We start from the raw sequence: 288,358 nt of genomic DNA, 5'->3' as shown, positions 1-288,358 counted from the left end.
CAGTGGGTACACCATTTTACACCCCATCAGCAGTGTACAAGGGTTCTAATGTCTCCACATCCTCACCAACCACTTCTTCTTTTCTTTTCTTTTCTTTTTTTTGAGTGTAGTCATCCTAATGGCTGTGAGGAAGTGAACACTAATTTTTGAATGAATTAATGAATGCTTGAAAAAAATTTTTTTAATATTTCTAGCCTAATTTATCCTATTTCCATTTCTTTAATCTAGTTCATTCTTTTGTGGATAGCTATGGACTCTCTCTGATCACTCTATTATGTCTTTTGAACTATGCTTTGCCTAGGCTGTATGAAAATACCACTGAAAGTTCCCACTTAAACATCATTTTCGATTTCAGAACTATTCTTCTCTTCTCAGTAAGCTTCCTGCAAAGATTACATAGGATTACCCAGCTGACCTTTTTCACAGCCAACTCATGGCATTTTGGGATAGTATAGAAACTTCAGTCTGGCTCTGGACCCAGTTTTTCATGTGTAGGTGCTTCTACATCACTGGGTTGGCAAGAACATACTTGATAAAACCTATGGATAAGATTCATTTTATGGCTTTGTTAAACCAGTCAAATTTTGTTTGTCATGTACACATTATAAAATAAAAATGCAGGAAAACATTACCTATAGATGTTTTCTTTAGAAGGAAGGAAAATATTGCTTGAAATAAGCTGTATAGGATATAAAATTTGGAGATACTGATTTTACATTTCAAAGAGAAAATTATCTAAGGTGTTGTATAATTGTTTGTTTGCTTTCCTAAGGAGCAATATAAGTAACAATTTTAGTCTGAAGTGCATTTGCAAAAGCAAATTACAAAGCCTCCCATAAATATATGCTCATCTAGTATTCTTAATTTGAGGTTTCTACTGCCAAAAAAAGAGTGCTACAGCTATCTGTTATACCTGTATCTGCTTAGATCCACTGTTTAGAAGGACTGTTTTGACTTTGTAGTGGAAAATTTATCTTTTTGTTTTGATTTCTAGAAAATAAATCTGTATCCAAATTAAAAATATATATTGGGTTGGCCAAAAATTTCGTTCAGAGTTCGTTTGGTTAGTGAATACATTGTTCAATAAAGTTTTTGGTGAAAATGAAAAATGTGTCTTTTAGTTTTACGTAAAACCGAACGAACTTTTTGGCCAACCCAATATATAGGGTGGTGTGATAAAATATATGAGATACTGGGCAAGGTTCAACAGATGCCTTGTTCATGTTCTAAACATTCAGAAAGAAATAGCATGGGGTCCAGTGAAGCTAAGAGAAAGTATAGGAGAAGATTAGTTTTAAAACCGTTGAAAATTATGAATTATGTACCACTTTGGAATAAATTATCTCATAAGACTTTACAATACACATAATACCAATTGAATCTTAAGTTATTTTTTCCTTAGGGTTCTTCTTTAATTATTTAGATGCAAATTGGTACTATTTAAAAGTGAGTTTTTATTTTTCATTAATGTGACAAAGATGTTAAAAATGAAAAGGTAAGACCTTTTAAAGAGAAAGGTGCTTATTTTTCTTGAACAGATTATACAGACAGCTTTAATCACAGTTATGAATTTACTTTTCTTAGATTCAAGGTGTAGGGTCAAATTCAGTTTAGCTTGGCAAATAGTCTCACAAGTTCACTTTGCCCAATCAGGATTCACCGAGTGTTTATTATATGCAAGACAGGGGCTAAGGCTAGGGCAGCATAAAAATGAACAAATAAAACACTCTCTCTGCCCCTAAGGAGTTCACAGGCTAGTGCAGAGTAGACAATTAAATTTTTCAAACTTGTCCCAGGAGATGAGGAATAAGTGCCATGAGAAGTGCGGAAAACAGAGAGTTGCAAATAGACCTAAACCAAATTGGTTTTTCACTACTAGTAGGTTCTTTTGCCAAGCGAGGGTCATAGGTCTCCTCCCCCACAACCTTACTACAGAGTAGTATGTTACAATGCAAGCAAAATTTCATCTGCATTTTACCATATACATTTTTAGGAGCCAATTCCCCCAACAGTCATTCAACCTGTTCTGTAAGCTGGATGAAACCCCAGCTCTGTGTCCCTTTGGATACTCCACTAGCATCTTACATGAGAGGTTCATTCAAACCAGCTTCAGACCAGATGTGGCACAAAGTAGTATAGAATTCAACTATACTTCTAGTGGCATCAAGCAACAGAATCTCATGAAAATGGGATGGAATCTTCGGCTGATGGAGCCACTGCAAAGAACATAAACTACTGGGCCTACTTTTTTCTTTTACCCTATTTATGCAAAGGCAGTGAGGCCTATAAAATATTTCCAGGCATTTCATATATCTGGAATGTTATTTATTTCACTGAAGAAAACTCATGTCTAAAATTCATTATGCTGATTAGCACACCCTCTATTACAGATTTGATATGAAAAAGGTTGAAGGATTGTAGTGGAGCTTTTGATCTTAGTGTTTTCAATATGAGGGACCAGCCCTGGACTGGTTCAATAACTTCAATTGTTAACTAACTAATTTAACTAATTAGGTTAATACTAACCAATTAGCTAATACATGAAATAACAAATTAATTGATATACTAATTATGTATTCACAAGCATATATATATGCCAATGTATCTCTCTCTTTCTCTATTTAAAATAATTATAAATAATATAATGAATAGTTTCTAAATGAGCAGAGTCTCATTCAAAAATATCTTACTAACACTCGTATGTTTCAGGAGCCTTTTATTTTTATTTTTATTATTTTTTTATTTTTTTAATTTTTTTTTATTTTTTATTTTTGGCTGTGTTGGGTCTTCGTTTCTGTGCGAGGGCTTTCTCCAGCTGTGGCGAGCGGGGGCCACTCTTCATCGCGGTGCGCGGGCCTCTCACTGTCGTGGCCTCTCCCGTTGCGGAGCACAGGCTCCAGACGCGCAGGCTCAGTGGTTGTGGCTCACGGGCTTAGTTGCTCCGCGGCATGTGGGATCTTCCCAGACCAGGGATCGAACCCGTGTCCCCTGCATTGGCAGGCAGATTCTTAACCACTGCGCCACCAGGGAAGCCCCAGGAGCCTTTTAAAACTGGTAACCTTTGATGCCTTATAACTATACTAAGGATGCTGTCCTTTTGATGATGCAGTCATAACCTCAACAGGAAAATTTGATAAATTCTAAAAAGAGAAAAATATTATAAGCCAATCTGTCATACGAATATAGATTCAAAATCTCATGCAGCTCAAAATCAAAAAACAAACAACCCAATCTAAAAATGAGCAGAAGACCTAAATAGACATTTCTCCAAAGAAGATATACAGATTGCCAACAGACACATGAAAGAATGCTCAACATCAGTAATCATTAGAGAAATGCAAATCAAAACTACAATGAGGTATCACCTCACACCAGTCAGAATAGCCATCATCAAAAAATCTAGAAACAATAAATGCTGGAGAGGGTGTGGAGAAAACGGAACCCACTTGCCCTGTTGGTGGGAATGTATATTGATACAGCCGCTATGGAGAACAGTGTGGAGGTTCCTTAAAATACTAAAACTAGAACTACCATATGACCCAGCAATCCCACTACTGGGCATATACCCTGAGGAAGCCATAATTCAAAAGGACACATGTACCCCAGTGTTCATTGCAGCACTATTTACAATAGCCAGGACATGGAAACAACCTAAATGTCCAATGGCAGATGAATGGATAAAGAAGATGTGGTACATATATACAATGGAATATTACTCAGCCATAAAAAGGAACAAAATTGGGTCATTTGTAGAGATGTGGATAGACCTAGTGTCTGTCATGCAGAGTGAAGTAAGCCAGAAAGAGAAAAACAAATATCATATATTAACACATATATGTAGAATCTAGAAAAATGGTACAGATGAACCTATTTGCAGGGCAGGAATAGAGACGTTGACGTAGAGAACGGACATGTGAACACAGAGGGGGAAGGGGAGGGTGGGAAGAACTGGAAGATTAGGATTGACATATATACACTACCATGCATAAAATAGGTAGCTAGTGGGAACATGCACACAGGAAGTGCAGCTCGGTGCTCTGTGGCAACCTAGATGGGTGGAAGTGGGGATGCGGTGGGGGAGGTCCAAGAGGAAGGGGATATATGTATACATATAGCTGATTCCCTTCGTTGTACAGCAGAAACTAACACAACATTGTAGAGCAATTATACTCCAATTTAAAAAAAAGGATGAAGACAAGAATAAGAACAAATTTCTTATGCTGTTAGCTGCCACTGAATGCCGTTCCCAGGAGAATGCAAACACTCTGAACAGACTGATTGGAATATGGGCACAGCCTCTCAGTGCAGTCAATACTCTTTATGGCAGTTACACTCTGGAGGTCTTTCTTTGTTCTTATGTATTATTGCTCATTTTAGTTAAATATAACAATCCACATTCACTGTCAAATATCTAAACAATAAAGAAGGAAATAGAGTAAAAATAAATAAATAAACATATTCAGAGTGACATTTCTGGAGGTTTTTTACAGCCAAGTTTCAATGATAATAAAATTACCCAGTGGACTTTATAACCTCATAATAAATTGAACCTAAGACAATATAATCACCCCTTTTCAACATACGTGGCTCAAATATCTATTTTACTCCCTGGAAGCCAAACACACAATTGAAGATAGAGACTTGTCACTATGAACTTCTGATTCAGCCAATGGGTCATCCAATGGTCGACTGAACATATGTTTCTTTCACCTATTTAGCCTTATAGAAACTATGAAAATACTATTTAATAAGTATTTATAGTTATTATATGAGCCAGGGATTATTCTAGAAAGTGAACAAAACAGAATTGAACAAATAGGCAAAAATACTTACCATCATGATGCTTTCATTCTGGTGGAGTTTTTTGTTTGTTTTTTGTTTTTGTTTTTGTTTAAGTAAAAACCCAAGTAGTCCCTCTCTCCTGAACTCCTGACATATTTAACTGCCTGCTTGACATCTCCAATTGGCTGCATTTAGGCAACTCTAAATTAACATCTCCAAAACAAGCTCTTGATCTTCCCCCTCCCACCTACCCAATCTGTTCCATTTGAAATCTCCCCCCATTTTAAATAAAAACAATTCCAACCATTCAGTTGCTCAGAACAAAATCATTGGGTCATCATTGTCATATCTTCTTCACAATTCTAGGGTCCCACCGTACCTCACCCTCCAGTGCTACCATGTTGGTCCAAATCACTATCACATCACACCTGAAAATAGCCTCCTAACTGACCTAACTGCTTCTTCCCTGCCTCAACTATTTTCCACACAGAAGCCAGAGAGATCCTGGTGTAACAACAGCAAGATGGCAGAATAGGAAGCCCGAGGCCCTCTGTCTTCCCATGGAGACACCAATTTAACAACAATATATGGACCAATTCCCTTTGTGAGAAATCCAGAAACCACTTAAGAGGCCCTTGCACCCAAGGTAAGTGTAAAACCAGCCACATTAGAGCCAGTAGGAAAATTACTGGCATCCTCTCTTCATAGTCCCTCCCTCTGGACTCTGCCACACAATTGGGAGGGAACTCCCAGCTCCCAGATTCTCTCCGGGGAGGAAAAAAGATTAGACCATAGTCCAACATTCTGACTTCTCAGGGGAGCTGCCTTATGGACTGGCTTCTGTGTCTCCTGTCTCAGCATGCTGATGGGGTATGGCATCCTCTAGATGCCTGGCGGCCACTGAGAACAAAAAAGAACAAGGCAGTGTGCTGCTGCTCCAAAGGACCTGTGCTGCCACTGACAGAGGCTGATACAGCTTGGCAGCCTCTCCTTCAGGGGGGAAGGAGTGGAGCACGCGTCCGACATTGCAGCTTTTCTGGGGGCCTTCCTGAGGGACTGGTTTCTGACGCGCCTGTGTCGCCTGTCTCGAGTACTGATGAGAACTGGCCTGCTCTCGATGCCTGGGGCCCTCTGAGAACAAAAAATCCTGTGTGGCTTGCTGCTGCTCTGTAGGACCCACGTTACAGCAGAGGCCAAGAGATACTTCCAACCAAGTATCTTATATCGGGGAAAAAAGACCTTTCAAAAATGAGGGAGAGAAATAACATTTACAAACAAAAACTGAGGGAAGATTTTGCCAGCAGATCTAGCTTACAAAAAATATTAAAGGAATTTCTTCAAAGTTGAAAGCAGGTGACACCAGACAGAAATTTGAATCACACAAAATATCAGAGAACACTGGTGAAGGTAATTGTATAATTGTAAAAGACATCATAAATGCATATTTCCTCTTCTTCTGTTAAGTGATTTTTTAATTGTATAAAATAATATGTATATAAGTGTATTATTGGTCCTATAACATATATAAGTGTAATATATTTGACAACAACAGCACAAAGGAGGCGGTAGGTGCAAAGTTGTATTGGAGTAAGGAATCGAGACCAGATGAGACCTCAGATCCATAGGAGAAAATGAAAAAACCAGAAATGGTAAATAAGGTTAATAATATGACCTGTAAATATAAGTATACTTTTTCTCTTTTCTTCTCTAAGCTTTTTTATATTATATAAAATTTTATAAAGTAATAATTAAAATAATATATTCTTAGGTTTGTAACATGTATAGATCTATTAATAGCTATCATAATAGCACAAAAAGTGGGAACTAGAATAGACCTTTATAATTCTATAGAGATTAGAGTTATACAGTTTTAAGATTTTTCACTAGAATTAAGTTAGCATAAATTTGAAGTAGATTATAAGTTAAAATGAATGTAGTAAACCCGAGCAATCACTAGGAAAATAGTAAACATGTGAAAAAATAATCATTTAAGGAATTAAAATGTTACACTAGAAAACGTTCACTTAATGCAAAAATACCCTTTATATATTCAGAGATAAGAAAAGATATACTGTCCATACCAACTAAAATAAAAGTTTTCTGTAAAAAGGGAATATTCAGAGAATAATAAATAAATCTTAGAAATTAAATATGTGAGAACATAAATTTTTTAAAAATCAATACATAATGTGGGATATAAAATTGAGGAAATTTCCCAGAAATTAAAACAAAAAGAGAAGAAATATAAGATAGAAAAGGATTTTTTTAAGAAAAAAACCTAGAAGATCATTTTAGCACGTCATAACATCTGAATAACAAGAGTTCCAAAGAGAAATAGTAAAGAAAAGATAGAGGGAATTTTTGAAGTAAATAAATTCATAGAACTAAAGAGTATGATTTTCCAGATTTAAAGGGCCCAGCACAATGAAGAATGAAAAGAAGCTCATGATATCATGAAATTTTTAACACCAGGGATGAAGAGAAAAATGAAAAGCTTCCCAAGCTACTTCTGGCTATGATGGTAAAAAGTCTGAGAGTAGCTCTCTCACCGTAACAGTAATAAAAGTGGACAAATTATATGAGGCTACTGCTTTCAGGCTTTTGACAACAGGCAACACAAACTGCAATCTCTGAGGGAGGCAAAATTCCTGAGGTGAGCCCATGATTCCTATAGCTCTGTGCCTGTGGATACATTGCAGACCACAGCGCAGCATGCTGGAGGCCAAGACAGTCACCCTGAGCTGATGAGGTGAGATCCACAAGGCATAGCAGCTGAAGTGGTCAGAACCCAGGGGTAGTAGACAACAGAGAGGAGAAACTTGAGCAGAGAAGTGGCTCTAGAAGTCTGTTAGGGGTCCCCCGTGAGTTAGTTGCTGAGGTTTGGATTTAACGTATGCAGAATGAGACTATCCAAAATTTACCAAAGAGCAGCTTCAATGGGGTTAAAACCAGAACAGAGATACTAAAGGTTCAATAGTGCTAGGGGACATTAGAGCTCCAGTCCAGCCAGGCCAGAAAGACCACATCATCACTTCCATAACACTCTAAATTGGCTAATATTAAAAAGAAGTCAATACCAAGTGCCATCGAGGATATGGAATATCTAGACCTCTCATACATTGCAGGTAAGAATGTCAAATCATTCAACATCTTTGGTAAGCATTCTTATAAAATTAAATATACACTTACAAAATGACTTAGCCAGCCCACCTCTAGGTATTTACACAAGAAGAATAAAAACTCTTGTGTACATAAAGACTTGTACACAAATGTTTATAGCACACTTTTGTCATAATAACCAAAAACTGGAAATAACTTAAATTTCCATCAGTAGGTGAATGGATAAATAAAATGTGGTATATCCATATAATAGAACCCTACTCAGTAACAAAACAAAACAAAACAAAACAAAAAAAGAACTACGGATACACACAACAATGTGCGTGAATCACAAAAACATTACATTGAATAAAACAAGCCAGACATAAAGAGAACATACTGTATAGCTTTATTTATGTAAAACTCTAGGAAAATGAAATCTACTCTGTAGAAACAATGTATTAATAGATTAGTAGTTGCCTGAGGACAGGGGAATGAATGAAGACTAACTGGGAAGAAGCATAAAGGTACATCCTGATTGTGATGGTTCAAATATTTTAAATTCTTCTCCTGCACTCTTTCTCAGGAACCTGCTGACTGATGTATTCCATTAAAGCAAGGGCATAAAACAAGAAAATAGGAAATGCAATATCCAGAAAACAGGCTCCAACAGAGGAGAGAGGTAAAAGGAATACCAAGACCCATTCTCCAGAATTATGATCCAGTGGATTGGGAGTGAGGCCCACACCATTTTATTTTTAATAAGCACTAGGTGATTCCGATGCAAAGCCTGATTTAGGAACCACTGATATATATTTTCTTGTTTGATTTTATAATAACCCTGTGAATCTTATCCTCATTCTACAAATTGAATCAAGGTCATACAAGTAATAAATAGGAAAACTAGGATTAAAACTCATCTGCATTTTGAGATATTTGAGATATTTTTCTCACTCCTGAAATACAGTGTTTCTTCAACTATTGTTCACAGACCACCAGCATCACACTCTGCTAGGACACTTGTTTAAGTTGCAAATTCTGGGCCCCATCCAACTGAGATACCAGCTTAAGAGGTCTGTGAGTGGGCCCAGGAATATGAATTAGAGCATCTGCCCCAGTGCTCTCTGTGCTGACTGAGGCTAGAGAAGCCTGATCTATATCTACTCTAAAAGGTGACTACTCACAACGGGAATGGGGTGAGGAGCCAAGGTCAGCACATAAGATACAAAAAGACCTCGCTACATGAAAGAATTATAAATATATGCCCTTCTTTCCTATAACCAGAGTCAGGGCTTGGAAGAAGTGGCAGAAGAATGGGATTTCAGCCATCAATTTTCCCCTGGGTCAGGTGTCTCTGTGCATAGCAAAATCAATGAAAATATTTTGGGGGAGGAATCCTTTATATATATATATTCAGCATTCATGTTAACAATGAAATTGATGAGTCAATGGCTATTTCTATTTACATTTCATTGCCAGATGGCTAAATATATATTTGAACCCAGTCACATTAGAATATGGTCAAACCTCATAAAGGAACAAAGAACAAAACCTGGTTAGCAGAAGCTTTCCGGTATTTTGTGACCCTTGTTAATCCATCCTTTCCCTACTTCCCTGTTTATATTTTGGAGTTACTGATATTCCCTTTCTTAAGTATGCCAGTATTTCCAAATCTGTATTAAAATGGTGCCCAGCCACTCAAATGAATGAAAGTGTATTGAATGTAAATCTCTTCACTTGGTATTCTCTCATTTTCACCTGTCACGTACACCTATGACTTTTTGGCACTGCATCTGATTTTAGCAGGAAAAAAACACCCACATATTAATATCGCTGCACGTGTTTTCTCATTTGCATTATGTTCTTGCAATCTTTACTTTTTAAGCCCTTCTCAGTTGTTTTCTCTTCAGTTACCCTGTATGGTCCCAGGGCACATATTTCAATATCTGGCCAATAAAAATACAAACTTGAACTAAGAGTATAAAAGGCGGGAAAAAAAATGCTAGGGGTATAACTCCTCTTAGAAACTTTAAGGTACATTAGGATATTTGTAGAATAGAATGTTTTCCCCAAATTCCTTTTCTAAGATTTAAGAGTGAGTGGTTCCCTTTGGGTAAAAGCCAGGCAATCAGGTTTGCTATTCCCGCCCCCCTGCCCCCCACCCCGCGTCGGAGAATATAAGATGGCATTCTAAAGTTTGCAGTTCCTTTAGCCTGAGCATGAGAGATGCTTGTAGTGTTAGTGTTTTACATGATATGCCTGAAATAATGTCCTGTATTTGTTCGATCTTCAAAATACGGCCATAATCTGACCACTTCTTGTAATCACCACTGCTACTACCCTCCCACCCTGATCTGAGTCACCATCACTTCTTCCCTGGATGACCTCTACCACCTGCTAACTGACCTCCCTGTTTCCATCCTTGTTTCTCTTCAGTTTGTTCTCAGCAGAGCAGCTGCATTGATCCTATTAAAGTGTACATCACATCATATTCTTCTCTTTTCAAAAAACTTTGATGGTTTCTCATCTCATTCTGAGTAAAAGTCAACATTTACCTGGGGGCCTATGTGTCTCCAAGAAATCTCCCACACTGCCTTACCTCTCTGGTCTCACCCCCTACTGCTCCTTGTCTACCTCACTGCAGTCATTCTGGCTTCCTTGAACACCCTATGCCTGCCCCTGCCTCAGGTCCTTTGCAATTGCTGATCCCTCTCCCCAGGTGCTCTTCCCTTGTGTAGTTTCATGGCTAACTCCCTCATCTGCAGGTCTCTGCAGAAACTGCAACTCTTACCCCTACCACCAGTCTTCCTATCACTTTCCCTTACTTCATTATTTTCCATAGCCTTTTCACAAATTAACATGTTATATAGTTTTCTTATTTATTTGTTTGTCTAACTCCTTCTCACTTGAGCAAACCCCCCCCTACCGCCAAAGAAAGAAGGAAACTCCACAAAGCTAGGAATTTTTGTCTGTTTGTTCACTGCTTTATCCCCAAAGCCTAGAATGATGCCTGGTATGTACTCAAGATTACTTGTTGAATGACTGGACAATTGAATGGATGGATGGAGTGATGGATGAATGGTTAGTATTAGACATACCAGGATTTTGCCTTTCAGGATATGACCAATAGAACATTGTATACATGCCTCTCAATTGTCTTTCTAAAAACTGTTATAAGTCCACATCAGAGGTCTTAGTTACAATTTGGAGTTTCCCCTCAATCTGACCCTTTAAAAATACTCTCACCTCACTCCCTTTTTATTATTAGAAAATAAATACATCACATGTCTACTGGAAAAGGATCCCCTCCTATCTTCCTCTAACCATACTTGCCAACTCCAACAAAACCTTGAACCTAACAATTGCAGTTATGTGGATCTCTATTTCTATTGTACATTCTAACCCTCACAGAGAGAATGTTTAATCAACTATCATTTAGAGAGCAAATTAGTCATGTTCGTAATTGAATTTCCTAAGAAAAATAGTGGAATTTAAAATAGAACCAAGTATTATTTCAACCAAAATTAGAAGTGTAAGAAAATAGCACAAAAACACAATTTAAGGGAACACTACTTCTTGATTGTAGCAAAGCCCTTGTTTTTGATCATATAGGAGAACTTTTTTGCATGTGTTCATTTAATTATATTCTTTTTTTTTTTTAACCCTAGTATCTGTACACTCTATGACCTGTTTACTCAGCCATATGGCTTTTTTTTTTTAACATCTTTATTGAAGTATAATTGCTTTACAATGGTGTGTTAGTTTCTGCTTTATAACAAAGTGAATCAGCTATACATATACATATATCGCCATATCTCCTCCCTCTTGCATCTCCCTCCCACCCTCTCTATCCCACCCCTCTGGGTGATTACAAAGCACCGAGCTGATCTCCCTGTGCTATGTGGCTGCTTCCCACTAGCTATCTATTTTATGTTTGGTAGTGTATATATGTCCATGGCACTCTCTCACTTCATCCCACCTTACCCTTCCCAATTGCCGTGTCCTCAAGTACATTCTCTATGTCTGCATCTTTACTGTACTCTTGTCCTGCCCCTAGGTTCTTCAGAACCACTTTTTTTTTTTTTAGATACCATATACATGTGTTAGCTTACGGTATTTGTTTTTCTCTTTCTGACTTACTTCATTCTGTATGACAGACTCTAGGTCCATCCACCTCACTACAAATAACTCAGTTTTGTTTCTCTTTATGGCTGAGTAATACTCCATTGTATATATATGCCACATCTTCTTTATCCATTCATCTGTCGATGGACACTTAGGTTGCTTCCATGTCCTGGCTATTGTAAATAGAGCTGCAATGAACATTGTGGTACATGACTCTTTTTGAATTATGGTTTTCTCAGGGTATATGCCCAGGAGTGGGATTGCTGGGTCATATGGTAGTTCTATTTTTAGTTTTTTAAGGAACCTCCATACTGTTCTCCATAGTGGCTGTATCAATTTACATTCCCACCAACAGTGCAAGAGGGTTCCCTTTTCTCCACACCCTCTCCAGCATTTATTGTTTGTAGATTTTTTGATGATGGCCATTCTGACTGGTGTGAGGTGATACCTCATTGTAGTTTTGATTTGCATTTCTCTAATGATTAGTGATGTTGAGCATCCTTTCATGTGTTTGTTGGCAATCTGTGTATCTTCTTTGTAGAAATGTCTATTTAGGTCTTCTGCCCATTTTTGGATTGGGTTGTTTGTTTTTTTGATATTGAGCTGCATGAGCTGCTTGTAAATTTTGAGATTAATTCTCTGTCAGTTGCTTCATTTGCAAATATATTCTCCCATTCTGAGGGTTGTCTTTTCGTCTCGTTTATGGTTTCCTTTGCTGTGCAAAAGTAAGTTTCATTAGGTCCCATTTGTTTATTTTTGTTTTTATTTCCCTTTCTCTAGGAGGTGGGTCAAAAAGGATCTTGCTATGATTTGTCATAGAGTGTTCTGCCTATGTTTTCCTCTAAGAGTTTGATAGTGTCTGGCCTTACATTTAGGTCTTTAATCCATTTTGAGTTTATTTTTGTGTATGTTGTTAGGGAGTGTTCTAATTTCATTCTTTTACATGTAGCTATCCAGTTTTCCCAGCACCACTGATTGAAGAGGCTGTCTTTTCTCCATTGTATATTCTTGCCTCCCTTATCAAAGATAAGGTGACCATATGTGTGTGGGTTTATCTCTGGGCTTTCTATCCTGTTCCATTGATCTATATTTCTGTTTTTGTGCCAGTATCATACTGTCTTGATTAACGTAGCTTTGTAGTATAGTCTGCAGACTGGGAGCCTGATTCCTCCAGCTCCGTTTTTCTGTCTCAAGATTGCTTTGGCTATTCGGGGTCTTTTGTGTTTCCATATGAATTGTGAAATATTTGTTCTAGTTCTGTGAAAAATGCCACTGGTAGTTTGATAGGGATTGCACTGAATCTGTAGATTACTTTGGGTAGTATAGTCATTTTCACAATGTTGATTCTTCAAATCCAGGAACATGGTATATCTCTCCATCTGTTGGTATCATCTTTAATTTCTTTCATCAGTGTCGTATAGTTTTCTGCATACAGATCTTTTGTCTCCTTAGGTAGGTTTATTCCTAGATATTTTATTCTTTTTGTTGCAATGGTAAATGGGAGTGTTTCCTTAATTTCACTTTCAGATTGTTTATCATTAGTGTATAGGAATGCAAGAGATTTCTGTGCATTAATTTTGTATCCTGCCACGTTACCAAATTCACTGATTAGCTCTAGTAAGCACCTTTAGGATACTCTATGTATACTATCATGTCATCTGCAAACAGTGACAGCTTTACTTCTTCTTTTCCAATTTGGATTCCTTTTATTTCTTTTTCTCCTCTGATTGCTGTGGTTAAAACTGCCAAAAGTATGTTGAATAATAGTGGTGAGAGTGGACAACCTTGTCTTGTTCCTGATCTTAAAGGAAATGGTTTCAGTTTTTCACCATTAGGAATGATGTTGGCTGTGGGTTTGTCATATATGGCTTTATTATGTTGAGGTAAGTTTCCTCTATGCCTACTTTCCGGAGGGTTTTTATCATAAATGGGTGTAGAATTTTGGCAGAAGCTTTTTCTGCATCCATTGAGATGATCATATGGTTTTTCTCCTTCAATTTGTTAATATGGTGTATCACATTGATTGATTTGCGTATACTGAAGAATCCTTGCATTCCTGGGATAAACCCCACTTGATCATGGTGTATGATCCTTTTAATGTGCTGTTGGATTCTGTTTGCTAGTATTTTGTTCAGGATTTTTGCATCTATGTTCATCAGTGATACTGGCCTGTAGTTTTCTTTCTTTGTGACATCTTTGTCTGCTTTTGGTATCAGTGTGATTGTGGCCTCCTAGAATGAGTTTGGTCATGTTTCTCCCTCTGCTATGTTTTCGAAGAGTTTGAGAGGGATAGGCGTTAGCTCTTCTCTGAATGTTTGATAGAATTCACCTGTGAAGCCATCTGGTCCTGGGCTTTTGTTTATTGGATGATTTTTCATCACAGTCTCAATTTCAGTGCTTGTGATTGGTCTGTTCATATTTTCTATTCCTTCCTGGTTCAGTCTCGAAAGGTTGTGCTTTTCTAAGAATTTTTCCATTTCTTCCAGGTTGTCCCTTTTATTGGCATATAGTTGATTGTAGTAATCTCTCATGATCCTTTGTATTTCTGCAGTGTCAGTTGCTACTTCTTTTTCATTTCTAATTCTATTGATTTGAGATCTTCTTCCTTTTTTTCTTGATGAGTCTGGCTAATGGTTTATCAATTTTGTCTATCTTCTCAAAGAACCAGCTTTTAGTTTTTTTGATCTTTGCTATTGTTTCCTTAATTTCTTTATCTTCTATTTCTGATCTGATCTTTATGATTTCTTTCCTTCTACTAACTTTGGGGTCTTTTTGTTCTTCCTTCTCTAATTGCTTTAAGTGTAAGGTTAGATTGTTTATTGAGATGTTTCTTGTTTCTTGAGGTAGGATTATATTGCTATAAACTTCCCTCTTAGAACTGCTTTTGCTGCATCCCATAGGTTTTGGGTCGTCGCGTTTTCATTGTCATTTGTTTCTAGGTATTTGTTGATTTCGTCTTTGATTTCTTCAGTGATCTCTTGGTTATTAAGTAGTGTATTGTTTAGCCTCCATGTGTTTGTATTTTTTACAGATTCTTTCCTTTAATTGATATCTAGTCTCATTGCATTGTGGTTGGAAAAGATACTTGATATGATTTCAATTTTCTTAAATTGACCAAGGCTTGATTTTTGACCCAAAATATGATCTACCCTGGAGAATGTTCCATGAGCACTTGAGAAGAAAGTTTATTCTGTTGTTTTTGGATGGAATGTCCTATAAATATCAATTAAGTCCATCTTGCTTAATGTATCATTTAAAGCTTGTGTTTCCTTACTTATTTTCATTTTGGATGATCTGTCCATTGGTGAAAGTGGGGTGTTAAAGTCCCCTACTATGATTGTGTTACTGTCGATTTCCCCTTTTATGGCTGTTAGCATTTGCCTTATATATAGTGGTGCTCCTATGTTGGGTGCATAAATATTTACAATTGTTATATCTTCTTCTTGGATTGATCCCTTGATCATTATGTAGTGTCGTTCTTTGCCTCTTGTAATAGTCTTTATTTTAAAGCCTATTTTGTCTGTTATGATAATTGCTACTCCAGCTTTCTTTTGATTTCCATTTGCATGGAATATCTTTTTTCATCCCCTTGCTTTCAGTCTGTATGTGCCCCTAGGTCTGAAGTGGGTCTCTAGTAGACAGCATGTATGTGGGTCTTGTTTTTGTATCCGTTCAACCAGTCTGTGTCTTTTGGTTGGAGCATTTAATCCATTTCCATTTAAGGTAGTTATCGATATGTATGTTCTTATTACCATTTTCTTAATTGTTTTGGGTTTGTTACTGTAGGTCGTTTCCTCTCTGTGTTTCCTGCCTAGAGAAGTTCCTTTAGCATTTGTTGTAAAGCTGGTTTGGTGGTGCTGAATTCTCTTAGCTTTTGCTTGTCTGTAAAGTTTTTAGTTTCTTCGTCGAATCTGAATGAGATCCTTGCTGGGTAGAGTAATCTTGGTTGTAGGTTTTTCCCTTTCATCACTTTAAATATGTCCTGACACTCCCTTCTGGCTTGCAGAGTTTCTACTGAAAGATCAACTGTTAACCTTATGGGGATTCCCTTGTATGTTATTTGTTGTTTTTCCATTGCTGCTTTTAATATCTTTTCTTTGTATTTAATTTTTGCTAGTTTCATTAGTATGTGTCTTGGCATGTTTCTCCTTGGATTTATCCTGTATGGGACTCTCTGTGCTTCCTGGACTTGATTGACTATTTTCTTTCCCATATTAGGGAAGTTTTCAACTGTAATATCTTCACATATTTTCTCAGGCCCTTTCTTTTTCTCTTCTTCTTCTGGGACCCCTATAATTTGAATGTTGGTGCATTTAACGTTGTCTCAGAGGTCTCTGAGACTGTCCTCAATTCTTTTCATTCTTTTTTCTTTATTCTGCTCTGCAGTAGTTATTTCCCCTATTTTATCTTCCAGGTCACTTATCCGTTCTTCTGCCTCAGTTATTCTGCTCTTGATTCCCTCTAGAGAATTTTTAATTTCATTCATTGTGTTGCTCATCATTGTTTGTTTGCTCTTAGTTCTTCTAGGTCCTTGTTAAATGTTTTTTGTATTTTCTCCATTCTATTTCCAAGATTTTGGATCATCTTTACTATCATTATTCTGAATTCTTTTTCAGGTAGACTGCCTATTTCCTCTTCATTTGTTTGGTCTGGTGGGTTTTTACCTTGCTCCTTCAACTGCTGTGTGTTTCTGTGTATTCTCATTTTGCTTAACTTACTGTGTTTGGGGTCTCCTTTTCGCAGGCTGCTGGTTCGTAGTTCCCATCATTTTTGGTGTCTGCCCCCAGTGGGTAAGGTTGGTTCAGTGGGTTGTGTAGGCTTCCTGGTGGAGGGGACTGGTGCCTGTGTTCTGGTGGATGAGGCTGGATCTTGTCTTTCTGGTGGGCAGGACCGCGTCCGGTGGTGTGTTTTGGGGTGTCTGTGACCTTATTATGATATGAGGCAGCCTCTCTGCTAATGTGTGGGGTTGTGTTCCTGTCTTGTTAGTTGTTTGGCATAGGGTGTCCAGCACTGTAGCTTGCTGGTTGTTGAGTGGAGCTGGGTTTTAGTGTTGAGATGGAGATCTCTGGGAGAGCTTTTGCCATTTGATATTATGTGGAGCCGGGAAGTCTCTGGTGGACCAATGTCCTGAACTCAGCTCTCCCACCTCAGAGGCACAGGCCTGACACCCGGCCGGACCACCAAGAGCTTGTCAGCCACACGGCTCAGAAGAAAAGGGAGAAAAAAAGAAAGAAAAACATAAAATAAAATAAAGTTATTAAAATAAAAAATAATTATTAAAAATAAAAAAATTAAAAAGTAATTTAAAAAAAAGAAAAAAAAGAAAGAAGAGAGCCACCAAACCAAAAAGCAAATCCACCAATGATAACAAGTGCTAAAAACTATACTAAAAAAACCAAAAAAACGGACAGACAGAACCCTAGGACAAATGGTAAAAGCAAAGCTATACAGACAAAATCACACAAAGAAGCATACACATACACACTCACAAAAAGAGAGAAAAGAAGAAAAATGCATATATAAAAAAAAAGGAAGAGAGCAACCAAATCAATAAACAAATCTACCAATGATAATAAGCTCTAAATACTAAATTAAGATAAACACAAAACCAGAAGCAAGTTAGATGCAGAAAGGAAACCCCAAGTCTACAGTTGCTCCCAAAGTCCACCACCTCAATTTTGGGATGATTCATTGCCTATTCAGGTATTCCACAGATGCAGGGTACATCAAGTTGATTGTGGAGCTTTAATCCGCTGCTTCTGAGGCTGCTGGGAGAGATTTCCCTTTCTCTTCTTTGTTCGCACAGCTCCTGGGGCTCAGCTTTGGATTTGGACCCACCTCTGCGTGTAGGTGGCCTGAGGGCATCTGTTCATTGCTCAGACAGGACGGGGTTAAAGGAGCTGCTGATTAGGGGGCTCTGGCTCACTCAGGCCAGAGGGAGAGAGGGGTATGGAATACAGGGCAAGCCTGCTGTGGCAGAGGCCAGTGTGACGTTGCAACAGTCTGAGCCTGAGGTGCGCCATGTGTTCTCCCGTGGAAGTTGTCCCTGGATCACGGGACCCTGGCAGTGGCGGGCTGCACAGGCTTCCGGGAGGGGAGGTGTGGATAGTGACCTGTGCTCGCACACAGGCTTCTTGGTGGCTGCAGTAGCAGCCTTAGCATTTCATGCCCATCTCTGGTGTCTGCTCTGATACCTGCGGCTCGTGCCCGTCTCTGGAGCTCGTTTAGGTGGTGCTCTGAATCCCCTCTCCTTGCACACCCCGAAACAATGGTCTCTTGCCTCTTAGGCAGTTCCCGACTTTTTCCCGGACTACCTCCAGGCTAACTGTGGTGCACTAGCCCCCTTCAGGCTGTGTTCACACAGCCAACCCCAGTCCTCTCCCTGGGGTCTGACCTCTGAAGCCTGAGCCTCAGCTCCCTGTCCCCACCTGTCCCAGCCGGCAGGTGAGCAAACAAGCCTCTCAGGCTGGTGAGTGCTGTTCGGCACCGAGCCTCTGTGCGGAAATCTCTCCACTTTGCCCTCTGCACACCTGTTGCTGTGCTCTCCTCCGTGGCTCCAAAGCTTCCCCCCACCGCCACCCCCATCTCCACCAGTGGAGGGGCTTCCCAGTGTGTGGAAACTTTTCCTCCTTCACAGCTCCCTCCCCGAGGTGCAGGTCCCGTCCCTATGCTTTTGTCTCTGTTTTTTCTTTTTTCTTTTGCCCTACCCAGGTACGTGGGGAGTTTCTTGCCTTTTGGGAAGTCTGAGGTCTTCTGCCAGCATCCAGTAGGTGTTCTGTAGGAGTTGTTCCTCATGTAGATGTATTTCTGATGTATTTGTGGGGAGGAAGGTGATCTCCACGTCTTACTCCTCTGCCATCTTGAAGGTCCCTCCTAATTATATTCTTTTATGGAATGTATAGTATCCTTGGTATAGAGATGCCAGTTTTGTTTCTACCTGAGCTCAAAAACTTTGTTCACTGTTGCTAAAATAAACTGAATCAAGAAGAGACAAATTGTTCAGTTCAGGAACTATGGAAATATGGAGGTAGAATACATACATATACCACTTTGCACTGATAAAACACATAGGAACAACAGACATTATAACTGAGGTATCATTTAGTGGAAGCTCCTCATTTGAAAGTTAGTTGAACTTGAGGCCCAGAGATAGGAAGTGTTTGACCCAAGTTGTTTCATATAGATTCTCTCATTTGATGATCACAGTAACCCTATTAGGTATGCCAAGCTGGTCTCTTTAGTCTTAATTTACAGACAAGGATTTTGAGGTTCAAAAAATGAACATGACTTGTGGAAATGGCATCAGTCCTAAAGGAGTGAATTGTGCTATTTCTGACTCTGCCTTCTAGCCTTTCTGCATAACGTTGGCCAAATCCCTTCCCTATTATTGGTTTCAATTTCGTCATCTGTAAACTAGAGAAGTGAAAATGAATGACTTTCTAATCCTCTCATGTTGTGATTCTACAGCTTTGTCACTGTAACGTAGTCAAGGCTTGACTCCAGTTCTGTTTGACCTCAAACCTACTACAGTTCACTCTGCCCTTTGCGTCTTTGTGCCTAGAGCAGGGCAATCCTTATTCTATTGGGGGAATAAGTCAAAGTGAGGTTCTGCTGAGACTTGCACCTGAAGGCTCTTAAGTCAAGCTTGGCCCCATATGATTTCAGAATTGGGAACCAACAAACCCTTTTTCGTTTTTGGGGGTTTTTTTGTTTGTTTGTTTTTTACCCTTTTTTGTTTTCGGTGAAATCAAACAGTCATCTTCAGGCATACTGCCCTTGACCCAGATGTGATGAGCAGATGGTACAAAACCCTCTTTGCAATGGATTACAGAAGACAACATTTCCCCTTTCAGAGGAGAGAGGCCATTATTTCAGCTCCTTTTCTGAAGAGAGAAATTTCACCCTTAGCATTTTGTTTGTAGAAAGTAAATCATGTGGTCTGTTGCCCTGCTTGTCTTATTGGGAAAAAAGCACTGAGACACAGATGGGACCATCAGTGAAGTGTAATTTCCACATATGAAGACTTTGTAGACAGCATTGGGGCTGCATTAGCACCACATGGTTGAGGAGAATTGTAGAATCATTGCTGAGCAGTGTGATGAGGATATAATGCCTTTGGAGGCAGGCAATGTGGATCCAAATTCTGGGCTGACCTTTTGTAATTTGTGCTTCCTAGCACAATTTTTTATTTTTTGCGTTGGTTTTTATTTTTGGGGGGTGGGGAGGGGCATGCCGCAGGGCTTGTGGGATCTCAGCTCCCCGACCAGGGATTGAACCCTGGCCCCAGCAGTGAGAGTGCAGAGTCCTAACCATTGGACCACCAGGGAAGTCCCTCCTTGCACAATTCTTTACCCTTATGCTTCCCAGTATACAAGCAGAGTCTAGCATAGAATAGGCACCGCATACATGTCAGAGGAATGAAGTAAGTTAGCTTTTCTTTCTGATTCACAATCTTTATCTAAAAATACATGTATAATGATTTATATCTGACAGTGCTGTTGTGAAGATTAAATGAGAAAATGTATGTTAGATTCCTGTATTGGTTTCCCAGGGCTGCTGTAATAAATTATCACAAATGTGGTGGCTTAAAATAACAGAAATTTTTTCTCTCATAGTTCAGGAGGCCAAAAGCCTGAAATCAAGGTGTCAGCAGTGTTGGTTCTTTTCTGGAGACTCTGACAGAGAACCCATACAAACAGAAGTTTAATAACATGTATCCCTCCTGTACACATGGGAGAGACTTGGGAAAACTGAGTAACTCCCTGAAATGGCCCAAGTCACCACCTTAAAAACCATCTTGAGCTAAAGACAAATGAAGGGCTTCCCTAGTGGTGCAGTGGTTAAGAACCCACCTACCAAGGCAGGGGACACGGGTTCCAGCCCTGGGCCAGGAAGATCCCAATGCCGCGGAGCAACTAAGCCCGTGCGCCACAACTACTGAGCCTGCGCTCTAGAGCCCGCAAGCCACAACTACTGAAGCCCACGTGCTCTAGGGCCCATGTGAGCCCACAACTACTGAGCCTGCGCTCTAGAGCCCACACGCCACAACTACTGAAGCCCACGCACCTAGAGCCCATGCTCCGCAACAAGAGAAGCCACCGCAATGAGAAGCCCACACACCACAATGAAGAGTAGCCCCTACTCGCTGCAACTAGAGAAAGCCCACGCGCAGCAACGAAGACCCAAAGCAGCCAAAAATAAATAAATAAAATAAATTTTAAAAATAAATAAATGAAGACAAATGAAGATGTTGGGGTGGGTGGAGCCAGGTATTCAGACAAAGCACAGTAAACAAGTGTATGGTTGTTATGCAGATTTAAGTCCATGCCTTCTCCATGGATAAGAGTTCCAGGTTTAGTAGTTCTTCCTCTTCCTGGTACAGAGAGGAAGACACTCCTACAAATGGAGATTTCCCTTATAAACATAAATTGCTCTTATAAAAAGGTAACTAACTTCTACTTGGCTTTCAGAGTTTCTCTCATGTCTGTTTTTTGTTTGTTTTTTTTTTAAAGCAAACAGCCTAAAATAATCCTTATGCCAAAGAGACATATTTTGCAGTGACAAATTGTGCTCCACCTCATTTTTTTTAATACCCTTGCATCTGCTTTTCCCTGTCTCCTTCATTGTTTTAACTTTGGGCAATTCTTATTGGTGTTTTACATCAATTAGAATTTGATTCAATTGTCTAACACAAAAATTCCAAATTACTACTGACAAGCAATAGAGAAGTTTATTTTCCTCTCATCTAAAGTAATTTCAGGACTGGATATCCAGGGCTGGTAGTGTGATTGTAAAGTCACCAGGAATTGAAATTCCTTTTCCTTTTCTGTTCCACCCTCCTAATGTGGTCTAATATGGCTGCTGAAGCTCTAGCCATTGCATCTGTGTTCTATGCATTAGTAAGAAGGAGGGAGGTTAGGCAATGGAGTCAGTTACCTTTAAGGAGCCTTCCTGAATGTCCCACACAACATTTTCACTTATATTACGTTGGCCAAAATTCAGTTTTTTCACTTGTTTTCTCTGCCAAGGAGGTTCAGAAATGCAGTCATTTAGTCAAGCATATTGACACAAGAGACAAGTTTGGGGTTCTATTACTGAAGAAGGAAAAAACAAGCATATTGGGTCAGTAACTAGCAGTCTTTACTACATTATTAATAAAGGAACTTGAGAAAGGTGAGAAGAGAAATCAAGGAAAAAATGTCCAAAGAACAGCTGGGAGTAAGGTGCTCATCATGCCTTCCTCCGAAGTCCTTTTTCCACATCAGGCTTATTTCAAACCAGTGGGTTTGTACACCTACCTCTGAAATTTTTTTTAAAAATCTCACTCTGATAGTAAAACATAATGATTTCCACATTCATGAGCATTTGACACTTGTGGTAATAACCTGACATTTCTCTGCCCTTGAATTAACTGATGATTCAGTTAATGTATTAACTGAATGTAATGTTTACATTACATTCAGTGATGTAAACATTACTGAATGTAATACAGTTAAACATGAGTGAAAAAGAAATGGAGACTAGATAGTTTCTGAGTCTGTAGTTTGTGAGCTCCTTTGCTGAGTCATGGCTTTATAATCCAATCTGTTCCCTTTTTGCCACTGCTCATTCTTATGATGTATAAATGAGAAGTGACTACTTACAAATGAAGGAAACAATGGTTTAAACATAACTTATTCTGAAACACTTGAGCACTGCATTGGAGTACCTAAGTTGTTCCTCTTCCTTGGAAAAGGGTTATTTTACTTATTTTGCTTTACTATTTATGACTAAGGCATTGTGCCACATTTTTGGAGATTTTAACAATGTGCTGACGCATAGACAGGTACCAAATTGCTACGATATTAATGAAGAATCCATGTTGGAGTCTCAGAAAGCTTGAACTTGTACAGTAGCAAATAGTGAAGCCAGTTTCAAAGCCTCCTCATGTGTAGCCATATCCATTTTTGTAAGTCAAGAAAGGATATCTAGACCACTTAGACTCATGCTCTTATAAGAAACAGAGTAGCTAGTGAGCTGTAAATAAATGACATTACATTTGGATGCGGATTTTTCTTTTTGAAATTGTCTTCCTCCATACCTTGTTCTCTCTGTATTAGCAGCTGTGTTAAAATCATTGTTCTTTCCAAGAATGAGAATGATCCTTTTTTTTTTATTGTTACTCTTCCGCTCTGGAATTACTGAACGCATCTTAAATTCCAAAGAGGTCTTGAATTGTTATACCCCCGTCATCTCTTATATTTTAAAACTAAATACAGCTTATTGCTTATATTCAGAAATAGTGTAAGGTTGTATGGAGATTCTAAGAATCCAAAGAACTTTCCTAAAATTCTTCTCCGTTAAGGAAAATAACTATTGTATAGATTCATTAAAAGTAAAGCCTATGCATAAAAGCAAAACTGAGCAAACTAGAGTAGTGTGCCCCTCAAATAGCATAATTTTCAAAGAATTCTGTTAAATCTTTTGCATCCTTTGAGCTCCTTAGCATGAGGGCCCATTCCAAAGGCCGTGCCAGCTCTTTAGCAAGGAAGCATAATTTTCACAGCTTGCCTTGTCCAGCTGTGAATTCCTCCTTCAAAATACCAATGTTTTTGATTCAATTTTCCCCTTATACAACCCATTCACTTTGCTTTTACCAGATTTGAGTTGAGTGGCATACCACAGCTTCTCAGATCTAGAGTATTTACTGTGCAGAGACTGGGCTGGGAATGGATTCTGAACAGCTAGTAGTTATTCAGCCACTGAGCTAGTCATGCATATGGTACCACATTTACTATTCTCTGCTCATTGTTGCAGGTGATGGCTCCTGGGATCTAATTAGTGCAATGATTTCTTCCGTAAGAGGTGTTAATCCCATGCATTGTATCTGGCATAGGTAGCACTTTACTGGGTTATCTAAATTCAAACCTTTCTATTTCCTATTTAGATACAGCTGGAGGTCAAGTTTTAATTGTATGGAGGGCAGGTAAAAACATAACTCCTCATTACTTGCTTTGCGTCGTGGTCTGTCTTTTACCCCAAAGCCACTAATGCTACCTCTAGTTCTCAGGCTGGCATGCGGTCTTTAGTGGCTCATGTCAAGATGGAGGAGATCAGAGCGATTTGCTCATCTGTGGTTCACAGAGAAATCCTCAGAGCCTCTGTTGACCCTGTCACTGACACCTCCAAAGCACAGAGGAGGGTGACTGACAATACCCATGGTATTACTGCGCACGTAGCATAATTTGAGATTGAAATGTTTAAAAGGACTCATTACTTGGAGGACCAAATAGGAGAAACGTTTCCTGCAATTGCTTATTGCCCATTCATTCATTCATTTACTCATTCAACAAATATTTATTGAATGCCTATTATAAGCCAAGTGTTGTTCTAGGTGCTGGGCACACAGATGAGAGAAGCTAGTAAGACAGTAAGGTCCCAGCATTCCTAGAACTCATATTTCTGTGCAAGAGATACAATAAACTAGGCAAAAAGAATTTCAGATGGCTATAAATGCTATAAAGACAACAAAACAGATGAGAAATACACAAATGGAAAAAGTGTGACTTCTGACATTGTTTAAATTTACTCATCAGGGCCTTTTAGCACCTTGAAGAGGTGTTCTGGGGTAATTCACGTGGAAAATGAGAAAGCAGATATAAACACAATCAATCACATTCCCACTCTAAGTGTATGTTCACAGTCCCGATTGAAAACCAGCAGCCATCAGTTCAACAATGAGGTGGAAACCAGTCATGTCAGGGTAGACACAGTCTGTTCACTTGCGCTTTGTTGCTGGACACAGAGTCACAGAAATGCTTTTGCCAAGCAAGCAAGTCTGATCCTACACTACGGACCCAGATTGCTGCTGTCAGCGATCACCACATACAGGTTTCTAGGCCAGGTTTACTGGGGATGAGTCTCTCTACAGGGAGGGAAATAAGCCAGTTTAGGTGAGGAGAGCGATCTGAGGCGTTGTCAGTGTGGGTACCTCTCTTCTGCTGCGGCCATGCATATAATTTGCCCCCTGCCCTGATTTATTCTCTCAGTTTCTGGCAACGTCCTGTGTGATGACTCTTTTCTGTGTTTGCAAACGATTTATTGCACTTGATTTCTGTTTGCTTTCCTGACTTTCTACCCCCGCCACCGTCCTGACTCGTATTTTATTTGCAGTCTGATTTCCGAGTTCCAGCTTTTCTCCTAGTCCCCTTGCCCTCCTGATACACACTGCACAGCCCATACACTGGCCCAGTCACTATGATACATGTACACACCTATCTGCGAATGACCTTATGGGCTGTGATTAATTGTATTTTAAAGTCTTCACAGAAAAGTGATTTTTAAAAATCTGCTTAGTTCTGAAAAGATCCTATTTTTGTTTGCTTTTCTTAGATCAAATCAGAAAAAAAAAAATCTACCATTTGAGTTACATTGATCATTCTTTCTCAGTTTCCACCTTAATTTTTGGTGGTCTGTATAAAATATGAAACTGTTCATTTTCCTTCTCCACTAGTTAGAAATGTGGAATGATACTCAGGTCTCAACTCAAGCATCAATACGGAGTTCTCAAGCCAGGGACAGTTTTGCCCCCTAGGGGATATTTGGCAATGTCCAGGGACATTTTTGGTTGTCACAACCTGGGGAAAGTTGCTACTGGCATCTAGTGGGTAAATGCTGGGTAGACACCACAGATTCTGCTAAACATCCAACAGGGCAAGCCCCACAACAAGGAATTCTTGGGGAGAAAGAAATTTTCCTCTACCCTTCTAGGTTCTTCTGGCTGGTCTAGGAATTAAATTCACACGAGACAGATTAACAGGAGAAAATCAAATTTTAATAACATGTGTACAAGGGAGAGACCCAGGAGAACTGAGTAACTCGACAAAATGGTCAAAGCCCTCACCTTAAATGCCAGCTTCAGCTACAGACAAGAGAGGATGTTGGGGGTAGTGATTTGGGACTTCAAAGAGGAGGAAAGCAATTCACATGGAGATGGAAAAGCATGTGTCTGGTAAATAAACATTTGCTGGGCCAGGCAGAGACAATGGGACACAGACAGGAATTTTAACAAGCAGACTTACCTAGGCTCCTCCCCCTCTATACACTTAGTTCAAACTATAGTTATCTATGGAGATGGCTCCCTTCCTGGATCAGGTCCTTTATCCACATTCTTTAGGTAGTTAGGGGGAAGGTCAAAGGTTCTTCCTGAGTCTTTTGGGCCTTGATTGTTTTCAGCTCAATCTACATGCCAAAGAGACATTCTGGGGTGGCAAATTTTGTTCCTTTACAGAATCATCTGTCCTCACACATCAATAATGCCAATGCTGAGAAGCCCTGATATAGATTACAGCAGGTTGATATAGGACTTTATTCTTCTGCAGCTTCTACATAAAGCTTGCTCTCACCTTAGAAACATACACTTTATGGGTATCTTGAGGAATGCAACATGGAAAAGTGTGTTTTTAATGAAGGCTTGTGCATGAGGAGAAAAATTTAAGAAAATTTGAAATATATGTAATATATTGATGGGAATTCTCTGGAGGTCCAGTGGTTAAGACTCCGTGCTTCCACTGCAAGGGGCACGGGTTCAATCCCTAGTCGGGAACTAAGATCCTGCAAGACATGTGGCACAGCCAAAAAAAAAATCCAATTACATCACAACTGAAATATACGTAATATATTGAAATGTATATAAAAGTCATAGTTGTGTCATTACTACATCAATAAATTTAGTGTATATTTCACTTAAATTTTGTAAATTAAGATGTTACTTTTAACTGAGGCAGGAGATAGATGGGCCCCAGGCTGAACAGTTTCTCCCCTGTGGACAGAAACTCCATAATAGCAGAAACTCCATAAAAGCAGGATGATGGAGGAGGCTGGGCCCTGCCCAGATAAGAGATAAAAGACCACAAATTCCTCATTCTCGAAGTCAAGGAGACCTCCCCCGCTACACATGTGCAGAAAGGCTCCTTGGAGGTCAAAAAGGGAGGGGGCGCCACCCCATACTAGTCCATCTTGGCTAAGAGATGTGCATGCACACAGGGGAGGACCCTGAGTTATACCAAATACGGACTCAGAACCAGGCAAAGCAAGATGATTGGTCAAAGGAAACCCAGAACACATGCCCCATAAAAGTGATTCAAACTACCACAAGGGTGCGACTCTGAGCCCTCCTGTGTGTCTATCCACACATCCTGTACTCTTTTTCCTCCTAATAAACACTTTACTTGCTTCACTACTTTCCATCTCTATGTGGAAATTCATTTCTACACAGCTGATGGGCCAGGGCCTTGTGGTCTAGTGGCTAGAATTCAGCGTTCTCACTGCCGCTGCCCGACCTCAATCTCTGTCTGGGAACGGAAACCCTGCTTCAAGCTTCAAGCTGCTGCAGGCCGAGGCCCCCTGAGATCATATTCACTTGAAATATGTAGTTTTACTCACATTGTTACTGAATCAGGTCCAACTGCTCGCTGCTCAAAAATCAATACCAAGAAGCATTTCTTGGTAGAAAGGAAAGTTGCTTTTAATCAGAATGCCAGCAATCTGGGGAAATGGTAGACTCAGTGTCCCCCGAAAATCACGTCCGAAGATTCTGCACAGCCACAAAGGTTTTTAAAGGGGAAAAGGGAAGTAATCTCAGTTAATCATTGAGATAGGGAGTCAGAGTCATCGCCACCCCCTACTGTGTGCAGGCTTGTCGACTCGTGATTTTTCTTTAGGTGCTATCTCATTCACACAGTTTGTTCGAGAGATTACTGAAGGGAAGCTAGGTAAGCGATCTAGTGATCTGTTAATTGCTTAATTCTTCATTTCTACTTCTTTGATCTATGGAAAGAACCAACAAGTTAGGCAAGGTATTGTGTGATCAAAAGATTGGAAAGGTGTGCTAGGGCTGGAGATGAGTAGAGCATGCTCTATTTAGAGTTTTAGCTGCTGCATCAAAGAAATTGAACTTTTTGAGTTGTGTTTGTTTATGTTGTTTAGTTTGTCAGCTTGTAAGACAATCAGTGTTCCTCAATCATTTGGACAGCATTTTCATTTGATTTTTCACTAGTGAGAGAGAATTGAGGAATCATTTGTTGAAGGGTGCTTGATACAGTTGAAAAAATATTTTGAAAATAAAAGTTTTAAGTATTCTCAGAATTATATATTATGTAAAGACAAAATAGTGGCCTTTACCTTTCTAATAACACCTTAAAATTTGTTAAATTCTATAAATAACAATTACTGGAGACTTCCCTGGCTGTGCAGTGGTTAAGAATCCGCCTGCCAATGCAGGGGACATGGGTTCGGTCCCTGGTCCAGGAAGATCCCACATGCCGTGGAGCAACTAAGCCCGTGTGCCACAACTACTGAGCTTGCACTCTAGAGCCCACAAGCCACAACTACTGAGCCCGTGTGCCACAACTACTGAAGCCTGCGCGCCTAGAGCCCGTGCTCTGCAACAAGAGAAGCCACCGCAATGAGAAGCCCGCTCACCGCAACGAAGAGTAGTCCCCGCTCGCCACAGCTAGAGAAAGCCCGTGTGCAGCAACGAAGACCCAACGCAGCCAAAAATAAATAAATTTATAAAGACAAACAACCAAACAAAAAATTACTGTTGGGGAGCATATGGGTTTTAGTACTGATTCTTGCTTTCTGAATGAAAAACAATGAAATCAAATATTCTGAATGACCACTCCACTTTTATTTATTTCAAAACTCAGGTTAGTATTTGGTAAACCAAAGGCAAAGTGAATATTTCCAATAGCAAAATACTTACCTGAACAAGTTGGGCCTTAAGAAATGAGATAATTTAACAATTTATAGTCATGAACATACATGGAAAGTATATGGAGAGAAAAATAATTATTTTCCAAGTTGTCGTTCCAACGATTTTTAAGACTCAAGACAATAAATCTCACCTCCAAATCTTTAATGAAACTATTTAGAACTTGCTTATATAAATTTCATTTTATGAGATATCTTCTTCCCTGAAGTATTTTAGCTAGGTAGACAAGTAACAAAATCAATGAAACCCTTATCAATGAAGAAGGCATGGACTTAACCCTGCATCATAACCTTACCCTTGTTTATTGTGCTTTGCCTAAAAACCTGGCTCTCCCCCCTCCAACATCTTCTTTTGTCTTTAGCTGGAAATTGTATTTAAGGTGGTGGCTTGGGCCATCTTGGGGAGTTACTCAGATTTCCTGGGTCTCTCCCATGTATACAGAGGTATACATGTTATTAAAATTCTGTTGTTTTCCTCCTGTTAATCTGTCTTTTATTACAGGATGTCTCAGCCAAAAACCCAGGAGGATAGAAGGAGAATTATTTTTCACCTCCCACAGAGTAAAGGGTCAAACTACATAATAAATGTATAAGAACCAATTTTTTAAGAATCTAAACCTTCATACAAAATGAGAAGGGCATGGGAGGGAGAATTACTTTAACCATTATAACCTTACTATGAATGAATTTATTTTTATCATGTGCATATATTACTTTTTAAAAAGATAGTGCCTTTTTCAAAACGGATCTTAACCTTCAGTGTTTACTCTGGAGGGAATCTCCATAAGGATATATTCTTTCTTTTCTTTGTTTTGATTTCCTCTTTCTGTGGTGTTTCATCCAGGCTTTGAAATTAACCAGAGCATTTCCATTGTTGAGTGAGCAGCTGTCAGAGGAAGACAATTTGGTTCAGTGGTGATTGTTTATTCTTTCTGACCAGAAACTCTGTGTGCCATGTTTCTTCAGCATCCTATCAAGTTTTTCATTAACTCTGGCTGTGAATTTGACAACTTTCTGGGCTTCATTTTGTTGTCACTCAGAAAAACATATTTACTTAGTTGTGAGCCTGCCACTGGCCTTCACTTCCTAACTTCTTTCTAATAATGACTTGAAAGAGCTTGCAACAGGACCTATACCTTCCATGCTTGCTGGACAGATACCCTGCCTACGTTTGAGTCCACCTGGCACCTGCTCTAAAGTTTTCCAAGTTTTGCAGATGGAAACTAGACTAAAGGGGACATAACTGATCTTAGCCAAAAGCTAGGGCACCATTGGAGACCAAAGGAAGGAGAGACAATTTCATCCTCATACCTGAAATTTAGAATTCAAAGAAATTTAGAATTCATTCTCCTGTTTAAGGTATTCTATACCATAATAAATTTTACCCATTAAAAAATATTCACCTTCTAATGTGTGCCAGGCACTATGTCTCAGACAGAGAGACTAAGAGTGGAATTCCACGTACCCATAACATGAAGGAGCTCACAATTTAGCCTATACCAGAATCACCTGGGAAGCTTGTAAATTCTAAGTCTCCAAATGCAGTAGGTCTGAGTTGTGGATTCAGGGATCTGCATGATTTATAAGCATCTCAGATGATTCTGATATAGGTGACCTTTGGATGACACTTTAAGGAACCCTGCCTAGTAGTAGACACAGCCAGATAAAGCAAGAAGAAAAGCTTGTAGTTGGGAATGATTATAGTATTAGTGAACAGTGAAGAGGTACCTTGACTGGAGACCTGGGTCACTGTCATGGAATAGTGAGATGAGAGTACATAGGCAAGGTCAGGCCAGAACCTAGAACACCAGCCTAAAAAGGCTGGATTAATTCTAGATGCCACAGAGTTTGAGCTACATCCAAAAGGTCATTGAAGAACCACTGGATGTTTTGAATAGAATGACATTTTAGTGAGATTTATGTTTTAGGCAAGTTATTCTTTTTTTTTTTAATTTATTTATTTTTATGTATTATTTATTTTTGGCTGCATTGGGTCTTCATTGCTGTGCGTGGGCTTTCTCTAGTTGCGGCGAGCGGGGGCTACTCTTCGTTGCGGTGCGCGGGCTTCTCATTGCAGTGGCTTCTCTTGTTGCCGAGCACGGGCTCTAGGTGTGCGGGCTTCAGTAGTTGTGTCTCGTGGGCTCTAGAGCGCAGGCTCAGTAGTTGTGGTGCACGGGCTTAGTTGCTCCGAGGCATGTGGGATCTTCCCGGACCAGGGCTCGAACCCGTGTCCCCTGCATTGGCAGGCAGATACTTAACCACTGTGCCACCAGGGAAGCCCTAGGCAAGTTATTCTGACAGCAAAGTCTGAGATGAATTGGAGCAAAAGGAACTTGAGAGTTTGTAAAGCTAGGAAGCATCTGCTATAATTGTCTACATGTGCGGTGACACGGATTCAGACTAGGTGAAGCAGGGAACAGATATAAAAGGCACTGGAAGGATTGTCAAGGGACCAAAGGGTTGCAGAGGATAAGGGCAAAAAACGATTCAGAAAGGGCTCTGAGGTTTGGTACTAGGACTTATGAGAGATTGAAGATGACACTGATTGATATAGGAAGGTGCTGAAAGACAACAGATGTCCAGGGAAGATGAAGAATAGACATTTGGACAAACTTGATCTGAATTGAGAGGAGGAAAATTCAAGTAGAAGTCTCCTGCTGGCAAATAGAGATACTGACTACAGACTAAGAAAAATGTAGACCTCCAGGTCCTAATAATGGTGACCTGAATGCAAACTGTATTTTCCCTGTTGGGTTTAGTAAGAACAAATTATTGTTAACACATCGTGAATGATCTTAATCTATATACTTATCTTTAAATTGTATTATTTATATTTATAGCAGAGCAGATACTGTGTAATTTTCTTAGTTTCCTCTAAAATTGTGTATTAAAGTGTCAGTGTTGGTGTTCGTTTAAGGACCAGGGTGATGCTTTTAGTGGAGGCATTTGGACTGACATTGTGTGGATTTTATTTTGGTGCAGAAGGTAGTTCAGGTACTCTCCCAAATGGCTGACCGAATAAAAACCTCTGCCACATCAAGGACTTGCAAGTGTTCAGAATTTCCAAGGGCAGGAGCAGACTCTGAGGAAATAGGTAATAGTGAAAAATGGAGAGGTTGAAGTTGGTTGATTTGTAAATAGCTAACATTGTTCACATTGCATTTTGGAACTTTATAGGAGGAAAAAAACAACTCTGGTTCATTGTAACAAAGGAATCAAGAAGTTCCAGCAGAGGAAACAAACATATACTGCTTTAAATAACATACAGATATGTAAACCAAAGTGTTTATCTATCTCTGCCATAGTCATAAGATATATTAAATCAAAATTTTTGAATCTTTTAGGAGGTCTGTGAAACCTGTTTTCAGATGATCATTATATCTGAAAAGAAGCTATGTACTAATTGCTTTTAAGTCTCCAGGGACCAGTAAGCATGATATGGACCATATATCATTTAAAGATATCATAGGCAATATATTAGCCATTATTTATTGACTAAAGAGATATAGAGAAATGTTTCCAGAGCACATTGCATTGGATATTTAGGCCACAAATAACGGATATCGCTTCCTTTGCCAAACAGATATAATTTGGGATTTTCCTCTGTTTTTGAAAAACAAAAACAAACAAAAAAATAAATAACTTAAAAGTTTAAGGGCTAAAAATCAAAGCCTCATCTTATAAGTTATGAGAATTTTGCCAATACCTAATGATTTTAATGATTATCTATGTACGTTAGGAAAGGACAGTGTTGACAGGTGAATTTTCAACTTCGAATAGCAGAAGGTGGACGGAATTTGTCTTGGTTACTGGTAAGCTGTGATCGTTTTCTACCATACTGAGAAGGCGTCTAAGGTGATACTGGAAAATCCTCTAAAGGCTCTGATGCTCCTGACTAGGAACTTTGTAATGTTTTCTAGATGATAGTTGGGTAAACTTTTAATAGTCTTGGTAGATTTCACTACAATATTTTGAATAATTATTTAGTTGTGTACTGGCAGAAATTAAATATTCAAATGTAATGAGCTTAATTATCACAAAGGGTTTCTTTAAAGATGATGCAGTTATGGCTAGTGTTGCATTTCCTCTTTGGCACGTGGACAGTGAGGGTACTTGAACTATCTGGGTTGTATTGGCTATAAGAGAGTGTGTTTAAAATATATGGAAAGTGATTAGCTTCCTTTGTAGCCCATATGTAAAGTATTCATTGCTTTAAAAGCACCAAAAATGAGGCCCCCTGCCTCTGCCAAGGTGGATTTAGTCTCTTCACGGAGCTCATTTGGTCTGACTACAGATTTTTGTCTCTGAAGGGAGTTTTCCCACTGGTATTGACTCCTCAGCTAGTTGGAGTTCCATTAAACATTTCTGTGATCCCAAGATTATCCAAATTTCTCTTTCTCAAAGGAAACCTGATACAAGATACAGTCAGTAGTGTAGCCCGCCATTCATTCTCCATTCTTCCTCCAAGCAACATAGCCACACGTAGCTTGGGGATCTAAGGGATATGGAAATAAAACAGATGTGAGTGAAACTACCTATTGGCTACAGCCTTTCTCTGTGTGACAACCAGTGCTATTGTTATGAGGGATCACAGATCGAAAAGGACCTGGGGGCAAAGGAAAGACACAGTCTTTTTCTTCAGGTTGAGTCCACCCAAAACAGAAAGGTGAGGTTCATATCAAAGCTCTCTCAAACATCCGAAAAACCAAACTTGGTGTAAATTCTGACACCTCCGTGAGCTTGCATTATCTCTTTCCTATCCAGTATTCACTGAAATATATTGCCGCTTGTTATATATACTCTTTTCTAGAATGTCTCTGCAACTCCATTTGATAGTTATACTGCTATGTTGTTTTCCCCTCTTTTACCAATAATGATGGGTCCTTTTGATGTTTTGTACTGGGGAAAAATATGTGCCATAAACAGATATCTATTAGAATGTAAGCTCCATAGAGCATGGATTTTGTGTTTGTCCTGCTCACTTAGATAGCCACACTATCTGGCACTTAATACTCTGAGTGAAAGAATGAGAGAATTAATTAATTAAAAGTTATATGTTTAAAATATGAATAAGATGACATCATATAGAAATATAAAGTTAGTTTACAAAATTAGTCTCTCAAGCTAATCATGCTACTTTGTATAAGTTCTCTATTGTTTACAAATTAGAGGTAGCTCCTCTTATCCTAAAGATTCTCCTTTCAGAAAATTGATCATTATTATCGTGTCAATAGCACCTCGCAGAGATTCAGGTTTGCCAATTTTATTCGCAGTACTATGTAATGGAATCTTCAGCCCATTTAAAATTTTGAGTGTATCAGTATTCTCTTATATTAAGCATGAGGAATTCTCTAGTGGATCAACTCACTGTGGTCAGGGACAACTATTCCACTGAAAGATATTCTCCTCTGTAAAGGTAGCCAACCAGCTTTCCCATTAGTGTGAATCCTGACTTCTCTCACATTATTGAACAGGCACTTACAACTTTTAATGCTTCAGTCTGTATTGGTCATATTTCCTACTTAAAAGTCAAATTACATATGATTGTGAATTCTTTAGATAAACACTGTGCAGCTACATAATGAAATTAAAGCTGGAGAAGGTCTCGATTTATTGCAGTGTTTCCCCCACCTCTTGGAACCTTTAACACATGGCTCGCTTCTTTTGTTAAGTATTTTACTGACAGTTTTAACAAAATGTCTTTCCTCCTTGTACATTTGAATTAAGAGTAAAGTGACAAGCAGCATGAAGAATGTAATAGAAATTGCCGTCATTCCATCATTCCATCATCTGATAAAACCAAATCTACTTCTTGCCTTACACTCTATTACTGACATCAAAATATATGTACTTTGAAAATTCTAACATGTCTCTATTACCTCTAAAATTTTGTAGCCTATGTAACATAAATAGAACTTCAAACCCCTATTCTTTAAGAATTTAGTTCTCAGGAGAGGAGCAATGATTATTAAATATTTAGCATGGAATTGAATATAAACCATATACATGAGTTACGTACAGAATTTCGTAATTTGCTCCATTGACATATAGCAATAGTCTTTTTAAATTCACTGTTCCTTTTATTCCTCCACAATTTTTCTATATAACCTTTTCTACATAATCAACAATAATCTGTGTATAATTTAACCGTTGTACTCATTCGGCATATTCTTCACTCTTATTTCTGTCCTCAGGAAAATGATTTCAGGCAAGGTATGAATGTTGGTATAAAAATATTATTGGCATCTTTTAAAAGTACTTTCCCTGTCTCTAGTGATACTTTTACTATGTACAAACATGGAGCAAAACCTGTTATTATTTGTTTTAAAATTCCATATGACTATTATATAACAATTTTAAAAATTGTCCCGAGAAAATAATCTCCCCAATCCCCAAGAAAAACACACCCCAAAATGTTATGTACAGCAGTGTTTATCATGGTCAAAAAATGGATTCAACATAAACGTCTAATCATAGAATCAAGAAAATCATGTTACATCCATGCTGTGGAATACACTGTAGCCATTAAAATAAAAATTATGACCATTACATAATTACCTGAAAAAAAATAAACATATTAGGGTGTAAAAAGCCAAACATAAATTTGTGTCTATATTATGATTACAGGTATGTGAAAACAAGGTATGTATGTATGTATAAATGTATGTATGTACCTACACGAGAACTGGAAAATAGCAAGGCATAGTGAACACAGGTAAGCTGTTTGAGGTGTGGAATAGGAAATTTTTACCTTAAAAATGTTTTCGCTGTTACTGTTATGAAAGTGTTTAATTTTTTCATGTATTTTGAAGTTTCAATATAACCACATTTCCCCTAACCAACAGCTGATGATAATAGACTGTAATTAATGCAGTGTTTTATCCTATTTAGCCTTTGGTGTTGAACTCCGGCAGCATTCATGGGCTGTTAAGTTTTACGACTCAATAATGACAGAGCAGCTTCTTAGAGCCTACGTGACCTCCAAATAGCTAAAAGATATGTTTAGATTCTCTGTTACTAAAGAATAAATAATCCAACCCATTCTTTCAGGAGGGGAATGTATTTAGGCAACTAAAACATGTAAAAGAGGATTATCTACATGTTATTCATTGTTCTATATCACATAGATGGAATGGGAGCTAAGTACCTTACATGAGTTTGACAAAATATGTATGTGATTAATTAGACTACGTATTGCTTCTGTCACAAAATTCTAACTGAATTCAGCTTGATCTCGGGTGGCCTCGTCTGGCAGCGGCTTGAAGGAGGATCTCAGTTCCCCGAACAGAGATTGAAGCCAGGCCATGGCAGTGAGAGCGCTGAACCCTAACCACTAGACCACGAGGGCCAGTGGCAAGGCCCTGGCTTGTGTGCTTTGTAGAAATGAATTTCAGCAAAGAGACGGAAAGTAGTGAAACAAGTAAAGTGCTTCTTAGGAGGAAAAAAAGAGTATGTGTGAATACACACATGGGTGGGCTCAGAGAGAGAGTCAGTCTTCATGGTAGTTTGAATGAGTAAATGGGGCATTTCTTCCGGGTTTCCTTTGGCCAATCATCTTGCTTTGCCTGGTTCTTTTTGTTTTTTTTTTTTAATGAATTTGTTTTATTTATTTATTTGGCCACACTACATGGCATGCAGGATCTCAGTTCCCCAACCAGGGATCGAACCCATGCCCCCTGCAGTGGAAGTGTGGAGTCTTAACCACTGGAGGCCACGGAAGTCCCATGACTTTGCCTGGTTCTGAGTCCGTCCGTATTTGGTTTATCTCAGGGTCCTCCCATGTGTGTGCGTGCATCTCTTAGCCAAGATGGATTCCAGCACAGAGGCCTATGGGTAGGTTGACATAACCTACTATGGGGTGGCGCCCCCTCCCTTTTGACCTCCGAGGAGCCTTCCTGTGTAGTCAGGAAGGTCTTCTTGACCCCGAGAATGAGGAATATGTGGTCTCTTTATCTTTTCTCTGGGCAGGGCTCAGCTCCTCTCTGTTCCCGCCATTATCTTTGTCTGGGAGTATCTGCACACAGGGGACAAACTCCAGCTGCTCAGCCTGGGCCCCATCTATCTCCTGCCTCAAGATCATTCAAGTTTAGTCCAATGAAACTTAATGTTTTCAACCTTCTATCTTCTTACCTTGGCATTATTCTAAACCTAGTTCATAGACAAATATTATCAATTGTTCCTACACTGCAACTCCATGCACAAGGACAGAGAACTTACGAATTAGTTCATTAGTTTACTTTTTTTCTAACTGCTGTAGGGGAGCAAAATATGCCACCCCAAAATGTGTCTCTTTGACATGAGGATATTTTAAGCTGATCATTGTTAAGAAACAGAAAACTCAGCAATTTTTTTTCTTTATACCTTCTCCTTAACTGCCTCGAAGAATTTAGATAGGGAGCCTGTACCTGGAAGACAGCATCACCGAAGATAACTTTGCTTTACATAAGAAAGACTTCTCCCTTGGCATGGCAAACATTTGTTTACCAAACATTACTGCTTCCCATCTTCTCCTTGCGAATTGTCTTCCTCCCCTTTGAAGTCTCAAACCCCTACCCCTCCTCCTTAGTTCAGGGTAGCATATAAACCTCAGTTGTCTGACTGCCTATGGGTCTCATATTCTTATGGGGTCCCATTAGAATTCATAATTAAATTTGATTTTCTCCTACTAATCTTTCTCATGTCAACTTAATTATTAGACCAGCCAGAAGAACCTAGAAGGAAAGAAGAAAAATTTTCCTCCCCAAAACTACGTAGAAAATAACATACCACTGTGTATGGTAGGCAGAATAATGACCTTAGAAAGATGTCCACATTCTAATCTAAGGAACCTGTACCTGTGTTACCTTACATGGCACAAGGGACTTTGCAGATGTGATTAACTTAAGGATCCTGAGATGGGGAGACTATTCTGGTATTTTGGGTAGGCTGAATGTACACAAAAGTCCTTATAAAACGAAGGCAAGAAGGTCTTAAAAGGAGATGCAAGGATACAAGCATAGTCAGAGGAGAGAGATTTGAAGATGCTACATCGTTGGCTTTGAAGATGGAAGAAGGGGTTATGAGAAAAGGAAGGTAGGTGGCTTCGAGAAACTGAATAAGGCAAGGAAATGGATTTCTGCCTAGTCTCCAGAAGGAATGCAGCCTGGCTGACAAGCTGATTTTAGCCCAGTGAGACACATTTCAGACTTCTGACCTCCAGAACTGTAAGAGAATACATTTGTGTGTTTTAAGCCCCTCTGTTTGTGATAATTTATTACAGCAGCAATTGGAATCTAATACAATGTGTTTCATAATGTGTTCCTGAGAATCTCATGGAAATTTAAGTTTTGAAGGTTAATTGATAGTTTTTAAGCGTGCTGGGGAAATTCACTATTTCAAGGAAGGTCAAGAATGGATCCAGTTTTTAAAAACAGACTCCTTTCCCATTGTGAAAATCCACCTAATACGTTTTATATACTTACATTGTTCTTTGCCACATTTTTTAATACAGAAAACGTTAAAATACCCCAGATAAAGCAACAAACTTTGCCTAGACAGCATAGAAAACTGTGAGATTCTGGATTTTTAAGCCTAGAATGTGGGTTGACTGTTTCAGACCTTCAGGGGTCACTGGGGTATTGCTGGTGGTGGCTGTTGTGAATGTGTGTTTGTTTCTTGTGTTTCTCCTTCGTGAGGAAGTCTTAACCCCTGTGTACACAAAGACTTGCCTAGGTTTGCCTCTAGATTTGATGTTTGCCTCTGGCAGTGGAATTCCTAACAACCGAGCAAATCGGAATGAGATGGGGATCTCATGTGAATCAGTGCCATTTAGGAACTCACCCTCTTACTGAACAAAAGGACCAGACCGGCGGTGGGAACAGAAGTGCTGATTAGGAAGCATAGGTGGCTGTTTCTAGCAGTTAGAATCAAACTCCTTTTTTCAGTGTAGCCTGGGGGCATTTTCAACTCTGACCTCCCTCATTACTCTGTAAGGAAACAAAATAAAAATGTTTCCATAGCTCTAGGCTTCTACCCCACACTGTAGCAAAGGTCAAAGTTTACTACCACTCTAGCTAATTTCATGAAAATAATTTTTGTTCATTGTGTAGGAAGCAGCCTCAACTTTGTGCGTTGCTGCACTATGAAAGAAAATGCCATGAGAAGACTCTTGGAACATTCAGCAAGTACTTTTTATAGATTCTGTTCTACATAAAAAGTGCCAGCATGTAGAGTCAAATAGGAATTAGTACAAGTGGTCAACAAACCAAACAAAGTTGAAAAACATTGAAATATATAACTATTTCAGTTGTTCTGTTTTCTCCCACTGCAGTTTATTAATTGGGTTGTTAAACACATGTCTGCAACTCCTCCTGAGCTGAAATTGATCATTTACCTAACACTTTATTTTCTAGTATCTCAAAGGATACACGGCCTATCTCATGATTCTTCAGAAATTCATTTCGAGTTAATTGTCAAGTGAGGAATTCTGGACCATTTGATGAATGTGTACTGTGTGCCAGGCCAGGGATCTGGAGTAGGGACCAGGATTGCTGGACACTGACCTCATGCTGATCAAAGTGTGTACGACTTGTTGGGGCAATTTGGGAGCGTGACTTAGAGTACAGACTGAGGCAGCAGTATAAACAGACAGATTTGTCTGCTGCTCTGGCACATTCAGCCCCTATAATATATATAGTCCATTTCTGTCCACAAATGAAGATATGTTGACCCATCGTTTGCTGCTGGTAGAATATACCTTGGACTAACTATCGTTATAATCTCACATTCTTTCTTATTTTTTTTTTCTTATTTTTAAGTGAGCATTTTCTTATTGTAATTTTTAAAACAAGTTTATTGCATTATAATTTATATAATAAAATGTACCCATTTCAAGGGTGCAGTTTAATGAGTTTTGACAAACATATATAGTCATATAATCATCACCAGAGTCAAGATATAAAATATTTCCATGACCCAAAATGTTTTATCCTGCCCCTTTGAAATCAGTTTTTCTTCTCCCACAGTGTTCAAGACCTACCTGCTTTTTGTCACCATAGATTAGATTTAAATTTTCCAGAATGTCACATAAATGAAATCAGACAGTATGGGCTATTTGTGTGTGGTTTCTTTCTTTGAGCATAATGGCTTTGAGATTAATCTATGTTGTGTGTGAATTGAAAGTTCATTCCTTTTTATTGCTGAGTAGTATTCCACTGTATGGATGGACCACAATTTGTTTATTCATTCACCAGCTGAAGGACATTTGGGATGTTTCCAGATTTGGGCTATTGTGAATAATGCTGCTATGAACATTCATATGCAGGTTTTTGTGTAGATGTGTTTTTATTTCTCTTGGGTACATGCCTAGGAGTGGAATTTTGGATCATATGGTAAGTATATGTTTAACTTTGTGAGAAACCGTCAAATTGTTTTCCAGAGTGGATGTACCATTTTTCAATTCCACCAGCAATCATGAGAATTCCAAGTTGTTCCATATTCTCATCAATACTTCCTGTCATCATTCTTGCTCATTTTAACCATTCTAGTGTGAATACAGTGGTGTCTTTTGTGGTTTTAATTGGCATTCCCTGTTGACTAATGACGTTGAGTATCATTTCATATTCTTACTGGCCATTGATATATATTTTTTGTTAACAGTGCACAGATTTTTGTGGTTTTTAATTGAGTTGATTACCTTTTTATATTCAGTTGGAGATGTAGTTTATATATTCTGGATAACTATCTTTATTAGATATATGTATTGTAAATATTTTTTCCCTGTCTATAGCTTGTCTTTTCATTTTCTTAATGATGAAGAATGACTGATTTTTCCAGGTATTTGTCTGCTACAAACATGTCTAGGTGAAGTGATCAATGTTGCTTTTCAGCCTGCCTATGTGATGAAAGACTCAAAAAGCCTAAGACTCTTAAATTTTAGAGTAATAAATTCTAACTGAGTGACATTTTCAGGAACTCATGAAAACAGTCAGGAACACAAAGGTAATATTAATATTTTTGACTTGACATAATGAACAAAATCTTCCCTGTTAAAATTCTCCTTGCAAGAGTATAGAATCAGAGATTTATGCCTAGAGTACTATCCTAATGCAATTATTTATTATACTCTTTGTTTAGATATTTCTTTTAAAATTGAAGAGGTACGTTGAGTTCATGTTTTAAGTGTAAAGGTTCTCCTTTAACCCCCTTCATCCAGTACAATTCTGCTAGTATTGTGGAAAGACAAAAACAAAGTTTTAACATTAAAGTAACATTTTTATCACTCAATGCATCATTTTATGATTTGTCCTTCACATATTTTTTTCTCTTTTCATAGAAATTAATAGCCATGTTATGGCTATTCTTTGAGGGATATGAAAATTAATATTGTAAAGGTTTAAGTTTGGGATAAATGTTTCAAGTAGGACATGGAGCTTTTCATTGTTGGTAAAGATGATCTATATTCTATTAAAATCCACATGCTCTGGATGGACAGACATGTTTGCATTCTCTCCATTTTTACTCTACATTTCATTTTCTGTCAAAAGGGAAAGAGAGGTGAAAAAGGAAGAATGATCAATAAGTGTATTTATACACTTATAATTTATTTTCATGGCTGATGTTGAAGAAAAAGTTAAATAAAAATTAAGACTCTTCCTCCTATAAAAAAATATTAATAAAGTAGTATTCCAATGTCATAAGATAAAAAAGAAAAATTTAATATCAACTTGTTTTCTGCATATATTTGTGAGTAAAGGTGAAATATTGCTTGGAGAGTTGGAATTCTCAACATTGCTGTATTCATAGTTCTGATCATTAATTTCTGAAGAAGAGCATGCATAATTTGTGATACATTTTGCCTAAAGAAGTTTCCCCAAAACCCCACAGAGAAAACCCAAAATAGAGCCAGATTCATCAAACAGGACTACTACTTTCCATTCGTACCTTTCCACGTTTTATTTTTCAGTGATTCCTAAAGCAGTTTCTCAAATCCCAAAGCAGGCTTAAAATTCTTTGAACATTGGCACAAATTAATATTAATAGTAATGAGCTCATTTGTGTTTCAGTAGTGGATGACTTAATTTCAGTTATTAAAGTACAATCCTGAGGGTAAGAGAAAAGCATAAAGGGGTCACCAGAAAGCAGGACAAAGGGAGGGTATCCAACATTTAGGCTCACTTATCAAACTTTCCCTTAGGCCACCTTTCTTTCCAAGTGTGTCTGACTGTCTATGTTATGTTCACGCACCTTCCTCGGGAATCTTAGCACCGTGCAAGATCATTTAAGTAGGATGTAATGGAGAGGTCCCTGAACTCTGAGTCAAACCCATCAAAATCTGAATCTTGGCTCTGTGAATGCTACCTTGCTGAGCTTCAGTTTCCTGATCTGTAAGATGGAGATGGCAAAATGTGCTTCACATAATAGTGAGGACAAAATGAGACAATGTATGTGAGGGTATCCAGCCAATGCAGGGGGTTATATTACATATAAATTGAACATAAATTTGAATTCAAGCATAATGAATTTAATTGAAGTGACAGAATTTTTTTTTTTTTTTTGGCATTACAGAGATTTGTTTGCTTCAAGTCAGAGTTGGAAGAGACCCCAGAAGTCACCTTGCTTAACCCTTAATTGAAATATGTGTTCTGGCAACAGCCTCCCAGACTGGTGGTAGACTGTGATCTGCTAGGACACCCCAGTTATGAGGAAGCCACTGCCCTCTGAGGCATTCCACTCCATTGTTTAATAGCTCCTCTTAGAAGCAATTCCTACTTCATTCATCATTCAACAAATATTTATTAAGCATCTACTATATGCCAGGCATTATGGATAAAAAGGTAAGACAGACAACCTTTGCTTTTCTGGAGCTCACAGCTTTATGAGGATGACATATAAATGGATAGTTACACAAGTGTGATGAGTATTGTGATGGGCAGGCATGAGGGCTGTGCAAATGCAGATAAGGGCATAAGTATGGCCTCCCATGGGGGTTGGAGGGTGAGAAAAGGCTCCCTAGAGCAGAGACTTGAAGGATGAGTAAGTTCTCCTTGCAAAGAACAGGGGAATGGGTGCTCTATCCCAGCAACTGAAGCAACAGGAACAAAGGCAAGAAGTGAGAGAGAAGATGGCTTGTGTGGAAAACTGCAGGTATGACTAGAAACCGAATATGAGGGGCATTGTAAGGGCTAAGACTTACAGGTGCCTGGTCATGAAGAGGAAACTTTGGTGTACTAACAAACTGAGGCTTTATCTTGAGGGCACTGGAAACTCATTAGAGTGTTTTGAGAAGAGGAGTAGCGTGGTCAGGTTTGTGAAGAAAGTATAAATGTGCTCCGCAACTCTTATTGCAAGAAGTGGCACAAAATTCAGTTTCAAATAGAATTAAATTAAATCTGGCTTTGAGCACCCCCTCCCCCTTACCAGGATGGCAAGATTCTAATATTGCTCATGTTTTAGGAATTCTCACTCTTTTTTCTAACTTGCATAGATTCTTCATCTGTTTTTTATTTAGGTTGTTCAGCTACTGTTTCAGGGTGAATTCAGGGTGATTGTTTTCCCCTTGTTTTTTTATTATGCTCATAATATCAAATTGTGCTTCACTAATTAATACTGAAGAAAGTTTTATAGGCAACGATAGACCTACAGAGTTCAAAATCTATTGAAAAACCAACTCTAAAGTTTCCAGAAAGAGATAATTTCACATGTGGTTGGTTTTAGAGCTCCATGTGTATGAACTGTACCTTATTTAATATCCTGTATAATGTACTGTGGAGTATGCTATACAAGAGGAAATTGAAAGAATGGTGTGCTGGTCTCCTTGTTCTCTCCAAAAGGCTCACGCTCTCTCTCCCAGGTCAAAGGGCTTTGATCTCCTCAATGCCAGTCTCTCTCAGTGGACACAAACTCCAAAAGGAAAGTCTGTGTATGTGAGTGTCTTCCAGGTATTCTGTAACTTTGGGTTTTGAATCTAGTGGACACAGGGAAAAGATTGTCCTTAGCAAAAGAAGCTGTGGAGAAGGAAAACTAATTTTCCCTCTACCATCTAGGTTCTTTGTTGAGACCCCCTTGTAATAAAAAGACAGCTTAACAGAAGAAAAACAAACAGAAGTTTAATAATATGGACACCTCCTGTATACATGACCCAGGAAAGCTGAAAAGCTCTTTCATGGCCCAAGCCACCACTTTAAATCTCATCTTCAGCTAAAGACAAAAGAAAGATGTTGGGGGTCAGGGGAGCCAGTTACGCGAGGTGACCAGGAAGAGCACAGTGAACAAGGGAAAGTTGTTGTACAGATTTAGGTGATTGCCTTCTCCATTGATAAATTTCTAGAGATTAGAATCTTCCTCCTCTTTCTGGTATAGACAGAGAGACCTTACAAATGGAGATTTCCCTTACAAATATAAATGTCTCTTACAAAAGGGTAACTTCTGCTTGGTTTTCAGAGCTTCTCCTGTGCCTGTAGTTTCTCAAAATATCCTGCCCAAAGTAATCCTTATACCAAAGAGGCATACTTCGGGGTGTCAAATTCTGCTCCCCTTTAAAGCAAACACCCAAAACACAAAGAGTTTGATTGCCTTCTTGTGTTGGGGGAGGAAAGTATATATTTTCCCCTGATATGGAGCAGAATATTGCACCCCAAAGTTTGCTACTTTGGCATGTGGATTGTTTTGAGCTGAAGGCAATTAAGATGCAGCAGACTCAGGGAAAGCTTTACCTCTCCCCTAACTGCCTAAAAGAATTTAGATTAGAGGGCCTGTACCAGGAAGAGACCTATTACCAGAGATAACTTTCTATATCAGAAAGGTTTACCTGCACCTCATTGCCAACATTTGTTTACCAAACTTTTGGTCTTCTCAACTACTTGTGAATGGTATTCCTCCCCTTTGAAACCCCAGACCCCATCCCCTTCCCCTTAGTTCCAAATGGAATATAAGTCTTAATTGCCTGACTGCCTTGAGTCTTCATGTTTTTGTGGGTGTCCTGTATACATGTAATTAAATTTATTTTGCTCCTGTTAATCTGTCAATTTGATTATTAGACCAGCCAAAGAACCTGAAAGGGAAGAAGGGGAACGTTTCCACCACTACACCCCACTCTTTCAAAAGTACTTCATCAACAAAGCAAAATCCTAATAAGTTATCTAAGCACAGTTGCTTTGAAGAAAGTTCAGTATCATATTGAAGAGCAGGATTGGGGTAATGTGGTTTGAGACAGACTGGAAACTTTATAAACTAGTCAGGATATTCACTCAATACAGTGCCTCAGTAAATATTTGCTACTCTGTGCCAAGCACTGTTCTAGGTACTGACGAGACAGAAGTGAATAAGCGAGATACAGATCCTTGCCCTCATGGAGCTCACATTATTTTTGAGGATGAAAGCAAATAAAACAAATTAGTTAAACACATAGTATGGCAGATTGTGATAAGTGCTATGGGCAAAGTGAAGCAGAGAAGGGAAAGAGACACTAGGGAAAGGTGAATTTTGTATAAGGCAGTCAAGAAACGCCTCGCTGAGAAAGTGACGTGTGAGTAAAGACCTGAAGATGATATGAGAATAAGCTGTGAAGATATCAAAGTGGAGAGAGCCTTCCAGGCAGAGGCAAGAGTACACATGTAAAAGCTTTGAGGTGAGTAGGGCGTGGGTCTTCTTCTGGGCTTTACTTTTTTGTTCCATGAGCCAATCTCTCTGTGTCTCTGTCTCTGTCTCTCTCTCTCTGTTTCTCTCTGCCCATACCACATTGCCTTAATAACTATAGCGTAATAGTAAAGTGTGTGCCTACCCACCTTATTTTGCTTCTTCAGTAGGTTCTTAAATATTGTTTGTCTTTTGTTTTTTCATACACATTTTAGAATCAGATTGCCAATTTTCTTGAAAAGCCTTGTTGGGATTTTAATTGGTATTTAATAAAATCTATAGGTCAATTTGGGGAGAAAACCTTTATGATATTGAATCTTTTCCATGAACATGGTACATGTCTGTAATTATTTAGTTCTTCTTATTAATGTATTTCAATGCCATTTTACAATTCTCTCTGTACAAGTCTTGGTTATCTTTTGATAGATTTATTCTGAGGAAGTTCTATTTTGTTGATATTATGGAACACATCCTTTAAAAATATATTTTCTAATTCTGCTTCAAGTATATAGCAGTGTAATTGAATATAACATAGTGACTATGAGCTTTGTTACTGGAATTAACTTACCTAGGTTTGAATCCTGGCTCTACCACTATTATTGTGTAAATTTGTTTGAATTACTACAATCCTCTGTGTTCAGTTTCCTAAAGTTTAAAATAGGAATATCTTGTTGGGTTGTTGTGATTATTAAAGTTAATTAATATAAATAGAGCACTTATGATATCACCTGACTCAGAATAAACACTATGTAAATGCATATACTTCTTGTTAATATTATGTATTGATTTTACAGTGTCGCCATACTAAATTCTCATTATTTCTCATAATTTGAGGTAATTTTTGCTTTTCTCTGTAGATAGTAAACCATATCATTTGCAAATAATGACAGTTTTATTTCTTTCTCTTTAATTCTTATACCTGTGATTATTGTCTTCCCGTGTCTAACTGTACAGGCTGGATCCTGCAGTACAAGTTAGAATAAAAGTGCTGATAGTGAACCTCTTTGTCTCTTTCTAGATTTTAAGGAAAATGTTTCAGATGTTACATCATTAATAATAATGTTTAGTATAGATTTTTAATAGATAACCTTTTTTCAGATTAGGTCAGTTCTTTTCTATCTGTCTGGATGTTTTGGAAGACCCAGCCCTTCTCTTCATGGAAAACTGGAATAGAATAGGCCAGTTCAACTTCAAGAATTTGTTATTTAGGGAATTCCCTGGAGGTCCAGTGGTTAGGACTCGGTGCTTTCATTGCCGAGAGCCCAGGTTCAACCCCTGGTCAGGGAACTAAGATCCTGCAAGCTGCGCAGCACGGCCAGAAAAAAAAAAGAATCTGTTATTCAGTGTGTTCATGAAGTGTGGTGTGAACTGTTTATATAATTTCTGAATTATTAATCTAGCTGTTATAATAGCTAGTTAAACCCTAGAGCTTCAAAATAACAGAACCAGAGTAACGCAATTTTTAGACCTGTGCAAGGAGGTTCAGTTAGTGGAGAGAGCGGAAGGTTCTCATTACATCGCAGCTTTTAGCTAAGGCTCCTGTGTAACTGTGAGAATGCACTTGGAGGTACTCAGTGAGGCTGTGTTATGAATTAATAGTGTTCTCTGGTGACCAGGCATTTCACTACATTTCTGCATAAACTAACAACTCACAATAGTGGCTCTGCCTGGAACTAAATGCCATGCGCAGTGAAAATAAGATTGGGGAGCATCATTTTAAAGACAAGTTTATACAAAGGAAATTGCTATCATGCTTTCTTGAAATTTTAATTATCCAATTAGATTCTGAATTTTAACAACTGTTTACCTTTAAGAAAATAATGCAATTATGTTCAGAGCAGTTATTTTACCAGACAAAACTATAGGAGACTACAAAATTCTCTCTTGTAATTCACAGAAAACAAGGATGAGAACATATACTAAAGGGAAAATGAAAAAAGATAGAAGTTAATGTGTTAGAGGCTGCCAAGGGAGTCAAAACAGCATTAAATATCAGCGGAGAACAGACTTGACTTGTTTTCTTTCTAAATTACTTTTCAATTCCCATCCCAAATGTTGCATGTCAATATTTTAGTGGGTTCCATTTTAAAATTCATCAAAGTACATACATATGGCACAGACCCAGTTCATCTGGAATCCACAAAGTTCAAAGGCTTTGTATTATCTTCAGAATGCTCTGATGAATAGAGCAAAAAAATTGTCTTTTGAAAATGTGTCCCTTTACATCAAGCACCCCGGGCTCAGCAGTATTAGGGGAGTTGTTTTGAGTTGTTTGCATATAAATTTGCAAAACTTCTTTTCATATGAATTACAGTGGAAGGCTAGGATTTTCAGTAGACCCTCATTTGATGAATAAGCATTTACTGAGTACCCATGTGTCAGGCTCAGTGGTGAATCAGTCAAAGTTGATGTCTGGTAGAACTCACAATAGATTAGGAATGACAACTAAACAAACAATTACAATGTAGTATAAATGTTCATAAAGGTAAGCACTGAGAGTTGTGAAAATATTGTGGGAGACACAGCTACCTCTGCCTGGAGTGTTTGGAATGGGGGCAGGGAAGCCTTCAGACAAGCACTGGCTTGTGAATAAGAGACTGAAAGAAGCACCTCTGATTGCCAGAGGAGCAGGGCCAGCTTTATGGGTATGTCACCTGCTGTGTTCCACGCACTATTCCAGGTACTTGGGGATAGAGCAGTGAACAAAATAAAGTTTCTTCCTTGATAGAGCTTGCATTTTAGTATGGGAACTGGACAGTAAAAAAAAGTGACTAAACTTACAACATCAGATGATAGTAAGTACTATGAAGAAAAATAAAGCAAGGTTAGAGGGTAGAGAATGGGGGAGGAGGCTTTTTTTTTTTTTTTTTTTTGAGGAGGCTTTTAAAATGCGGTTTCTGAGGTGGTGACATTTGAGCAGAAACATGAATGAAGTAAGAGAGCAAACAATGTAGAGTGAACAGCCAGCAAGTTCAAGGTCCTGAGGCAGGAATAGCATTAAGATCTAAGACAATATGGATGTCAGTGTGAGTGGAGCTCAGTTAGGAAGGGAGAGGGTGGCAGGCAGTGACATCAGAGATTAGACAGGGATCAGGGCATGACGGGCCTTACAGGCCATGGTTAGGACTTTGGGCTTCATTCAAAGTGAGATGGTTGCTATTAGAGAGTTAAGAGCAAGGGAAGACCATTTCTAGGTTGTATTGTGAAGGGTGACCTTGGCCCCACTGTGGATAACAGGCTGTAGAAGGGCAAGAGGAGTGGAAGTAGACAAGAGGTGGTGGTAGTGACGTTGTCTAGAGAGGTCACAGTGGAGGCATTGAGATGTGGTTAGATTTGGGTATATGCTGAAGGCAGAGGCAACATTATTTGTTGCTGGATTAGATATGGGGTGTGCAAAAGGATGCTTCCAAGGTTTATGGATGGCCCGAGAAAATGGAAGAATGGAGTTGCCATTTACTCTGGGAAAGTCTTGTACACATTATGCCCCAAGGGGGGGGGGGTGCTGGCTTAGGTCATGAGAAACAGAGTTTAAAATGTGTGTAAGTAAAGGGTGGGAAATGTGGCTGAAAAAGATAGGTGGAAACTATCTCAAGTTGGGTCTTATAGATTAGGAGAAGGAGTATGGACATTATCCTAAGGATTTTAAGTCTCAAAATAGCATAATAAATCCTTCATTTCAGAAGGATTATTTTGACTGTCATGTAGAAACTCTTTAGGAGAGGTGGTAGAGGGGTCAATTAGGAGGACATAATAGTCCGTAGGAGAGATGGTGGAAGTGCTGGCAGTTGATTTAGAGAAAAAGGGATGAATTTGAGAGAAAGTCATGGATTCTTTCATACGTTAAATATTTTTGAGCACCTGTTTTCTAGGCATCATTCTTGGGGCTTGATGATATGCCAGTGAATAAAACATAATAATTTTGCCCTCATGAAACTTACATTGTAATGAGAGGAAAAATACAATAAAATAAACAAGCAACGTATGAGGCAGTTAAGATAGTGATAAGTTCTATGGAGAAAAACTGTAGCTGAGAAGGAGGATAGTGTAGGAGAGAGGTTGCAGTTCTAAATATGGAAATCACAGCAGGCTTCACTGAGAAAGTGACATTTGAATAAAGATCAAAGGCTTTGATTTTGAATTTCTATAAATCCATTCATTCCACAGATATTTGTTGAATGTATTCTGTGTCCCCAGACACTTTGTTAGGTACTGTCGTTCAGTAGAGCTTTATTTTTATTTTTCCATAACATCTGGAAGCATAAACAATGCAAATTATATTTTTAAAAGACCTTGGTATTGTTTGCATTGCAACTGTCATGGCCCTTTGGGATGTTCGAAAGCTCTCACATATCCTTATGGAATGCTCCCACAGAGCAAATGCCACGACTGGAAGAGCAGTTACAGGAACTCAGGGGAGGAATTAAAACATTTGGCCGCTGCAGTGAAAGACTGTTGCAAACTAAATAGGGGTATAAACTGAAGTTTAATCTGATAATACTGTTCTTTGAAAATGCCCGTATAATTGAAATAATGTAGGAAATGACTTTGTAAATTAAAAAGCCACATCTCATCAGAGAGACCTTCCCTAACAACAATATCTAAAAAAGCAGCATCCCACAAACACCACTCTCTCCCTTGCTTTCGTGCTTCATTTTTCTCCATATCACTTATCACCAGCTGACATATTATCTATTTCACTAAGGTATTTGGGTTTTTTTGTTTCTCTCTTCAACCAGAATGCAAGCTCCATGAGGTCAGGGATTTTCTGTTGTTCACTGCTGAATTCTCAACATTTAGTACAATGTCTGGCAGATACTGTAAACTTTTATTCTTAAAAAAAATTAAATTGTTAAACACATAGATTTTAAGCAAGAAGAAGAAGAGGAGGAGAGGAAAACATCTAAGAGGAAGAAGACTAGGAGGATGATGTTATGAGCTCCTGACCCAGTAGAAGTTGGCACTGGTAATACACTTTGTGAGGCACATCTGTACAGTCGGGGCCGATCCTCTTTGGTCTGTTGTCACGTGTTTTTGGAATAGCTGTCCAGGGAGGGTGGCCAATCATTCCAGTTTCCCTGGACTGAGTCCCAGGGCACGGGACTTTCAGTGTTAAAACTGAGAACGTTTTGGGCAGCTCAGGAGGGTTGCTCACCCTCTGGTCATGGGTATGGGTGCCATTTGAGAATGAAAATGTTACCAAGTTAGCACAATGTGGCCTTCATATTCCAGCTCTTCTACTCATTCATCTTATGAATTTGGCTATTCCTTTCCTACCATGAGGCCTCTATTTTAAACATCTAGGGAATAAAGATTGGGGCGAGCTGGTTTCTAATGGTTCTTCCAGCTCTAACAGTCTAGTTCTTATTGCCATACATAGGAATTGAAGCCATTATGCTGATCTACCACAGTGACCTCAACAACAACTGAGCTAGCTAGCCAACTGAATCCAAACACTTAACTTAATAATTGAAATAACATCTCTTGCCACTGAGAAATGGCACCTACGTGTGTTTTTAAATTTTATTCCAGAACACATAGCACCCAATATTCATGTTATTTTCCAAATTCAAGTGATTTATGTTGGAGCTGACTCCAGTAAGATTTCCCCAGTGCTTTTCATGTGGTCCTTGTTGCCCTTAGGCTGATTAGGGAAGTGGAGAGTAGGCTGTTATTTTAGTGACTCTGAGGAAAGACTTCTTTCTGCCCCAAATCTTCACATATTTGTCCTTGGTGCCTTAAAGTCTGTTAATAATGGTATAAAGTGTATAAAGGAAATACATCTCTATGTATCATAACACATTCACATTCCCTCATTCAAAATAGAGTATAAGTGCCTGATATTACAATTTTTTCTCAGCATAGATCAGGGGAGAACAGGAAGACAGAGGACTAAAAGGCCAGGAATGGGAAAGGTGCAAAGAGCTTACCTTTGAATCGGAAAAGGCTATGGTATCAAACCACCATTTTGCCCAAGATATCCTTAGGGACCATGTGTCCCCAGATCCTTGTGATCCTCTCAGAGCTGGGTGCCTAGATTAGTCAAGTAGTATTTTTACAGTGACAACCTTCTATCTCATGCTCCTTATTTTTTTTTTGCTTTTTTCCACCTCAGACTGATTTACTACCTCAGCACTGACGACACAGACATTTATCTGACCTACAGTCCTCATGAGTTCTCTTAACTCTAATCAATTCCCAGATCATTCACATCAAATTTGGGTGCGTACATAACTGCAGGTAATATTAGATGTCACAATGGAGATAAAATATTTACTGTGGATAGTAAATTTCCATGGAAAGAGTGAATTTTTGTCTGTCTTGCTCTCTTGCCTGCTTTTAGTCCAACTTCTACGTGTACTTTGCCATACTCAATTGTACCTTTCTTTACCTTTCCTTCCTGCCTTGCAGTCTGTCTGGGTTTTGCTTCGATACCTCTTATTAAATCCATTTCCTCCCTTCAGTATCAAATTGCTTTGGTTATAGCCTTTTCTTAAATAACCCTAGTCTCATATTTTCAACCACAATTTGGAGATACCATGTTTTGGATACCATCCTTCAATTTGCCCTTATTTTTCCAAATGTAGTAGTTTTATGTTGGCAGACTATATAACTAAAGGTAACTGTAGTCACATAAGATTTCTCAGTTTTGAAAGTGCCTCAGAGGCCATTTATTCCCAATTCCATATATGGTGCTTGAATACCTTTTGGTCTCTGCTTGAATATCTCGACTCATAGGAGCTCAACACTTTGGGAAGCAGCTCATTGTAACACGGGACAGCTCCATCTGTTAGAAATATCTGCCTTACTTCTGTCCACGTAGTAGCCCTTTGGAGGGTTGAAGAGAACAGTGTCATTGTGTCCTACCTAAATCTTACCTTCTCCAAATTACATGGTCCTATTCCTTCCCAAGTTCCTCATATGACGCAGTCACAAGGCCCTTCACCGTCACTGATTCTCTTCTCTGGTCATGTTGCTGGCTATGGCACACATTGCACAGATGCCTACTAGAGCTAATGGAAAATACTTGTACTATTACCTCTTCATTGCACAAATTTTGCTTCCGCCACCTAAACTTGCAGTAACCTTGTTTGAAATTGATATTACACTAGTGATTCTCAAAGGGTCATCCCTGAACCAGCAGCATCGATATCAGCTTCGCCCGAGAACTTGTTAGAATATGAATTCTCAGACTGGACCCCAGGTGTATTGAATCAGAGACTGTGAGGGGGAAGCCCAGCAAACTGTTTTCACAAGCCCTCCTGGTGATTCTGATGCATGCTCAAGTTCGGAAGCTGCTGTACTCTTGACTGAGAGTCAACCCCCTAAATATCTCTTCCATGTGCTGCTTCTGTGTCAAACCTCTGACATATTTGGCTTATGTTTGCCCAGTTCTACTGCATTTCATTAGATTCATTCCACTGCCTCATTTTGTCAAATGCTTGTTGGATTCTGATTCTAGGAGTGACATCACCAAATGGCGACATAGGTTCTTTCTGACCCTGATCCCCTCACAAGAAGAACAACTAATCATGGACAAGACACCACTGAGAGAATTCTAGAATACAGGGGTGAGGCTGAAGCAACCCCCTGTACCACACAGACCAGACAGACGGCATTAGGAGGGTTAGAGGGGCGGCTACATGTGCACTGCGTAGCCCTCCCCGGACTGGCAGAGCACCGCACCCACAGGATTCGGAGTCTGTTCTACAACATACTTGCTAACACTCACAAATTTGGCTTTCTGTCAACTGCAATTTTGATAAACTTGAATCAAATATTTATTTTTGAAAAGGTTTCATTTTTCTGTAGACAAAGCTATGTTCATAATTTTCCTCAGAGGAGAAAATATGTTTCTAAGTCACAGAAGCTGACAGCTTCTGAGGGGGACTGTGTTGCAAGTAGGCTCTTGTGTTCTGATTCACTTACTTGTGTGGAGAAACTCGAGCTTGAGGCAAGTACCGGAGAAACACGTTAATGGCTCAGAAAGAGGCAGCCCGCGGTCCAGAATGGGCCTTTAGTCCACGACGTGAACAGGGAGCGGTTCATCCAGGCTTCCTGCAGCGTCACCTCAGACTAGCTCTATGGTTCTCAATCAACCCTGACTTCACTGTGGAATCACTTAGGGAGGTTTAGAAAATAGCGCCCCTAAGGATTGGATTCACTTGGTCTGGAGTCAAGCCTGGATATGGATTTTTAAAAATTAGTTTCTGACAGGAGTCGAATGTGTAGCTGGGGTTGAGTGAGAAACACCGAGATAGAGATTTCTAGGGACTTCAGCATTTAGCTGAGTGAGATGGGAACCACGACAGAGTTTGGAGCAATGGAGTGGCGTGACCTGACTCACGGAATGATAGAGTAACTGGTTTCCCTGCTGAGAAGAGGATAAGATGTGTGACGCAAAAGAGATGCAGACAAAGTGCTCTGAGCATTCACAGAAATGAGAGCTCGCCGCTCAGGGCTGGTTAGGGTGTCTTCATAGAGGAGTAGGCTGTGAAGTAGATTTTGAAGCCTGGCAAAGTAGACACGTGAGAGAAATTCCAAGCATATGAAACAGCATGAACAATGTGGGAATATTTGCAGAATGGCAAGGACTCATGGCTAGTAACACTGTAAGTCCGATACAAGAAGACAGGTGCGTTGGGGCTATGTCTTTGTAGGTCTTAAGTGCCAGGCTCAGTGTTTTAAAGTTTTTACTACAAGCTAAAAAAAAAGCGGTTGAGAGCTTTTGAGCAGGAAAAGGACACTATGGAAGCTGTTTGACTATTTCCTCCCAACTATCTCCCCCACATCCAATTGCTTATTAAAAATCACGATTGTGGACTTCCCTGGCGGCGCAGTGGTTAAGAATCTGCCTGCCAATGCAGGGAAGACGGGTTTGAGCCCTGGTCCAGGAAGATCCCACATGCTGCGGAGCAACTAAGCCCTGTGCCACAACTACTGAAGCCCATGCACCACAACTACTGAAGCCCGTGCGCCTAGAGCCCGTGCTCTGCAACAAGAGAAGCCACCGCGATGAGAAGCCCGCGCACCGCAAGGAAGAGTAGCCCCCGCTCGCCACAACTGGAGAAAGCCCGCACACAGCAACAAAGACCCAGCACAGCCAAGAATTAAAAAATATAAATAAATTTATTTTTAAAAATCTAAAAAACAATCACGATTGTATCTCTGACATTTCTCCCAAATTCATCCTCTCTTGTTCATGACTACTATCACACCCTCTTGGCTGAAGTCCCCGTTCTCTAAATGGACAGTGGCAACCGTCTCCTCACTGGCATGCCTACATATGCTATGGCTTCTAGCTAATCTATGCTGCCTACAGTATATTTTTAAAGCGTAAGTTTGAGCATGTTATTTGATTTCTTAAAATTTGTCACTGGCTTCCTACTCTCCTGACTGTTGCCCTTCTTAAATGGTGTAACTGAGACATTTCTCCCAATGAAAGAGTACGGACACATACTCCCATGAGTTCAGTGGTTGGAAAGGCCTGCTTATCTAAGTGAATTTTCTTTGAAGTTTCAAGATTTATCTTTGCAATGCATGTAGATTCTGCACTCTACTTTATATGTCAATTGAATATAAGCATTTTCCTTATACTCTTCGTTTAAAATTGATATTTCTGCAAGATACATCAAATTTGCACATGAGCTTCAAATATACCACTGCACTGTCTTCCTTTTGTATCTCATTGCATTCAAGACTCTTTCATTGGTTCTAAGATTCTTCACCAGCTTTTCTCCTGCCCCCCAACACACACACACACACACACACACACACACACACACACACATGCACACACACCCTAACCTTCCTTTTCTCTTTACCTTACCAGCCACACGGAAATTCTTAGTTGCGTTGTATCACAAGAACTCCCCCATGTTGCTATACTTTTCAAAACCATTATTTTCAATGGCTCTATAATATTTCATTGGCCATCCTCTACTGTTGAACATTTAGGTCTTTACAATTTAGAGAGGTTTTAAATTATCTTCACGTGTGCGTGTGTGTGTGTGTGTGTATATATATATATATATATATATATATATATTTACTTTCTTTAGGATAAATTTCCAGAAATGCAATTACTAGGTCAAAAGCAATAAAGAACTTTGTGATTATTCATACTTATTTCCAAATTGCTTTCCAAAAGTAATGTAAAAGAGTACTGGCTTCTCTGCCCCTTACCCTTCTCAAAGTTCTTACTAGTACTGTGGATTAGCATATGAATTCACAGATCATAAGGATTTCCCTGGTGGTCCAGTGGTTAGGACTCCACGCTTTCACTGCCAAGGGCCTGGGTTCAATCCCTGGGCGGGGAACTAAGATCCTGCAAGCCATACAGCCAGCCAAAAAATAATAACAATAACAGATCATAGCTTGTATCTCATCTTTGTTTTAGTGTATTTTCTGATTCTTTGGGTCATAATATATGTTTGTTTGGTATTTGTTTTTTGCTTTTTAGAAGTTGTTTAATTTCCTTTGCCCATGAGGCAGAGTAAAATGTGTGACCCAAAGTATGCCACTTTGGCATGTGGATTGTTTTGAGTTGAAGACAATTAAGACCCAGCAGACTCAGGAACAGCTCTTTTTTTTTTTTAATTTTTAAAATTTGTTTTCTGTTTTTTTAAAAATTTTTATTGGAATATAGTTGCTTTGCAATGTTGTGTTAGTTTCTACTGTACAGCAAAGTGAATCAGCTATACATATACATATATCCCCTCTTTTTTGGATTTCCTTCCCATTTAGGTCACCACAGAGCACTGAGTAGAGTTCCCTGTGCTATACAGTAGGTTCTTATTAGTATCTATTTTATACATAGTATCAATAGTGTATATATGTCAATCCCAGTCTCCCAATTAATCCCACCACCTGCTTCCCCCATAGTGTCCATACGTTTGTTCTCTACGTCTGTGTCTTTATTTCTGCCTTGTAAATAAGATCGTCTATACCAATTTTTTCAGATTCCACATATATGCATTAATATACGATATTTGTTCTTCTCTTTTTTTTTTTTTAATTAATTAATTAATTTATTTTTGGCTGTGTTGGGTCTTCGTTTCTGTGCGAGGGCTTTCTCTAGCTGCGGCAAGCGGGGGCCACTCTTCATCGCGGTGCATGGGCCTCTCACTATCGCGGCCTCTCTTGTTGCGGAGCACAGGCTCCAGACGCGCAGGCTCCAGACGCGCAGGCTCAGCAATTGTGGCTCACGGGCCCAGTCGCTCCGCGGCACGTGGGATCCTCCCAGACCAGGGCTCAAACCCGTGTCCCCTGCATCGGCAGGCAGACTCTCAACCACTGCGCCACCAGGGAAGCCCTGTTCTTCTCTTTCTGACTTACTTCACTCTGTATGACAGTCTCTAGGCCCATCCACGTCTCTACAAATGACCTAATTTCATTCCTTTTTATGGCTGAGTAATATTCCACTGTAAAAGCTCTTTACCTCTCCCTTAATTGCCTAAAAGAATTTAGATAGAGGGCCCATACCAGGAAGATAGCAAGTATCAATGGTAACATTTAATATCAGAAAGACTTATCTGCATGGAATGGAAACATCTGTTTACCAAACATTTGCTCTTCTCATCTTCCTGTGAATTGTTTTCCTCCCCTTCTCCTACCCCAGACCCCTACCCCTTCTCCTTAACTCTGCATGGCATGTAAGCCTCAGTTGCCTGACTCTTTGGGTCTCCTGTCTTTGGGGATCCCATAAGTACAAAATTTGTTTTTCTCTAGTTAATCTGTTTTATGTCAATTTGATTATTAGAACAGCCAAAGAGCCTATAATGGAAGAATGGAAAACTTTTCCTCTCCTACAGTTTTGGCGCCCAGTGTGGGGCTCTCCACTGGCTGGACGCTGCTCGCTTTGGGGCTGCTGCAGCTGAGAGATGCTGGGACTGCTGACAGGAACCAACAGAAGCTAAGAATTCTTACCATGACAGTCTCTTGGATCTCTGCCTGCATGGTCTGGAGGAAGCGAGACTGGTAAGGGTCCTTTTCTCTCTCTCAATTTAGATTAGCAGGAGAAAATATTTGTGTGAGCTAGTTTCTTAGGTATAGCAACTCTGGTAAAGATTTGTTATGAGTCCTCTTGTTTTCTATCGTTCCCTTTCCTCCCAGAGGAAGTCTTTGTTTTCCTTTGTCTCTGTCTTTTGTGTCATCTGTCATACCGTAGGGTAGAACACAGGCATAGGTCCTATAAGCCTGTTGTTCAAGCTGGCCTCAGAAATTGGTAAGTTCATGCTTCCCACCAGATCGACATCTGTTTAGACAAACTTTGGAGTAGGTCCCCTGTGTAAAACCAGATGAGATTTTCCTTTCACCTTGTTCAATGTGCTGAGAGCTTGGCCTTATGATGAGTAAGAATATTGTCTCTGGTTTCCACCAGCCAGAAGATGCAAGTACCAACTTTCATTTTGGTGGCTAGTCGAATACACTGGGATTCTGAGATGCGAAGTCACAGCAGCATTCTCTTTGTTCGGCTGTGCCAGCTTTCAGGAGAACTTGTCATAGGGGGTCCTGGTCCCCAGGGGACCTTTGTTGTCTCAACCTTCATTGCCTTGTAGTGCTGGAAAAGTCCCATTCCAGTAGCACCCACCGAATGTCACAGATTAGTGGGTCTGTGATTGGAGGTGTCTCACATTCTCATGGGCAGCTGCAGACACTATTTGCACTACACCATTCTTAGCACGTAACAAAAGTCTTTGCTTTCTTAGGCTAACCTGGGAGTGAACTTTCTGGATCTTGTGAAGGCTGTGTCTTTTGTACTCTCCTTTGAGATGCCTCTTGGGTCCATGTTAAGCCATATAGAGACTTATTGATTTGAGTCACTATTGAGATTAATATAAGATCCTACTTGTCAATGGCCAGACTATGGATGCCTTGAATTGGCTATATTTGAAAGAAAAAAGTTTTTAGAGAGCTCTCATCCTAACTAAGTATCTTATTTGTACCTATGGAAAGGCTGAATTAAAAAGTGGACACAGAGGAATATGATGGCTAGTCTTAGGGACTCCCTTAATAAGATGAAAGAACAGAAATTAGAACAAAAACTAAAGTCCACGTCCAATGCATATCGTCCTTCTTAAAATCCAGCCGCATCTCCTCAGCAAATTCCCTTAGCTCCCAAACTCCTCCACCTTCCCCAGAAAATCCCTTAAAAACCCAGCTGCCTGTTTTAGCTTCCCTTTCCCTACAAGATTTACAGAGAGCACTCCAGCCTAATCTCTAGGCCCAGGGTATACAGTTTACTCATGTAAAGGGTGAAAGCCAGCAAGTAAATTTAGCAAAAACATGGGGATGGACAGTAAGACTCACTTTCTCTGCCAGCTTCAGGCCTTCCTATGCAATGTTCTTTGTGGATGTATCCTGGATTCCCTACAACAAAGAATACACATCCTCTGGACAGCAACAGATCTTTTAAATTGTAAAGCCCTTTTACCTCCACTTATAGAAGATCCTACCAAATTTAGAGAGGAATTAGAAATATTAGTGGCCATTCACAACCCCACTCATAAGGACCTTAATTGGCTGCTGAAGGATATTTTTCCCAACCATAATTACACTATAGTTAACAGACAAACCAGATGGCTTCCTGGGGAAAAACATCTCTCACAGAGGAAACCGATGACCAGAAATTCTCCCAGGCCCTCCTACAAATGATCAGGAAAGGGAACAGCTGGAAACCAATATTCAGGGGCTTATAGGAGCAATAGTAAATGCTTCCCCTCATCTAAGGTGAATTGGTCTATGGTTAAATTGTACACTCAGTAAGAAAGACAGCATCCAAAGGCCTTTGTTGAATGCTTATATAGACTTTTCAACGCATACTGCATTAAACCCCAAAGTTCCAGAACATAGAAATCTTTCCATTTCTGCCTTAGTAGGAAATTTTCTCCCTGAAATAAAAAGGCAAATTCAAAATAGTATAGTTGGGTGGGCTAGTCAACCTCTAAGTATTATAATGGAAGCAGCTGCCCAATTCTTTGAAGATAGTTGCAGAAATGAAGGAGGAAAAAAGGAGTTAAAATCAACAATTCTTGGTTTGCAATTTGAATCTTTAGAGGAACAAAAGCATAACTCTGAGAGGAACTCAAAGACCCCTCAGATCCTTTCCTATTTGCCTCCAGACATTTGCAGATGTTGTAAAAAATCAGGACATTGGAAGTGCAATTGTTCTGCATATAAGAAAAAGAAAGAAAAATTTAAACAGTAATTACCCTAGACTTCTGATAGTGTGCCAATATACCCCAAAAACGCCTAGGAGAAAACTTGTATTCTTTCTTTGTCCCTTGAAAGTGTAAATCTTACCATGTCTTTGAAATATAAACACCCCAGGCGGTATCTAAAACACTGCCCACACTTGCCTGAGACTGAAAAAACAAGAAAGAGAAGCTTTTTAAAATATGAACTGCTATAAAGGCTCCCTTGCCCAAATCTAGTCCACAGACTCCATAAGATTACTTGTCAAAGGCAAATACAAATCCTAAAATTCTTCTCTACAAATTATAAAACGCTTTAGAAATTTGAGCTGGTAAACTTAACCTATTCCAACTGCCAGAAATATAATTTGGATCTAATTGTGGTTTATAAGCTAGTGAGTTTTGTATTATTGTACCTGATTCATGGCTAAAATTTTGGAATGGAAGGTATAGGGTCTCTGTGTCTCTCTGTGTGTTTACATATGTCTACGGATGTACGTTACATATATGTGATATTTTACTACCTGTGGAAGGTATTCTCAAAATTAATTGGTAAGAGATTGCTACTTAATTGGCTTAACAATAAGCACTTATGAATTAAGTATTCCTAAAGCTCAGAAATATAGAAACTAACCCAAATATTTTTCAACTTCATGTAGCATAATCTTTGGTAAATAAAAGCTAGTTTAAGTTTGGTTTAATTAACATAGGTATGCCTTCAGAGTTATCAGCATTAAATATGCAGATAAACAACTTTTATTCTACCTGAGTTTACTAGTGAAATAAGTTTATGTTATCTGTATTATAAAATTTGTCTGCAAGAAAAGCAGCTTGGGATGATGGCTGACTTTGACTAGTGTCTAATAAAGTTTTCATGGGTAGTCTAAACATAAATGTAGGGAGGAAGTGATTTTGATAGATGTAAGTGGGATGAGAGTTTTTAGGTGAACTTTTCAACAATAATTATGTTTTCTGATACGTTTACTTAGTTTCTCAAATCTCTTTGGTAACTTACACCCTTAGAGTTTTTCTAAGTTAAGCTAAATGATGGAAATTCATTGAATTTAGATCACTTCCTAATAAGATAAAATGCAGAAACATTAATTACTGAACATAGGTTTATCTACTTTTGGTTTCTTATTACATTGTCACAGAGAAACTAAATATATTTGGGTCTCATAGTAAACATGTGTTATGCCACATTGAAAATTTATACTATGAGGAAGCGTATGCTTCTAGAAATTATGAAACGTAGTCACAGAACTTGCCAATATAAAGAATGCTGGTATAACAGGCAGTTCACAATTGCTTACTTCTTACTTTTCACCAGAAATTAAGGTTTCTAAGGTTTAAAAATTCTAATTCAAAATTTAATAATGTGTATAATTAAAACGACTAGAAATAATAATGGAAACAAGTTTGTATATGAGGAAGGTAGGATGTATTTTTGACTAAGAAGGTGTGAGGTATGGCGATGTATTTTTGTTAAGGGAAAATAAAGTTAATTTGTCCTAATGTAAAACTGGTAATTTCAGAATGGGAAAGAGGATAATATTGGACAAAATTGTATAGAAAGTTGGGAAGAGAGAGAAAAAGAGAGAATTTTACCTTGTGTAGTCAAGTTGGCTAAAACTGAATTGCTATTATAAGGGTTTTTAAAATAAGCTTTAGGGGCTTCCCTGGTGGCGCAGTGGTTGAGAATCTGCCTGCCAATGCAGGGGACACGGGTTCGAGCCCTGGTCTGGGAGGATCCCACATGCCGCGGAGCGACTAAGCCCGTGAGCCACAATTGCTGAGCCTGCGCGTCTGGAGCCTGTGCTCCGCAACAAGAGAGGCCGCGATAGTGAGAAGCCCGCGCACCGCGATGAAGAGTGGCCCCCACTTGCCGCAACTAGAGAAAGCCCTCACACAGAAACGAAGACCCAACACAGCCATAAATAAATAAATAAAATTTAAAAAAAAAAAAAAAAAAATAAGCTTTAATATCAGTAGTGTGCTTATGTAATTTTCCTTCATCTACTAAAAGGACAAGGGGTTTTTTTGACTATTGGTCTGCTTTTGATAAGAGATTATAAAAGATTGTTTTTACCTTTTAAGTAATCTACCTAGAAAACAGAGATTCTGTGTTTTATCAAAATAATTTTCTGTGTTTCATGTTGCCCTTTTCAGATCATTGATTACCTAAGAAAACTGAGCCTTCTCTATTAAGAGCTAAAGTTGTTATATATATATATATATATATATATATATATATATATAAAACATAGTCATATATATGACTATGTAACTTTCTGTATTTGCCTGCAAAATCTTTAATTTTCACTTTGGTTAACTGGATAACTACATATTGTTTCACAGTAACTATGATCCTGTCTAATCAAGTGTTTTAAAACCTTTTTGATATTTTTGACAAACTTCCCAAAACTCAAATTCTAAATGAAGTCTTTTTTACCTCGAAGTTACTTTGGGATTTTGCAGAGGAACCCTGGAACATCTCAAAAGATTTGTTCTCTCTCTTTATTAAAAAATAGAGACGTTATGCTAATTAGGCTTATTTGGTGTATTAAATTACATGGGAATCATTGTCAAACAAGTGATGATAAATCTTCTTAAGTTATAGTGTATGAGTGAATGTTGTTAATACAACTGTTCTCAAAATTGTATGAAATTCCTAAAAATCTGATATGTCCTGGTATGTTATCACTTGTAATTCTAGTTATTATCTTAAAAGGTTTTGTATCATAGAAATAACCAAATTTCCTTGCCAATTGCATTATAATGAACTCTCATCTGATCTTTAACCATTGCCATTTAAAAATCTTATGTCATTTACAGACAGTTACTATTTTACACTGGTGCTTTTGCAAAAGTATTCCTGCAAAAGAGTTTCATTTTCAGACAAATTCATGGAAAGGACTCTGACAAGTGCTGTGAAATACAGTATTGTGATGACTTTCTGATCATACCGCTGAATTTGGTAAGAAATTACAGAACTCTAATGAAAAAAAAAATGATGGCTTCATAAAACTGCTAACAAAAGATCAAGATCAATAAGAGTTAATTATAGGAACTGAATGAACTGATTATAATTTGTATGACTTTTTATTTAAAACATCGTTGGTTCTTTAATGTTTCGTTTTGTTTTTTGTTTTCCAGATAAAGGAAATATTTCCTCTTAAGCTATCTGTAACTTACAGCAATTTAGTGAAATGTATCTTTGTGAACAAAGACAAAATATTTATCTTTTTCTCCCTACCTGATCCCTCCAGAATTTGGAAACTCATAATGAGTATTCTTATTTTCATGGCAATACAGTTATTTGCATAAGTTCAATAAGAATCTGTTCTCCTTATGACAGGATACAATTGGAAACATTGGTTATATTACCAAGGTTTTGACTGGAATATCGTATTTGAGAGGGATATGCGTAGACTCACTTATGACCTGACAGCTTTAAGGAACTAAGATTGACTTTATGGAGCCAATAAAGCCTTTTGGAAAAATCAGGCCTGGGAACTTGCTACAGGGTTCCCAGCAGCCTTACCAGGTTAGTAAGTAAGGTCACTTCCTGCAAGCCCAGGAACCTCAGGATATTTGGGGGACCTTGTGAAGAGAGGAATTAACCCAAACTTATAGGTATTTCAGGCCTTAAGTGTGATGATGAGTGCTTGGTTTGGCTTCCTAGCCTGAGATGACTTTAAGAGTTCAATGTGAGATTCCTTATGAAAAGTTCTAGCAAAGCAGATTTAAAAGAGTCTATAAGGTTAAACACTATTATTGCTGTACTTATGTAAATAATCAGGACAACTTTATTAAAACTAGACTTAATTTGCAAACAAATTAGTCTTATTGTGGTTATCTTTGATAGAAATGGGGGTGATTGTAGAGAGGAACATCTTCCTCCCCTTCGAAGCTCCAGATACCTACCCCCTTCTCCGTAGCTCAGAATAGCATCTAAGCCTCAACTGCCTGTCTTCAGGTCTCATGTCTTTGGGAATCCCATACATATGAAGTGAAATTTGTTTTTCTCCTGTTAATTTGTCTTATGTCAATTTAATTATTAGACCAGCCAAAGAACCTAGAGGGGTTTTCCGCCTCTCTATCACTTATCTACTTGGGTCTTTAATGGTTTTGATAATCTCTATATATTTAGGATATTAATCCTTTGCTCTTCGATTTTATAGACTTGTGCATTTGGCCAAAAGAAGTAGCAAAGCTCTAGTCCGTACTTAGAAATGCCAAACATTACAGTTTCCTAGGGAAAGTACTTCTGGGAAAATGGTACTGGTGGGAATGTCTGGTGGTTGGTATATTTTCAGAAACCATACTATAATTTCACACACAAAAATATTTCTCACTGCAGAGTAGGTGGGTATCAAAATCTGAGCTCACCTTATGTTTAATTTATCATTATTCCTCCACTGTTCTGTATGCAATGCAAATTTACTCATAATACTATTCTCAAGACTGCTTTTAGCTTGACTACTTTTGCCAAATGAATAACACTAACTCACCCAAACTGTTGAGGTATTTGTGAACAAAGACCATGTGGTGTACAATTACTCATATGTGTTTTCTGTTCATTCATTAGGATAATGATTATGAATAATGTTTTTGCCCAAAATAGGTTTTTATAAAATTCTCAGAAAGTCATCTTCCATCATTAATTTATGGTTCAGTTTAAGTTAAAAAGTATAATCATAATATCTTTGATTACTAAAGTCACACTAGTATTCCCTTTGGAACAAACCCCACAGCATCACTAGACCTGTTGATATACCTTTCTGGAGCCCATAGAAAAATCTTGTCTCCAGGGAGCACAGAGGTAGAGGTGGGAGATATTCCAATTTTTTTCTCGAGTCGGGCATGTTCTTTTGCTTTGTAGTTGTCTGGCATGCAGTTATATCTCAAATTCCCACCTCTACCTCCCATGCCAACCTAGACAGAATTGGAAATAGTGGTGACTGTGGTTGCAGTGGTGGTGGCTGGGCATAAAAGAGGCTGTTCATCCTCAGAGACGATCGTAGTGATGGATCCTGGCATTTTCATGAACTCTATATTATTTTAGAGTAGAATCTGGGGGTTTCTTCTTGATATCCCTCAAGTCCACTAAAGCTGTGCTTTGCACATGATAGGTGCTCAGTAAAAGTCTGGGATGTAAGCATAGAGTTAATTAATATAAACCATTATGGAATGTAAATAGTGCAGATTTAAAAGTGAAGGGGAGCTGAATATACCACCCCAAGATATACTTCTTCAGCATAAGGATTATCTTAGGCTGATTATTTTTAAGAAACAGCAGACATAAGAAAAGCTCTGAAAACTGAGTAGAAATTACCCTTCTGTAAGGGACATTTACAGGGGAAATCTCCATTTGTAAGAATGTCTCCCTCAATGTACCAGGAAGAGAAGAATGGCTGTAAATCTCTAGAAATTTATCAATGGAGAAGGCAACCACCTAAATCTGCATAACAACCATACCCTTAGTTTACTGTGCTTTTCCTGGTCACCACCTATAACTGGCTTCCCCAACCCCCAATGTCTTTCTTTTGTCTTTAGCTGAAGATGGTATTTAAGGTGGTGGCTTGGGCCATTTTGGGGAGTTTTTCAGCTTTCTTGGGTATCTCTCTTGTATACAGGAGGTATCCATGTTATTAAACTTCTGTTTGTTTTTTTTCCTGTTTATCTGTCTTTTTATCATAGGGAGTGTCTCAACCGAGAACCTGGAAGGGTAGTGGGAAATTTATTTTTCCAACCCCTCAAAAGTGAACCTGAAACTCTCCAGTAAAGTTTCCATATTTATGGAAACAAGCTAAAGAATAATGGTAAAGACTATGGTAAATTTAATGTCAACTCTTGATCAGGCAAGTTTGTTGATTATCTGTACCTCATTCATAGGCTTGAGAGAGCTGGTTGAGAATCAGCTTCCAGCATGGGGGCGTTTGGTAGTGATGATGGTGGGTCGGTGCCTGTCTCTGGGTAGCATACTGATTCTACACTGAGAGGAGAGGAAAGAGAGAGAGAGAGAATTATATAAATATATTTCAATAATATAATTATTATAAAGAATTATAAATATATTTCAAATTTATCATCTGTCCCCAGAATAGGTGAAATCAAATGGATGGGCGTTATATACAAAGCATTCAAGATATGCAGTCTCACTGTGCCTTTTGCCACCATAGCTTAAGATTCCTGATTCAGTTTGACTTTTAGAATGAAGAATGACAGTTTCCACTGTAAAAACCTCACCACCTTTGCCATAGTTTGCTAAGAGTTCTTGCTTTGCCTCAGTATTTGTTTCTTTTTTTCTTTCTTTCTTTCTTTCTTTCTTTATTTTTGGCTGCGTTGGGTCTTCGTTGCTGCACGCGGGCTTTCTCTAGCTGCGGCGAGCGGGGGCTACTCTTCGTTGCGGTGCTCGGGCTTCTCATTGAGATGGCTTCTCTTGTTGTGGAGCATGGGCCCTAGAGCTGCAGGCTTCAGTAATTGTGGCTCGCAGGGTCTAGAGTGCAGGCTCAGTAGTTGTGGCACACGGGCTTAGTTGCTCTGCGGCATGTGGGATCTTCCCAGACCAGGGCTCGAACTCGTGTCCCCTGCATTGGCAGGCGGATTCTTAACCACTGCACCACCAGGGAAGTCCCTCGGTATTTGTTTTTTGGACTCTAGATTAAGTGGTTGCTCTCCCAGAGCATTTTCAGGAAAATCAGGTTGATGTGTCCGATTGCTTTACCTGGTCTTCTCTTTCAGGTCAGTTATTAAGAAGCAAAGTAGTGTAGAGGTGGTACTCTTGCTCTCTGTCAGATGGGGCTTTGCTATGCCATCTAAACTGTACATATAATCATTTTGCTTCAATTAAGTGATGGCTGTACCATCTGTCCACTTTGTCTCTGCTATTCAGAGTCTCAGATAATTTTTAATATTAAAAATCACTGCTCCAGGAGAATATTTTATGACATTTAAAAAATTGCTTTTTCATACAGTGGGAAGTTCTCTGAATCACAGCAGGTCAAGATGAGACTGAAGGGTGAATTCTGATTAGTGGAACTGAGTGAGGTTAAAGTGAAAAAGAGAGAAAGTTTGGAAAGTGGAGAGAAAGGCCCCCACTCCATAAGATGAAGACCTTCCAAGGACTGTGTTCCCCGCTCCCAAGGATGGAGTAGGGGAGTGCTTGGGCTAGTTTCTACAAAACTGTTGACAAGGCTCTTATAAATAAGATAACATAGAGAAATAGGCTAGTATATTACCTGGTATATAATACCCTTTATAAATGGCAGCTATTAAGTACAGCATATCATTGTTGAAAAATAAACCTGGGATCAAATCCCAGTTTCACCACTTCTTAGCTATATTGGCCTCGGACAGGTAACCTAGTCTATCTTAGCCTTGGTTTTCTTTTTGGAAAAATGGAAATAATGATAATACTTCAACTCATAGAGTTGTTAGGATTAAATCAGATCAAAGTATATCCAGCCCCTAGAGCAGGATTTAACCCACAGTAAGTTCTCAATGAGTGGCAGCTATAACTAAGGTGACCATTGTTTGCTTCATCACTTGATTTCTCATGAGTGTCTCTGCTGCAGTATCTTTTTCTAGCTACCCCTAGACTGTTTTCTCTACTGTGTGGGATTTTCACCATTCCCCAAAGAACGGATTGCTGTGACTGTTTTATGATAGTGATTGCACTTGACCTCTTCTGAATTCACCATTAAAAAATAAATAATTCAACCCCACTCATTTCGTATGAGAGGAAACAGGGTCTAAAGAGCAAAGGGATTATTCCAGCTCATGCAGTTTTGCTACTGGCAGGACTGAGCTGGGACCCAGGCCTACTGACTCCTCACCTGGGGTTCTTTTCTCAGTGCCATCACTGCCTCTCTTAACAGCCTGCCTTCCTCAGTCACCCAGATCATTTCCAGAGTACATCCAGCCTTACTAGGAGAAGCCTCCCTCTCTCTTTGCAAGTAAAGAGGTTCTTTTCCTAGTTTTGCTTTTGTTTTGTATCCGTGACACTAGATTGAATTCAAATTAAAAATTCAGTTCCTCGGTCCCACTAGACACATTTCAAGTGGTCAATAGCCACATATGAGTAGGGGCTACCATGTTGTGCAATGCAGATATAGAACTTGTGTCACATTTCAGAGAGTTCTCTTGGGTCTATAGCCTTCTCCCACTAAGGATAGGCTTCAGAAAACCAGGCTCCCAACTGGACCACGTCCTACCTTGGCTGCCTGCTCACTAGATTCACTGAACATAGAGTTTGCCCTCTTCGCTCTACCTGTGGCCAGAGGGGAAAGATTTTATTTTTATGATTATGTCTATATCTGTAAATGAGAAAGCCTCAACTTCCTTGCACTGTCTCTTACAGGACCAGTCTCATAGGAAAAGAGCAAAAGGACCGCATGCTGTCTATGGTATGCTACTTTCTGTTGCTTACACATAACAGGCCTTGACTATCAGGAAGACTTATAGAGCAGCTATGCTGCTTTAATGGAGATGGGTGTAAAGGTTTGTAAAAGCACATATTGGATTGGCCAAAAAGTTCGTTCGGATTTTTCCGTAAGCTGTTCTGTAAAAACCCAAAGAACTTTTTGGCCAACCCAATAAAATATCTTTTCATCAGTATCTTGAAGAGATATCTGCACACCCATGTTCATTGCAGCATCATATGAAGCTAAGATATGGAAGCAACCTAAGTGTACCTCAGTGGATGAATGGTTAAAGAAGACATGAGATAGATAGATAGAGATAGATATATAGATAGATAGATAGATGATGGAATATTATTACCTTTCACTTATTTGTGCATATATAATTCATATGCTTCTAATTTATATTTTCAAAATTTGATTAGCTGCCTTTTCTTTCTGGAAATAATGGAGAAAAGGAGATTAATCAGAAAATTAAAAGTTATATCTTAAGTACTTCTGTGAAATAATCTTTATTGAAGCCTTACTCTGTGCCAGAAACAATCATGCTTAACACTGGGCCAAAGGGATGGGGAGGGAGAGAGAGGTGCCAAGATGTGGACTTGAGGGCTTAAGCACTAGGTTGATGCTTAGCACTGAAATTTGGAAAACTGGGGAGGGGACAGAGCAGTTTCCAACTCTGATCTAGATTCCCCTGCCCTGCTTTTACATCCCTTGGAACATTTTTACTGGAAATCCAATAGGAAGTGGAAGGGATTAGATTATCTTCACAAATCCTTATGGAAGTTTCATTTTAGAGGGAAGTTTAATTTCTGTAAGATTTACGTGGACAGAAACTGCCACAGCCCAATCGATCCTATTTGTGAGGACAATTTCCACTACATTTTTTCTAGTTTAGAACATTAGAATATGGTTATTTTTTTTTAATTATGGAAGCAGTAAATGCTTATAAAAATTTTAGCATTTCTAAAATGCTGAAAGGTATAAAGAGATCATCCATAACTTTGTGCTCCAAAAGAATATTATTAACATCTTGGTAAATTTGATTCATGCCACAAATATTTAATGGAACACCTGCCGTGTGCCAGGAACTGATTGGGCAATGGAGGTAGATCAAGGAATAAAACAGACAGAACCCCTGCTCTCCTGGAGCTTACATTTTAGAAGGGGAGAAAAACAATTATTAAATAAAATAAATGAATAAATAAAATAATGGCAAGTAATAGTAAGCATTGTGAAGAAAAATGTACAATGTAAGGGCGATAAAGAGCGGTGTTGATACAATCATAAATAAACAGACGGGGAGTCTAAGGACATGGTATTTGGTATTGGAGCTGGATGAAAAGAAGGATGCAGCTCTGTGAAGATCAGAGGGAAAAGCATTCCAGGGAAATGGACTGCAAACCCTAGTGCTAGAAGCCACTGATGTGTTCAAGGAATTGATCAAAGATCAAGGTGGCTGCAGCACTGAGAGACAGAGGAGGGTGGAGAAATGGGCCCAAAAAAAGTTTTTATCTCGTTGTAAGAGTGATAGGAAGACATTGCAGTGTGTTAGTCAGGGGAGAAAAGTGACCTGATTTATACTTAAGGAGATAGAATTGAGTGACATATATGGTGCCATCATGCTGGAACTTTCCGGAGTTGGATTTCCTGTTTGCTGGATCCCATCTTTTTCTTTTTTGGTCTCCTCCCTTATTTTGGTGTAGCAAATTTTCCATAGCTTTATTTTTTAAAGTGCAAGGAAGTTAAATTTGAAGGCACTGCTTATCTGAAAATATATTTACTTTCCTCACACCGTTGATTGATATTTTTTCTTGATGTAGAATTCTAAGTTAATATCATTTTCTGTCATTTCAAAGGCATTGCTCCATTATCAGTTAGCTTCCAATAATGCTGTCGAGAAGTTTGATGGCACTATAATTCCAGATTCTTTGTGTGTAACTTACTGTTCCAACCCCTCTGTAAACTTTTAGACTTTTCTCTTTATCCCTGGAGTTCTGAAATTTCATGCTCTGCCTTGGTATGGTGATTTATCATTCAATGTGCTGGAGAAATGGCAGAACTCTACAAATTATAATCTCTTGTCTTTCAGTTCTAGGAATTGTTATTGTATTTTTAAAATATGTCTGGCATGCCTCTTTTTTTCTTCCTCCCTCCCTTTCTTTTCTCCCTCTGTCCTTCCCTCCTCTCTCTCTGTAACTCATTATAATTTGGATATCTTAAATTGATTCTCCAATTTACTTATCTTTGTTTTTTTTTGGTCTACTATGTTCCTGATCTTTGTTTTAAGCTCCATTTTCTGCATGATATACTGATCCTTTTTTTTTTTTAATTTATTTTTATTTCTTTATTTTCTTTATATTTTTGGCTGTGTCAGGTCTTAGTTGCAGCACGCAGGATCTTTCATTGCTGCACACAGGCTTCTCTAGTTGTGGCGTGTGGGTTTTCTCTCTCTGGCTGTGGTGTGCAGGCTCCAGGGCACGTGGGCTCTGTAGTTTGTGGCACGCGGGCTCTGTCGTTGAGGCACGTGGGCTCAGTAGTTGTGGCATGCGGGCTTAGTTGCCCCACGGCATGTGGGATCTTAGTTCCCCGACCAGGGATCGAACCCTCATGCCCTGCATTGGAAGGTGGATTCTTTACCACTGGACCACCAGGGAAGTCCCAATATACTGATCCTTATTGCCCAGTTTCTACCAAGGTTTTAAAAAATTTGGAATCATATTTTTATTTTCTAAGACCATTTTCTTTTGGGGGGCAATATTTCTTTTTCAATATTATCTTGCCTAATTTTATAGATTTAATATTTTATCTTATTTATCTGAGATTGTTAATGATGAGTTTTGCTCCTTAAATTATTTCTCTTCTTTGTTTTTTCTTATGTTAACTTATTAAGGTATCTATCTTTCCTTTGGAGAATTTTCTCAAATGTCTGTTGTCCTTTGGCCGTCTGCATATTTGAGAGTCAGGCGATAAAAATATATTTGGAAATTCTGAGCAAATACATTGTGCTATTCACTGGTGGACTTCAGAGTGGTAGATGCCCACATGTCAGGACCTGTAAGTCATTTATCCAGAAATGGATATTCTAATCTTCCCCCTTGGGATCTAGCATAGAATCTGAGAACTGTGCTGGTGGAGGGAGATCAGAAATATATATTTACCTGTGTTTTCTTATGTTCCTTAATGACTTGATGCTTTATGTATAACTCTTTAATCCATTTAGACTGTATGATAATATAACGTATCATACATATCATAACATAATCTAATCTAATCTAACCTAACATAATATAAATCAGTTTCCATGTATATATAGTCTAGTGGCCTCAGACATAGAGCCTGTGTTTGAATCTTGGCTCTGCCACTCACTAATCACGTGACCTTTGGCAAGTTACCTATTCTCTCTTTGTGTCAATTTCCTCTGTTAAATGAGGATAATAATAGAATCTATTAGGTAAGGTTGTTGTGAGTATTATAATGTGTTAATAACATGTAAAAAACTTAGAACAGTTCCTGGCATACAATAAGCACTATCTAATGATTAGTTATCATTATTAATTACTTTGTATCAGTATCAGAGTGTATTATAATCTTAGTGTTTTAAAACTTGTGGAAGAAGAATTAGACTTTTCTCTGTGGCCTCATTGATAAGACTACAACTAAACAAAGGAAGCTTTGAGGAGATGAATTTTTATCAAAATAAGGAAAAGAAGGGCTTTTCCAAACATTCTAAGTGCCCAAAGATGGAATAGACCATATCAAGATTTAATGAGTTTCCTGTCAATGGAAATGTTCAAGAGAATGTTTGTGAACAATTTTGTGGCACTGTTAGAAGGCATTTCTGGTAGTAAAAGACTAAATGCATTGAATGAACATTGAAGCACTTTTTAAAATCTGATATTTTACAATCCCAGCACTGTAATCAGAGAGCATGAATGCATCAGAAAGGCAGAAAAATCGGTGTCAACTTGACCCTAGTTTTTAATGACTTTACAATTTTGACCAGGCAAAAATAGAAGGTCTTTGTTAAACTACGATGGGGTATTGTATAGAACAGAATTGAAATCACATGCCTACAAAGTAAGAATTATGGGAAAGCAAGTTTAAGTATGAAGAAAATATAAAAATTTAGCTAAGTTTTGGGATGTCTAGGCAAAACTGGTTCAGGACCAAAGGAAATTAATTCAGATTCCTACTACTCAGTTTTGTTTTGTTTGTTTTTTTTAGGTTCTCATTAGTTATGTATTTTATACATAGTAGTGTATATATGTCAATCCCAATTTATATAATTTTAATAAAATGAATAATCAATGTCATTGTAGTTGGTATTAAATATAATGTTATGTGTGGGTGGCCAATGGTTGTGAAAAAGATAGTGTCGGGGAGAGGAACTTTCCCCCTCTCCCCCTCTTGAGTTCTTGTGGCTGGACTAACAAGAAAATTGACACAAGACAGATTAATAGGAGAAAAAGAAACAATTTTTAATTTGGGTACACAGAGGTCTAATAGAAATTGGTCCTACAAAGTGGCCAAAGCAGGCAGTTTTTATACTTTTTAGACAAAGAAACAATAAATTTGAGAGGAATTGACAGGACAAAGAAACGTAGATTTGGGGTGCTAAATTAGTGAAGACTCTAAACAGAGTTTGGGTTTGGGGTAGTCAATTAAAGAAGTGACAAAGTTTGTTTCTACACGCTTGTAGAAGGATGTCTCTGGTGCTAAGGGTGTCCTTCTGCTTCCAGATACAGGGAGCGCACCTTTCACGTGGAAGGTTTATCTCCTGCTTTCAGGGAGACAGCAAGGAGGGTCAGAATGTCCCTCTTGCATAGGTCTTTTCTTAGGTAACATTAATTTAAAATAATCAATATGCCATTGAGGCATATTTTGGGGCAGCCTGTCCTGGGCCCCAACAGTAGAAATCATTTAAACTTTAAAGCAAAATATCCTTCCTGGCTTAATATGAGCAAGTGTGTTTGTTAATGCTCTGAAATTGAGTTCTTTCCCAATACTTCAATGTTGAGTTATATTATTTAAAGACACCTTCATCTCTAATTTTATATCTCTTAAATTTCATTTTCCTTTCAAATAATTACAGAGTTCTGTTAGCAATAACACTCACAGTGACTGTTTTGTGTATTTTAAATATCCTAAGTAAGTACTGAGGAGATTGAAAGAAAATGACCCCCTGAGTGCCTGTGAGAAAATTAGTTCACTGGGAGGGAGGCATAGGCTTTGTGTTGTTTTTCCAGCCCTAGCTCTTTCTGTGTACCCAAAGACACACATTTATGAAGTGCTTTTTTTAGGTACCAGCTGGAATCACAGAACCAGAATGTCTTGAAATGAACCCAGAGACCTAGGCTAGGAATGAAGGTAGAGGACCTAAGATAAGAGCACGGTTTTTGGGATCTGCACATCTTTTTTTTTTTTTTTTTTTGGCCATGCGGCGCAGCTTGTGGGATCTTAGTTCCCTCACAGACCAGGGATCCAACCCAGGCCCTCGGCAGTGAAAACGCCGAGTCCTAACCACTGGACCACCAGGGAAGTCCCGGATATGCACATCTTGACTGAACAATCTTGAATATGTGCTTAACCTTGCTGAGCATCGGTTATCTTTATCTGTAACATGAGGATAATAATGCTGCCATAGGGCTGATGGAAGATGCTAAGACACGATGTGTAAAGAAGCATTTGCATGGAGCCTCGCACATAGTAAGCTCTTAAATATTTGAATTATGAGAAGTCAGGTCAGTCCCTTTAAGACTTGGGAAACGGGACGGGATAGGAGGGCTTGTGCACAAAAGAAAGCACAAACCATATCTCCCTGCCTGGCAGAATTACAGTGGTCTCCCCTTGTCGGTGGGGGACACCTTCCAAGACCCCGCCCTCAGTGGATGCCTGAAACCATGGAGAGTACCAAACCCCATACTCATAGACTATAATTTTTCCTATAAATACATACCTATGACAAAGTTTAATTTATAAATTAGGCACAGTAAGAGAATATCTGAATTGCACGCATCACTACCTTTGTGCTTTGGGACAATTATTAAGTAGAATAAGGGTTACTTGGACACAAGCATTGCTGATGCTGTTCCAGTCAATCTGATACCTGAGGCAGCTACTAAGTGATTAACAGGCAGCAACCGCTGGACAAAGGGAAGATTCATGTCCTAGGTGGATGGAGCCAGTTGGCATGAGATTTCATGAAGCTACTCAGAATGGCGTGCAATTTAAAACTTAGGAATGGTTATTTCTGGAGTTTTCCATTTAATATTTTCCGGCCACAGTTGAAACTGAAACCATGGAAAGCGAAATCACAGATAAGGGGGGGACTACTATACTCTGGCTCTCCAGGTATGAAAATCGGAGCCCCAATCATTCTTCCTGCTCTCCCTCCAGCTCTCAATATTCCTGCATCTTCCCAGGCCTGCTGGAGGCAACTACGCCACTCAGTGGCAACCTCATCTAACTTCACTAGCCTCCTGGATGTCCCATGCCTCTTCTGGCTCACGTCAGGACCTGGATTGGGCTTTATCCTCTAGGTAAGTATTTTGAGTTGTCCCTCTCTAAACCCTTCCCTACTTGCCCATCCCATACTCTCTGCCTCTTGATAAACGTGTGCAACACTGGGCCATAGGTACTGAGCTATTAGATAGGGGGGCAAAGCCATCTTGGCACACAGTCTAAACATCAGTACTTCAATACTCTCTGTTAAGTGTGGCGATATGGAAGCACACATTTCCCAGTCTGTGAAAACAGATTCATCAACTTCCACCAATACTGAATTGACCCTGATAGATGTCTCTCATTGTATTATAATTCAGTGCTATAAAAAGTCATTTGCAAACAGCCCAGTTGCATAACATCAAGGGGATGGTAAAGTAAATTACGGTATACCCACATGATGGGCCATTGTGCAGCTATTAAAATGATGTTTACAAAGAGTTTTTAATGACATGGGAAAGTGCTAATGATATAATGCCTAGTGAAAATAGGCTACAGAAAAAAATAGGCTACAGAAATATTCCACATAATATGGTATAAAATCATCTAAGAAAATATGATAGATATGTCTGTTACTATATATAAAATAGTATAATTTACAATATTAGGGACACATATACCAAATGTAAAATGTATTTGTTTAAGCATGCATATATGTGTATAAATATATATAATGTATTGGAAATAAACATGATGTTAACAGTGATTAACTATAGGTAAAGGAATTACAGGTGATTTTTTTTTTAGTTTATAAATATTTTTCTTTTTCCCCTTTATGTTCTACAATATGCAAGCAGTGGTTTTATAATCAGTAGAAAATAAGCATTCTTTATTCCAAACAGTTACCATAACCAAAGTTAATTGTGTTTGAGCTGTGAAATCAGTTCATTACCTAGGTAGTTGAGATCTGAATCTCTGACTGCATTTCATCTTGAGTACAAATGGTTTCCTTAGACTGGTAAGGCCAAATGGAGAAGCTTGATTCTGTAAAATGTGGTTTAAAAATATGCTAAGTAGGGGCTTCCCTGGTGGCACAGTGGTTAAGAATCCGCCTGCCAATGCAGGGGACATGGGTTCGAGCGCTGGTCCGGAAAGATCCCACATGCCGCGGAGCAACTAAGCCCGTGCGCCACAACTACCGAGCCTGCACTCTAGAGCCCGCGAGCCACAACTACTGAAGCCTGTGCACCTAGAGACCGTTTTCTGCAACAAGGGAAGCCACCGCAATGAGAAGCCCGTGCACCGCAACGAAGAGTAGCATCCACTCACCGCAACTAGAGAAAGCCCGCGTGCAGCAACGAAGACCCAACGCAGCCAAAAATAAATAAATAAATTTATATTAAAAAAAATATGCTAAGTAGCCAAACTGGTCTTGAAGTGGGGGTTTCGGTAAGCTGAATAATGACCCCTCCCCAAAGATATTTTCCATGTCCTAATCTCTGGAAACCGTATCACTTTATGTGACCAAAACAAAAAACCAAAAAAAACCTACTGTGTAGATGAGATTAAGTCAAGTATATTGAGATGGGGTCCTAATTGCAATCATACATATCCCTGTAAGTGGGAACTGGACGGAGACTAGACACAAACAGAAGAGGGGACGACAGTGTGACCACAGGGGCAGAGACTGGAGTGACATGAGCACAAGCCAAGTGATGCTGGCAGCAGCAAGGAGCGGAAGAGCCTCTGGAAGGAGGAGGGCCTGGCCGGCACTTTGATTTTCGTCCAGTGGGACTGAGTTCAGACGTCTGGCCTCCAGAACTGTGAGAGAATACAATTCTGTTGTTTTAAGCTACTGGTTTGTGATAATTTGTTACAACATCCAGAGGAATTAAAATGCTCTTAGTGACATGCGTGAAACATGGCCCCTGGCTGTAAAGATGTCATAGGCTAGGAGGGTAGGGTAAGGTATAAACAGAGAAAATTATAATATGTTGCTAAAGGTGACTAACTGGCCCTGTGAGGTCTGAGAAAGTCATCCTAGAGGAGAGGTGATATTGGAGCTATGTCTTGGAAAATTAGTACATAAAAGTAACAGGATTTGCAAACCAATTTTATGGGATAGGAGAACCAGCCCTTTGAGGGAGATGATTTGCGGTTTCAGTCCCATTTGGGTAGCACGGTGCTTAATTGGTGGCAGTAGTGGTTTGGACACAATGAGGAGGCTACATAGCAGGAGATAACGTGTTTTGTCGTTGCTAAACAACTAACTGTGTGACTTTGGGCTAATCGCGTCTTTGATCTGTGCCTCAATTTCCATATATATAAAATGCAAAGTTTGGACTAGATTTCTAAGGATCTCTTGCCATTCTAAATTTCCTTAGGTCTATGTTTTGACAACACTGTAGAAGTGAAAATTGAGAACTAGTATATATGGACTAGTAAATTTCAAGTATTTATAAGACTGAGATAAGTGTTCATAAAAATTCAAATTACAAATTTACAATAAAGTACAGAGTGTATTGCTCTGAGAATGGATTTATGTGACTGTAACTCCATGTAAGCATTTGCACATTTATGCAACACGCAGACGCTCAGAAGACATAGGCATTCATTGCATAGTACTGTGTTGGCCAAATTTTCTATGATTAAAATGTTTATGTTAGATTCAAATAGACTCCTGATCCACATTTAAATACTAGAACTATAGACACTGAATTGGGATCCAGGGGAGGGAAGATAAATGAGAGCAGAAAAGGTTAGCACTGGGTGAAAAATGTTTTTTACTCTTCATGTCACAGTGATGGAGTGTAAGGTGCAGAGGCTGGAATGGTTTAATCAACCCAGCTTCCTAAAAAAACTTGCGGTGATTCTTTGCTGAAGCCTTAATAAGAAGGCTAAGACTGTCCCCTAGGGTAGCAGGTGAGATGAAGCAACCTTTGCTCATGACAGCACTACAGATCATTGGCAGGATTGACTCAGTGTCTCAAAGGAGCAGGCAGGCAGAAGGAAATTCAGAGGATATATCCAATTTCTCTCTTCCACTAATCTCAGGAGGAAGCAAGCTCACAGTCTGTTTTCTTCATTGGCATTATGACCAGTCTTCTTCTATCAGACCATCGATGACATTGCATCCAGTGCACATATCGGCACATGAATCTGAAGTCACCTGTAGGGGAAGACTTCCCTGAGGAAATACTCCAAGCAGAGCCTCACTTCGTCAGGGGAAGGGAGAATTGGGTGTTGCACAATGTGAGCTATCAGGCAAAGACAATGATAAGACAGGCCAGGTGAGAAGCAGCTTGTGAGGAGAGAACTACACCTATTTTCCTGTTGCTGGAACATAAACTGTGGGGCAGAGACTGGTGAAAGTTGAAGCTGGAGAGTCCACCAGGTCACAGAGCCTTTTGTGTTTCTAGCCAAGAAGCTTGGATTTCAACCTGTAAGCCAACGGAGAACCATCGAAAGTAATGCTGACATTTGAGTCAGATGGACCAATAGCTGGAGGGATGCCCACGGAGGAGGAAACCATTTCGAATTCCACGTGTAGATAGTGCTAGGCATCTTACAAAGCTTACTAAAGTATCAGTATAATTGATAAGGGAAATAATAAAAGTACACATCAAGCAATTGTATAAACTAAGGGCTAGAGCAATGGCTCTGACTTAAGGCAGGGAGTTGAGGGTAGATTTAAGGGCCGAGATTTCTTCTGGTTAAGGTTTTTGTGCCAGCACTTCTTGCAATTCAGAGTTGCCTGAAGACAGATTCTATTTGTCTTAAAGGATCATGTCCTGAATTAAGGTGAAGTTCCCTAGTAGGACTTTTTAAAGTCTCTTTCCTTATCTCCTTGCCTTTGGTCTTTCTTCCCTTAATTCCATTTACACTCTGTGATCTGATTTATCTATCAAAGCACAACTGTGATCATGCCCTTGTTACAAAACCACCATTGACTCACATCACCATTTAACCACGGCCTAAAAATACAAATCTGGATTTTCCTGTCCTCACCTGTCTGATTCCCAGCTAAGGTTCTCACATTATCTCTCATTATTCCTTTTCATACATGTTACATCCAAACTAAACAACTCTTTGCTGCGTTAACATCCTGTGTGCTTCTGACCATGGTTGTCAGGAATGTCCTTGTCACGTGCACACATTCACCTTCTGTCATCTCTCAGGGCCCAGCTCGGGTGTTTGCTCCCCCGTGATGCTTTTCTTGATCCACCGGGTAAAATTCAAGCTGGATGTCTTCTCTCCTTCCTCCACCCTCTTCATGCGATTTTGTCTATGCCTGTCTTATATTCCTTAAATTTTCTACCTTGTGTTGTGTGTCGTGATCCCTCATCTAAGCTCATTGACAGACAGGAAAGGGGACCTTATCATCGTAAACTATTTTTTATGTGGTTGCCTCTGCCTGGAATCCTTCTCTTTCATCTGGAGAAGCCCTGTATACCTTTTAAAGCCTATTTCATTTATTATGTCTCCAACGTCTTTCCTAATTTCCTTTTTCCCACCATAGAAAAATTTTCACCCACCCTGGTGCCGCTATAGCATTTTGTTCATTCCATTACTCCTAAAATGTAAGTGTTAATTAAATTGTAGAGTTCAGTTCATGTGTGTTACTCCTTATTTTTTTTTTTTTTTTTTACTTCAAGTCAAATTCTGACAATAAAGAACAACAGTATGGAATCTGAAAGCATGGGCTCTTTCCAGACATGCAAAGATACCACAATTGATGTCTTTTGTGAAAGTGTAATCAAATCCATGAGTGAGGCCAATATGCAGGCACGTTAAGCCTTGTCCGTTTGATGGTTATTCCACATCTCTTTCTTCTGATTGGTCATGTAGAAGCTATCACACCTAGGATCAAGCAATGCTGGAATTGATCATCCTTCTTTCCTCATCGATGCTCCTGAATGTCGCATACTAACTCTGTAACAATTTCAGTGAAATTAGGATTAAATTAATTCCCATAGAGTATGTAGACTCATTTTATCAAGAGGCATTTTTGATGAATATTTTATGCAAGTGCCATATCTATATAGATTAGTGTCAGATGAGGGGAAGGACTTGAGTCTCAGACTTCAGTTTGCATTAGACACTCACGTCAGGCATAATTTTGGGGCTGGAAGCTGGGTGAGGCAAGGGAGGCATTTACCTAAGATGCAGAATTTAAAATGGTGCAGGAGTTGTACCTATATTTAAAAGCTTAGCATTTAAAAAAAATCATGTTTATGATTAATTTTGATTTTTTAAAATATTACATTAAAATATTGTTTATCTTGCTTACTGAGTTTTGAGGCATGCTCCCTTAACTTTGCATTTAAGGGCAGCGCCTCCCTCACCTTACACTAACCCTGGCCTTTCTTGGTTTATAGCATAGACATACTAAGGCTTACACTCTTTTGTCTGCCTCACTCCTGGACCTTCAAAACCAGGTGACTAAGTCACACATCAGGCCTGATAACATCTCTGCACGGTTTGTCAAGATCAGTGTATTCAATGTATACTTTTACTCATGAGTATCTCTTGATGAGCTATGTCTCACCATGGGTCTCTGGTTGCCATATTAACTTTACTGAGATACCCAAACAGTTCAAATTGGTAGACTGCTTCATTTGTGAGATCCAGAGTGTGTTTCAGCAGATAGTGGGAGCTAAGGGATGGTTATATTTGTGAGAACTTTGTAATTCCTGAGGAGGAAGGGGACTGACTATAAGGAAGTAAAATAATTTCTACTTTTGGTATAGTCGTCTGTAAGACATATATTTTGCTTAAAAGATTAATTCCTTATAAGGAATTTATTACCCATCCCTACTTTTTGTTTTCTTGATTCACATGCATTCAGTGGTATTAGGTAAGGCACATTTTTAATCTCTAAAGACTGTGGCACATGATGGTGGACCTTTTCAACGACCTCTGCTCTACAGCACAGTATCTAGCTTAGGAATGAAAATTAATATTAAGCACATGAATTCAAGGGCATCGGTCTAAATTCTCAGGTGAATTTCCCCAGTGCCTTTGAAATATAATAATAGTTCACACAGTACAAGCTCCCACAGAGCTTTCCACTCCAGCTTATTAATCATCAGCGTCCTGTGATTTTTCTTACACAGCTTATAACCTAACTCTAATAATGCTGGGAAATGTCATAGCAGCTAATGTTTAATCTTCAAGTACTTTTTTATTTGAATCAGATACGGATTGTAGTTTGCTTTTTTGGAACTTTAAGCATAACCAGAAATTTATATTTTTATATACAGCATTAATGTCAGCAAAAAGACTGAGAACCAGAAATTGTAAGTATCCTTGGAAATTACAAAATGCTTTAATTTCACAGATGGGGAAACTGAGATCACAAAGGTAATACTGTTATTACAACACATTCTTTTTTTTTATATATACATAGGCACAAGGTATTGTTTTGTTTAATTATTAATTAATTTATTTATTTTTGACTGTGTTGGGTCTTCGTTTCTGCGCGAGGGCTTTCTCTAGTTGCAGCAAGTGGGGGCCACTCTTCATCGCGGTGCGCGGGCCTCTCACTATTGCGGCCTCTCCTGTTGCGGAGCACAGGCTCCAGACGCGCAGGCTCAGTAGTTGTGGCTCACGGGCCTAGTTGCTCCGCGGCATGTGGGATCTTCCCAGACCAGGGCTCGAACCCGTGTCCCCTGCATTGGCAGGCAGATTCTCAACCACTGCGCCACCAGGGAAGCCCAACACATTCCTTTTTTTAGTATTTATTTATGTATTTATTTATCTTGGCTGCACCAGGTCTTAGTTGCGGCATATGGGATCTTTTAGTTTCAGCATGAGGATTTCTTAGTTGCAGCATGAGGGTTTCTTAGTTGTGGCATGCAGACTTTTTAGTTGCGGCATGTGGACTCTTAGTTGCAGCATGCATGTGGGATCTAGTTGCCTGACCAGAGGTCGAACCCGGGCCCCCTGCATTGGGAGTGCAGAGTCTTACCCACTGGACCACCAGGGAAGTCCCACAACCCATTCTTCTTCTCCTTAGATACACTTAGATATACTTGGGTGAGGCATGTGGCTTTATTTGATTAAAAAAAGTATGTGGATGTAAATATATATATGTGTGTGTGTGTGTGTGTGTGTGTGTGTGTGTGTGTGTGTGTGTATTTGTTTATACTCATCTACCCGATGCAATCTTCTTTTCTGCTAAAAATAAGAAGTGTCATCATGTGGTTTTGGGCCAAGTACTATGTACAATGATTTAAATGGACAAGATTTCTCTAAGCTTTTTTCCCCCTGCTCTTTTAAATCTCTTTTCATGTCTTCTTCAGTAAATTTTTTTCATTTCTTCTTTCACATATAATTATTTCTCCTAATAATTAGAATTATTTGAGTTTTAGAACAAAATATAGGTATTGCAAAGGGGAGAAAGGAGTAAGATAAAGCAGAACAGAAGTTTTTTAGTTAGGCTTTGGGGAACATATAAAGACATTTGAGTCAAAAACACCAGATTTTTGGAACTGTAATCTTATTCCATTTCTATTTGTTCTACTGGGGAGCACTGAGATATGGGTGAAGGAGCTGGAATCAGATCAGACTATCATTCCAGAATCTGCTATCTTCTAGCCTGAATTTGTCTTGCTTAAGACTTCATCGTGCAAAACCCCCATGCCTTTGGAAGGGTGCCTATTGTTTATGGAGGATTTTCCAGTAGTTAGGCTGAATGAAAAATAATTCATTCAATACTACTTACTCAGAATTTGAAGCACTGGTATATAATAGTGTACATGACTCTTAAGGAGTTACATCCTTATGGAATAAGCAACACTCCCTAATAGGGAAATTCAACCCCTGAGTCTTGGTTTATGCTAACGAGGAGCTATACATAAATGCTTCTCATATCAGGCACTGTGCAATTTTATGGCCTGAAAGTATAGGAATAGCAGTGAGTAACAGGAGCACACTTCTGCTAGCACCCGTATAACCTATGGGGAGTATCCAGAAGAGAACGCAAAACGAAAACTTGCTCATGCCTCCTCCAAACTGATAGGAAAATCTCTTTGAGTTGAAACTTGATTTTTAATTAGGACATATCCTTCAAACCCCTATTATATTGACAATTGAAGCCACAGTAGATGAAGGAAGTGATTAATGGTGGCTTGTATAGATGTAGCCTAAATATACATGAAATTCTCCTTCATGGACACTTTTAAAAGGCTTTGCGTCGTTGAAACCATGATAGAGAGATGTAAACAAAGGCAGTAAAGTGCTTTTGGATGGTTCCCCTGTGAACATACTTGACGTGTGAATTAGAACACAATAGATGCACGCAGCCAACATCTTTCTTCCAGGCACTGAGGGTGCAGAGCATGTGAAGTGAGGTTCTTTCTATTTTTTTTCTTTTAACACCCCATCATTTGGTTAGTTTGTTGGTGAGGCCTCCTTGGGCCTTAACCACCTACTGCTCAGTTCTCTAGGAACTTAGTAGTCAGGAGGATGAAAATGCAGTTATAAAAACCAGGAAACTTGACAAGATGAGATACTAGCAAAGGCTTCTGGCTCACTCCTACAAAATGTACCTCAGAGAATCCATGGAAGGGAGGGGAAACAGGTGTTTCAACCATGATCAATATGAACTTTTTTTTCTCAAACCCACTGATACAATTTTTCCTTGCAAGACTTTTGGTCCTATCTAAAATGACCATGTTACATTTGGTCCACAAGACATTTGGTCCGTAAGACATTTGGTCCAAGCCAAAAGGTCTTTGATATTTGGTCATATTTGGTCCTGTACAAAATGTCCATGGAGACATTTGGTGCACACCAAAAGGTCCTTGATATCTGGTCCTATCCAAAACCTCATGGATGTTTTGGACAGGACCAAATGTCTGCTAACTGAATTTTGAATTATGATATACCCTCTCATGTATTATAAGTTGATATTTTAAATTTATCTTTATGAGTTTACACAGTTGTAAAACGTTTAATTCTTAATATATTGTAAGTATTGTAAATACTTACAATAAAACTGTTATCATGCTTCTAAATGGAATGAAATGGAATCTAAATGGGAGCTCAACATGTTATAAAGCGGAAACCATTAATCATGGGTAAAGGAGGATGGTTTAGTAAATATTAGGAAAATAAGCTTTTTATATGGAGAAAAATAGAGCTGATTTCTTGTCCACTGCCATATATAGTGTGGGACTCTGGATGAATTAATGACCTAAACATGAAAGGTAATACTACAAAGTTAATAGAAGAATTTATAGATTATTCTTATTATCTAGGGTTGGAGGAGGAATTTGCTATGGGCTGAATGTCTGTGTCCCCTCAAAATTCCCTGTGTTGAAGTCTAATCCCCAAAGTGATGATATTTGGATGTGGGTTCTTTGGGAGGTGATTAGGTCATGAGAATGAAACCCTCATGAATGGAATTATTGCCCTTATAAAAGAAAACCCAGAGAGCTCTAGCTCTGTTTCCGCTGTGTGAGACTACAAAAGGAAGTCAGCAGTCTGACTGTGGAAGAGGGCCCTAAGCAGAACCTGATCTCAGACTTCCAGCCTCCAGAACTGTAAGAAATACATTTCTGTTGTTTATAAACCACGAGGCCTATGGTATTTTGTTATAGCAGTCCAAACTGACTAAGACAGAGTTTTTAAACAAAACTCCAAAAGCACCAAGTACAAGGCAAAAACCTGATGAATATAATTATATTAAAATGAAGGATTTGTCTTTAACAAAAGACACCATGGACAATATTAACAAAAAGGTGACACAATGAGTCAATACTTGCAATGTCTAAAACAAAGATGAATATATAGATTATTCAAAGAACTAGTCCAAACCAACAAGAATATAAAACAGTAACCTTCATTGAAAGATTGGCAAAGGATATGAACTGCCTTTCTACAGAAGTGGAAACACAAAGGCTACCAAGACTATGAATCAGAGAAATGAAAACTAAAAACAATGACATATTTTTCTTCTGTTAGACTGATGAAAGGTATAGAGCGTGATCATACCAAGTGTTTGTGGGAATGTGGGGAGATGGGAACCCCCATGTCCTGCTGGTGGGTGTCTAGACCGGTGCAGTCATTCTGGAAGGCAAACTGTTGGCATTTAGTCAATGTACAATAGAGATACACACAGGTCCATGCATGGATGTATGCAAAGTTATTTGTTGCAATTTTCATTTTATTTTTTTGCTGTGGGAGGGATTTGGCTGCAATCTTGTTGATTATGGTGGGTGTGCCAGAGAGACAGAATGAACTAAGTCTACATAGAGCAAAATGTTGAGTGAAAAATGTAAGAAAGAGGATGAGATCTATTAAACCAATACCACTTACATGAATTTAAAAATACATGACATACACAGAAAGATACACAGTTTACAGGCATATGAATAAAGGGATGTATGTTAACCCCACTACAATGGTTATCTATGGTGGGAGGAGAGCAGGAGGGCAAACTGGGGATAAGAAGGAATGAATATATGTAAAATCGAGAAAGGATTTACAAAGACTAATAATTACAATGTTTCATGAATTGAAAAATACGATTAATGCTACCCTTTTCATTTGAGATTCCACTAACAGGGATGTGGGGAGTCTCTGAGGAATTTGGGACCTGAGTCTTGCCAGTATGTTCTCTTTCAATTGTGTTGCCCTAGTTGCCTCTGCTACCATGCCACTCGGGGGGCACTCAAATCAATGCCTCAGTGCAGACACAGCTTGTCGACTAATTTAAATAAAAATGTAAAAATGAAGCTGCCATCAGTTCTTTTAAGCTTCAACTATTTTGGGTAGAAAGCATGGCAGAGTGGAAAGAGAATGGACTTCAGAACCGTATACACACACCTAGGTTAGAGCACAGCTCTGCCATTTATACAGGTGTGGCCAGGGGAAAGGCACCTAACCTTTCTGCATCTCATTTTTTCATCTGTAATATAGGGCTAATGACACCTATTTTGTTGAATTACGAGGATCAGGGATAATGCTTATACAGTGTTTGGCCATCAAGGAATGGGGGGTGATATTATTTCTGTTGCTGCTGTGGTTAGCAGAGATTATTCTATAAGACCCAGAAATGTGCCAGCAGTAGACTGGCCTGCTTTGTTACATTTATTATGTGTTTTAAACAGTTATCAAAACAGCAAATAAAATATTTGATCCCAATAAAAGGGAAGTTCCCCTTAATTCAACATGATGTGCTCTTATGGTACACCTACTACGGCCTCAGTGCAGTGCTAGGGACTGGAGTCCGGGGTGGGGTGGGCTGCGGAGCAAGTAAGTAACAGGAAACAGCCGTAGTCTGGATCTTTGTCTTAGTCCAGGAACACTGACAGATACACCGGGTGATGAACCTAATGCAAAGTAGCCTCTGATTATAAATATTTATGGCTCTTCTTTCTTTTGCTGTTCCTGTGATCTTCTCCAAACACTGCTTGGCTGCGAGTGGTGGTAAGGCTGCTTGCTGTAGGCAACAAATTCTTTCTCTAAACAAATATTCTACGAGTGCCTATTCTGTGCTAGTCCCTGCGGTAGATTTAATGATGAACAACCGAACATTCTACCAGAAACAGATATGAAATATCTCGTTCGAGAATCACACTTTGGTGATTTTGGCATCATATTCTTAACTAATTGAAGAAACTTGCATATATCTTGTGTATTGAGTGTTTAATCAAATGTGTTCCATTGCGGCATTACTGCTTTTGGGAGAAATCCTGTCTAGTATTTTGTATGTCAGTTCAGAGAAGTGTCCATTCCTCTGATAATTTACGGCAGTTGGAATCCTGTCTGCTTGGCATTGATATTGGTTCTCTTGGCTGTTTCTCTTAGTCTCTCTCAGCCTCTCTCTCTCTCTCTGTCTCATCCTATCTCAGTTTCTGTCTTTTATTCCTTCTTTCCTTATCTTTATAAGACTTCTTCCTGCTTAAAGGCATTTATGCAGTTTTAAAAAGCTTCAGGAAAAGAAGTGTGGTTAATAAAAATAACTAATATTTACCACTGTAATTTACAAAGCATATACATGTCCCTTATCTCATTTGGACCTCAGGATAGCATCATGTTGTTGCGGTTAAAACATGCATCAAAATTTCGACTTGAACTTTAAATCCACTCTTGTGGTGATTTCTACTTTTCCATAAATGGCGCCCAAGATGGGGGAAAAAAAGCCCACTTCACATTTTTCCTTATGAATATTCATTAAATTAATTTATGTGAAAACAGGTTTAGCAGACTATTGAAAACTTCATCAACTATTAAAGTCGAAATTTCCTTTTGCCTTTTCATTTCTCCTTTCCTTCTGTTCTATGATATCTTTACTCCTAGGCTAACCCCAGGACAATATATATTTGATCCATTCCCTTCTGCCTTCTTTGGGCCCTCATTCCATTAAGAATGTCTTCTTTCTCTATTGTACTTTCAATTTTTCTCCATTAACTACTTCTTCTCTGCCATCAAGTATGGTCAGACATTTCCTTTCCCAAGCAGGAAAGATTTCTTGCCCTATATGCATCCTCGTATACGGCCTTTATTCTTCAAATAGTCTAAGCTACTTGAAATAGCTCAAGTTTATCAAAATAATCTAGTCCTGTTTTCTCAGCTTTTTCCCTCTTTTCTCCTCAAATCTTTGCAAACTGGTTTCTTTCCCCACCAATCTACAGAAACCAATCTCTGTGAGGTTAGTCTCTTTACCTGCGTTAAGTATGGTCTATTGCATCAGGCTATGTGATCATTACTGCTCTTATGACTTGTCCATGTAGGTGATACAGTGAGTCGGTTGATAGGGTCTACACATTGCATTCTTTTAGTGTCTCTTACTTTGGTGCCCTAATTAAGCAGGAAGTTTTCTAAAGGAAATGAAATAAGCACTCTGACTAGGCAGAATCAAGAAAATAATGTTACCAAGCTGTTGTAAGTGACCTTGAGCAAATAACATTTCCTCTTTGAATTTTGATGTCCTTCACAGGGAAATATAGTCTAATTCACGGGGTTGCTGTGAAGACTGAATGACAGAATGTGTGTGAAAACATACTATAACCTCTAAGGTATGGCATATACTTGTGCTTGGACTCCCGGCCCGTGTAGCCTAAAGCAGTGCCCACCCATGGTTTGAGTAGTTAGCTACACCTGTATGATGCACTGTCATAATGACTCTTTGCATGGTTAAACTGAAGAGATTCCTGAGCAAACACACATGGAAATGGAAGAAAGACACAGGTATAAACAAGCTTGACCCAGTGGCTTAGCCTTAGTTGTTAGAGGAAAGGAGTTGTTTTGTTTTTTTTCCTTTGAATTTTATTTTATTTATTTTTATATATGGCAGGTTCTTATTAGTCATCCATTTTATCCACATCAGTATATACATGTCAATCCCAGTCTCCCAATTCATCACACCACCACCACCACCCCCACCCCCGCCACTTTCCCCCCTTGCTCTCCATACGTTTGTTCTCTACATCTGTGTCTCTATTTCTGCCCTGCAAACCAGTTCATCTGTATCATTTTTCTAGGTTCCACATATAGGCGTTAATATACGATATTTGTTTTTCTCCTTATGACTTGCTTCACTCTGTATGACAGTCTCTAGATCCATCCACATCTCTACAAATGACCCAATTTCATTCCTTTTTATGGCTGAGTAATATTCCATTGTATATATGTACCACATCTTCCTTATCCATTCGTCTGTCCATGGGCATTTAGGTTGCTTCCATGACCTGGCTATTGTAAATAGTGCTGCAATGAACATTGGGGTGCATGTGTCTTTTTGAATTACGGTTTTCTCTGGGTATGTGCCCAGTAGTGGGATTGCTGGGTCATATGGTAATTCTATTTTTAGTTTTTTAAGGAACCTCCATACTGTTCTCCATAGTGGCTGTATCAATTTACATTCCCACCAACAGTGCAAGAGAGTTCCCTTTTCTCCACACCCTCTCCAGCATTTGTTGTTGGTAGATTTTCTCATGATGCCCATTCTAACTGGTGTGAGGTGACACCTCACTGTAGTTTTGATTTGCCTTTCTCTAATAATTAATGATGTTGGGCAGCTTTTCATGTGCTTCTTGGCCATCTGTATGTCCTCTTTGGAGAAATGTCTATTAGGTCTTCTGCTCATTTTGGGATTCAGTTGTTTGTTTTTTTAATATTGAGCTGCATGAGCTGTTTATATATTTTGGAGATTAATCCTTTGTCCATTGATTCGTTTGCAAATATTTTCTCCCATTCTGAGGGTTGACTTTTCGTCTTGTTTGTAGTTTCCTTTGCTGTGCAAAAGCTTTTAAGTTACACTAGGTCCCATTTGTTTATTTTTGTTTTTATTTCCATTATTCTAGGAGGTGGATCAAAAAAGATCTTGCTGTGATTTATGTCATAGAGTGCTCTGCCTATGTTTTCCTCTAAGAGTTTTATAGTGTCTGGTCTTACTTTTAAGTCTCTAATCCATTTTGAGTTTATTTTTGTGTATGGTATAGGGGGTGTTCTAATTTCATTCTTTTACATGTACCTGTCCAGTTTTCCCAGCACCACTTATTGAAGAGACTGTCTTTTCTCCATTGTATATCTTTGCCTCCTTTGTCATAGATTAGTTGACCATAGGTGCTTGGGTTTACCTCTGGGCTTTCTATCCTGTTCCACTGATCTATATTTCTGTTTTTGTGCCAGTATCATACTGTCTTGATTACTGTAGCTTTGTAGTATACTCTGAACCCAGGGAGTCTGATTCCTCCAGCTCCGTTTTTTCCCTCAAGACTGCTTTGGCTATTGGGGGTCATTTGTGTCTCCATACAAATTTTAAGACTTTTTGTTATAGTTTTATAAAAAATGCCATTGGAAATTTGATAAGGATTGCATTGAATCTGTAGATTGCTTTGGGTAGTATAGTCATTTTCACAATATTGATTCTTCCAATCCAAGAACATGGTATATCTCTCCATCTGTTTGTATCATCTTTAATTTCTTTCATAAGTGTCTTATAGTTTTCTGCATGCAGGTCTTTTGATGCCTAGGTAGGTTTATTCCTAAGTATTTTATTCTTTTTTTGCAGTGTAAATAGGAGTGTTTCCTTAATTTCTCTTTCAGATTTTTTATCATTAGTGTATAAGAAAGAGATTTCTGTGCATTAATTTTGTATCCTGCAACTTTACCAAATTCATTGATTAGGTCTTGTTGCTTTCAATAATTTTTCTTTGTCTTTAATTTTTGTCAATTTGATTACTATGTGTCTCAGCATGTTTCTCCTTGGGTTTATCCTGCCTGGGACTCTCTGCGCTCCTGGACTTGGGTGGCTATTTCCTTTCCCATGTTCGGGAAGTTTTCGACTCTAATCTCTTCAAATATTTTCTCAGGTCCTTTCTCTCTCTCTTCTCCTTCTGGGACCCCTATAACATGAATGTTGTTGTGTTTAATTTTGTCCCAGAGGTCTCTTAGTCTGTCTTCATTTCTTTTCATTCTTTTTTCTTTATTGTGTTCTGCAGCAGTGAATTCCACCATTCTGTCTTCCAGGTCACTTATCTGTTCTTCTGCCTCAGTTATTCTGCTATTGATTCTTTCTAGTGTATTCTTCATTTCAGTTATTGTATTGTTCATCTCTGTTTGTTTGTTCTTTAATTCTTCTAGGTGTTTGTTTGTTCTTTAATTCTTCTATGTCTTTGTTAAACATTTCTTGCATCTTCTCGATCTTTGCCTCTGTTCTTTTTCCGAGGTGCTGGATCATCTTCACCATCATTATTCTGAATTCTTTTTCTGGGAGGTTGCCTATCTACACTTCAGTTAGTTGTTTTTCTGGGCTTTTATCTTGTTCCTTCATCTGGTACACAGTCCTCTGCCTTTTCACTTTGTCTGTCTTTCTGTGAATGTGATTTTTCTTCCACAGGCTGCTGAATTGTAGTTCTTCTGGCTTCTGCTGTCTGTCCAGAGGAGAGGAGTTGTTTTAAGGACACTTTGGAAGCTGTTAGTCACCATTTCCCTGGTCCAGTTCCTTTGGGGTTGATGTCAGAGTCCTAAGTAGAGAGAGGACAGTAGATATAAATGCAAAGGGCTGTTTCACTCTTCAGTTGCGTGTCCTCTCTAACAGAGTGTAATACAAAGAGAAGTCAAACATTCTCTCCCATTCACCACAGACAATTTTGATCATCTAAGGGCTTAGTGCACCCATGGCAGAGCCCAGCAGAAGATGGAGAGAGTGTTTGTGAGAGACTAGTGCCTGGCACAAGAGCTCTTAGTCTTATTGAGGTCTCGCATTTTGTCATGAGCAAGTCCAGCAGGGTAGAGCAGCAGGGCCTGTATGAGGCAGCAATGCAGTGAACATGGCAACAGCTAAGAGCAAATGCTGGTGGGGTCCATAGCTGCCTGGACTTGTTCATGAGAAAATGTGAGAGCCTTTTTAGAAATTTCCAGAAATACTTGTAAGTATGGGGATCTGGACCAGAGGCTGAGGGTCTTCTGAAGTATGTGGGTAGGGTGAGAAAACAAGAAATATGGGTTGGTATTATTAATCCAACTCAGCTGGTCTTGACAGCTGTTGAGGCCTGGAGAAAATTGAGTTACAGCTGTAAGCTACTATTTTATTATCAATCAGTCCATTTATATTTCTGCAGATATATTTTCGTTTACTTGCACAAACACAGGGAGCATCATTCACTTCATAAACTATGGGAATGACACCCCTTTGAATTATGCAGTCCTGGAGGTAGTCTATTCGCCTTAGGTAATTGGATTTTGCTCTACTCCCTTGTTGCCACCAGACTTTAGTAGCTTGTTTTGGATAGGAACTATAATCATGAATATTTTTTGTAAAATTCAAGCATCTCCACCAAAAAGGAATGTCTTGGGAGAAGTGTATTTAAAATTATGCAATAAACATGCAGCCCGACATAGTCACATTCATGGCTTGAATGAAATGCAAACCTTCCAAGGTTTAGGGTCAATAAATGACAATTAGGCTACCTAGCCCCTTATTCTTCAGAGCTTTATCATGAAGGCGGATTGAGAAGGCAGTTCAGGGTGATATTTTAGGACCTATGTAGAGTGCTCACCCTCTGCACAAGGAAATCAAGTGAACATGATGCAATCACTTCTTTTCTAATATCTTGATTTATCCATATTAAAGACACCATTATCAGCTAGAGTTGGAAATATCATTGAATGCAATTCCCTAGCTGTGAACACCATGTGGTCTTCCTTCTAATTCATACTATAACCAAATAAATGGTATGACAAAACACTTGGGATTGCAGGTTGATAAAATTCAAATGAATCTAGCATATATTTCAAGAAGCAAGTCAGTCTTACACAGAAATTAAGCAGCCTACATGTAGTGGACTATCATAGCAATATTGTGAAGTGATAAGGCAGGCCACTTTCTGCCAACTAAAATGAAAAAATAAAAATAAAAACAACTATCTATTGCATACTGATTCTTGTTGAATAATGTACTGACGATAACGCAACTTGGAATTGTGTTCCAGCTTAAAAGAAACATCTTTTGTTGTGGCAGCCTTTGAGAAAATAGGTACCTGCCAAAACTTGCATGTAACCAAACTTGACAAAAAATTGTTAAAAATGAATTTACATGTAAATTTAGAACTTTAAATAAATATTTTAAAAAGCCATCTGGGTTTATTTGTGAGGAAGAATTTAAAAACGAGAGCATCTGAATTGCATGTTGGAATGGTTCTGAAAAAATATATAACCCTTTTCAATAGCTAATTATCCTAAAATTACTAAAGGAAATGTAAGTGCTATCTTTTCATCTATGGTAAATAGTCACTTACTGAGTATGTGCGGCATTGCTTTGTCAAGTCTTTCTAGAATGATATTTTTAGAAGTATTTGAGTGCCATAGTTAGCTAATTTTCATTAATAAAACATGAACTAAGTGGAAATTTTACCACACAAAATAGAACTTTTTTTCTGTTTTCAATATCTTCTTGAAGAATATCATCATTCTTAATTTAATATTTCAGAACCTACTCAGGATATGTGATGGTAATATTAAAATAGCAGATCATTTTTGCTAATTACCTTTACTAGTTGGTAACTTTACTGAGTTTTCAAGTACTTAATTCAGTCACTTTAATTCCCTAATATGTAGCAGTAAATTTAGAATTTAACATTAGGGGAATTCTGCGCTTAGTGTAACACATATGTTCAGTTTCTGCTTCTTCTTTTGTCTTGAAAATACATTATGCAAAGAAACAAAAACCTGCTCTCTGATTCAGTACTTTCTTGAATTATTTCATGGTCCAATCAGAAGATAGACGTTTTCAGTACCTCTTCTGTAATTTACTAATGAAATGACAACTTCTCTGGGACACAGTTTTTAATTCTGTTAAGTTGGGACTGATAATAACTGCCTAACTTAGAGTGAATTTTTAGGGGCCTCACAATCCATGCAGGTGAAAGTACTTGTAAAACTGTTAGATAAAGTGCAATAGAGCTTTGAATTTACGATATGATTGTTATTATTAATATATTGGCCAATTAGTATAGTTTACAGATCACTTTCATATGCAGCATCTTATTTTTTTAAGCTTACTAAATCCAACAGCAGCCACATCAATGGTATTTTATGAACTGTTTCTTTGCAACTTCAAAGAAGTTGTTTTACTCTTTTTTTTCTTTTAACCAAATTGGTACAAAAATCTATTTATGGAAAATGTCAGAAACTAAGTATTGCTTCACTCTTCTGAGACCAGGAACCTTCGAACACAAACTTACATCAACCTCTTTTCTGCCTTCTCCCTTGGCCAAGTGCCAACCGTAGAGTGATTTACACATTGTCCTTTATTGACTAAGCCAATGTCAGAGATCAGTCCATTTCTTGCAAAGAGGTGGATTTCATAGGTAGAATATCCTTGGGCTTAAAGCAGAAACAAACATGATTCTGAAACCAAAACTCATAAGAGTAGCTATTGTTGAGAAAGAGAAAGAAGAGGCAAGATTTCATTGTTTTACTTTTCAAGACCCTGTGTCTCTGTCAAGAATGTAGTATTTTTGTATTTTTAAAAATTTATATAAATTGTATTGTGCCATAGGTATCATGGTTTCTGATGTTTTCACCCAGTGCTATGTTTCCAAGATCTACCCAGATGACTATAAGGAAATCTAGTTTATTGCTTCTACTGCTGCAGACTAGTCCATAGTATGTATCCACATTTTCTTTATCCACTCTTTTGGTGATGAACACCTTGGTTGCATCCAACTTCAGCTACCACAAACAACTCTGTGGTGAATATTTTTGTACATACCCTATTACAGTCCTGAAATTAGTTTCTTTAGAATAATATTCCAGGAGTAGGGTTTCCTGGATTATACAGTATCTATATACTTAATTAATTTCACGAAGTCCTGCCAGACTGCTCTCCAAAATGGCTGTACTAGATTACACTTTGATATACATGAGAATACATGGTTCTCACCAACATTTGCTGTGAGATTTTCACATTTTTGACAATAGTATGGAGAACAAGTGTTAGTTCATGGTTTAATTTGCATTTCTTTGATTACTAGTGTTACATATTCAGTTTTCCATTTTCGTGACTTGACTATTCATATTTTTGTCCATTTTTCCTATCAATAGCTCTGATTTTCTGTTGCTGGTAATCTAACTTGTGGAGTCTAGATATTAATCCCTTATCAGATTTTAACATTGAACATTTCATCTTCCAATCTGTCACCTATTTGTTAACTTTGTGTGTCTTTTGCTGAACAGAAATCTTTGTTTTGAGCCATTTTTGTCAAACAAATGCATCACTAGGAACTATTCGAAACACGCGGAATAATTTGTTATGCTTATGTAAACCACGAAACATGACGAAAAATGTACCACACGTGAATCCACCACACAATTTAAGAACAAGAAATTACCAATAGTGTTTAATATATCTTTGTCCTCCACACCAATTCTGCCCCATAGTTACCTCTGCCCCATACCTACCAGAGGTAACCATCATTTAAAATTTTTTTTGTATTCTCTTGCATGCTCAATTTTAACCAGTTTTTGTATGCATCCCTAAACAATGTATTGTTAATTTTTTCCTGTTTTAAAACTTAATGAAATGGTATCAGTCTGTATATATTCTTCTGACTTTGTTTTTTCATTTGACCTCATGTTTCTAAGATTCATCCGTGTCAGTGTGTGAAGCTGCAGCTCATTCACTTTCACTGTTGTGTGGTATTTTTATTTTTTTTATTTTGGCTGCGTTGGGTCTTCATTGCTGCGCGTGGGCTTTCTCTAGTTGTGGCGAGTGGGGGCTACTCTTTGTTGCGGCACGCAAGCTTCTCATTGTCATGGCTTCTCTTGTTGCAGAGCATGGGCTCTAGGTGTGAAGGCTTTAGTAGTTGTAGCACGCGGGCTCAGTAGTTGTGGCTTGTGGGCTTTAGAGTGCAGGCTCAGTAATTGTGGCACATGGGCTTAGTTGCTCCGTGGCATGTGGGATCTTCCCGGACCCGGGATCAAACCCATGTCCCCTGCATTGGCCGGCGGATTCTTAACCACTGTGCCACCAGGGAAGTCCCTGTTGTGTGGTATTTCATTCTGAAAATTTACCACAATTTATTTCTGTATTCTCCCGTCATTGGGTATTTGGTTACTTCTAGTTTTTATTGTTATTGTGGGAGGAAGGTAAGGAATAATGTATGATGCTCCTATGAACATACAGTCTTTGCTCCATATCTGTGTGTTCCACATCTGCAAATTCAACTAACTGCAAATAGAAAGTATTCGGGAAAAAATTTCGGAAAGTCCCCAGAAGCAAAACTTGAATTTGCCTCGCCAGCCACTATTTACATAGTATTTACATTGTATTTATTTATAACTATTTACATGGTATTACATTGTATTAGGTATTATAAGTAATCTAGAGATGATTTAAAGTATATGGGAGGATGTGCATTCTTTATATGCTAATACCATGCCATTTTGTATAATGGCCTTGAGCAATATGTTTGAATACCAAGGGACAACTTTGTCTTCCATTTTACATGAGCAAGACTTTCTCTAGGCTATATCCTATGAGCAAAATTACTGGATTGTTAGGTATTAGCCAATATAATTTTAAAGATAACGCCAGGTTGCTTTTCAACATGCTTATACCAATTTCTTGCACCAGCAGTGTAGGAGAGTAGATTCACAATCCTCCCTAGAACTTGGAACTGTCAGATTTCTTAACTTTTTCTCAATCTAGTGAATATAAAATGGTGTCTTGTTGTGAATTTATATTTGCATGTCCATAATTCTTAATTATGTTTAGTATAGATGAATATGTCACAAGCAATTTGAATGTTGTCTTATATAAAGTGTCTATTCATATTTTTGCTCATTTTTAACTTGGTTGCTATTTTTATTTTTAAGATTTTTAAAAAAATATTCTGGAAACTAACTTTTTGCCTGTTATATGTGTAGCAAATATATTATTCCAATTTGTGATTTCTCCTTTCAGTTATTTTATGGCTTTATTTGGAAAACATAGATTCTTAATTTTAATGTAATTTAATTTAGCAAACTTTCTTTATGAATGTTGTGGGGTTTTTTTGGGGGGGGGGTCTGGTTTCAGAAAAATTTCCCTACCCATGTTATAAAATTAATTGGATTTAATTCAAAGATATTTAGAGTTTTGCATTTCGTATTTAGGCATTTCATATATCTTACATGGATTTTTATTATATTTATTTTTGTTCTTTTCCCATTGAACTGCAGTGTCACCTTTGTCATCTACCAAATTTTTATATATCTTTGGGTCTATGTCTGGACTTGACTTTTATGTTTCAGTTAAATATTATCATTGTACTAATATCATTCATTCACTTATCATCCCTTCACCGAACATTGAGCATCTGCTATGTGCCAAGCACTTTTCTAGCTTATTAGAATCCATCAGTGAACAAAAGAGAAAAACACCTGCCCTTCTAGAGCTTATAGTCTAGTGGGAGGAAGCAGCAATATAGTTATAAATAATTAAAATATGTAAAATATCAAATGTTGAGAAGTTCTATGAAGAAAAATAAAGCAGAGATGGAGGATAGGGCATACCAGATGGGTTGAGGATTGCTGTTTAAATAAGATAGACAGGGAAGGCCTCACTGATCTTAGCAGAGGCCTGATGGACATCACGGGGTGAGTCACACAGATATCTGAAGGTAGCACATACCAGGCAGATGGAACAGCAAGTACAAAAGTCCAAAGGGGACAATCATGCAAGGAGGCCAGTGTAGCCAGGAGTGGAATGAACAAAGGGGAGACAAAGTCAGAAAGATTACAGTAGGCAAGAACAATTATTATACCACACTTTTAATTACTAAAGTTTTATGAAAAGTCTTGGTATTTTGTAGATCAAATCTACCTATTTTCCTATAGGAGTATCTTGGCAACTTAATTATCCTTGTATCACTGTTTCTCTAAAAAATTTTTAAATTAACTTACCAAATTCCTAGGAAAGCCTGTAGAAATTTGATTCACATTACATTGAAACTATATATCACTTTGGGAAAATGTGTTATTCTTTTATCTTTCTGATAGTTTCTTGAGGTAGAAAACATGGTACCTCTTTCATTTACTTTGTTCTTCTTTTGTGTGTGTGTTTAAGTGTGCTTTACCATTTTTTTCCATGAAAGTCTTGCACATACATTGTTCATGTAAAAAGCTGTCTACAAGGCCTATTAGCCACTTCCCTCATCCCCTTGTCTACACTGTCATCACTATACCGCTCTCCTTGCTGCTCCTCAAGCACACCCCTACCCCAGGACGTTGGCCCTTGCTGGCTCCTCTTCCTGGAGCGCCCTTCCTGCAGATAACTGCATGGACCACATCCTCACCTCTTTCAGGTTTCTGATCACGTGTTGCTGTATTAGTGTGGCCTTCCCTGACCACCCAATTTCAATTAGTCCCATCTCAGCATCTGCTATCTCACTTTCTTCTTTTAATTTTGTTTTCATGGTATTTTTACTCATCAACATCTATTCAAAATTTATGTTGTTCCCCCATAATTATTAAGTTTGTGAAATAGATACTAAAGGCCCTAGAAATTATCTGAGATGATTTGTGGGATAAAGCCTTTGCTAGCAGTAAGTGGAGACAGAGGAGTGAATAAATACAGTCCTCAAATCAAGTGGCTTCCAAATCACTGCTCCCCCAGAAATGAATGTGACAAGTTCTTCTTTCTTCTCTAGTCCATTTTGGGGAAGCAAGCAGTTGCTTAGAGAACAGGGAGTCTGAAAATGCAAATTTCCACTACTGCATGTTGGCTGATTCAAGGTCATAGGTAATCACTAATCCCTGGTGAGGACTTTCATCACTAGGGTTAGAATGCTGGGTCATCTAGTAAAGGACAAGTTAACATTAGTTGAGGATGCTACTACGTTGTTATTCAAATATCGGTTTCATTTAGGGGTTGCTTGGAAACTTCACCCTTAAACATAGTGTTTTGTTTGTCCACTGGTGTGACACCTATCTGTAATACTGGTCACTGAGATATGAAAAAATTCCTTATTATAAGTGGCAGTCGAAGAAAAAAGGATCTGAAGCAGAGAAATCCCCACCAGATGTAGAAAGTGTGAATCCTGCAGTATCCTCTGATAAATATTAATATCAAAACAGATTCTCCTGAGCACATGCACCTTAGCTTGTATTGAGCAGTATTGGTTGTAAAAACATCTCAGGCAAAAATGCCTGGGGCTTGAATCTTGCCATTTAGAGCAGGAAGCATAATTGTCAAATGAGGGCAATAAATATCAATATTGATAACATTGCTACTTTTTGCTGAGTGCCCACTATATGCCAAATATGGTGCTAGGAATTAAGCAGCCTTATCCCATGCAATCGTCAAACAAGTCTGGGAAGTAGGTACCATTTGTATCACCATATTAATAAGTAACTTGAAGCTCAGAAAGCTGAAGTGACACATGATCACATTCACATGAAAAGAGGTGTAGCTGGGATTCCAACCCAGGGGTCTGGATCCAAAAACTAGGCACTTTGATCTACATCATGTTGTAGGCTACATTGAGACCTAAGGAAACTGAGAACATTTGGAACTGTAAAAAAAAATTATAGAATCACAGTTTCACACCTAGAACCCCACATTCTTCCTTGTAGACCTGACCATCCAATCAGTCCACTGAGGGGCATGTGGAGAAGGTGGCTAGGGAGCTAAATGATTTCCCATTTATATTGATCTTTAGTTTCAGAAGCATTTTTTCACATGTTATCTCATTGGATTCTTATTATACTGGCAGGTGTAAGTTCCATTTTCCAGTTGGATGAAGTGAGGCTCAGAGAGATTCACTGCTTTGCGGAGAGTCATTTAGAAGCCAGGACTCAAACTCAAATCTTCTGGCTCTAAAAGACATATGTTCTTACTGTCTGGTGCTCACTTCTTCCTTCGCCTTTAATATACACGCGGTGGTAGCTATATTTAAAAAAAAAAAAAAAAAAAAGATTTTTAACCTTATTCTGAATTATTTAAATGGTTAAATCACTTGAAAATATTAAATTGATTTGTGTACATAAAATTGCTGTTTGCCTTTTTAAACTAAATCTATGTGTGTGTATGTATATATATGTGTGCGTGTGTGTGCAAATATATGTATGTATATATCTGTTTGCCAAAAGGTCTTTAATCAAAGGGAAAGTGTATACTTTTCTGGTTTAACCTTGTTAAGTTATAGTAGTGGTGGTAGGAGGGGGCATTAGAGTGAAAATACAACACGACATCTCCCTTACAAGTCTGAAACACATTCCTTATTTTTAAAATGTAGTTATGAAAAGAATAGTTGTAAATCCACAACATATGGCACCCATTAAGGGTAATACATGTTTGATGGTTAAAATGGTGCATTTTATTATTCCATTGTGATTTCTATCTTATTATTTACTGTCCGTAGTTAGCAATGTTATCTTATCTCTGGGCAATTGCTCTTTGCTATAAGGAGATGAGTTTGCTTTTTGCCATATTCATACACCTTTGGAATAGCTATTTTATATTCATTCAATCTTGACATCTAGATCACCATATGTATAATGTAGTATAATATCATTAGAAGCTCTAGAAATAAATGGTTTCTAAGAGTATGAAAATGTAAACCAAATAAAAGATAAACAGGCAAGAGACCATACTAGTGGCAGGTTTCAATGACATATTACTTTTATCATACCTTTTCCCATATTTCGTGTTATAAATAGATGTTACAGTTTCTTGAATTCTTGTTTTTCACTGAAATAGGCATAGCAAATAATATGTTTAATCACAGCTAATGTCTCCTTTTAGATTTGATTGTTTTCTACCTAATTCATCATCTTATCTTGCCTGCTACTGCTTTCTCTTCACTTCAGATTGCAGATGTGGAAAGTGTGAATTCTGCAGTATCCTTGGGTAAATATTAATAGCAAAACAAATTCATCTGAGCAGATTCACCTTAGGTTATTATTGAGCACTATTCATTATGAAAAACTATCTTGTTAAAATGACAGTAACAGCAAATTTTTCTTTGATTGTGTTATATTATGACTAATTAAAACCCAAAACATAACTCTGACCTCAGCATGACTTACTGTTCTCCTGCTATTTCCCTGGACTTTCTCTAATGTAATTTTCTGTACTGGGAAAAAAGAGTAATATATTTTTTCTTTTGGGTATATATGTCCCAAGATAGAAAGATTGACTTTACATTTTCAGAAATAATTCAAATAAAATGTATAAGCAAAGTTAAATTAAATATAACTATACAGCCAAGCCAAAATGCTTTTCTTCATCAAATGGAGATCCATTCTCAGTTACCAAGATAGTTTTTCAGAGGTATAATCAAATGTGTATGTGAGCGTGAGTGTGTGTGTGTGTGTGTGTGTGTTTGTGGATTACGATTACCTACAGTTCAGTTCTAGGCCCCCTTTTTGTCATCAACAATGTAACAAATTTGGCCTTTCTAATCATTAATGCTGTTTCCATTTGTGTATTTTATTTGGTACCTTAATCTCAATTTCCATAGGTGACTGGAACAGAAAAACAAATAAGACACAGCTTTGATAGAGAATGGGTTCCAAAAATATTTGTTGACTGAAACAGAAATAAATGTTGAAAATGGAGTGGTTCGCCTAAGTACTCTGCTCACAACTGGTTTGCCAGTAGAGACTTCCAGGTAGGACTGTTAACTTACTGGTGACCAAGTCCCCCCCCACTGTCCATTATTTACCCTCTGACTTGGCTTGACAGAACTTTAGTCAGGCTTCTGTCCTCCCCACAGGCCCCTGACATTTGGGTCACCTGAAGCTTAAGCAAGCACCAAGGTGCATAATATCCCCCTTAACAGTTCATTACAAGAATGGAGAACCGGTTGACCACACAGAGACACACTTCCTGTTGAAGAGCTCTGATCTTACCAAGCTGCTCACTCCCACCACTTGCCCCTCTCTCCCAGAGTTCCTGCTGGCCCTGCTCCTCCTTCATATATAAGAAAAGCCTTGCTCTGTTTGACTTTGAGGCACTTGCAGATCCTGAGGTTGGAGTCTTCTCCGTATTGTAACAGTCTTTTTGAATAGAGTTTCTCCTTAGCTAAGTCCAGGTTTGTTCCCATTTGACACTGGGCAGGCAGACTGATCTTCCCAGTTGCACTTTGCCGATTCATACAATTAAGCGTAAAGATGAAGCTGTGCCGGGTCTATCCCTCTATTTGAATTTCGCTTTTTGTGGCCTCTATTCTTTGACCTCACTCAAACCCTGCTTTGAATATTTTGTCTTCCTTGTGGTCAAACGTAGAATTGAGTCTAAACCCTATGTTCTCTTTATTATATCTAAAATGGTGATACTTCTGAAACATTCTTCTCGTGAGATCCTTTAGCTTATTTTTTCAGGATCTGTTTGCTCATTCTTTTCCCCTCACCTGGTTCTTGTAATCTGAATTATATGTATCTAAGGGCTCTGTTTTAAACTTTTCTTTCTACATTTAGTTACTCCCGTGGCTTAAAGGATGCTTGAAATTATTTCCCATCCCCAAGCAGTGTATTTCTATTTTCCCATCTGTCTGGATTTTTCAACTGGATATACAGGGAAAGAGTTGGGGCTAGTTGGGGCTAATAATTGTCCTATAATCGGACAGTGACAAGCCTCAGTGAGATTAGTCTGTCCTGTGATGAAACAATGTGCCTAAAGAAGGATTGGTTGAGAACTTTGAAGTGAGACTTCCTTGGCCCCTCGGTGTTTCCAGAAATTTCTGTAACTGAGGCCACACCCTATTATAAAACATAGTTATTGTCCCTAGATGGGCTGGTCTTCACCCTCATTTCATCTGGACTTGCACAGCCTCGGTTTCACCATTCACCTGCATGGATCACTAACTGGTAAGTTCACCTACCAGCAGGCATCTGAGCACTAGAGGAAACCTTTTCTTACTTAACTCTGTTAGACTTAATAATGATTTTTAAAAATGAGAGGGAGAAGTGTGGCAGAGAAACTGTGAAAACGTATGTGAGGGAAAAGTGATGGAAAAGAATATGGGAGAGAATGTGAGTAAAAATAGGGAGAGAATGAAAGTTAGTAAAGGAACATAAAACAGGGAAGGAGAAAATAGAAAATAAATAAAGGAATAAAGTATAACCTGTGATACTGTAGAAAGTAAGAGGGAGTGAAAAGACAAGACTTTGAGAAAATAGAAATTTATAAGCATGAGAAAGGGGCAAAAGATAATATGTGAAAATGAAAGAATAGGAGAAGAAGTTTAATATGGAAAAGATGAGACACTAAAATGAAATTTGAGAATGAAAAAAATGTGAGAGAATAATACAAATGTAGAGAATATGCTGAAAATATGAGATTAAACATGAGAGGAAAGTGAAATAAAGTAGAAGGACATTTATGGGGGTAAAAATGAGGAAATGAGTAGAACATGAAGTAAAGTAAGAAGCCTGGCAATGAGAAAATAGTGCCAGATAATAAAAGAATAGGAGCAAGAATGAGAAACTACAATGGAAGAAAAATGGGACAAACATAAAAGAATGAGAAGTTCGAGGAAATGAAACATGAAAAACGAGAATGAGAAAATACACAAATCATAACATTTTTTAGAGTCGGCTGAATTGTGAGCGTATGAGCCACATGGGAGAATGGAAGGCAGGACTGAGGCAGATTTGGGAAACAGCGCAGGCGCAGATACTGGCACTGGCAGAACACAGGAATCTACAAGCGTCTGGTGTGCACCTGCCACATGGTGACATGAGTAGGGGTCCAAGGCCGAGAGCTGGGACCCCGGAGCCAGGACCCCCAGAGCCTGGAGCCAAGAGCGGGGCCAGATGTCAAACCTCCCAGAGTCAGGTCAGAGAGGCAGTGGGGCAGGACGCTGCAGAGGCTCTAGAACATTCAGAATGGAATGGGAGAGGCAAGGCAGAGGGGGTGAAATTGACCACTGCCCTGGAGTTTAGTGATTTTACCTTTGCGATACAGGGGACTGTTTAACCATTTGTTTCCTCTACTCTGAAGTTGAATTTGTTATAATTTATTTGGCTAACCTCTAGATCTCGCAATTTGGGCTTTCAGAGCCCCTTGTCTTTTCTTTACCTTTACCTCAAGGTTGGATTTTGTTTGTGCTATTTTGGCTAATCTGGAGGAGAAGAGGCTTTTACTTTGTAACGGTCCGTATGGCCTCATCACTTGCTGTCCTGAAATGGGAAGCACTCTTCCGACATAGACAGGGTTACTTTTACAGGTCTACTGTCACTAGGGGAGGGCCCTTCCCTTGAGCACCTAAGGGCTCCGGAAACTCCATATTCGTTGTCTGGTCTGTTGCCTTCCCCGTGCTTTGCGCTAGTTTACTGTTTGGTGAAGTCTTTATTTGTCATTGCTTTTAAAAATTTCCTGTTTAGTTTGTTTTCCAGATTTTCAACAGGCTTATTGTTGAAAATCACCTATAACCCCACTATCAAACGAATGCCTCAATGGTCATTTATTTAAATTCTATTCTAATGGCAAGCAATATTGCTTTTTAGGGAAGGCAAGAGAGCTGGTTTGTCTTTGCTGCATGTGCTAAATTAAACAAGTGATTTTGGATCTTGAACTAAGGATAAATGTCTTGTCTAGGAAGTGACAGTAATCTTGTGATTTTTGAAATGTGGAACAGCTTATTAAAATTTTATATAAGCTCCTTTTCAAAGAATATTACATATTCTGTTTTTAGAAGCTGTATATGATGAATGAATAAAAGTGAATCAATAGGTTTTAGGAATTAGTTGTGCACTTGAAGTGAACAAAAGAGAATTTTTTTTTTCCCTAAACAAATGTGTATTCTTGGTGCCAACTAAACTAGGAATTTACGGATGGGAAAAATGCCTCAGGATGGTTCCGTAAATCCTTTTACCATGCAGATTTTTCTCCATGGAAATTTCACAGTTTCTTTAGAGGGAAAGAAATTTACCTTGGTGGAGAATATATATATATATATTCCTTGCAAAGAATAGAACATTCAAGGTGTAGTAATGAGATCTATCAGGAACCGTTACCTCTAGCCAGTGGGTTGATGCTTGGCATTGCTTAGGGACTTGCATCTAAGAGTTGACTTAGCAAGTTAAATTCATTTTTTTCCTACCAAGTGCTTGCTTCTCCCATATAACCTATTCTTTTTTTCTTTCCTCTTAAACATGTTTAAAAACTTATTGCCAGTATGTAGTGTGTTTTAAAAACGAGTCACTTGTCTCACCCCTTGTCTTGGTTTCTAAGATGCAGTCTTCAAAGTGTTCTATTAAAAGATTTCAATGCAATTCACATGGAGATTGTAGGGGAGCAGAATTTGCCACCCCAAAATATGTGTCTTTGGGATATTAATTATTTTAACCTGGTTAACTTCTAAGAAACAGCAGACAAGGGAAAAACTTTGAAAACCAAGTAGGGGTCACCCTTTTGAAAGAAACATTTACATTTACAAGGGAAATCTCTGTTCATAAGGGTGTTTTCCTCTCTATACCAAGAAGAAAATGACTAAATCTCTGGAAATTTATCAGTGGAGAAGGCATGGACTTAAATCTGCATAACAACCTTACCCTTGTTTACTGTGCTTTTCCTGGTCACCTCTCATAACTGGCTCCCTCACCCCCAACTTCTTCTTTTGTCTTTAGCTGGAGATGGTATTTAAGGTGGTGGCTTGGGCCACTTTGGCGAGTTACTCAGTTCTCCTGGGTCTCTCCCAAGTATACATGTTGTTAAACTTTGATTTTCTTATTAATCTGTCTCATGTCAATTTAATTCTTAGACCAGCCAAAAGAACCTAGAAGAGTAGAGGGAAATTTCTTTCTCCCCAGCAAAATCTTTCAAGATCTTTGACTACTGTAAGAAATATATATAAAATTCAAGAAAATGCTTAGCCTCTGAATATCTTATGAATAGTTATTTTAAAATAATAATTCCCAAATGAATTCCATGTTTCTAAATTATTATATTTAATAAGCTATTTTTATTTGTACAATTTATCTCATTGTAATTAACTTCTGGATCTACATTTATCTGTTGGTTCCTGTTTGTTTCATTTTTAGTCTTCAGACTTTTTTGGCTTATCAGAGAATGTTTGAATCAGTATTTCCATAAGTTAATGGTAGGAGTTTTACAAACTACAGAATGCAAAGAGAGCAAATTATCCTTAAAATTGGACAATCCAAGGATTATTTAAAAGATGTTTCCCTTGTAAATGCAATGAAATAATGTAGCAATTAGAAATGAACCATATAAATGTGTACTCCAATTGTGAACCCTAGAAAGGTGACAGTGTAATGAGATTTGACAGCATGTAGAAAGGTGAAAACTCATTAACAAGCTAGGATCTGCATTAAAAATAATTGATTAGCATTTTTGTATTATGTAAGAAGATGGCTTAGCATTTCAGGAGGAGAGCAGCAGTTGTGTGGCATTTAAATCTATTCTGAATTTAAAATGATCAGTTTAAAAAAATTACAGAAAATTCTTATGCAAATGAAATATAATCAAGCCATGCTTCAGACTCATTATGCGTGATTGATATGCACTGTAACTTGCTTACTAATTTAAGGAGCGGAGGAATTCCAGTTACCTATCGTATTGTGGATGCAGTGCTGTGCCTCACTGCTGGAAGTGATATTAAATTTATTATGATAAACGGTGTAAACCAACAAGTTGGGTCCTTATCCAACTTGACATTTATGTGAAATGATAAGAATTTCTTATTATCCTGAAAACCTTAGCTTCCTCATAAATGTTGAGATCTTTTGGAGATTCTTAAAGATATCAACATCAAGAGCATGAGAGAGAATATAGGTAATAGAGAAGAGTACTTTGTAATGCCTTTAGAAGAAGACTTGTTGACCTAAAAGTTTGTTTATTAGTGATCAGTAATTAGAGAGTTCTCTAATGTGTTCCTTTAGTGAGTTCATGTCTAGTTGTGAGAAAACTTGGTCATGAAATTGCAAATTGGGCTAACCTTGCAAACTATGAAGTTATTAACGTGCCCACATTTCTCCCAGCTTCCAGAGTTTTAACAATTTTTAAGTGTATCAAAACCTACAAAATCCATACTGGTCAATTTCAGCACTTCTTCATCTAACTTTAGGATTTTGACAATACTGATTGGTTCAGGAAAAAAGCTAAAGTTGATATATCAAAAGTCAGTGTTTCTTTATTTTTTTAAGTTTTAAGAAGACAGATTTTAAGATGCCCTTTCTGATACTGCTTGCGTGTTGGACTTACCTTGGAAATCTATGATGTTAACATCCTCAATTTTCTCAGTTTTCAAAGTTTTTAAAATTAACTTTTTAGTTAATTTTTTTTAGGCTCTTTTTTTAGTTAAACACACACACACACACAAACAGTGGTTGGTTCAGGATAAAAGCCAATGTTGGCATACCAGAAGTGTTTCTTTCTTATTTTGTAAGTTTTATGTGACAAATTTTAAGATGTCTTCATATTAATGATATGTAATTTGTAATTTTAAAGGCTTTTGTAATTGGTAGCATTTTTCATTGGTATTTTAAATGATACTTAATTTTTATGATTTTGATAGTAATATATTTTCACAGTAGAAAATTTGGAGGACAGAAACATATGCAGGAAGCAAAATCAAAAAATTACCTTGAAGGGAAGCAGAATATGTCACCCCCAATCCAAAATATGCCTCTTTGGCATAAGGATTATTTTGAGCAGATTATTTTTTAAGAACCAGCAGATTTAGGAAAAGGTCTGAAAATCAGTAGTAGCGGTTACCCTTTGGTAAGGGACTCTTCCATTTATAAGGGAAATCTCCATTTGTAAGGGTGTGTCCCTCTCTACTAGGAAGAAGAGGGTGACTCTGAAATTCTAGAAAGTCTTATCAATGGAGAAGGCTTGAACTTTTCCTGGGTCTCTCCCATGTGTAAGGAGGGATACATGTTATTTAACTTCTGTTTCTTTTTCTCTTGTTAATCTGTCTTTTATTACAGGGGTTGTCTCAGCCAAGAACCTAGAATGGTAGAAGGAAAATTAGTTTTTCTTCCGTATAATATATAACATTATAATTCAGAGTTAACCATGGTTAACATTTTGTTATATTTCCTTCCAATCTTTCCAGTGTGAGTGTTCTTCAGTGTTCACTTAAATCCAGTAGAGGAGATGCGTTCAAGATGGCGGAGTAGAAGGACGTGCTCTCACCCCCTCTTGCGAGAACACCAGAATCACAACTAGCTGCTGAACAATCATCGACAGGAAGACACTGGAACTCACCAAAAAAGATACCTCACATCCAAAGACAAAGGAGAAGCCACAATGAGACGGTAGGAGGGGTGCAATCACAGTAAAATCAAATCCCATAACTGGTGGGTGGGTGACTCACAGACTGGCGAACACTTATACCACAGAAGTCCACCCACTGGAGTGAAGGTTCTGAGCCCCACGTCAGGCTTCTCTCTCTGCTCCCGCTATTATCTTCGTCTGGGAGTATCTGTCCCCAGGGGACAGACTCCAGCTGCTCAGCCTGGGCCCCATCTATCTCCTGCCTCAAGTCCACATCAAATATGACTTTCCTTTCCCTTCTGTGTGTACATAGGCAGCTTCTCCTTTGATTTCAGGCTCCAGGTGAGTGTTCGGTGCAGTGACTGGATGGGCACAAAGGGCCTGCATCCCCACTTCAGCACGTGCTCTGATATAATGGTGTTTCACTTGGCAGAGTGCTCTTGTCTGTATATTAATAATTATATTCATTATGATATTGATAATTTTCACAGTGGCCCTGTCTACAGAGTAAAAATCCCATCTTCGGGCAAGTCAGCTGGACCTCAGCAAAGTTAAGTGACTTGTATAAGCTCAGGCCTCTCAGATGTGGTGGAGCCAAAGCCAGAATTTCAATTTTTCTGATCCCATTACACCACGTGGCGGGGTGTGTGTGTGTGTGTGTGGCTGTGTGTGTGTGTGTGCGTGCACACACGCACGTGTAGGTGTGCTTGTGTGAAAGTGTGTGTTTATATCCTCTTCTGTAGCTGAACAGCAGTTACAGATATTTTCCTTTTAATGTTTTTCTCTCTTGCAAATACCCATGCAGGTTTAGAATAGAGCATTCTTTGTCTTTAAAATAATATTATCTATTACTTACGAATACCAAACTTAAGGGAAAGGAATAATACAGTGCTGACCTGTGTACTTACCACCCAGCTGAAGAAACAAAACATTACAGTTAAAGCCTTTGATGTGCCCTGCCTGATCCCATTTTCTTCTCTGCCCTTATAGGCTATACTGCACTTTTAGTATAATTTTTAAATGACCACTCTTTTATATATTAACAGTTTAGTTTGTGTCTAAGACTAATCGCACGTATATGTATATTCATATATATGTATGTATGTGCATATATGTATATAAGTGCATATATGTACATAAATGTATGCTTGATGCTTCTGAAATTATAATTAAGATCAATAATAATATATTGCATTTCCATAGCAATTTACATTTCCAAAGTACTTTGAAATATTTCATCGCATTTTACTTTTATTAATTGACATGTGTGCCTTAGTCTTTGGAACCTGCAAAGTCTCTGAAAGTCGGATAGATATACATGTGTAAGGCTGGGTAGTGCAACATAACCGCTTTAGATATTCCCATATCCTAACCCTTGTGCAAATGCTAGAGAATAATGCTTCAGAATTCTCAGTTCTGAGTAGTCAGTAATGTGAAGCAATGGGGTAGTATTCCACTTTTGAGTTGTAATCAAATGCGCCATCTATATGCATAAATACATTTTAATTCATGACGTTATTGTAGACATAAAAAGTTGACATATATTTGACTTAGGAGCAACACCTGCAGGTTTCTTGGAACCTCTCGACATTCTTTACTGACAGTTCTCACAAATCAGATTTTCTCCTATGGTTCCTTTCCTATTTCTGGTTAGATCAAGCTGGATGAATTATCTCCCTCTGTTTCATTCCTTAGCTTTTCCAGAGCCACATTTTGCTCTGGGAAGGGGAGAGAAGAGTCAACTGATTTTCTTCCTCAGACTCAGAATGGGTGCAGTAATTTTCTATAATATATTTCAGGCCGTTATTCTCATCTTCCGAAGCAATTTATTATCTTTAACCTGATTTTTATCCCTAAGGCTAAATCATCATTTTTATATTGGGGATAACACAGCTGCTGGGGGATTGCATAAAGGACTGAGGAATAGTCAAATTGGAAGAAAAGCAAAGTTAACCCTTGACCAGCTGGTATATACTAAGTAATGTCAGGAAATGAATGCTATAGGGTTGTAGCCCCAGACTAGCCCCTGGAGGGGGGTGATCCAACCTTATTTATTAGCAAATTCCTGTGGGTCTCACGAGAGAATTCACTCTTGGCAGTGTAGGGAGTAATGACAGGTCCCGGATGAAGGCATACAAATAATCTGTTTTTGTTGCATGGATTTCTTACATTACCAAATGCAATACTTATGGTAATTATGATTTTTTAGAGAACCAGCTATACCCATGAACCTCAAAGAGATGGATCTGTTAGTTAAGAAATACCCAACTGACGAAAGGAATAATACAGTGACTACCTGTGTGCATGTCAGCCAGCTGAAGAAATAAAACATTCCTTATAGTTCATGGCTTTCGCTCACCATTTCTGCCCTTCGGAAGTCTGAAAATCTTCCATTTGAACTAAACGCTCTCAGGCAGTGGGGGCTATGAAGGAGATGATTTGTTCCACAGTTAGCATGCCGCTTGGGAACGTGGGGTTTAATCCTCTAGGGATCTCCCAAGTTCCAGAGGAAGTAGAAGGCTCTCAAGAAAGAGGACTGGGGAGCAGTATTCCCAACCCAGGCTGCTGTGGCTTAGAGACTTCCAAACTTGTCTAGCAACTTACTTGTCAGATTTCAAATTGAGCTTTCCACTTTAGGTTGAATATTGGGCTAAAAGCTAGCTGACATATTAACCTAGAAGATATTTCACTAACAGCTGCCCAAAGAGACTAAATATTTACCACACTTATATTTTTATAATATAAATATAAACTAATAAATCTAGACTAATATATTTACCACACAATATAGGATAAGGAAAGCAAATTAAGGAAAGATTATAAATGAAACTAGGTGTCATGTCCTGATTAAGAAAATGTAGTCCCTCCCCCCACCCACCCCTGGCCCAGTAACATGGGATTATTTTGGCGCCATAACCCGACAGAATACTGGACAACATTGCCATGTAATCATTCTGCAGGAAATCGGGCTTGGCTGAGTCTGGACTGACGACATGGTGGCTGGTATAAACTGTAGTTTAGCTGACTACTTAGCATTGAAAGTAAAAAATAAACATGTAATTCCTGAAAACAAGGGATGGTTTATGAAATAAACATTTTCTGCTTTAGAAAAAAAGCTTTATGAAATTCAAGAGGGTTTTGTTTTTAAAACATTACTTACTAATTGCATTTAAGCATAAAAATAACTCTTACAGTTTTCTTTCAGCCTGCTCCATACTGTTGCATATACAATATTTAATTAGATGATTCATTAAATTTATGAATGTTTTCAACTCGTGTTGAATATAACTTATTAAATTTTAATTTTAAATGACGCTGTAATAACCTCTTCGGGAGTCATCCTGCTTAGGCTGGCTGTGACTGCAGACATTCACATATTCTGCCTGTGCAGCTAGAGGGGCTGCATACACGGACAACTCAATGACTTTCCTTCCCTCTACTCTCTACCTGTGTTCAGCCCCGGTATAACTTAGCAACTTTTCTCATCAACTGATCAGTGATCCGCACATAGGAGGTAGTCAGCAAATGCTAAGTGATGCAAATATTTCTGTTTGAGCAGCCAGTGTAATCAAATGAAGTAATTGCAAGATTTTAAAAAGTCAGGTATCCCAGTTCTGTCTATAAGTATCTGTGCAATCTAGGGCCATCCCTTGACCTCTCTGGGTCTCAGTTTTCTTACCCGTCATCCAAATGGCTTAGACCCAGTGGTTTCTGAAGACCAGCCCAGGATTAACCTTCTCTACTTCCATGTCCCTCCCCTCTCATCCTGCCTACTGTCTCAGATCCATCTTTCCCTCCACTGAAGACACTGCTCTATGACTTACCTTAATGTCCGAGAGTTAAGTATTTGCTGTGCTTGCCATCTTTCAGATTTATCACCAACTTCTCCATTGCCATTTGGAGAAAAATAAAAATAGCTTTTCCCTGTAAACTGAGAATGTTGCTACATATTTGCGATCTGGATCATCAAGTGAAACATTCTTCTGGTTGGGAGTGGCCCTTGCCTTCCTGCCCTCAAGTTTCCTGGCTGCTTCCATTTAGTGCTTCGATGGGGAGTCATGAGGACCAGCTACCAGATCTCCATCTGCCACCAAATCCCTGTGTCACCAAGGGCCAGTCGCTTCCCAACTTGCACCTCAGTTTCCCCAGATGTCTAATTAGGGACCTTTAGTTGATTATATCTAGAATCCATTATATTCTGATTCTTTGTGAATCTGTGTTTTAGGGTTGCCAGTTATTTAAAGACAAGAAAAGTCAGAAGAACTTTTAATGAGCACCTACTGTATGCCAAGATGGTAGGTATACTTTAAAGGTAAGGAAAGTGAGGAGCAGAGTGGTTAAAAAGCATGCCTAATCATTAATAAACTAACCAAGCTGCAGATGGCAGAGTCAGGACTTGAATCTGTGTCTGTCTGATTCCATAAGCCATACTGGCTGGAAAGGTTAGTTGGATGTGTTTTATTTTATTTATTGTATTTGGTAGGTGATAGGGAACAAGTTTTTAAGCAAGGGTTAGTGTGATTAAAGGCATAATTTTAAAAGGTCAGCGTGATGGTGTTCCTAGAGGATAGCGGCCGTATTTAATTTCTCCCTTTACTTTCAGTATCTAACACAGTGTTTAGCAAATGGCAGTTACATAATTGATGTTTATTGAATGGAGAGATGGATGGATGAATGACGGTGATTAATAAGTCATGAAATCAGAGAAAGGAGAAATACTAGTGGTAATGCTACTGTGATAATCCAGATATGAAGTAATAAAAATTTGAACCAGAGTGGTGGCAGTGGGACAGGACACATGCAAAGAGGAAAAATTGACTGGACCTAGAAACAAATTAAATGTGGGCACGAGAGACACCAAAATGGCTCCAAGGGCTTTTGAAGCCTTGTTGGTTGCCATTGATGGCTTGATATCATCCTCAGAATTCTGGTGGTCATCTTGTAATCAGGCATCTATTCACAAATGCAGGGGAAGGCTGCAAACAATAGAAGACAAGTGGAACACATTACCATCTGAATGAATTGTAAAACTGAATGCATTTATATTTGAGTTTGACCCACATAAGGACCGCAATACAGCAAACAGGAGGTGCTGGAGAAAATAGAGGGTATAGGTCTCATGTAGAGGTTCATTGCAAGAGGCTATAGTTGACACTGATTTCTTTTAAACTATTTCAGCCTCACTTACCCCCTTCTCTTTCTTTACTCAAGACGTCTCCCTTTGGTATTGAACTGGGTACCGCTTATTCGCGAGTAGGGGTCTTCCAGCATGGAAAAGTAGAGATCATTGCCAATCACCACGGCAACTGTACCAGTCCAAGTCGCTCTCACAAAGTGAACACCTCATCGATGGGGTTGCTAAGAACCAAGAGGCAATGAACCTCACCAGTACCATCTTTGATGCCAAGAAGCTGATCGGATGCAAGTTTGATGATGCCACAGTTCAGTCAGAAGGAAGCACTGGCCTTTCCAAGTGATTTGTGGAAAGGGAAAGCCCAAAGTAATTGTAGATTATAAAGGAAATAATATTTTTTCCCCTAGAGGAGATCTCTTTCATGGTTCTAAGCAAGATGAAAGAGTTTGCTGAAGCCTATTTTGGGGAAAAAAAGTAGAAATGCAGTAATTACTGTTCCAACCTACTTAAATGATTCACAGTGTCGGGCCACCAAGGCTGCAGGGATCATCACTGATCTTAATATCCTGGGAATCATTAATGAGCTTATTGCAGCACCATACTCCATGGCTTGGATTTAAAAAAATAAATCCCAAAACACCTGACGCTTTAAAAAAGAGAAACGTGCTGATATTTGACTTAGGTAGTGGCACCTTTGATGTATCTATCCTAAACATCCAGGATGGAATCTTTGAAGGAAAATCCACAGCTGGTGACACACATCTGGCTGGGGAAAATTTTGATAACTGTATGGTGAATCACCTGGTTGACGACTTCAAATGCAAGCGCAAGAAGCATACAGCCTCCAACAAGCAGGCAATGTGCCGCACCGAGGCTGCATGTAAGAAGGCAAAATGTATTTTGAACTTCTTTGCTCACCCCGGGCTTGAAATTGACTGGTTCTATAAGGGTGTGGATTTCTACCCTTCCATTTCCTGAGCCCACTTTGAGCAGCTCAGTGCTTATCTCCTCCGTGGTACCTTGAAGCACGTACAGAAATCTCTGAAGGATGCCCAACTTGACAAGAGCCAGGTTAATGGAATTGTGCTAGTGGGTGATTCCACTTGTATCCCAAAGTTCCAGAAATTGCTGAAAGATGTCTTGAATGGAGAGGAGCTCAACAAGACCACCCACCATGATGAGGCCACGGCGTGTGGCGCAGCTGCACAGGCAGCTCTTCTCACAGGCGACAAATCAGGGCACGTGCAGAGAAGCCCGTTGATGTTACCCCTTTCCCAACAGGCACTGAGACAGCAGGGAGGATGTGGCATCCCTTATCAAGAGAAGCACCTCAATGCCTCCAAAGCAGACCCAGATGTTCCCAGCTTACCTTGACACCAAGACCACTGTCTTAGCAAAAGTGTATGAGGGAGAAAGGGCTTTAATGAAAAGAAACTGCTTGGCAAGTTCGTACTTTCTGGGATCCTCTAGCTTACTGTGGTGTTCCTGACATCCAGGTGACCTTCGACAGGGTCACCAATACCATCCTCAGGGTACCTGCTGCAGACAAAAATGCTGGCAGGAAGAACAAAATCCACATTACTAATGACGAAGGCTGTTTCAGTAAAGATGATATTGACCAGATTGTAAAAGAAGCAGAAAATGATGGAGTAGAAGGTGAAGTCAATAAAGATCGGGTAGCAGCCAGAAGCACTGCAGAATTCTGCACCTTCAGGGGCGTGCAGATGGTTGGAAATCCTACTGGGAGACTCCATTTCAGTCAAGAAGATAAAAGGAAGGTTCCTGAAAAGTGCCAGGAACTGTTAAACTGCCTCGAGTGTAACCAGAGCTGAGTGTGAGTGTAAGTGGGCTTCACTCCGCAGTGGGATCTGGCCGCTGGGGCTTCCCCAGCGCAGCCAAGCCTCGGGTTAGTATCAGGGAAGTGGGCTAACAGTCGTTCTTTGGAGAGACTTTCCTGGCCTCCACTGGCCTCCACGGCCATTTATGCAGCTGCAATATTTCACGCTTACTTTGCAGCATCAGTGTGTATGTTTGAAAAAGGACAGATTCAAAACAATGATAAATATTTGTAAGTTTATTCAACATTTTAATATTAATGCTTCTACATCTTGTGGGTTATGAACTTCATCACATATTTTCACACCTGCAGTTTGTCTGGTGACTAGTTTGGGAATTAGCACTTATAAAATATTTAAACACTTAACTTTGGTAGTAAGGAAGAGGTTGTATTACCATATCACAGTCTCACCACTTTAACAACAATGACCACTTATGAGCAAATATTGTGTCTGTAAACTTGTATAAACACTGTGCCCTACTCATCTGTGTACTACAAGAGAGTTTACTACTTGTGGTCACATCTTCTGTGTATTTCTTCAAAAGGGCTTCATAGCCCACTGGTGTCTGTGTCTCTCAATTTACAGAAAAACTACAGTCCTTCTCAGGTCCAAGTTGCCATTTGCGGTTTTAAGTCTTCTCATTGTACGTTGCTTAACAAGGGCTGGAATGTTCTGTGTTGCTGCTGATGGTTCATACATTGACTTCTGTGTAAAAACATAGAAGACATATTCTGTTGATTTAAGGAGGAAGAGATCTGTTTCTCACCCTTCATAAACTCAACACAATTTCCGTGAAACTGTGGTTGGAATCACAACTTATCACTGAATCTTATAGTATTTGTGAGTTTTAGGAAAGAAATATTTCTTTGTGTATCACAGCTATGGTACCATAGTTTTACTGTCGTTCTTAAGGGTAGGTCGAGACCTAAAGGAGAAGAATTGTTGTTTTCAGCATTCAGGTCAACCCTGTAGAATTACATGGGATTCGGCGTGCCGTGGATTACTGTCATTGTGACTCACAATGGCCTGCTTGTGTTTTGCGGCTGCCTGACCTCCCCACTTAGTCTCTTCCCCATACACTTGATGGACCGACTTCTGAGATGGAAAGTTACCTTAACATTGGCCTCAGGAAAGCCAGAGAAGGAGGACAACTGTGTCAATATCATTGTTGGTTTTACATTATAAACACTGTGTTCACCGAGCTCCTAGTTAATAGAGTATTGAGCCCTTGTCACTTCCTCCATCAGGAGGTACCAAGGAGGCCTTCTGAAGAGTGCAGTGCCTTTGAGAAGAGGGGACATACCATGAAAGAAGACATCATATGTGGCACATGTATACAATGGAATATTACTCAGCCATAAAAAGAAACGAAATTGAGTTATTTGTAGTGAGGTGGATGGACCTAGAGTCTGTCATACAGAGTGAAGTAAGTAAATACCCTATGCTAACACATATATATGGAATCTAAAAAAAAAAAAAAAATGGTTCTGAAGAACCTAGGGGCAGGACAGGAATAAAGACACAGACGTAGAGAATGAACTTGAGGACACGGGGAGGGGGGAGGGTAAGCTGGGATGAAGTGAGAGAGTGGCACGGACATATATACACTACCAAATGTAAAACAGATAGTGGGAAGCAGCCGCATAGCACACGGAGCTTGGTGCTTTGTGACGACCTAGACGGGTGGGATAGGGAGGGTGGGAGGGAGGCTCAAGAGGGAGGAGATATGGGGACATGTATATGCATACGGCTGATTCACTTTGGTGTATTTCAAGGAATTAGCTTATACAGTTGTGGGGGCTGGCAAACCTGAAATCTGAAACTCAGGCTGGAATCTTGAGGCAGAATTTCTTCTTAATGGAAGCCTCAGTTTTACTCTTAAGACCTTTCAACTTATTAGGTGAGGCCCACCTATATTATTGAGAATAGACTCCTTTATTTAAGTCTACTCATTGTAGATATTAACCACAGCTACAGAATACCTCCATAGCAACACTTAGATTAGTGTCAGATTAGGTAACTGGGCACATCACACTAACCATTACAACATTCTCTGTGGGCCTACACAGACACTCTTGAGTATTCAAGGGAATAGTCCCCGCTCTGAACTCTCACAGCATTTTGTTTTCACTTCTCTTACATACTTATGTAGTTAATCCATTCTTACTTGTCAGGATGAAGTACCAGGCACTGAGTTAGATGTTGAGGATTCAGAAGTGAGTAAGATAACTGTGTTTGCAGTCAAGAAAAGAGACTGCTTCATAGTTCTGAACATCATGTCTTGTATGTAACAGGTATTCCAGTGTTTGAATTAATACAGAACATTTTGGTACCCAAAGGTGTCACTAATATTCATGCTCAAATCATCAACATCTATATTCTAATCCTCTTTTATTCTTTGGGTAAATTTCATGATAGGTGTGTTATGAATATAAGCCTATAATCAATACAGTACCTTAGTTCAAGCATACTTTGATGCTGATGGATTAACACAAGTTCAGGAAATCTATTCACTTTAGCCAAAAAATCAGTACATTTGTGGCAATTCATTGGAATTTGGAAATATTGCCAAATCTGGATATTTCACATAATAAATATAGGCTGTGGTACAACTTTCCCAAAAAACTAATTGATTCAGTGATTCAATGGAGATTCAAAGAGGAAGCATACCTAGGTCCTTAGTATCCTAAAGGTTAACCTTTAGGTCAATTGTAAAGAATTAATAAAGAGAAACCTCAATTAAATAGAGTTGGGAGACCAGAAGGGGGCACTCTCATGCCCTGTGACCATAGCAGAGCCCAACAAGTAGAAGAAAGAATCCTTTTCTTTCCTGGCAAGTACTGAGCCAGTGAAAAGCTATGGACTCTCTGTTTACTGTAGCCCTCCCAGCATCCTTTTCCTCTGTAAACGCGTTCTTCCCTTGCCCTGCAGGGACTTCCATGTTGCTCGCCAGGGTTGCAGACCTGAATTGCAATTCTCTGCTGACCCCTAATAAACTCATCTTTGCTGGAGAAATATCTGGCAGTCTACTTATTTCAGGTCAACATTTTGCTGGCCCGTATGGAGAACAGAGAAGACTCCCTGTGGCTCCAGGGCTGGTGAGCAAACAGGTGTGTTACCCACAAACTGAGCCCACTATGCTCGCGGCTTTTCTCACCAATCCTGGAGTTTGAAGTTATGTCTTTCTCCTGAATCCAAGCTCACAGTCTCTTTGCACTGAAAGCTCTCCAGGCTTTATTCAGGACCTATTTTAAGGTTTTGTTCTTTCTGGTTAAGGTCTTGTTCTGTATGTGAGTACTCATTTGGCTCTTTTATCTGATTTTGAGATCAGACCATTTCAACCAAAGCTGGCTGAGAAGCCATAGGCCCATTCCTTTGGAATAGGGGCTGTTCTCTGGAAACTGGCTGAACAGGTCTCTGGCTTAGTTCCTCTGGGACCAAGCTGTTTCTGTAGAATTGGCTGATATCAGTTTGCAAGCTGTTTGCTTTGAGCTGTTTGAAAATTGTTCCTTTACTCTAGAGAAAAATATCTGAGAACCGGGATCCCAGTTACCTAAATATTTTGAGGGTGCGCCTCCCACACAGGGACTCCGGCCGATTTTATGTTTAAAAACCATGGTTCTTCCTCACTCCCATTTCTAACTGAATGGACTGACCTTACCAAAGGAAATTTAGAGTATCAATGGCCATTAACTTAATTTCCTTAAAACAAAATTGGGTTATAATAGCTCAAAAGTTTCCAAAACTGAGTGGAATGCCTGTTTTGATTGGTAGATTGGTATTTTGAGGCTTCCAAACACTGTCAGGACCCTGTAATTGCCTCTCTTCAAAATAAGAATTTAAGATTAACTGAGGCAAGCAAAGAAAGAAAGATCAAATGGCTCCTGAAGTCTCAGGCTCTGCTTCCTTCTTTGTCTTGGCCTCTGCCTCCAGTGCCATCTTGTCTCCCTCCCTCAGCTCCACGTGGTCAGACTCCACCCCCAGCGCCATCTTCCTCTTTCCCTTCTCCACTGCCGGTACCTCCTCTATACTCTCAATCTCCCCATACTAATTCTCTCACCGAACTTCCTCTTTTCTCTGAAATTTACCCACTGCCTTTTCCTCTGAAATTGTCAGAACCTGTCCCTTTAAAATTAAGCCTTCTGAGGATCCAGAGGCTAAACCCTTAATTTCTTACATTCCCTGGACTAAAGCTGAACTGTGAACCATAGTTGAAGATTTTCCCAAAGTAACTAAAGAGCCTCACAGATTTACTGAGGAATTTAATATAGTCATTCAAACTTATCAACCTGGTTTCTCTGACTTTTATCAGCTAATTCATATACTTGTTGGTGAAGGCCAGGCCCAGCATTGGATGAAAACCACTAACTGGTAAAATCCTAAAGGGTTTTTAGAATTACAACCGAAAGACCAGCCCGCTAACTTACCATATCAACTGGCTTAGGCAGTTGCTGGGTGACTTCATTGAGCAATTCTTAGGACTTTTCCAAAGCCTGTTGATTTGAAGAAAATTTATCTTTGCACACGAAGAGAAAATCTGATGAACCAGAGTTTGGGTCTTTTGAGCATGAGCCACCCATTCTCCATGCCTGGCCCTTGCAATAAACCTTTCTCTGCTCAAAAAAAAAAAAAAATCTGGTGAACCTGTTCCTGACTATTGCAGTTGACTTCAGGTTGTTTTTAAGGAAAGGAAACTTCTGGTCTTCCTTCAGATGTTGATTTCACCCAGGTAGCTTTTAACGGTGTTTATTAATGGGATGAGCCAGGACCTTTCCCTTCTAATAAAAAGGCCCAGGATGGAATGGGAAACTATGTCCACTCCAGATTTAATTAATCTGGCAAACCAGCGCTCTTACACTTTTTTTTAAAGATTTTTTATTGAGTATAGTTGCTTTACAATGTTGTGTTACTTTTTACTGTACAGCAAAGTGAATCAGCTGTACGTATAAATATATCCACTCTTTTTTGGATTTCCTTCCCGTTTAGGTCACCATAGAGCATTGAGTAGAGTTCCCTGTGCTATACAGTAGGTTCTCATTAGATATCTATTTTATATATAGTAGTGTATATATGTCAGTCCCAATCTCCCAATTCATCCCACCCTTCCCTTCCCCCCTTGGTATCCATACGTTTGTTCTCTACATCTGTGTCTCTATTTCTGCTTTGTAAATAAGATCATCTATACCAGTTTTTTCAGATTCCACATATATATGTTAATATATGATATGTTTTTCTCTTTCTGACTTACTTCACTCTGGATGACAGTCTCTAGGTCCACCCACATCTCTACAAATGACCCAATTTCATTCCCTTTTATGGCTGAGTATTATTCCATTGTATATAGGTACCACATCTTCTTTATCCATTCCTCTGTTGATGGACATTTAGGTTGTTTCCATGTCCTGGCTATTGTAAATAGTGCTGCAATGAACATTGGGGTGCATGTGTCTTTTTGAATTATGGTTTTCTCTAGGTATATGCCCAGTAGTGGGACTGCTTGGTATATGCCCAGTATGGTTTTCTCTTGGTAAATTGCCTAGTAGTGGTATATGCCCAGTCACATGGTATTTTTAGTTTTTGAAGGAACCTCCATACTGTTCTCCATAGTGGCTGTATCAATTTACATTCCCACCAACAGTGCAGGAGGGTTCCCTTTTCTCCACACCCTCTCCAGCATTTATTGTTTGTAGATTTTGTGATGATGGCCATTCTGACCCGTGTGAGGTGATACCTCATTGTAGTCTTGATTTGCATTTCTCTAATAATTAGTGATGTTGAGCATCTTTTCATGTGTTTGTTGGCCATCTGTATGTCTTCTTTGGAGAAATGTCTATTTAGGTCTTCTGCCCATTTTTTGATTGGGTTGTTTGTTTTTTTGATATTGAGCTGCATGAGATGTTTGTATATTTTGGAGATTAATCCTTTGTCCGTTGCTTCGTTTGCAAATATTTTCTCCCATTCTGAGGGTTGTCTTTTCATCTTGTCTATGGTATCCTTTGCCGTGCAAAAGCTTTTAAGTTTAATTAGGTTCCATTTGTTTATTTTTCTTTTTCTTTTTATTACTCTAGGAGGTGGGTCAAAAAAGATCTTGCTGTGATTTATGTCAAAGAGTGTTCTGCCTATGTTTTCCTCTAAGAGTTTGATAGTATCCGGTCTTACATTTAGGTTGTCTTACACTTTAGATGAGTCTCTTCCATGGAAGACCATCAAAATTCTTAACATTCAACTCCAGCAATTGAAGGCTCCTAAATGAAACCAAACCCCTCCTAGTTTCTGCTATTATTGCAAAGAGCTAAGACATTGGGAAATAGATTGTTACAAATTTAAGCATTTTAGGCATCTTCAGCCTTCTAATTGCCTCTCTGATGTCCTCTCAATTCTCAATGACAGGGTTCTGAGGAAATACAAGGGCTCTTTCCCAATCCTCCCTCTTAATTGGCTTGGTGAAACATTTCCCCAAATTGGGGCTGAATCTCTCCCAGTCCTAATTCACACCAGAACCCTTGGTACTCAACCTTACTACTGTGAAGCAGCAGCCACCTCACAGTACTAAAACAGTTGTAATAGTGGGCATCTCTGGTGTGTCTCAAGAGGTTCATGTCTCTGAACCTGTTTCCTTTTTTTTAGACCCTTTGAGGGATACACTCTTTTCTTCTTATTCCTCTGACCCTATCCATCTTGTAGGCTGAGACTTCTCAGAGAAATATCATGCCAGAATTTTTTTCTCCCAAAAGGGGGAAATAATCCTAGAATTTGACAGTAGTCATCAAAGTAACCAAGCAGGTAAATTAAGTGACCCTTTGACATCTCTTATTTGTTCCATCTCTGACAGTACTAGAGCTAATTCTGGAAACATTGGTCATTTGTTCCTATTGAATCAGCCACCACTTTCCTTATGGCCAAGATCTTCAACTGATACTGGCAAAATTCACAGTGCACCTCCCATCAGGATTCAAATATTGGGTTGGCCAAAAAGTTCCTTTGGGTTTTTCCAGCGGTTACAGAAAAACCCAAATGAACTTTTTGGCCAACCCAGTAGCTCCCTCAAAACCTCTTCCCAGAATTAATCAATACCCTGTAAGTAAAGAAGCCCTTCAAGGCATAAAGCCCATAGTAGATTACAAGGCTCAAGGCCTCATTATCCCTTGTAGTAGCCCCTGTAACACTCCCCCTTTACTGGTGAAAAAGCTAAGGGCCAAGGGTGGAGGTTTGTCCAGGGCCTCCAAGCAATAAACAACATTGTTATCCCTCAACATCCCGTTGTTCCTAATCCTCATACTTTACTAACATCCATTTCTACTGGAAGCAAATTCTTTACTGTAATTGACATATGTAGTGCATTCCAGTTGATGAAGCTAGCCAGTACTTTTCTGCCTTCACTTGGGAAGAAAAACGATTCACCTGGACAGCAATACCTCAGGGTTTTCTAAGAGTCCTTCTTATTTCTCTCAAACCCTGAAGGCTGATCTGGATGACATAAAGTTCCCTAGAGGTATGACTTTGTTGCACTATGTGGATGATTTGCTTCTTTGCTCTCCTCAAGCCTCCTCACAGGAAGACAGCATCCACTTGCTAAAGCTTTTAGCCTTAAAGGGACAAAAGGTCACCAAAGAAAAATTGCAGTTTGCCCAAATTCAGGTTCGATATTTAGGGCATCTGATATCAGAACATAGATCCAGATATACTTCATGGTGTCCTAAGTTTCCCAAAACCCAAAACTAAGTGCTAACTGTGAGGTTTTCTCAGGCTAATTGGTTATTGCTGAAATAGGATTCCAAATTTGTCTCTTATGGCCAAATCTCTGTATGTTTTACTAAACAATAACAGCTTGGACCCAGTTTTATGGAAAGATCTGGACAACCTAGCTTTCAAGAACTTAGGGAGAGTTTGATGAACCTACCTGCCATTGGACATCCCAGTTATCAGATTCCCTTTTTTCCTTTTGTATATGAAAAGGAAGGGCATGATCTTGGGGTACTCACCCAAAAGCACAGGGACCAATATCAACGCATAAGGTATTATAGCCAGCAACTTGACCCTGTGGTGTGGGGAAATGCGCCTTGCCGTAGAGCCATCATGGTTACTGCCCTTCCATTAGAACCACTGGGAAAGTTTTTTGTGGGATCTCCTTTTAACCACTTTGGTACCTCATGCAGTAGAAGCTCTCCTGAATTCTCATCACACTCAACATTTCTCAACCATCTGCCTCACCTCCTATGAAGTCCTTTGGCCAGCTGCCTCTCACATAACTCTTTATGTTGTAATAACCTTAACCCAGCTACTTTTCTCTGCTCCTTTGCTGACAAAGTCACTCATGACTGCTTAAGACTGATGGACCACCGCCTGTCTCCTCATAATGATCTACAGGATATTACATTGGGTAACGTTGACTTCTCGAGGTTCACACTTAAAAGGTAACAATGGCAAATATTGTCCTGGATATGCTATTACAACTCCTTTTGATGTTGAGGCAGCATGTTTACCTATGGGTACTTTGGCCCAACAGGCTGAATTATATGCTCTTACATGGGCTTGTGGTTTAGCTAAAGACAAAACTGCCAATATTTGTACTGATAGTAGATATGCTTTTGGAGTAGCTCATGATTTTGGAATATTGTGAAAGCCACGTGGCTTCCGTACTTCCAGTGGAAATGAAATTAAAATTGGCTCCCATGTACAGGAATTATTGAATACAATACTTTTATCAGCCGCTTTAACTATTATTAAGATTCTGGGGCATTCTAAACTTGATTCTCTGGAAGCTAGGGGAAATCACCTAATTGATATTACTGCAAGGAATGCTGCCCTTAAAGGGACCAACAGTAGCCAAACCTCTGTTATGGTCCAAAGGAATATTTCTCCAAATGATAATATAGAAAAACTGTCTAGAGAGGCCCAACAATTGGCCTTAGAAAAGGAAAACCAAGATTGGAAATTCAACAATTGTTGGTTTTATAAAAAGAGAAAGCTCTGGTTTGGACCAAATAACAACTCTGTCCTACCAGAGACTCCAAAATTCCCACTCCTCACCACTGTATGTGCATCAAAACATTGGGCTCCTGACAAACTGATAGCCTTCGTGGATCAATATTGGTAGGGAAACATTAATAAGACTTCAGAAAGTGCCAATCTCACTTGTCCCACTCGTCCAAAGTACAATCCAGGGAAGCCTGTTTGTACTGCTCCTGGACATTTTAAACTGCCTAATGGACCATTTGAGGTCTGGCAAATGCATTCCATACAACTTCCTCTGTCTAACTGATATAAATATTTTTTAGTCATGGTCTTTATGTTTTCACACTGGACTGAAGCCCTCCCTTACAGACAGGCTACTGCCTCTTCTGTGGCTAGAGTTCTTTTGGAAGGCAGCTATGCTCACCACTGTACTACCAATGCTGGTTAAAGTTCTTTTGGAAAAGATTATCCCTACCTGGGGAACTCCTCTTGAACTTCATAGTTATTGGGCAACCCATTTTACTGGTTAGGTTCTTCGACAAGTCTGTGCTGTTTGACTGGTTTTACAACACTTTCGCTGTGCTTACCATCCTCAATCCTCTGTTTAGTCGAATGTACTAACAGCAGTATTAAGACTCAATTGGCAAAATTTGTAGATGCTCTCCAAATACCTTGGCGAAAAGCATTGCCATTGGTCTTTCTAAATCTCAGATCCACCCCTTCTGGAACTTATAGACTCTCACCCTTTGAGGTAGTGACAGGATGCCCGATGCACTTGGGTTCTGCTTCTTTTGACCCACAACTGATAAAAGGAGATATACTACAATATTGCAAAGGCCCAATTGCTTCCATTAAAAATAATCATGTTTTGGTAGAGCAGTCTTCACAGTGTGCTCTTGGGAGACAAAGACCTTAAGCATCACACCTTACAACGTGGTGATTTCATCTATTGGAAAAGACACCTCCAGAAGAACTCTCTTCACTTCAGCTGGAAAGGCCCCCAACAAGTACTGCTAATCAACCTTTGAGCTGTCAAACTCCAAGAAATAGATCTTGGATTCATGTGACACACCTAAAGAAAGTGCTAAACTCTGACTGGACCTGCACATCACCTGGTGACTTGAAAGTAAAGACTTCCTGGAATTGAAGCTGATGTCATCTGATGAGACAGCTTTCCCAAGATATTTGGACCAGACCTGTGGAAGTTTGTTGCCAAACCTTTGATGATGACATAACGCTTCACATGATTTCCAATGTCTATGATCTTGACAACATATGGACTTTAGATAAAAAGTGCCTAAAAATTCTCCATCCTACCCCTCCTTGTTACTCAAATGTGACCTTGATAGGTTTCCAATCTGTGCACTTTCCCTACGACGTGAGATACTGCACCCAGGAAAGGAAAGACCTCTGACATTGAGGGATAAAAAGCCACTGCAACTAGAAAACCTGACTAGATCAGTGATGGTTTCAAAGAAAGATCTTGATCAAAAGGGGAAATGTAAAAATTTAATAAACAGAAACCTCAATTAAATAGAATTGGGAGACCAGAAGAGGGACGTCTCTTGCCCTGCAATGACAGCAAAGCCCAACAAGAAGAAAGACTCCTCTTCTTTCCTGGCAATGACCCAGCCAAGGAAAAGCCATAGATTCCTTGTTTACTATAGCCTTGCTAACTTCCTTTTCCTCTCTACCAAAGTATTCTCACTCAGCAAAAAAAAGAACGAAACAATGCCATTTGCAGAAACATGGATGGACCTAGAGATTATCATACTAGGTGAAGTAAGTCAGAAAGAGAAAGACAAATACCATATGATATCACTTACATGCGGAATCTAAAATATGGCACAAATGAACGTATCTACGAAACAGACTCACTGACATAGAGAGTAGACTTGTGGTTGCCAAGGCGGGGGGGAGGAATGGATTGGGAGTTTGGGGGTTTGCAAACTTATATATAGAATGGATAAACAACAAGGTTCTACTGTATAGCACAGGGAACTATATTCAATATCCTGTGATAAACCATGACGGAAAAGAATATAAAAAAGAATGTATATATATTTACAACTGAATCACTTTGCTGTACAGCAGAAATTAACACAACATTGAAAATCAACTGCACTTCAATAATAATAAAAAACGTATTCTCCTTCCCTTGCTATGTGGGGTCTTGCATGTGGCTTATCATGATTGCAGACCCCAAATTGTCATTCTCTGCTGATCCCGAATAAACTTATCTTTGTTAGAGAAATGTCTGGCAGTCTGTTTGTTTCAGGTCAACACAATTCATCAACATTTCAAGTTGCATTTTTACTGGGTGGTTGTGGCTGTTGTAAAATAAAACTAGAAATTATAATAAGCTTAATTATTCCATTATCATTGTCTCCCACCAAGAACACCTAGGAGACTATTGAAAACACCATAAGTTACTATATTAAAAAAAATTGGTATGAATTTTAAAACTTTGTTTTAGTTCTGTGCATCTGTACAATACTCTGTGTTTTTGAAAATCAATAAAATAATAGGTATTCACTGAATACTTCCTACATGCTATGTTCTAAGTAAATATAATCTCATTTATTCTTTTCAGCCGCCCTGTTAGGTACTGTTATTCTATATTTGTAGATGAGGAAAGTGGGGCTCAGAGGCCACACAGCTAGTAAGTGGCAAAACTGAAACTTAAACCTAAATCTGCTTGACTGTAAGGATATATTATTTTTATTATACCACATTATATTATGCCACTTTATTCATTATTTTGTTGTGCAAAAAATGTCTCAATTAGTAGCCAAGCTAATATGCTTATCATTTAAAATTACATAACTATAGATTATTTCAAAGTTGTCAAACACCATCACTTGTCACATATTTTGTTAATATTTTTCCATATGGTGCTCCTTTTAGCTGATAAAATAAATAGTAATTCTCATGTCTGCTTTTAGAAATCTGTATTAAAAATGAATGGTTGGCTTAATCCCTTTCTGGATGTCAGGTACCATTTTTTTCCCTCTCATGAACAGCACTTTTTATTTTGCAAGTCTGCTAAGTTGTTCAAGGATGATCTTGTGAAACCTCTTCCTCATAAGCTCCATCTTTTTCATATTAAGAAGGGAAGTGAGAAATGGTTTTCAAAATAGGAAAATGAACTTTGTAATTTGTCCATTTGAATCTGATGTGTATCAAATGACATCTGACTGGCTATATGATGAGACCAGTGGGGTAAAATGAAAACCAGAGGCAGCATTTTGCCAGATCCTGCTATAAATGAACCTTAAGAAGTATACCTGGGCTAATGATAAAGTAACCATATAATTTAGCCTCCTAGATCCTTTTGAGAGTGAAAGCGGTATGTCTTAATAATGATGCTGGGATAGCAGGCATGAACCTGAATGTAGGATCACACTGTCTCATGGACATCACCATGAAAATACTGTTTGCTATGTCAGGATTTTAATGCTAAATTAACATGTACTAGAAATTGCCATTTCTCTTTGTTCTAATTCAACCAGCATTTATTAACCATCTACCATGTGCTAGGTTCTGTGATGTATGTTGTGTACAGTATCGGAGGATGGGTTCAGTACTGGAGGATAATTTTGATGGTAGGAAAGATGAGTTCTCTGGGGGTATAGCAGAGGTGAAGAATTGTGATTCAAATTTGGGATGGAGGAGGGAGGATTATGAAAGACTTGAAATGTTTGAGCTAAGCCTTGAAGGATGAAGGTTTGATTTAAAGTAGGACTTTCAAGACAGAGGGTAAAAAGCATAGATGATGGCACTCGGGTGTGGAGGTGCATGTGAGTTAGGTGAAAGTAGAGTAGGTTGGTGTGGCTTGAAAAGTCAGTTATGAGCAAGATTGTGAGGGCTTCATCACCTTAAGGGCCTCTCCATAAGAAGCAAAAGCAGAATACTCGTTATATAAATCACTCAAAAAAAGAATCAGAGTAATACCATGAGTAAATTTCAATGTTTTCCCCAAGCAACATATCTTCACATATTTTTTTCATTCATTAAACCAGTGTTACTCATAGTGTGGTCCTCAGACCAGCAGCATAGGCTTCACTTGGGAGCATGTTAGAAATACAAATTCACGCTCCCCAACCTGAACCACTGAATCCAAATTTCTTGTGATGGGATCCAAGAAACTGTTTTAACCGTCTCTCCAAGGGAATTCTTAATGCTCATTAAAGTTTAAGAAGCACTGCATTAAACATTTATCAGGTGCCTCTTTGCTGTCAGCTTCCGTGTTGGACACTGGAGATATAGAGTTGAGTTGAATGAGGTACAGTTTCAACCCCTGGTGGCCGAACAATAACACCTAAATGAAAACCTCCTGTATGAGGCAAGCCACAAGGGGATGAAATTGTCAGCTAGGATGTAATGCTTTACTTCTAGGTGTTCCATGACTCCAATACTAAAAATCAAGATATATTCCAGAATTTTCCAGGGAAACATGGGAACCTTTCCTTAGCATCTAAAGCAAACATTCGTTTCCTTGTGTATAGCTCTTTAATAGAGCTGAATTTGTCTTCAGAAGTAGTTCAAATGCTTGTAATGATTTGGAAGAAAGATGTACTATTTAGGTTTTATCTTTTTAAGAAGTTTGTTTACATTTTCTGCTCTTGTGTTATGTTCATCAGTTCAGAAACATTTAAGCACTTGATAATCCTTAGCCATGGGCAGTTATTCTTTTTTATTATCAAATAGTTCAAATATACTGAAATACCCATCTACCTATCATGCAGATTTAACCTGCTGTCATTTTGTTACATGAGAGAAATATTTTAATGTTATCAAATCAAGGACCAAGAAGTATAGGATAAAGAGAAGAGACGAGTAATTTTTGAGGATTATAAGGCCTGAATATTTTTCAGAACTGATGAAAGTCTAGAATCCTTGAATATAGGAGATACCAGGTATATATAGCAGGAGATATAAAAAGAAAGATTCACATTGCTGTGAACCTACAGAACCAAAGACAATGAACTCAAAATCAACCACCAAGAAAATGATATGGAATATTTCTCAGAGAGTTAAAAGAAAATAATCATCAACATAGAATTGTGTATACCTAGCCAAACTGTCTTGAGTGTGGGAAAAATTAAGACATGTAAGCTAAACAAAACTGAGAGTACATACTTACAAATGGCCTTCATTGGAGAAACTTCTAAATAAACTATTCACGAAGAAGAAAGATAGACTCCTGAAGAAAGGTCTGAGATACAGGAAAGAATGGTGAAGAAATAATTAGACAAATAGATAAAACTAACTAAAAGATATCTGTATAAAATACCATCAAATATTACTCTAAAATACTTGATATATAATAATTTTATTACCATTTAGTCATAAGTTGCATTATGCTTTCTCCTTTATCTCAGTAGTTATTTAGGAGTATGTTTTTGCATATATATACACTTAAATTTTATTGTTGATTTCTAATCTAATTGTTTTATGAGATATTTTCATCTGTCTGATATTAATTTTTTGAAAATTGTGAAAGCTTCCTTTAGGTATCAGTTTCAGTTTGTGTATCAGCTTCAGCAGCACTCAAGGTCTAGGAAAGAGAAGGCACACTCAGTTGGAATTGTGATGAAAATTTATTTACAAATATGCTGGGGGAGGTTACAGCAGCTGGGGACTGTCAACAGTGAGAAGGGACTATTACGATCTCCAAGCTTTAAGGGACAAAGGGAAGAAACAGTATTATGGGAACCCAGTGAGATGTAGAGCAGTGGAAACAGGGATGCTCTGTATGAAGATGCAGATGCAGAAGCTGAAGTTATAGAAGGGCCCTGCTAATGCCAGAACCATGGCACCCATCCAGCCAGGGAGGGAGCAGGAGGAAACTACCCTGACCTCTCTTTCTTTGTGCTCTCCAGTCTCCTGTAGACCCTCCCGTCAGCCATACCTAACTGGAAGGCAGAGTGTAAGGGGTCCAGATAATGCAATTTATAGGGGTTAACCACTTAGGACACGGCACAAAGGAGAGAAAAGCAGAGAATGAATGGTGAGGGGGAGGAAATGGAACAGAACCAGAACATTCTGTGAGACATGACATGACATAATTTGTATGTGTTCTATTTTTGCTCGAAAAATAATATACTTGTATCAGTCATGGTATAACTAGGAAAACAGAAATCACTTGAAGTCTTTTACAAAGAGCAAATTTAATACAGAGAATTAGTTAACAGGTGGTATTAATGCCAGGGAACCAAATGGGAGGGTGAAATAGTTGAGAGATTGGCAGGAGCTGTGTGATCTCTAGGTCTGGAGACCAGGCCATCTTTAGGAAACTAGGCTATTCTGTCAGGGACATAAAAAGGCATGAATTTGTTCATTCTTGGTGAATTGTCCCTTTTATCATTTATGTTGTGTCTCTGTTTCTATAAATTATTTGCATTTGGTATTTATATTTTTGCAGCTTTTTTGGTATTTCCTTTTCATATTTTTGCTTTCTCTTCAAACTTTGTGTTGTTTTACTTATGTCTCTTTAAGTAGCCTGTACATTGTGTTATTCTTTTTTTTAAAGTGACTTTATTTTCATCTTCTACTGGCCCTTTAAACTTCCCATAACCTTATATAAAAACTCCAGCAAGCCGTTAACATTTCTTCTTATTCTTAGAAACAGGTAGGAGAAGAGGTGAACTGTGAAAGAGCAGAGAACCGTGTTCCCCTTTCCCACTGCAGGCTTCCAGCTAAAGCAGGTCCAAAGTGAGGGTTGGGATTTGTTTTTTTTGGGGGTTTGGTTTTGGGTTTTTTTGGCTTTTGTTTAACCCAGGTTTGTCTATTCTAAATGCTGAATTGAGACTCTTAATAAACTAAAATTTTCCTGATACTGGTTGACTGTTTGCCCCCAAAATTCATATGTTGAAATCCTAACCCCCCAATGTGATGTTGTTAGGAGATGGGGGCCTTTGGGAGGTGATTAGGTCATGAGGTGGAGCCCTCATGAATGGGATCAGTGCTTTATAAAAGAAACCCCAGAGAGCTCTCTTGTCCTCTCCACCATGCGAGGACACTTGAGAAAATGACCATCTGCAACCCAGAAGAGGGCCCGCACAGAATCTCACCTTGCTGGCACCCTGATCCTGGCCTTCTAGCCTCCAGAACTGTGAGAAATAAATTTCTGTTGCTTATAAGTCACCCAGTCTCTGGTATTTTTGTTATAGCAGTTGGAACAGACTAAGACACTGCTGTAGAAGTGGGAAGGGAGATAGAGGCAGGAAGAAGATAAATCTGTAATGATACTTCTGGCTGTCCAGGCATGGCAGATGGCAAAAGCTGGTGTTATTGGATGAGTCTGGTATAGAAGGTTAAAATTGGTATTAGCTTGGGGGTGCTTTTGTGGGCTATTTGGAGGTTTCCTGCTGAGCCCCTCTTTCACAGTTCTTCTTACACCAGCAGATGCATCTCTAGTTCAAATGGTTGCTTGCATCAGTTATCTATTAACGCAGACCACCCCAAAACTTAGTGGCTTACGGCAAAAACCATTTATTTTCTCACAGTTTGTGGCTGGCTGTTTGGGTTGGGCTCAGCTGGGCAATTCGATTTTAAGTGATGTCAGCTGGGCTCACTCACCCATGTTTGCAGTCAGTTGACAGGTCAGCTGGGGAGCTGGTTTTGATGGCCTCATTTGTATGACTGGCACTTTGATGCGGACTCTTGGCTGGGCTTACGTGACCCATCTGTCATCCTCCAGTAGGCTTCTTTACTTGATGGCACAGGCGTTCCAAGAAAGATAAAGTAGGAGATGCAAGTTCTCTCAAGGCCTAGCCTTAGAAGTCTCATGATATCATTTCTGCTGCAGTTATTGGTCCAAAAAGTTAAAAGGCTACTTAGATTCAAGGGGTGGGGAAATGTACTCCACCTCATCATGGAAAGAGTAGTAGAGTCACATTGTAAAGGAGAAAGGTGACAGATGTGACGCATTGGGGGCCATTATTCTAACGAACTACCACTGTTACTCCTCAGCTCCTGGGCATCTAGCCTCTTTCCGCCGTGTTCTCACCTCTCAGGTACCCGTATTGGACAGGATTCAAGATAACCTCATGGTAAGGTTTCACCAGGTGAACTTCGTGTGCTCCATGGGGAAAATCCCTTGCTTTGACAACACCTGAAAGTGCTAGCCAATCTCAGTGCAATCTCTGGCTTTACCAGCAAAGAGGAGTCAGGCACTTTCTTGCCCCCTGGAGTCCCAGGCAGCAGTCAGCCCCCAGGATGAATGTTGGCTTTAACTTTCTCAGGCATGAGTCAGGCACGGGCCATCTCTCTCTCTCTCACCTAAAGGAAACACTCTCCAAAGGTGCACTTGAAGTTTCGTCCCCAGGTTGGGGACTCACAGCCCGGCTACCAGTCCCTCTAAAGACACTGTTCACTACTCTCCTCGCAGAAGCTTTCTCTTCTCCGGCCCCATTTTATAACTCTGGTCTGGCTGAGGCGTCTAGGAGTTACGCAGCAGGCTGTCAGGTTCTCTGTGGGAGGGTGTGTGTTATCCTCACTTTAGTCTCCTGATGTCAATCAGAGTAGCGTCTCCATCGAAGCCAGGCAGTTAGAATCATTTGCATCCGAACACCATGTGTTCACATATGTTATGATGTGTGGCTAGTATATAGCAAGAGTATGACAAAGGCAGTGAGAACCCTGCCACTAGCTGCTTGGGCGATGTGGGAACACCTGGCAGAGAACGTTAAGTGGGACATTACAAGATAAGTAAAAGTTTGCCAAGTCAAGATGGTGGGGACTCCCTCCCAGAGGGTATGACAACACATCCAAATACTGAATTGCAAAGGCTGTGACATTTTTGAGGGGAAAAAAAAGTTCACTGTGACGAGAGATTAGGTAGAGGGAAGTTGTATGAAATGGGACTAGAGAGGTAGTTTGAGATCCATTTGTAGAGGGCCCTAATACTAGCTAGATGACCTTGGGGCAAAACATAGTCTTTCTGTATGGAAAATGGGGTTAATATGCATACTTCAGTTTCACATTTAGTTGATATCAAATCAGTCAATGTAAGTGAAAAGCCTTTGAAGAAACCATGTGTTGTAGGCACAATAATGGTCCCCAGAAGATGTCCATGTCCCAATCTTTGGAGCTTGTGACAACCATACCTGGCAAAGGAGGCTTGCAGACGTGATTAAGCTTAAGAGCCTTGAGGTCGGGAGATTATCCTGGATTATCCAGGTGGATCCAATCTCCTCACATGCGTCCTCAAAAGTGGAAAACCTTTCCTGGCTGTGATCAGAGAAAGAGATGTGACAACAGAAGGAGGGTCAGAGAGATGCCCGTGTTGAAGATGGATGAAGGGGGCCACAAGCCAAGGAATGTGGGCAGCCTCTAGAAGCTGGAAAAGGCAAGGAAACGTGTTCTTCCCTAGAGCCTCCGGAAAGGAAGGTAGCCCTGCTGACGCCTTGATTTTAGGACTTCTGACCTTCGGAACCGTAAGGTAATAAATCTGTGTTGTTGTAAGTCACTAAGTTTGTGATAATTTTTTCAGCAGCCACAGAACTAATAGACCATGTCAGCTTTGAAAGACAGCATAATGCAGCACAGGCTCGGAGCTAGACTGCCAGGGTTCAAATCCTAGCTCTGCCACTCACTAGCTGCGTGACCCTGTTTACTTAACCTCTCTGTGTCTCAGATTCCTCATCCATAAAATGGGGCTACTGTTGCTGTGAGGATCAAATGAGTTCAGTCTTCTGACATACCTGGCACAGTCCCTAGCGTATAATATGCAGTCCGTAAATGTTATCATTACTATTTGACACATCTAAAGTGCCATGCAAATGCAAGTTGCTCCTGCTTTTATATTTGGTATTATTGTTATTATTCTATGAAAAAGGTAACTCCCAATATTATATGAATGAACTGGGTTCATGTAATTCATTTTGCAAGAGAGAAGAAAAGTATGTTTTTTTACATCAAAATATATTAACCAAAACCTCATTCTTAAACTTCTGGGATGATTTTTCTCCTAATGAGATAATGGGTGCCTAATAGTAAGTACAAGTCTCCCTATGCTGTTTAAACTTATTAACGGTTATTTCCCTACTCATGCTTCATACATCCGGGCCATCTGGACCATTAATAGTCCCAGAATATATCTTATGCTTTTCGATATCTCCGTGTTATTCCACACATTCTTACTAGAGGGTTCTTGCTTCTGTTCTGGCAGGAAGTTCACTGGCATCTGTGAGAAGACATATGTACTTCCACATGATAAATTAGATCCTTGAGTGATAGGATTATGGAAAATAGCCTCTGTGTCCACTTTCCAAATTCCTTTACTCTTTTACTTAATTTCCACCTCATATTCCCACCCCCGAATTCCTACCTTTAGAGCCTTTGAGGGAAGAAACAAGAGCTATTACAAAAAGTAGGAGGTGCTGTCTAAATATCCAGATCACCATGGTCTCTGCTGGGCTTCCATCTGGTAGAAGAAGAGAAAAATCAACTGGCTTGAGAAGAAATGTCTTTGAGCCATCTTTGTGTCATACTTGCTGTCCCACTTTCCTTAAGAACGGGATGGCTGTCACCAATTTTTACATAATGACAGGTTAAAATGTGTTCCTGGAAGATTTTTCTCACTGCCCATCTCCCACCACCAGATTTTTGTGTTCCCAGTTATAATCAGGGTTGCTAAGATGACTTAGTGTGCAATTCATAATGCAGCCTTCACATGACACAAATGCTCTTATAATTAGCACTGTAAAACAAAAGAAGCGATAAACTTTTACACAAAGGAATTGGAAGCTTATTACATGAAACAGTTGGATTTTAGTTTTTCAGCTTCTAAGTTTGGAATTTTCAAACACATGCAAAGTAAACAGAATAATATAATGAGCCCTGGTATATCCATCTCCCAATTTCAACAATTATTGACATTCTACCATTCTTTTTTTTTTAAACAATGGTTTCATGAGCAGTGATGGGGGGCCTCTGTGTTTTGTTTTGTTTTGTTTTAAATTTATTTATTTTTATTTATTTATGGCTGTGTTGGGTCTTCGTTTCTGTGCGAGGGCTTTCTCTAGTTGTGGCAAGTGGGGGCCACTATACATTGCGGTGCGCGGGCCTCTCACTATCGCGGCCTCTTTGTTGTGGAGCACAGGCTCCAGACGCGCAGGCTCAGTAGTTGTGGCTCACGGGCCCAGTTGCTCCGCGGCATGTGGGATCTTCCCAGACCAGGGCTCGAACCCGTGTCCCCTGCATTGGCAGGCAGATTCTCAACCACTGCGCCACCAGGGAAGCCCAGACATTCTACCATTCTTGTTTCATCTATACTGCCACTCATTCCCAGTCTTCACCTGATTTTTTTCTTTTTATCTTTTTTCTTTTTTTTTACTTATGAGATTTATTTTATTTTATTTAAGTATGATTTATTTTACTTAAGGGTGGCAGTGGGAATAGTCATAGATTTCTAATACAAACCAAACACAAAAATCAAACAACCTGTTGATGAGTCTGGATAATGGTTTATCAATTTTGTTTATCTTCTCAAAGAACCAGCTTTTAGTTTTATTGATCCTTGCTATTGTTTTCTTTGTTTCTATTTCATTTATTTCTGCTCTGATCTTTATGATTTCTATCCTTCTGCTAACTTTGGGTTTTGTTTGTTCTTCTTTCTCTAGTTCCTTTAGGTGTAAGGTTAGATTGTTTACTTGAGATTTTTCTTGTTTCTTGAGGTAGGCTTGTATAGCTATAAACTTCCCTCTTAGAACTGCTTTTGCTGCATCCCATAGGTTTTGGATCATTGTGTTTTCATTGTCATTTGTCTCTAGGTATTTTTTGATTTCCTCTTTGATTTCTTCAGTGATCTCTTGGTTATTCAGTAACATATTGTTTAGCCTCCATGTGTTTGTGTTTTCTACGTTTTTTTCCTTGTAATTCATTTCTAATCTCATAGCATTGTGGTCAGAAAAGATGCTTGATATGATTTCAATTTTCTTAAATTTACTGAGGCTTGATTTGTGACCCAAGATATGATCTATCCTGGAGAACGTTCTGTGCGCACTTGAGAAGAAAGCGTAATCTGCTGGTTTTGGATGGACTGTCCTATAAATATCAATTAAATCTATCTGGTCTATTGTGTCATTTGAAGCCTGTGTTTCCTTATTAATTTTCATTTTGGATGATCTGTCCATTGGTGTAAGTGAGGTGTTAAAGTCCCCCACTATTATTGTGTTACTGTCGATTTCCTCTTTTAGAGCTGTTAGCAGTTGCCTTATGTATTGAGGTGCTCCTATGTTGGGTGCATATATATTTATAATTGTTATATCTTCTTCTTGGATTGATCCCTTGGTCATTATGTAGTGTCCTTCCTTGTCTCTTGTAACATTCTTTATTTTAAAGTCTATTTTATCTGATATGAGTATTGCTACTCCAGCTTTCTTTTGATTTCCATTTGCATGAAATATCTTTTTCCATCCCCTCACTTTCAGTCTGTATGTGTCCCTAGGTCTGAAGTGGGTCTCTTGTAGACAGCATATAGATGGGTCTTCTTTTTGTATCCATTCAGCCGGTCTATGTCTTTTGCTTGGAACATATAATCCATTCACATTTAAGGTAATTATAGATAAGAAAATGGTCATAGGAACATACCTAATTGTTTTGCGTTTGTTTTTGTAGGTCCTTTTCTTCTCTTGTGTTTCCCACTTAGAGAAGTTCCTTTAGCATTTGTTGTAGAGCTGGTTTGCTGGTGCTGACTGCTCTTAGCTTTAGCTTGTCTGTAAAGCTTTTGATTTCTCCATCGAATCTGAATGAGATCCTTGCCAGGTAGAGTAATCTTGGTTGTAGGTTCTTCCCTTTCATCACTTTAAGTGTATCATGCCACTCCCTTCTGGCTTGTAGAGTTTCTGCTGAGAAATCAGCTGTTAACCTTATGGGAGTTCCCTTGTATGTTATTTTTCATTTTTCCCTTACTGCTTTCAATAATTTTTCTTTGTCTTTAAATTTTGCCAATTTGATTACTATGTGTCTCAGCGTGTTTCTCCTTGGGTTTATCCTGTATGGGACTCTGTGCACTTGCTGGACTTGGGTGGCTATTTCCTTTCCCATGTTAGGGAAGTTTTCGACTATAATCTCTTCAAATATTTTCTCTGGTCCTTTCTCTCTCTCTTCTCCTTCTGGGACCCCTATAATGCCAATGTTGTTGGGTTTAATGTTGTCCCAGAGGTCTCTTAGGCTGTCTTCATTTCTTTTCTTTCTTTTTTCTTTATTCTGTTCCTCAGCAGTGAATTCCACCATTCTGTCTTCCAGGTCACTTATCTGTTCTTCTGCCTCAGTTATTCTGCTATTGATTCCTTCTAGTGTAGTTTTCATTGCAGTTATTGTATTGTTCATCTCTGTTTGTTTGTTCTTTAATTCTTCTAGGTCTTTGTTAAACATTTCTTGCATCTTCTCAATCTTTGCCTCCATTCTTTTTCCGAGGTCCTGGATCATCTTCACTATCATCATTCTGAATTCTTTTTCTGGAAGGTTGCCTATCTCCACTTCATTTAGTTGTTTTTCTGGGGTTTTATCTTGTTCCTTCATCTTGTACGTAGCCCTCTGCCTTGTCATCTTCTCTCTCTTTCTGTGAATGTGGTTTTTGTTCCACAGGCTGCAGGATTGTAGTTCTTCTTGCTTCTGCTGTCTGCCCTCTGGTGGATGAGGCTATCTAAGAGGCTTGTGCAAGTTTCCTGATGGGAGGGACTGGTGGTGGGCAGAGCTGGCTGTTGCTCTGGTGGGCAGAGCTCAGTAAAACTTTAATCCGCCTGTCTGCTGATGGATGGGGCTGGGTTCCCTCCCTGTTGGTTGTTTGGCCTGAGGCAACCCAACACTGGAGCCTACCTGGGCTCTTTGGTGGGGCTACTGGCAGACTCTGGGAGGGCTCACGCCAAGGAGTACTTCCCAGAACTTCTGCTGCCAGTGCCCTTGTCCTCACAGTGAGACACAGCCACCCCCCACCTCTGCAGAGACCCTCCAACACTAGCAGGTAGGTCTAGTTCAGTCTCCCCTGGGGTCACTGCTCCTTCCCCTGGGTCCCGATGCACACACTACTTTGTGTGTGCCCTCCAAGAGTGGAGTCTCTGTTTCCCCCAGTCCTGTCAAAGTCCTGCAGTCAATTCCCACTAGGCTTCAAAGTCTGATTCTCTAGGAATTCCTCCTCCTGTTGCCGGACCCCCAGGTTGGGAAACCTGACATGGGGCTCAGAACCTTCACTCCAGTGGGTGCACTTCTGTGGTATAAGTGTTCTCCAGTCTGTGAGTCACCCACCCAGCAGTTATGGGATTTGATTTTACTGTGATTGCGCCCCTCCTACCGTCTCATTGTGGCTTCTCCTTTGTCTTTGGATGTGGGGTATCTTTTTTGGTGAGTTCCAGCATCCTCCTGTCAGTGATTGTCCAGCAGCCAGTTGTGATTCTGGTGTTCTCGCAAGAGAGAGTGAGAGCACATCCTTCTACTCCACCATCTTGGTTCCTCTCCCATTGTGTTATTTTTTAAAATTATCTTTTATTGAAGTATAGCTGATGTACAAAATTATGTAAGTTACAGGTGTACAGTATAGTGATTCACAATTTTTAAAGGTTATACTTCATTTATAGTTATTATACAATATTGGCTATATTCCCTGTGTTGTACAATATATCCTTGTAGCTTATTTTATATATAATAGTTGGTACCTCTTACTCTCCTACCCCTATATTGCCCCTCCCCACTTCCCTCTTCCCTTTGGTAACCACTAGTTTGTTCTCTATATCTGTGAATCTATTTCCTTTTTGTTATATTCACTAGTGTGTTGTATTTTTTAGATTCCACGTGTAAGTGGCAACATACAGTATTTGTCTTTGTCTGTCTGATTTATTTTACTTAGCATAATGCCCTCCAAGTCCATGCATGTTTTTGCAAATGGCAAATTTTCCTTCTTTTTTATGACTGAGTAATATTCCACTATATATATATATATATATGTGTGTGTGTGTGTGTGTGTGTGTGTGTGTGTGTGTGTGTGTATACACATATATATATATATATGCCACATCTTCTTTATCCATTCATCTGTTGATGGACACTTAGGTTGCTTCCATATCTTGGCAATTGTCAATAATGCTGCTATGAACATTGGGATGCGTGTATCTTTTTGAATTAGTGTTTTTGGTTTTTTTGGGGGGGGGGATATATACCCAGGAGTAGAATTGCTGGGTCAAATAGTAATTCTATTTCTAGTTTTTTGAGAAACCTCCATACTGTTTTCCTATATTGTGTTATTTTAATCTGTTGTGATAGTCCCTATCTTTCAATGGGTAAATCTAATCCGATTACATTTCTTTTGATTGCTATTCTTTTCAAATTTTTTTTCTTGTCACAAACATTATTCACTCAAATGCTTTGCATTTTTGTGTCTGTCTGAGAGATTTTTAGTGATGACCTTACCATTCACAGGGCAGGCTATAGTTTGCCTTTGGATAGAGCTGACTTCATTTAGCATTAAAATAAAAGAAGGATCTCTAGATATTTAGTCCTAAGTCCCTGTTATGCTTTGATCTGTTGAGTTGAATGGCTCATGGTGAGTTTGAATTTTACTCCAAGTGTAGTGGGCATCCACTTAGAATACTTAAGAATGTGGAGATTACATATTTTGATTTGAGAGATAAAAGTATCAGTCTGGCAGAAGTGTCAATAGACTGTGGAGCTAGAGTGAAAGCAAGGAGACCAGTCACCCGGGTAAGAGATGATGGTGGACTGGGCTCTGACAGCAGTGGTGGAGGTGGTGAGAAGTGGCCAGTTCTGGATGTATTTTGAAGATAAACTGCTTGTATTTGCTGATGGAGGAAAAAGATGAATCAAGGCAGGTTCCTAGGTCTTAAGTTTGAGCAATGAGATTAACGGTGGTACCATTTGCTGAGATATGGGTCTGGGAGAGGAACTTCCTAAGTTTTGTTTTGGATATGCTGAGTTTGATTGATTGATATATTTAGTCAACGGATATTTATTTAGTAGCTACTGTGTGTCAAGTACTATTTTAAATGCTTGCCAAACAGCATGAATGAAAGCAACTCCCCCCAAAATCCTTGCCCTCATAGATCTTTCATTATAATTGTAGGATATAGTGAATAAGCGGTAAACATAATAAATAAGGACATTGGAAAAAAATCAGGATGGGGCTAGTGCCAGTGAAGGATCGTTAGTGGTAGAGGAGCATATGTGCATGGTAGGCCTCACTGAAAAAGAGGACTTCAGGAAGACTTGATGGAGATGACAGAATTAGAGAAGAGATCTCTAGGAGGAAGGAACAGTAAGTGCAAAGACCCAGGACAGGAATGTGAATAGCAATTTTGAGGCAAAAAAGCAGAGTGATTAATTGGGAAATGAGGTCATAGAGTTAACTGGACTGTACCAAGTGTGGCTGTGTAGGAATTTGACTTGACTCTGAGCCCTGAGTTGGGAAGCGATTGAGGATTCTTTTTCAACCAGAGGGATAACGTGATCTGATTTGTGTAATAACAGGGTCCTTCTGCCTGCTGTTTTGAGAACAGGCTACAGGGTGAAAGGAGAGAAACAGGGAGAACAGTTAGGAAGCTTTTGCAAGGAACCAGACAAGAGATTATAGTGGTTCGACAAGGCAGTACGAGGTGCTGAAGGATTAGATATGAACTATGAGAGAGGGAGAGAGGGAGAGGGACATATGGAGAAATCAAGGATAACGCCAAACTTTTGGACCCGAGCCACGAGAAGGATGGCACTTCTGCCTACGGTATGGGGAAGAATGAGGCTGGAGTAAGTTTTGATAGAACCTCAAAAATTATGTTGTGAACACGCTTATTTTGGGATGTCAATTAGACAACTGATGGAGATGTTGAATAGGAAGTAAAATGTACTAGTATGGAGTTAAGGAAAGAAGTATGGACTGGTGATATGAATTTGGGAGTTATCAATATGTAGATGGTATTTAAAGCCAAGAGGAGAGTGTAGATAGAAAAGAGACCCACTCTAAGGACTGAGCCCTGGAGCACAGCAGTGTGAAAAGTGCAAGGAAAGCAACTGGCCAAGGAAGCCTTGAATGCGCAACCAGTCCGATAGGAGAAAAACCCAGAGAAAAACTCCCTGGAAGGTAAGTGAAGAAGCTTAATAAGAAAAAGGACGGGGGGAAATTCCCTGGTGGTCCAGTGGTTAGAACTCCACGCTTTCACTGCTGGGGGCCCGGATTCGATCCAAAAAAAAAAAGAAAAGAAAAGGGAGGAAATGTCTCTCATATTCAATGTTGTCTATAGGTCGACTAGGATGACAGTTGAAAATTGACCCTGGGGTTTATAACGTGAAGGTCATTTCTGAGCAGGACAAGATCAACTTTGGTGAAGGTGGAAAGCCTGATCATAGTGGGATTAAGAGGAGAAATCAGGAGATGAATTAGAGGCAGGATGTGCAGAGAACTGTTTCCCAGTGTTTTACTGCAAATGGAAGCATAAAAATGAGGAGATAGCTGACAGGAGGATTAAGGTCTAAGGAAGTTTGTGTGGTTTGTTCTGTAATATCAGAGAAATGACAGTATGTTTGTGTGCTGGTGGGGACAGTGGAGTAGAAAGGGGAAAATGCAAGCGTTGTTGGGGAGGAGTTGCTGGAGTGATGTCCTTTAGTAGGTAAGAAGGGATGAGATCTAGGGCACAAGTGGAGGCCTTGGCCTTGTATAGGGGCAAGGATATTTCATCTCTAGCAACAGGGTCTTTTCCACGGAGATGTGACTAAGTGGAGATGTGACTAAACCCGTACGTTAATTATAACATTAAAAAGTTCTCAAATGTTTCATCACATGGTCTGTTCTGAAAGTCCCCATCCCTACAATTGACTATGGAGAGTGTAGATTCTAGAGAATGTAGCTCGAGGCCTAATTAGCTCCTAAGGATGTCCTGCGGGCATTGTGAGGAGCTGGCTGATTGCAGTGGGCTGATTGAAACCTCCACTTTCAGTCCCCGAACTTCAGCCTCTCCTGATGATTCCTTCTGCCCTAATCAAGACTGACAGTGCAGTTATTTTAGAGCGTAAATCACTTCAATTACAGTAAATGTACTTAATGATATATTTAAGAAAATACTTCTAAAAACTAGTGCTTGCATTTTCAAACTAAAGCCAGGAAAGTGTTTTGTGATTTTTATAACAAAACTGTATTCCTTATTCCTAGTGAATGAATGAAATAGCAAGCACATTTTATGTTCATCTGTTTTTATATTTTCTGTCACAGTATTAGCTCATTTAATTATTCACAAATATAACAATACAGCTATTTTAAACCTTGTAAATTAAACATATAAATGGCCTAAGAGTTATGATCTGACATAGCAATCCTTCTTAGTATAATTTATAATTTGACAGTAATGAAATTCATAAATAGTAATAGCGGTGCTAAAACAGGCAGAAAGAAACCTAACTCATAATGACCAGTTACAAGAAGAAAATAGCTTTTGAAGTGTTAAAGTTGATAACAGCTTAATTACAAGCTATTAAATCTGAGAAATAATCTGTCAATCTTTTTAACCTTTAAATTAAATCTTTCTAATACAAATTCTTGCCTGCCTACAGTGGTTTTATGAGAAGAATTCCAATTATTTTATCTTAATAACCCATCTCTACAATAACTATTCAAATTACAATTGTTTAAACTTTTGGGGGAAACCAGCAATTCCACTCCTAGGTACATAGCTCAGAGAAATGGAATCAGATGTCTACACAGAAACTTGTACATGAATGTTCATTGAGGTGTGATTCATAACAGCCAAAAAGTAGAAACAGCTCCAATTTCCATCAGCTGATAAATGGATAAGCAAGTATGGTATGTCCACAGTGGAACATTATGACTATAAAAAGGAATGAAGGACTTCCCTGGTGGCGCAGTGGTTGGGAGTCCGCCTGCCAATGCAGGGGGACACGGGTTGGGGCCCTGGTCCGGGAGGATCCCACATGCCGTGGAGTAACTAAGCCCGTGCACCACAACTACTGAGCCTGCGCTCTAGAGCCGGCGAGACACAACGACTGAGCCTGCGCGCCTGGAGCCCGTGCTCCGCAGCAGGGGAGGCCACTGTAGTGGGAGGCCCGTGCACCGCAGCGCGGGATGGCCTCCGCTTGCCGCAACTAGAGAGAAGCCCACGTGCAGCAACAAGGACCCAAGGCAGCCAAAAATAAAATAAATTAAAAAAAAAAAAAAGGGAATGAAGTACTGATTCATGCTACAATGTGGATGACCCTTGACAACATGATGCTAAATGAAAGAAGCCAGATACAAAAGGCCACATGTCATATGATTCTATTTATATGAAATGTCCAAAATAGGCAAATCTATACAGACAGAAAGTAGAGTAGTGGTTGCTGTTGGGAGAGGGAGGAGAGGGTATTGGGAACGGGACAGTGACTGTTAATAGGTATAAAGTTTCTGTTTGGGGTGATTAAAATGTTCTAACGTTGAGTACTGGTGATGGTTGCACAGCTCCGTGAGTATATTAAAAGCCACTGAAGATGTACACTTTAAAGGAGTTAATTTTATGGTATGTGAATTATATCTTAATAAACTTGCTTAAAAATATTAGCTTAAAAAAGACACCATGGGGCTTCCCTGGTGGCACAGTGGTTGAGAATCTGCCTGCCAATGCAGGGGACACGGGTTCGAGCCCTGGTCTGGGAGGAACCCACGTGCCACGGAGCAGCTGGGCCCGTGAGCCACAATTACTGAGCCTGTGCATCTGGAGCCTGTGCTCCGCAACAAGAGAGGCCGCGACAGTGAGAGGCCTGCGCACAGCAATGAAGAGTGGCCCCCACTTGCTGCGACTAGAGAAAGCCCTCGCACAGAAACGAAGACCCAACACAGCCAAAAATAAATAAATAAATAAATAAATAAATAAATAAAACAAAACAAACAAACCAAAAACCCGAAAGAAAAAAAAAAAGACACCATGGAAGCTACTTTAGATAGTCACTTAAAACCCCCTTCCAAATAAGTTGAGAAATTTTATTTCTGTTCTACTGTAAAAAAAAAAAAAAAAATACAGCCCCTCTATGTGAAAAAAAATAATGAGGTAAAAGAATAGGCATTTTCCAACATTCTTCTGTTATAGCAAATGACAATTGAAAGGTTGATTAAAGGTCAAAGGGGCACTGTATTTCTAGAAATATTTTTTTAAACTGCTTGAAATCCCAGACAATAAGTGTTGATTGTACAAGCAGGCAAGCACAGATGGATATGAAAAAGTACCACTGCAATGCCAACTTGATATTTGGTAATTTCTGCCTAGAACAGAGTGCTATACTTTCTCTTTTTCTTTTGTTTAGTCTTTTCCCCAACTAGAAACAACTGTGAGAGCCATACAGTAAATTCTGCTGTGGGTGAGCTCGTGAAGGCCATCGTGGAATGGGGAACACTGATGTAGTGGCATACAGGTCCATCAAGCTGCTACATCCAGCTACAACCAGACTAGTGTATCTGACCAGACAGTTCAACCAAGACATGAAAAAATGTCACATCTATATTCCTTCCCAGGAGAACACGCATTTTTTTTTATAGATTTATTTATTTATTTATTTAATTTTTGGCTGTGTTGAGTCTTTGTTTCTGCATGTGGGCTTTCTCTAGTTGTGGCGAGCAGGGGCTACTGTTCGTTGTGGTGAGCGAGCTTCTCATTGCGTTGGCTTCTCTTGTTGCGGAGCACGGGCTCTAGGCACATGGGCTTCAGTAGTTGTGGCTCGCGGGCTCAGTAGTTGTGGCTCGCGGGCTCTAGAGTGCAGGCTCAGTAGTTGTGACACACAGTCTTAGTTGCTCCACGGCATATGGGATCTTCCCGGACCAGGGCTCGAACCCATGTCCCCTGCACTGGCAGGTGGATTCTTAACCACTGCACCACCAGGGATCTTCAGATCTTCTGAAGAATTCAGTGTATTGAAAAAATAAAGAAGTTGACTGAATACCTAAGCAGAAATGCTAATGGCTCAAAAAACTTAATTTTTTTTAGTTTTTTGAGGAATCTCCTATTGTTTTCCACAGTGGCTGCACCAATTTATGTTCCCACCAACAACGTACAAGGGTTCCGTTTAATCCACATCCTCGCCAACATTTATTTGTGTTCTTTTTGATGATAGCCATTCTGACAAGTGTGAAGTGATATCTCATTGTGGTTTTGATTTGCATTTCCCTTGTGATTAGCGATACTGAGTATCTTTTTATGTGCCTGGTGACCATCTGTATGTCTTCTTTGGAAAAATGTCTGTTCAGATCATCTGCCCATTTTTTCATTGGGTTGTTTTTTGGGTTTTTTTTTGATGTTGAGTTGTATGAGCTGTTTATATATTTTTGATATTAACCCCTTATTGGCCATATCATTTGCAAATATTTTCTCCCATTCAGTAGGTTGTTTTTTCATTTTGTTTATGGTTTCCTTTGCTGCATGAAAGCTTTTTTTTTTTTTTTTGCATGAAAGCTTTTAAGTTTAATTAGGTCCCATTTGTTTATTTTTGTTTTTATTTCCTTTGCTTTAGGAGACTGATCCAAGAAAATATTGCTATGATTTATGTCAAAGAGTGTTCTACTTATATTTTTTTCCAGGAGCTTTATGGTTTCTGGTCTTACATTAGGTCTTTAATCCATTTTGAGTTTATTTTTGTATCTGGTTTTAGAGAATGTTCTAATTTCATTCCTTTATATGTAGCTATCCAATTTTCCCAGCTCCACTTATTGAAGACACTGTCTTTTCTCCATTGTATAGTTTTGCCTCCTTTGTCATAGATTAATTGACTGTAAGTGTGTGGGTTTATTTCTGGGCTTTCTATTCTGTGCCATTGCTCTATGTGTCTGTTTTTATTCCAGTACCATGCTGTTTTGATTACCTTAGCTTTGTAGTATAGTCTGAAGTCAGGGAGCATGATTCCTCCAGCTCTGTTCTTTCTCAAGATTCTTTTGGCTATTCAGGGGCTTTTGTGTTTCCATACGAATTTTTAAATTTTTTGTTCTAGTTCTGTGAAAAATGCCATTGGTATTTTGAAGGAATTGCACTGAATCTGTAGATTGCCTTGGGTAGTATGGTCATTTTAACAATATTGATTCTTCCAATCCAAGAACATGGTATATCTTTCCATCTGTTTGTGTCATCTTCAATTTCTTTCATCAGCATCTTATAGTTTTGAGGGCATAATTATTTTGCCTCCTTAATTAGGTTTACTCCTAGGTATTTCATTCTTTTTGAGGTGTTGGTAAATAGGATTGTTTCCTTAATTCACTTTCTGATAGTTCATTATTAGTGTATAGAAATGCAACAGATTTCTGTATATTAATTTTGTATCCTGCAATTTTATCAGATTTATTAATGAGCTCTAGTAGTTTTCTGGTGGCATCTTTATTTTCTATGTATAGTATCATGTCACTTGCAAATAGTGACAGTTTTACTTCTTCCTTTCTAATTTGGATTCCTTTTATTTCCTTCTACCATATGACCCAGCAATTCCACTCCTGGGTATATATCTGAAAAATACAAAAACACTAATTCGAAAAGATACATGCACCCCAGTGTTCATAGCAGCATTGTTTACAGTTGCCAAGATGTGGAAGCAACCTAAGTGTCCATCAACAGATGAATAGATAAAGAAGATGTGGTATATATATATACAATGGAATACTACTCCACCATAAAAAAGAATGAAATTTTGCCATTTGCAGCAACATGGATGAACTTGGAGGGCATTACACAAAGTAAAATAAGTCAGACAGAGAAAGACAAATACTGTATGTTAACACTTATATGTTAAATCTAAAGAATACAACAAACTGGTGAATATAAGAAAAAAGAAGCAGACTCACAGATTTAGAGAACAAACTACTGGTTACCAGTAGGGAGAGGGAAGGGAGGATGGGCAAGATAGGGGTAGGGGATTAAGAAGTACAAACTATTAGGTATAAAATAAACTACATAAAAAATAAATAAATAAATAAATAAATAAACTACAAGGAGGGAATTCCATGGCGGTCCAGTGGTTAGGACTCCGCGCTTTCACTGCTGAGGGCCCGGGTTTAATCCCTGGTCAGGGAACTAAGATCCCACAAGCCATGTAACGCATCCCCCCCCCAAAAAAAATAAACTACAAGAATATATTGTACAATACAGGGACTATAGCCAATACTTTATAATAACTATAAATGGAGCATAATTCTTAAAAATTGTGAATTACTCTACTATATACCTGTAACATATAATATTGTACATCAACTATACTTCAATAAAAAATTAAATAAAAAAATAAAAATAAAAAAATAAAATATTGGCTATATATATATTTAAAAGCCTGCTTTTACTAGGATGGTAAATTGTACTTTCTAGTTTACACAGCACATTCACAGGCATTACCTTATTTGAGTCTCTTGACAAACCGTGATTTAGGTAGGATTTGTGCCCGTATATCTATTATGGAGATGAGGAAATAATCTCAGTGGTTGAAACTCACTTCAGGTCCCATGTCTAGTAGGTGTCTTAGCCAAAAATTGAACCTTTGTAACTGACTTCTGTGCAGGGTTTCTTTTATTATACACTGATGCCACCATCAACCACGTGCTTTGTGAATAGTCCTCCAGAACCACTTTGGTGAGGAAGTTGCTTCTGATCTTCTAAGAACACTTGATTGCAGGTCCTGTTGGAGCCATCATGCCATCAGGTTCCAATGATCCCAATTCCAGCTTTAATCTCATTGCAAAGCATATCATTTCTTCAAATATTTATTGTGTTTCACATTATCACTTCCACTTTTACTATCTCATATCTGCTTAGTACTTCTATCTTATTTCATCCTTCCCCTCCCTATGGGAGACATTAAAGCACAGTAGTTAAAAGCATTGACTTTGGAGTCAGGTGGGACACAAATTTTATACCCTGGTTTTGTCACCTATTAACTTTTGAACTTGTACAAATTACTTGACCTAAATGGGGCTCAATTTTCTTGTACAGGCAGACCTTGTTTTATTGTGCTTCACTTTATTGCACTTTGCAGATACCATTTTTTTTTTTTTTTTTTTTTTTTACAAGTTGAGGGTTTGTGGCAGCCCTGTGTCCAGAAAGTCTGTTGGCACCGTTTTTCCAATGGCATTTGCTCACTTAATGTCCCTGTCACATTTTGGTAATCCTTGCAGTATTTCAAACTTTTCCATTATTATTATATTTGTTATGGTGATGTGTGATTAGTGATCTGTGATGTTAGTGTTGTCATTGTTTTAGGGCCACAAACTGTGCCCATATAAGACAGGGAAGTTAATCGATAAATGTTGTGTGTGTTCTGAGTGCTCCACCCACTGGCCATTTCCTCGACTCTCTCCCTCCCCTCAGGCCTCCCTATTCCCTGAGACACAACAGTATTGAAATTAGGCCAATAAGTAATCCTACAATGACCTCTAAGTGTGAAAGGAAGAGTCACACATCTCTCACTTTAAATCAAAAGCCAGAAATGATTAAGCTTAGTGAAGAAGGTATGTTGAAATCCAGGACTGGCCACAAGCTAGGCCTCTTGCACCAAACAGTTAACCAAGTTGCAAATGCAAAGGAGAAGTCCTTTAAGGAAAATAAAAGTGCTACTCCAGTGAACATGCAAAAGATAAGAAAGTGAAACAGCCTTATTGCTGATCTGGAGAAAGTTTTAATGGTCTGGATAAAAGGTCAAAGCAGCCACAACATTCCTTTAATCCAAAGCCTAATCTAGAGCAAGGCCCTAACTCTTCAATTCTGTGAAGGTTGAGAGAGGTGAAGAAACTGCAGAAGAAGAATAGTTTGAAGCTAGCAGAGTTTGGTTCATGAGGTTTAAGGAAGGAAGCCATATATATAACATAAAAGTACAAGGTGAAGCAGCAAGTGCTGATATAGAAGCTGCAGCAAGTTATCCAGAAGATCTTGCTAAGATCATTAATGAAGGTGGCTACACTAAACAACAGATTTTCAATGGAGATAAAACAGCCTTCTATTGGAAGAAGATGCCATGTAGGACTTTCATAGCTAGAGAGGAGAAGTCAATGCCTGGCTTCAAAGCTTCAAAGGACAGGCTGACTCTCCTGTTAGGGGTCAATGTAGCTGGTGACTTTCAGTTGAAGCCAGTGCTCACTTACCACTCTGAAACTCCTAGGGCCCTTAAGAATTATGTTACATCTACTCTTCCTGTGCTTTATAAATGGAACAACAAAGCCTGAATGACAGCACATCTGTTGACAACATGGTTTACTAAATATTTTTTTTCCATTAGTTCATGTCTTTTATTAACCAATATACAATTACTTGTGTTCTGGTTTGTTGAAACAATAGGTCAGACAACATTTGCCACAGTAATGTCTGTCAAAGTGGCTGGCCATAAAAACTCCAGCACCATATTCATCTGAAGGGCACTCCCGACGAAGGCGACTGATTTTGCCATTCTCATTCACCTTATAGTATTTCAGGACAGCCAGCTTAACCTTCTTTCTCTTATGCTTGTTCTTCTTGGGAGTGGTGTAAGACTTCTTCTTCCTTTTCTTGGCACCACCATGAAGTCTCAACACAAGATGAAGAGCGGACTCCTTTTGAATGTTGTAGTCAGACAAAGTACGTCCATATTCCAGTTGCTTGCCAGCAAAGATCAGTCTTTGCTGGTCAGGGGAAATTCCTTCCTTGTCCTGGATCTTGGCCTTTACATTTTCTATTGTATCCAAGGGTTCGACCTCGAGAGTGATGGTCTTCCTGTCAGGGTCTTCACGAAAATCTGCAAACTGGCAGCAGTGCCACTGCAGATGGCGGATCCGAAAGAAAGGGTGCTGCGCCAGCCCACAGGCTACTAAATATTTTAAGCCCACTTACTGCTCTGAAAAAAAGAATCATTTCAAAACACTACTGCTCACTGACAAAGCACCTGGTCACCCAAGAGCTGTGATGGAGATGTACAAGGGGATTCATGTTGTTTTCCTGCCTGCTAACACAACATCCATTCTGCAGCCCGTGGATCAAGGAGTCATTTCAACATTCAAGTTTTACTATTTAAGGAATACATTTCCTAAGGCTATAGCTGCCCATAGATAGTGATTCTCTGATGGATCTGGGCAAAGTAAATTGAAAACCTTCTGGAAAGGAAGGAGTCACATCTGTGATTCATGTGAAGGGTTCAAAATATCAACAATCACAGGAGTGTGGAAGAAGTTGATTCCAACCCTCATGGATGACTCTGTGGGGTTCAAGACCTCAGTGGAGGAAGTTATTGCATTTGTGGTGGAAATAGCAAGAGAACTAGAAGTAGAAGTGGAGCGTGAAGATGTGACGGGATTGCTGCAATCTCATGAGAAAACCTTAATGGATGAGGAGTCGCTTCTTATGGATGAGCAAAGAAAGTGTCTTGAGATGGAATCTACTCCTGGTGAAGAAGCTGTGAAGATTGTTGAAATGGCAACACAGGATTTAGAATATGACATCAACTTAGTTGATAAAGCAGCAGCAGGGTTTGAGAGGACTGACTCCAATTTTGAAAGAAGTTCCACTGTGGGTCAAATGCTATCAGACAGCATTGCATGCTACAGAGAAATCGTTTGTGAAGGGAAGAGTCAATCAATGCAGCAAACTTCATTGTTGTCTTATTTTAAGAAAGTGCCACGGCCACCCCAGCCTTCGGCAACCATCACCCTGATCAGTCAGCAGCCACCAACAGCGAGGCAAAAAGATTACAACTCTCTGAAGGCTTAGATTATGGTTATCATTTTTTAGCAAAGTAAAGTATTTTTAAATTAAGGTACAAACATCATTTTTTCTAGGCAGAAAGATATTGCACACTTAGTAGACTACATACAGTACAGTGTAAAGATAACTTTTATATGCACTGAGAAACCAAAGAATTCACATGACTTGCTTTAGTGCCATATTCGCTTTATGGCAGTGGTGTAGAACCAAACTTGCAGTATCTCTGAGGGAAGCCTATGTGTAGCATAGAGAGAGGAACCAAATCCCCTTCAAATGTTGTAATATTTGAATGTAAGGTGGCAGTCTAATTCATCATCCGAATAATCAGAGGGCCACGGGTGCACGTGGGATTGCTGTGGACAGCCAGGACCTAGGGCGCCCGTCCTAAACGACACGTGCGTGGGGTGGGACCAGCACACCGTCTGGGTCACAGCAAGGGCGTCACACATGCTGTTCTCTCGGACTCAGACACTCCTCTTCCCACTCTTCCCTGGCCGGCTTCTCCTCATTCTTCAGATCACAGTTTAAATGCCACCTCTTCATAGATGCCATCCCTCACTATCCTGTCCAGGACATCCTTTTCTTTTCTTTCATAAAACTTATTGCAGGCATGAATGAAATAATGCCATTTGCAGCAACGTGGATGGACCTGGAGATTATCATACTAAGTGAAGTAAGTCAGACAGAGAAAGATAAATATCATGTGATATTGCTTATATGCAGAATCTTAAAAAAAATGATACAAATGAACTTATTTACAAAACAGACTCAGAGACTTACAGAACAAACTTAAGGTTACGGCTGGGGGGAGGGCAGGGTGCGGGGGGAGGGATAGATTGGGAGTTTGGGATTGACATGTACACACTGCTATATTTAAAATAGATAACCGACAAGGACCTACTGTAAAAAACAAAAAAAACAAAACTTATTGCAGGCATGTATTTGTGTACTTGTTGGTTGCCTCTTTCTCTTTTCTGCTGGAAGCTCCGTTTCGGCAGAGACCACATCTGTTTCATTCCCCAGTGTATTCCCAGAGGCTTGCTTACTTCTTGGTAGGCATTCACATAGTTTATAGGATGAATAAATGAATGTATGAATATTAATTCCTTTTCCCTGTACTAGAGGTTCTCAGTTAGGATGGTTTTGCCCCCTAGGGAACATTTGGCGGTGTCTGGAGACATTTTTGGATATCACGGTTGGAGTGAGATTGCCTCTAGCATGTAGAGTAGCTGCTAGCATGTAGAGTAGCTGCTAGCATGTAGAGCCCAGGGATGCTGCTAAACGTTCTACAGTGCACGGGGCAGCCCCCCGAAACGAAGGGTTACCCAACCCCAATGTCAGTAGTGATGAGATCTAGGAGTCCTGCCCTATGCCCAGTGATGTAAGAAATTTCGTTACCCTGAGTGGGTGCCAAGATAATGGCTGTATTGAAAAAGCTTCTTGTATTTTAATCTTAAGGATGCATATCATTAAAACGGTGAAAGAGATCAACTAGACTCATTCTGTATCTCAAGAAGTAAGCAGTAGATCACACTAGAAGATATCATAATTTACTCTTAAAGTTCTTTGTAGGTGAGTCTTCTTAACTGTTTACAATTTATCGTGGTTAATTTCATCCCCTTTCTACACATACTTATTTTTGTACTAAACTAGATGTATGAAAATTATATAGCAGTGTTAGACATACAGTCTGGCCTAATATGTGCAACGTCCTCTAATGTGTATGGAGTTAAGTCCCTCACAGGCTTTGTCCTCAGTAAGCTTACACTCCTTGACTAATCCCACATGAATATCTCATTCTGGCAGCCTCAGACCATCACTTGGAGTAGTTTATCATTATCCAGGATTTCCTAGGTCCCGAGTAGGTACGCCACTAGACGAGCGTGATGCGTGGCCTCGTTATGCTGTATGAAGACAGAATCCTGTCTGGCCTTCAGCCATCTAGAGTTTAAGCCCACAGAATGGAAAACCCACATTCTTACAACGTTGTAGTAAACAGTGAATCTGTGTTTCAGTTCAGTTAAAGCCCAAAGGATCACAGGAAACATTTCAAATGTTAAGGATGCTTTGTGCTATGGGAAATCTAGCAGACCATTTCTGCAACTTGCATGTGTCAGGCGCTACTTGTCTGTCAGGCACTGCGATAAGCAGTGGGGAGAAGAGGATGAGTGAAACACAGTCCTGCACAGGAGGGAGACGTGCTCAGGATGTTCCCTGTCTCAGCAGGCTGCGTCGTCATTCACCCGGTTGCCCAGGCTGCAAAACTTGGGATCATTCTTTTTTGTCTTTCAAAGTATTTTTTTAATAAATTTATTTACTTTATTTATTTTATAAATTTTGGGTCTTCGTTGCTGTGCACGGGCTTTCTCTAGTTGCGGTGAGCGGGGGCTGCTCTTCATTGCGGTGCACGGGCTTCTCATTGCGGTGGCTTCTATTGTTGTGGAGCACAGGTTCTAGGCACACGGACTTCAGTACTTGTGGCTCGCGGGCTCTAGAGCACAGGCTCAGTAGTTGTGGCGCACGGGCTTAGTTGCTCCGCGGCATGTGGGATCTTCCCGGACCAGGGCTCGAACCCGTGTCCCCTGCATTGGCAGGCGGATTCTTAACCACTGCGCCACCAGGGAAGCCCGGGATCATTCTTGACTCCTTGCTCTCACCCCTGTATGCAGTCCACCAGCAAACTGTGTTGACTCCATCTCAGACATGTCCTCTTCTTCCACAGCCCCCTCTACCAAACCATGTAAACCATCGTTAGCTCTCTCCTGGACTGTTACAATCGTCTGATAACTGGTCATGTTTCTTCCACCCTCTGAATATTGATTTATGTACTTCAGGAGAGTGTGGCTCTTATAAAATAGAAGTCAGACTTGCCATTCCTCTACTGTCTTCCCATTGCCAGTAGAATAAAATCTAAACTTAGATGGTCAAGCTTATGCTAGTCTCTCTGACCACCTCTCCTCCTACTTCTACTGTCCCCTCTACTAAAGCCCTAATATACCAGTTTCATACCAACTGACCTCGTCACCTGATATGAGCTTAGCACACTTGGGAGCAGTTCAGTTAGACGTTGGCTCTACCCTCAAAATGTTGAGCATCTGTGGGGGAGATAGATCAGGTTAATATAGCCATGAGATGTACTTGGTTTCTGATGATATGGGGAAGACGTGGTTTCTGATGATATGGGGAAGACTTTCTGGAGGAAAAAATCAAGCTCTATCTTGGAAAATAAAAGAGGCTACAACAAAGCAGTTCTGAGAATAGAAGGGGAAATTAACTTGAATATGAACAGAAGTAAAAGAAAGGGTGATAAATGCAGATTTCATGGCTGCAACCTAGAGATGTACCAAGGCCAGGGTGGCATTTTTCAATACGTGCATGGCTGTTTCTTTCCAGCAAAATAAAGGAAAAAGTACCTAAAATCTGTCTACTGTGTACCTTATACTAGGCATCATTCTAGTTACTTTATGTACATTGTCTCATTTGATTCTTGTGACACTGATATGGCATTGGTGGCGTAATCCCTTTTGAAAACACAGGAAGCTAAGGCAAAAGAGGTTACATTACATGCCAAAAATTAAGAGTGGCAGAACCGATATTTGAATCTAGGTCTCTCTGCTTCCAAAATCCATTGTTTTCCACGAAGACACACTCATCTCCCTATTACGTTGTTAAACTCTTGAAGAACAGAATTTCCCCCCAGCAACATCATCAGTCTCACGGTGAGATCTCACAGGTGACTAGGGAAATGGAAATGATTTTTCGAAGACTTTGGGTATGTTTTTGAAGCAAGTCAGGTTTACTCAAAGAAGGTCTTTGTTTTGCCTCCATGACTCTTTGGAAAATCATTTTCTACCAATACAAATGCATTTGATCTGTTAAGCCTGTTCCAAATGAATTGCTCATTTGCTTAAACATAAATTTGGTTTGGAAAACACTTGCCAGTGTAGAGACAGCTTCAACATGAATTATGGCACTTGGAGTGTTCAAGATTGATCGTGGCTGGACTTGGGATTCATGTCATATTTTTCTGCAGAAGAGTTTTAGGAAGTTTAGTTATGACACCACTTGAAGTCAGCTTAGTCCATTGGGAATTTTAATTAAGTTCTGGGCAGCCACCGAGTAGACCATATTCTGAGGCCAATTTTTTCCAAGTAGCCATAGAAAGTTGGACATGTTTACATGAGTGCTGTTCATGGACATAAATTATAGCCAGTGGGAAGGTTCAGAGGGTAGAAAGTTGGCTCAAAGTTCTCTTTGCAGAAACTTGAAGCCAACTTAACCATCAGAGATGCATGTTTGCTTCTACTTCTTGTAAAATAATACTTGAATTTTAAAAAATTTGGTTCTGGAAGGCTATCTTCTCACTTACAATCAAATCTAGCCCAGGAATTAATTTTTTCAGACCATCAGTGAGTATTCCTGATGCCCAAAGCTCACAAAAATTGCCTAAGTTTCTTTTTTGGGTGCAATTATATACTTGAATTTTGGTTTTCTTTAAGTATATTTCTCCCTACATGAAATCTTTCCTCTTTAAAAATCTTTGCCGTTCTCTGGATGTGGTGGACTAAGAGGTAGTTGGTGAAAGAGAGTGGCTGGGCTTAGGCCACTAGTTCAGTGTTTGTTATTTGTAGTCCTGACTTTCCTTCTCACACTATGGATGAAACTGCTTATTTCTCTAGTCAAAACGTCAAAATTTTCTATTTTAAATAAAACTTAAAGCTGCACTTCCCAAGTACTGCATAAAAAGGCAGGCTTTAAGTTTGAGGAGAAGGTTGTGAAAATTAAGAATGAATATCTATTTTTCAAATTCTTTTCCTCTCTCCTTCTCCCAGAATCTTTGCTTTGGGTAAGGACAGTAAGTACCATCCTGGCAGCCTCCCTGGCTTCAAAGCTCAGTCATCATTTGATTTCTGTCTCTTCCTCAAAACCTTACCAGTTGCCAAGACTTGTAGTTCTGCATCTAAAATATTCCTCAATGGCCCTTTTCTTTCCTTTGCCACTGTGATCACTCTCTTTCATCCAAAAATCGGGGTGGGTGATGGCCTACACTCCTCCTTTCTCTCCTCCCTAAAAGTGCTGTAGTTTTTGCCACTTAAACATCTCTCTGACCCTCATCGTTTCTTGCCTAAACAGTGAGAAGAGTCTCCTAGTTGGTCAGCTTGACTCTACTCTTGTCTCCATTGCCATGCTCTGTTTCCATGTCTGTCTCCCTTTTCTAGATCATTAGCTACTTGACAATGATACTCTCCTACTCAATGCTGTCTCTTCAGGACCTATTACAATGCCTGCCATACAGTGTAGATCATTAACATGTATTCAGCAATAAATGTTAGTGAACACCTACTCTGTGCTAAGAACTGGGACTGCAGAAGTGAATAAAGCAGACATGGCTCTGCCTTCATGCCACCGAAGATCTAGTGGAGAGAGAAAGACCAAGAACAAGTAAGAAACAAACAAAAATTAAGTTTCATTAAATGGTGTGAGTTTAAAAAGCTACGGGATGAATAGAGAATAAGAAAGGAGTTCTTACTTTAGGTATGAGTCACAGAAGCCTGAAAAAGGTAGCAAGCCACATAATGAAAGGGCAAAGAGAATGGCAGACAAAAAAACAGCATATGCAAAGGTCCTGTGGTAGAAAGAACTTGGTCTATTTGAGGAACAGAAAGGAGACCAGTGTGGCTGAAGCCTAGTGTCATGAAATAAAGCAGAATACCTAGCCCAGGGCCAGGCAGATCAGGGCCACAACCTGAATTTTCATGCAAGGGCAAAGGGCTTTAAAGATGAGGATAAGGGCATCAGATAAACATTTGGAAAAGATCAGTCTGGCTGCTATGGGAGGAGCCGGAAGGGGACAGAAAGACTAGTAGGTGCTGTTGTAGGAATCCAGGTATGAGTTATTGCATGCATAAGTTGTGTCTTGTCTGGATTTCTGTAATTGCTTTCTATCTCTATGTCATCCTAATTCACTTTCCACCCCAGGTTTATTTTTCTAGTGAAGCTTTAATCGCATTTCTCTATTCTACATTTTCGAATACAGAAAAAATTCCAGTTTCAAACTCCTAAGTATGGAATTTAAGACTTCCTGTGACATTCCTCTGTGTAGACTTATCTTGCAGTTTCTTTCCTAGATCGATCCTGTGCTCAAGCCAAACTCTGTTACTCATCATTTCCCAAAGGTTCCCCTCTCTTTCCCACCCCTATGTACTGAATCAGGTGATTCTGCTTGGAAGGCTTTCTTCCTCATTTCTTGCTATTAAGTATTTGTGCTTCTGATTGGCACTGGCTCAGGCACAGCTGTCCCGTGGTATCTGTGGGGGATTGGTGGCAGGACCCCCGTGGATACCAAACTCCACGGGTGCTCAAGTCCCTTGTATATTGATAAAATGGTGTAGGATTTGCAAGTAACCTACACACCTCCTGTATACTTCAAATCATCTCTAGATTACTTATAATACTTAATATAATGTACATGCTACGTAAATAGTTCTAAATACAATGTAACTGCTACGTAAATGGTTGCTGAGGTGACAAATTCAAGTTTTGTTTTCTGGAACTTTCTGGAATTTTAAAAAATATTTTCAATCCAGGGCTTCCCTGGTGGTGCAGTGGTTAAGAATCCACCTGCCAATGCAGGGGACACAGGTTCGAGCCCTGGTCTGGGAAGATCCCACATGCCGCAGAGCTACTAAGCCTGTGTGCCACAACTACTGAGCCTGCGCTCTAGAGCCCCCGAGCCACAACTACTGAGCCCATGTGCCACAACTACTGAAGCCCACACGCCTAGAGCCCATGCTCCGCAACAAAAGAAGCCACTGCAATGAGAAGCCTGCGCAAGGCCACAAAGAGTAGCCCCTGCTCGCTGCAACTAGAGAAAAGCCAGCGTGCAGCAATGAAGACCCAATGCAGCCAAAAGTAAAATAATAAATAAATTTATAAAAAAATATATTTTCAATCCAAAGTTGGTTGAATCTGCAGATATGGAACCCACAGATATGGAGGGCCGACTGTACTGACCTTATATGAAACCTTTTTTTATATCAGTAACCAGGAGTGCCTCCCTCATTTGAATCTCTATTTATAGCATGTTTTTCTCTTTTTCCTACCTTGCTCTGTGTTATCTTAGATTCCTGTCATTCCTTTTCTGAATTAACTAGCACCTTGAACGTTGCATGAGCTCAGTTAAGTTTTTATTGAAATCAATGCATTTCTGTATATTGTAGTATCTAACAAAATAGTGTGTGTGTGAGTGTACCTGCGTGTTTAGTGCCCCATAGCTTAGTACTTATTGCATAATTTTAAGGTTATTTTTAAAAGGCAGGTTTGCTTTAGAGCCTTAGATACATATTTAGTTTGAATCTTGGAACATCTGGTTCTCAGATATAACAAGCTCATATGCATGTGTTTGCTCCAGAAAATCCCCCTACTTCCTAAGAATAGTAAGAGCTTGGCACTTACCTCTAAATCATAATCTTTAATTAAACATTGAGATTTCAGAAGTTAACGTGTATGAGGGGATAGCAAGAAGGTAGTGGCTATAATAAAGGAACTGTGCAAGGGAGGAAATTATGTTGGGGTTGGCGTTAGCTTAACCAGATGTGCTGGAAAAAAGCTGAGAGCTGATTAGAATCTCAAATGTCAAAGAGAAATGACGGGGCTTCCCTGGTGGCGCAGTGGTTGAGAATTTGCCTGCTAATGCAGGGGACACGGGTTCGAGCCCTGGTCTGGGAAGATCCCACATGCCGCGGAGCAACTAGGCCTGTGAGCCACAGCTGCTGAGCCTGCACATCTGGAGCCTGTGCTCCGCAACAAGAGAGGCCACGATAGTGAGAGGCCCGCGCACGGCGATGAAGAGTGGCCCCCGCTTGCCGCAACTAGAGAAAGCCCTAGCACAGAAATGAAGGCCCAACATAGCAATCAATCAATCAATCAATCAATCAATCAATAAATCTTAAAAAAAAAAAAAAAAGAGAAATGACAGCCATCAATAGTAAGAGGTAGGTCATCCTATGAGAGAGGCAGATGTTTATTTGCCAGAGGGTTGAATGATTCAGGAGAAATGTTCTAACATGTGGCATTTCAAGATTTACAATGTGATGGGTACTGTGGATGAAACAATAGCCTTGGCCTTAGATAGACTTAGGTTCTATCATGTGCCTCTTTGATAGGAAATAATCTTCTTGAATTACAGAATTGTTTTCAATGGGATTACAGTATGGTCAGGTATACAATCTCTAGTTCCAGGCAAAAGTGTGTTCGAATCATGGTATTTCCACTTTTTAGATTGATGGCTGTCAAATTGGTTTATCTCTGTGAGCTTCAGCTTTCTTGTTTGGAATATGGCAGCAACAATACTCCTTACCACCCAGGGTTGTTGTGAAGATGAAATGAACGATTTCATGCAGAGCATTTAGTATAGAGTCTAGCACCTAGTAAAGTGCTGTTAATTTCTTTCTCCCTCTTTTTTCCTTTGTAAGGAATTTAGGCAAGAGGTGATGGTGTCCTAGTCTAAGCTAGTGGCATTGGGGAAGGCAATCATTTTAAAATTACTTAAGAAGTAGAATTGGCAGGATGTAATTATTGGAAATTGGGGAGGATGGGCCGGAGAGGACAGAGCTCAGGATGATGTACAGGCTTCTCACTGAGATAAGGAGACATTGGAAAAGCAATAGTGGTGGAGACGGAGAACAGATTTTTCAGTTAGTTTTCAATGCAGTGAGTTTAAGGTGCATGTGGGTAATCCCAGTATCATGTCTAGCAGGAGGATGGCTATGAAATTCTGGAAATCAGGAGACAGAAGTGGACTGGAGATGCACAGCTGATATTTACTGGCACACACCTTAGTGCCATAGGCTGCATTTTGTATCTCCCCCAAATTCATATATTGAAAACTGTCTTAGCCTGTTCAGGCTCTATAACAAAATGCCAGAGACTGGGTAGCTTATAAACAACAGAAATTTATTTCTCACAGTTTTGGAGGCTGAGAAATCCAAGATCAAAGCACCAGAATGATCACGTTCTGGTGAGGGTCTACTTCCTGGTTCACAGCCAACACTTTTTCACTGTGTCCTCACATGGTGGAAGGGGATACAGATCTCTCTGGAGCCTCTTTCATAAGGCACTAATCCCATATATGAGGGTTCCACCCTCATGCCCTAAGCACCTCCCAAAGGCCCCACCTACTTATACCATCACCTTTAGGGGTTAGGATTTCAACATATGAATTTGGCGGGGGCGGGGTGCAGAATCATTCAGACCATAGCAAAATCTTTGTCCCGAGCAGTTCAAACCCAACTTGTTCAAGGGTCAAATGTACATCATTTTATTTGTGTAAAATTTTGGTCTTCTACATTAAATTTTGGTTCACAAAACCTATACTTTCCTAGAATATTTGAAATTTGGAAGAGAAGGGAGCATTTAAAGCCAGATCTAGGAACCAAGGAAACAAATTATTTTGGCTCCGAAACAAACAAACAAACAGCAGGTAATGGAAGAGTTTTTAATAAAAGTGTTCTAGGAGCAAAGGGAACAAATAGGAAGGGAAATGCTGCAGAGTTAAGCCAGTAGTTAAAAAAGTAAAGAAGTGTGCTTCAAAGATATGTAATAATTCCCAGCTCCTAGAGACTGTCATACAGAGTGAAATAAGTCAGAAAGAGAAAAACAAATATCGTATATTAACGCATATATGTGGAACCTAGAAAAATGGTACAGATCAACCGGTTTGCAGGACAGAAATAAGAGACACAGATGTAGAGAATAAACGTATGGACACCAAGGGGGTAAGCGGGGGGCGGGGGGGGGGGGTGGTGGTGGTGTGATGAATTGGGAGATTGGAATTGATATATATACACTAATATGTATAAAAGGGATAACTAATAAGAACCTGCTGTGTAAAAAATAAAAAAAATCAAAAACTTCCCAGCTCAAGAAGTAAGAATTGAAATGCCTCCATGTGGGGCTGGGGATTCTAATGGCTAGAGGTTTCATTACCGATTGGCACAAGCTTTTTGAGATGAACTGAATGAACCTTTTTCTCCTGCATTTTCGACGGGCAAGGCTGGAAATGACCTTTGCAGAGGAACTGGAGAAGGAGTTACCAAGATAGAGTGTATGTCATAAGGGCAGGTCCACAGGGGCGACGCAGAGCAATGTGGGAGGCAGCAAAGGCCACAGAGGACCCAACGCGGCCAAAAATAAAATGAATAAAATAAATAAATTTATTAAAAAAATACTTTAAAAGACAAAAAAGAATGATCCCAAGTTTTGCAGCCTGGGCAACCGGGTGAATGACGACGCAGTCTGCTGAGACAGGGAACATCCTGAGCATGTCTCCCTCCTGTGCAGGACTGTGTTTCACTCATCTTCTTCTCCCCACTGCTTATCGCAGTGCCTGACAGACAAGTCGCGCCTGACACATGCAAGTTGCAGAAATGGTCTGCTAGATTTCCCATAGCACAAAGCATCCTTAACATTTGAAAATCGAGCAGAACAATGTCACCTGGCAGAGGTTAAAACCTACCTGACAGTTTCTGGTGCCAGAGTCCCTGTATTTAGCTATTTTAGGATTTATCCCCATCTTTATGACCTGGAAACAGCTTTGCTGCTGAGGCTGGAATGTGGAGTAGGATCGATGTCACTTGACAGGGAATCTTGTCTCAAATATTCCCTCTATCCCTCTCTAGCCCCCTCCCCCTGCTTTATTTTGCTGCATAGCAAGTATCACTGCCTGGTGTATTGTGTGTATTTGTTTATAGATCCCCTCACAAGAATAAGCTCCATTAGAGCAGGGATGGTTCCTGATTTACTCAGTGCCATATTCCTGGCATCAAGGTTGCCACTCAGTAGATACAATTTGAGTAAATGAATGAATAAATGTTATTTGGCACCGAAGATGCCAGAGGTCAGTAACTAACTAACGGTAGGAGGTGGCTTGAGGATGGCGGCTTCTAATCTCATCTACTTACTGGGAAGGGAGAGAGCTTTCCAAGAAGAAATGGAAAAGGGCAACTTAGGATAACGTGTCTGAAGAAGGTGACCGTACCCAAGAACCTGAAAAAGAAAAATTTGGCAAATAGTTTAATCCAAATATTCCAGACTTTATCAGACCATGACTACAAAATAAGGTCTGTTAGAAATAGTGATGAGATTTGAGGGTAACTGAGTTGTATTAGGTCAAGAATCCAGGAATGTTCTAATCTCGTTTAATCCAGAACTCCTCTTCCTTGTGAGATTCCCGAGAGACCGGCACGCAAAGGGAAATGGCAAATAGAAAAGCAAAGTGCTGCTTTATGATTATGTGACTAGTACTGGTGAAATTCCCTCATTAGAGACATCTCTGGTCAATTATGCTGTGGCTCAGGGCTTATGCTCATGATCTAAGGAATAGCCTTTGTGAGAGGCCAGCAACGGTTAACTTGCCCCATTGCCTCATTGAGTTACTGATGAAGTATGAATAAAGTGTTTACACTTGTAAAGGAATAAGCATTCCTGTTTTTTAAAAAAATTTTGTGTTATCTGGCCCATTAGAAGGTTAGCTCCACGAGTGTAGGGATCCTCTGTTGCTTTGTTCACAGCTCTGTCCCCATTGCCTAGAACACCGTGGCACATAGCAGGTGCTCCATGAATAGATGCCGAAAGAGTGAGCAACTTTGCATTTTCCATCCCCCAAGGAGAAATGAGAGCACTTGGATTCTCTTGAGAAAGTAAGTGCCCATGACACAGGTCCCAGCTCTGAAAGCTTGGAGAGTGGGGTATCCTGGCTTGCTGTGCACAAGCCTCTGTTCAGACATCTTTCAAACCCATCAAATAAATGATGGCTGGACTCTTTTAAAGATTGCTCTCCCAGGGGCACCAGGGCACCTATTTAAAATCAACAAGCAGGTTACTCGTGGTGGACAGGGTTGATAGACAGGGCTTCTAGTATACTTAGATACAGGAAAGAGAGTGGTTATAGTTGGAGCATTTTTGTTGGTGCACATCCCATAACAGACTGACTATAGATGCGTATGCCTAGCAGTTACATGCTTGGGGGTTTGGGTCCTTGAAGGGATTTTTTTCCATATCATTTTTTAAAAAAGAGAAACACATTCTTTGTACAAAGAATCCAATGGGAATCATGCATTAAATAGGCATAGGTTATACATTCTTTGACATATAAAATTTTTTTATCCCCAAAGTATTTTTTCCTTTTTTCTTAATGAAGAATATGGTGCTGGTTTTCTTAATTCTTTCTTTTTCTGATTCTGTGTATTAAGGGATTCTGGGGGGAAAACTAAGCTTCCAGTAAAACCTGATTTAAAATGTCATTTAAAAATGGGAAAGCCCTGCTTACTGCATTATTAAATCTTTTCCTGCCTAATACTGGGAACCGACAGAAACAATATTCTGTTTGTTCAGATTTAGAGAGGAAAGAGGTGGAAATTCAAATACTTGCAGTTTCATATAATCTGAAGCTTCAAATTTTCTGTATGTTATGTTTCCATTGTGAGGTACATATGCTTAAAAATGAGGGGAGATGCAATAATAGAAGCTAATCTATACTCAGATGTTATCACTTGTCTTTCATTCATTGCTGACTTAAGATTTTGAAGCCTTCAACTTGACATAAAGACAATTATTTTTTCCTGCATTCATTTTCTCCCATGTTTGATTATGAAGGGAAGCAGAATTTCCACCTCAAAATATGCCTCTGACATAAGGATTATTTTGAGCAGATAATTTTTTAAGAAAAAGCAGACACGGGAAAAGCTCTGAAAGCTGAGTAGAAGTTACCCTTTTGTAAGAGACATTTACATTTACAAGGGAAATCTCCATTTGTAAAGGTGTCTCCCTATCTGTACCAGGAAGAGATTTGGAAGACAAGGGTGACTCTAAATCTCTAGAAACTCTTATCAATGGAGAAGGCAGTGACCTAAATCTGCACAACCTTGTTCACTGTGCTTTGCCTGAAAACCTCCCATAACTGGCTCCCTCCCCCCAATATCTTTCTTTGGTCTTTAGCTGGGAGCAGTATTTAAGGTGGTGGCTTGGACATTTCTGGGAGGTACTCAGTTTTCCTGGGTCTCTCCCATGTATACAGGAGGGATCCATGCTATTAAACTTCTGTTGTTTTCCTCCTGTTACGGGGGTCTCAGCCAAGAATCTAGCAGGGTAGAAGGAAAATTATTTTTCTTCTCCTACCATTCTTTGAAACATTTAAAAAACGGGTCTTAGAAAATTGATGTCTTGTTCTTTTGTTGGTTCAGTTTTTCCCCAATTTAAATTACTTCTTTACAGGAATCTCTGTGTTTAATACGTAAGGATGGTATTATTTATAACTTTTGCTTTAAATACATAAGTATGGCCGCAAGGGAACCCCATATCCCTTTGCAGATTGCACCCCGTACCACGCAGCATAGCCCCCTCCCCAACCCTCTAGGGCTTCGATCACTGTGAGTCCGTTCAGCCACTTGGCACCTGTGAGTGCTGGTCTTGGAGGGAGTGCGGCGATTTCCTCTGGACTGATCAAATTTTGCAGAACTAAAATGAAAAATGTGTGAATGTGTTAGGACAGGAGATTGGACCTGTTGGCCTGTGTGTTTCTGTCTTTCTCCATCTCGAGTGGGAAGAACTTTTGTTGTAGGCATACCTTAAACACCTTAAAATTGGATTACGAGAGGCAGTCTCTCTCGGCGTGAAATACGTTGATCTTGTAATGATCCGCTCTGTGTCTTAAAGGGCGCCACAGTTTACTCGCTGTGTCAGTTTGGGCGAGTCATTTAATCTCTCTGTGCCTCATTGTTTTTTGTTTTTGTTTTGGCCATGCAACGTGTGGGATCTTAGTTCCCTGACCAGGGATGGAACCAGCACCCCCTGCACTGGAAACACGGAGTCTTAACCACTGGACCACCAGGGAAGTCCCCCTCCATTGTTTTTTAATCTATAAAATGAAGGCGATAATAACTGCAGCTAGCTCCGAGAGTTGCTGTGAGGAACAAATGCATATGTAAAGTAACTGCACACTGCACAGCATGTGGTGAGTGGTAGTTGTGATTCATTGTTTGTTTGAAAGTCCTAAGCTGACCCTGGAGTGGGCTGTGAGGATCAACGTGGGAAGGAGCCTGATCTCCCAGGAGGAAACTGGGAACAGAGGGCCCCCGGCTTTGACCTTCCTGGGGTGGGGTCCAGGAAGAAGGAGGTGGATAAAGAAGAGAAAATAGGAGGAAATCAGGGAGGAAAGAGGACTTCCTGTGCCCACTGAAGATGGCTCCATTTTGCATGCAAGGCAGCCAGATAGGAAAAGGAGAGAAAACTGTGGAGGGACCTAGCAGGGTGGAGACACCAAAGACCTATGTGTTACTTTTGAGGAGACACATGCTGGTAGAAGTAGTTTGAATACTGGAATATTGGAATAATAAGGATATTTTGATAATTTATGGAAACCATGGGAACAGATATTTGAAATTGAGCCTATACCACATATCCCCGTAAGGAGAGTTCAGCAGACACCCGGATCCACATCTGGTCCCACTGTCTTTTGCTGAGTTACTTTATATGTAGGCACAGAACAGTCACTCTTCTCTCTCACTTGGCTTCATCATGAGTGCAGGTCAACCGTTATCACTCAGTGTACACCGTTGTGGAAGGTTTATTTAACTCATGAGAATTATTCTCTTTCAGTCAAGGTGGAATGCTTTGGTGATTTATTAGTGGAGTGTGAGAAAGTTGTCTTGTCGGAAGAAAGATGGCAGGTTTTTAATAGGATGAAACCTGAGAGAACAGTCTGGAAACCAGATTAATTGAAGAGTTTCCAGACTCCTTGATATGTTGCTCATTAATGCATGCTTGTATCTTTCATTTCCCACATGAGCGTGAGCTTTGGAATGCTTTATAGAATAGTCGGACGCAAAATAAACGAGTTTAAAATTATGTCCATCTTTGTAAATGTCAAAATAGTACATTGAACAGTTTGGTTAATTAATTAAAAAGTCTACATCGGGACTTCCCTGGTGGTGCAGTGGTTCAGAATCCACCTGCCAATGCAGGAGACACGGGTTCGAGCCCTGGTCCAGGAAGATCCCACATGCCGCGGAGCAACTAAGCCCGTGTGCCACAGCTACTGAGCCTGTGCTCTAGAGCCCGCGAGCCACAACTACTGAGCCCGCATGCCACAACTACTGAGCCCGCATGCCACAACTACTGAAGCCCACGTGCCTAGAGCCTGTGCTCCGCAACAAGAGAAGCCACCGCAATGAGAAGCCTGTGCACCGCAACGAAGAGTAGCCCCCGCTCACCACAACTAGAGAAAGCCCACGTGCAGCAACAAAGACCCAACGCAGCCAAAAATAAATAAATAAATAAATAAATATTTTAAAAAAAGTTTACATCTTCTAAATGAATATTAAAAGCTGTTTATGAATCGAAAGAGCGAGTTCCCGAGAGCCACAGAAGTATGTATGACACTTGGAGAAAAACAGGAAGAAATCTGCTTGTGAATCATAGCCTGTTCGAGTCAGAAAGAGCATTGAAGGTTCTCCAGTCTAGACTTCTCAATTTACAGATGAAGAACCTGAGGCCCGGGCACTTCCATCATCATGATCACATTCAACACAGCTAATTCCTCTTCCCAGTCGGGACTAGACCCCAGATCTTCCAGTTTTCAGGTAACACGTTCTTTCTAGTTCCCCACAGCAGTCAGACCACTAGTTGGGTGTATGTCTGTGCAAAGCAGGGTTTTAGAATAGAGATCGGACTTGATGGGTTTCCTGCGAGTCTCTTTACGGTAGAGTGTCACACATGGAGGCTGGCTGTGCCTGGAGCATTTTTCATCTGCCAGCAGACCTGGTGGTGACTCAGTTTGGGGCCATACTCAAGGGAGTTAGGGGGAAGGCAAAGTTTTGCAGCCATGGAAGCAAAAGCTGCTGTTCTGAAACAGACTTTAGAACATTTGCCAGTGGAGAAATCTCAAGATTTTCCATTCTATGATTGTCAACCAAGGAATTGTATTGGGGACTTTGTCCCAAAGGCCGAGGGAGGCTGTGTCATGAGTCATTTGTAATTGTGGGCATATTTCTCAGTACCACCAGAGAATGGCCAGAGTTAGGACCCAGACTTCATCCTGAAAGAGGAAAACACATGTTGCCAAAGGGAAATGGCTATTCTTAAACTGTGGCTGATGGATTCTGGGGGTAGAAGCAGCATGAGCAGGCCTTGAGATGAGCTCCATAAATGGTCCACCAGCTGCTAGCATTCTCGAGCCAGGGGTGGGGAGGCAAATGCAAAAATCAGGTCAGCTTCCAGCATAGACCTTCCTGCTCTGTGACGTGCTTGGACCAACTTTGGGAATCTTTCAGGAAAATTTTGGGTGCTTCTGTTGTTGGAAAATATGGGGATTTTTTAAGGTGATAGAAATCCAAAAACTTCCAACCTCAAGATGGGCTAGCTAGTTAAATATTTTTTCTCCTCCTTACGGAATAAAAAGTGCTGAACCAGCAGGATATTTTCCATGCTGGACTATGATTATTTCAGAAAATCTATTATTGGACAATTTTGAGAATTGTGATTAGAGAATGAATGGTTGCTGGTCGGCAGCTGTCTCATCAGTTTCCTCCCTTGGAATTAAAGTCTTCCTGAAAGAGATTTACTTAGGGATAACCAAGTAATCTCGAGGATGATCACACTCACTTCCTGAGGCATTAAAAACATAGATGAGATGATACGTCATCTTTCTATTTCACTCCATATTTAATGTCCTTTTATCATTCCCCTTTTCCTATAGGCTGAAGTTCAAAATCCTTTGATCGTGATTTTCAAGGGCCTTATCAATCTGATCAAAGACTGCCTCTCACGACCTCTCTTCATTCCATCCCCAAACCTCTATAATACCAGCAGTCATACAATGTTACTTTCTTCTAACAAACATGCCTTTGTCTCCCTCCATGCCATGTCCCATGCTCTTTTCTCTAACTCAAATACTGTCCCCTTTGTCCCCTCGTATTCCTTTTTCAAGGGCTACGGCAAGTCTTTGAAGATTTCTCCGATATTAGTAGTAGCTACTATTATTCAGTACCCCCTCTATGCCAGGCATTTGCCAAGTGATTTTTCTCATTTAAATCTCATTGCTCTTCCTGTTCTACTGATGAGAGCCTTGAGGCTCAGAAATGTTAAGTTTCTTTCCTAATATCACACAGCTTGTAAGGGGAGAAGTCAGAATTCAAACCAAGTTCTGTCTGACTTCAAAGCTCATGGTCTGGATTGGCCTGCCTACTACACACGCATACGTACCGCTCTGTCACCCCTCAGCCGAATGGGTGATTCCCTCCTCTGCGTGTGTACAGCCCTTCAGTCATTCCACTTTTATGCCGTTTATCTGTTTGGGTTCTTTACATATCTGTCTCCCCTGCTAATCTGTGAGTTCCTTGAGAGCAGTGACCACTCGTATTCATCACGTAGCCCCAGGACCTGAAAGTGCGCTTGGCACTGACTAGACACTCAGTAAACATTTGATGTTCTGAGGGTTACAAACAAGGCCGTATCAAATATCTCCACCCAGAGGAACTCATTATCTATTCAGGGAGACTAAACACACTCATGTGGAACAAAATTGCAAAAGAGGAATCGTGCTCTGTCACTAAATGGATGCAGAACTCTAGAGAGGATGTCAGTGTGTCTGTCTGGATTTGTGCCCCTTTTGTCTTGGGCTGAGACAGGCGAGAGGCTCAGGGAAGTGGCCTGAAATCCAAGGGCTGGGTAGGTGATTGGAGGCAGTGATGAAAGCCACGGATGTCACTCCTCCTAAGCGCCAGCATGGCTGCAGCGAACGTGACTGCTCGGGGCTGTGCCTCCAGGATGGGGACACTGAGAACCACTGAGCTCCTGACCGGCCACCTGCAGGCTCTGGGGAGGGAGCCCTGCAAGCCGGCCTGGGCAGAGGGGACCCGGTGTGGGCAATGGGGACGTGGGCTCTGGAATCAGCTGGCCTCAGTTTGAATCCAAGTCTGACTCTTTTGTGACCTTGTGATTTTCACTTTGTCCCTCAGTTTCCTCACCTGTAAAGTTGGAGATAATACTAAAACCTAGCTCACAGGCGCGTGGAGGAGGTTAAATAGGTAAATAGATGTAAAACACGTAAAACAGTGCTGGCATGCGTTTGCACTTTGTCACTGAGCTTGATTTTTTTTTCTCCAACCTCTAGGCTCATGAACAGTTACATGTATCAAAGGTATATAATGAAGCCAGGCTTGCCAAGGGTCACTAGTACTGCCTTATTACTTTTTTTTTTTTAATCTTAGTTTCCCTTAAATTGATATTGACTAAAACATGAGCAAGTGACACCCACCACAGTGAAATCCCGATACATGGATGTCAATAAACTTCGGAGCTAGAAAGAGCTTAAGAACTCATTTAATAAAATCCCTTCTCTTTACCCATAAGAAAAGCAAGGTCCAGAGAAGTCAAGTGGCTTGCCCAAGGTCACACAGGAAATTAATGGTGGAATTAGGACTAGACCCAGTCTATCATTTATTCAAAGATAGAGGAAATCTTTGCAAAAAAAATTTTTCATCTACAAAGTGACACTAATTTAGACATATTTATAGTAGTCAGGGCAGAGATCTATGGTCATGACAATGAAACAGGACATGCCATTTTGCTGGAACCACCCTCTCTTAGGAGAAGTGTTCAGATTTCATGTCAATTAAGCAATTTTCTTGGGTAATGGTTCAAAATTGAACTATTGTGTCTCAATAGGGGAAGAATCTATATCAAGCAATGTAATTATTATTGTGAGTTGTTCTAAATATGCTGATTTTGTTATTGTTGTTGCTACAGTGGGTTTCAGGATTATTTATTTATTTATTATTTTAAATATTTATTTATTTATTTATTTGGCTGCTCCGGGTCTCAGTTGCAGCATGTGGATCTTTAGCTGTGGCATGCGAACTCTTAGTTGCGGCATGCATGTGGGATCTAGTTCCCCAACCAGGGATCGAACCCATGCCCCCTGCGTTGGGATCACAGAGCCTTAGCCACTGGACCACCAGGGAAGTCCCTAGGATTATTTATGCAAACTAGATTGGGGTGATGATATACTTAAATAGAGTAACCTAAAAAAAAGACATTTTAGAAAATTCTAGGTGGAAGAGTAAGAACATGTGCATATTATTTGAAAGATCGTTTGCTGGTAAAACAGTCAAGTGCTACTGAAAGTAAGGGCTTGGATTTTAAATTACCCACCCTGAAGATACTATTCCGAAGCTTATCATAATGATGCTAAATTCAATATTAAGATAATATTGCAGCTTTCATTGCCATGGAGATCATGAGACTCCAGCAGAGGCTAAAGTAGACTGCTCTGTTGCTATCAATATAGGAAATACAAACTTACATACATATCTTATGATGTAAATTGGTTTTTGTAATTATAAAATGATATATGCTATGGTTTAAAATTTAGAAAATATACACAAATTGTAAAGAAATTAAAATTCATCTAGAATCTCACCACCCAGAGGCAACCATCGCTTATATTTTGGTGTACTTTTCTACAAATACTTTTTAGTACCTCGCATGTATCAGGCAGGTCCTGTTCTAGGTATTGGAGATACAGCCATGAACTAGGCCAAGATCCCTGCGTCATGGAGCTTATATTCCAGCGGTAGGAGGCAGACAGTAAAGACAGATGGTTAAGACAAATGCACATGAATACAAGCTCTCTGAATAAAACAGGACAACAGAATAGAGCAGTGGTTCTCAAGTGGAGGGTACCTCAGAATCGCTTGAAGGGTTTGTTACAACACAGATTGCTGGGGCCCACCCTCAGAGTTTCTAATTCAGGGTTTGGGGTGGGTCCTGAGAACTGGCATTTCTAACCAGGTGCCAGATGACGCTCATGCCGCTGGTCCCTGGGGTGGGGAGGAGTGGATATTTTCGACAGAATGGTCAGTAAAGGATTCTGAAGACATGAGTTTAGACATGAAAAATTGAGAAAGAAGCCAAACAAATAACAATGAGGAAGAAGAGGCTTTGATAGAGGGATGGGAAAGTACAAAGATGTGACGACTGGAAGGGGCTTGTGTGCGCTTGAGGGAAAGAAAGGAGGAGAGAAGGCCAGTATGACTGACACATAGCACATGAATGAATGACTGGATGAATGGGTAGTTTGGTCTATTTCATGGTCATCTCTTCTGTTCTCTCTAATTGCTCTTTCAATTTTTGAGCAAATGCAACAATGTTTTATCTCTTTGGGAAAGTCCCTAGTTGTTTTTTACAAATAAATACATGAGTAAGAAATGTGAGGAGCCTATAGTAATAAGTATTTATTTTAATAGCTTTTAGTTCATTTTCTAATTATGATCATAAAATCCATGAATAAAATAATTTCTCGTCTTCTTTTCTAATAGTTATATTTCTTTTAACCATTTCATGTGTTAATGTCTTGATTATATTTTCAAAGCAATCCTCTAAATCTTTCCTGATTTAATTTTCACCACTAAGCATAATGTTCAGATCCAAATAGAAAGTATTCTTCTATATCTTATTCTTTAATAACCATGAAAAATGAACATATAAAAGATGTTTAACCTCATGAATAAATAAAGTAATGCAAATTAAAACAATAACAAATACAGTTTTTCACTTATCATTTAGCAAAAATAAAAAAGATGGATATACCCAGTTGCTGGCATAGTTATGGGAGAACAGATAGTCATATTCTGCTATATTTTAAATATTCTGAAAGTTTAAATTTGGTTTTCTTATTAACTCAGTATTTATTCATTAGGGAGTTTTTGGGTTTTTTTTTCCCAAACATGTAGGTAGGTTCTGTTTTAAATGTGCTGCTTTTATTTTTACTACATTTTGGTCAAAGAATTCCACCTATGCATTTTTCCAGTTTTCCAATTTACTGAGTATTTTTAGCGGGGCCTAGTAAGCATATTTCTGTTCATGAAAATATAATATTTATATCATATTTATATTCTACAAAATAGGTTGATAGGGTTTGTATTGTATTCGTTCATACATATTAATTATATTATTTAGATATTCTGTATCAGAGGTCAGCAAATTAGGGCCCACAGGTAAACCTGGATAGCCACCTGTGTTGTAAATGAAGCTTTATGGGAACCCCGCCACGCCTGTTCATTTATGCATTATCTTCTGAGTGCTGTCATGCTACAACAGCAGAGTTGCATGATGCCTGCAAAGCCTAGAATATTTACTATTTATTGGCCTTTTACAGAAACAAATTGCTGACCACTGTTCTCTATCTTTTTTTGTCCCTTTTGATCTGATTACTTATCAGAGTAGAGATGTTTAAAAAGGCTGAAGAAATTACAGTTTTGTCAATCTCCTCTCATATTTCAACAGATGCCGATTTTATATATTTGCCACATAAAAGTCATGACTATTCTATAAAAATGACCCTCTTTGCCACATTTAATACCTTTCGTCTTGCAAATGATTTTATTACTTCTATATGTAGTTTATGTTTGCTTGGTAAATCTTTGCCAGCCTTCTTATTTTTAATCTATCTCCAGTGCCCTGGGAGCAGAACGCGCTCCCAAGAACAAGGAGAGGAGATTCCACACTGTGGTCCTCAGTTCAGGCTTCCAGCTCTCTGATAGTGGGATGTGCGGTGTGGGTAGGTGAAAGCTTCTTTCCCCACTCCGAGTGTGATCATGTTTCAAAGGGTTAGGCATGAATTGGCTTCTAATTGTACTATTTCAGTTGGGACCATCTGTTCTAAGAGTAATTCTTTTTGGAGATTAACATATTATTTATTGATAGCCTTAGCTTACAGAGCTGTTTTAACCTTGCAGCTTTTCATGTGTTATTTTGAATTTAATATTTTCAGTGGGAGGATGGATGAAGGAGGTAAATTAGGGACAGTAGATGGTTATATCACAACTCACAATCCCACTTGAATTTTTAGAAATACCTAAATGGTGACTAATTTTGATTAAATCAGTTCGACACTTTTAAGCTGGTATTGCTTTTATATAGCTCTGAATGTGGCATTCATGGCTTCTTTAAGTGTGCATTCAGCTCTTACTATGTACCAGACACTGCTGGGTGCTGGGATATAACCTTGAACAAGAATAGATCACTACTTAGAGAAGCTCAGAATATAATGTGGGAGACGGACAAGAAATTGACAAGTTCAACAGTATGATTTTGCAGTGCTTACTTATTTAATCTGGACTTTTAAAAAATACATTTTTATTGAAATATTTAATTTATATAATTACTCTCTATAGAAAGGATAGCTTTTTCAACAAATGGTACTGTAATAACTGGATTTCTACTTGGAAAAAAATTAGCTTTCACAAAAATTAACTCAAAATGGATCACAAACCTAAATGTAAAATGCAAAACTATAAAACTTCTGGAGGATAACATAGGAGAAAATCTAGGTTACCTTGGGTTTGGTGATGGTTTCTTAGATACAGTACCAAAAGCATCACCTGTGAAAGAAAAATTGATAAGTTGGATTTCAGTAAAGTTAAAATCAAAAAAATATCTCTACTCTTGGCTCAGATTTTTATACTTAGCTAAAAAATTAACATTTCAAATCATGGCATGGTGGTGTCTCCATTCAGCCAAAAATTCAGCTCCTTCTGTGTCATCTTTGTCTGCTCTGCAGTATTTGTGCAATTATTTTTTTAAAATATTTAAGTTTATACTTATTTTGTTAAAAAAGTAGAAGCATAGATTTCATCATTTAGTAAAATTGGTAAAAGAAATCATGAAGCATGCTGAAAGCTGTGATTCTTAAGTTTTCGTTAGATGCTTATTGTGTTAATTTGAAAAAAAAAACCAAATTCATAACGTGAAAAAATACAATACACAGAAATTAGTACAGAATAAGTCATAGGCTTAAATGTAAAATGCAAAACTATACAACTTCTAGAATAAAATATGAAACTCTGAGTGACCTTGGATTGGCTGATGAGTTTTTAAACAGCAAAAGTATGATTCATGAAAGAAAAACTAAATAAATTTAATTTCATTAAAACAAAAACCCTCTTCTGTGTCAAAAACACTGCTAAGAGGATGAAAAAACAAGTCACAGAGAGAAAAACATTTGCAAAACACATTTCTAATAATGGACTTGTGTTGAAATTGTGCAAATGATTAAAACTCTACAGTAAGAAAACAAAAAACCCAATTTAAAAAATCGCAAAGATCTGAACAGACACCTCACCAAAGAAGATATATAGATGGGTACAGATGGCAAATAAGCAGATGAAAATATTTGTCATTAGAAAAATACATTAAAACAACAGCGAGAAACCACTACACACCTATGAGAATGGCCAAAACCCAGAACACTGACATAACAAATGCTATGAGGATGTGGAGCGACAGGAACTCTCATTCATTGCTGGTGGGAATGCAAAATGGTGCAGCCACTTTGGAAGACAGTTTGGCGGTTTCTTCTAGAACTAAGCATACTCTTACCTTACAAAACAGCAATCACGCTCTTTGGTATTTACCCAAACGAACTGAAAACTTATGTCCACACAGAAACATGAACATAAATGTTTATAGCAGCTTTATTTATAATTGCCAAAAACTGGGGGCAATGAAGATGCCCTTCAGTAGGTGAATGGATAAACAAACAGTGGTACATCTGTATAATTGAATATTATTCAGTGATAAAAAGAAATGAGTTATTGGGGACTTCCCTGATGGCCCAATGGTTAGGACTCCGCGCTTCCAACCAGGGGGTGCAGGTTCAATCCCTGGTCAGGGAACTAAGATCCCACATGCTGTGCGGCGCAGGCAAAATAAAATAAAGTAAAATAAAAATTAAAAAAAAAAAAAAAAGAAATGAGCTACCAAACCAGGCAAAGACATGGAGGAAACAATGAATATTACCAAGTGAAGAAAGCCAGTCTGAAAAGGTTCACATTATGTGATTCCAACACTATGACATGCTGGAAGAGATGAAACTATAGAGATAGTAAAAAAAATTAGCGATTGCCAGAGAGTGGGGTGTAGTGGGGTGTAGTGGGGGAAGGGATGAAGAGGTGGAGTGCTGGGGATTTCTAGGGCAGTGAAACTATTCTGTGTGATGTCCTCAGGGTGGATCATGCATTTGGCAAAACCCTTAGAACTGTGCAACACAAAGAGTGAACCCTAATGTAAACTATGGACTTTAGTTAGTAATAATGTATCAATATTTTTTCATCAGTTGTAACAAATGTTCCATACCAATGTGACAGGCTGATAAGAGGGGAAATTGTGGGGGGATGGAGTAGGTGGAGAGTGAGTATATGGGAACCCTCTGTGCTTTCTGTTCAATTTTTCTGTAAACCTAAACCTACTCTAAAAATAAAATCTTTTAATTAAAAAATTACCGTCTATTAACTATCTGTTAATCTACAGCTTTCACTTCGGAAACAATGGCCATCTATTAAAGAGAAGATAATGCCTTCTGTGCATTAATTATTTCTATTAGGCCTGACTTTCATACCTGATTGACATTGTGTTACAGAGCTGGAGAAACTGGACTGGAAAACAGAAAACCGGGGTTCAAGTTTTGGTTCTGCCGTTTAGGTGGTCTTTTGCCTGGGTTAGGCCAAGGCATTTGGATGCAGAAGATGGGTACCACTGTCAACATGTAAGAAAGTTCCACAAATGTTATACATCCCTCAGACTCTTTTAAAGTTACTTTTTTTTTTTTTTTAAAGAAATTCACGGTCTTTTATTTATTTATTTATTTATTTATGACTGTATTGAGTCTTCGTTTCTGTGCGAGGGCTTTCTCTAGTTGCGGCAAGTGGGGACCACTCTTCATCGCGGTGCGCGGGCCTCTCACCATCGCGGCCTCTCTTGCTGCGGAGCACAGGCTCCAGACGCGCAGGCTCAGTAATTGTGGCTCACGGGCCCAGTTGCTCCGTGGCATGTGGGATCTTCCCAGACCAGGGCTCGAACCCGTGTCCCCTGCATTGGCAGGCAGATTCTCAACCACTGTGCCACCAGGGAAGCCCTAAAGTTACTTTTGATTGCAGAAATAATACATGTTGCTTTCAAAGAATTTCATGAAGACAGACAATTCCAAAGATGAAGATAAAAATGATCTGTTTTTGTACAGCCCAGAGATAACTACTATATAGTTTTTGGTTTAGCCTTTTATTTTTTGTTTATCCTTAAATATGCATGTATATAATTTAAAGATAAAATCGAGGTCATAATATCCATATTCCTTTGTTTTATATGTTTCTTGAGTAACATTTTTAGTTGACTGAAAATTATCTAGTGCATGGATATAATTGACTACCCTCTTATTGTTATGTATTCAAATTGGTTCCAGTTTTTTGGCTATTGTAGATAATGCTGTGATAAATATATTTGTGCTTGCATATTGTTTGGAATTTAGAATTATATTTTTCAGATTAATTCCTAGCCCTGGAAATATGGATAGATTGGCAAACTTTAATTAAACAGAGGCAAATACTGTCTTTTAAAATATTAACTCATAAGATTTACATATGGAAAAACATGCATGTTAGCAGCACAGCGCCTTCTCTTTGCAGACCCTTGGTTGTCTTTTCCCCTGAGAAGCTGGTTTTTATTTGGTGGACACGGAGAATATTGGACATAATCACATCCCCTCTTCACATTGGCTGCTCTGAATCTTAGACATCTAGGTTATGGAGTTTCATAATATTTTGGATGTTACCCTCACTCCAGGCTTGGCTTCAACTTGCTTTCCCACACAGTTAATTTTGTCTCAACTTATTTTTACATGTATTTGATACTGCTATACTATGTGCGTGCATATTCTTAAATGTCCTGAATTCTCTTGGGAACGTGTGAGGACTGAATACATAAAAAATAAATGAATGACAGTCTTTATAATTGTAAATCAGTTCAGATTTCATCAGAAGGAATGATGTGTGGAATGAGGATGTCATTAGTAATATAATTTTCTTTAGAATACTCAGACTGTCTTTTATTTGGTACAATTTTTATTGGGTAATTCTCAGCATTATTTCCAGTTTGCCTTATCATTATATTCCTCAAGTGTTCAGGCAGGCCAAGTGGTGTGAATGTCTTGTTCTACTAGGATTTATGGGAATAAATGGCACGCCATGAGAATATGCTCCAGAAGTATAAATAGCCAAACGTGTTCATTTCTCTTTCTATTGGCTGACTGTAGGTAATAAAATATTGAAAAATGTACAAATTTAAGCAGAGAAAAATGTTAACTGCCCAAATGTTAGTAGTTACTGATGAAATTGCATGTTTAATGGTGTCTGTCAAGAGGGTGATTCTGTAAAGGACAATTAGTCTCACCAGAAAACACTTATTGAAATTTATCTCTGGTGAAATGAACCTGAACGTATCACATGAATTGTATTTGACAATTAAATTTGATTGGAAACTGCTGATCTGAAGAACAGGCAGATTATAGGTGTGGACTTAGCAGTACTGATCAAATGTTCACTGTTTAGCACTTTCTGGTAACAAAATTCCCTCAGGACAAGAAACACCATATTTATTAAATTTAACAAACGTACAGAGCAAATGAATTAACTTGAACGTCTTATGTACCATATACACGTCAACTGCTAGACTCCTCAGCAGATATGTTTTCTGTTTTGAAAGCATCACTTTTTACTGACTTTCTTCATCAAAGGACTCACGATTAAGGCTTCTGCCTCATTTCCTTCAACCCTAAGCATGAGCTTCCTTGACAGTAAAATAGGAATATAAAAGATTGACTTTGCCCATTTCTCTAAGTAGTTAGGAGGGCAAGAGTTTGACAATGGATTCAGTTCAGAAATGTGGGAAGACAGCCTATTATAAGGCACTTGGGAAAATGTAAACCCACAAAAGTGAATATAAAACCAATAAATAGGTAAATAATATCAGGCTTTCTTTGTGCTGGCAGAAAGTAGTTTAATGGATAAGCATGTGAGCTCTGGGTTAATGCCTTGGCTCTACCACTCATTCTCAGAGAGTCCTTGGGGCGGTCACTTAACCTTCCTGAGTCTCAAGTTTGTTACCATTCAACTCGTATATATTGTAAGTCAACCATACTTCAATTTCAAAAAAAGAATAAAAAAACACTTACGTAGGGGAGGAGTGTCAGGATTAAATGACATGGTATCACGCTTCTGCTTCTATGCATAAAGCATAACTGGAATCTTTGAACGTGTGAGATACTAAACAACAGTGAATGGTATAATATGGGGGTGAGTAGATGGGTGGGTGTTCTCAGAAATTTTGAAAGTATTTATATCTGCTAATTATACTGTCCTGGAGGTGCACAGAGTTGATTCAATCCTAGTCCTCACTTCAGGGTACAGAATTGTGCAAAGCCCTCAGTTTAGTTTATTTTTCCATCTTTGTTCCTGAACCACCTACCCATTCCCTTCCTCCACATAAGTACTCATTTTTAATCATTTGATATGTCTTTGTTTATATTTTAAAAATTGTATATGAATACTGTGATAGTTAATTTTGTGTGTTACCTTGATGGGGCTAAGGGATGCCCAGAGAGCTGGTGAAACATGAAGATCATTTCTAGGTGTATCTGTGAGGGTGTCTCTGGAAGAGTTTAGCGCTTGAATCGGGAGCCTGAGTAAAGCAGACCGCCCTGAGCAGTGCAAGTGGGCGGCATCCCATCTGCTGAGGGCTCAGATAGAACAAAATGGCAAAGAAAGGGCAAATTCACTCTCCTTGCTTGAGCAGAGACAGCCCTCTTCTTCCGCTCTCGGATATAGGTGCTCCTGAGTCTCAGGCCCTCGGACTCAGACTGAGATTTTCACCACTGCCCCCAACCCTGCCCCAATTCTCGGGCCTTTGGACCCGAAACTGAATTGCACCGCTGGCTTTCCTGGGTCTCCAGCTTGCAGAGGGCAGATCGAGGGATACCTCAGCCTCCATAATCATGAATCAACTTCTATAATAAATCTCCTCTAATATATATGTTAGGGAGCCGTTGACCGAAACCACCCACCTTGGCCAGGCACGGTGACAACCGCCTGCCTGAGTTGTCTCACAACAGGAGGTCCCGATATGGAACATAGTGCTGCCACCGAAAGCTAACTGGGAAAATTCGGGAGGGGCGAAAAAGAGGGAGGAGACTCCCGCCCATAATATGTCTTGTAAAACTAATTGGAAGAATTCAGGAAGGGCCAAAAGGAGGGAGGCGATGCCAGCCCATAATTTGTCCTGCCAACCTCCCAGAATCCTTCCCGCTGGAATCCATCTTGGCTGAGCGATGCGCGTGCCACCAGGCAGCACCCTGAAGGAGACCAAATGTGGGCACAAGCAAGACGATTGGCCAGAGACAACCCGGAAACTAACCCCATTCCCATAAAACTCGAGACTGCGAGCCACGTGGCAGAGCAGTTCTCCTGGGTTCCCTTACCCTGCTGCTCTCTGCCCGGGCGCCCCTTCCCAGTATTCTTTTCCTTCGTCAGCGTGTGTGTTTCCTCAGACAATTTATTTCCGAGTGTTAGACGAGAGCCCACTCTTGGGCCCTGGAAGGAGTCTCTCTTCCTGTAACATACATATCTATATCTATATCTATATCTATATCTATATCTACACGTAGCCTATTGGTTCTGTTTCTCTGGAGAACACTGACTAGTACAGATGGTATTGTGCTATGTATCTTGTCTTTTGGGGTTTTTTCTTCCTTTTTTTTTTTTGCCTGCGCCATGCGTCTTGCGGGTTATTAGTTCCCCAACCAGGGATCAAACCCGCACGCTCGGCAGTGAAAGCGCTGAGTCCTAACCAGCGGACGGCCAGTGAATTCCCTATTTTCGGTTTTTTTTTTTTATTCAACACTATATTTTTGAGATCCATCCATACTATGTGTATGTGTAAGTTCGTTGCTTCCAAGTGAGGCATAGCAATCCGCTGCACGCATCTTCACACTTCATCTTTCCCCAGGGGATGGACAGTTGGGTTCATAAATAGCCCAGCCAGCACCACCAATGTAGTGATAAACATGCTCATACATGTCCCCTAATGAGCACATGTGAAAGGCACGAAAGGTTCTCTAGGACATAAAAGCAGGGAGACTCTCAACCACTGTGCCACCAGGGAAGCCCTCAAATGGTATCTTATTGTTTTGATGGTTTCCCCCGAGGTTGAGTGCCTCTCCACATTTCCGTTGCTCCCATCTGTGAATTGTCCTTTATATTCCTTGCCCATTTTTCTGTTAGATTTGATGTCTTCTTCTTATTAATTTGCACAAGTTCCCTGTATACTTTAAATATAATCTGTTGTCAAAATTTGCCTTTGCTCCCTTCATTGACCAGACAGCCTCCATTTTGATGTAGTTAAATAGAAGTTTTTTTGCAAAAATTATGGTTAGTGCTTTTGGGGTATTGGTTCAGAAGACTTTCTCTAATATTAAGGTCAAAAAAGAAAGTCTTCATTTATTTACTTATATTAACTTTACATTTATGTCATTAGTTCATATTACAGGTCAGTTTTCTCTATCATGTACTAAACATCCTTTTCCCATTTATTTGAGGTGTTACCTTTATCATAAATCTGGTTCTGATCTCTCTTTTCTCTTCCTTTCATCTGTTGTTCTGTGTATCTGTGCCAGGACTACACCATGTTTGTTACTGTGCCCCAGCAGTAGTTAAACTAATAATAGTTGATATTTAATATGTGCCAGGCAACATTCCATGTACTTTACCTATATAAACTCATTTAATTCTCACAACAATCTGTGAGATAGGTACTGCTATTATCTCCATAAAATAGGATGGAAAATGGAGGCACAGAGAGGTTAAGTAACTTGCACAAGGTCACACAGGTACAGGTAGAACAGAGTTTTGAGCCCAGGTAGTCTGGTTCAACAGCTAGTGCTCTTAACCCTTTTTGTTTTGTTTTCTTTCAACTTTCTTATTTTGAAATAATTATAGACTCACAGGAATTTGTGGAAAAGATGTACAAGGGGCCCCATGTACTCTTCACCTTCATCCACCAACATCAGCACCTCACAGATTTGTAACAGGGAAGAGCTAAATCGGACTCCAATGTTCCATCTGTTTCTTTGACTTTAACCTTTGCTTTTCGTTGCTTTTGTTATTATAATCATACATAATGACCTGCCTCAGGGAACCCTGCCTGAATGTTAAACTAAAGTGCCTCTGTTCAACTCACAAGAAGACAATCTGACCCCGCCCCCCTGTGGACGGCTGCAAGAAAGAAGAAATTAACACATCCGCTCCCCGAGGCTGGCCATTCCAGGGGATATTTGCAAAACTTAATGGCCTTTTAACTTTACTTCCCCATCTCCTCCCCCCTCTCTGTGCTATAAAAGAAACTGGCATCCAAATCCTGATAAGATGGTTTTTCAGAGACACTAGTCTGCCACCTTCTCGGTCTGCCGGCTTTCCAAATAAAGTCGTATTCAGTGCCTCAACACCTCGTCTCCAATTCATTGGCCTATCGTGGGGCGAGCAGAGCGAGCTTGGACTCGGTAACAGATCTAGAGTGAAACATCAACGCTATGATGTTGACATTGGAACAATCCATAGTTTACTGAGTTTTCACCAGGTATACACACACTTGCACTCTGTGTGTGTGTGTGTGTGTGTAGTTCTATGCTTTTTAAAATTTATTTTTTTTAATTGGAGTATAGTTGCTTTACAATGTTGTGTTAGTTTCTGCTGTACAGCAAAGTGAATCAGCTATATGTAGACATATATCCCCTCTTTTTTGGATTTCCTTCTCATTTAGGTCACCACAGATAGTGCTCTTAACCCTTAATGGCAACTTGCTTCTCCAGTATACCCCAATATCCAATGGGTATTAGTTTAGTATAGTATTAGTATTACATAGTAAATAAGTGCAATATTGTGGTTTATAATATATATATATATATATTTGGTTATTCAGATGACCAAAATAAATATTTCTTATATATATTTGGTCTTCATCCACTGTTCCTGCTCACAGCTCCCAAACATTTGGAACTTCCTGAGTGATTAAGAGCAATGGGAACATCTTTTGTCATAATATTTGCTCTCTTGTCCTCAGTTCCTGAAACCTTCAAAGCCAGCTTCAGAGCCATCAAGGTGAAATGGGTGTCTTGTAATTCATAGCAAGCCCCTTTGCACCAGACTGGGTTTATGTTAATGAGGTGACTTTTGGAAAGCAGCTGAGGATGGGGGATGGGTGCCAGAGGAATAGAGGGTGGAGCCTTCCGTCCCACCCTCTGATTTCTGGGCAGGGGAGAGGAGCTAGAGGTGAATTTGCGGCCAGCGGCCCATGATTTAATCAATCGTGAAAAAGGACCTGGTTCAAAGAGCTTCCGGGTTGGGGAACCAGAACGCTTCTGCATGCCATTGTCCGTTGTGCAGGTCCCCAAACTCCATGAGGACAGGAGCCCCCGCCTTACGTGTCTCTGGCTGTTGGTTCGTATCCTTTAATGTCCTTTGTAATAAATTGGTAATCTAGTGAGTAAATGAGTTTTCTGAGTTCTGTGAGCTCTTCCAGCAAATTAATTTAACCCAAGGAGCAACCTTTGACTTATAGCCAGTCGGTCAGAAGTACAGGTAACAACCTGGTCTCGCGATTGGCATCCTGAGCTGGAAGGGGTTGTTGGAACCTCCAATTTGTAGCTGGTTGGCCAGGAGCACAGTTAACAACCTGGCATCTGAAGTGGAGGCTGGTCTTGGGGACTGAACACTTTTACCCATGGAATCTGATGATACCTCCAGATAGACGGTGTCAGAATTGGGTTGAATTTTTAGACACCCTGCTGCGCACACACACACACACACACACACACACACATTGGAATTGGGTCCACACACACACACACACATTGGAATTGGGTCCAGGAACCCATTTAATAAGACTTACAAAATATGGGATTAGTGAAGAGAAAGAAATGAGTTTGTTGATTGCTCCATAAATTCTGCTGGAATTCTTATTAGAGTTGAATTGAGTTTATAGATTATTTTGGGGGAGAATTGTCATAGTTACAGTGTTGTCATCAAATTAGTGAACATTGCATATATCTGCATTTGTTCATACCATCTTTTTAGGTATTTTTAGAGTTTTACAACTTTCTGAAAATGAGTCTTATGAAGTCGTTGTTGGATTAATTCTCAGATACACTATAACTTTTGTTACTGTTATGAATGGTGCCTTAATTTCTTATTACAATTTGTTTATTATTGCTACTGTAAAGGGAGATGATTCAATAGGTTAATATTATATCTGGTAACCCTGCTGAATTCTCTTATTAGTTTTAATAAATCGTGAACTTTTTGAGTGGTGTTTCTGTGTAGGTTATGAAAGTTTTGTCACTTCATTTAAAATGCATAAATATTTATTTATCGTACTGTGATGGCTAGAAGCTACAGTGCTATGTTTAAAAGGAGCATTGACAGTGTTTTTCTTGTTTTAGATCCTAAAGTTAATGGCTAGTAGTTTCTCTATTAAATAAAATGTTTATTGGAGGACTTTGATACGTCCAGCCACGTCAGTGGTTGCCTTTTTAAAAAAAAATTAATTAATTAATTTATTTATTTTTGGCTGTGTTGGGTCTTCGTTTCTGTGCGAGGGCTTTCTCTAGTTGCGGTGAGCGGGGGCCACTCTTCATCGCGGTGCGCGGGCCTCTCACTGTCGCGGCCTCTCTTGTCGCTGAGCACAGGCTCCAGACGCGCAGGCTCAGTAGTTGTGGCTCACGGGCCCAGCTGCTCCGCGGCATGTGGGATCCTCCCAGACCAGGGCTCGAACCCGTGTCCCCTGCATTGGCAGGCAGACTCTCAACCACTGCGCCACAAGGGAAGCCCTATTGGAGGACTTTGAGAGAGTTTGTTTTTTTTTTTTTTCCAATCAAGTTAAGAAAGTCCTTTTTTACTTTAACTTTCTGAGTTTTTTGTTTTCATTCACAAGTACTGAATTTTATCAAATGTTACCTTTAGTATAACTTGAAATAATCTGTAGTTTTTTTCTCCTTTAGTCTTTAGGATTTTAAATATATTGCTATATTGTATTGTGACTTCATTTTTTTTCAGATGAGAATAATTCATTTCAGTCATTGTTTCCCTGTATGTCCCTTTATTCTGCTTGCTTTTAAGATTTGCCTTTTGTCTTTGCTTTTTAGCAGTTTGATTATGATGTGCTTTCTTGTGTGCTTTTTGAAATGTTTTTCCTGCTTGGACTTGACTGAGCTTCTTGGATCTTTAAATGATATAGATAACTTGATTTTCTCCTCTTTCCATTTCAGAAATACTTTTCAATTCTTATTTTGACATTTAGTGATGACTATTTCACTCCAAGAATTTTGTAGTTGCCCTTGGGTTGCCTCGCACATGGGGAATGCTGGTCAACTTTTGCCCCAACCTAGCAGTGCAGGCTGATTCCAATTCAGAACATTTCCCTGGCTCTGCAACCAAAGCAGTTAGCTCACCCCTAGCCCTTCAGATTTCCAAGAACAGCAATTAGATCCCTGTCCCCGTAGTCCTCAACAGCAGGACACACATGGCAAGCTTGCCAACTGTCTTTAGACTTGAGATGAAGAACATGGTATAGTCTAACCAAGGCGAGAGCGGAGAAATCTCAGTAGGGCAAGACCTGTCTCCAAAGAAGTGTCTTCCTTAGAAGAAGCCCAAGCTATCTCTCGTTACATTGTCTGACTTGATAGCCCATTCCTCTTTATTGCTGAATAATATTTCATTGTATAGTTGTACTATAGTTTATCTTTTCATCTAGCGAAGGACATTTTGGTTGCTTCCAGTTATTGGTGATTATGAAGAAAGCTGATATAAACATTGTGCAGGTTTTTGTGTGGACATAGTTTTCAACTCATTTGGGTAAATAAATACCTAGGAGCGCAAATGCTGGATTGTATGATAAGACTATGTTTAGCTTTTTAAGAATCTGCCAAACTGTCTTCCAAAGTGACTGTTCCATTTTACATTCCCATGAGCAATACATGGGAGTTCCAGTCGCTCTACAGACTGTACAGTAATTGGTATTGTTAGTTGCTTTGAGGTTTAGTCATTCTAACAGGTGTGTAGTGGTATCTCATTATTGTTTTAATTTGTATTTCTCTAATGCAAATGGTGTTGAGCATATTTTCATATGTTTACTTGCCATTTGTATATCTTATTTGGTGAGGTGTCTGTTAAGGTTTTTGCCCTTTTAAAATTGAGTTATTTTCTTATTGTAGAGTTTTAGGAGGTCTTTGTATATTTTTGATATAAGTTCGTTATCAGATGTGTGTTTTGCAAATGCTTTCTCCCAGGCTATGACTTCTTTTTCCATTCTTTTAACAGTGTCTTTCACACAGAACTTTTTTTTTAAATTTTAATAAAGTCAAACTTATATAATTTTTATTTTATGAATCATGATTTTGGTGTTGCATGTAAAAACTCATCACCCAATTGAAGGACATCTAGATTTTCTCCCATGTTTTTTCTAGAACTTTTATAGTTTCAAATTTCTGTCTATGATCTATTCTGTGTTAATTTTTGAGTAAGGCACTACATTTTTTCATGTTATATATTTGTTTCTTTTTTTTCAAATTAGTATAACGAGCACCTAAAACTGGAGAATCATAGCTTTGGGCAGGTATGATGATTTTGTTTTATCATTTTTAGTAAGTAATGAGCTCTAGGCTTCTTATTACTAATCAACACGTGGTTTTTTTATTTCCACTTTATTTAAAACAAAATGACAAAACATAAGCATTAAAAACATAATTTCACAAACACTGCAGAACGATGGTGACACTGACCAAGAATTGTTGACTGGTTGCTGACACTGCTATTCTGTGTCTTGGGATGTTAATTCATTAGCTGAAATATGAAAATCTGAACTAAGATTGGAGACATTATTTGGTGATTTCATTGCATAATGTCTGAAGTAGGGCTTTTCAGTGTTGATCACTATAGTCATGGTGGTCATTCTCCTGGCCTCAATTGTGAAATACGGGAAAAGGCCTTCTCTGGGCTTTCTTGGAATGCAGAGTAGCATGGGGGAAAGAACCAGAACCATCATGGGTTATTGTGAAGTTGACCACATCCTTGAGCAAACTGAAAATGTGTAAACTTGTGTGAGACTTAGAATATATGACTTGAATAAGGAGTAGTTTTAACAAATAATTAAGATGGCTTTAATATAAAATATCTCATTGTTCAAAAATGAATCTCAAAACATTGCTAACTGGTTCTTAAAAGCCATCTCCAGATAGCCTGTGATCCATTTCTTTTCTTATTTTAGGTTGGTAATTTACATAATACCAGCAGAGGCATTGATGGTATAGTGGTTAGCGTAGCTGCCTTCCAGATAATGCCATAAGGAGGGATTTGATTGTGGTGCACTTGACAGTTGTGTTACTATATATGGATTGATTAAGATTCGTGCTATTCTTTTCATTTAATGAGTGTTTGTCATCCCTAGTTTTGTCACTGTTTTGATGTTTTGTCTTTGGTAATTTATCATTCCCATTCTCGTTCTATAAAGTCATGCTTTCTAAGACTCTTCCTATATTAAATTGCTGTGATTTTGGTGTAATGATTTGTTATTTCAATTGTAGACGTTTGTGCCTTTATTCTAATAATTTCCGTTCAGTCATAAGGCTATGTTGCCAATACTGTTCCTTTATGCATTCACTTGAACCTAAGGTTAAATTTGATTTTTATAACGCTTCAGATTAATTGCCTTTTACCTTGGAAAACCCTTGTGATCCAATAAATGAGCTCAAATTAGAATGAGTACAGAGAAGTTAGATTTCTCCCACCACAGTTATTATATAATTTGGTTATTCATCACAGTTAAATTGTCTTATTCTTCCCATATTTTAATTCTATTTTTTTCTTACCATTTTCCATGAAAGTCACTGAAAAAATGAGGAAATAATGATATTAAAAATTTTTAGATTTTATATGAGGATCTTATTACCTAAATTATAGGAGCCCCCTTTTTTTTTTACTGATAAAAGAATTATCATTTTACAGTATATTATTACAATGAATCAAATCTGGTAATGAAACAGCTGTCAAACTTAATTGAAATTCTGTTAAAAATTTCAGCTCTAAATTTCCTTTTTTCATCCAAGCACTTTTCAACATTTGAAGTTATATGATTTTACTTTATTTTGTGTTTTATTGGAGTCTAGTGTCATTCATTAAAAATTTTACTGAAGCCATCCCTGTGGTATACTGTTTCCTCAGATTAAATTAAGAACACATTTAGACTAACAGAAAGTGATTAAATAGGACATTTAGGTTGTAGAAAACTTCTTTGCTTCAAGTACTAATTCTTATCACTTGCTAAAAATCCCTGTATTTTCCTAAATGTTCCACTTGCTTTCACTAACCTAATATATCTGTGATCAGCATACATTGATAATGAGCCTGGAAGTCAGGCGACTAAGACTATGGTCCTGTTTTGTTTCTTTTGAAGTCTGAGGCTTTGGGTGAGTCACTTCCCTTCTCTGGGCTATAGTTTTCTAAGAGGAAGAATGAAGAGGATTAAGTAGGTGATTTCTAATATTCTATTCAGGCTTTACATTCTATTTGAATTTAATTCAATTGTAAGGGAAAGCTTTATTTTTCTCAGAATTGTTTTTTGTATCTTATAGTAATAAAAATTGATTCCCTAAAGCATTCTTCAAAGACAGCTTAAACACACTACTACTTAGTGTATTATCAACATTCCCTGGAGTATTGCAGTAGCTTCTTGGTTGGGAGCCATTAGTGGACCCGGGACCCAAGACACAGGCACATGGCCTCTGCGAATATCACCAACACTGCTCACATTCTAGGGACATGTTTCTTCATGTGTCTTATCCTTAAACAAAAGGTGACGGTTTCAGTGCCAGGACTGTTTCTGGTTATGTTACTGAGAACATTGGAGACAGATCCTGCTTCATAATGCAGGGAGGATTTGAGCTGTAAAAGTGCTTAGGTGAGAAAAAAGGCAAATTAATTAACTTCTCAAATCCTTCCTCTCAAAAGGCGTAATTGCAATAATTCTTTCATGATGAAGTATCATTTTTCAGTGGTGGCAAGCCTGCAGTCTCTGGCTTCTCCTTGCGTCCCAAGGTGTTACGAAATCGACGGTCTTTGCAACATTTGCATATGACAGCTGAGGAGCATTTTTTCCAATATGCAGAAATCCATATTTCTTAGATTTGTATTCATGTATGTCTAGATATAAAGTGTGTAAAACATGATATTAATTTTTTACGTTGGCAACAAGATAGATAAGTATTGACTGTTAAGTCTTTTTACAAGAATATTTAATGAGAAATAAATTTATAAAAAACATGTATCAGCATTATTTAAATAATTTAAGATATTGTTGATGGCAGTCCTACGTGAATAGTTCTAATAAATCTGACACAGGAAAAGGTGTGAAAACCAGAATTTTGGTCAAAATCTAGAAGCATTATTTGTGCCATGTACAACATATATTTTAATCTTGTTCTTTGGAAAGATGGCTTAAACTCTATTGATAGTGATGACATTCTTTGGAACAATTCAAAAATTATATATCATATTTATGGACCTGTCCCCAAATGGGATATCTTGTTGAAGTCCATGTCAGATTTGCTCTTAAAACTATTCAAACACACCATGGGAATGATGTCATCAAAACAATTAAAATTTAATTTAGGCATGGTCCAAGATACATTAGAACATAGTCCAAGATACATCTGGAGAAGAGATCTTCCAGTAAGGAACAAATTCTATCTGTTGCCTTCTCCACTGATAATAGTTTCTAGGGATTTGGTCATCCTTCTCTTCTGGTAAATGGAAGGAGGCACTGTTACAAATGGACATTTCCCTTACACATGTAAATGTTTCTTACAAAAGTATAGCTCATACTTGGTTTTCAGAATTTTTCCCTCTCCGCTATTTCTTAGAAAATAACCAGGTTAAAATAATATGCCATATACACTACCAAATGTAAAATAGATAGCTAGTGGGAAGCAGCTGCATAGCACAGGGAGATCAGCTCCATGCTTTGTGACCACCTAGAGGGGTGGGATAGGGAGGGTGGGAGGGAGACGCAAGAGGGAGGAGGTATGGGAGATATATGTATACGTATAGCTGATTCACTTTGTTATACAGCAGAAACTAACACACCATTGTAAAGCAATTATACTCTAATAAAGATGTTTAAAAAAAATAATATGCCAAAGAGACATATTTTGGGGTGCAAATTCTTCTCCCTTACATCTCTTTGGTAGCAAATGGTTATTTTGAACTTATGCTATTCAGATATTTGGTATGAACAGTTGTTTACTACTAATAATGTTAACAAAAGCTTATAAACATATTTTTGAAGGATGGAAAGTATAAAAGTTTTAGAAAAAAAATTAATTGAAAGAAACTGCATGGGAAATGTACAACAAAAGTGACATTCCAATATAACACAAAGGAATTAGAACAAGGGAATGAAAATATTTACAGTTCTATGAAGAAGCTTCAGGTAAAAGTAATCCCCAGACTAATTTCTAAAAATACTACTTTCTGTCCATTATAGAACAAAGAATAATTTCACCTTATGAGAGAACTGAATAAATTGAAAAATATAGCTTTGCTTTTTGGTTTCCTATAAAATAAACGAGCATTGTAGAATTTGAAAAAAGAAAGAAATAGTAATTGGATATAGATATTGCTTGAAAATCACATTGTATGCAATAGTAGTTTATATAATGAAATTAAAATATAAGTTTTTCTGTAATAACAATGATTTATCATGGGCAACACTGTTAAAATATTCAGACACCGTAGGTAAAAATCATGGTTCATTTGCAAACCTAAGTATGGCTCACATAATAACACTGTTGATAATTTCAGATGCTACTGCCTTAGCAGTGTTAAGTTTCTCCAAAACGAAATTACAGTTGCCCCTTAAACAATGTGAGGGTTAGGGGCACTGACCCCGTGCAGTCAAAAATCCACTTTAGGGCTTCCCTGGTGGCGCAGTGGTTAAGAATCCACCTGCTGATGCAGGAGACACGGGTTCGAGCCCTGGTCTGGGAAGATCCCACATGCCACGGAGCAACTAAGCCTGTGCACCACAACTACTGAGCCTGTGCTCTAGAGCCTGCGAGCCACAACTACTGAGCCCACATGCCGCAACTACTGAAGCCCGCGTGCTTAGACCCATGCTCCGCAACAAGAGAAGCCACCTCAATGACAAGTCCGTGCACTGCAACAAAGAGTAGCCCCGCTCACCGCAACTAGAGAAAGCCCGCACGCAGCAATGAAGACACAATGCAGCCAAAACAAAACAAAAAACATCCACTTTATATTTAACTTTATAAATCCACTTCATGTATAACTTTATAGTTGGCCCTCTGTATCCACAGTTCTGCATCCATGGATTCAACCAACCACAGATCGTGTAGTATTGTAGTATGTATTTATTGAAAAAATCCCCATATAAGTGGACCTGCGTGTTGTTCAAGGGTCAACTGTAATAAAAAAATGATATAAGAACCAAAATTGTTCAAGAAGGTTGTCCAACCTGACAGTACTGTCAAAAGAACACAAATTATGTGATAAATATATTACAGCACAATTTTTTTCTGAAATAAAGACAAAGAAAATAAATGTTATAAATTATTATGAATATTCAATTTATTTTTCTTTTTCACAATTGTCAAAACATCAACAGAACACCTAGATAAATACAATAATAGACCAGTTGTTTTTGATATTTGGTTGACTTTCACATATAAATCATAGCTATGCACATATATTTCAATTTTGATTCCTTGGTTTGTGGTCCCCCTTCTAACATCTTCAAAGTGAATCAAGCCCTCATACTTAGAACCTCCCTGATTTTTCCTTCTGCCCCATCTCTTCTGCCACCAGTGGGGGAAAGTCCTCTGCTTTTAAGGGTATATGTGATTAAACTGGATCCACGTGGATAACCTAGGATAATATCCTTATTGTATGATCCATAATCTTAATTAAATCAGCAAATCCTTTTACCCTAAAACACAATATATTCACAAGTCACAGGGATTAGGGCATGGACATCTTTGGGGAGCCATTCTGTTTACCACAGGAGACATTACCAGAAATGGAGTTGTAGAGCTAAAGGGCATAAACAGTTTGAGGCTTCTTGATACCTGTTAGGAAACGAGTTGTACTAGTGCATATTCCTCATGCTTACCAGCATCCACTATCATCATTTTTTAACCACTAGTAATTTGATGGTGGGAAAATCTTGAATCTTTGCTTTCATTTGTTTATTCAGCTACTGGGGTAGGGGGAATACTTTTCCATATATTTGATAGATCTTTGCATACCCTCATTTGTGAACTGTCTGTTCATTTTCTTTGTCCATTTATTGATTGGATTTTGAGTATTTTTTTCATAGATCTGTATAAGCTGATGAACATATTCACCTTTAACAGTGTATGGTTTGTGAAAAAAAGTCATTATATAAAGATTTTACAAATACAGAGAAATTCAGGTATCCCCCACTTTCTGAGAGTTTGCTTTATGCCACTTGGCTTTTATGAAAGATCTAAATTAGTACCTGTTTTCACTACCCGAAAGAAATCCAAAGAGGATTTTTGCCTTTTGTGAAAAAAAGGCGAAAAACGAAAATAGCGTCAGCATTTGTTTTGCAGCGAGCTGAGCCTTTATAGAGGCCGCGTGCACCCCAAGCAGTGAGAGTGTCACGGCCAAGCTCCTTCCCAGGAACCAAACTCAGCATCTCGGCATCCAGCCGCCACAGCTTTGAGCTGTGTCTGTGAGCAGCTGTGCTTTGTCTCCATTCATTCTCTGCCTCCCATAGCAAGATGTGTCCTAAGGTAATTGCTGCTTCGCTTTACACCATTTCAGTTCACAGGTTTCATAGGGACGCTCTACTTTCGGATAGTGGGGGAAACCTGTGTTCAAAAATGAAAATTTACTGATGATCCCATTCCCTTGGGCTATTTGGTACAAGTACATGCAGTCTTATAGCTATACATTTTCGCACAGTTGATGTAACACTATATATGGAAATTAGCATTTTGCAAATAAAATTATAACAATATTTTCCTACGGGAAAATTTATTCATAAATATACCAGTTGCATAATACTCGATCATGGGGATGTGTTATAAATTGAAATATTAACTACTTTCCATATATGAGGCAAATTTTTCACCAGTTTTCAGTTTTCCCTTTGGATTTCAGCTAGATGTTTTAAATTCATCTATTTTTAAGGTTCCTGTTTTACCACTTTGTAGTTTCCTGCATTGCATCTAAGTTTCCCCAAATGTAAGATAAATATTCATTACTTTTTCTGAAAATAGGTGATTTTAAAATATTTCACACTTAAATTCTTCTGGAATTTACATTTGCGTATATTGTGACGTGGAATTTTTAATGTATTCCTGTTCTCTCAATTCCATTCCAATGACTAAAGAGTCGCATTACTGGACTTCCCTGGTGGCGCAGTGGTTAAGAACCCACCTGCCAATGCAGGGGACACGGGTTCAAACCCTGGTCGGGGAACATCCCACATGCCGCAGAGCAACTAAGCCCGTGGGCCACAACTACTAAGTCTGCACTCAAGAGCCCACGAGCCACAACTACCGAAGCCCACACGCCTAGAGCCTGTGCTCTGCAACAAGAGAAGCCACCGCAATGAGAAGCCTGCGCACCGCAATGAAGAGTAGCTCCCGCTCGCCGCAACCAGAGAAAGCCTGTGCAGCAAAGAAGACCGAACGCAGCCAAAAATAAAATATAAATAAATAAGTTTATTTAAAAAAAGAGTCTCATTACCGTTTGAAAATAATTTTTTTTTTATGTTAACTTTTGATACTTCTTTTATCATGTAGTAAAGTGACATATATTAGAGTGTGTTCTTTGGCTATATATTCCATTCCATAAAACTGTTGATTCTTGTGCCATTTCTATACTGGTTTAATGATTTTTTTATAATGTGTTTAATATCTGGAAATACATAAAACTATAAAAAATATTAGCAATTTCTGTCAAGTTATCTTTCCAGTTTATCTTCAGAATTATTTTTAAATTTCTCTGGATAAATTGTACAGATATTTTGATCAAGTTTATATCAAATACATAAATCTATTTGAGAGGAATTGAGTTTTGATATTTATACTCTTGTCCAAAATCGTGGTATGACTTCATTTATGTAGATTTTAAAAAATTTGCTCATTGCTGATCTCCCTGTGCTGTGCGGCTGCTTCCCACTAGCTGTCTATTTTGCATTTGGTAGTGTATATATGTCCATGCCACTCTCTCACTTTGTCCCAGCTTGCCCTTCCCCCTGCCTGTGTCCTCAGGTCCATTCTCTACGTCTGCATCTTTGTTCCTGTCCTGCCCCTAGGTTCTTCAGAACCTTTTTTTGTTTTTTGATTCCGTGTGTATGTGTTGGCGTGAGGTGTTTGTTTTTCTCTTTCTGGCTTGCTTCACTCTGTGGCGGTCTCTGGGTCCATCCACCTCACTGCAGATGGCTCAATTTCGTTTCTTTTTATGGCTGAAGGACTCCTCATTTTTAAGAAACCCTGCAGGGGATTGTAAGATAACTTACCCAGAGACCTGTCAGAAATATTGCTAAGGGACTTACCTGGTGGTCCAGTGGCTAAGGCTCTGGTGCTTCCAATGCAGGGGGCCCGGGTTCAATCCCTGGTGAGGGAACGAGATCCCACATGCTGCAATTAAAAAAAAAAAAGATCCCACCTGCTGCAGCTAAGCCCCGGTGCAGCCAAATAAGTAAATAAATACTTTTAAAAAAAAGGAAAAAAAATTTTGCTCATTAAAGTTTATATTTTCTTCATGTAGATCCCACACTTGTTTTTAAGATCATTCTTAGGTGCTTTATTTTTTAATTGATGCTTTGAACGGAATGTTTCCCCCTATTTTATGTAACTTGACTATTGATATGCACAGGAGCACTATTAATTTTTGAGCTTTTAATTTTAATTTTAGTTTTCTAGTTGAAAACTCTTATTTCTGGTAGCTTTTCAGTCAATTTTTTTTCTAAGTCTATAATTATAATTTGCAACGATGATGTAATTTTCGTATTTTTCACTGGTACTTTTTATTTCTGTTTTAATAGATTCACTAGAACTTCCAAAGTAAAGTTAATGTTAGGTAGTCATGGTGAGAGTACTTTTGCTTTCTTCCTCATTTTAATGAGTGAACTCTACTATGTCTCTAAGAATGATGTTACTTTTTGTTTGGAATAACTTCTTTAATTTTCACTTCCTTTTTGAGATGTGGAACTCATTGCATTTGTTTTCCTCTTCTTCCTTTCTTCTACGTCTTTGCAATTACAAGCTGGGGTTGTGGAATCCATTTTTATAATTTACTTTTATTTTTATTTGTTTTTTTTACAATGTCATTTTCTTATTTCTAATTAACTACAAAATTAAATTAGTAATCACACTAAAAACAATTATTTAGAGTATATATTTACAGTAATTTAGAGTATATATTTATATGACAGCCTGTTCCTTCAAATTTTTCCAAAGTTGCCTTGACTTTTCATTGATTATTTCTTGATATTTTCTTTCTTTTTTTTCGAGCAAACATTTTCAAGTAGTTTAATTTGGAAGGACTTTCAAATATTTTATTCATGAAGAGTACCAGGTTGGCATAATTCCTGAGTGATAGCATGCTTACAAATGTATTCACACATGAACAACAATTTTTCTGAGTAAAACTGTCACAGAAACTTCCATATCCTTCAGGAGTTTAGCGTTGCAGACGAGCCTGGGGTTCAACCTAATTCTTTTGAGAGCTAGCTTTTTTTCTCCTTCTTCCTTTGTAGTATTTTAGTAGATATTTATGAGATTCTTTCTTTATAATTGAAATCTAGAAATTTCACCAAGGAAAAATGTAAGTATACTCGTGGAATTAATTTTATTCATTTCCTTAATACATTTTGAGCACTTTCAATCTTCAGGTAAAAGGTCTTTGTCTATAGATGGAAAGCTGTCTTTGCTTATCACCTCTGTTCTCTTCGTTTTATACTCTTTTTCAAGATCACCGATTATCTGTAGGTTGATCAACATGTGTTCCATATTGATCTCATCTTTATCATAGAAGTCTAATCTTTTTATCCCTTTCCCTTATGACCTGGAAGAACTTGTTTAAGTTTCTCATACTTTTGGTTATTCTTCAGTGATAGCTCAGATTTATTACATATTGACTATGTGTTAAGTGTTCTATGTGCACAATCTCATTTAATTCTCCCAACCAGCCTGTGAGTGAAGTTCAGTTATCTCTATTTTCACAAATATGATAACTAAGGCTCAGAGAGTTGAAGTAATTTGTATAAGTTCATACAGGTGGTAAATTTCAACCCCAGAGTCCATGTTCCTAAGCACTTCATCATACAGTTTCTCCAGAGTGAGTCAGGTATTCATTTTCTCCATTATAGTTTTTCATTTTGCAGCTGTGATTCCCATCTTTTCCTTTTTTCAAATTATCCCTTATTCCAAATGTTTGATCTGGTTCACTAGAGATATTTTCCTGCTGAGTCTCGTGAAGAATATGAATTATTTTTGGAAACAATAATTTTGCTATGTCCCGTGCTTTGAACAAGGAACAGTATTTTTAAAAAGCTTTGTAAAGTCATTACTGAATTTTTAAAATGTTGAAGAAATTAGTCATTAGGTTACAAAATAACTGCTGTAGGATGCCTTATATGAGTACTTTATTTTAAAATATAGTTATCTACCTCTTTGGTAATAAGATCTTGGTAATTTCATCAATTTATTAAAAAATATATCTTATGAACCTACCAGCCATATCTCAGGTGGGGGGAAAAAGGCATTCCAGCTAGAATGTAGCAGGATAATAAATTGTGCTTTTTCAGTTTTATAGGAATTTTGGCTAAAATCCTAAAGCTAAGGACAACAGTGCTGGACATATATCATGCAGGACATAACTAAAAGCTAGAAAATTGGTCCAGTGACCTGTTCTCCATCTTTCCTGTATAAGTGAATATGAAACATTTTAAAGGGGATTGTTGAAGGAAATTCTTAGGGATAGAAAGTAGAATGGCTTTTTAAAGTTTTTCCACTAAACTTGAGTTGGAAGAGGGTTCCATAAGAACCACTTGCACAGATTCAGTATGCCTGTAAGGGGAGAGTAGCAGTACATTCTCAGGATGGAAACTTCCAGAACTGCAGAAACTCATATGACCAATTCATGATCCCACTCAGATGGAGGTCAGTGAAAGAGTTCTTGGAAGAATTAGTATCTTTAAGGGGAAGGGGCATAAATGAACGTAGAAATTAAGAGTGGATCAAGTAGTTCCAAAAGGCAGTGTAAGGAGAGAGTCTCAGTAGTGGGCAACTGCACTTTGATCTTTGGTGTGTCAAAAATAAGTGATTTTCCTTTGGGCCAAGTGGATAGCTCAGAAGGTAGTCAGCTTGAGTCATCTTGATGTCTTGATGCCGAAGAAAGCTGCTTACCCGAAAGAAAGGACCCACAGAACGAGAAGCTATGGGTCTACTGCCAGGGGCAGAAGTTTCGAGGGTGTTGCGAGAAGTCATCCAGAGAAAGTATTGCCCAAGTGGAAGAATTTCTTATTGAGGACAGTGGCCGGTGCTCGGAAGAATGACTAATGACCCCACAAAAAACCCAGCATGTGGACACATATTAGGAAATGGAGCCCTAAAGGCGAGGGTTATGAATACAGCAGCTAATGCAAGACTTGCCCCTTTTCCTCTAATTCTCCTAGTCCTTCCCAGCTCCGGAGGGGTCTGTTAGTTATTGATTGCTCTGTGAGAAATCATCCCCTGAGTTAGTGTCTTCAACACAATAAGAATGTATTTTTCTCACAGTTTTTGGGGGTCAGAAATTCTGAAGTGGCTTGGTAGGTAGTTCTGACTCAAGATCTTCCATGAGGTTGCCATGTCCAGATGTGGTTTACACAGGTCAGGCCTATTGAGTGTGAGAGGGGACTACAAAACAGTGTGACTACCGGTGGGGGTGGGTAGGTGAGAATTATTGGAGGTCATTGAGGCTGGTCCCCTCTGGCCAGCAGGAGATGGTAGAGTTGAGGGGAGAGTGAAAGAAGAGACCAAGCACTGCCTGCTCAACCCTCTTCCTCATGGCAGATCCCAGAGCCTAACTCAGGAGAGGGGCAGAAGCTCTGAATCAGACTTAAGGCTGAACATGAATCCTAGTTACTAAATGTCGGGCACTTGTAAGCTCCATTTGCTTGGGAGAGGCCCTGTTTACTCCTGTACTCCTAGCATCCAGTCAGATTTTGCATTTTCCTGGATATTTCATTTTTAATAAAGTATTAATATTAATAGTTGCATTAGAACATGTCAGGGTAGCTTTGGCAGACCTGCGATGTGTATTTCCGCTTTCTGACTTGGTCTCATCGCGTGGTGTGTGAGACAGTTGTATAGTGGACAGTGCAAGCCCATTTCTCTTTCTCTGACCTTTATTTATTTTTTTATTTTTACTTTTTTTAAATCCAATGTGTATTTTTATTTATTTATTTATTTATTTACTTTTGGCTGCATTGGGTCTTCGTTGCAGTGCGCGGGCTTCTCATTGAGGTGGCCTCTCTTGCCGCGGAGCACGGGCTCCAGGCATGCAGGCTCAGTAGCTGCAGCACGTGGGCCCAGCAGTTGCGGTGCACGGGCCCAGCCGCTCTGCGGCACGCGGGATCCTCCTGGACCTGGGCTCGAACCCATGCCCCCTGCATTGGCAGGTGGATTCCCAACCACTGCGCCACCAGGGAAGCCCTATGACCTTTATTTTTAAAGACAACATAGAAGATGTTTGTAGATATAATGAAGTGTGTGATGACTAGTGCTGGGAGTGAGTACTTCCTTCTAATCTCAAATGGTGATGGGAGAAGTCATTGACTCCGCTGCCCTACAGGAGCCAGTTGTGCCATGATTTATGCCGAGAACTACTAAGTGCATGAAGCTACCAGGTCACCACTTGTCAGGGTCAGTGGGGAACATGGGACATTATAGGTTGTGTCCAAGAAATGTAAGACAGAAATTGGGGCTGAGCAGCCTTGCCATAGTCTGTAGAGAGAGTAATCCACTTGTGTTTCCTATTGTGGTTTCTCATTTTTACAAAGTACTATTTGTTATTTTAAAATTTTTTGCAATTTACCTTTTCTGTAGCCGTGAGCTCCAAAAAATGAAAGTGCATATTAAATGAAAAAAGTAAGTACAGTACTCAATTTTTATCTCTCAAGAAAATTGATGATAAAAACAAAATATTCCTTGATATTTCCCACACCCTCATTGGGGTTGTAGTGGTACCCTTGATCAGGTGAAAATCAGAAATCACAAATCTGCTGAAGAAGTAGTATCAGCAACTGCTTGAAATGTTAGTCGTCATTTAAGAGCGTTACAGACGATGATGGTTTACTACTAACACATGTAGCTGCAAAAGTTGTTTCCATGTTACTCTGTGAAACATGACTTGCCTTATAGGGTGAAATTGCTATTCTAATTTAATTTTGCTCATTTTCAACTTCAAAATGTTTGTGCATGCAGGAAAAATAATAGGATAGCTCATAGTGTGTTGGGTCCGCTAGCAGAAGAGGATCTTTGCAGTTAAAAGAGTTGAATTTCATATCAGTATTATCAGATACTTCAGATAAAAAATGAGTTTATTCCAAGAATAGTACCCCTTTTAAGAAACCAAATTTATGGAATCAAGGCAAGGCTTTGGGAAGATTACTGTGTCAAAGATGAATTATCTGACATTATTGTGAATGCTACTGTAAATTCACTTCAAAAGTTCAAAACTGAAGAGAAAACATTTTCTTTTGTAATTTACATTTACATGTAAATCTATTTACATCTAAATAAATTTAAAATACAAATGCAATTTATTTCGTGGTGAAATACAAATACGATGATAATAAAAAATCTTGGTAGAGCCCAGCATTGTGGTAAAAACAATGTTCCTTCTAAAATAAGAAAGATATAGAGCAAAAATGTGCTTGGAATTGGTGGTAGCGCATAGGTAATTTATAGTTACATCTATAAAAGCAGCTATATTCTACCAATTCAAATAGAAGCTATGGTTTCCAAAATTTAAAAACAGCATTACATATACACAAAGTATTTCGGTTAGAATGTTTTTGTGAATGGTACCGTGTAATCACAAACCGAAAACGTCAGCATGATCGTTTAGACATGCTTGCTGCCCATGATCAATCTCATGTTCGAAGTGATTGCGCCTTTGAAGCACTGGTAAATCAACCCACGTGACCTCTGTTATTTAATTTTTTCCTCCGTGGAAGTCTTCTAAATTTTGGCCACTTTTTGTTCAAAATCAATAGATGCATTTATATTCTTTACCAGAACGTCATCAGTGGAGAAGGTGTGTTGGCTCTGTAACGTGTCCACCGGGCTAGGCTGCACTCCTTGTCACAGGATTCCCTTCCCTGGACGTTTTTGCTTAGTTGGGGCCATAAGAGACATTGTGCGTGAGTTTTGTCGGCTAGAAGACAAGCAGCAGCGATTGAGGCTTTTCACCTGGGAGAGGTGGAGGCACGTGATTTGTATTAGTTCACAGGCCTTTTCACTCATCTGCTGACTCAGCTCGTTGATACGGGGCAGCGGCAGAGGCGGGGCCTCCACTGCTCCATCTTCCGCTGGATTCTGCGCCTTTCACTCCTAGATCCGGGTGAGCGTTAATCTTCGCGACGAAGAGCACCGGCTTTTCCTGCCAAACACCCAGTGCATCGAGGTTGGAGGCAAGGAGAGCTAGCGCAACTCCCGTCCATCCTCGTGGGTTCCTGCCCGAGCTCGGGGATTGCTGCTCACTTTTGTAAGTTTCGTCTTTTTCTTGCCTTCGCCGCTTTACATCCATCTTCCCTTCCTGCCTTCCCCGTAAACATCACGTTCCTAAATCAGACACGAAGAGCTCACTTCGCTCCCGCGTTTGCCTAACGTGAAATCCCTGTAACAAGTCATATGAATGCTTCGGTGTACGTGTGTGTATGTATATTGTTATTGCAGCCGAAAAATCAAAACTATGCCCTTATTAATAAGTTGGAAATAATCATTGCAGTACCCGATGTTGGGGAAGAGTCTACGGTGTGGCAGGAACTGAAGGAAACTGAGTGTGGTTGGCTCATGGCGATGGGGGAGACGTTGAAAATTTTGGAAAAACAGGAGCTGGATTTTGGAGCTTAGATTTCATTCTCCGTGCATTGGCAGGCTCTTGGGATGTTTCAGCAGGACAGTGATATGATTTGATTTCCGTTCAAGACGATTCCTCTGAGAAGTGATTGAAGGGGTACAAAATGGAAATGAAGAGACAAATTAGGAGGTTCTTCTTGTAGACCAGGCAGGAAATGATGAAATCTTGGACTAAGGGAGATGACAAAGGAGATGGATCCAAATAGATGGATTTCAGGTATATTTTTGTTTTATAGCTGACAATTGAACAGTTGGATAGACATAGATGATGGTGTTTTTACTGAGATGTAGCAGGTGTGTATGCTTGCATGTGTGCTTTGTATGTTTATGAGGAGACAGGTTTGCAAGAGTTCAGTTTACGCGTGTTCAGTCGGCTGGTCTCTTTCTGCTGCCCTCCCCTCTCCTTTGGCAGCCAGAGAGCTCAGAAAAAAATATTTGAGACTCAACAATATCAGCCCTTTTAGTCCTTATTCTCTTCTTACCTCTGTTCCTCTCCTCTCCCACTGGTTTTGGATTTTTATTTGTCCATTTCCTTGGTAGTGATGCTTGCTTATATTTTTTCTATTTGATTGTATCTATGTTTGTAAGCTGTTTTGAATTCTTCATGAAATAGTAAACATCTGTGGTTTTCAACGTGGGGCAGTTCTCCACTCCACCCCCCACCCCCACGCCCAGGGACAATTGGAAATGTCTGGAGACAGTTGTGGTTGTCCTAATTGGTGGGCAGGACAGCACCCTCACAACCAGGAGTTTTCTGGTGCAAAAGGTCAATAGTGCTGAAGTTGAGAAACCCTCATGTTGAATATAAATAATTTAATTGACAAATATAAATTATAAAATTTAGGAACACTTGATGATGAAATGTAGGCCCTCATTTGAAGGAAGAAGTTATGCCACATTGATTTTTCTTTTCCTTTCTTTCCTTTCTCTCCCTCTCTCCCTTCTTTCATTTTTCCTTCCTTTTAATTGGCTATATTAATTGGACTTAAGGAGATAAGTAATAGGTCCCTTTATCCAATCCAGTGTGGTCAACAATAAACCTTGCAACTAGGCAAGCATGTTAACAGTTCTAGAAGTATGTTATAAAGGAAACGGAATTCTACAGCAGCTTCCTGGCTCTGAATAAAATCTGAGCTGGGAAGTGACATTTTCACCTGGTTACAAAGATGACTCAAAAAGGAAACAACTCATTCATGAACCTTCCTGAATAGAAACTAGTTAGTTTTCTATGCTTCCAAGTTTAGTTTGAAGAATTACTCACAGACTTCAAGAATACAACCCCAGATGATTTACATGCTGGAAGAGATGGTGGGACTTTGTGAGCCTCGTTTGCTGTGGCATGCCTTTTAGAAGTTTTTGGCTTTTTTAATCTACAAAGGAAATGGGGAAGGACCTTTTGATACCCACTATTTCAGTGGTTCCTCATTCATGCAGCCACTTCTGTCTTGGGTTGAAAAGTATTACAGTATCCTGTATGCACACCTCGTACAGATAGCACAGCTATATTCCAAAGTAAGTGTGACCCAGAGGCCTGTTGGAGTCTCCCTAACCTTTAAGATACACACTCTGAGAATTCAGTGGACCCTGGAAGTCAGTCTTCCACATTTTCCCCCAGGGGCCTCAGATTCTCATGGTCGCCTCTGGCTTTGAGATCCCTTTTTCACTAAATTGTCCTGTTCCTGGATCATTTCCTCACCCTCCCTGTGCTGGCCCACCTCTGCAGTCGATCTACACCTGTGTGCACCTCAGACCCTTTCTTTTCAGTGCTTAACCCCCATACACGCGTATAAAATGCAAACAGTATATATATATTTCTGAGTGTACAATTCTACAGAATGCGTAAGAGAAGCGCGGTGACATTGCAGCAGTGGGGCTGAGTCTGAGTTTTTTTTTTTTTTTTAAAGATTTATTGATTAATTGATTGATTGATTGCTATGTTGGGTCTTCGTTTCTGTGCTAGGGCCCTCTCTAGTTGCGGCAAGCGGGGGCCGCTCTTCATCGCGGTGCGCGGGCCTCCCACTGTTGTGGCCTCTCTTGTTGCGGAGCACAGGCTCCAGACGCGCAGGCTCAGTAGTTGTGGCTCACGGGCCTAGTTGCTCCGCGGCATGTGGGCTCTTCCCAGACCAGGGCTCGAACCTGTGTCCCCTGCATCGGCAGGCAGATTCTCAACCACTGCGCCACCAGGGAAGCCCGTCTGAGATTTTTTTCAAGTGCCCCAGGTGATTGTAATGTACAGCCAAGATTGACAATCAACAGCTTAAAAGTAATTCTGGTATTGCTTCTTAACATATTTTTTTCCACCTTGGTACATACAATGTGTAGGCAGCTTGAATCACATTTGTATATAAACTTCATGAGAGCTGGGTTTCTCTCTGTCTTGTTCATTGCTTTCCAGCACCTAAAAATAGGCCCTGGTAGATGGCAGGTGCGAGATAACATTTGTCGAATAATAAATGAATGAACGAATCATTCAATCAATTGGTATAGCCAAAGCCACAGATTCCAAAATATTTTCAACTTTGTAGTAGATATAATGGGATGTTACTTTTGCTTCACATTTACTGCCTTGAGCTTTAATACACCTCATGAGTGGTGAATTAGAGCAGAACTTTCTGAAGTCTAACACTCTGAGGAGGGGTCTTTGAACTTCCTAAAATTGTATGCAAAGTTTTGCTCGTCTGCTCTTTTTCCCATGTAAGAAGTTCCATAACTTTCCATATAGTCTCAAAGTGGTGCAATGACCCAGAAAGTTTAAGAATTACTAAGTCAGAGGATGTATAGTTCTTTCATTGCCAGACCTTTTCTTCTGAGAGGTTTCCCTAGGGTTCCTTTAAAACATCAAGTTGCCTTGCACATTTAAAATAGGGTTTAGGGCTTCCCTGGTGGTGCAGTGGTTAAGAATCCGCCTGCCAATGCAGGGGACACGGGTTCGAGCCCCGGTACGGGAAGATCCCACATGCCGCGGAGCAACTAAGCCTGTGCACCACAACTACTGAGCCTGTGCTCTAGAGCCCGCGAGCCACAACTACTGAGGCCCACGTGACACAACTAATGAAGCCCGCGCGCCTAGAGCCCGTGCTCCACAACAAGAGAAGCCACCGCAAGGAGAAGCCCGTGCACCGCAACAAAAGAGTAGCCCCCGCTTGCCGCAACTAGAGAAAGCCTGCGCCCCGTGCAGCAACGAAGACCCAACACAGCCAATAAATGAATGAATGAATGAATGGGTTTAGCAGGTGAAAATCCATACATTTCACACACGTTTTCAGCAATTCATTTGTTGAATAATATCATATTCACTCGCAGTGCTTACAAAATGGGAGATGAAAATTGTAAGTGAAGGAAACACTGCAGAGGCCTGAATTTCTGGTGGTTTCATATCTGCTTCCCTTGACTCCAGGCAGATTTGGCTAATTACAAGAGCAAGGGTTTAAAAGGCTTCTGACTCCCCATAGGTGTGATTGATTCTGCAAATGTGCCAGTTCCCCTGCTCCCTCTAATTATCTGATTGAAAGCACCAGTTGCTCAGAGGTGCTAAGCAAATAGCCTCTTGTTTGCCAGGAGCTGTAGCAAGTAAGGATTTTTTTTTAAAAATTATTTATTTATCTATTTTTGGCTATGTTGGGTCTTCGTTTCTGTTCGAGGGCTTTCTCTAGTTGCGGCAAGCGGGGGCCACTCTTCATCGCGGTGCGCGGGCCTCTCACTATCGCGGCCTCTCTTGTTGCGGAGCACAGGCTCCAGACGCGCAGGCTCAGTAGTTGTGGCTCACGGGCCTAGTTGCTCCGCGGCATGTGGGATCTTCCCGGACCAGGGCTCGAACCCATGTCCCCTGCATTGGCAGGCAGATTCTCAACCACTGCGCCACCAGGGAAGCCTGCAAGTAAGGATTTTGAGCTGGTAAAGGATATATAACGCCCTCTGATTGTTCCTTACAGCTTTGGGGAATAGTCAAATGTCTTCTGCTATTCTGTGAATTGCTTAAGTTCTATTTTCAGATTGGTTTTCTTTCTGTTAAAATAAACCACGTTTAGCTTTGCGTCGTCATCATTCAGAACAATTTCTCTAATGTATTAATATTGTTTACAGTTTGCAAATTACTGCAAACCATCTCCATTTAATAAGAATAATTCAGCTCTGTAAGGAAATGGTTAAAAATCACTTTAGAAACTGGAAAAAAAACCCAACGAACATATTTGTATATAAATAACATTCTTGGTTAAATTTTGGATGATACTGATTTTTGTAAAAGTGTGAGTTATAATACTTTTTCTAATTTTTTACATAAGCTAATTTTGAGCTTGTCTTTATTTAATTTCAGCTGGAACTTGAGGTATATAAGAATACTAGTAAGAATTTAGGAGGTGTTTTTTAAGATAAATTTTGTCCCCCTAGATACACATGTGACTATTTTAGATTTTAGAATGTCTCAGACTGTCAGGTTCTCCTCACTGCGAATTTAAAACTGATGAGTACACCCCAGCTTTTAAAAAGGGCCCTAGAGTGTTTGATTTTAATAGAAGTTTTGCATCCCTTGCAATTTATACTAATATTCCATGACTTGTGGCATTCTTTACAGATTTCCTGACCCATAGGTCTTGAGTATAATCTCACATCAAACAGAATCATCTTTATCATCCACTGCCACTGGTTTTGTGTGAAAAATAAATGCTTTTCTACTTGAGGGGTAATGATATATTTAATTCTAGCGAAAGCTGTTACTCTTGTTTCAAGTTTTCAGAGTCAGATTCAGAGCTTAAAATTCTACAGTCCCAATATTGTATTTTATTTTATTTTTTAAAATTTATTCTATTTTATTGAAGTATAGTTGATTTACAGTGTTGTGTTAATTTCTGCCGTACAGCAAAGTGATTCAGTTATACATATATGTATACATTCTTTTTCATGTTTTTTTCCATTATGGTTTATCACAGGGTATTGAATATAGTTCCCTGTGCTATACAGTAGGACCTTGTCGTTTATCCATTCTATATATAATAGTTTGCATCTGCTAACCCCAAACTCCCACTCCATCCCTCCCCCTCCCCCTCGGCAACCACAAGTCTGTTCTATGTCTGTGAGTCTGTTTCTGCTTCATAGATAAGTTCATTTGTGTTATTTTTCAGATTCTACGTATAAGTGATTGATATTGTAAGGTATTTGTCTTACTCTTTCTGACTTACTTAACTTAGTATGATAATCTCTACGTCCATCCATGTTTCTGCAAATGGCATTATTTCATTCTTCTTAATTACAGTCCCAACATTTTAAAAGAATATAATTGGGTATAGTAAGTTTGTCTCTTAGAATAATAAATGTGATATTTGACATGTCAGATAAAATGGATTACTGAAATGAAGTCATCTTAATAACAGAACTTTTCTTCCACTTAAAAATTCTCCCTTCCACAATCAAAAGGGGTCATAATGTGGAATCAAGTCATTTGCAGTTGATTAAAGGCATATGAATGATCAGTCTAACTCACATGGGGCACATTACTACACCCTTTGAACCAAAACAGAGAAGAAAGGTAACAAACGTTAACTGAGCATCTCCCGTGTGCCAGGCCCTAAGTCCATTACCTAACGTAATTGTTACCTTATAGCAGTAATGTCGAGGCTGATGGCTGTCAGGGATTTGTTGAAGGTAGCACATGTAGAAAGTAGCAGAGGAGAAACTCAAAGCCAGATCTTTCTCGTTATCAAGGTTGTGCTGTAGCCCATGGAAGTGCTGCCACAGAAAGTGTTCTAATGAGAGGGACCAGCAGAGTAATCATGAAAATGCCTCGTCTATACAAAGCACTTGGCACTTATTACTCTGCTTTTGCACTTGCTTTTCGTTAAGCACCCATATTTTATGGGCCTCAGGTTTGTGAGTCCCCTTGTTAACCTTGGGGAATAACTTAAAGATGAACAATATATACTCTCTGCCCTTAACGGAGTTTATAGTTGAGTGGAAAGTTGGACGTGTAAAAAATACACAGTATGAAATAGCACAGGGAACCGATGACAAAGGCAGAATCTGAACCCAGGACTGCCTCACTTCAAAATGCTATAACAGAAGTAAAATAAGTGTCCTCAAATACAGAGTGAGTGAGTGAATGAATGAATCAGTGGCACCTTGAGGGGATTCACTTATTCAATAAGCCTTTCCCGATTGCCTGCTGGTACCAGACATGTTGCTAGGTGTGGGGGACTTAAATATATCCATGTTTTTGAGGAAGTTACAATTGCAGTATTAGATAAGTGTGCAAAGAATCATATGTTGATGGTCAGTGAAAAGAAAAGGAAGTGGGTTCTTTATGGTGACAGGGCTAGTAAAGGGCAGACCTGGACTTTGAACTCAGATCTAACTCAAAAACCATCCGTCAATAAAACCACCAAGGTCAAAGGAGAGAGAACAGTTAAATAAAGAAGACTTAGGGAGCATGGAACCTAAGATTAAAGGACAAATGGTAGAAGCATCACTGAAGTGCTCTACTGTACCCCAAAGTGGCGGATGAAGGCAACCAGCAGATGAAAGTGAAAGGCACTAGGTATTAGGATCCCAATGAGGCTGTATATTTATATTCACATCATGATTCATGGTGTATTCTTCAAATTTAAGCAAATCCTTCTGTAGCGCAGCAGCTCCCCCTATTCCTCATGTGCAAAGAGAATAAAAAAGATAGGTCTCTGCCCTTGAAGGGATTTTGGTCTAGTGAGGGATCAAAGGAAACCTACAAGGACAATTGCTATGATAAAGTCAGAGATGGCTTCAAGTGGACGGATAAACTGAAGTTTCCCAGTAGAAGAGGGAGAGAAGGCTGATCGAGGTAGAGAAATCCTGACCCAAAGGCCAGAGGTTTGGAAGTCTGTGACTTGTTGGAGAAACAGCCAGTGACCCAGCCATCCTGTCCTCTAGCTGCTGACTGGAATCCTTGTTAAGTTAGTTTCATAGAGGTCAGAGAGGAGATGAACGAATTAAATCAGGCAGGAGATTAAGGGTTGAGACTGTAGTGCACTAATGCAGATTGGAGTTTAAAATTAGATCATGTCCTGTGGGGACATTTAAAGAATAGGCCAGGTGCCCTAATTGAAAGTGCTATGTATAGAGGCCTATAGGCAGCAAACCAGATTCCATAATGGAGATGTTCAAATAGCTTTGCTTATACTAGGTGGTGATTGCCCAAAACCATCTGGGGATGTAGTTCGGAGGTTCTAGTTCTTTAAAAAAATTGAATAAGACTTCGAATACTCTCATGCAAGCATTATAACAGCTATTTAAAAAGTGAGTTGGGGCCAAATTCACTTTTTAACAGCACGTAGTCTTTTGATAAATTGTATCATGTAATGATTTGATGTTTTGTGTAGACTTGGAATGAGGTTTGTTTTCTGATCTCTGAAGGTCAGTGAAATAGAGGTGATACATTTCTAATCTGAAGTAAAGCGGTTGGGGATGGCCGAGCTGTAAGCTGTGTGGGATAGCGCGTCGTAGTGAGAAATGCATCACCGTCAACCAAGAGAGATTTGTGATTGAAAATCATTAGTGGAAAAGGAGGTTTTGCTGATTGAATGCTTTTAAAATAAGCAAGTCTTAACAACTGTTAGTAATGTGAGTGTGGCCTTCCCCAGGCTGTTGCTCTGGAATTGTCATGAGGATGAATAATGCTGTCTGGCAATCACTATACTATTTAGGACTCTGTTACCACACTACTCTCTGGGGACATCTCCTTCTAAACCATGTGGGGAATCCTCACAATATCTTATTTTGAAATGTGAATGAAATGTACTTTGATTCCCGTGTTGATTCCCTTAACTGAGTCTTCTAAAGGATGAAACCTGCCTTCTAAACACATTGAGACTGCAAAAAAGTCACGGCGAGTAAAATTAAAGAAACAGTCACTTCTCCTTCAAATGCAGCTATCTGTTCTCAAGGATCTGCTATGCATCGGGAGCTCTACTCAGATGTTCACATATATGATGAGGTGTCATTACAATAACCTCATGAGAAGGGTTTAATTATCCGATTTTACAGATGAGGAAACTGGTCGAAGAAGTAAAGTGATTTTTGTTAAGGTTCACACAGGGGTTAAGCTAAAGGTGAACATTCCATATAAATACTCTGCTTTCCTTAAAATCTCTAGGAATGCTTTACCTTAAGATACTGTTAATGTTAACAAATGAAGGGCAAATTATACATTCAGGTCACATCAATCCAGCAGAAGGAGGAAAAACATATTTATTAAATTGAGAATGAAAGAGAAAAATCTAATTTATTTATAGAACTTTTATGTTTCACTGATTGAGTTGCTTAATAATACTGAAGTCCCAAATAAAATGATCAAAAGTCAGGACAGTTATGAGGTAAGGATTGCAGATTCCACATACTTAATTTAGTGGTCCTATGGTTAGCATTTATCAAACCTATGTCAGCCAGAGTTGGCTTTTCAGTTCATGGACACATGTCACCTCAGTAAGAGTTTAAGACAAGAAAATCATAACATGTATACAATTTAAAATCTAGTTAATTTGCAATTGCAGTTCTAATATTCTGTTATATTTTAGCCCAACTCTGGCTCTCATACCCTCAAATTGATTTTCTATAACATGATCACAAGACAGATATATCATTAAAGACAGGTTGAATGAGAAATGAATATTAAAGTCCATGTATAAGGAAGTTGGATACAATAGAAATTTTAAAATCTGATCACTCTTCTATTACCTTGATATTTTTTGGATAACATATATCCTCCATAAATCCTACAGAAGGCTAAAAAAAAAAAACCAGTTAAAAAATTATCTTTGCTTTTCTAGTAAGATTTATTTATCTTTTAAATTTGCCTATTTTAAAGCACATAGGTTTTTTTTTTTTTAATTTATTAATTAATTTATTTATTTTTGGCTGTGTTGGGTCTTCGTTTCTGTGCGAGGGCTTTCTCTAGTTGCGATGAGCGGGGGCCACTCTTCATCGCGGTGTGCGGGCCTCTCACTATCGTGACCTCTCTTGTTGCGGAGCACAGGCTCCAGACGTGCAGGCTCAGTAGCTGTGGCTCACGGGCCCAGTTGCTCCGCGGCATGTGGGATCTTCCCAGACCAGGGCTCGAACCCGTGTCCCCTGCATTGGCAGGCAGATTCTCAACCACTGCGCCACCAGGGAAGCCCCCAGCACATAGGTTCTGAATTGAGATTTGGGTGAAAAAAATTTCCATGATCAAATAAGTGTAGGATGTGGTCATTTGCCCTAAACTATGACACATGGGTCATATCCAGCCCTCTGCCTCTCTTTATAAAGTTCTATTGAAACGCAGCCACGGTATTCATTCAGGTATTTTCTATGTCTGCTTTGTACTTTAAATGCAGAGTTGAGTAGATGCAATAGAGACCATATGGCCTGCTAAGCCTAAAATGTTTACTGTCGGGCCCTTATAGAAAAAAAATGTGCTAACCCCTTATCTGAACCAAGCAGTTGTCTTTATTGTTGCAATTCACAGAGACTTTAATTATCTACTGTGTGTTGTAAATTTCCAAGATGTGCTTAAATACACATCATTTCCTGAACATTTTGGTCATAGTATCTTTTTTTTTTGGCTCAATCCATCAGCCACTGGCATTAGTGTCCTGTCATGTGCTTGCAGAAATACTGTTGATTGATTGGAAAAGACCAACATATACATTAGTAGCTTGCCGTAACTTCCAGGTTCATTTAGCCAAGGGCACAAAATCCTATAATACTGCAGCAACCCTCAGTCTCCCAGTGGGCAGCACGCAGCCGATGACACTGTCTGCAAAAGGTAGAGATTTACCAGAAGAGCAAAGCCTAACATTATTTTACATTTCTTCTCTATTCAGGACTCACGTCACTATCCAAGGAAAATGTACAATCTCTTTGCTTAGTGTTTCCATTTAAGGAGAGGTTGCGTTAGGCTTTCCTAGATCTTGGCCCAAACTTGGTGTCAGTGAGGTCACATCCTCCCCCAGGGAGAAAAGTAGAGTCTGTGCCCCTAAGTCCCTAAGAAGTACCTCTTTCTAGCTTCCCACCATCCTGCCAGGCCCATTTCCCAAAATCTGTGGAACACATACCTTTTGAAGCAATACTCTTAAGCTTTTAATGCAGACAGCACCACTATATCATATTTTAAGATACACATTATTTATGGATATATGCTATTCTTAGTTTACTATTCCCTTAAAAGAAATCTGGAATGGGTGACAGATGTTATAAAATACCTCTTAGCATCTATCAAGATGATCATATATTTTATCCCATTTGACCTATCAAAAGGTAAATTCCTTCAACTTGATTCCTAAAATTGAATCATTGTTTCTTCTGCATATTTACATACCCAATATTGAGTTCATAGTCAAAACTCTTAAAAGATAAAAAAACAAATAAATCCTTGAGTATCAACAGAAACAACAAACCTCTGAAATTAAACCAAACTGCCAAGACTGTAAACACTGGAATTATCAGAAGAATAATATAAAATGAGTATATTTAACATGTTTAGAGAAATAAGAGTGCATTGAAAATATGGCTAAGAAATAAACTATCCATTTGACTAATTTGGCTAGTGAAATTTGAAAAAAGGTTAAAATAGATCTTCTAGACATAAAAACTTGGCGTATGGTTTAAAAAGAATGTTAAATATAGATGAAGAGAATTGGTAAACTTGACTGTGTATCTGAAATTACTCAGAATTCAGCACAGAGAGACTGAGATGGAAAATACAAAACATATGTTGAGAATACTGCATGACAGACTTAGAAGGAATAATGTGTATTGGGTTGGCCAAAAAGTTTGTTCAGGTTTTCCGTAAGATGTTTGTACGGGAAAACCCGAACGAACTTTTTGACCAACCCAATATCTAGTCAAAATACTAGAGGGATACAATAAGAAGATTGGAAGAGAGGAAATTTTCAATGATTTAATAGCTGATTATTTTCCAAAATTCATGAAAGAAACGAATCCTCAGACTGAGGATCCCCAACAAATCCCAAAAAGGACAAATAAGATTAAATTCACACCTAAGCACATTCATAGATAAACTATGGAATGCCAAAACAAGGAAATGACACTAAAAGCAGCCAAAGAGAACATAATAGGTCACCTACAAAAGACTGAGAGACCTGAGATAGCAACTGCAAAGAGAATGGAAAAGGGTATTCTCCAACTGATTTAATTAGGCTCATGTACCTTGATAGAAAAACCAGATAAAGATCATAGAAGAAAGGAAAATTACATGCTAACCTTGGTCCTGACTTTTAAAAATTGCAAACCATCTCCATATTCTCTCTCACCATATAAATAGCATATGTGACATAATTATATGACATACAATTTATATACATTTATGTATATAGAACATCATGACAAGATTGTGTTTATTCCAGGAATGCCAAGTTGCTTCAACATTAGAAAAATGATTCATCATACTAAGAGATTAAAGGTAAAAAAGCTATATGATGATTTCAGTATACACATAAAAAGCTTTTGATTAAAATTTCAATTTCATAAACTGCATAATTCATGATGAAAAATTTTAGCAAACAAGAAATAGAAGGGAACTCCTTGACTTGATAAAATACATTGACAGAAATGAAGCAGATATCATACTAAAACATTATCCCTTTAAAATCTGGAGTAAGACAAAAAGTGTAACCACTACCAGTTTAACAGTGCAGTGATTGGAGGCCTGAGCCAGTGCAATAAGATAGTAAAAAGAAATTTAAAGAAGTTAAATGTATATAGTTTAAAATGGAAGAAAGTAGCCTTACTTGCTGAGTAAATGTAGGTTTAACAGCATGAGCTTTGGCACCAAATTGCATGGGTCCAAGTCATGCTTGTGATACCTACTGTCTCTATGCCCTTGTACATAATCTTTGTGCCACAGCTCCCCATGTGGAAAATATGGCTAATAATAGTAATAGTAGGAGGATTAAATTAGTTAATATTTGTAAAGGGCTAAGAAGTAAGAACTAGTCCTAGTGCTTAAGTATCATGAAAATGATACACCTTAAAAAAAAAAGTCACAGGATTTTCTGAAGTTGCCTCTGGCCTCTAGCAGTCACATGCATCTACCCCAGTCTGCTATGTGTATATTATTCTGTTTGTATCATGATAGGAAAATGGTTAGGAAACATTTTTTATCCCTATGAGAAAGTGAAATTTGATCTGACATCATGTACCAAAATCTAGTCTAGTTAGATTTAAGACAATTCTGAAAGGTACAGTGTTAAAACTTAGTTAAAAACATAGGACTACACGGTTCAGTACAGTAACCACAAGACACATCTTGCAATTTAAATTGATTAAATAAAATCAAAAAGTCAGCTCTTGATTCAGACTAGCTTTCTGAGGATCATCAGGGTTTGTAGTAGGAAGTCAAAATATTTTAGATGTATTAATGAGACATGGAAATTCCTTTCTTGAGAATTGCATGGCTGCTTTTCAAAGGAGTTTAACCTTCATATGTATTTTAGCTTTCAATTTGCCACTTAGTTTTCCATTGTGTGTTTTAAAATCTGTTGTACATGTTTCTGGATGATACTATGAGATTTGAATCTTTGATCTCATTGAAATGATTCAGGTTTCGATATTCTATTCTTTATTTTTCAGTATCAGATATAGATTATATTGAAATTATAGGTATTTGATATTTTAAATGAATTAAATTAGAAATTATCAATGAAGAAAATTAGAAATTAAAAAAATTCAGTTCCTCAGTTCATTAAGCACATTTCAAGTACTCAATAGCCATATCATATGGGATAGCATAGATTATGGAACATTTCTATCATAAAGTTCTACTGGACAGTGCTGATACAAAAGATTGTCTTTATGGCCATAGGGCCGGGGTCAGCAAACTTTTATGTAAAGGACTAGAGAGTACATACTTTAGGCTTTGCATATCATTTGCTATCTCTGTTGCATATTAGTCCTTGTTTATTTTTACAACTGTTTAAAAACAAAAAACAATCTTAGCAGGCCATAAAAATACAAAATCCCATATTTGGCCAATGGGCTTTAGTTTGATTGCTCTTGCTTTTGGTTCATGGAAAGATTTCTTAAGATGAGAAGCTCAAATATTTGGTAAATTTGTTTACATTTAAATTAAGAATTTCTATTTATCAAAAGCCACCATAAAGGAAATGAAAAGATAAAGTACAGACTTGGCTAAGATAATGTGTAACACATAACTGATAAAGGATAAGTATCCAGAATATATAAAGACCTTCAATGTATCAGTAACTGAGAAAGAAAAAAAAAAAAGGTTGTGGAACATCATAAATTCAAATGACTGAGAATATAAATTGGTAAAACAACTTCGGAAAATCCTTGGTATTATCTATTATAGATGAAGATGAGTGAATTCTTTGTGCTATTGATTCCATACAGATATAAAATTTCCCCACGGAAACTCTTGTGCATGTGCTGCCAGAGACATGTAGAGAAAGTTCAAAACAATCATTGGTAGAAGCCTTAAACTAGAAACATGCCAGATGTCTATTAAGAGTAGAATGGTTAAATATACGCGTATGATGGGGTGCTACATAACAATAGAAAACAATGAACTACAGCTTCATGCATTAATATGAATGTATCTGAAAATATTGAGGATAATTAAGTCATACCAGAAGATATTCAGTATGATTTAATTTCTATAAAAGTCAAAAAACCAAAAGTAAATAATAATTTTAGCTATATATATATATATTTAGAAAAAACAGAAGAAAAGTGAGGGAGTGATTAACAGAAAATTTAGGGCCATGAAGGAGAGAGGTGAATGTGATCTTGTCAGGCACACAGGAGGCTTCAAAGTCCTGGTAATACTCTAGGTCTTCATGGATTTTTCACTGTCATTTATTTTTGGATCTCAGGTACACAGAGTTGAATAAATCATGTTAACTGGATCTTGAAAAGATCTCATTGGCCTATGCATGGGCACAGATAGTTCTTTCTGAATTGTATAGTAAATACCTGTGAACTCATCACTCAATGCAAGAATTAGAAGAATGTTGATAAAAACTAACATCTACCTGTGTGCTACTCCATCCTGTCTCCATGCCTGTGCCTACCTGAGATAGTATCCATTCCCAATCTTGTGTTACTCATTCGCTGCTTTTTAAGTCTGTCTATGCGTCTATCTGTCCACACACGTGTTTATATATGTATACATACACACACATCCATAATGCATATATGTTGTTCAAAAGTATATAGGTATTGTTTTTACTTTCTAAATGGGGGGATTCTTGTTTTGGGACTCACACTTTCCCCCTTCAGTACTGTGTTGCTAATATTCAGTGTGGTTTTGCTAAGGCTTTTCCGTATTGTTGGGTGTAGTTCTACTTCATTCACTTTGACTTCTCTGTAATATTCCATTTGGGGATGACATTGTAATTTATTTTCCTGTGGGGCACATAGGTGTTTTTCTAGCATTTTTTTGTTCTTTCCTATTCTTTAAACTCTACATATGTTATATATGCTTGTATATGTGTTTAGTAATACATTTTAAAAGCATGCCATATACTATTTAATGACATGGTGAGGTGTTTGCATATTAAGGGAAAAGGTTCAGGGTACTTAATAAAATGTGTGCACTGATTCACATTTGGAAAAAATAGTAAATGAAGAGGAAAGCTACACATACAGGATAATATGCAAAGGGCTAGTGGATGTAAAATATTAATACTATTTGAGAAACCTATGGGATGTGCAGATAAATGTGTCTGCGTAGTTGGATAGATTTAGGAGTCATTAACATATATGTTATCATTTAAACCAGGGGAATGGATGAGATCACACTTGGACAGTGTAGAATGAGACAAAGGGCCTAGGTGAGAAACTCCAGACAGACTAACAGTTAAGAAATAGATCAGAGGAGTGAATCTGGCAATAAAGATTGAGAATTAATTTCCGGAAAAGTTGGACGAAAATCAAGAGTGTGTGTTGTCGTGGGCAACAAGGGAAGAAAGTATTTCTAGAAGCAAGCTGCAGTCAATCAGGCCGTGGCTGAGTGGTCAAGTACGACAAGGCTGTGAAGTGCTCACTGGATTTACTAATAAGAAAGTCACTAATCTTGGTAAAAACCCTTTCAAGTGGTGGGATGGGAAAAATGGGGAGATGGAGGTAGCCAATGCAGATAACAGTTTCAAGAAATTCAGAAGTGAAGGAGTGAAACGGCTAAGGGAGAAGGAAACCAGGTTGGAATAAGCTTTTCTTACTTGTTTGGTATGTTTTTAGAATGAAAGAGAATTTGCATCCATAAATGTTAGGAAAGAGCTAGTGGAGAGTCAACGATAAGCAATAGTGGAGAGGCAGTGGGATACGCAGTTGAAAGTTCAAGTACTCAAAGTAAGATAAGAAATGAATAGTGTTGCATTGTGTCTGGAAGGATCAAGCAAAAGTTGGTTAAGGGAGTAGATCAAAGTGAGAGGGGATGGTAAGTTGAGAGACTTCCTGTCTGAAGGGCCGTGTTTTGTCTTAAAAGTACAGTGAGGCAGGAGGTAATGGAGGTTTAAGAGTTGAAGTGGTTGCTTTGACTTCTGAAATAACTGAATAATTGTTCTACCTATGATATGTGATGCATTCAAGTTGCTAGTATTTTACGATTATATGTTTAATATATTTTTGCTGCTGATGGGGGGAGTGGTTAATATATATGCATGTGTATAAATACATACATTATCAAACTGATAAGCCTGGAGCCAGCATTATTTGTCTTTCTTTTGTAAGGAACCTGTTTTGTTGATTTGTTTTTATTTTTCTGACTAGATGATTAGAAGATTGATTATACTTAAAATTAAAAAGTTTAATCAGGGTACGGGTAGGTGTTCATCTGTTTTCTCTAATTTTGCCCTTTCAATTTTTAAAGCTGAAGTCTTACTTCATTCAAGAAGGCTGTCTTCTCATTTATTTTTGCTTATTGCTTCTGTTATGATTGTTCTGGTGTCTTCTATGGGAATAGCAGTTGAGAAGCTTCAGGGATTCAGTTTCTGCAGTAATTGTTTTGCTCTTTATTAGTTCTAATACTATTTAAGATCATGTGCTGATACTTTATTTTCCTGTAGAGTTTGTTTGCTTTTATTTGATGAACGGTGTTAGATGGTGACTAAAATGTGATCTCGCTTCCGGGAATAAATATTTTTCACAAGTATGCTCTTATCCCCCTTCTTCAGTGCTAGAACAATCTCCTTATTTTATGCAGCATTATTTTTATATTTTAGAATTCTTTTTTTTTGTTTTGTTTTATTTTTTTAAAATTAATTAATTAATTTATTTTTTGGCTGCATTGGGTCTTCGTTGCTGCACGCGGGCTTTCTCTAGTTGCAGCGAGCAGGGGCTACTCCTCGTTGCGGTGTGCAGGCTTCTCATTGCGGTGGCTTCTCTTGTTGCAGAGCATGGGCTGTAGTCGCGCAGGCTCAGTAGTTGTGGCTCGCGGGCTCAGTAGTTGTGGCTCGTGGGCTCTAGAGCGCAGACTCAGTAGTTGTGGCGCACGGGCTTAGTTGCTCCGTGGCATGTGGGATCTTCCCAGACCGGGGCTCGAACCCGTGTCCCCTGCATTGGCAGGCGGATTCTTAACCACTGTGCCACCAGGGAAGCCCCAATATATTTTATAATTCTTTAACAGTGAATTTCTTCAAAGTTTGTTCTCAGGGCCCTCCTCTTCTCACTTCCTATCTTCCCAAGCACTCCCAGCTGTCCGTGAGGTCTCAGTGGTCCACCTGTCTGCTTTACCATAGGATTTGTAATTCTGTGTTCTGTGATTATTTGAATTTTGTCAGTCTGACTTTGAGAGTGATCCTCTCTGAATTTCACTTGGTGAGAATTGTTCAGTTTATGGCAGGTAGGTGGTGATTTTTCTTCCAGTGCTGGGGCAGGTTGCCCTAATTTCTAGGTTCCATGACCAGTCCAGCAGGTACTGGAATGGAGGGGCAGGGAGCCTCATGTACATTAGCTCAAGTCACCTTATATCCTCAAAGTCCTTACATCATGTTTTTATCACATGCTTTAGAGTCTTTCCAAATGCGTTTACAGTACGAAGCGTAAATGAGCTTTAAGATTTGCCACTATTTTAGTATAGTTGTACCTTTTATTTGTTGTTTCATTCTTGTATAAATGATCGATTTAGTCACCTCCCAAGGCCTGTGAAAGTGTCCATGTGAGCAGTCTCATTTGAAGAGTGAGCTCTGAACTTCGAAAGGCAAAAGGCATCCTCTCAACAGATGAAGGGAACTGAATAAGGAGTGAAGTAAGTGCAGCTACAAACTCATGCCATCTGACAGACGTGACTGGGGAAATACTATGAAAATGGTGTTATTGAAGAAGCAGATATTTATAGGAAATATTTTTATGTCTTTTACTCCTTGTGACCTATGACTTGAGGGGAATCTTGGTTCATTAAATCATTACACCATTCATCTTTGATGACTTAGATGTGAGGCATGGAAGAAGAAGGTTTATATATAAATGAGTGTGTCTCAGTGGGCTCTTTCCTAACTATCTGACATTTAGGAGAAAAATAGTTTCGCCAACACTGCTTGGGCGCACCTTATTTCACTTCTAGAGCTCCTAAATCAAAATAGGATCAACATATCCTACTTCATTATACAATATTAATATTAACTGCATGTAACAGGCAAGCGATTTTATGCTCATACCCCCTACCCTACTGTCAGGCACAAATGGAGATGATATAAACCACTGTGGACTTTTTAGTTTGCAAAATATTAGGTGACAGAATCATGGGATCATAAAGCAGAAAGGACCATAAGAGAGTGTGTGTGCTCTGCCAGTGTCTCTTTGGGCATAGCTTAGAGGGGAATGTGTCCACATTTTGCTTGAAGTGCTCCAGTAATAGACATCGCTCGTGGTCCTTTCCCCAAGGTTCCGCCCTCGGACGGTAGAGGTAGGTATGTTTTTATTATATCTTAAAGTGTTTATTTATTTTTTTCTTGTATTGTAAAACAGTACCGTACAAGAAACTCTGTTTTAGTTACTGGGAATATGTAGAAGTGTACATTGTTTGTTCTATATTAACTTTTCATGGTCAAGAAAACGATCAGATTCTTTAAGGATTCCTCATGAAACCCGTTCTCCATCCCTTCAGTTATTTTTATTGCTGTCTTTGGGACACATTCCTATTCTACATTCCTGTAGAAAACAGGGTACTTTGGCCAAAGGGACATGCGCTTTGGAATTTGGAAAAAGACAGGTTTCAATGAAAGTTCCTACCTTCACGTTAGTTGTGTTGCATTAGGGGAAGTTTCTTAAACAACCTGAACCTCAGTTTTGATATCTTGAAAAAGGGCATCATCTTACTGAACTTTGAATCCTAAACATTTTTCAACCCACTTGGAGCCACTTAACCCCTGGAGTTTATTTTACAAGCAGTACAAAGAGTTCCAATCTTTCAAATCATAGAAGTCTCTAAGTGAAATATCTAAGTCTCAGTGGAGCTGTCTCAGGGGAAGGAAAACAAACGATGGAAGGCCCAAAGTTAGTTCTGCTACCCAGGCTTCTTTTTACTTCATTGCTATTTTTAATGATGTCTCTTATAACATATTGATAAGCTACAAAGAAAGATAGTTGGCATCTTGACAGCTTGCTGCTTTAATACAGAAGATCCGTCAGAATACAAAGGAATATTTCTTGATGAAGAAACGCGGTGAATCATTATTTTTTTTTTAACATTCTATGCAAGTACTTTGTCCACATGTACCTAATTATAGCTTGTGAATTTAGAAAGGGAAGTGCAGTTGTCTTTTTTTTTTAAAGCTAATTTATGAGTTTTGTATTGTCATAAGATATAAGATCAGTATACAGAAGTCAATTATATTTCTATACACCATGAAGTTGTCTTTTGTTAACAACAACTTTCTAAAGTGACAGCAGCCCCAGTGTACATGCAGCTCTGGAATGAATGCCACTTCTTGTTCAACTCGAGATTCCTGAACGTTTTACCCTGTTGAGCCCACTCCGGCTTTTTCGTGGCTGCTGCTGCGAATTCTCAGGGGCACTGAGTGGCCGGAGGGTCTGTCCTGGGAAACGTCCTCTTCAAGCCCTTCGCTTGCCTGCTGACTTTCTGCTCCCTGCCCTGCGGCAGTGCACACGTTGATTGGTACTCTCCCCACTCCCACGGTGGCTGCCTGTTGTAATGAATGCGCCCAGCACCAAAACCCATCCGTCTTCACTAGAACTAAGTATTATCCAGGAGCCGAGAAGCAGAAGGAGCCAGATACAGGAGAGTAGAGAAAGTGTCCTCTGATCCAGTGGCAGTACAAAGAGCAGAGAAGGTAGCATTGTTTTTCTGAGGTCAACATAGATCTGAAGGAAAACTAATTAAAGGCACCCAGGAAAAAGAAGTTTTCCCCTTTGGCGAGTCTTTCAGTGGGTTAATCTTTATGCCTGTCGGGAACTTTAAATTTATCGAAACACTTTTAGAGTCACAATCTGAAGTTAGATTAATCTAACGAGTAATCTCCCTGTAGGTAGAAGACGGAATTGTATTGCTATTTTGCAGATTTATAGGCTGGGGTGCAAAGAGTTAGGCGATAGTCCTAATGTTTTGAAACTAGTTGCTATCCATGTTATTAGAGTAACTTTGATTAAGCAGAAGATAAGTGTGTTTATTACACGTAAAAATACTGATGCAACAAAAGACTTCTTTCTATAATTTGACTCTCAGTACCCAAAGGGCTAGGATGGGGGGTGGAGAGAAACCAATAACATGTCAGAACTCACAAGGGAAAAGATTGAGCCCGAGTGAAACGTTTTAGCTCCAGAGAGCACATGTTTTTTCATGTATAAAATGAAGTTTATAATAGTACTTACCTGGCATAGTTGTTGTGAGGATTAAATGAAGTAACAGATGTGCCTGGAGGGCAGGCTGTGGCTGTAGGAGATATTCAGTAGGTACACTGTTTATTATTGCCATTGTCTGGCGTGTGTGACCACCCACCAGGACAAGACTTACAACCTGGATGGCAGCTTGGCGTCTCCTGCTCTCACCTTCACAGCTCAGCCGCGTCCAACACGCTTCTCATTCCAAACCCCAGGGGTTTAATGAGTCGGGTGCTGTCATCTGTGTTGGTGTGGTACAAAGAGCTGCGTGTTGTATGGTCTGATTTTTGTGTCCATAATTGTAGATACATCAGCAAAATGAGAAGACGTGTATTTCTTCAGCACCAACAGTTCTAATCAACAGAGGAGTCGAACTTGATCCTGGAGTTGGTCAGGCACGTGGTGCCGATTAGGATTAAATGCACAAGCGTGGGAATGCACTTAGCATAATGCCAGGAACGCACTAGGTGCTCAAAAAACAGGACTGTCATTTCCTGCTGTAAATCATGGTCCTGGCCCAGCCAGGAGCCTGTTTTCTCCTTGAAAGCCACAATTTGTACACTTGGTAGTTGCCTAATGATGCAAGGTACTATGTCTTCACGTGATAAATGATAGTGGATATTCTAGGAGTTTGTGAAAGTCTGGGGAGGCATTTCTTGTGAGGTGAGTCTGCAGGGATGGATTCGTGGTAAACGAGAGTCCTTGAAGGCTTGAGGGCATTCAGTTGTTTCCTCCCTCAGATGGAAGGGAAGTTTAGCATTGGATTTGATGTTCTCGTTGAAATAGTCTTCATCATGACAAATCATTTTGTTCACTGAATAAATAATAACGCTCTCTAGAGGGATGGATAGGTTCATGCAGTACATCAAGGCCTCCCATATCCTAGTGTCGGCTTTCCTGTCCAGCCTTGCCTTGTTCCCTTCCTGGACACCTGGCTCCTCTACCAGACTTCTAATGTTTCATTCCTTGGCAGAGACCAGCCTTGGCCATTCCTTTTTCTTGGCCTTTGAGCCAACTGGTCCATTCTTTCGTAATTTCCCACTCCTACTTTTCTCTAGATCCAAATCCCCTGCCCATTCTTTGAAACAGAGTTTGTGGCTTGTGTCTTCTAGAAGAAGTTCTGAGATTCTCTGGACTTAGCCATAACACATGCCACTTAATCAAATGCTACCTAATGAAATATCTGTGATCTTGATTTGGCTATTTTCCTGTAAATGTCTTTATTCTTTCAATCTTCTTGGGGGTTAAACATTATATTATGCTCTTTGTGTCACCCAGAGCACTGGACATGAGCACAACTGTACATATATCATCATAATGATCACTAACATTTATTGAGTGCTTATTATGTGCCAGGAACTATTCTGTGGCCTTTACTTAAATTAACTCATTTGATCCTCCCCATACCCTAGGATGATGCATTTCACAATATCTGTTTCATAAGCTAACTGTGAGAATTAAATGAGTTAGCACATGTTAAAGTGCTTAGAAAGAGTGTGGAGCATAGAAAGTGCTCAGTAAGTCTAAGCACTTACTAACGTAATCACAGTTTTACAGATTGGAACACAGACTCAGAGAGGCTAAGTCGGTGGCCGAAATGGTCATAGCCTGTAAACAGTGGGGCCGATATTCAGACTCAGGCATTCCAGCTCCAGTGAACGTTTTCCTAAACATCATGAAATCCTACTTCCCTTGATATTATTATTATTTCTTTTACGTCTTTATTGGTGTATAATTGCTTTACAATGGTGTGTTAGTTTCTGCTGTCTAACAAAGTGAATCAGCTATATGTATACCTGTATCCTCATATCCCCTCCCTCTTGCGTCTCCCTCCCACCCTCCCTATCCCACCCTTCTAGATGGTCACAAAGCAACGAGCTGATCTCCCTGTGCCCTTGATATGATTTCGATGCCTGGTCATCTTAAATTCAGTACAGAAAGTGCTCTAGGCAATTTATGGTTAGTTTCTGCTAGAGCTGTGAGCTTTCTATGTTATTTATTACTTTTGTGTGTGTGACAACAGCATTTAATATTGACCGTGTTTTTCTGTTAAAAATTATTTTACTAATCAAGGCAAAATGAGTGCAGATTAAAACAATGATTAGTGTGTGTTAAATTTGTAAAAGTAAAACAAATGATAGTATCTAGTGTGGTGAGCAAACTTGAAGGTGACCTCCAGTGACTCCTACCTTCTGGTGTCCACGCCATTGTAGAAAACCCTCCACTAGAGTTGGAGTGGGACATGTGACTCGCTTTTAACCAATAGAATATGGTAACAATGATGGGCTGTTACCTCTGCGATTACATAATGTTATGTAAGACTCTCTAGCTAGCTGGCTCTGTCTTAGGCTGTTGCCTTTGACAAAGTAAGATGCCATGCTGTGAACTGTTTATGCAGAGGGCCCCGTGGCCGGGAACTGTTGGGAGGCCTCTAAGAGCTGAGGGAGGGTTCTTGCTGAAGAAAACAGATGTCTCTAGCCTTCCAGCCGGGTAGAAATGAATCCTGCCACCAGTCTGAGTCAGTTCCCAAGTGGATTCTTCTCCAGGTAAGAAGGCAGCCCAGCTGGCATCTTGATCATAGCTGGTAAGACTCTGAAGCAGAGAAAATGGCTGAACGATGCTAAGACGCCTGACAAACACAAGCTGTGAGATAATCAATGTGTGTATTAAGCCATTACATTTGTGGTAATGTATTAGGCAGCAGTGCGTACCTGCTACATGTAGTGATGGTGAAGGTTCCAGTAAGTTGACCCTCTCTAACTCCTTTGACAGGACTGAGTCATAAAGCAGTTTAGCAGTGTATCTTGCAATTACCCACACCCTCTGACCCCAAAATTTTGCTTCTGAATATTTATTGTCAAGAATCTAGTGTGGGAGATTGGTTCAAGATGGCGGAGTAGAAGGACGTGCTCTCACTCCCTCTTACAAGAACACCAGAATAGAAACTAACTGCTGAACAGTCATCGAAAGGAAGACACTGGAACTCACCAAAAAAGATACCCCACGTCCAAAGACAAAGGAGAAGCCAGAGTGAGATGGAAGGAGGGGCGCAATCACAGTAAAATCAAATCCCATAACTGTTGGGTGGGTGACTCAAAAACTGGAGAACACTTATACCACAGAAGTCCACCCACTGGAGTGCAGGTTCTGACCCCATGTCAGACTTCCCAACCTGGGGGTCTGGCAACAGGAGGAGGAATTCCTAGAGAATCAGACTTTGAAGCCTAGTGGGATCTGATTGCAGGACTTCGACAGGACTGGGGGAAACAGAGACTCCACTCTTGGAGGGCACACACAAAGTAGTGTGCATGTCGGGACCCAGGGGAAGGAGCAGTGACCCCATAGGAGACTGAACAGGACCTACCTGCTAGTGTTGGAGGGTCTCTGCAGAGGCGGGGGGTGGCTGTGTCTCACTGTGAGGACAAGGGCACTGGCAGCAGAAGCTCTGGGAAGTACTCCTTGGCGTGAGCCCTCTCAGAGTCTGCCAGTAGCCCCACCAAAGAGCCCAGGTAGGCTCCAGTGTTGGGTTGCCTCAGGCCAAACAACCAACAGGGAGGGAACCCAGCCCCATCCATCAGCAGACAGGCGGATTAAAGTTTTATTGAGCTCTGCCCACCAGAGCAACAGCCAGCTCTGCCCACCACCAGTCCCTCCCATCAGGGAACTTGCACAAGCCTCTTAGATAGCCTCATCCACCAGAGGGCAGACAGCAGAAGCAAGAAGAACTACAATCCTGCAGCCTGTGGAACAGAAACCACATTCACAGGAAGACAGACAAGATGAAAAGGCAGAGGGCTATGTACCAGATGAAGGAACAAGATAAAACCCCAGAAAAACAACTAAATGAAGTGGAGATAGGCAACCTTCCAGAAAAAGAATTCAGAATAATGATAGTGAAGATGATCCAGGACCTCGGAAAAAGAATGGAGGCAAAGATTGAGAAGATGCAAGAAATGTTTAACTAAGATCTAGAAGAATTAAAGAACAAACAGAGATGAACAACACAATAACTGAAATGAAAAATACACTAGAAGGAATCAATAGCAGGGTAACTGAGGCAAAAGAACGGATAAGTGACCTGGAAGACAGAATGGTGGTATTCACTGCTGCAGAACAGAATAAAGAAAAAAGAATGAAAAGAAATGAAGACAGCCTAAGAGACCTCTGGGACAACATTAAACACAACAACATTCGCATTATAGGGGTCCCAGAAGGAGAAGAGAGAGAGAAAGGACCAGAGAAAATATTTGAAGAGATTATAGTCCAAAACTTCCCTAACATGGGAAAGGAAATAGCCACCCAAGTCCAGCAAGTGCACAGACTCCCATACAGGATAAACCCAAGGAGAAACACGCTGAGACACATAGTAATCAAATTGGCAAAAATTAAATACAAAGAAAAATTATTGAAAGCAACAAGGGAAAAACGACAAATAACATACAAGGGAACTCCCATAAGGTAAACAGCTGATTTCTCAGCAGAAACTCTACAAGCCAGAAGGGAGTGGCATGATATACTTAAAGTGATGAAAGGGAAGAACCTACAACCAAGATTACTCTACACAGAAAGGATCTCATTCAGATTTGATAGAGAAATCAAAAGCTTCACAGACAAGCAAAAGCTAAGAGAATTCAGCACCAGCAAACCAGCTCTACAACAAATGCAAAAGGAAGTTCTCTAAGTGTGAAACACAAGAGAAGAAAAGAACCTACAAAAACAAACCCAAAACAATTAAGAAAATGATAATAGGAACATACATATCAATAATTACCTTAAACGTGAATGGATTAAATGCTCCAACCAAAAGACACAGGCTTGCTGAATGGATACAAGAACAAGACCCATATATATGCTGTCTGCAAGAGACCCACTTCAGACCTAGGGACACATTCAGACTGAAAGTGAGGGGATGGAAAAAGATATTCCATGTAAATGGAAATCAAAAGAAGGCTGGAGTAGCAATACTTATATCAGATAAAATAGACTTTAAAATAAAGAATGTTACAAGAGACAAGGAAGGACACTACATAATGACCAAGGGATCAATCCAAGAAGAAGATATAACAATTAGAAATATATGTGCACCCAACATAGGAGCACCTCAATACATAAGGCAACTGCTAACAGATGTAAAAGAGGAAATTGACAGTAACACAATAATCGTGGGGGACTTTAACATCTCAGTTACACCAATGGACAGATCATCCAAACAGAAAATTAATAAGGAAACATAAGCTTTAAATGACACAGTACACCAGATACATTTAATTGATATTTATAGGACATTCCATCCAAAAACCTCAGATTACACTTTCTTCTCAAGTGCCACAGAACATTCTCCAGGATAGATCACATCTTGGGTCACAAATAAAGCCTCAGTAAATTTAAGAAAATTGAAATCATATCAGGCATCTTTTCTGACCACAACACTATGAGAGTAGAAATCAATTATAGGGAAAAAAACGTAAAAAGCACAAACACATGGAGGCTAAACAATACGTTACTAAATAACCAAGAGATCACTGAAGAAATCAAAGAGGAAATCAAAAAATATCTAGAGACAAATGGCAATGAAAACATGATGATCCAAAACCTATGGGATGCAGCAAAAGCAGTTCTAAGAGGAAAGTTTATAGCTATACAAGCCTATCTCAAGAAACAAGAAAAATCTCAAACAATCTAACCTTACACCTAAAGGAACTAGAGAAAGAAGAACAAACAAAACCCAAAGTTAGTAGAAGGAAAGAAATCTTAAAGATCAGAGCAGAAATAAATGAAATAGAAACAAAGAAACAATAGCAAGGATCAATAAAACTAAAAGCTGGTTCTTTGAGAAGATAAACAAAATTGATAAACTATTAGCCAAACTCATCAAGAAAAAGAGGGAGAGGACTCAAATCAATAAAATTAGAAATGAAAGATAAGTTACAACAGACACCACAGAAATACAAAGCATTCTGAGACTACTACAAACAACTCTATGCCAATAAAATGGACAACCTGGAAGAAATGGACAAATTCGTAGAAAAGTATAACCTTCCAAGACTGAACCAGGAAGAATTGGAAATATGAACAGATGAATCACAAGTAATGAAATTGAAAATGTGATTAAAAATCTTGCAACAAACAAAAGTCCAGGACCAGATGGCTTCCCAGGGGAATTCTACCAAACATTTAGAGAAGAGCTAACACCCATCCTTCTCAAACTCTTCCAGAAAATTGCAGAGCAAGGAACATTCCCAAACTCGTTCTATGAGGCCGCCAGCACCCTGATACCAAAACCAGACAAAGATACTACAAAAAAAGGAAATTACAGACCAATATCACTGATGAATATAGATGCAAAAATCCTCAACAAAATACTAGCAAACAGAATCCAACAGCACAGTAAAAGGATCATACACCACGATCAAGTTTGATTTATCCCAGGGATGCAAGGATTCTTCAATATACACAAGTTAATCAGTGTGATACACCATATTAACAAATTGAAGAATAAAAACCATATGATCATCTCAATAGATGCAGAAAAAGCTTTTGAGAAAATTCAACACCCATTTATGATAAAAACACTCCAGAAAGTGGGCATAGAGGGAACCTACCTCAACATAATAAAGGCCATATACGACAAACCCACAGCAAACATCATTCTCAATGGTGAAAAACTGAAAGCATTTCCTCTAAGATCAGGAACAAGACAAGGATGTCCACCCTCACCACAGTTATTCAACATAGTTTTGGAAGTCCTAGCCACGGCAATCAGAGAAGATAAAGAAATAAAAGGAATACAAATTGGAAAAGAAGAAGTAAAAGTGTCACTGTTTGCAGATGACAATACTATATATAGAGAATCCTAAAGGTGCCACCAGAAAACTACTAGAGCTAATCAATTAATTTGGTAAAGTTGCAAGATACAAAATTAATGCACAGAAATCTCTTGCATTCCTATACACTAATGATGAAAAATCTGAAAGAGAAATTAAGGAAACAATCCCATTTACCATTGCAACAAAAAGAATAAAATACCTAGGAATAAACCTACCTAGGGAGACAAAAGACCTGTATGCAGAAAACTGGAAGACATTGTTGAAAGAAATTAAAGATGATACCAACAGGTGGAGAGATATTCCATGTTCTTGGATTGGAAGAATCAATATTGTGAAAATGACTGTACTACCCAAAGCAATCTACAGATTCAATGCAATCCCTATCAGATTACCAATGGCATTTTTTTTTTACAGAACTAGAACAAAAAAATCTTAAAATTTGTATGGAGACACAAAAGACCCTGAATAGCCAAAGCAGTCTTGAGGGAAAAAAACCGAGCTGGAGGAATCAGGCTCCCTGACTTCAGACTATACTACAAAGCTACAGTAATCAAGACAATATGGTACTGGCACAAAAACAGAAACATAGATCAATGGACCAAGATAGAAAGCCCAGAGAAAAACCCACGCACCTATGGTCAACTAATCTATGACAGAGGAGGCAAGGATATACTATGGAGAAAAGACAGTCTCTTCAACAAGTGGTGCTGGGAAAACTGGACAGCTACATGTAAAAGAATGAAATTAGAACACTCCCTAATACCATACACAGAAATAAACTCAAAATGGATTAGAGACCTAAATGTAAGACCAGACACTTTCAAACTCCTAGAGGAAAACATAGGAAGAACACTCTTTGACATGAATCACAGCAAGATCTGTTTTGATCCACCTCGTAGAGTAATGGAAATAAAAACAAAAATAAACAAATGGGACCTAATGAAACTTAAAAGCCTTTGCAAAGCAAAGGAAACTACAAAGAAGACGGAAAGACAACCCTCAGAATGGTTAAAAATATTTGCAAATGAATCAACGGACAAAGGATTAATCTCCAAAGTATATAAACAGCTCATGCAGCTCAGTATTAAAAAGACAAACAACCCAATCCAAAAATGGGCAGAAGACCTAAATAGACATTTCCCCAAAGAGGACATACAGATGGCCAAGAAGCACATGAAAAGCTGCTCAATGTCACTAATTATTAGAGAAATGCAAATGAAAACTACAATGAGGTATCACGTCACACCAGTTAGAATGGGCTTCATCAGAAAATCTACAAACAACAAATCCTGGAGAGGGTGTGGAGAAAAGGGAACCCTCTTGCACCGTTGGTGGGAATGTAAATTGATATAGCCACTATGGAGAACAGTGTGGAGTTTCCTTAAAAAACTAAAAATAGAGGTCTTCCCTGGTGGCGCATTGGTTGAGAATCTGCCTGCCAATGCAGGGGACACGGGTTCGAGCCCTGGTCTGGGAGGATCCCACATGCCACGGAGCAACTAGGCCAATGAGCCACAATTACTGAGCCTGTGCGTCTGGAGCCTGTGCTCCGCAATAAGAGAGGCCGCGATAGTGAGAGGCCCGTGCACCGCGATGAAGAGTGGTCCCCACTTGCCGCAACTAGAGAAAACCCTCGCACAGAAACGAAGACCCAGCACAGCCATAAATAAATAAATAAAATAAAATTAAAAAAAAAAATAGAATTACCATATGACCCAGCAATCCCACTACTGGGCATATACCCAGAGAAGACCAGAATTCTAAAAGACACATGCACCCCAATGCTCATTGCAGCACTATTTACCATAGCCAGGTCATGGAAGCAAACTAAATGCCCATCGACAGACGAATGGATAAAGAAGAGGTGGTACATATATACAATGGAATATTACTCAGCTGTATAAAGGAACGCAATTGGGTCATTTGTAGAGACGTGGATGGACCTAGAGACTGTCATACAAAGTGAAGTAAGTCAGAAAGAGAAAAAGAAATATCGTATATTAATGCATGTATGTGGAATCTAGAAAAATGGTACAGATGAACTGGTTTGCAGGGCAGAATTAGAGAGACAGATGTAGAGAACAAACGTATGGACACCAAGGGGGCAAAGCAGTGGGGGGTTGTTGTGGTGGTGGTGTGATGAATTGGGAGATTGGGATTGACATATGTACAGTAATATGTATAAAATGGATGACTAATAAGAACCTGCTGTATAAAAAAAAAAAAGAATCTCGTGTGTATAATGCTCTCTATAATGGGATACAATTGTTAAGGGAAAAAAAAAACACTTAATAAAGCGAAAAATATTTTCCCCAAATGGGGATTGGTTAAATAATGTTACCTCTAGTCAGTGAATTTTACGGAGTTCTCAAAAATGATTTGCTACAAGTGTGTATATTTCAGCATTGCCATGTGCTCATGGTACACAGGGGGAAATAGTTGACAAAACAGTATGTATAGTGGGGTTCCATTTTTAAAATGTGTGTGGGGGAGGGCAGCTGTTCTCACTCAGTCCATTTGGTCTTCCTCCTACTGCTAATGTTAACGTCTTGCCCTCGACTGGATTCTGGGGCAGCTGATGTCTAGAGTTGGCTGTATGGTCCTCTGATGGCGGCAGGACAGAGGGCATGCTCTCGTATTCTTGAACCACATGTTGGTAATTTCTGCAAATAATGTGGCTTCTACGTAGATTGTTCGTGTGGTTTCTTGGAGCAGCTTTCATCTTTGTTCCAGAGCCTTGCGTGGAGGATCTTCAGAGGGGCATTGTCTCTGGAGCCCCGGTCCTCGCCGTACACGGGTGGCACCCCTCTCTGGGGGCATGCTCCATCAGTCAGCTTAGGGCCTAAATGGTTGGCATGACAGCTCTTGCCCTCAACTAACCCTGTGTCCTCTACTTTAGAATCGTGGGAACCTTCCAGACTCCTTTGCTGCCCACAAACACCATGAAAACCGTGTGTATGTGAGTCTCCCCACCTTCCCCTCCACACAGGTACTCCCTCATGCACTGCAGTTGCTGGGAACTTGAGGAAGGCTCCTGCCATCAGCAAAATTTAAGCAGAAGCAGGCGCTAATTACTTAATCTCTGGCTGAATTTCTCTGACTGATCTTCTTTTTCAAACTATGTGCCCTCTGCTTGTAACCTTGGATTTTGCTGTTGCCCTAAGTTCTGTTCTTGGGTCTTCGAAGTGGCAAGGATTTGGGAAGGGACGGTATCAGAATGTCAGGGCCACAGGTTGGTAGCATGTACAGTTTGCAAAGGTTCATTCAGGAATGAAATAATATTTCATTTTGAAAAACTTAAATGCTATTTTCATGACACAAACTACCTAAAGTTCATTTGTGGGTGTGAGTCTCTGTTCACCAACTTGACAGAAACTTCACTGTCTTTTCCCTTTTGATCAACTTTCTTTGCATCCTGGACACTCATCCCACTAATTTGGTGAGATATTCTGTCACTGGTATTTTTGGATGTCCCGTCTTCAACCTTGTCTTGGCACCAGAGTTCCAGAGACTTCCATGATAATGGGAAAAAGGATGAAGAGGCTCTGACCTCTGCCCCGACATGGTTAGTGCCAATAGGCCTTCATTCAAGGCCACGGAAGTTCCACGTGTGTAAGGGCTCTCTGCTGTATTGCCGCTGTGTTTTTGGAACCCCAGGCCCCGATCCAGCTTCCTGTACCATGTAACCATTAGTTCTGAGATCCTGCTATATTCCTGAGGTGCCATTAAGAGTAGCGGGCACAGATCTGCTTTAACTGACCCATTGGGTTTTCTCCTTCCTCCATCCCTGGAGGGAATCACTCTTTTAGTCTTGGGGGAAGCCCCTGTGTCACAGTTTCTTCTACACAATTGCTATTTATTTCCTTCAAGCAGGGAGCCCAGCAAGCTGTACCGGCTCTCAGCAGAGGCACGTCTGTTTTGTAAGAACGTGAAACACAGAGTATATTATCTGTTTGAATGGAGGTTAGTGAGAGGGGGAATATAGGAAGAAAATCTATAACTTAATATCTTAAAATTTTCTAGTGGGAAATAGAAGGTATTAATCTTTAAAAAACACTTTGATTCAGCCTTGGCTAAAATCAAAAGAAAGTGTAAGTGACAGTGATATACGATGAGAAACCTCGAGATGAAATAATCTTGTTGATATAAATATTTAGAGAATTCAAAGCCCTGTGTGGCCTGCCCTTGTCGGGCAAGCTAAGTGAGGGAAGGAAAAGGGGAGCCCAGAACATTTACCATCCAACGATCTGGGAAGCACACCGAACACAGAACTCCATTGGAGACTAACCAGTTTTGAGGCAAAGGTCTAATTCAAGTGTAAACTTCTCTTTGTTTTTACTGCTAAAGGTTATTTAGAAACAGGAAAATAATAACTTCCAGAAATGAAACCTTTAACCTCAAGATGTGTGGTGACCACAAAACCCATGTAACATATTTATAATAGGAAGTGACACACAGTTTTTTCCTTCAAAATATAAAGGATCTTGTCAATCTTATTTGTAATAATACTTCCGCTTTGTATATGAACTCATGTGCCGTCTGGTGTTTAAATTATCTCAGCATATTTCGTGTAAATTTTCTCATTAGTCATAAGGTATCAGACTTTTTGGCTGTTGCAGATAAATAGAAAACAAACTACCATAGGAAAGCAGAGTGTATACCTATATTGGTGAGAAGATGAAACAGATACAGAGGCAGTAAGTGGGAAGCAATAGATAACTATGTCTATTAGAAAGGATCATTGGTTTAAAAGAAAAAGTTGAAATACTGTTCTGTATGCTTTCCCTGTGGTATATTATGTACTTCTCTAGCCCTGTTACCTGTTAGGAGGGCTATTTGTCCCTCCCAGTGTCTGCGGAGCTATAGACATTTCCACATGGATATCTCACAAGTCCATACTACTGATGTGTATTCCTCTTCACAATCACTGCTTTTCTTTATTTCCCTAATATCCAGAAATGGCTCTGCCCTGTAACCAGTTGTGCAACTAAGATACCCGAGTCATCCTTGATCGCTTCCTTGGTCACCTCCCAATTCCAGTCTTCAAGCCTTGTGCCAAAGCCTATGTCCATATCCTTACCTCCATGATGCAATTCAATCATGATAATTATCAAGGTTCAATTATAGATCACTTAATCACAAATCAGTAACCAAGATAAGGTGGGACTACTCTTATTCTCATCTTACAGATAAAGAAATTGGAGGTTAGGTAAATTAAATGATTTGATCAAGGTGACATGGTTAGCATGTGAACATAGATCTACCTGAATCCGAAGTTCATATTCTCAGCCACTCTGCTATACTGACCAGTTGGATATTCCTACAAAATAGTTCTCAACTCCATTCTCTCCTTTTCCATTGCTGTGGCTTCAATCTTCATTATTCTTACCTTTCTCTTGGCTTATTGCTAAAATATGAGATAATTTTCTGTCTCTAGTCTCCACTACTAGTAATTGATTTTCGACGGCACTGTCAGTGGAATCTTCCGGAAACATTGCTATGCTAACATCTCTATCCTGTTTAATAAGGGAGAGGAAAAAGTGGCAGCCGTCTACTGAGTTCCTAACTTGTGCCAGAGGCCCTACTAGGCGATTTATGTATGAGAATGAGGAGAAACGGAACAAAAAGACCTGTGGTGACTTCAGTGGTGAATTGATGGGCAGTGGTGCCTCTGATCTGTTACTCGCCTTGACCCCGTGCCCCTTTACAATCTGACTTTGCAGTTCCAACTGTAGGGGAGGAAAAATAAGTTTCCTTCTACCCTTCTAGGTTCTTGGCTGAGAAGCCTCTGTAATAAGATAGGTTGACAGGACAAAAACAGAAGTTTAATAACATATAAACCTCCTGTATACATGGGAGACACCCAGGATAACTGAATACCTCCTTGAAACTGAATAATTCCCAAGCTGTCACCTTAAGTACTATTTCCAGCTGAAGACTGAAGATGTTGGAGTGTTACATGGGAGGCAGTTATGGTAGGTGACCAGGAAAAGCACAGTAAATGAGAGTAAGGCAGATCTATGGCTAAGTTTTTGCCTTCTCCACTGATAGTTTCCAGACATTTAGCCCTCCTACACCCTTACAAATGGAGATTTCCCTTGTAAATATAAAGATCTCTTACAAAAGGGTAACTTCTACTGTTTTCAGAGCTTTTCCTTTGTCTGCTGTCTTTAAAAATAACCTGCTCAAGATAATCCTTATGCCAAAGAAGCTGGTTTTTATAGTTGCCAATTCTGCTCCCCTTCACTCCCATCAAGAGGTCATCTACCTCCACAGCCCTTAAATCCGGTGTGGATTTGCGGCTTATTTTGACCAATAGAACATGGAAGATTTGAATGCTGTGTCAGTTACAATCCTAGGTTCAAGAGTCCTCAAGCATTTCCACTTTTTGGTTTGGAATCCAGTCCCTGTGACGTGAGCAAGCCTGGGCTAGCCTCCTAGAAGAGGAGAGACCCCCTGGGGCAGAGCTGAGTCGGTCCCTTCGTTCTAGCTGAAGCACCAGAGGCTGGAGCGCTAGCACAGATCAGCAAAGCTGCTTACCTGAGCCACATCTGTACCCAGATGCTTGAGGGAGAAAACAGCCAGCTGAGCCAATCTGCAGAATTGTGAGCTAAATAACTAGTTGTCTTTTTAAGCCACTTCCTTTTTGGTAACTTTCCATTGTCACAAAATAAAGACCAGACTATTTACTGTGAAATAAGAAATCTCCCACATTTTCCTCTTGATCTAGGTTTACAGCCTCAATGCTAGTCTCTCCACCTCTCTGCCCCCAACACTCTAAGCCAGTGTCTCTGCCATATGGTCCAGAGACCAATCTAGATCTACCGAATCAAAAATACTCGGCATTAAATCAGCTCAGAAGATTTTAAAGAGTTTCTTAAGCCCTATCCCAGTCTTCGTGAAACAAACTTTATGAGTGGGACTGAAGAATCTTTTTGTTTTCGTTTAACTCCATAGGAGATTCTGATGGGATTGATTTTCATACTCTGGTTTGAGAATAAATGTCCTCAGCTCCTGCCATGCTCTTGTGCAAGCACACGAAGTCCTCCTAGGTCTTTGATCATGATGTCGTACTCCTAGAATGCCCTCTTCATGCTTCCCCACCTGGTGAGCTCATTTCTGAAGTCTGATTTAGGGTCTTTTCTCGCTGTAGCTTCCGCTGGATCCCTCAAACCATGTTGAATTAATTAATTCCTCATCTGTGCCCTCATGGCACTACGTGCCTCTGAGGAGTATAGCAGTCATCACATTTTCTTTAAAAACTTGTTTACACATCTGACTTCCTTCATGACTGCTGTTTTCAGGGGCAGAAATCTTGATCTTACTGTTCTTTATACCTCCAGAGCCTTCTGAGCTCCTGGTACGTATTCAATAACCGTTAAAACGAATTGACATTTTGTCCCTAAAGGTTTTCTTTAAGTTCTAGTTCAATATTTTACTTGGAAAGTTGTGAATTCCCAGAATATAAGTGTGAATTATTTTTGGATTAGCTGTTATTTAAAAAAACAACAACTATGTTTTATGCAGTTCTTCTCCTCTATGTAATATACGGGTAATAGGGGTCACAGTGAGGTATTTTCATAGTATTAAGAAGTCTTTTATCTCTCTGTTCTATATGCCCTATTCAGTCGTCTGAGGTTTCCATGTTCTCCCCTTAATTAGAATTTTTAGGAAATTATTAAAAATAAGTTTATATTTCATGGTATCTCCAAGTTGCCACAATAAAATCTCAAATAGAACCCATTTTTAAGAGTTGAAATGTTATTACATTTTAGTTATATGGTCTATGTATAATTACCATAAACCAAATTTATCACTTTCAACTTAACAAGGAATTTATTTCCAAAGTGTCAGATGATATACAATTGAGCCAAATCCTTGTGGAATATGTTCACTGTAAACACTACTTCACCAGTCTTTCAGATTGCATGTCACTGGAAATTTAATTAATTTATGTAATGGTATGTCTCTATCCAAAAAATTTACACCATGTCCGTTCAGTTGGTGTGTTTCTTGTATTAATGAAATGGTTGATGTCAAAAGATTTTAAATGAAAATAGTGAAAAAGATGCATATTGTTTACATTGGATAGCTCACTGAAGGAGATATTCTTGAATTTCATGTAGCTTACATTAGATTCATAAACACGGTAGTTGATGGGCTTTGTGTCTAATTTCAGTTTATTAGCATCAGGAGATCTGCTTACTCTTAAAGCTGGCTACCAGCAGTGAGGAGCGGAAGGTAAGGATATTCTGCATTTCCTCCTGTAATTTTGAGGAAGGTCAACAATGTATTTTTCTCAACTCGACCTTTTTGGGAAACAAATCATCTGTTTTCCACATAGAGGGAAATGGCTAGAACCCAGAAATAATAACCTTAAATGTCGTTTTTAGTTGGAACCTAATTACTCTATCTTGAAATACTACATTCGCAAATGAGTCCTAGTTGGTTTATTACCAGCAGCAATAGCAGTCTTACTACTTAATCCATAGTGTGCTACACCATAATCGAGGCCAAGGCCAAACTTCTCCTGGAAGGAATCCATTTGGTGTGACCCTAGAGAGCTTTGGGGAAGATTCTGCTACCTCAGTTATTAATCTGGCCAAATGTATCTTGATCATTACATGCCTCAGGCTCGTTCATGTAATGTCTGCGTGAGCACACAGTATTCCGAGACACCTTTTCTTATCAGTGTCAAGAAATGCTTACTGAACATTCTCTCACTCATGGCGGTGGCAGCACGGTGGAAAGCGTTTTGAGTTGCTTACGTTGGAAGAGTCTTGGTATAACTTACAGTTTTGTTAGGATAGTCATCAAACAGTTCAAATATTTGCCTGTGAAAAGAAATTTCTCTTCACAACGTAAATTGGCTGTGATGTAGGTCTGGGAGGCTTAGGGGTTATATGAGTCAAATGTGATGATGTTGGGTCCTTGCCGTCCAGGGCTGTATAAACTAGGAGTTCTTCAGGTTCCTAACTTGGATTCCTTGAGAACATGGTATACTCTTTCTCCTCCTTTGGCCACTTCATTAGCTCTTCCTTGTCGGCCTACTCTCCAGCTGGGAACATACCCAAGGCTCAAACTCGGATTTTCTGTCTGTCCCTTTATCACCTCTTTTAGTTACCACCTCTCTGGGGGTAGCTCTTTTATTTAGATAATGTTTTAGCAAACATCTGCTTTGTGACCACCCTGTGCTATAATATGTTATTACGTAAAATTATTAAAGCCAGGCGTGTGCCCTTGTGGTGAGTACATGTTGGTGCGTGATTAAAATTAGTGAGAAATACAGATACCATGGTGGGGTGGGGGTGGGGCGGGAAATGAGCTCAATTAGAATTGAAACAAATATATTCAATTTTTAGGTCAGTTACTGATCTACTCCGTGCTCTTGCATAAGAGACTTCTCTGGGCTGGATTTTCACTATTAAGGGAAATAGGTTAGATTAGAATGATCTGAATGTTCTTCAAACTTTGGCCATCAACTAACTAAACATTGATTTTAGGGCAAGAATCAAATGGGCTAGCATTCATTTTCATTCTGCACAAAGTTCCACTGACAACGCTGGCAGCAAAACAATAAATCCTTTGTCGAGCTCAGAAACTTCTGTAGAGCCCAGGACCAGGCAGTAGCTTGCAACGTATTTATACCATTTTGTCTCTTTTCCCATATAGATCATACTCTTCCTAGAGTGTAGAGAAAGGAAACTAATTCCTAAAGAAGTTTTAGGATTAATTGCCTCAGGAGGAAATAAACACCTGCTTTGAAGTATAATTCTTCCAGCTTTACTGAGATATAAATAATATTGTATAAGTTAAGGTGTACAACATGATAATTTGATATACGTATATATCGTGAAATGATTACCACAGTAAGGTTAGTTACCACATCCACTCCCTTACATGGTTGCCTTTTTGTGTGTGTGTGTTAAGAAATTTTACTGTCTTGCTCAGCGACTTTCAAGTATACAGTACAGTATTGTTAACTGTAGTCACCATGCTGTGCAGTAGAGTCACAGAACTTACTCATCTTATTACTGGAAGTTTGTACCCTTTGACTGTCTTCACCCGTTTCCCCCACACCGCCGCCTCTGGCAACTGCTAATCTACTGTTTCTATGAGCTCATCTGTTTTAGATTCCACATAAAAGTGAGATCATAAAATATTTTTCTTTTAATGTCTGACTTATTTCACTTAGCATAATGCCCTCAAGGTTCATCCATGTTGTTGAAAATGGCAGGATTTCCTTCTTTTTTATGGCTGAGTAATATTCCATTGTACAGTTGACCCTTGAACAATGCAGGTTTGAACTGCTCGGGTCCACTTTACACGGATATTTTTCAGTACTATATGGTTTGTTGTTGGTTGAATCCATGGATATGGAGGGCCAACTGTGTTATACACGGATTAAACCCTGCATCGTTCAAGGGTCAACTGTATGTATATATGTGTGTGTGTGTGTATACATACACCACCACAGTTTTTTCATCTGTCCGTCCATAGACTGTCACTTAGGTTGTTTCCAATCTTGACTGTTATAAATAATACTACAGTGAACATGGGGGTGCAGATATCTCTTTGAGATAATGATTTCATTTCCTTCCTTTCCCAGAAGTGGAATTTCTGTATCGCATAGTAATTTCATTTTGAATTTTTTGTGGCACCTCCATACTGTTTTCCATAGTGGCTGTACCAATTTACATTCCCACCAACAGTCCCTAAGGATTCCCTTTGATCCACATCCTTTCTAGTGCTTGTTATATCTTGTTTTCTTGTCGATAGCCATTCTAACAGGTGTGAGGTGAGATCTCATTGTGGTTTTGATTTGAATTTCCCTAATGATTAGTGATGTTGAGCACCTTTTCATCTACCTGTTATCAATTTATCTTCTTTAGAAAACCGTCTGTATAGGTCCTCAGCCCATTTTTTAATGTCTTTTTTTTTTTTTGCTCGTGAGTTGTATGAGTTCCTTACATATTAGCTTCTTAACAGATGTGATTTGTACATATTTTCTCCCATTCCTTAGGTTGTCTTTTCATTTGTTGATTTTTCTTTTCTGCTGTGTGGAAGCTTTTTAGTTTGATGTAGTCTCATTTATTTTTGCTTTTTTTGCTTGTGCTTTTGGTGTAATATCCAAAAAAATGATTGCTGAGACCAATGTCATGGAGCTTTTTGCCCTAAGTTTCCTTTTAGCAGTTTTACAGTTTCAGGTCTTACATTTAAGTCTTTCATTCATTTTAGTTAATTTGAGTGAGCAGTGTAAAATAGAGGTCCAGTTTCATTTTTTTGCATGTGGATATTCAATTTTCCCAGCACCATGTACTGAAGAGACTGTCTTTTCCCCATCAAGTATTATTGGCTCCCTGTCAAATATTACTTGACCGTACATGTGTGGATTTATTTCTGGGTTCTCCATTCTGTTTTATTGGTCTGTGTATCTTTTATTATTGTAACATATTGTTTTGATTACTATATATCTTTTTATTAGAGAATTTAATCCATTTACATTTAAATAATTTTTGATAGGTCGGGATTTACAATTGCCACTTGCTAATTGTTGTCTATTTTGTAGATCCTGTTTGGTTTTTTTTTCCTCTCTTGCTTTCTTCCTTTGTGATTTAATGACTTTTTGTGGTGGTATTCATTTACTCCTTTTTCATAATCTTTTGTGTTAAAATTCTTTTTTAAAAAATTTAATTAATTAATTTTATTTTTGGCTGAGTTGCATCTTTGTTGCTGCGCACGGGCTCTCTCTAGTTGCGGCGAGTGGGGGCTACTCTTTGTCGCCGTGCATGGGCTTCTCATTGCAGTGGCTTCTCTTGTTGTGGAGCATGGGCTCTAGATGTGCGGGCTTCAGTAGTTGTGGCTTGCAGGCTCTACAGCGCAGGCTCAGTAGTTGTGGCGCACGGGCTTAGTTGCTCTGCGGCACGTGGGATCATCCCGGACCAGGGCTCGAACCCGTGTCCCCTGCATTGGCAGGCAGATTCTTAACCACTGCACCAGCAGGGAAGCCCATTGTGTTAAAATTCTTTAGTTACAATCCTGGAAGTTGAGTTGCAGGGTCAAAGTGTATGCAAATTTTAAATAATTTGAATATTGAAAATTGGCCTCAAAAGGGGTTATACCAATTTAATCCCCACCAGCATATCTTGTGTTTGTCAGTTTCTTTAGTATTTGCCGGACTGGTAAGTTAAGACCTCTTTTGTTTTTTATGGCAGCCTACAGAAGTATTACAGACCTCTTCCTGCTCTTCAGTAAGCCTAGCTCTGTTTTGAGGTATGGGAACAAATACTCGGAGGGGTGTTTTATTATTTGACTTGTTCAGTGTCTTCACTGTGAACAGTTTAGACTCCTGATTCTAAGGGCAATATCTCATTGCACTGATATTCCTATTCTTATCTTAAACCTGAAATGAATATGATTTTCTTTAAAGACAGAAATTGTTTTCTGGGTCAAGGGTCAATAAATGTAGACATACTTCAGATTTGATCTTTACTACAGCTTATATTACTTCTTGATATTCATTTACTATTGACTATATTTACTATTGACCATCTAAAGATCTACATGACCTAATAATGTAAATGCATTAAGCATATAATGTCATGATAACTCTATTGAAATTTTACTAACAAAACACTAATCCAAATGCAAACTGTCTCTTATGGCACACAAGTCAGGATTAAAAAGTAAAATAAATTTTCCAGCAAAGGGTGGGAATTTATCAACATCATTTTTTTGGTCCTTAATCTTTTTTGCTTTCTAGTCATGACCTGTTGATTATTTTTCTATTGGGGTTCTAGCATATTCTCTGGGTGACATTACTTAGTGTGAAATCTGGACCGAAATCCAGCCCAGAGTCTAAAAGACAAGCTGAGGAAACATCTGGCCAAGTTGGAATTCTCGAGAATAAGTAAAGCACGCCAAAGCCATGCTTGTACCAGGACTGGTGAGGGAGGGAAAAGAAGCAGATAGCGATTAGAATAAGATCAAGACACAAACTGGCAGAGAGAAGGAGCCAGATGAGGAAACACAATTTTAAATCCATCCAAGATTTCTAAAACTTAAGAATTGAAAGAAATAACGTTTACAATGTTATTTCCTTGTAGATAATTGTCTTAACCTTAATTAAGGGGAATTCCACTCCTAGTGGAGAGGAAGTACAGTTGACACATAATCGTATGACTGGGAAATGTTTTATAAAAAGCGATGTAAAATCTTTCAAACTGACGAAATATGAGCTTGGATGTAACCTCAAAGCTCATGACTATATCCATTTCTTCTTTCTATCCTTAGCACTTAGAAAAGTACCTGGTACATAGCAGGTACTCAGGAATTCTTTGGATGAATGGCAACTTTGTTTATTCCAACTAATAGCTCAAGGTTATAGAATAGAAATGGCAGATATGTGCTATAGCAACCTCTAAGAATGCCCTCTACTTCTAATGTATCACTTCTGTATTCTACCATTCAAGAAATTATGTTGGCAATTAGAAATTCCTAAGGCCATGTGCTCCTATGAAATATTCATGAACATCTCCAGTCTTCTTAAGCAGAACAGTCACGACAAGGACTTGCAACTCTGCTTGCACTTGCTACAGCATATATTTGGTTGGGTAAAATGGCAAAAAAAAACAATGACACTCTTTAAATAAGTGTTTTTTATCCAGTACCTAAGCTTAGTATTGTTGTGAGAGTTTGCTTAAAATATACCTGTAATCTTTGAGATAATGTCAATTTGGGGGAGCTGATTACACATTAGTAACACATTAGTAACTATAATTTAACAATACCTAAACTTGGGAGTAAAAGTATAGAAAAGAGATAATCATATGTGAATCCCAAAACAAAAAAATGACATTTCTGCATCCCTTATGGATGTAAGAATTAGGGCCGATGAAGAACAAATCTTAGGTTTTAAACATGGTAGTTAAATTGTCATATGGAGCATTTAACCTTGCACTTGGTGAAACTTCATTTTAGAGCCAGGATCAGAACATCTAAACTGAGCCCAGTGTTTTCCAAAAATGTTTTCCATAAAAGGGTTCATGCCAGAACCCCTGGATTTGTTTGTGCAAACTCATCGCCATCCTTGGAAGAGCAACCGAGTGCATGTATTACTGAGAATGGATAAGCTATGAGATTTTCATATGCCAAACAGATAATTACTAATATAGTTATCTGTTTCATATGATAAACAGTTAATTACTAATATAGTTATCTGTTTCATATGCCAAACAGATAATTACTAATATAGTTATAAAAAATGACTTTGGACAAGCCACTCTCTGGATCCCAGGTTTCTCAGTGTTCAAGGTTAAAATGTCTTTGACATACAGTATGGAATTGGATACACACATACATTCTTATGTGCCCACACAGAAGCACGCCCTCTTTTGGGAGCAGTGTATCATTCTAATGCCTCAAGTACATGGTATAACTTTTGAAGGTCAGGTCTCATCCTAATGTCATTCTTGAAATTTTCCTCAGAATGAGATTTTTAATGTTTACAATGACATGTATGATACTCAAGTAATGAGAAACCACAGTCGCATAAGCACAACTAAAACCCCCAAAGGCAAAGTAAAAATGAGTACCATTAGAGGTCACGGCTAAGTAATGAGGGCTTGTTAATGATCTCATTCATTGACCTTGAGTTGTAGTCAAATTTTTTAAAATGCACGTTTCAAAAATTTATAATTTCTAGTTCTAATTATCTCACTAGTGATGTTAAAATATTTAGAGGATAGAAAGTTGGTTGCAAGTGGATTATGCTGATATCAAGTATTATAAAAGGATTAGTAGTTTTCAGAGGGATATGCTTTTTGGTTGGTACTTCTGAAATGAATCTTAAATTATGTATCATCCTTTCCAAAGCCAAAAACAAACAAAAAAGTATATTATTGCACATATGAGGGTGGACATTTGGCCATTTATTTTGAGTAACATTCTGAAGACTCAACTTTGTTCAACTTCACTTATTAAAAATAAAATTTGGAATGGGCAAGCCAGATATTGTTTTTATGAAAATACAACAGGAAAAATAAATATGTGTACAAAAGCCTCCAGTCTTAAGAGTTAGGTTTTGAATAAGGATATTTATAAAACATTCTAAACTTTGTGTCCTTTTTAATTCCCTTTTATTTTAAAGCTGTATGACAAGTATTGATGTATAATAACAAAAGTGTTAACAGAATAATGGGATCTGATATTTATTTGGGTGCCTACTATTCAGGGTTCTGTGGAAATCACTTGTGATGATTTTTAAATGTCACAACATGACTCTAAGATAGGTGGTAGCATTATTCCTGTTTTATAGTTGAGAAAACTGAGGTTTTAGGGCTAGGAAGTAACTTGCCCAAGGACACACAGGTAATTGTTAGGTTGGAATTCAAAGTTGGGTTGGCCTGATTTGAAACTACCAAGTTAGAGGGGCCAAAATGTTTAAAAGATCAACTTGGCAAGTTTTATGAATAGCAACAATTAGGAAGAATATCTAAGTGCTTACCATTTATATCACCCATTCTTCCAATCACTTTACTTGCATTAATTAAAATAACCCTCTCAACACCTTTGCAGTGGGGAAACTGAGTCCCGGAAGGATTAAGTAGGTTTCTCAAGGTCACACGTCTAGTATCTGGTACAGCTATGATCCAGACTCAGAAATATAAGATTCCAGAGCCTGAACTCTTAAAACTTGTACTCTACTACGAACCCCTCATGTGACATGGGAAGATCAGGGTCAAATCTCTTCTTTGTTAGAGAGGGAAATACATTTCCACTAAGTTCAAGTCGACAGGGGGTGCCAGTGGGAGAACTTATAAGTGGCTGTGTTGGACAGTAAGAAATTGATTCTAAAAGAAGGAAAACATTTGGTTGTAGGTTACCCTGTATGTGAATACAGAATTATGAAACATTAATTTGGGGATTAGGGAAGGTGATCATAGGACTTGGTTTGCCCAGGAAAGTTCCGATTTATGTCTGTCGTCCCAGTGTAATTATTAATAATAGTTCACCCTTTTCCCTCTCAAAATTGTCCCAGTTTGGGCAATAAATTACATGGAAAACCTAGGATGATGAGACCCAGCGTTTAGTTGTGGATATGCCCAGAGGAAGGACAAATGACTTTGGACAAGCCATTTTCTGGATCCCAGGTTTCTCATGTGTAAAATGAAGTTTTATGTTATACCAGAAGGTCACCACGTTATTTTTCAGCTAGGAGGCCTTACCTAAACCAATACTGATATTTTATGAATTTGACATTAACCCATAGGTTCTGCACTGTATTCTACATCAAAATCACTTGAGAGATCTTAGCAACACGTAGATGTTCTTGAGGTCCATTCCGAGAGATTCGGATTCTGTAAGGCTGGGTGAGGCCCAGAATCCTACATTTTAACAAGCACTTCAAATAGCTATGATGCTGTAACCCTTCATTATACATGCTGCCCTAGACTATACGCTCTCTGAGAGCAGGGAATATATCTTACTGAACATTGTAAATACAAAGTAGTTGCTTTATTGTATGTTGAGTGCATAAATGAGGGTTAATAGTTACTACATGGTAACAACAAAAACAACACTGAGTTAAGGCTGATCTTGAAATATAAATGTTATATGTCATATGCAAGATGGATTTATGGCTTTGCACACCATAATGAATACTCCTGATATAAGCAAGAAAAATAGATGTCTGTAAAACCTAATTTCTCCAGTCAGGCACTTAGTAACAAGGATTGTCGGGGTCTATAAAATCATTTTAGAAAAAAAAATTCAACAGACTTTTAAGTCCTTAGAGTACTGGGTGCAGGATTAAGAGGAGAAAGAGGGAAGTACTTGAGTTCCCATCCCTGCAGCTTCAGGGCTTTCCTTGGGTTTGGAGGCAAGAAAGTCTGTCCTATGTGTTTATGATCAAAGACTGTACGTGGCAACTGTGAAAATGCAGGGCTTGCAGATTTTGGCTATAAAGAATGTTCTGCACAGTATGACAGTGCCTGTGTGATAATCAGTTGGAGAAATTATAAATATTTATGTTCCAAGTAAAGTATTGAGCAATAGGATATCAATAAATATATTAAAGCCATAGAGACTAGCAAAGGGTCTGTAGTCTAGCAGATCTGTGTTCAAATTGCAGCTTTGCTAAATGTGAGCTTATAATTAGATCTTTCTGCTTGTAATACTGCTTTGACTTCTGTTATCTCATCTGTCAAATGAGCATATGAATACCTCTCATAGAAATCTTGGAATAAATTTAGATTAAATGAGATGTGTGCCAATATCTAGTACGTTGTTGTTGTAGCAGTAGTGGCATAGTAGTAGTAGTAATAAGAATAATGCCAGCAAGAATTTACTGAGCATTTACTATGTCTCACATATTTTTCTAAGAGGATCACATATACTATCTATTCAATACATTAAAACTCACAGTGGTTCTACAAGGTATGTATTGTTCCGATCCCCATTTTGAAAAATTAAGGATTGGGTGTACAGAGAAGATAAGTAGCCAAAATCAAACAGCTGATCAGCGACAGAGGCAGGATTAAACCCTGAGCAGATATACTCCAGAGTCTTAGTTCATATTCTGCACAACCTCTTCATGCTCTACTGCTGTAATAACTGCTCAGTGAGTAAACCGAATCTGATTAAATATGGTGAACCTTCAGTGTGGTTAGCTCTGCTCCTGGTCACCAATAGCCAGGGCCTCGCTCTGTGGAAGGTTTCTACATGCCAACCATGGTGAACTCAGGAGTGGTCATATGAGTGGATTTGGCCAGTAGAGTGCGAGTGGAAGCAGCGTATGCCGCTTCAGTGTATTGATAGAACTTTTAAAACAGTACAGATTTTGCTTAAATCTTTGACTCTGTTGTAGTGAGCAGCAATGCTCAGGATGGTGGTTGAGCCATCAGCCTGGTCCCTGAGTGAGGCTATTACTGTCATACAGAGGATCAGAACTCCATATCCATGTTGATGGATACATTGTGTGAGAAATAAACCTTTGTTGTTTTATGCCATTAAACTTTGAGGGGGTGGCATTTGTTACTGCAGCATATCCTAATGTTTCCTGACAGATACATCCAGAAAGGTTGGAAAATAGTAAAAAATAGGAAACGAGCTGAAGTGCCATAAAGGATGTAAAATTCCAGAGTATGTAATTCCAGAGATAGGATTTTGGTGAAGATTCCATGATGAAATAACCTTCATGTCCACTGTATTTCTATGCTTGTGATCTACGCTGTGTTATTCTATGAGGTATAATAGGACTAATGCCATACAGGGCAACCTTTTCCTTCTACTTGTTTATTTTGACAGTACTGTTTTAATAATTATATATATTTGTGAGAACATACCAGTACCTTAAAAGAGCAGGCTTCAGAAAACAACTACAGGCATACCCTGCTTTTATGGCACTTCGCAGATATTGAAGGTTTGTGGCAGCCCTGCTTTGCCAAATGATGGTTAGCATTTTTTTTTTAGTAATAAAGTATTTTGAAACTAAGGTATGTACAGTGTTTATTTAGACATAATGTTATTTTACACTCAATTCATTACAGTCTAGTGTAAACATAGCTTTTATGTGCACTGGGAAACCAACAAATTCGTCTGAATTTGTTGACTCTGCCTGTGGTTTGGAACCGAACCTGCAGTGTCTGAGTTATGCCCGTATAGGGATAAAAATGAGTTCCCCCTGACCTTACAAACCTGTGCTTATCTGGTCCAGATAATGCAACAGCCATGTCAAACTATCAAGGTGGTGTTGATATGAACGCTTTTTGGCTTTGCAGAAGTTAAAACAGGGACTTAATTTCAATCCAGTAGCATCCACACAACAGAACATTTGATGGACATCTGATTATCTATCTGTCTTATCACTGTTCTTTTTTTAATACCATGAAAGTCTAACTTATTAATGAATTCAAGTGTGATTTTTAGAACTCATTCTTCTTACTAATTGTGGATTTAATAAAACTTGATAACTAAGACTATGAGCTTCTTGAGGTCAGGGACTAGCCTATATATATATTTGAGAACCTAAGGCTAGTAGTCTTTCAGTGAGTATTTATTGACCTGAAAATTGCCAGCCAGTGGATTAACACTGGGAAATGATAGTTTAAAGAAAAAAAAAAAAAAAAAAAAAGGATAAAAATACTTATCCTCATAGATACTACAGATCAGTGGTAGTGGCAGATATTAATCATGTTTAATAAATGTATAATTATTAATGTGAACTGATGTAAGTAATTTGCAGGAAACAAGCAAGATTTCATAAGAGCATATAATGATTGAGAAAAACGCAGAACAAAGTGCTTGGTACATTATAGTTAATAGTTGTTGCATGATTTGAACTTTTCCTTAATCTTCACACCCTTTTCTTCCTTGAATCCAGGAATTCTGTTATCCTACGTGGGTTATTTTTTCCCCCCACGTCCTACCTATTGCTTTATAAAAAAACTTTACTGAGGTATCATTAACATAACTGGAATAATTTATAGTATGCACTTTGAGTTTTGACATATATACACACACACACACACACACACACACACACACACACACACCCATGAAATCATCACCACAATCAAGATAACCAATATTTGCATTCCCTTAGGTTTTCCTGAGTCTGTTTGTATTCTAGCATCCCTTTACTGCCATGCCTAGACAACCACCAATCTGTCATTGTAGATTGCTATGTGTTTCCTAGAAATTTATACAAATCAAATCATACAGCATATACTCATTTTTGTCTTGTTTTTCAGTTTAAGGTGAGACAGTGAACTAAAGCTGGTCCCTGTCAGGGAAATTCCCTGGTGGTGCAGTGGTGAAGACTTGGCGCTTTCACTGTCAGGCCGGGGTTCAATCCCTGGTCGGGAGCTAAGATCCCGCAAAACATGTGGAGCGGCCAAGGGGGAAGAAAGAAAAGAATAAAAAAAAGTTGATCTCTATTACTCTTTTATGGCCAATGCAGAAGTTCCTATTTCTTAAATTTCATTTTTGCTTCTGTCTCAAATTTTTTATTTAACATAGTTAAATTTTTATTAACATAGTTACAAATCAAATGCTGCAGGTTTTCTGACACAGACCATAAAAATCCCTTCCTGATCCCTCAGTTCTATTTTCCAAAAATTATATCTTAATTTTTGAAAAATATTTTTGAGGTGTATTTGTATTCATAAACACACATATGTACATATGTATACACATATTCATTTGTATTTATATATTTGTGTATATTTATGTGTGTGTATATGTATATATATATGAGAGAGAGATGTATTACCATTTTAACTGCTGTATAATATTTAACTTTAAATGTATACCACAGTTTATCCAATATCTTACTTAAGGCCATTTGTATTGTTTTAAGTATTTTTATTAATATAAACAGTAGGGCAATAAACATCCTCCTACATGCCCTCTTGTTTACTAGTGTGAGAAATGTACAGGTCACAGGGTATGAATATTTTCTAATTTAATAGTATCACCAAATCTCCCTTTAAAGTATAAAACCCAGCAGCACGGTATGAGTTTTATCATTTCCCTACATCCTTGACAACACGCCTTCATGACCCATCAATTATCAAAGAGCCATCATACTGGAAACAAAGTATAGTATGTGTGAAATAGTATATCACTGTTGTTTGTCATTTCCATGTCTGTGAGTTCTATAAATTGCTTGCCTGCATCCTTTACTCTTTTATCTATTGGGTTGATTGTCTTTTTCTATGTGATTTGTAGAAATTTTTGTAACATTTTGAGTCATTGTATTTCCTAGGTTATACGATTATCATCTCCAAGGCTATTGCTTTTCTTCAACTTTGTTGTGTTGATTTTCATACATAAATTATGGTTATATCGGACTTAAATTTCATCAATATTTTCTTTATCCTTTTGCACTTTTTTTGCATTTTCTGTTCCTATCAAAAAACCCCTATATTTTCTTTCATTATTTTAAAGTTTGTTTTTAATGTTTATATCTTTAATCCATTTGGATTAGCATTCTAATTTGTGGATAGCTAATTGTTGCAACAGCATTAGTTGAATAACCCATTCTGACTCTACTGGTTTGTAATAAAAGAAATAATAAAAAGAGTAGTCATAATAGATAAGATATTGATAACCTTTACTTAGTCCTTAATACACATCAGGCACTCTTTCAAATGTTTTATATATGTATTAGCAGTAATCCATGAAATGGATAGTAGTAGTACCTCCATTATGTAGTTGAATAAATTAAGGCACAGAAGATAAATTAAATAGCATAAAACTACATAGTTAGTAAATGGCAGAGCTGAGACTGAAAACAAAGCAGTTTCTCCACATCTTTTCCAGTGCTTGTTATCTCTTGTCTTTTTGTCAATAGCCATTCTATCAGGTGTGAGATGATATCATGATTTTGATTTGCATTTCTCTGGTGATTAGTGATGTGTGAGCACCTTTTCATGTACCTGTTGGCTATTTGTATATCTTCTTTGGAAAAATGTCTATTCAGGTTCTTTGCCCATGTTTTAATCTGATTTTTTTTTTTTTTTTGCTCTTGAGTTGTATAAGTTCCCTTATATATTAGCTTGTTATCAGATATGATTTGTATATATTTTCCCCCATTCCTTAGGTTGTCTTTTCATTTGTTGATTTTTCCCTTCTGCTGTACATAAGCTTTTTAGTTTGATGTAGTCTTTTATTTTTGCTTTTTTTGCTTGTGCTTTTGGTGTAATATCCAAAAAAATCATTGCTGAGACCAATATCATGGAGTTTTTTTTTCCTGTTTTAGTCTATGAGTTCTGTGGTTTCAGGTCTTACATTTAAGTCTTTAATCCATTTTGAGTTAATTTCTGTGAATGGTGTAAGATAGGGGTCCCGTTTCATTATTTTGCTTATAGATATCCAATTTTCCCAACATCATTTATTGAAGAGACTACCTTTTCTCCATTGAGTATTCTTGGCTCCTTTGTCAAATATTAGTTGACCATATATGCATGAGTTTACTTCTGGGCTCTTGATCAGTTCCATTCATCTATGTGTTTTGCAATATATGAAATCATTGCATTCTACATCTTAAACTTACACAATGTCATGTGTCAATTATATCTCAAAGCTGGAAAAAATAATTTTATAAAAGATAACAAAGGAGTTTTGTTGTGATTTTCTTGGGTTTAGTTTCTTTGGCATAATACTTTTCTATCAAGATCCAATATATGTTTAGGTATATTTCTCGATTATCTTTTCTGTTTCTATTGGTCATTTCTTTTCTCTATGTGCCAGTACTATTGTGTCTTGATCCTTATAGTTGTATAATATGTATTGTACAGCCAGTATCTGATAGGAATAGTCTAATTTGTTCTTTTTAGAACAGCCTCGGCTATTCTTGAAATGTTCTTCCGTAGGAACTTTGGAATCAGTTTGCAAAATCAGAAGTTTGCTTTTGGAACGTTAATGAGAATTGTATTGAATTTATTGATTCATTTGGGGAGATTAGATATTTTATGATTATTATGCCCTTCTCTCCCTCTATTCTTGTGTATCTTGTCAGGTAGTTAGTTATTTTATATTATTAAAACAACTGAGGTTAATTTTAAATATAATGGGCATACAGACATGTATAGAAAACATAAGTTCAAATTAACATTTAATTAAAAAGTGGAAATATATTTAACCCCCACTCTGGTCAAGAACATAGAACATTATTAGTGTTACAGAACACTCTGTATGTCCCTCCCTAATCATAATCCTAACCCTCAACCTTAGTGATAACCGTGATCCTGACTTTTGGGATAATTATTTCCCTGCTTATCTTGACACTTTTACTATTTTTTCATACATCCCTAAGATATAATTTAATATAATAATTTTATGTGTTAAGTCTTTCCTTCACCATTTCCTTTTTTCTGAGATTAATATGTTAAGCTACTTGTACCAGTAGTTAAGTCACTTTTTTATCCATGTAATATTTTCAGCGCAAATATGTCACAGTTTACCCATATTATGGTTTTTCGAGTTGTTTCCAACTTGGGATGAATACAAACAATGCTGCTATAAACGTAACTGTATGTATAGTGCATATGTGTGTGAGTTTCTCAGGAGTTAATACTTTGACTTTTTTTTTTATGCTTTCATTTAATTTATTTTTTAATACAGCAGGTTCTTATTAGTCATCCATTTTATACACATCAGTGTATACATGTCAATCCCAATTGCCCAATTCATCACACCACCACCCCCAACCCCGCACCGCTTTCCCCCCTTGGTGTCCATACATTTGTTCTCTACATCTGTGTCTCAATTTCTGCCCTGCAAACCAGTTCATCTGTACCATTTTCTAGGTTCCACATATATGCGTTCATATACGATATGTGTTTTTCTCTTTCTGACTTACTTCACTCTGTATGACAGTCTCTAGGTCCATCCACGTCTCCACAAATGACCCAATTTCGTTCCTTTTTATGGCTGAGTAATATTCCATCGTATATATGTACCACATCTTCTTCATCCATTCATTGGTTGATGGGCATTTAGGTTGCTTCCATGACCTGGCTATTGTAAATAATGCTGCAGTGAACATTGAGGTGCATGTCTCTTTCTGAATAATGGTCTTCTCTGGGTATATGCCCAGGAGTGGGATTGCTGGGTCATATGATAATTCTCTTTTTAGTTTTTTAAGGAAACTCCATACTGTTCTCCATAGTGGCTGTATCAGTTTACATTCCCACCAGCAGTGCAAGAGGGTTCCCTTTTCTCCACACCCTCTCCAGCACTTACTGTTTGTAGATTTTCTGATGATGCCCATTCTAACTGGTGTGAGGTGATACCGCATTGTAGTTTTGATTTGCATTTCTCTAATAATTAGTGATGTTGAGCAGCTTTTCATGTGCTTCTTGGCCATCTGTATGTCTTCTTAGGAGAAATGTCTATTTAGGTCTTCTGCCCATTTTTCGATTGGGTTGTTTGTTTTTTTAATATTGAGCTGCATGAGCTGTTTATATATTTTGGAGATTAATCCTTTGTCCGTTGACTCGTTTGCAAATATTTTCTCCCATTCTGAAGGTTGTCTTTTTCTCTTGTTTATGGTTTCCTTTGCTGTGCAAAAGCTTTGAAGTTTCATTAGGTCCCATTTGTTTATTTTTGTTTTTATTTCCATTACTCTACGAGGTGGATCAAAAAAGATCTTGCTGTGATTTACATCAAAGAGTGTTCTTCCTATGTTTTCCTCTAAGAGTTTTATAGTGTCCGGTCTTACATTTAGGTCTCTAATCCATTTTGAGTTTATTTTTGTGTAAGGTGTTAGGGAGTGTTCTAATTTCATTCTTTTACATGTAGCTGTCCAGTTTTCCCAGCACCACTTATTGAAGAGACTGTCTTTTCTCCATTGTATATTCTTGCCTCCTTTATCAAAGATAAGGTGACCATATGTGCATAGGTTTATCTCTGGGCTTTCTATCTTGTTCCATTGATCTATGTTTCTGTTTTTGTGCCAGTACCATATTGTCTTGATTACTGTACCTTTGTAGTATAGTCTGAAGTCAGGGAGTATGATTCCTCCAGCTTGGTTTTTTTCCCTCAAGACTGCTTTGGCTATTCGGGGTCTTTTGTGTCTCCATACAAATTTTAAGATTTTTTGTTCTAGTTCCTTAGAAAATGCCATTGGTAATTTGATAGGGATTGCATTGAATCTGTAGATTGCTTTGGGTAGTATAGTCATTTTCACAATATTGATTCTTCCAATCCAAGAACATGGTATATCTCTCCATCTGTTGGTATCATCTTTAATTTCTTTCATCAGTATCTTATGGTTTTCTGCATACAGGTCTTCTGTCTCCCTAGGTAGGTTTATTCCTAGGTATTTTATTCTTTTTGTTGCAGTGGTAAATGGGAGTGTTTCCATAATTTCTCTTTCAGATATTTCATCATTAGTGTATAGGAATGCAAGAGATTTCTGTGCATTAATTTTTTTAAATAAGTTTAGGCATTGCATAGGTAGTATTTATTTTTATTTATTTATTTATTTATGGCTGTGTTGGGTCTTCATTTCCGTGCAAGGGCTTTCTCTAGTTGCGGCGAGCGGGGGCCACTCTTCATCGCAGTGCGCGGGCCTCTCACTGTCACGGCCTCTCCTGTTGCGGAGCACAAGCTCCGGACGCGCAGGCTCAGTAGTTATGGCTCACGGGCCTAGTTGCTCCGCGGCATGTGGGATCTTCCCAGACCAGGGCTCGAACCTGTGTCCCCTGCATTGGCAGGCAGACTCTCAACCACTGCACCACCAGGGAAGCCCTGTGCATTAATTTTGTATCCTGCAACTTTACCAATTTCATTGATTAGCTCTAGTAGTTTCCTGGTGGCATCTTTAGGATTCTCTATGTATGGTATCATGTCATCTGCAAACAGTGACAGTTTTACTTCTTCTTTTCCAATTTGTATTCCTTTTATTTCTTTATCTTCTCTGATTGCCGTGGCTAGGACTTCCAAAACTATGTTGAGTAATAGTGGTGAGAGTGGACATCCTTGTCTTGTTCCTGATCTTAGAGGAAATGCTTTCAGTTTTTCACCATTGAGAATGATGTTTGCTGTTGGTTTGTCATATATGGCCTTTATTATGTTGAGGTAAGTTCCCTCTATGCCCATTTTTTGGAGAGTTTTGATCATAAATCGGTGGTGAATTTTCTCAAAAGCTTTTTCTGCATCTATTGAGATGATCATATGGTTTTTCTTCTTCAATTTGTTAATATGGTGTATCACATTGATTGATTTGCGTATATTGAAGAATCCTTGCATCCCTGGGATAAATCCCACTTGATCATGGTGTATGATCCTTTTACTGTGTTGTTGGATTCTGTTTGCTAGTATTTTGTTGAGGATTTTTGCATCTATATTCATCAGTGATATTGGTCTGTAATTTCCTTTTTTTGTAGTATCTTTGTCTGGTTTTGGTATCAGGGTGATGGCGGCCTCATAGAACAAGTTTGGGAGTGTTCCTTGCTCTGCAATTTTCTGGAAGAGTTTGTGAAGGATGGGTGTTAGCTCTTCTCTAAATGTTCGATAGAATTCACCTGTGAAGCCATCTGGTCCTGGACTTTTGTTTGTTGGAAGATTTTTAATCACAGTTTCAATTTCATTACTTGTGATTGGTCTGTTCATATTTTCTGTTTCTTCCTGGTTCAGTCTTGGAAGGTTATACCTTTCTAAGAATTTGTCCATTTCTTCCAGGTTGTCCATTTTATTGGCATAAAGTTGCTTGTAGTAGTGTCTTAGGATGCTTTGTATTTCTGCGGTGTCTGTTGTAACTTCTCCTTTTTCATTTCTGATTTTATTGATTTGAGTCCTCTCCCTCTTTTTCTTGATGAGTCTGGCTAATGGCTTATCAATTTTATCTTCTCAAAGAACCAGCTTTTAGTTTTATTGATCTTTGCTATTGTTTTCCTTGTTTCTATTTCATTTATTTCTGCTCTGATCTTTATGGTTTCTTTCCTTCTGCTAACTTTGGGTTTTGTTTGTTCTTCTTTCTCTAGTTCCTTTAGGTGTAAGTTAGATTGTTTATTTGAGATTTTTCTTGTTTCTTGAAGTAGGCTTGTATAGCTATAAACTTCCCTCTTAGAACTGCTTTTGCTGCATCCCATAGGTTTTCGATTGTCATGTTTTCATTGTGATTTGTCTCTAGATATTTTTTGATTTCCTCTGATTTCTTCAGTGATCTCTTGGTTATTCAGTAACATATTGTTTAGCCTCCATATGTTTGTGTTTTTTACGTATTTTTCCCTGTAATTCATTTCTAGTCTCATAGCGTTGTGGTCAGAAGTGATGCTTGATATGATTTGAATATTCTTAAATTTACTGAGGCTTGATTTGTGACCCAAGATGTGATCTATCCTGGAGAATGTTCCGGGTGCACTTGAGAAGAAAGTGTAATCTGCGGTTTTTGGATGAAATGTCCTATAAATATCAATTAAATCTATCTGGTCTATTGTGTCATTTAAAGCTTCTGTTTCCTTATTTATTTTCGTTTTGGATGATCTGTCCTTTGGTGTAGGTGAGGTGTTAAAGTCCCCCACTGTTACTGTGTTACTGTCAGTTTCCTCTTTTAGAGCTGTTAGCAGTTTCCTTATGTATTGAGGTGCTCCTATGTTGGGTGCATATATATTTATAATTGTTATATCTTCTTCTTGGATTGATCCCTTGATCATTATGTAGTGTCCTTCCTTGTCTCTTGTAACATTCTTTATTTTAAAGTCTATTTTATCTGATATGAGTATTGCTACTCCAGCTTTCTTTTGATTTCTGTTTGTATGGAATATCTTTTTTCATCCCCTCACTTTCAGTCTGAATGTGTCCCTAGGTCTGAAGTGGGTCTCTTGTAGACAGCATATATATGGGTCTTATTTTTGTATCCATTCAGCAAGCCTGTGTCTTTTGGTTGGAGCATTTAATCCATTCACGTTTAAGGGAATTATTGATATGTATGTTTCTATGGCCATTTTCTTAATTGTTTTGGGTTTGTTTTTGTAGGTCCTTTTCTTCTCTTGTGTTTCCTGCTTAGTGAAGTTCCTTTAATAATAATTAAATAATTTGGGAGATAATTTTAATACATTTGAGTCTTCTAATCCAGGAATATAGTGTAACTCTGTTTTGCTTGTCTTTAATATATCTCAGTAAAATTTATAATTTTCCATAGAGTTTCATACATATTTTGTTAGATTTATTCCTAGGTATTTCATATTTTTGATGCCTTTTAAAAGTTATCTTTTAAATTGTTCTAACCACTTGTGGCTAGTATATAAAAATAGATGTTTCTAAATTGATTTATCATCCACTCAGTTTGCTGTGTGTACCTTTTAAATGTATTAATATAGAAGTAGATACTTTTGACTTTCTTATGTAGGCAGTTGTACCATTTAGAAATAATAATATTTTTGGTGTTTTAATTTCTAATTCTTGTTCTTTTTTTCTGTCTTTAACTGTACTGGCTAAGAAGTCTAAGACAGTGGTAAGGTAGAAATAGTTGTGGCAGGCATACTTGTTTTGTTCTTGATCTCCAAGGGAAAGCTTTCAACATTTTACCATTGAATATATTTCTTTTAATGTTTTTATAGATAACTTTGTCATATTAAGGCTGTTCTCTTTCATTCCTAGGTTATACATTTTGGTTTTTTTAAACTACAGATGGGCTAAAATTGATCAATTTTTCTACATTTTTGAGATAATCATTTTTCTATTTTAATTTATTGAGTATTTAGTATGGTGAACAACATTAATTATCTAATGTTAAACAAAACTTGCATTCTTGGAAGTAACCCACTAGCTCATGACATATTTTATATATTACTGGAATTGGTTTGTCTCATTTCAGAAGTTTTTAGATCGATGGTCATGAGTGTGAGTGGCCTATACTTTCACTTCTTAAATGTCATTGTTAAATTTTGGTTTCAAGGTTTTCTTAGGCACATAACATGAGACAAGGAAAATATCCATTATTTTGTGCTTGTTATTTGTCTTGCCTGTTCTATATATTTTTTCTCTCCTGACCAAAATTGATACCTGAAGAAATAGTCAGTTGAAAACCTTTGCTATAGAGAACTCTGGTCCAGAAGGCATAATTGCATAATTCTATCAAAAATATGAAAGGAATAATACCATTTTGCACAAGCCCTTTCATAAAATAGAGAACATTTTCTAATTTGTTGTAGGGAACTAATTAGGGTAGCCCAGTGTAGCCCTAATAGCAAAACTTGAAACATTATAGGGAAAGAAAATTAGTCATATCCTTCATGAATGTAAGTGCAAGAATCTTTAACAAAATATTAGTAAATCAAATCTAGTAATATAAAAAGGAATAATACATCATGACCAACTGAGATCTGGCCCAGGAATGTAAGATTAGTTTAACATATGAGACTTGATCAGTGTAATTCACCACAATAACAAAGCAAATCAGGAAAATAATGTGGTCAGGTAAATAGATGTAAAAAATTTGATAACATCTAAAATCCTTTCATGAAAAAACACTCAATAATATATGAACTAGAAGGAATTTTTTTCAACCTGATAAGGGATATCTATACAATTCTTAAAGCAAACAGCATACTTAATGAACACTCTTACAACTTCTATTCAGCATTGTACTGGAGGTGTTAGCCTAAATAATAGGGAAATAATAAAATGAAAGGCATAACTACTGGGTAAGAAAAAGTAAACCTCTTGGATTGACAGACAGTATGGTAAGTCAAAGTATTAGACCTAAAACTTGAACTCTGCAAGACTGCAAGACACAAAGTCAAACAAAAAATATTGTATTTCCTTTTACTCATAATTGATAACTTGAAATGATATCTTAAAATGCTATTTACAATAGCATCAAAACCCAAAATATTTAGGAATAAATCTGAGAAAAAAATATGTAAGGCCTCTACCACAGATCTGCAAAACACTGAACAGAAAAATAACTGAATCTACATAAATACATACACTATGTTCATAGATTAGAGACTTAACTACTTTTTTAAGTAAAAATAAGTTTTATGGAATATATGTTTTAATGAGATAAATGAGGCTTTCCTTCCTATTTTTTAAAATATTTAACTGAAGTATAGTTGATTCACAATGTTATTTCTGCTGTACAGCAAAGTGATTCAGTTATGCATATATATGTTTTTCATTTTCTTTTCCATTATGGTTTATTGCAGAATATTGAATAGAGGCTAATTAATTTTAACTTGTCAATTCTCCCCAAATTAACCTATAGATTCATTGCAATTATAGTCCAAACTCCAACACTTTTATGTAGAAATTGTCAAGATTACACTAAAGCTTATATGTGAATGCAGAAAATCTAGAATAGATAGAACAGTCCTGGGAAATTACAAATTGGAGGATTTATACTACCTGATTTTAAGACTTAGTACTTAACACAACATTGTAAATCAACTATACTTCAATTCAAAAAAAAAGACTTTGTTCAAATCTATAGTAGTTAAAATAGTAGCAGTAGTCATAATGTATTGACTTAAAGGATAGACAAATAGATCAGTGAAATGGAAAGGAGAATCCAGAAATAGACCCTCACATGTATGGTCAAATTCCTTCTGACAAAGGTACCAATGCAATTCATTAGGGAGAGGAAAGTATTTTCAAGGAATGGTGCAGGAAGAACTAAATATCTAAAAGGAAAAAAAAGTCACTCATATCCCACACCGTAGAGAAACATTAAGTTGAAATGATTTGCAAACATTAATAAAGGTGAGAATTACATTGTAAACATCCTATAAGAAAGCTTTGGGGGGGGGATAGCTTTGTCACTGTGGACAAGAAAATATTTTTTATAATAGAAAAAGCAATAATGAAGAATAACATGATAAGCTGGACCTAACAAAATTTAAAACTTAACATTAATCAAAGGCACTGCTTAGAAATTGAAAAGGCAAGTAAAAGACTGGGACAAAATAATCTCAATATATGTCCTAAAAAACATTCTTATCAGGAATATATAAAAAACCTCATATAAATGTGTATCAAGGATATATAGAAAACATACAAATAATAAGAGGAACAGAAGATTAGATTCAGAGTCAGATGTGAAGATGTGATGCAAGGAAGGGGCCAACACCCCAAGGATGTGGGTGGCCTCTAGAAGTTGGAAAAGGCAAGGAAAGGGATTCTCTTCCTCCAGAAGTAATTCAACCCACTGACACCTTGATTTTAGCCCTCTTAAGACTCATTTCAAACTTCGCACCTTCAGAACTGTAAGATAATAAATTTGTGTTGGTAAGTTGCTAAATTTGTGGTAGAATTTGCCAGGACTAGGTTTACCAAACATTTATTTTTGTCAAACCTCAAAGCAGAAAAGGATTATCTTGTTTGGACAAATGAAAATTGAAACATGAGTGAGGGTGACCATGTTTTCACATGTTTATAAATTCTTAAGCTTCCTGGGATTTAGTTTCCTATGTACATTGATTTAAAACAATGTAAATTTATTTTATAATTCTGGTGGTCAGAATTCCTTAATGGATCTCAGTGGTCTAAGATCAAGATTGTCATCAGGACTTCATTCTTTCTGGAGTTATTACTCCTGGCCTTTCCTTGCTTCTAGAGGCTGCCCTCATTCCTTGGCTTGATAGCCCCCTTCTATCTTCAGAAGTATCAATGGCTGGCTGAGTCTCTTGCTACCGTTTCTCTGGTTCTGCCATTTTTGCCTTCCCCTTCAGTACATTAGGCTGTAATAATTGTCCAGATAATCCAGGACAGTCTCTCCATCTCAACATCAATTGACTAGCAACTTTAATTTCCTCTATAACCTAATCCCCTTTTACCTTGTAAACAAACAATACAGGCTCTGGGCATTAGGGTGTGGACATTTGGGGGGTACGTTACTCTGCATACTACACAGCCATCCTTGATGTTTTACACTGGATACATTGAGCCATGTTGAGACTGTTGGGGAAGCAACGGGGTGTATTTGAAAGATCATTGGCATCAGATAGGCCTGGAGTTTGCTCTTTACTAGCTGTTAATACTTGGATATGTCACTTAAATTCTTTGTCACCACAGTTTATCTAGCTAAAAATGGGTATGATAATTACACCTACCTTTTTACAAGGGTGATTGCAAGGACAGAATGAGATAGTAGAGTTAATAATGAAATAGTAATAACCATTCATTGAACCCTCGCTATTTGAGATACAGAATAGGTCCCAAACAAATGTTTATGACTAGGGTCATGATTAAAAGCCCTCATAGAGTGCAGTGGTGGCTTTTGGCCATTCAAGTAATTAAGTTTCATCTGGTTTTGGCTCTGTCAGATCTGTAGTTTATTTCTGTGCTCATTTGTAGCTGCAGTTCCCAAATATTTACTGCCATTTCAGCAGGTGTGTATGCTTTGCCTACATCTTATTTTACCCCATTTTAGAAGTGAATGGCAGTGCGACCCTGTTCTAAGCTCATTGAGAAGTACCTTGTTGATGGCTCATACTACAGCATACTCAATCCGCGTACTGTTTAGGGGAGCAGCCGTACTGCCATATTGAGTTGGCCCGAATTAATACTATATTTTGCAAACGGAAGATCCGAAGCACAGAAACCAGGCTGTAAATTAGTTGGTCTAGCCAGAGATGATACATCTCATAAATAATTTGCCCATGGCTTGCAGTCTTTGAAAAGGTTCTCTAAGGACGTTTGGCTGCCTGAAGGGGAGCACTTGCTTTTTCTGTAACCTCCACTGTAGCACTAGATTATTCGATTCACTGTGCCTCGCTGTCCAGTGTGCGAATTTATTTGTGGTTGGGATGGAAAAGGTGTCGTCGGCCCCACTGCGGGGAAATCTGGTGAATACCTGGCATGTTTCTCTGCAGTTTTGGGTCTGGAAGCGGCTGAGAGCCGGAATGGCCCACACTTGGCTGCTTTTTCCCTCATGTGCTCCGTCGGACCTGGAGTAGCATAATTAGATGATGCTTTCTGTTCAGACTGATCACCCTTTCGCTTGCCTTTAGTATTGTTTACTCTCTGTTTCCTTTGAACAAAATAATGAATTCCATTTCCTTTTAGTCGTATTCTGTTTGATCCACTTATCTCTTTGAAGACAGTCAGTGGAGCTCTGTAGAAAAGTGGTCTGTGGGGAAAAGTTTAGGATTTTTGACATTAATCTTTTAGGCATATTCATCTTTAACAAATGAGACTTTTTCACATTTCTCACCTCTTCGTATCTGTTTAACACGGATCAGTTTTCAGTCCTTAGTCTTGTTTCACTGTTGTATATGTTGACGTATCTTTTTTTTTTTTTTTTTTTTTTTTATTTATGGCTGTGTTGGGTCTTCGTTTCTGTGCGAGGGCTTTCTCCAGTTGTGGCAAGCGGGGGCCACTCTTCATCGCGGTGCGCGGGCCTCTCACTGTCGCGGCCTCTCTTGTTGCGGAGCACAGGCTCCAGACGCGCAGGCTCAGTAGTTGTGGCTCATGGGCCCAGTTGCTCCGCGGCATGTGGGATCTTCCCAGACCAGGGCTCGAACCCGTGTCCCCTGCATTGGCAGGCAGACTCCCAACCACTGCGCCACCAGGGAAGCCCCGTTGATGTATCTTTTAATGCTGCATTTCTAAGATTTTTTTTGTGTTTGTGTGTGTGTGTGCAACCTGTAAATGAAGGTTTTTTTTTTTTACATTGATATTTTAAATGTAAGATTAAGTAATCATATTTTGTTTTGGATAAGTAAATTATAAACTCTGAGCCACAGTATCAAGATATATTATGTAGCATTATAATAATTTTGGTACTATATAAGATTGAAGGGGTAGTAATGGTAGCCTGTATATAAACTTCCACTGGAAAACATTTCACAGTTTAAAAAGTTGTTCTTTTGTTAACTGGGGTTCTAATTCTTCTTGGTTAGGTATACACCATGTGCACTTGGAGGAAAACATATTGGTCTGTACTGTTTTTTTTTAATAAATTTATTTATTTATTTATTATTTATTTCTTTTTGGCTGTGTTGGGTCTTCGTTTCTGTGCAAGGGCTTTCTCTAGTTGCGGCGAGCGGGGGCCACTCTTCATCGCGGTGCGCGGGCCTCTCACTGTCGTGGCCTCTCTTGTTGCAGAGCACAGGCTCCAGACGCGCAGGCTCAGTAGTTGTGGCTCACGGGCCCAGTTGCTCCGCGGCATGTGGCGTCTTCCCAGACCAGGGCTCGAACCCGTGTCCCCTGCATTGGCAGGCAGATTCTCAACCACTGTGCCACCAGGGAAGCCTGGTCTGTACTTTTTTTTTGCTAATTATAACATCTTAATTAAGATTAGTTAACTAGATTGCGTTTCCTTTAAAGTATCTAAAAATAAAATGAATCAATAACATTGTTCAGCCTTTTATTGCTCAGCCTTCCAGGCACACAGCCCAGGCCCATGCTGGCCTCTTGCCCCTCGGAGGCAAACATCCTGCCAGCCCTCTGGTCCCCAGTTAATTGAGCAGAAGTCTGCATGGTGGCCCGTCCAGTGATTTCAGTGCCCTCTGGGGCACTGAGTTGACAATAGAGTGAGTCTCAGAGAGGTCTCTAATTGACTAGCTTCTGCTGCTATAAGACTCTCTATTCAAATGGAACAAATTTGAGCTGTTCAACCCTTCTTTGGCACCTAGCCAAGTTCTGGATGGCATAAAACCAGCACTTGCTTAAGGCAGTGGCATTGTTTGTAGTGGCAAGAGCCATGCTGAAGACAGTTGTGTTGACTTGCTGCCACGTTGTAATTTGAAGACAGGTATTGAGTCAGATTTCTTTTTCAAATGTCTCTTTGTAAAAGACAGCACTGTAGGGGAAAGGGCAGTTTGAGATCTGTTTCCCAAAGTCTGTCTCACAGCTTCTTGATGCGCCTAAAGTTATAATACCTTTTGCTTATCATCTTGGACAACTATCTGTCACCTGTTGTCATAGAGGTTGTTGATGTCACGCAACAGTAGATTAATAGCAGAGTGATTTTTTTTCCATAATGAAGCTTGAAAATATTTCTTGGGTCTAACACGGGAAATTCGTATTTGTGCATAGCTGAATTCTGCACACAACTGAAAGTTGCCCTATTAAGTTTCAGGAGTTTGTTTTAAATGCTTTCTTCCATACATGCTAGTGAAAAGTCATGTATTGAGGGACCTACTTTGTTCTTCTTGTAGGCAGACTGTAGTCTACACAATAATAACTCACAGTCCAAGAGGATACTGAATGGGGAGTGAAGGGAAACCATGTGTATATTAGAAAGAGGAAAAGGCTAGAAGGCATGAGCCTTGGGTTTGCTACCATCTCTTCCATGAATCTTCAGAGTAACATGGGAAAAATCATTTACTCTATGTGTGAAAGTTTTGTCATCTCAATAGTTGGGTGACAGGCCCAACCTATCCCATAGGATATATACAAAACCTTTTTGAAAGCATGAATGCTATACAACAAAACCTAATATTTTTTAAAGTACTTAGGATGTCTAAATAACTTTTAAGGCACATAACAACCCTAGGAAATAGGTACTAGCATTGTCTCCATTTTATAGTTGGAGACACTCTAGCAGGGAGAGGTTAAGTGGCTTGCCCTCTTGGTCAGGCTAATATGGTTCAGAGCCAGAATTTGAACCCAGATGGTCTGGCACTAGAGTCTGTGCTTAACGACTGCTATATCATACTATTTGAACACAGAGAGAAAGGATGATTTCTTGCCTTTCCCGTGAAGACTTTCCCCAGTCTCCTCTCATAGTCAAAATGAATATGACACCTCAGGCTTAACCCTTTGAGTGGTCTGATCAGTAGCAAGGATAGTTTACATCTTCCATGCAGGATCCCTGTAGCCAACCACAAACATTTAAGGATCTGCCCATTGAAAACTAGGAATTCGTCTGAATGTAGGGGCATTGACTAGTGGAGTGCTTTGTAAGTATACAGATTCCTAGGCCCCTCCCTTGGAGATACTGATTTACTAGGTCAAGGATGGGGTGTGGGAATGTATTTCTTAAAAGCTCCCCAGGTGAGATATTTGTGTTAATAGTGAAGTTAACTCAGCCATAAAAAAGAATGAAATATTGCCATTTGCTGCAACGTGGATGGACCTAGAGATTATCATATTAAGTGAAATAAGTCAGACAGAGACAGACAAATATCATATTATATTGCTTATGTGTGGAATCTAAAAAAAAATGAGACAAATGAACTTACATACAAAATAGAAACAGACCCACACACATAGAAAACAAATTTATGGTTACCAAAGGGGAAAGGGGAGAGGGATAAATTAGGAGTATGGGATTAACAGATATATACCACTATATATAAAATAAACTACAAGGATTTACTGTATAGCACAGGGACATATATCCAATATCTTATAACCTATAATGAAAAAGAATGTACACTTTCTTTGCTGTACACCTGAAACTAACAATATTGTAAATCAGCTGTACTTCAATACAAAAAAAATAGGGAAGTTAACAGAACTTTAGAAGGACTGTACCCAGTGTGTACACCTCACTTGTACCTTAATCTAGCTGCTGAGCTAAATGCCTTAGATGAAGTTTGTCATCCCTAAGTGTCCCTGGGGGATTGGTTCCAAGATCCTGTGGATACCAAAATCTGCGATGCTTAAGTCCCTTATATAAAATGGCATAGTATTTGCATGTAACCTAAGTGCATCCTCCCGCATACTTTAAATTATCTCTAGATGATTTATAATACCTAATACAGTGTAAAAGCTATGTAAATAGTTGCCGATGCATGGAAAATTCAAGTTTTGCTTTTTGGAACTTTCTGGAACTCTTTTTTCTGAATATTTTCAGTGCATGGCTAGTTGAATCCATAGATGTGGAACCACAGTTACCAACGGCTGACTTTACTCTTCAATGAAAGCTCAGCCAAAAGCCTTTCCCTGCTTCTCTAAAATGAGAGAGAGTTCTAACTGTGCCTATTGAGTGATTACTGTGAAAATTCACTCCATGCCCTTGGTGTGATCCCACCATTTTCATACAGATTAGCTAATGTCATGGCACTAAATGTCGACCACTACATTTTGGGGGAAAACATGAGTTTGGATGTGCTAAAGGGAGATGCCAGAATCTGGAAAAACAGTATGTTTTTCTATTTAATTGTTTCAGTATCTTGAAATAGACACAGTGTTTCTTCTCCAGCAACTACGCTATTATTAAAGATCAGAAATTCATCTTTGGAGACTGAGCTTTGGGCAAAGTATCAAAGCTGTGGCTGTCAGTGACATAGAGAGTGGCCTTGGGCAAGGCACTAAACCTATTTCTGTCTGTCTCCTCATTTGTTACCTGGGATCCCAGCATTTACCTTTTTTCAAGGGAATATGTCATTAATCAATCAATACGTGTGCTACATCGTCTACTTTTAAATAAAAACTAGCTCTTATTATTATCTGCTGAAATGAAGGAAAAATGTGACCTTATTTTCTTGTTGCTTAATGTCTCTTGGCAACTGAGGCAGTAGGAAAGAGACATCGAATCCAACCTCAGCTTCCATTACAAGCTGTCTCTCACAGTATATTATGCGAGAGCCTGGAAGAGTGAAGTATGATAAAAAGGCCCGTAAGGGGCTGTGTACAAGCCTCTACACCAAGCACTGATTAACACTTATTGACTATCCCCTGATGAAAGAACAAGTTCCGAAAGGGCGTGGCTTACTTGGGTTTGTTCTCTGTGGCTCTTAGCGTCTGTCTTCACCCCTCAGGCCGGGTCTCCCCCGCCATTGCCAGTTCAGTCATTTGTATAGAATATGATTCCAGGGCCGTTTGGAACTTGGATCATTGTAAAGATGACCAGAAAACTATAATGTGAAGGAGTACAACCTCAGTGTAGACCATAATGAGAATTCCATTCAGTTTAAAGTAGAAGCCACAAACTCTCTACAGGGTGGAGAAGTTCTCCTTGTCATCTGTAATTTCTTCTCATTAAGAGGTTGCTGATAATCCTTAAGAACTGTGGCCCTGGAGAGACTTCTTATGGTGTCTGTTCCGTTGTTTGTGTATCTGGTATTGCACTTACTTCCCTTGGTTTGGTCTTGTTCTTGTTCCTTTAAGGGAAAAAAAGCTCATAGTATTTGTAAAGTATTTTTTAATGCAGCCTTTAAGTTCTGAGTCCTAAGCAATATTTAACATATAAACAACATTACCTCCTTCAAATATCCTCTTCACAGCCCTGGAAGTAGGCATGTATTACTGCAGAATTGTCTCCCCAATCTCAAGACTGTATATCTTTTCTCTGTCAAGATCAGGAAAATCAAAGAGATTATGTGGGACCAACGTCTTATATCTGTGACAGTGGATGAGTATTTTACACCACCATTTTGGGTAGAGTCACTCCTTGCATTGTGTCTAAACTGTTGCAGGGTTTGTTTTTTTTTGTGTGTGTGTGTGTAAGGGAGTATTTGACATTAAAATGTAATCACTCTACTCTCAAAATGGTACGTCATAACAGCACTTTGCTATGTACTGTGGGAGGTACAAAAATAAAAGAACCTCAGAATCTCAAAGAGGTTTGAGTACAGTTGAGGAAATATGGGAGATGTGCATCTTAAGGGGAAAAAAAACTAGCACAGAAAGAAAAGTAACAAGAGATGATACTAATTACGGAGTAGCATGAGATCGTATTTTAAACTCCATGTCTTCCATTTACTAACTGTGGCTGTGGACGATCCACTTCATCTCTATGCCTCAGTCTCCTCATCTACATAGTGGGGATACAGTTAATACCTTTTTAATACGATCATTGTAAGGACTAAACGAATTAATGTATCTAAAGCATTTATAGCAGTGCCTGGCCAGAAGTGCTTTATGAATGAGTAGTACCTATTTTTATTAACTATAAGGGGTTTAAAGAAAATACTGATGCCCCTCCTTTAGGTATACCTGTGGGACCCAATAAACTGGGGATATTTCCAAATATTTCTCTCACTTCAAATTAAGATTTAGCTTCCCTGAGTATGAGGAGGAGGCTGATGTTCCTACCTAATCTCTTCCAAAATTTTTTTAAAAATTGTGTACATTAAAGATGTACAAAGTGATGATTTGATATACATAGTGAATATTCCAGACACAGAACGAAACTGAATGACCTCACTTGTGTGTAGAATTTTAAATTGTATATGTAAAATCAGAGAGTACAGTGGTGATGACCAGGGACCAGAGTTGTGGGATATGGGAAGACGCTGGTCCTACGTAATCTCTTTGGTTTTCTTCTCACCTCTCTTCTGCCTTAGTACCATCAGTCCACTGGCTCTGAGATGCACTCAGAAAAGGAAAATTCTATTTCTTTCTTTCCATTTCTGGTCTAGAAATGGTACCTTTCCTGTCTTAAACCTAAATCAGGTCCACCAGGCCTGTCTCTTGATATGCTAAATAAAGAAATAAAGGAATTTCAAAAATCCCTGTCTCTCAAGACATAGCCTAACTCTCTAGCCTGTTGCCTTGCTAAGGACTGTCAAAATCTGTTCTACCTTTCCTTTTGTAACAACCCTGTTTAAAAAAAAAAAAAAAATCCTTGCTGTTATTGTACCTGCATCTGCTCCAAGGCACATGGATGTCTTGGGTTGAATCCATGAAAGGCCCACTCCTGCGCAGTTGGATAACTGATCTAACCTTAGTTATTTAGGAATAGAGACCAAATGCATTGGAAGCCATTTGACTCATCTCGGAGTTCTTGCTGTGAGAATATAGTTCACTGTAATCTCAAATCGTTTCTTCTATGAATTATTGTTACAGCGCTAATACACTTAATCAACCCAAGGCATCCGTGTGCTTTGGACAAGGTGTGGGTGGTGCAACGAAACAAGTTTTATATTATCTATGTAGAATATGGATATTTTCATATATATGGGAACTAACTATGAAGTGAGAAGACGCATATGCTTATATGCCCTATGAAATGTGTCCCTTCATTTTATGGTGTTGGATGTGGTGGCAGAATGGTTCAAAGTTCAATAATTGCCTCCATTTTATTTTATTTTTATTTATTATTTTGCATTTATTTTATTTATTTATTTTGGTTGCACCAGGTCTTAGTTGCGGCAGGTGGGCTCCTTGGTTGAGGCTCGTGGGCTCCTTAGTTGCAGCTGGCGGGCTCCTCAGTTGTGACACGTGAACTCTTAGTTGCAGTGTACATGTGGGGTCTAGTTCCCTGACCAGGGATCGAACCCGCATCCCCTGCACTGAAAGGCAGATTCTTAATCACTGAGCCACCAGGGAAGTCCCTGCCTCCATTTTATTTAGCACTGACTATATGCCTAGCAGGGTGCTAAAGGAAACAGAATCACATGTGGTTAAAGAATTAGCACCTTCTAATTGCCATAAACAGAAAGAATATGTAGCAAATGTCATGATCTTATTATTCAAAGTGTTTCAATATTTTAATTGTCTCGATCAGACGTGTTACTGTTCTTTTTTTTTTTAAATTTTTTAAAAAAATTAATTTATTTATTTATGGCTGTGTTGGGTCTTCGTTTCTGTGCGAGGGGTTTCTCTAGTTGCGGCGAGCGGGGGCCACTCTTCATCGCGGTGCACGGGCCTCTCACTATCGCGGCCTCTCTTGTTGCGGAGCACAGGCTCCAGACGCGCGGGCTCAGTAGTTGTGGCTCACGGGCCCAGTTGCTCCGCGGCATGTGGGATCTTCCCAGACCAGGGCTCGAACCCGTGTCCCCTGCATTGGCAGGCAGATTCTCAACCACTGCGCCACCAGGGAAGCCCCTACTGTTTGTTCTTGACTGTACTTGGTTACTCTAACGCGCAGCAGGAGATGAGGAGGACTCAAATTTCTTTGGTGATTGGTAAGTGCGATTTCTTGAGTTAATGGTTATGGTTGGTGAGTGACGAGGTCAGAAGTTGCCCAAAGGGATAAAGAGGAACACTCGGTGTTTCTGGGCAAGTTAAACCCTATGTTGTCTTCTTCCTCAGCTCCTCTCACAGTGTACTATGGTTCCCGTTTCTCAGCACTACCCCACTAAACTTTGCGGGCCATGACAGCAGGGACTGTGTAGTGTTCACTTCTGTATCCCTAGAGCCTAGGATGGGGTTTGAAGCCAACTTCAGTAAATGCTTGATGAACATCGGTTGACAGTGGAGCGCAGGGCAGGGTCTAGAATTACCATATTTACAAAGTGTGAACCAACACTGCACATTTCCTACCAGGTAGCTTTGTTTTAATAAATATTAGCTTTATGGAATGTCTGTGACACTTTTTTTACCTGAAATTTTCTGCCCTCCAATATTCTGTTTTGGTTTTGCTCATAAAAGACGTGCGACCCCTCAATGACCCTTCATCTTAACATTTTTTTCCAACTTTGCTAAGCAGTGGTGTTTTTGTTATATGAAAACGAACCAGGCGAAACCACAAAAAGTGTCACTGACATGATATACATATGATAAGAAAGAACAGTACAAGGAAGCATGCATGCTCCTCATGCTTGAAATATGTGGGTAATAGAATGGTGTAGAAGTTGATTTAAGGCGTGTATGTTGTACCGAAGCTGATAGTCCTAAAACGATACTTCTTAGACAGTAACGTGAAGGAAATGGGACTCGGAAACTGAAACTGCCTGAGAACTAAGAGGTTTGTCAGGATGCACTACAGATGTTCATTTGCATCATCTTCAGCTTCCAACTTCCATCGTGTCATTGGGAATTGAATCGGGAAGCCGTCCAACAGGGGCCTTTGATTGCAGTCACAGGTTCTTCCCACCCCTTGAAAACAGGTTTCTCAAAAGAATAGGCAATAAATAGAAGAAGCCTTTAATCTCGCAGAGAGCACACCTGCACTGCGATGTTAAATTCAGAAGCATCCCCTGCAAAATATACTTCAATGTCATGTTCGTGAAAGATACAAAATCAGCACCCACGTGTTGTGCTTTGTTAAACAGCAGTTCCTCCTAATCTTTTAATAAAGCAGCTCTGAACAAGGATAGAATGTGCAGTCATGAGTTAAATAAAATGAGATTTCCCTTTCTGAAATACTTTTAAACGTGTGTGCTAATTTTTACCTCATTTAGGTTTATTGTTTTGGAGTCAGTGGTAGAAATAAGAGACACTATGGAATCCCAGAATTCTTCCACATTTTTTCCCTTGAGCTAGTCAGAATGGCAGGCTTGATTTCTTTTTCTTTTTTTTTTTTAAGAGACAGTGCATTGAAACATCTGTGCTGCTTTACCTATGGGACAACTGGTACCCCAACTTACTCTCTTCTGTTGTGAGTAATTAACAGTGAATCTTAAGGAGATCCCCCTCTTTGTTTTCCAGACAGGTGCTATTTTTTTTATGTTAACACTCTTAACCCTCTGCTTTTGTATTCCCTGTTGGTGATTTTGTACCTTCAGACAACTCAGAGGTTTTGTATTCATGAGCCTTCTCTAAGTTACATTCCCACCAACAGTGTACAAGGCTTGTAAATACAGTGTAAATAGTATGTGAATAGTTGCTGGCCCACGGCAAATTTAAGCTTTGCTTTTTGGGACTCTCTGGAAATTTTTTTCTTGAATATTTTCCATTGGCGGTTTGTTGAATCTGTAGATGTCATTGTAGTAGTCGGTCAGTTATGAGCAGGGTGTAGGGAGGAATCCTAGTAGAGACACCATATAAAACAACATTATGTAGTAAAACTAATCAACTTCCCTTCTCCTAAAGAACCCAGGTAATTTTCTTTTTGTATTGTCTAATTTTTTTTTTTACATATGATAATATCTTCTATCCCATCTGGTGAATTCCAAGCATACTCAGATACATTAATAAATTGTACTCATCAAAATATTTGATTGTCAGAGTAAAACAGTGTTTTAGAATCCTGACTTTGAGTTCAATAGTTTGTAACATTTATATTGCTGATATTAACCAAATAAGCTTTGTCTGTTTTGTTCACTGTTTTGATTCTAAAATATGCCTGGCGGTTTCATAGGCATTAAATAAACATTTGTTGAATGCACGAATGAATTAATCGAACCTAATACATGAATATTTTTCTTGACTATTAGTAAAGATTTAAAAATTAAATTTATTCTTGTCTCTCTGAGGTTATTTTCTTGGCATTTGGTATATTTGAGCAGGTTCCCTCATTCTTGTGTACAGAAAAGAAAAAATAGATATGATCCATAGGGAAGAAAAGTACCAGAAAGAATATGTCAGTCTATGGCCACAAAGATATATATCAATTTTGCAGTCACTCAAAGAAGTGTTTTTTCAAATAAACACACATGCAGAGAAAAATTTTTATTTAGGATTCAGGTGATGTACTCAGTCTTAACAATCGCACTTGTCCCAAGTGCAGGTCTGATGGAGAATGCCTCATCAAGATTGGAGTTTGATTTCTGAGTCTCAATAAGGAGAAAGAGATAGACAGACTTTGGGGACCTTGACATTTATGGGTGTGGAATGAGTATGTTGTTCATTGAATTGCCATCCCTTCTAGGGATACTGCTACCTGTTGCACAGTTATTGACTGTTTCTTGGTGGCTTGGGATCAGAATGCCTGCGAGCCCTTTGGTGTCTCTAAAGGAATATTTCCTACATTGCAGGTGGGAATTGGTGCTGAATTGATTTCAGTGGCCCCTGAACAAACCAAAACCCCTTGTGATGAGAGTGCCTCTGTTAGAAGATTTACACAGAGTGGGAGGGGGGAGGGAGGGAGAGTCTGTGCATGTGCACGAGAGAGACAACTGATTTAGTATAGCAACGCTTTTGTTTTGTAGAATGAATCATGGTGAAGCTTATTTTGACTCTATTAACTGTGATTGATGAAAATGATGCACTCTAGATCCTCAACTCAGAAACTTTATGAATATCGATTATTAATTATTTAACATGCTTCATGTTATTGCAAACCAAAAATTAAAAAAACTGAATTTAAACATGTACGTTGTTATAATTTTATCATTTGTTGTGGTGAGATCTTTGGATCAGTAGTCTATAGATTATTTTAGCGTATCTAAATTTGTTCAATACCGCAATAGGAAGTCTAATTCAAAAGTCTCAAGATAAATGACAATCAGTATATTTTCCCCTGTAAGTAGGGCTTGATCAGTTTAACGTTTTACTACCAGCTGGCCAGTGAGAGAAGCAAAAACTATTCCAAGGCCCTTCTTCCATAGGTCTTTTTCTGTTTCTCTCCAGCTATTGTCTACAACCTCCTCTATTTTTTCTGTATGTAAAACTTACACAGGCTGTGACCATCTTATTTTATGATCCCCAAACCACAGTCGCTTGGAGACCCAAAATAGAAAGTAATTTCTAGTGAGCTCATCCAAGCTTTAGCCTACGCAGTTCCTTTTTTGCACAAAATGACTTGGCTAACATTCCAACCAAGGACCATAAACCAGCAGCGTGCATAGACACTGAGAATAAAGATATATTTAGATAGATTGCATGGATTAAAGAGGCCTGAACCATCTGTCTTCAACACAGGCGAATGTCATTTTCTTCAGTCAAGGGCCTGGGTTTTCCAGCAATATCCCAGCATTTAAAGATTCAGAGAGGTGCTTTAACAAGTAAATGTGCACATCATCCACAGAAAAGTCGTATGCATCTGTTTCTCTTATTATTACAGACGTTTATAAACTCGGAAAATCTTAGTTATGGTTTCAGAAATAATTTGTTATGTACTTCTTTTTTTTCTTCCATGCTTCCACAGAATCTGTTAATGCTGCTATTCTAAGCACAGTGTTTTATAAGTATTTGTTTCCATGTCTGCCTCCTCCTCTGGAGGATGAGCTCTGCCAGGCTGGGGAGTGGGCTTTATTTATCCTGTGGCCCCAGGATAGTCAGTGATGTACACATTCCTATACATGTGTGTTAAGTGAATTACGTACTTATAGAACCTCTGGTGCTTGGGGATTGTGTGCCTCTTGGGAGGGACGTGAGCAATAATTGAAGTGGTTTGTCAGCCTCTAGTGAGCTAGAATGTGATTCTTTAGTAGATGCCTTGTCTAGTAATAAGGTTGATAGATAAAATATAGGATACTTACTTAAATGTGAATTTCAGGTCAATAACAAATACCTTTTTAGTAAAAGTCTGTCCCAAGTATTGCATCCAGTTAATTGTGTGTCCCATTCTTTGATGTTTATCTGAAATTCAAATTGAGCTGGGCATCCTGTATATTTATTTTCTAAATCTTAAAACTGTATCAGTAAGGATGGGTTGTCCAGTGGAGCATGGGACCAGCGGTAGTGCCCTCACTCAAATGAGTTGACGTAGTTTATTTTGTAAGTAGAGCCCAATCGATTCAAAGACTCGATACCTGTGATCTTTGCTACATTGCATGTGACTGAACTTTTCTTAAAGTGGTAACAAGAAAGTGAGAAAAGCTGTGAAGCCCCCGGATATGATTTAGTTCTTGCCTAATAAAGAACTGCACCTGAAGGCCTTTAGAGGGTAGAGTTACAATCCCAGGCCTTGTCAGAAAGAAGTACTGTTTAGAGTTACATGATGTACTAACATTGAATAAAACAGGTGAGTTTTTTTTTTTTTTTTCTGGGGTGGGGAGTCAAGTGGGAATATTAAAGGCTTTTCATTAAAAACACATTAAATAAATACATTATAAGGAATGATATTTGCCATTAGATTTTCAGACAAAGATACTAATTTACTTAACCCAACTGTTGCTAGGCAGAGAATATGGAACATATTTGAGTCATGTACCGCATTTGGAGAAACCAAAAAAGTTTTCCTTGGTGGGAGCACACCACATGAATGGGATAAAAAAATAGCATCTGTTACTGCTCTTCAGTCTGCTGTGCACATTAGCTGTTTCCATGGAATTAAAAGTGCTCTCATGTGCAACCTTTATTTTGCCCTAAGGTGTTTTTCTATGCTACAACTTTATTTTTTAATGCAGTTTGACTGCCAGAGTACTATAAACTCCCAAATGGTTGCAAACTTGGTGAAGAAAATAGTGCAGAAAGAATAAAAAAGAATGAGAACAGCTTTAGGCATCAAGTCAAATATGTGTGTGACAAAGACGCTTGAGAAGATGGTGAAAACAAAAGACAGTGACCTCTTTTTTTGCATTAGCTCACCCTACTGGGTATAAGGTATTGAATGGCTGCCTAAAAGTCCATCACCTGACTTTTCACGAGTTTGCAAAGGATCACTGTCTCTTTCTCCCCCTTCACCAACCATCGTCCACTATCAAGTCTTTTTTTCCTTCCCTTGGCAGCTACAGCAAACCGTCACTACGTTACACTTCTGTATATAAACAGATTAAATTGAAATTTGTATTTATTGCTTATATCACCTTGATTTTCATTGTTCAACTTTTATGTTTCTTATCCGTGATAAATGTTTAGATATTGTTGACTGGCATGGAATTATTTGGTATTAAAGTTGATCTGTAAAATTTAATGGTGGATCTCACATAGAGGCAAGGTTTCCAGGAGGATATTAATGTCATTAAAGAAGTTCATACAAGACCCATTAGAACAGGGAGGTAGCAGTGGAGATGGTGGAACATAACTGGATTTTAGATGTATTTTCAATGTTGAGATAACGGGTGTATGAGTTTCCTAGGGCTGCTGTAACAGAGTACCACAAACTAGGAGGCTTAAAACAACACAGTTTATGGCCTCCCCATTCTGGAGGCTAGAAGTTCAAAAGCAAGGTGTCAGTAAGGCCATGCTCCTTTTGAAACATGCAGGGGATCGTTCCTTGCCTTCTCCTGGCTTCTGGTGGTTTGCCGGCAATCTTTGATTTTCCTTGGCTTGGAGCTATATACCTCCAATTTCAGCCTTCATCATTACGTGGCAGTCTCCTTGCATGTCTCTGTCTTTATGTGGCCATCTTTGTATGAGGACATCAGTCATGCTGGATTAAGGCCCAGCCCTACTCTAGTAGGGCCTCATCTTAGCTGTTTCCATCTGCAATGACCCTGTTTCCAAACAAGGTCACATTCTTAGGTACTGAGGGTGAGGACTTCAGCATATCTTTTTTGTGGGGTGGGCACAATTCAACCTATAACACCAGGATTCTCTGATAAATGGATGTGGAATGGGAGAAAAGTAGGCAAATCAAAGATACCTCTGATCTTTTTAGCTGTAGCAACTAGGAAAAACAGTGTTGCTATAAACTGACATGAGGAAGACGGGCTGGAGCAGGTTTGAGAGGAAGGTCAGCAGTTCACTTTTGTACGTGTTAAGACTTTTGTTAAATACTCAAGTCAACATGCTGATGAGGATATATTGGTCTAGAGTTATGGAGGCCTTTCTGGGAAATTTATATATATGCTTATAATTTATATATATTTATATGTATGTATTTGGTGGGGTCAGGAAAGAGCACAGTGCTGGAGAAAATGTTGGTGAGATGGAGATGACTTTATTTTTATTTTTGGCCACACCACGTGGCTTGTGGGATCTTAGTTCCCCGACCAGGGATTGAACCCAGGCCCTCTGTAGTGAGAGTACAGAGTCCTAACCACTGGGCAACCAGGGAATTCCTGGAGGTGACTTTTTTATGATGAGAGAGTATGTAGGCATAGATGCAGGCAAGTGTGTAGATTTGGTGGTGGGGTCCTGTGGAATTTCTCTTTTTGTTTGCAGGAAAAGCATTTCATTTCTTTCTTTCTATTTTGGAATTTCTCTTTTGATCACTTCAGGGTTGTTAATGAAATAAGAAACAAAGTCATCAGCTGATTGTAAGGACTGGAGAGGAGTCATTGGGAGTTTTGAGGGGAGAAGAAAAGGTATGAAATAATCTTCTCGACAGTTGGGAGCGAATGGAGTAGGAAATGTATTGCAATTACTTGGCAGCATTAAAGACTCACTTGAGATTAAGAAGCATGAATTTAAAGTGAGACCAGTCAGCATAGATCTCTCTGCAACCATATCCTTCTGCACTTTCGTAGGAAGAGATATTTCACTGGTTTTGTAGTTCTACCATAAGAAGACTAGGAGTAAAGAGAGGGACCATGGAGTTAGGGAGTGTGTGAGAGTCATTTTTGTGATTCCCCATAAAATTGGATGAAGTAAGCTGGGTAAGGAGAGCAGAAATGACATCAAGAGAGTCATATGAAAAAGTGGAGATTGGAAATTGTTGGAATCAAGGTACTGGAGGAAGTAACTGGAAAGATACAAAACGGTATAGTGAAATTGAGATTATAGAAAGATTGCATTTGTTGGTTTTGGCAAAGTCTGGGGTACATGGGAGTGAGTGAGTGAGGTTGTGTGGGTGACTAGATCGTTGGATGACTAGGTCAAAGAACTGAGAAATTTCAGGATATTAGATGAATCATTTAACTGTGTATTGTAATTGCCAAGATTTATGATAGAAGTGGTATAGGAGAAACTTTAAGCCTAATTCTTTCTGCTAGAGGTACTGTGATACAGAAATCTCTAATAGAAGTATCTATTGGTTATATAAAGGAAGAAACTTCCTCTGCAAAGTACAGCGTATTGGACTCTTCCTTTCAGTTCCACTATTATTGAAGACTTTTGTCACTGTGTGTATGGAATGGGGTTTTGATTGTTTTTTCAACAAGGACAGCCCATGGGAGTGTTCTTCTTTGTATTAATACAGTATCATTGGCAACGTTGATTGGTTGGATTTGTAACATCATCAGTAAAATTATCAGAGGTTCAGAAGAAGCACATCATGATCCGTTTGAATTACCAGCATATTTCAGAATAATCCCATCCAGTGTTGCCAGGAGTCTCTCGGACCTCTCTGGGTATGTTATAAAAACTTAAAAATAAACCATGCATGTGAGCTTGAGACCTGCTTTGAATCCTAAGCTGAACATAAAGTTGTATGTATACAAGTTCTTAAGTATGAATGAATACATAGAAAGACAAAATTTTAAAAACAAAAAATCATTACATTAAGTCAAAAAATTGGGCTATTAAAACTATGGTCATTGTACACATAGTTGCATGTTAGTATTTATTTTTATTAAAAATTCATATGTGAAAAGACTGACAGGAAATACATCAGTACATTAACAGTGATAAACCCTGGATGGCAGGATTACAGGTGAATCTTATAAGGAACGTTTGCGATTTACTGCCAGGGAATCTATCAGGGGTGTCCTGAACCACTTACATATTGGTCCATATTGGTAGCCATGTAAAAATGTGCAATTATAATGTCTCTTATGGACTCAAAGCCCTGTTATGTTTACATCTTACAAAGGGAAACTTTTAGAAGGAAAGAATCCCTAGGTCTCCCTCCCCCAACCTCTGTCATTCAGACATATCTGTTGGCATAGTTATAAATCACTGGTTTTCTCTAGGGCCTTAGGCAAATCTCACATTGGCATTTACAGATTCATTGTTTGACTAATTAAATGTTAATTATAATTGTTAGTTTATTCAAATATAAAATGGGCTAGTTTGACTTATTTTCCTTAATTAACTCCATAATATTGATGTACGTACTTCAACTAAAGTTCACTGCCAGATAAATGTTTAATAGTTATGCCATTCTGAGATATTGATGCTTAAAAAATGCAGTTGTTTACATCAGGAAAAGAAAATGCAGTCTACCCATTCCATATGTGCCAATGAAAAGTAAAACACTAAGCCCTTTACCTAGGCATCTCCAAGTGCCCCCTTTTCTTTGGCTACATAGGGATAATATTACACATTCAATGTAATGAATATATTCTAATAAGTTTCAATTTATTTAGAACCCATCCATTTATTAAATATTTATTGAGCACCTACTATGTGTAAGGCAATGTTTTAGGCCTGCAGATACTAATGAACAAAGCAAACAATGCTATCTCACCTCATGGAGTGAACATTCAGAGGGAGGATAGATGTAAAATGACTAGAAGGGCTAAGGGCTAAGGAAATAAGTGGGGGAAGGGGATATGGTGTATTGACATTGAAATTTTAATAAGTTCTAATCAAATGTATAGTTCATAAATTTTTGTCATTAGCGAATTTGACAGTTGTGTATGCTCCTGCTACAAGTGCCTGAAACAAGATGGGGAACATTTCCTTGTCGCCATAAAATTTCTCTTGTCCTGTACCAGTAATCCCTCTCCCCACCCCCAGAAGCAACCACTGTTCTGATTTCTATCTCTTGAGCTTAGTTTTGGCTGTTCATTGACTTCATATTACTGAAATTGTGCGGTGTTTGTGTGCTGTTTATGTGTGTGTGTGTGTGCATGCATGTGTGTGTGTGTGCATGCATGTGTGTTTGCCTGGCTACTTCTGCTCAGTATAATGGTGGTGAGATTCATCTAAGTTGTGCAGGTATCCAAAGTTAATATGGCTGGATGGCATCCAACATGAGTTTTTCATAATTTTTAATTTACTATCCTGTTGATGGCCATTTGGATTGTTCCTTTCTGGGCTTTTATGTATAAGACTGTGTTGATGATGGTAAAATTTTTTTTATAGACGCATGTTTTCATTTCTCTTGGGTAAATACAACTAAAATTGCTGTATCATAGTGTGTATGTATATTTAACTTGACATGTAACTACCAAATAGTTTTCCCAAATTAACTTTTTACACACTCACCAGCAACTTATGAGAGTTCTCGTTGTTCTACACCCTCACACATATTTGGTATTGTGTGTAGTTTTTATTATAGCCATAGCAGTGAGTATATAGTGACATTTCATTGTAGTTTTAATTTACATTTCCCTTATGATTAATGAAGTTAAAAAAGTAAGTTATATAAACTTGCCATTAAATAGATTGTATAAAAAACAAAGGTAAAAATGATTAATGAAGTTGAATACCTTTACACGTGCTTATTTTCCAGACAAAAAAGTGTCTGCTTATCATTCACCTATTTTTTATTGTATTTTGACTTTTTATTGATGATTTCTGGAAGTTCTTTATGTATTTTGAATAGGAGTGTTTTTCAGATCTCACACACACACACACACACACACACACACACACACACACACACACACACACACACACACACACACACACACACACACACACACACAGTACTTACCAGTCCAGGGTTTGCCTATTAATTTTATTGTGTTCTTTGTTGAATAGAAAATATAAATTTGAAGCCTGTTTTATCTAAACATTTTATATGGCTAGTGCTTTGACTTATCAGAAGATCTTACTTTATATGAAGGTCAGGAAGGTGTTCTATGCTTTCTTCATGAAGCTTTATGATTCTGGGATTTATGTTTAGAACTGTGATATATGGTGTTAAGGCCAAGGTTCACTTTTTTCCATACAGATAACCACTTGTTCCAGTACCATTTGCTAAAAAGATTTTCCTCTCCCCATTAAAATTACTTGGTGCATTGATTGAACATACATTGCTCACATGGGTCTCTTCTGTACCCTCTGTTCTGTCACATTGACCTTTATTTGTAACCTTATACCAGTACTGCAATGTCTTGATTACTGTAGCTTTATAGTGAGTCTTGAAATCAGATAATTCCTCCATTTTTGTCCTTTGTTTTCAAAATCATTTTGGCTATTCTAGGTCCTTTGCATTTCTCAATTTTGAATCACCTTGCCAGTTTCTTCAAAACTTTCTGCTGGCATTTTTATAGGGCTTGCATTGAATCTATGGATAAATTCAGGGAGAATGAATGTCTCAATGTTGAATTTTCCTGTCCATGAATATGGTTTGTCTGTCTTTGTGCTTCCCAGGCTGTGGGAGATCTTGCTCTGCTCTCCGGTATGGCTGCCAGCTTTTCGGGTAACTGCAGAATCCTCTTTGCTCTCCATTCCTGCTCGGGGCTTTCTGCACCTTGGAATCTCTCTCTCTACCCTGCTTCCTGGCCAGCAGTCCTCAGAAGGCAATTGCCTTACTGACAATTGACAAAGAACTAGTACCTCAGAAGGAATTTGAGCTCTCCTGCCATTACCTTAGCTTTAGTGAAAGTACCCCCATGTAGTCAGTGAAGACTCTTGGGAAAGATTTGGCAGATGGAAGCAGTCTCCTTCTGTGTTGAGAGCTCCTTGAAATTTTAATCACTCCAGCCAGTGTGTAAGCATTCCAACTTATTCAACTTGGCTAGTTTCTTTTTATCCTAGTTTACGGCAAATAGTTTTTCCCGCCACTCCTCCACCACGGAGAACAACATTCATGGATCTCTCCTCTCCCACGATGGCCTTTTCCTGTTCTGGAATTTAGTTCATTTAGGTTTCTTGCATCCCTAACTTTCTGATATTTTGTTTGTATGCTTGCTTGGTCTTGTTTCTTCTTTTTAACTGTGATTTTAAAGCTTATCTGTTTTTTTTTTAGTTGTTAGGTTGAAAGTCATTTTCTTTTTACGAGTTTCTACATGCTAACTAGAAGCAGATGACCTGAGCAAGTGACCTTTAAATACAGAACTGAATGAAGTTGAGGGAGATTGCCGTATAGTTACCTAGGTGAAGAAAATTATATGAAAGGGAATCGGAAGTGTAGAGACACTTAGGTGTGGGTCTGTTCAGTGTGGTGAAAGAATAGGAAGAAAGCCAGTGTGGCTGGAGATGGTGAGGGATGACAAGAGCTGTTGGCGATGAGGCTGGAGAAAGTAGATAGAGACTAATAGGCTCTCATAGGATTTAGTAAGAACTTACCTCTTAATGGGAAATCAGGATTTTGAACTGAGGAATAATACATTTTTCCTTACATTTAACAGGATTACTCTAGCTATTGTGTTGAGTATAAAGTGAAAGACTTCAAGGTCAGAGGCAAGGAAATCAATTTGGAGGCTATTGAAATAATCCAAGTAAGCAATGATGTTTGTTGGCTTGAATTAGTATGGTGCCCTTACAGATAGTGATAAGTGATTGGATCCTAGATATATTTTGAAGTTAAATTCAACAAATTCCTTGCAAGATGAGATGTGAAATGTGAGAGAGTGAGTGAAGTCAAGGATGACTGAAGAATTTTTTGTTCTGAGCAACTTGAAGATTTACTCTCCTCTGAAATGAGGAACACTGCCAAAGAACTTCATTTGAGGGGAATATCAGGGTCTTTGTTTGGGGTATATTAAGTTTAAATGGTCTATTAGACATCCAAGAAGTGATGTTAAGGATGCAGTTTTGATATATGGTTCTAGAGATCAGGGGAGAGCTCTGGAGGTATATGTTTGGAAGTCATAAGCTTGTGGATGGTAAGGACAAGACATTGCATGAGATCATCTATGGAGTGAGTGGGTGAAAATGCCCAATTCGAGTGGGTTCTAGAGAGGATGGGAGGGAAGAGATTGGGCACACATTATACACAGTACTTTCAAATTGTTTTGCTGTGCATGAAAAGGACTAGGGCTGTAAATAGAAGAAAAAATGGGCTTGCAATGGGTTTATTTTTATATTGGAGAAATGGTCCTTTTTTTTTAATGCTAATGAGAACGATCCATTAGAGAGAGCAAATTGTTTCTGTAGAAGAAAGAGGGAGCGATTGCTGTAGAGATGTCTCCAGCTTGGCACAGACTGCACAGGCGCAGATGTAGGTAGGTGGGTAGATGTGGATGGTAGGAGCATCTGGAAATTCTTTTCTAAATCTCTGACATCCCTGGTGAAATAGGAAGCCGAATTATCGGCTGAGAGTGAGAATTGGAGAGAAGGTGCTGGAAGTTTGAAGAGATGGGAAAAGGTTTGGAGTAGTCTTCTTAAAATGTAGGATAAAGAAGTGACTGCAAAAAAGAGTAATAGGATTACTTGAAAGCATTAAGGCCCAACCCAAAATTATTGATTGTAATTTTAAAGTGATAATTGCCAGCGTAGTTGTTTGTAATCTTCCATGTTCATTTTAGGCATGGAATGGGCATCATGCTGGGTTTAGGCCAGCATGATGAACAGGGTGAGGGACGAAAGAGTGTTACGTACGCTGGAAAGATGGTAATGCTTGCTTAGTATTTTGATAGAGTAGTTTTATTTTAGGATTGTGAAAGGTACTCAGTGTCCTGATTATGGAAATAATGTGAAGTCATTTAATGCGATGCTGATCACATAAGAGAATATCTGAATTTGGTTTTTCACTAACATCAGAGTGAAATTCAAAGCCCGTAATGTGGATTCACAGCTCTTCATGATGTAGCCCCTGCCTTGAATCACATGCCTTCCCTTTCACCCTAAGTTTTAGCTACAATGCCTTAGTCCATTCACCTACCATAACAAATATACCATAGACTGGGTAGCTTATAAGAAACAGAAATTTATTTTTTATACTTCTAGAGGCTTGAATTCCAAGATCATGGACGGGATCAGGTGGGGACCCTCTTCTGAGTTGCAGACAGACAACTTCTCCTTGTATCCTTATGAGGTGGACAGCGGAGCGGAGGACGCGTGATGTCTCATGACTCTGAAAACAGCACTAACCTCGTTCATGAGGCTCAACCTTTATGACCTCATTGAATCCTAATTACTTCCCGAAGGCTTCACCTCCTAATATCACATTGAGAAGTAGGGTTTCATCATACTAATTTTGTGGGAAAACAAACATATACTACTTGTATTTTATGACAGTCACAGACTCCAGAACAAGTTCATGGCTAGATGTAGGTGGATCTTCCTTTCCTCACTTCTTCAGTAGGCCTAATTTCACTCTCCCTTACATACTCCCCTTGAGCCACCTACTCTGCTAAGCTTTCCCTATTCACCTCTTCCTTAGGGATTCCTCTGTTCCATTTACTCACAGCATAAAGAGAGAGGGGGAATGCATTGTAATGGAAAGATTAAGGTCTGTAAAACCAGAGAGATGAATGTAGGCTCTGTAGTTTTTCTATCAACACTGCAGCTACTAGACCTTGAACAAGTCACTTAAGCTCTCTCTCAATTTCCATATTCACACACTTGTGATAATAAAACCTGCCTCACAGGGTTGCTGTGGGAATTAAGTAAGATTCACATACATAAAGATGCTGGCGCATAATACGCACTCAACAAATACTGTTCAGATGAATTAATACATCTCAGCTATTAATTTATTTTATGAATATAATTGCTTGCCAATCATAAATATTCAGAACAATAAGCAAATTGTAATTTTATGCGTTAAGTCATTGGGAGTTCTATAAAGATACAAAATATATATCCACTTAGGTTGTTTCCATATCCTGGCTATTGTGAATAAGGCGGCAATGAACATGGCAGTACAGCTATCTCAGAGATATTGATTCCATTTCCTTTGAATATATACGCAGAAGTGGGATTCCCGGAGCATATGGTAGTTCTGTTGTTAAATTTTGGAGTAACTTACATACTATTTTCCATAATGACCGTACCATTCTTCATCTTTAATAAACAAATATGCAATTCAAAAAATTATGCTTTAATTTAAAAATTTATATGTAACCTATCTATGCCATAACATAGACTGATCTGACACTTTTTATAATTTGAGATGGAGAAGGAAAGGAGGTATTGTGATCCCCAACGTTAGAAAAATTTTTATTTTCCGTCTTCCATGGGAAACAGTCTCAGTAATGCCATTTATCAGAGAAATGTTTGAAATTTGAGAATATATTTAAGAGTTCTCTAGAGATACACATATAAATAAAGAGAAAACAAAATCATCCAACTAGTGGGAATTCTCCCACTGGATCTCATGAATTCTTCAACACGTTACCCCTCGTGTAAAGAATTGATGAGGCACTTATAAGAATCCACACTGGTAATATACCTGTTCAAGTCACCTTTACATTCCCCTGCATAACTGAGATCAAGAAATATTAGAATATTACCAGAACCCCATGAGATCCCACCCTACACTTCCTAGTCAGTATTCACTAGTCTTCAAAAGTAACCATTATTGTGGTAGTTAATACCATGAACTAGTTTTGAGTGCTTTTGACATTGTCTGTGTGTCTGTGTGTGTGTATGTATGTGTGTATGTCCATTCAATATTTACTATATATCCATACAGTATTTACTATTTTGTGTTTACCTTTCTTTGCTCATGCTTATATTCCAGGAATCATCCATATTTTACATGTAGCATTGATTCATTTGTTTTTCATTGTTGTGGTATAGTAATTGATGGAATTCTATACATTTTATTTTCCCATTTGGGTTTTATCCAGTTTGGAACTATTACAAAAATGGTTCTGTTCATCTGCTCTCGAGTCTTCTACATGGTGAACAGCAATGATCTTTCAGTAAAGGATTTCAGATGCTCAAAAACATGCTTCTGCATAAACTCTTGTACATGTGCATACAATTCTCTTGGCTGTGTATACTTAGGAGTACAAACAATTGTCAGATCATAGGGTATCTTCAGTAGACCTTAAGAAAAAGTTTTCCAAAGTTACTATTCCAATTAACATGCTTAACAGCAGTGTGTGAAACTTCTCCATATCGTTGCTAATAATTGATATTGGCTGTCTTTTTAATGATAGCCATTCTGATGACTGTGTGATGGTATCACATTGTAGTTTTTTAAAAAAATTTTTAATTCTTTTTTTTTTTTTTTTTTTTTGGCTGCGTTGGGTCTTTGTTGCTGTGCGCAGGCTTTCTCTAGTTGCGGCCAGCGGGGGCTACTCTTTGTTGCGGTGCGGTGGCATCTCTTGTTGCGGAGCATGGGCTCTAGGCGTGCGGGCTCAGTAGTTGTGGCACACAGGCTTAGTTGCTCCGCGGCATGTGGGATCTTCCCGGACCAGGGCTCGAACCCATGTCCCCTACATTGGCAGGCGGATTCTTAACCACTGAGCCTCCAGGGAAGTCCCTCCCATTGTAGTTTTAATTTGCATTTACTTGGTAACAAATGATGTTGAACGGTTTTCCAAATGTTTATTGTCAATCTGAGTATTATCTTTGGTGAAATGCCTGTTCAGTTCATTGCCTATTTTTCTGTTGAGTTTAATTTTTTATATGGATTTGTAAGAGTTATTTATACATTCTATAAACAAATCTTTTGTCAGATATGTGTTGCAAATAACATTTTCAATGCTATAGTTTGCCTTTTCATATTCCTATTGATAATTTTTGATAAAGTTTAATTTACAAAAATTCTTTTTTTATCAGTAGTGTTTTCTAATCCTAATAAAGAGATCTTTGTGTACCCCAAGGTCAAAATGATAATTTCCTATATATATGTATGTGTATATATATTTTTTTCTTGTAAGACTTGTTTTAGTCTTCACACTGGAAACTATTTGGAATTGATGTTTGTGTATGGTCTTAGTTAAGGATAAAAAGTTTATTTTTTTCTGTGTACATATCAAATTTACCCAGAACTATTCATTTAAAAAATAATAACTTTCCCAGTGCTTTGCAACGATATCTTTGTCATAAAATGAAATGACTATATGTGTGTGTGTGTGTTTCTGGTTTCTCCTCTCTGTCCTATTTGTCTATTTATCTAAGCCAAATGCACATTCTCATAGTGACTCTAGTTTTAAAATATGTCTTTAAAAACAATAAGGTAAGTCCTCCTGTAGTTGTCTTTTAATATCGTCTGAACTATCCTTATCCCTTTGCATTTGCATGTAAATTGTAGAATCAGCTGGTCAGTTTTGCAAACGTTTTCAAGGGAACTTTGATTCAAATTGCACAGAAATCTATAGATTAATTTGTAGATAAATGACATTTTCAAAATACTGAGTCTTCAAATCTATAAACCCAATATATATTATTATTCATTTAAAAATATTCTCTTGGTAATAGTTCATTGTTTTCTGTGTATAGGTCATTCATATGTTTTGTTAAATTTATTCCTGGACCTTTGATTTTTTATGCTGTTTTCAGTGGTATTTTATTTAAAAATTATTTTTTGGTCCTAGTATATAGAAATAAAATATTTTTATATTAATCTTATATCTAGTAACTTAGCAAAGTTTTCTTATTTCTAATAGTTTGATTCATTTGACTTTTCATCATACATAATCATGACCTCTGACAATAAGGACAGCTTTATTACTTCTATTTCAATTTTTAAGGATTTTTTTCTATGCTTTTTTTTCATATTGCACTGTCCAGAATTCTAGTGGAATGCTGAATAGAAGTGTCAATTACAGGCATCCTTTGCTCGTTCCTGATCTCAGGAGGGAACACTTTCAATATTTCATTTCTGTATGATGTTTGCTGAAGGACATTATAGATAATTTATTATTTTAAAGATATTTCCTTTTATCCTTAGATTGGTGAGGGTGCTTTTTCCATGAATGAGTGTTGAATTCTAATACATGTTGAATTCTAATACATGTTTTTCCTGCATACGTTGATATTATCATATACTTTTATGTTAAATGTAGTGATTTACATTGATTGATATTCAAATATTAAATGTATTTACCTTCCTAGGATAACTCTACTTTGGTCAAAATGTATCTTACCCTTTCATTTAACACTACATTTCATATGCTACTATTTTATCTAGGATTTTAGCATCTATGTTTATGAGAAGGATGGACCTGTAATTATCTTTTTTTGCCATATGCTTGTAGCAGAGTAATGGTGACTTTATTACATAATTACTTCTATTCTCTGGAAGAATGTATATAATATCCATGTTATGACTTACATAAAAGTATAGAAAAGTCACTGAACCCATCTTAGCCTGGCATTTCCTGTCTCGTTCTGGTTTCTTATGCTTTTCTTTATAAATTTAAGATAAATTTCTATGTAAATTTAATATAATTTTTCAAGTTATTTTTCATAGTTATTACTAGTACATTTTAATTTTTATTTTCTATAGAGCCTGTAATGATTTTCCATCTTTTCATTACTGACATGGTTAATTCTTGCCTTCTCCATTTTTCTTGAGCAGTCTTATTAAGGGTTTATCAATTGTGTTAGTCTTTTCCAGGAATCAACTTCTGATTTTGCTAATTCTTTATTTATTTTTGTATATCTTCCTATTTCAATGATATTTTTTCTCTTATCTTTATTCTTTCTTTCCTTCTACTTTATTTTGTTTTATTTTCCTCTTTTTTTTTTTTGACATCTTTACTGGAGTATAATTGCTTTACAATGTTGTGTTAGTTTCTGCTGTATAACAAAGTGAATCAGCTATATGTATACATATATCCCCATATCCCCGCCCTCTTGCGTCTCCCTCCCACCCTCCCTATGCCACCCCTCTAGGTGGTCACAAAGCACCGAGCTGATCTCCCTGTGCTATGCAGATGCTTCCCATTAGCTATCTGTTTTACATTTGGTAGTGTATATATGTCCATGCCACTCTCTCACTTTGTCCCAGCTTACCCTTTCCCCTCCCCGTGTCCTCAAGTCCATTCTCTACCTCTGCGTCTTTACTCCTGTCCTGCCCCTAGGTTCATCAGAACCATTTTTTTTTTTGATTTCATATATATGTGTTAGCATACAGTATGTGATTTTCTGTTTCTGAATTACTTCACTCTGTATGACAGACTCTAGGTCCATCCACCTCACTACAAAGAACTCAATTTCGTTTCTGTGCCACATTTTCATTTCTGTGCACATTCGAAAATGTGCCACATTTTCTTTATCCATTCATCTGTCGATGAACACATAGGTTGCTTCCATGTCCTGGCTATTGTAAATAGTGCTGCAGTGAACATTGTGGTACATGTCTCTTTTTGAATTATGGTTTTCTCAGGATATATGCCCAGCAGTGAGATTGCTGGGTCGTATGGTAGTTCTATTTTTATTTTTTTAAGGAACCTCCATACTGTTCTCCATAGTGGCTGTATCAATTTACATTCCCACCAACAGTGCAAGAGGGTTCCCTTTTCTCCACACCCTCTCCAGCATTTATTGTTTGTAGATTTTTTGATGATGGCCATTCTGACTGGTGTGAGGTGATACCTCATTGTAGTTTTGATTTGCATTACTCCAATGATTAGTGATGTTGAACATCCTTTCATGTGTTTGTTGGCAATCTGTATATCTTTGGAGAATGTCTATTTAGGTCTTCTGCCCGTTTTTGGATTGGGTTGTTTGGTTTTTTGATACTGAGCTGAATGAGCTGCTTGTATATTTTGGAGATTAAAACTTTGTCAGTTGCTTTGTTTGCAAATATTTTCTCCCATTCTGAGGGTTGTCTTTTCTTCTTGTTTATGGTTTCCTTTGCTATGCAAAAGCTTTTAAGTGTCATTAGGTCCCATTTGTTTATTTTTGTTTTTATTTCCATTTCTCTAGGAAGTGGGTCAAAAAGGATCTTGCTGTGATGTATGTCATAGAGTGTTCTGCCTATGTTTTCCTCTAAGAGTTTTATAGTGTCTGGTCTTACATTTAGGTCTTTAATCCATTTTGAGTTTATTTTTGTGTATGGTGTTCGGAAGTGTTCTAATTTCATTCTTTTACATGTAGCTGTCCAGTTTTCCCAGCACCCTTACTGAAGAGGCTGTCTTTTCTCCATTGTATATTCTTGCCTCCTTTATCAAAGATAAGGTGACCATATGTAGGTGGGTTTATCTCTGGCCTTTCTATCCTGTTTCATTGATCTATATTTCTGTTTTTGTACCAGTACCATACTGTCTTGATTACTGTAGCTTTGTAGTATAGTCTGAAGTCAGGGAGCCTGATTCCTCCAGCTGCGTTTTTCTTTCTCAAGCGCGCTTTGGCTATTCGGGGTCTTTTGTGTTTCCATACAAATTGTAAAACTTTTTGTTCTAGTTCTGTGAAAAATGCCAGTGGTAGTTTGGTAGGGATTGCATTGAATCTGTAGATTGCTTTGGGCAGTATCGTCATTTTCACAGTGTTGATTCTTCCAATCCAAGAGCATGGTATATCTCTCCGTCTGTTTGTATCGTCTTTAATTTCTTTCATCAGTGTCTTATAGTTTTCTGCATACAGGTCTTTGGTCTCCTTAGGTAGGTTTATTCCTAGGTATTTTATTCTTTTTGTTGTCATGGTAAATGGGAGTGTTTCCTTAATTCCTCTTTCAGAGTTTTCATCATTAGTGTGTAAGAATGCAAGAGATTTCTGTGCATTAATTTTGTATCCTGCTACTCTACCGAATTCATTGATTAGCTCTAGTAGTTTTGTGGTAGCATCTTTAGGATTCTCTATGTATGGTATCATGTCATCTGCCAGCAGTGACAGTTTTACTGCTTCTTTCCGATTTGGGTTCCTTTTATTTCTTTTTCTTCTCTGATTGTTGTGGCTAAAACTTTCAAAACTATGTTGAATAATAGTGATGAGAGTGGGCACCCTTGTCTTGTTCCTGATCTTAGAGCAAATGGTTTCAGTTTTTTACCATGGAGAACGATGTTGGCTCTGGGTTTGTCACATATGGCCTTTACTATGTTGAGGTAGGTTCCCTCTATGCCTACTTTCTGGAGAGTTTTTATCATAAATAGGTGTTGAATTTTGTTTATAAATGCAAACTTTGAATGCAGGGTAGGGAGTATATGAGGGTTTTTTTTTTTTTTTGAGGCCAGTTTGGATGAGTCTGGCTAAATTTTTTTTTTTTTTTTTTAGTTTTAGAGAAACCAAGAAAAGAGGATTCCTTAATGAACAGAGAATGCAATGTACAATATAATCAGAAATCTATTTTAAATTTTAAGTGAGTGGACTGGGTTTTATTTCTGCCAAGTATCCACTTTTTCCTGCTTGCAGATGTAATCAGATATGACGAGGATAAAATTATCTATTAATGTTGAGAGTACAGAATCTGAATAACTTATCCAAAAGATTCATGTTGATTGTGACTGTAAAACATTAAAGTAACTTATTGATGTGAACACTTATGTCACACAACAGGTCACTTAATGGAAAAATCATCATCAAATAACTACGTAAGTCTAAACCAGCACAGTTTGCATGTATTATATTTTAATTTTTCATGAAAACTTTACATCTAAAAATATGAAAAACCATAAATTAAAATTAGTCATGAAAAGAATCTCTGAATTATCTGTAGCCCCTCTATCATTATCTATACCTATACCCTGACTTGCTTTATGGCACTTATTACAGTCTGACATAATATTAATTCCTTCATTTTCTGTTTGTTTTTCTAGCATATTATCTCTGTCAGGGGAACCGAGTTGTTTGTATTGTCTTTCCTGTGTTCCCACCACATGAAACAGTAACTGACCCACAGTACCTTCAAAATAAATACAGGATGAATGAATGATTGAATGAATGAATGGGATTGTAATTTGTATCTCTTGCATTATCATCAAAAGTTCCAGGAAGATGAAATAAGTGATTCAGATTCCCGAGGGCTAGGATTTATTTTATGAAGAGCTGTGATACCCTTAATTTTATATTCTTCTTCCATTCTGAAGCGAACAAAAGAACCCTACTTATTATCTATCGTGTTGGGTATCGTAGGAGTAAATTTTACGATTGATTTTGCCCTGTTGAAATGCACAAAGAAACTTAAAGTTTCCCAAATCAGCAATGATTCATTAATATTTTCCTCCTTCTGTTTGCTTTGCCCTCTTAATAACTACCTTCTAAATTAAATAAATAGCGAAAATAACTGAGTATTGATGGAAACTGATATTTCATTTGTGATAGGCTAAAAGACAGTCAGTACACATATGCATAATGTCACGGGCTTCGAACACTAATTGAATGGATTTGGAATGCAGCTTCTATTTCATTCAGTATATTAAGGAATTTTACTTGTTTGTGTGTCAACCAAGCTATCCCCTATTGTCCTATTTATATTTCACATTTATCCCTAAAAATGACACTTTCATAGAGGCAGACATCTGGGAACAGAGTCAAAGCAAGTATAGTGGCCTTGTGTTGCTGTAACCTGATTCCCCTAGTCAGCATCTTCCTGAGGTGGGCCTTGTGGGGCAGCCATGCGTATGGTTCTCTTGTCTCTTGGTTAACACATAGATTAGGTTTTCTTTTGTTGTCATTGTTAAATTTAATTTTTATTCACAAATCAGTCTTCAGTGGTGTTTCATATTTCCTCTGATTTACAGCGTAATTATCTCTCTCTAACTGGCCTTCTCATTGACAATGAGCATCCTTGCTTTTGACACCTTCCTATGAAGAGATGATTTTTTTTTTTCTCTAGAATCATTTATCATTTGTTAAAGATACAAGGCAATTGCAAAACATTCAATGTTCTCTACGTCCCGAGTACAAGGAGTCATGAGTCCTTTATGAGTGGGCAAGAGGTTAGGATTTTCATCACAAGTGTCTCTTGAGGAGATACCGTGCCCATAACTTTTGTACTTTTTGTTCAAGTGAGTTAATTTTCTAATTTTTTATTAAACTAGTCTCCATTCCCCCAGTCACCTAGACGTAAACCTCTGTGGTTCATTTGCTTTCCTATTTGTTGATTGATTTACTCACTTATGAGGGTTTATTGACTACCTATTCTGTCTACTCAGTGTGTACTCACGCACAGTTCTAGGAACAGAGGAGACAAAATTGCACAAGACAGGCGAGGTACCTGATCTTGGTACCTTTGCCTCCTTGATCTTCCTCCTAATCCTGGCCTTCATTAACTTACAGTTTGACTATTACAGTTGTCCTTCATGCCTCCTGTATCTCTGTCCCATAATTCTCTATGTCTGGCACATGGTAAATATTTGGTTAATTTTGTCCAATTAAAACTATTCTTCAGGGACTTCCCTGGTGGTGCAGTGGTTA

At 38.7% G+C, this 288,358-nt stretch overlaps 2 long non-coding RNA genes and 2 pseudogenes across 4 annotated transcripts; 2 read left to right on the top strand and 2 right to left on the bottom strand.

Annotated features, from left to right (window-relative positions):
* Positions 1-61,533: 61,533 nt before the first annotated feature.
* Positions 61,534-245,018, bottom strand: LOC309652047. Its single transcript, XR_014258540.1, has 2 exons — positions 237,443-245,018; positions 61,534-66,147 (listed from the first exon to the last, which is right to left on the bottom strand). It is a non-coding gene; the product is annotated as an uncharacterized lncRNA (long non-coding RNA).
* LOC309652751 (heat shock-related 70 kDa protein 2 pseudogene) lies at positions 110,114-114,213 on the top strand (annotated as a pseudogene). The gene is made up of 2 exons: positions 110,114-110,161; positions 112,269-114,213. The product of its transcript is annotated as a heat shock-related 70 kDa protein 2 pseudogene (transcript).
* Positions 148,260-152,523, bottom strand: LOC309652750 (ubiquitin-ribosomal protein eS31 fusion protein pseudogene; annotated as a pseudogene). The gene is made up of 2 exons: positions 152,386-152,523; positions 148,260-148,835 (listed from the first exon to the last, which is right to left on the bottom strand). The product of its transcript is annotated as a ubiquitin-ribosomal protein eS31 fusion protein pseudogene (transcript).
* A 7,541-nt stretch (positions 245,019-252,559) lies between the features above and the next one.
* Positions 252,560-270,304, top strand: LOC309652032. Its single transcript, XR_014258520.1, has 3 exons — positions 252,560-258,206; positions 258,511-265,342; positions 265,658-270,304. It is a non-coding gene; the product is annotated as an uncharacterized lncRNA (long non-coding RNA).
* Positions 270,305-288,358: the final 18,054 nt, after the last annotated feature.

Source organism: Balaenoptera physalus (genome assembly GCF_965194825.1).
Source record: "Balaenoptera physalus genome assembly, chromosome: X".
NCBI classification, from domain to species: domain Eukaryota; kingdom Metazoa; phylum Chordata; class Mammalia; order Artiodactyla; family Balaenopteridae; genus Balaenoptera; species Balaenoptera physalus.
Note: the sequence above shows the minus strand (reverse complement) of the source record. Positions and strands in the feature narration are given on the sequence as shown.